The sequence below is a fragment of the Colias croceus genome, chromosome 25, assembly GCF_905220415.1.
Source record: "Colias croceus chromosome 25, ilColCroc2.1".
Classification (NCBI taxonomy): Eukaryota; Metazoa; Arthropoda; class Insecta; order Lepidoptera; family Pieridae; genus Colias; species Colias croceus.
Window position 1 is genome coordinate 3,863,291 of NC_059561.1, and position 230,258 is coordinate 4,093,548.

At 32.2% G+C, this 230,258-nt stretch overlaps 4 protein-coding genes across 7 annotated transcripts; 2 read left to right on the plus strand and 2 right to left on the minus strand.

Moving 5' to 3' along the window:
• Window positions 1-16,819: 16,819 nt before the first annotated feature.
• Window positions 16,820-148,734, minus strand: LOC123703137. Its single transcript, XM_045651036.1, has 8 exons — window positions 148,593-148,734; window positions 95,656-95,893; window positions 31,168-31,376; window positions 30,273-30,408; window positions 22,435-22,568; window positions 19,510-19,625; window positions 17,786-17,889; window positions 16,820-17,068 (listed from the first exon to the last, which is right to left on the minus strand). Exons 2-8 carry the CDS (start codon window positions 95,762-95,764, stop codon window positions 16,974-16,976), a joined length of 903 nt encoding a protein of 300 aa, XP_045506992.1. The 5' UTR covers window positions 95,765-95,893; window positions 148,593-148,734; the 3' UTR covers window positions 16,820-16,973.
• A 14,921-nt stretch (window positions 148,735-163,655) lies between these two features.
• On the minus strand, window positions 163,656-184,861 carry LOC123703138 (lysozyme-like). 4 transcript variants are annotated; one of them, XM_045651040.1, is made up of 6 exons: window positions 184,734-184,861; window positions 183,603-183,743; window positions 174,422-174,510; window positions 169,926-169,986; window positions 165,832-165,964; window positions 163,656-163,788 (listed from the first exon to the last, which is right to left on the minus strand). In XM_045651040.1, the coding sequence occupies exons 2-6, from the start codon at window positions 183,724-183,726 to the stop codon at window positions 163,659-163,661; spliced, it is 537 nt and encodes a 178-aa protein (XP_045506996.1). In that variant the 5' UTR covers window positions 183,727-183,743; window positions 184,734-184,861; the 3' UTR covers window positions 163,656-163,658. The 4 variants fall into 4 exon arrangements, with proteins under 4 accessions (XP_045506996.1, XP_045506994.1, XP_045506995.1 ...); XM_045651038.1 differs by having other exon boundaries at window positions 183,603-183,812; XM_045651039.1 differs by lacking the exon at window positions 184,734-184,861 and having other exon boundaries at window positions 183,603-183,831.
• Window positions 184,862-188,425: 3,564 nt separating this feature from the next.
• LOC123703136 lies at window positions 188,426-195,011 on the plus strand. The gene is made up of 7 exons (XM_045651035.1): window positions 188,426-188,951; window positions 190,030-190,125; window positions 191,285-191,477; window positions 192,010-192,112; window positions 193,776-193,877; window positions 194,346-194,498; window positions 194,905-195,011. The coding sequence occupies exons 1-7, from the start codon at window positions 188,426-188,428 to the stop codon at window positions 194,959-194,961; spliced, it is 1,230 nt and encodes a 409-aa protein (XP_045506991.1). The 3' UTR covers window positions 194,962-195,011.
• A 2,508-nt stretch (window positions 195,012-197,519) lies between these two features.
• Window positions 197,520-199,947, plus strand: LOC123703139. Its single transcript, XM_045651042.1, has 5 exons — window positions 197,520-197,843; window positions 198,200-198,302; window positions 198,698-198,799; window positions 199,175-199,327; window positions 199,845-199,947. The coding sequence occupies exons 1-5, from the start codon at window positions 197,728-197,730 to the stop codon at window positions 199,899-199,901; spliced, it is 531 nt and encodes a 176-aa protein (XP_045506998.1). The 5' UTR covers window positions 197,520-197,727; the 3' UTR covers window positions 199,902-199,947.
• Window positions 199,948-230,258: the final 30,311 nt, after the last annotated feature.

Consider the following 230,258-nt stretch of genomic DNA (forward strand, 5'->3'; position numbering starts at 1 on the left):
ATTGATAAAAATTCAAGTAAAAATTCTACTTGACATCACAAAATGCACAATAATAAGTTAAATTATTGATTGAAAAGGAAAATACACATTGAATTATCAATAGACTGCTCTGAAAATTGTACACAGTGTTTTTGTACTAAAATTTAATTACGTACCTACTTACCTATTCATTTTTCATCTCGACTCAATTAAGAAGTGTAAAATCGTCTTATTACCAAAAAATATTTACCGTCGCGATTCAACAGAAAAATAGAATAATAGAAAGAAAAATAAAATATAACATTTTTATATTTTCTCACGCAAGAAGTCTCACGATATAAAGATGTTAAAATAAATATACTTAGGCCCTTCTCCCATTACGATACGCACAGGCGATTCAAGTATCCTGCAAGTCTCGGAGACTAGTCGCCGCGGAGTATCTCACATACATTATTTTGTACAAAAACTCTACAATTTATGTTTCTTTCAATATATGGATGAATCCAGTACTTCCTAATCTGGAATCGCTCGACATAACGTCCGTCCACAAAAACGAGGCACAATAATGATTAATTTAGTCATTTTCAAATATCTAACTAACTAGTATTCTACTCGTATCGTATTTTAGAAGTATAGTAATGAGCTTTAGTATTTCTAATTAAATAATATCCGTTATTTACATTAAATAAACTGTGTACTGGTTCCCGTTCATATAAATAAATTAGATTCTACGTTCGCTATTGACCTATTTTAAATTAATTATGGAAGTATTGATGAATATTATGAGTTCATTATAAGGCTTCAATGAAGCGAAACGATATAGGTACCAGAGTAAATACGATTTCATGATCGAATTCATTTTTTATGTTCAAAATTTATTCTTATGCTCGCAATATTATATCTCTAATTACATGAATAGAAATATAATTTGGATGGGCGTGTTTATAATGAATAGTATCTTAATTGCCTCTTTTAATATTTTTCTTGACAATTAAACTATTTTCTCTACGGTGAGGAAAACATAGTGAGGAAACCGACAAGTCGAGCAATCAAAAGTTCGACGTGGTGGACACCAGCGTGGTGGATTATAGCCTGAACCCTCATAGGAGGCCCGTGTCCCAGCAGTGGGAAAATATATGGGCTGATGATGATGATATTGTTCTTATTTCCTTACTACTTACATAAATGAAAAATATCAATTCAAAATATGTTATCCTACCGACCACATTTCTCTTTTACAGCGTTTTCATAGCCCAAAATCCATTGAAACGCAAAGAAAACAAAAGCATAGTTTACACGGGCGAAACGGAATTTCCAAATGTACCCGCTTTTTGCAGTTGTTTAATGTAACGAGGTCTTAACGAATGTGTTGCGGTTAAATCGACTAGGGTCGGTTGTTTAAAGAATGGTCGTAACCGCGTTTTAAAATTGGGAATTTTTTAAATTTCATTGCTTGTACAGTTGTTTATTTTAAAGTGGGTTTAGTGGGAAGTTTAAAGTATTTATCATTACTGATGATAATGGATGAGGTATTATTAATACAGTTTATCTATTACCTATTAGCGGCGTACACTAGCTCCTGGACTTACCTACCTACCTGTGAAATAATTTTTAAAACCGGTCCAGTAGTTTTTGTGTGAAAACATGACAGTGTTTGTAATGATGTATACAAACGCACATCTCTTTTAAGTTTTAGGCAAAGCGAAATCTACCTACTTAATTATTATAGAACAGGCTGATTTAATCCAAATAGAATTTGATTACTAGTATATTTTCAAGTGTTTAATTTATTTTGCATACGATTATTGTAAATAAGTTTTATAGAATTATAATTTTACTCGTTTTATAGATCTGAACACAAAAATTTCTTAGAAGTGGCTAAAAGTATGTATGATTTCCTTGTAAATGATTAAAATACAAGGAAAAATAATTACTAAAAATAAAAATTAATTCCAATTGAACCGTTGCTTACTTAATAATTAATATTTTATTAATAACTAGCTTTCCGACCGCAGCTTCACCCGCGTTTTCAAAGAAAAACCCGTTCCCGTGGGATTTCCGGGATAAAACCTACCTATGTCCTTTCTCAGGTATCAAAATATCTCTATACCAAATTTCATGTAAATTGGTTCAGTAGTTAAGGCGTGATTGAGTAACAGACAGACAGACAGAGTTATTTTCCCATTTATAATATTAGTATGGATAAGGAAAAAACAAAATTGAGAAATCTCTACTTATTTGGTATTCATACAGTATTTAGTAATTAAAAATAACTGCTTATGCTCTAGACGTCATGACATCTAACGGTAATTACTCTTTTCCATAACACACTCATATCTATTTCCCATCGTAGAAAATATTATAATTTACAGATAAATTGCATACTCATTTGTCATGGGAAAATCGAACTACGTAACCATCAAATAAAGGTCAAAATACGATACACGTGGCAATTGAAATCTGTGCTTTACTTCGACGTCATTCGATTGCATTACGACCGGCTTGGACATAAATTGCGACCACTGCCATTTATTTAGTTCTTGATACGATTCACTACACTAAAAACAATTTATTTTGTGGGAAACTTTATTAAAGATACTATAAAAATAAGGTCAAAGGAAAATGGCTGGTTATTGGGTACTGTAGTTATGAGAAAATAACTCAATATTTTCTTAGTTTTGCTTTATTCTTCATGTAAGCTAGCTGGAGCCCGCCGCTTTCTTCGCTTGGTAAAAATTATTATAAATTACTTCAGAAGTCATATACTTATACAGTCTTTCTCTGTACAAAAAGTAGGTACGTTTAATTATTCGAAAATTTCCTAAATTACTAAAATTACATGTTGCTAGTAACATTGACAAAGACTCAAAGAACCTTCAGTCTAGTTTAGATTGGTGGAAATAATATTATAATTATTACGTTAAGATAAATATTTACTCTCCATTTCCATAACAAGAATATAATAAATAGTAGATAATAAAAAAGAGTGTGTGTACTTATGTACACGCGTTAGAAGAAATACTAGAATATACAACTTGAACATAGTTATCAATTTTCATACCACCTAAAACTAACTTCATGTTGTTAAATTTAGGTGTCGGTGTGCGCGCGCATCGAAAAAATTCCCTCTCATCATTTTTCTCCATCGCGCCAAAAGAAGTATAACTTCAATAAAAATAACCAAGAAACATCAAAAATACATTCAACAGCCAAATATATTAAAATTCAAACATTGGATCTATAAATCGCTTTAAAATCAAGACGTATGAAATTAAAATATTTTATGGAAGCGAAAGATTGTCGGTGTGAGGTCGTTAAATCCCCGACGCTTTTACGACACTGCCAATCCATATTTTGAAAAGACGTAAGATAAGAATTCTTTATCACCATGTGAGTTTATTGCATCAACTATATAAGTAATAAAAATTTAATGGTTTTATCACAATAGTGCTTCAATTAAACCCCTGTTTGAGGTTAACGCCTTTCTTGAAAGCTTTATTTATGTCGCTTTGATATTGTACCTATCGGAGAAAAATAACATTTTATAAACGACTAGCTCCGTGGTTTTAGCCGCAGTGCTTCGCTCCTGTTGGTCTTAGCGAGATGATATATAGCCTATAGCCTTCCTCGATGAATGGGCTATCTAACACCGAAAGAATTTTTCAAATCGGACCAGTAGTTCCCGAGATTAGCGCGTTCAAACAAACAAACTCTTCAGCTTTATAATATTAAGTAGATAATATGTTTACACTTTTATATTATTAAGTTATAAGCTATATAAATCTAGGTTCTATTTACTGATCATTATATTTTATTTATTTTCTTACAGATGAAGTTAATACTACAAATAAGTATATAATACAATTTTTATAATAGTAACACTAAAATGCACCTTGGCTTAAATGTAGCGTACATTGCGAAGGAAGTTACGATTCGCATCAAATTGTCAACTGGGTCTTAGAAGCTTCGAGAAAATGATTCTTTTGGCGCGAAAAATTGTAAAGATTTTTCAGGTTAATCAATAGCAGAAAATGATGTATTTTTTCTGTATGTTAAATTTAGTAACATGTTATACCAACAATAAAATTAAATGAAAGATAATTATTACTTCGAAAAAATAAATGTAATATACCTAAAATAAATGTATAACCTTTATGTATTTTTTTTCTTGCAGAATTCAGTTTAAAATATACAAAATGTCTTCAGTTTTTGTAGTCAGTAGAAGCTTTATTTTCAGAATATTTTCGAAATAAGTTAATTTCTACAGTCATGAATATGGTACAAAATGGTACGTTTTTACCGCATTGACTCCGATGGTACCTTGGTTTTGATGCTTTCTAAATTCCTGCGAGTGGCAAACGTGAAACAGATCGAAGCCTTTGAGAGACTTTGTGGTTTACTGTGATGTATACATTCATCAACTTTATACCAAAAGCTTTGCAAAAAGAACTGAAAAAATAATATTTCGCCAAAATATACAATCTATAATTTTAAATAATTTATTTAGTCTTATATTTATTTCTTTTATAAATATATATTTATGCTCTACCCTTCACCTTTCCTCTAATTTAATTTCTCTTCGTACGTCCGGTTGTCTGGAAGAAATCGCTGCATAGCGATAAGACCGCCAATTGTTGTAATGTATCCATAGATTAAGTCTTATTGTAATGATTCTAAGAGCAATAAAGTATTAATAAATAAATAAATAAATCTAGCAACGTTTTTTTCCTCCTTCTCTAACTTCTTTATAAACGAAAATAATATACAACAATCAACTTATCTATCTCCATTATCAATTATCATATCAAGGAAGGCATTTACGAATGAAAGTATATAAGACCTCACAATACTGCAATAACTATCCTATCACCTGACAAGATTTATATCTTGAAAAAACTACGCAGAAAAAACTATAAAACCGCAAACATTAATAAAACTTTAGTAACCCCGCACTGTCCTAACAAAATTTAACCTCCAAGAACTTCCAGCAGTGATCATTAGTTATGCATTTTGTCGTAAAATATAGTATTGGGGTGCAAAATGACAGGTCTGATCGTGGGTATAAATGATCACCATTACGGGCCGCGTCGCGTTTGAGAAATAACCCTTTAGATGCAGCTGCAAGCGTTCAACTGGTAAATGTAATGTGGGAACATACATGCTATGCGAGTGGTGAGCAAATATATTTAGTAGGCCTTGTTTTGACGTAGGTTTAGCTTTTAGCCTCTCAGCTAGACAACACCGCTGCGAGTTGCCCAGTGAATCAGTATGTTAACAATTTACTGCATAAAACCAAATATTAAAATCAATTTAAGTATTTACGAAAGAGCATTGAGAGACAATGTTAAGCAGGACGAAATAAACATTTTATACCTATTATACACTTCTCCGTAACTGTTTGTTCTATGACTAATATATGTTTAATATTAATAAGTCTTATACTTAATGAGTGTCTAATGTGTGTCCTTTAGAGCGCCTTCACGTTATCAGCGCGGCAGGAGCGCGGCTGTGACGCAAAAGTCACAATGTCGAAATTTCATAGATTGAACAGAAGCGCAGAATTTGCGCGCTGCCATCCCGGTGTGGCCACCGCCTACGTTCAATTTAGGGATGAGCCAGCCAGCAGATGCGTCTTTAAGCTTAAAGGAAATTTATTTGTCTACATTCTTAGTTCAGCAAAGGTAGGATCCGTGTGTCTGTTAGCTATTACGGCACGCTTGGACGGTGCTTAGAATTGTTGCTAATGTAAAACAACATTTTGTTCTTTTATTTGTATTTCGCCTTAGTTCCCGTTTTGTTTACACCCATTCAGATCCTCGGTTTTGTTTTTGAGAAATCTGTTGAGATGTCTGAATACTATGTACTTATGTATTCTTTTATGAGGCTTATGCAGGTACTGTAAAAAGTGAGTGATATTGTAAATAGGGTATGTACTTTTAGCTTTTTATCTTTTATTTTATTTGTGCACTAGCTTTCCGCCATCTGGTTCACCTGCTTTGTCTAATAATATACCTAATTGCCTATTAAATATCTACACTTAAACTTTCCTCTTGAATCACTCTATATATTAAAATAAACCGCATCAAAATCCGTAACGAAGTTTTATAGATTTAAGCATACATATGGACAGAGAAGCGACTTTGTTTTATACTATGTAGTGATAAGCAAAAGCTTATAGACCATGTACACAAATAATGTCGAAGGTATTTAATATTGTATACCTATGTTTATGATATACATTGTGCATAATAATGCTTGGATTTCAGAAACAGTCAGCTGTTATTTTAATAGCTTTCATATAGTTCAACGTAAAGTGCAACAAAATTAGTTCACCAGCTTACATCAACAACCCAGAATGAATATGAAAATAGTTTATCTTTACCTAAAACATGTTCAATATAATCAAGACCTTATACCGTATTTATTGTTTCTTTTCAGAATAAGATAAGCCACACGCACTCGGGGACTGCCGCGGTAAAGTTATTGCATAGCATGCCTTCAAGCCACACCTCCGAGCCCGTCGGAGTGGGGAGCGTGAGGTTTTTTCGTTACGGAATTTCTCGATTCGGTCCCCGCGCTCAAGGCCCGCGATAGAAGCTATGCTCTATATATAATAGCTTAAAAAATCCATCGTGAGTAAAACAAAACCTATGAATACAAGTACTCCAAACTGACACTAATCAGGGTGTATCCTAGTTATCTTAAACTAGGTGTGCTCCGCGATTTTACCCGCAGTGCTCCACTCTGTTGGTCTTAGCGAGATGATATATTATAGCCTAAAGCCTTCCTTGATAAATGGGCTATTTAAAGCTGAAAGAATTTTTCAAATCGGACCAGTAGTTTCTGAGATTAGCGCGTCCAAACAAACAAATTCTTCAGCTTTATAATATTAAATACTAGTATAAATAATAACAGAATAAAAAAACACAATTTTTAATTATTAAATAAAACTGAAATTAGATTTCGCTCCATTCCAAATAGATTAGCATACCTATTGCGTATGTTTAACAAATAAACGCTGACAATAGTGTTTGTACGTGGGCTATAATTACAATAAATGTTATGTTTTAGCTTGGATATTAACTAAATATGGTTGAATTTCAGCTTACGGCAAATTTTGGCTTTGATACTTAGAACTGTAATGAAAATATAAGCATCGAATTTTACTAAGCAAAATATGATTTTCGTGTGCATTCAAATTTGTTATTGTATTTTAATTACAATGGTTGCATATACTGTAGTATTAGTTTACAATTTGTAAGATGCAAGTTGGATTTTGCAGTCCTTTTCTTCATTTATATGTGTAGTTTTTTAGTTGAATACTTTAATGTTAATTTTATCGATAATTTACTACACACTTCAATGTGTATTTTTGAATACCATATAAGTATTTTTAATTTTGTTTTCGTAATTTCATTGTGAGGCTATGTGTCATTGAATAAACGTTTTTTTCTTTCTTAATGACGATTAGATTACGTTGTGTTTTATTTAATAAAAAATATAATCAATTTTATATAATAACGTTATTAATCATTATACCCTAAAATATCAACTATTTCATAACAAGGTCTGAATCTAACAGAAAAGCAATTCCAACGAAACTATGTGAGGTTAACTTACCACACATTTGCCGAATTTTAGGCAACTTCTAAACTATTCTATATGTTGGTGAAACCTTGAATAATTTTGTGTGAAGCTTAATGTTGAGCGGATTGTTGATATGGTTGTTTATATTATATTATAACGGTAAGTAATAAAAATCTAAATTATTGGCTATAAGGGAAAAATAAATGAGGAATGCAGTAAATATTCTGAAGAAAATTATTGTAAGTTTTTTTTTCAATTAATATTTGTTGCTCACAAACTTTATTTCATAATTATGAGATATAAATTAAAGATGGTTCTAAAGAAAAATCACGGGCAACAGCAATACGGCGAAGGTAATCAAAGTGCTGTAGGTTATAAATATTTTTCATTTTTAACGTAGAAAACTTAAATACAGATTGCCCCTGGTTGTCTGCTAGAAATCGCTGAACAGCGATAAGACCTAAGTCTGTCAATTTTCATCTTTGTGTACAATAAAGAAGTAAGGTTAAACTTTAAAAAAATGTGAAATAATAATATTGGTTAATTATTTATTGATATTAGTAGTATGAAAACAGATTTAAAAAATTGGTAATAAGAAATAAGAAAGTTTATTTCTCACGATTTTAGCTTACTATTTGAAAATTTTCACTATTATTGTTTTCTCTGTCTTCAAATTAGCTTGTTCTAATTTAGGATACGCATTAATTAATTGTTGTATCTACAATGTTGACACATGTCCAGCATAAGCAGATGCTCATAGCACCTATCACTTAGAATCACAAGAATCCATACTAATATTATAAATGCGAAAGTAACTCTGTCTGTCTGTCTGTCTGTTACTCAATCACGACTAAACTACTGAACCAATTTGCATGAAATTTGGTATGGAGATATTTTGATACCCGAGAAAGGACATAGGCTACCTTTTATTGCGAAATATGTACCACGGGCGAAGCCGGGGCGGACCACTAGTAATGCTATATGCTACTAAATCTTTAAATTGCTATATTTAAAATGTAATCTTTCTATAAAAAATATACTTCGAAAAACTAAAAAAAAACACGCTTTCAAGATAGATACAACTTAAAACAAGCAAAAAATAATTCCTAATCTAGGCATCAAAAAAATAACTAATACATAGTATATATTATTTTGTGAAAAAAGGGTAAGGTGGCGTAATCAGCTCTCGCATTGAAAATTTATATAAACGTTTTGACCTGAATTCGAATCGTTCAAGCGTAAGTTTAGTTACTCAAAATACCTTTAGAAATCTTGTGAAATAGTTAGTATCTGTATTTGATTGACGGAGGTTGAGAATTCGCTTGAAATGTTAAATAAAGCTCGTAATTGTTAACTATGGAGATGTTTATAATTATTGCTTGTGTTATTTGATTAATTGCTCTTTATAATATAGGTATTACTCAAGAGAAAGTCACTATAATACTTAAATGAAAATAAGATAATTTTTTAACTATTTAACTCATTAAGTTTGTAGTTGATAATTGATCAATGTATACTAATATTATAAAGCTGAAGAGTTTGTTTGTTTAAACGCGCAAGTCTCGGGAACTACTGGTCCGATTTGAAAAATTCTTTCGGTGTTAGATAGCCCATTTATCGAGGAAGGTTATAGGCTATATATTATCATCACGCTTCAACCAACAGGATTGGAGCCACGGGGGTGAAACCGCGCGGAGCAGCTAGTTTAAAATATTATGATGATGTCATGTTTAAGATTATTTTTCGTCCATTCATTCCTATAAATTATATTAAAAAATGAAGAAGAAGTTTTTTGGTGTTTTTTTTAATACGATTTTTTAATCTTTTAATAGGTCCTTCTTAAATGTTTAATTAGTTCCATCTCTTCTTATATTCATAATATTATGCTCGAACACTAAATGACTTAGAATAACGGTGATTTTAATATTTTTACCAATAAAACTATTCCCAAAATATTCCAGAATGGAATGGCTAAACAAAAACATGGCAGAGAGAAGTGTAAAATGTCGCTTTGACGGCGCTAGCATCAAAGTCGTATATATTGGCGGCAACGTGATAGCATTCTTTAGATTTGTATGTGTTTCATATATTGAAGCGATATATTCGTTGAAAACCGGAAGATGGTTAAAATATATGCTGAAGTATCATAATCTAGGCCTGTTATATTACATTTGAAGTTAAATTTGAAATGTCTATATGTTAATCTATATGTTTACTTTTCGGTTAGTTCGTTACTACAACGTTATTAATTATTATATTGTATTTTTATGTCTTAATAACCGGAAATATAATTGAATTTATATTTTGGACTCTATGTAGTATACACATCAAAAATTAAAAGAATAAAACTGAAAGTATCTTGTCTTTACTTAAATAAGGTTAGGTGGTTATGTGACCTAACAAGCTTTTTTTTAAAACCACTTGTTTCTACGAACTGTTACTGTCCCAAAAACCCATATAAGTGAATAAATTGACACAATATCATGCTCAATAAAATCAATTACAAGTTTCAGCAGTAGGATATTATCACTTTGCAAGACCATAAGAAAATCAAGACGAACTTCTCAATGGCTCAATGACAAAAACTAATTAGCAAGCACAAGTTCTGGGTTTGGTGTCTGTTAGAGGATGTAGCGGGTAACACATTTTTAAATAAATTAAGTCTCTATTAAATGTAGTTAATGAAATAGATCGAATAAAGAAAAAAAAAATTCTTTATATTATCGGTTGTGTAAAATTAAGGGTTAAAATAAGTTGTAACAAACTTCTACAATGGACTTTGACGTAGGTCTTATAAACCAATATTAACGTTGTGTTTTTAAATATTTACTGGAAATAAATGCTTTAATATTTATGAAAGAGTTATTCAATTATATGACATTATTCCATTCTATGCCTGGATTATTCTATCGTGTTAAATAGGTCTTAAAATTATGACACTATTATCACTCACCTATACAATTCAAAATCTTTGCTTATTGCTTATATATGAAACTATTAAGAGTCGTAAATATGGCGAGTTAAATTACTTTATACGATGCAATTCGATTATTCTTATCAAAACATATTATTTTTTATTTATTTAAACGTAATTGAAGTTATCGCCGAGTAAATTCTAGGAATAAAATTATGACGAGGATAGTTATTCTTGAATTAAATTATGTTTGGTGACATCGACCCTTACTAAAATGAAAACTTGCTTATCGCTAATATCTTATGACTTCACAAAACGTCGTTTAGTTGTATGTCATCAGTTTAACCACTAATAGTTCCTCATCGTAATTTACACAGAAATTTATGTTTCAAAAGACAAGTTTGTGTTCATTATATTTAAATCTATTAATTATATATAGGTACTGTTTTATTTTATAGCCATTTTTATCACAAATATATTTTAATGTATTAATAGACAGGTGCAATTACAAAAAAAATGGCTGGCCAAACCGATACAGGTAAGACATGTCAATTATATTTTAGTCTTAATTTTTTCAATAAATTATTGAAGTGAAACATCTTTAGGCGTGTTGAGAGTAAGATCGCGTCATGGAAATAACGTCATGTCATGTAGTAAGGCGACGATTTCAGTATCTTAAAATATTGCCAAAGAAGTTTCACTTCTGACACGTGTGCTGGCATACACACTCTTATTTATAATCAAATCTCTTTCACTAATGAACTGATTTAATGATACTTTCAGTAATGTAGCATATGCACCTAAATACCCTATAGAATGCTTTTATCCACGGGTGAAACCACGAGTCACAGCTAGTTACGAATGCACCTCGGTCGCACGAATCAGGTCATTCTTAATCCGCAAACGGCCATCCATAAGACTGCAACATCTATAAGTCTTCGCGAAACATAACTTTGTTGGTTTATCGTACATCAAAATTGTTAAATGGTACCCAGTTAACAGTTGACGTAGAATGCTGGACAAACAACGATAAATTTAAGAGACAACGCAAGCTATCTCGGTGACGTAGTGCGAGTGAAAACGTGGCATCCAGTTGTCTTGATATATTGTAGGTGTGATTTTGATTCGTGTTAATCCAATGTTAAACCATGTTTTCTAAAGTGTTGAAATATTAGCGAAATGCTATACTTAGGTGTTAATAGTAGGATGGGATGATTCATTTTTATGTCGTAATGATCTAATGAAACAAATGTTGGCTCTACTATCTATCCATACTAATATTATAAATGCGAAAGTAACTCTGTCTGTCTGTCTGTCTGTTACTCAATCACGCCTAAACTACTGAACCAATTTGCATGAAATTTGGTATGGAGATATTTTGAAACCCGAGAAAGGCTACCTTTTATTGCGAAATATGTACCACGGGCGAAGCCGGGGCGGACCACTAGTATTCTATATATTTACAACAGATTATTGAGATTATGAATTATAACCAAAACATTCTAGTATAACTATACACAGTAACATATAAGTTTTATATAAATTATTTGATAAAATTATGATTTTGAATGTTCATTTTGATTTTTGATTAATTCCACTCTATCGTACACATTTTTAATATAGCAATACTTTTATGAAGCGGTATGTAATAAATTAAATGTTTAAAATAAAACTAATAAATTTAGTGATTTTGACTTAATTTTATATCACTTTAATAATAAACCAACGCTGTACGCAACAGAATAAACGTTCAATCGTTTGTTTCAACAAATCAAACCGCACTCGAAAACAATTAAAAAAATACGGTTTAAAACCGCTTAATCAGAACCCATTCAAAAGACAGCCTAATTCGAATGAAATGGCACAAAACGTACAAATCACATCCGACAAATGAATTATTCATTCAGATGCATTAATAGCAGGTAAATATAGCCTTAAGCCGGCTACTCACGCACCTGCAGCGGGGGCAATATTGGAATTGCACCCTTAATTGGCTCCTTATTTTTGATGTGTATAGGCAAGCAGGAGCAACTTAGAGAACAGCTGAAATTGCTCCAACCGCCGACCCGAGATTGTTCCAGTATTGCCCCTGCGGCTGGTACGTGAGTAGCCGGCTTAATATGTGTGTATGAGTGAGGCCTGGAATCGAGCGATAATATATCATCGATTGTTTACCAAGGGAGCCTGCATTGATATGTTTTTTATTTCGAATTATTAAAGGCCTTTGTTGACGCGCGCTCGACTGAATAGAACGGTATTAAACTGGAATTTAACAAAGGTGAGCAGATAGAATAGTTTTATGAATTTGTTCTATGAATGTTTTTTGGAAGTGGATTGGATATTGGATTAAACTTATAACGTTGTTGATTCTACAGCTTCCCAGTTTCTACATGATCAAGCCATTTTGTATATAATTATTATTGACTATATAAATTTTTTTGTTCAGAACTGATGGCAATGATTTTTTCTATAATTTTCATCCAGTACCTATAATTCTAGTTCCCTCAATTACTTTCAAGTTAAACAACATGTTATCTACACAATTACACATATCTATACATTTATAATTACCTGGCAGTGACGATGATTAAGGATTTTGTATGCTTGGAATGTTCCAATCGGAAAATAATTATATGCCTATATTGATGTTTAATTGGTTACAAAATACTCTATAATAGACTGTATTAGGGAACACTGATGCGCGAAACTACAATTCCATTTACAACCTTATTCCATGTAATTAAAGATCTAATTTGTTTGTTATAATTTAAGTATTGATCTTTGAGATGTAATAATTAAATGGAATCCATACTAATATTATAAATGCGAAAGTAACTCTGTCTGTCTGTCTGTTACTCAATCACGCCTAAGCTACTGAACCAATTTGCATGAAATTTGGTATGGAGATAATATTTTGATACCTGAGAAAGGACATAAGATACTTTTTATTGCGAAATATGTACCACGGGCGAAGCCGGGGCTGACCGCTAGTAAGTTATATAGCTTTAAACGCAGTATTTGAAAGAAGACCTTTTATATTTTTTTGTATTTTGGGGGGTTAAATATTAAATGCTTTGTGTTATTTAATTTTACATTTTAAAATTATATTCTATAATATATTCAGCTAATACAGATGAGTGAAACTCATATATTCAACTTACTGATAGATTCAATAATTATCATATTATTTACCTAGTATTAGACTATTAATATTTTGATTATGTTTGTATAACCATATAGTTCATCCATACAAATGCATATAATATTAAATCGGAATAGCTATTTTATGAAAACTCTATAATTAAAACAAATATACGCTGTTGAATATAAATAACCTTCTCTTACCCTTTATAGAAAGAAAATTATTAACGGATACTTTAATGGTTCTATAATAAAGGTCATTGTTCCTGGCTTATAATAATTTATATTTGAGTACGTTATCCTTTTCTCTGTCCCTAAGCCCGTATAGAATTTAAATCCTATTTAAGGTTGGATACACAAATATGCCTTTACGTGATCACATAGTCTTTTCAACCGACTTTATAAAAGGAGGTGCTCAATTTGACGAGCTTTTTAAGTTTGTCACCTCAGACCTTCCACTGGGTGAACCGATTTTGATGATTCATTTTTTATTTAAAAGCTATTGTGTCTGTGTTGTGTTCACTTTTTAATATGATCTGTTTCTGTTATTTAAAGGTGATCTTTTTGTTAAAAATAATAATACCTATTTATTTTTTATAATAAAACCAGCTTATACAGCGGAATGATAAAGAGGAGCCTATGTGTACTAGATAGTGTCTGCTGAATTTCATAAAGATACCATAAAACTTTTGCATGTGAGAATAACAAACACACATTCAATCTTTTGTTAATAATTAATATAGGAATAGGTATTTTAAATAGAAATAGTAAATGAAACAACTTCAATCTCACAAGTAGTACTTTATTCTTAACCATCTTACAATATACACTAAATCACTTCGATATATTCCAGGCGAACATATACAATTACACTTATTTGACCATTTTTAAGGCGAACATATACAATTACACTAATTATTTGACCATTTTTAAATAATTTTATTGTTTACTCAAAGACATTAGTTACTTGAAGCAAATATAATTTTAAATTTTCTAGATCAAATTTTGTAAAGGACAGGAAATGAAAAAACTGTTTACAATATAAAATAAATAAACACATTTGAGTTAAAATAATGAGACAGCTTCAATGTTTTATTATTTTACTCTTTACATAAAAGACATTCAAAGCCTTTGAAAGGCCATATTTATCAATTAAATTATCGAATATCGTCTTTGTTTTCTGCACGAGTAGGTTTCATTTCAATAACAGACAAAGTAGGTAGTTCATAATGATTGTCTATATTCATTAAAATAATAAAGGATATACAAACGAAACCTTTTTAAATCTTGCGTATGTAGTACTTCGTAGACAGCTACGCGAGCGTGCTACGGTCTACGCGCTACACTGGAGCTACATGCTACGTAGCTACGTAGCACCAGTGTGCTGTGTATGTGTTCAAATCCTATGAAAATTAATTAACAGAAATGAGGTTGAACTAAATTATATCCTCTTTTTTGATCATACATTACCTACTGAGTTCAAGTAAAAATAAACACACATAAAGAAAAATCATTTTTTAACTTTTTAAATATTTTATTCAATAATCACTTATTTACAAATATACAACTATCGTTTTATATAATTGAAGATACAATTTATATATACACAAGTAATACAAAGACAAAGAGCATAAACAAAAAAAAAATTAAAGTTAATCAATTAAAGTAAAATATACTAAAATATATGAATAATATCTTCAATTATATAATTACAAAGAAGCTACTAATAATGCACCTTTTCATTTGATTCAATACACAAATTAATAATTTTTACAACTATACGTTACACAGCCATAATTACCTAGTTTTAACAGTTATTCGAATAAATCTATTCTTTATCATTAATAAAAAAAAAATAACAAAAAAGCATGTTTTTATTTACTGTAGGAAATTATTACTAACAAATTGCCTGAATTACAGATACTTTTAAATTTGCCACATCATCAAAAACAAATAAAATACAAAAATTTCACATTTATTTTTATTCGTATGACGTACTCGTATATTCTTGAAATGCGCCAAAACGGCAATTAATTAGCCCGTGTTGTGAATCATTTTATTATCAACCTTATGACTATTGAAATAAAATTTAATTTTGATTAGTTTATTAATTTTCCTAAATATACAACAACTTCAATATTACCGTATACCTTAAATTACCAGCGAAATAATAAGAACATTTAAATTATTTACACAATTATAACAACGGTATATACAAGTAAATTAATTTTCTATATTCAGTCTATATTAATTATATAAATTTATTGAGAATACAACAAATTGCTGTTATATTTTTGTATCGTTTATAAAGGTACGTGTACAATGAATCGATTTGGATAAAAATATTAAATACTAGCGGTCCGCCCCGGCTTCGCCTGTGGTACATATTTCGCAATAAAAAGTAGCCTATGTCCTTTCTCGGGTATCAAAATATCTCCATACCAAATTTCATGCAAATTGGTTCAGTAGTTTAGGCGTGATTGAGTAACAGACAGACAGACAGAGTTACTTTCGCATTTATAATATTAGTACTCGTATGGATAGTATGAAATGCAACTTCTCATTACGACATTATATAATAGTTACCATTTAGGACACGATTTAACGCATGATAATTTTTGAAGTGAAACTTCTTTATCGGGGTTGGAAAAAAATTGAGTGTAACATTTTTTCGTTACGCGTGACATTTTTCCGTTACGCGCCATCTTTTTCTTATCCCTACCACACGTGATTCGACGTATTCTGTAAAGTTGCAAATAGTAAATTATTTTTTGAAAAATAAGGTCATAAAGAAGTTTCACTTCTTACGTGTGTACACTAGTACACGCACATTTTTTTTTTACGTAAAACAATCAAATGAATTTATAGTCAATCAGTTTTTAACTAAACATATTTCATGTTCATTGTGGAAGCTGTTCTTTAAATATAAAATTTGGAATTCACAAAGCGAGTGCATAGAAATGCGCTATAAAACCGCATTTCATTGTTAAGTCCTTTGTAATTGGAAGTATGGATATTCACTATAAATGGTGTGTAATTCCATATTTCATACTGCGAACATTAAATTCCATGTTTCATTTTGTTTTTCCACATAATTACGATCAAATAATAGTTATTTAGAGTATTTTCATAATGTAATATAATATTAAAATTTAATTTAAAAATTTATTACCAAAAAAAAAATAGGAAAAATTTTGAACACGTACCTTCATAATCACTAATCTACATCATTTTAACGATCAAAACAAAACAAGCGAATCCTTCAATAATTCCTTATAATAATACATTTTAAAACCCTGACTTTTCTACACTCTTACATTATTAACATGACTATCTAATATTTTTGAATCAGCTATCTTATTTCTGTATAGTTTTGTAATAGAAATTTTAATAATAGATGTAATAGTAACACACGAAGGGTTGGTATGCAAGCTTCTGTGGCACCACCTGTAAGGAAAACAACGGTTAAATATTATATTATAATAAAAATTATAGTAATACATTTAGTCATACATTATTATTAATTTTCTGTACACAACGTAAATATCCATATTATTAATATTATAAATGCGAAAGTAACTCTGTCTGTCTGTCTGTCTGTTACTCAATCACGCCTTAACTACTGAACCAATTTGCATGAAATTTGGTATAGAGATATTTTGATACCCGAGAAAGAACATAGGCTACTTTTTACCCCGGGAAATAGTATAGGTTTTATCCCAGAAATTCCACGGGAACGGGAACTATGCGGGTTTTTCTTTGACTGCGCGGGCGAAGCTGCGGGTGGAAAGCTAGTATGAAATAAAATAACCTTGTACAAAATAATAAGAAATAATATGCAACTGTAATTGGACAAAAGTATTATACCTACTCTTTGAAAATAGACATATTTTTTGTTACTGTATCTTTTGTGAATTCAATATTCAATAAATATATAGCAAACAAATTACCGCCAAACATTACGTCGATAGGTAACAAATAAACATAATATGTAACAATTGCCAATCACAGACATTTAGGCCCTCTCTATCTTGATTGCCTTTACTCACCCCACGCTGCCGATTGTGAAAAGGGCCCATGATAAACTAGCCTTAATTTTACAGTCAGGTTATGTAAACTATTTCCCCCTTCAAGTGTTCACACAGATTCAAGCATTTTATTTACCTGTGAAACTCCGTCCCAGCGCCGACACTGGGTTAGCATTCCTCTCCCGGAGGACGACGGCGTGACTTGCTGATTTCCACACATCGAATATTGAAGCTTCGCATCTGGAATATAATTTCGTGTATTGAATACCCTTGTGGATGCGTGGAATAGATGGTATTGCGATAGTGGTGATGCTCAATTCTTATCTTATTGGTAACTAGCTTACCGCCCGCCTCTTCGCCCGCTATTTCTAAAACCTAATTAATGATATACTAAAACCTTCCCCTTAAATTACTCTATACAATAATTATATTACTTCTTGCTTTTATTTTTGTATATTTTAGTATCTAAGACTGTTTAGTTGTAATAAAGTGTAAAATATCTCACTCTTCATTGATAAATTTTCTTTATTTTTGTTGGTCTCGACTGGAACTAACCATTGCTCCAAGGTGGCTAAAGGAGAACTATTTCTACTATAAATTCTAAGGGAAAGCAAATCTATCAGTCGATTATGATTAGACTTATAAAGTAATGAATCTATTTTAACCAACTTCAAAAAAGGAGGAGATTCTCAATTCGGCTGGTATATTTTTTATGACATTAGGAACAAAGATTGCTATTCATTATGTACGTTTGCTAGACTTTGGAAAAGGACTTTTTGTCAAGTCAAATATATATGGCTCTCTCATGATAACCTAAAGTTCGGAGAGCTAAGTAATTAATAGAATAGTTCAAACTGTATCCATTGTGCGGAAGACTCGTGTGTAATATTGGACATATAACTTCTCTCAGCAATTAGCAGTATCGCACATGTGGGCACGTGCTTTGTTAGATTTACCTCAACGTATCGAGTAATATTGGTACTGTAAGGAGACTAATATAGATTTAGAAAATTAAAGTTTTGTTTGTACAAAACTGGTATTAGATAAGAAAAATTGACTTATAACGTCCGTAAAATTCTCTCTGGACTCTGAATGAATTTACCTTACTTTAATGCTCACTGAAATTATAATCTAATTGAATTTTGTCATATTTATGGAACAGCATTGTGTAGTTTAATATTTTCGATTAATTAATTTTATATTGTAATCATTAAAACCATTAAAATGTAATTATTCCTTTTAACGCCATTGGAAATTAACGAAGAACAGAGTACTTAATAGTGTTATTCATAATCATCGAGGTTAACATAGACGGTTTAATAACAATAACAGCTTATGAATGAATGAATGAAAATGTTTTATTGATTTGAAAATACATAAAACAAAGTCAAGACTTAACAGAAACAGCAAAGGGCGGCCTTATCGCTAGGTAGCGATCTCTACCAGGCAAGCTAACAATCAAAGGTCACAACATTTGATAAGCTGTTATTTCAGCATCATCTTACCATATTATCAACGCATAAATCTATATTTGACTGGCCGGTTGGCTTGGTTGGTAGTGACACTGCCTTCCAAGTGACTGGTCGTGGGTTTGATTCCCACCACATTCACACATATTTGCCCCGGCAAATATGTGTGTGATGAACATAGATGTTTGCTCTGTGTCTGGGTGTTAATTATCTCTATATAAGTATTTATTTAAATTATATATGTATGTTTATCAGCCATCTAGTTTCCATAACACAAGCGAAAGCTTAGTATGGGATCAGATCGTGTCGTGTGTGAAAATAGTCCCGAAATATTTATTTATTTCTTTATTTATTTATATTTCCCATACAAAAACACAAAAGTTATAATCACCGTATCATAAGCATCGGCAGAGGTGAAAGCACAGCTGTTTCCAGTTCCAAAGTGGACAAACTCGACGCGTAGCCATTGCTGAAGTTCGTCACGTGGTTCGCTGTGAAACTCGGCACCTGGGACAATTTAAATAATTGCGTGTAAAACTTTGGAGTTTATTTATTTAAGGTCGCACGGTTGTTTAATATCAACAAAAACATACAAAAAAAAACAAATTAACTTATATAAATGCAATCACCACTTCAAGCCCAGATTACTTAATAGTTACTATGTAACGTAACTTGGCTAACACCGTAAGCGAAAATAGTTTCAGTACCGTACGTGTTAATTTGCAATCTTTGAAAAAATATGTTATCTAGGTAATTAAAATTAACATATTATAAATCTTATTGAATTTTCATTATTAATTATATACCTATGTTACCGGCCAAACCCAATTTCAGGACAAACTAGTTTTGCTTAGGCCAAACTAGTTCATCCTAAGACCAATAAATTGGTATTTTATTAAATTTTAATAATTACTGGTAAAATAAATAATACTCTCTAACAAAAATAAAGCTTAATTGCAAAACTAGTTTATCCTGGGTGTGTGCGTACATATTTTAGGATAAACTAGTATGGCCTAGCCTAAACTGATTTATCCTATTGGTCTTAGGATGAACTAGTTTAGCCTAGGCTATACCAGTTCATCCGATCGTGTATAGGACGAACTACTTTAGCCTAGGCAAAACTAGTTTGTACTGAAATCGGGTTTGGCCGGTAACATATTATAATATAAGCTTAATGTTAGACACTAATATTTGCGCAGGCACGATTTGATCATTATGGCAAAAGTAATAATTTATAATATCTATTTGCTAATTTGAAAAAGATTGCTAAAGTTATTTCGCTTCGTGATTAGTTAGTAGGCAGTTAATTTGATAGTAATATTCATATATGTATATGTATGTCTTATATCTATGTTCACTGAAGTTTATGCTACTAATATTACAACAAATAATAGACAGAAAAAAAGGAGGAAAAAAATACTTGTAAATAAAACAAATATTATGTAAAATGGGATATCAATTTAGTATTAACCTCTACTTTTTGGAAGTCGTTTGAAAAAAAAGGTTAGACTTATCATTAATCAGTGTGGTGCTAAAAAGGGTTTCATTAAATAAATATTGTTCAACTTACTAACAACAGTCATTAGACCAGTCTAGGCTTTTCATATTAAAAGTTAAGTAAATTTTTGGTATTTATCGTAAATATATAATAATTAAAACCAGCAATACCCAAAATAAAAGAGATTATAATTACAAGTTTTATACAAAATATGGACTATTCTTATAATATTATAAATGCCTAAGAATGTCCTAATGCCTAGATTTGATTTTCTCAATTTCACGGTATCACGTATTTTATGTGTTGAGTATTATTTTATGTTATTTCTATGTAAGTAGATAGAAATAAGAGATGGACAAAACTCATATTTTTCGCGAACACAAAATTTAATAGGACGATGGACATATGTGAAAAGAATTCGCGATAAATACATACAATAAATCATCTAATTATAATAAAACTGTTAAAGGTAGTTTTGTTGGGAAATGTACTAAAAGTTTATAACATGTTTTCACTAGCCAGAACTAGGTGTAACTAAATGCCTTTGCACTAAATGCAACACTATATTTCCCAACAAAATTTCCTTCATTAGTATTATTATAATTAGTTTTATGTATTTGATTTATGAAAACGCGTTATATCGGAAAACGGGTTTTAAGTTTTAACTGTAACATATATATTATGTTAATAAACAATAAATCAAACACGAGACTATGAAATATTCTTATTTTAAAAGTGTGCCAAGTATCATTGACTTGCGTTAATTAAGGCAGAGTGTAATTTTAATGCAAGATAATTCTGAATTATGAGAACATGTTTTAATTACTTGTGTCACGTTCAGTTCTATTTGTTGCCAGTATGTGGAAATGTTTTCTTGGATTTTTAATTATTTATACAAGATTCGCTTGCGTTTTATATAAAACAATTTCATAGGTAAACATACGATTTAAATTCATTTATAAAATTGGCTATATTCATTATAAATTAATAGATTTTTAAATTATTTTATTAAAAAAGAATTCACAAGTAAGTTTTCAGTCAACGAACAAATTCCTATCAAAGGAAAAAGCTTTATTGGTTTTATAGCAGCACCATAGATATATAAAGCCTAGATCTGTCTACGACAGACCTGCTTTCGTGTCGTATGCTCATTGCTCATATTTGCAGAGTCGTTGAAGCGAAAACTATCACGGCATTTCCACGGTATTTTTAAGGTAGTTCTGAAGATGTAGCAGGGCATTGCCACGGTATTTTTTAAAGTAGTTCTGAAGGTGTAATTGTTAATATTGCTAGTATACTAAACTCACAGACTATTAATTAAAGGAATTATTGTTAATTTTGTAATTAAGTTATCTTTGTGTGATTTTTAGATATTATAGTTGAATTCTGATATCTATTATTGTATTATTTCGACTTTTTCTTATTAATACCGAATCCATTATTTCGTCAATTATTAACATTCATACATTTAAGATAAAAATCATAATATAATGATACCTTCTCTATCATAAAAAGCTAACAACCGTATCTTCAATTATTATTTCGATGACTCCACGTCACACATTACTTATTAATAAATAAAGAACCAGCCATCTTTCATATTTAGTTATAATAGTTCTGTTACTATTTTGTCATCAAGGAAGGTGGACCCCAAAATACAGGCTGTCCTAGTTTGGGGTCCAAAAATGACATGTTTGTTAACCCACAAATTGTTGTTTTTATATTATTTATTTTTTATTTGAACTACTAGTTTAGGTTGTGAAATCTCTCATATTAAGATACTTTCTTTATATTAATAATCATAAAACAATAACTTACCATTTGTTCATTGACGTACCAGGTGATATTAGCCGCTGGTAGGGAAGGAGGTGATGAGCAGTTCGCTTGTATGTGATCACCGCCGACGTACGTCATGCGGTCTGATGTTATGTTGGGCCCGATGAACGGTGGTTCTGTGGGATAGAGATTTGTTTCTGAAATGTTACATTTCGGAAGCGCTGCAAAATTTGTCGAGCCCCATCAGATAACGAAAGATGTTATTGTGCTCTACTTTGTGACAATAAATCTAATTATAATAATACTGTAAAAGGTAGTTTTGTTGGGGAATATAGTACTTGTAGTTTATAACATGTTTTCACTAGTCAGAACTAGGTGTAACTAAATGCCTTTGTTATACTAAATGACTATATTTCCCAACAAAATTTGTTCATATACTTTAAATGGATAAATTTTAAGTAACTCTTATGTTGGAATATATCTTTCTCAGCAAATCTAATGAATTGTTGATTATATTCATTTACCTGGTAAACCTTTAAGGAGTGTAATTAATAGTGTCTACTCTACTTTTAGGATACTAGAAAATTGAAAGAAATGTTCCTTTTGTTTTCTACGAAATAAATTTTTTTTAAAAAGCAATACCTATTGATAGAATTACTATGAATGCTTTATGCTACACGTTATTTTATAGGTAATTTATCACTAAAGTAAGTGATACTAATGGACGACCTGCATCATATTAAAAAAATACACACTTCCAAATATTGTCTTTATATCAATTTAATACTTACTCGAACTCAAACATAAATTTATTCAATTAGACTTCGTATAGAAGTAATTTTTTAATCCACATAACGTAGTTCTACCATTCACCGACTGTACTAATTCGGACTAGTTGTTGACGATTTAAAACCATCTCTACCAAACGCTTAAACCAGAATGTTCTATACATTTTTCTAACCAAAAAGCCAAGCACAATGGAAACCAATGATACCTTTGTATCTTTGCCCACTCGAAAGCTCGTATTTAAACATCCTTCGGAATTCCAACCAGAATTTGGCCAAACGGCCCCATAGCACCGATATTCAGCAACATTTTAAGAGAAAATGTCGTTAAAAATCGGAAAACTAGAGGGTTTAAAGGTTGTAATCCCGATCCGTTTATCTCTTCGTGCCACGTTTGCACGCAGGTCTTTTTATTTCCAATACTGAATCCTATTGTAGATTAAGACAATAAGCCCCGAGTTTTTAGTCTGACATAAGGCTAACGCCTGAGGCTATTAGTTTTAACAGCCTACGCTGTTACATACAAGCCTGTACTTATTTCGTTGGAAAAGCAACCTTGACACCATTCGCGACGGTATATATTTAAAGTAAATGATGATATTTTAGTAACTACTTGTCAAAAATATGACTAACTGACTCTTCAATTGTTCGCTAATATAGGTATTTTACATTATGATAACTCTCGCGAATTAAAATTCTAGGAAAAATGAAATAGCCGGAGAGGAATTAATTTAACACGTCATATCCTATTAAAAGTTCAAAGAGACTGCATAATTAAACGTTGAGGAGGAAGTCTTAAATAAAGATTTTTAACACATTTCCTCGAAATATATTTTCAATTATCGTACCAGTTAAGGTTTATAAGGTTATTCAATATAAAAATGCTAATCTCAAAGCATTTTTTGCTTTGGTTCGCGCAGTTGATACTATGAGGCTTCGTTAGTCATAGATTCTATCAAATGAGTTGGGATATTCAGTAAAGCCGTTTATTCTCTTTCAAATTTCAATGTTTCACAGTGGACCAAATAAGCTTACAAATGTCAATAAAAATTGGTATTTTTCTTTGTGATCGATTGACCATATAACGTTAGATTTATTCTTGGTAAAAGCTAGATGAGACATTTAAAAAAATAAATTTATAATTATGCGTATTTTTCCGCATGCGACTTCACCCACGTGGTTAAAGTTAATGCTCATCGAAATAAGATGTTTCACCTAGATAAAAGTAGTCTATGTCGCACTCTAACCTACTAACTATCTAGCCTGTCTGTGCCTATTTTGTTGGGAAAGATATCAGATACAAAAATTTTATCATAAAATCGTTCGCAGCGACGTGAAAGAAGGACAAACGAGACTCTACAATCTCTACATTACCGTTTATGAAAACAAAACGAGATGTTGATGAAAATGGGTTCACTGTACTATGATATAAATTATAATAGTAAATAGTTTCAAACTTAATTAAGATATAGGTAGTTTACCTCCTGCCCTAGTTGCCTGGAAGAGATCACAACTAAGTGATAAGGCCGTCAAATAAATTATACTGTTTTTTGGTTTTATTGTTTTATATTTTATTTGACTGGACGGTTGGCTTGGTTAGTAGTGGCCCTGCCTTCCAAGCCAGAGGTCATGGGTTCGATTCCCACCCGGGGCAAATATTTGTGTGATGAACGTAGATGTTTGCTCTGTGTCTTGGTGTTAATTATCTATATAAGTATTTATTTAAAATTATAATATATATGTATGTTTATCAGCCATCTGGTTTCCATGACACAAGCGAAAGCTTAGTATGGGAACAACAGATCGTGCCGTGTGTGAAAATTGTCCTGGAATAGGTATTTATTATTTATTATTATTTTAATACCTAATCCCTTTTGTGTACAAATAAATAGTATCGGACAAACGCACAGTATAAAATCTCGTGCCCTTTGTAGCAAAGGGCTTTAGTATTAAAATAAAACATACGTGACAGGTTTTCAGATCTGCTGTCACTTCAGCAAATGGGACCAGTGTCAGAGGCAATATTTTTTTTACAAAGATAAGTGCTGTAGCGTAACAATGTTAGTTTTTGCCTTCGCGACCTATTTTTGTATACGTTTACGATTTGTGAATATGTGAAGTTCTAGTGTTTTGTTATTTTTATATTGAACTAGCTTACCGCCCGCGGCTTCGCCTGCATTTTCAAAGAAAAACCCGCATTGTTCCTGCTCCCGTGGTATTTACGAGATACAACCTATCCTATGTGTTAATCCAAGTTACTTTCTATATGTGTGCTTAATTTCATTGTAATCGGTTCAGTAGTATTTGTGTGAAAGAGTAACAAACAGAAATACACATACACATTTTACGCATTTATAATATTATAGTAGGATTGGTTGGGTTGGATATTATTGTGTTAAGTTTGTTGTTAGATATTAATCTAGCATACTTGAGGGACTTTAAAAGGACTAATTACTTAATATTAATATCACATAATTATAAGTGTGTTTATATTGTTTAATTACTTGGCAGTCTATCAATTATTTAGTTTCTTTAAAGCATTCTATCATCATGTCATTTTCATTTTAATGTAAGTAATTTTCGTTAATTACCTTCGATTTTATTCATATAATACTACTTTCTTTTGCGTAAATGACAATCAATTAATCAATTAGAGATACTATTACTACATTTATAACATTGTCTAAATATCCTCCAAAAAGAACAAAAACAATCGTATTAATAAAACACCAAAATGCCCACAATGAAGAAATAAAGTTTTCCCGCTCGTTTTCTTAGCGCTGACAAGCGTTCTTCATTCAGGATCGAATCTATTCGGCTGTGAATGAGTTGAATTGAATAGGATCTTTCACTCAATTTGTAAACACGCCTAAACAATAATGGAATTCGTTTGATCCGGGATCGTTTGTTATTATAATGTATTTACGGGAAATAATATCGTCTTATGTATAGTTATATTGGTTTGGTTAAATAAAATGGTAGGTAAATAGGCGTCGAGTCGAGGCAGGCATAATCATTATCATTACATAGTATAAAACAAAGTCGCTTTCTCTGTCCCTATGTCCCATTGTATGCTTAAATCTTTAAAACTACGCAATAGATTTTGATGCCGTTTTTTTAATAGATAGAGTGAATCAAGAGGAAGGTTATAGTATATAATTTATTAGGTTTTAGACAAAGCGGGCGAAGCCGCGGAAAACTAGTAGGTAGTCAATAAATGGTATTTAAATCTGTATATATAGAAACTATTTGATCAAATATTACAATGTCATTCGTATTAGAAAATAGTACATGCTTTATACCACAGTTATACCTAAATATACAACTATTTTTTTATAAATCTGGGTTCTTTGGACGATATTCTGTCCTAAAACATGTACATAATATTTTATGTAGTGATGAGTAGATAATATAATCAACAAATAAATAATAAAACGGAGATAGAAGAAAGGAAATAATAAAATTTGAATAAAGCTTATGTAGCGCTTTGAATATAACTAAGATAATTAATACGGGAACAAGAGGGAAATAAGGAAATAGTCGGAAAGATTGTAATCTATTTTCTTTTATATTTTGCTCATAAATAAATATCACTTTCATATTATATTTTGTATTGTGTTTTATTACAGTATCTTGAATAAATCATCATTTTGTATCTTAACTTTAAAACAAAGCTTGGCAATTAGATATGTACCTATTAAACAAAAGAGCGTGTGTGCGAGCACACGTGTCAGAAGTCAAACTTCTTTGGCAAGATTCAAAGATACCAAAATCGTCGCCTTACTCCATGACGTGATATTATTGTCATGGTGCGATCTTGAAATTTTACTCTCAATGAGCCTAAAGAAGTTTTAGTTCAAAAAATATAGCTAGCTTAATCATATTTTAATAAGAATAACGCGATGTTTATACGCTACATACATTATTTAAATGCCGATAATCCTTGATATCAAAATTCCTGCACACAAACTAACCAATACACACATTATTTTATATACAATAAGGTCGTATATCCTATATCTATATCGAGGTCGTATACAGGTCAGGAAAATATAAAACGATCCACAATACAAAGGTTGTAGAATTGAACAAACGCTAAAAAACTACATGGCGGATTGAAATCGAGTCGGCCTGTTTGTTTTTCGACTACGTGTCGACGATCGCAGCTGCTATGCATATGCAATATTTTAGCAATACTGATAAAGGATATCGTGAAAGTGTGCTCTTTATTGATTAGACTTTGAAGAGGGCAATTCGATTAGTGGAGAGTAAAAAAGTCGGTTGTATGGTAACGATGTTAGAGGACTTTTGATCGACTCGCTTTGATAGTAATTTGATGTAATTTAATATAGTAGTTATAACCAGTCTTGTTTGTGTACTGTACAATGTACATGCATGAATGTACAGGTATCGCTTAAGGTACATTATAAAATTAACATACTAAAAAACAAGACATGACTATATGTATATATAATATTAGCGGTCCGTCCCGGCTTCGCCCGTGGTACATATTTCGTAATAAAAAGTAGCCTTTGTCCTTTCTCGGGTATCAAAATATCTCCATACCAAATTTCATGCAAATTGGTTCAGTAGTTTAGGCGTGATTGAGTAACAGACAGACAGACAGAGTTACTTTCGCATTTATAATATTAAGTATGGATTATACCCGACCCATTTCGTTGAGCATTACATGCTTCCTTGAGGAATAACTCTTTGCTCTATGTAATGGTGAAAATCGTATCAAAATTCGTTGTGTGGTTTAGCAAAAAAAAAAAACTGCACACTTGGAACAGCACAGACAAAAGGTTGGAGGGTGACTTGCTTTATACTATATTCTAGTGTGTAATGTAAACGAATAAACTATGTGTCTTGTGAATAAACTATATGTCTTTAGTTATATAAATTATTGTTATATTCATCCTATCAAAGTAGCGTAGTTCCAAGTCTCAACTAATTACATTGAAAGGCAAGGAAAGCACACATTATGAGTTAGTGCTGATTTACACAGGGTCAGTAGACAAGTCAGTCGCGGCGCCGAAATTCGGCGCCGCGACTGACTTTAACTGTTTACTTAGACTTCAAGCCTCTGTACTGACTTCAAATCTGTTTACACAGGGTTTTTTTTCGGGTCAGCACTGATTTGCCTCGAATTTGTAGTCAGTTACTGACACTGTGTAAATCAGCACTTAAATCAAACGTCTTTAAAGGGAGGAAAGATTGTTCAGAGTAATTATTAATTCCTCATATTTCTCATAGCTCTTAACTCAATGTACATTCACCGTACATTTAATTATAAGTTATAAATCCATACTAATATTATAAATGCGAAAGTAACTCTGTCTGTCTGTCTGTTACTGAATCACGCCTAAACTACTGAACCAATTTGCATGAAATTTGGTATGGCGATATTTTCATACCCGAGAAAGGACATAGGCTACCTTTTATTGCGGAATATGTACCTCGGGCGAAGCTGGGGTTGACCACTAGTACATGTATAATATGTTAGCTACAGTTGAAAGGAAATACATTTCTCTCCTGAATATAACAAAGGAATTGTATAGACTTTGCCTTGCTAATTGTATGCACGGTTTATTAGATTTTAAATATTACTTTTTTTCGTGAATAATGTAACATTTTTAAATTAAATCATGTAGACATTAGAAATACGGACGAATTAATATTAAAATAAAACAATGTACATATGCATTACTGTTGCAATAAAATCGAGTAAAAAGTAGTATTTTCTTGTGTTTCATTTTACGCGAGTATTTACTGCATTTACAAATTAAGCATTTTTAACGAAATTTATTCATTATAATATTATTATCACTACGTTTCGCACACTGCGTTTTAAATCCGTTAAAATCTTTAAATGCTAGCAGTAAAAACTCCTTAAAAGTGGCGATTTTTCAGTCTACATAAAACGATCTCGTACACCCAGATCCTTGTCTTATCTGTTGTCTACAGAAACCATCCTTTTTACATACGGAGATTTTTATCTTAAAAATTGCGTTTTTATTTTAGAAGCATATTGTTTCATACATATGAGTGGAATATACACATTAAAATATGATTAAAAATTTCATTTAAGCGAACAATCAGTAAAATATAATCAAAACCTTAATTAAGTGAACATTATATTTCTATAATAATTTGACCTTGACGATTATTTTACGAAAAATAATTACCGACATACAATTTATCCGAAACAACATTTTAATTTCATTAATTATACGTAAATAAATGAATTATATTAATTGTCAACAAAAATAAATTATTTAATTCAAGTACGCTCTTGACAAAATGATTTTGATTACATTTGTAGTGTACTTGATAACCGCTCATCTCATTAAACATAAGTAAAATAAATAAATTCCCGTCCAAATCAGAGTAATATAAACATTGAAAACACGGAAGCTATTAAATCAAAACAACGTGAAATTTAGTATGCACAAGTCATTTGGAACGCTTGCAAAGCGGTTTAATTATTCATGTAAACACAGTTGATTTTCTTACATTTTTCAGCCGGTAATAGATTAAAAATACATTTCAGAACGCTGATTAGATGAAGTGTTTTCAACTAATCTTTTATGTATTGATCGTAATACGATTAGTAAACGATTATGTACTTGAAGTTGTTATTTATAGCTTTGGGAGTTGCCTTGATTTGATCAATAGTGATTATCGCTCGGAAGTTTGGTTTATTAACGATAGATGTAGTATGTAACAAAATTTTGTCTATGGTTTTATCTACCCGCGATTTTTTATTGAAATAGGAAGCCTTAACCATTGAGCCACAACTTGTTTTGTAGTAAATATGTATTAAAATACAACACTACCTTTTATTGCGTATAGTAGGTATATACCTAATATTAGAACATTCCTAACCAAGTTTGCTTGGTAGAGATAGCTTATTAAGCGATATAAGGCCCCTACATAGACATAGAAAACGCTTATAATTAATTTGTGAATTGTATTTTGTATTGTCTAATTGTACTGTACTGTACTCTACCGTACCATACTGTATTATACTGTGCTCTGCCGTACTGTACTTTACTATACTCTATTGTATTGTGCCTTAAAGTAAATACATACCAACGACCACCATCTCCGCCGCTTTGATGTCAGTATGGAAGAGTGGTGCATCTGCAGACACTTCACACTGGTATTCCCCGGTTAATGTTCTATCTACTTCTGTTAGCACCACTCGATTCTGATCCGACCTTGCTACCTGTGAAACAAAGGACTGACTTTTAACGAGTTTAAAATGTGGTTTATAATTATTGACAAATTTATTGTCTGTCTGTTCCTGTATAATTGTATATAAATAAACGTTTAGATATATTTAATATTTGCTATTATAACTAGTATCCGAGAATTAAATTTAATAAATAACATGAATAAATTTACGGTTTATTAAAAAATACAGAGTAATTAAAGGGAGACGAGAAAATCTATCAATCTATCACAAAACACGTTTAATTTGGTTATTTTTGTTGTAAAAGGATTTAATTAGAGGTATTTTCAACTCAATTAAGGTATTACCCATGTATTACGCCAAATACAACGTATTAAAATACTTATGAATTTTCGACGCGTTAATCCCGTATTAGAATACGGCGTAATTAGTAAATACAGCTAAATTTACTTATAAAAATATTTTTAACACACTTTTAGCTTCATTTGTACGTTGATATGATTGAATTTAATCTTCTTAAAACGGAGTTCATTCAATTACACTTATATATTTTAAAGTAAAGTTTCATCTAAATCCGTCAAGCAGTTTTTTCGTGAAAGCCTACCAAACGTACATCTACGTATACTTACAAATTTTTGTATTTATAACATTATCAGGATTATTAATAATTTAATATTATACTACTATATTAAGAGTACAGCTGTGCACCTTCCAGTTCAGATGTGTATATTAGCTCCACGTTTTGGCCGGTTAATTAATAATACTATAGGTACATACTATTTCTATACTTACATCAACCTTTATCTCAGCTACGGGGAATACTTTAGTAGCCGGCGATTCCTTCGGCACATATCGATAAAACTCAATCATGTTACGGTACCACCGTATAGAGTACAGCTGTGCACCTTCCAGTTCATACGTGCACATTAGCTCCGCGTTTTGGCCGGTTAATACCGCCTTGGGCACGTGGATTTGGAGGAATTTTAGCGTGCTGACCGTACCTGTAATGAAGGGAAATTTTTGTTTAGATTTTAATTGTCACGGGTTTTCATAATGAACGGAATATGGTTTTACGGGTTTCCAGTTCGTAAAGGTAATAAAATATAAAAATCAATGTTTTTAAATTTAATTTATGCATTATCATACCCTATCTTTTAATTATAGTTCAATAAATTTATTTTAAAACAAGGAAACTCATTTATTTCTGTTAAAAGTAGTAGTGAAGTAAATAAACGTTATGTGCAATGACAATATTTCATAAAACTTTTGACTTTAACGCAACACAAAGCTATAAAACATTTAAAATGTTGTAAATAATCAGTACAAACTACTCTATTATAAGAGAAATTTCACGCGATTCTAGCCTTTTAAACCGTTAATGCAAAGGTGATATTCGTTTAAAATTTTAACAATTTCGAAACTTGTAACATTTTACGATTCGCAGTACTGAAGGTGGAGTAAATACAGAGTTTATGAGTCTCGTTAGAAGTTAGCTCGTAACGGTAAACGACAGGGAGGTTATCGCAGCTCCTCAAATCTTGCTCTTAATACTCTTTTGAGTTATTATTGCCTGGTACTTCAGGAGGCGTGTTAAAACTTTCGCATTTTTTTATCACCTAATAACGGGGACAGGAATTTGCTTATTCCTTGATGGTCTATTGTGACCGTATTTTTTTCGGGTTTTATTGAAGCTTTGAATTTAATAAATAGCCACTTGGTACATTTTTGAACCGAATATTTATCCGTTGTTTTTTTTTTAGACTAACATTTTCTCTGAAAAGATTTTTAAGGAAATACATACCTATATATTTTTTTAATTTTATCATGCTCTCTTTTTCTTATTATTGTAATAAAAGAGCAAACAATCTGTTGATTTATAAAACATATAATACACATGTAATATCCACGTTATTATCTATATTCTATATCTAATTAGATCTTTTATTTTTATCCCTAATCATTAGATGAGCTTAAATCTTAATTGACTATACGATACTTAAGAATTATTTCCAAATAAAGATTTCATAGCTACATAGGTACATTCTTATCTCATTATTATTGGTTCTAATTTTATTCATACGTAATTTACACGAAATTCTTTCTGATTAAATATAATTTTATCCAATTCTTTTGTCAATTTCCTGATAAACCACGCGGGTTCTTTCTGCTTGCAAAAAGAATATGACATCATCTGCTGCTGCTGCTATATCATATAGGTCGTAGCATAATGTAGCAGCTTATAACCTTCCTCGATAAATAGTAAATACACAAAAGAACGATTCTCCAATTTATACATAATAGGACATAACATTGTAAATGTTACCTTAACAGGTTCACTGTCCGCAGACCGTAACAGTAACAGTATGTAGAATGTCGATTAATATCATTATGAGCATAGATACCTAATCATAATTGTCATTTGATACGATTCAATTCAAAATACGACCGATGTCAACTATTATAAAGCCTACATCTATACGACGTTACATATTCCTAAGAATATACATATATCTAAATATTACTTTATTTCCCAGCTTAATCCCGCGGGACAATTAGCTAGTTTATTTATTTATTTATTGGTAGTTTATTACAAAAGCGAAATATACTCAAACAAAATCCCAATTGTTGAACATGAACATATCTTATTTCCATACACCCATTTGTCTTCATACACGTTTACATCGGGTAACCCGCATTTTTATCGCGTTAATACCAATAATTCCCTAGACATTAATTAATATGCCAACGAGAGCAGTTTCACAGGTTTTACACAAATTACTGTTTATGTTGGCGACTTATTTAATATTTTATTCAGATTTATAGAAGCGTATCGGATAACGATACACATATTTTCGTTCATAACATGAAAGGTAAATTTTGCATTTATAAATATGTTTATAGTAGTAAGTATTTTAATAAATATGTTATCTGGTAGTTTTAATAAGTGACGTCATGAGATTTTTGAGGAATAACTTAACATAGTTGACAAAATCGTTATAATCTTAAAAATAAATACAGGATAAACGAATTAAGTACACATACTTATAGATTTAAAAAAAACTAGAGCGATGTCAAGGGACATCCGGATGGAACGAAGTGTTAAGTTAAAGAGAGACAGACAGAGAACCACGCGTACGCCGCGCCACTTTCAACTCTAGCAAAAAGTATAGTGACAACTTTTCGTAAGAATTTTTTCCGTCTAGCCCCCTTTCACAACGCGCGATAAGGAACTTCGTTCCAATAATAAAATATATAATTTTGGTAATAATAATAATTGGACATGGACATTGGGCATCGTACGATTTAGTCTCAGAATATCGATACGTAGGTACTAAATTTGTATACAAGTACCTAATTATTTATATTATAATAAAAAAACCTTGCCAAAGACGCTGACAACAGCTTTTTATAGCCATTAAATATATTTATTATTTAAAATTCCAGTTACTCTTCAAAATATTATATTATGTTTTAATATTATTTTGCATAACTACAGCATTTTGAAATATTCCAAAAACTTTGTTTACGCCGCTTTGTCGAAATTCTGAGAAACCTTTTGGGTTTATTCCAATAAAATATTGCTAAATTATATTGTATCCAATCCATATTATTAAATGCTTTATAAAGTATTGCGAGTTATTTCATTGTTATTAATTGCTATAGCATCGCTATGAAACATGATTATAATAATATAATAAAAATGAATCGGCAAATGTAAAGCGAAAAACTCGAGTAACTCAAACGCCTAAATAGATTTCGTGAATATTTTTTATGATATTCCTTGAAGTACGACGATGATTCTTATGGAGAGAAAACGTAAGCATAATTTAACACGGGCGAAGCCAGGGCCCTACATAATATTGTTACATCTACTGTGGCGTAGTACCACAGTATACCTTAGTGTGGCGTAGTAAATGCACATATATTATATGATAAGTTATCTTTAAGTACATAAAAGTATAATTATAAAAATGCGTCTATTGTGAAATGTGAAAATATTTGAACTTTTTCTATAGAAAAATAAATATAGATATAAAACACAGATCGAAACCCGTACAATTTTAGTGGACATTTACTTACGCAAACTATGAGTACGCAACGAATTTTATTCAACACGGCGCGATTCGTCGCAAACACAGATAAAAGCATTTTAAATCTCCAAATTTATGGTTTGTTTTTAAAAGAGTTATATTATTTACAGGGACGGATTAGGGCGTCATTTTTCATACAATTTGCAGAAACAGTTCGAGTATAATAATACTACTAATAATACTTCATAATACTACTAATAATACTTCAATAAATCTACCCATTTTCCACCATGTTTAATATAATAATATTACGTCAGTTAGAGCGATGTCTAATGATTTGAAGATATTAACTTTTTTTAAATCCTGAAATACTGACTTAAAAAAGTACATGACATAAATTAATTATTGTTTATTCGAATAGCATCTCAATAATATATCATTATACAAATCGCAAGTGGTAATTCAACATACAACCTATTGTCACGTACGCAGCCGACTCTTAAACCTTACAACTACTGTATTCTGAAGATATCGCCTTCGATTTCGCCCTAAGACCTTTTACTATCAATACGGGCCTGTATGGATGTACCTAGAGTACGGACAATGTTATTATTCTATGGACGGATAGTTTATGCACGCTCACGGTACTTTGGTACTTTAGTGGTAATCGATACAATGTTTACGGATTTGTTACATGAATAAATGTATTAGTAACGTTAGAATATCGTTCAGAAATGGTAATCGTTTTCCAAATGGTGAGGTTTTATTTAAAATATCTTTTACAGCTTTGTTTTCAAAAGCGGAGGTGGTAGAATTAGATATGAAGTGATATTGTTGATAATAAAACGAATACGAATTTTTAAGTTTTAATGTATTTGATGTATGTACCTACATAAGTGTGTGACTGTGTATTAATCATACTAAGTACAAACTCACTATTCACACTCTTTTTATGTTATTGTATTATATAAGTTGAGATAATAATACTGATTCTAGACGGTAAAACTAGACCTAAAACATGTATCTGTTAAAAAGTTCAACCTAAAAAAATATATTCAAATAATTCCATTAAATCAAAAAATCAAAGCAAATCTATTTAGCCACAAGCGTGATAATAATGATCGTGCAAGTCACAATCTTTACTAATATTATAAAGCTGAAGAGTTGTTTGTTTGAACGCGCTAATCTCGGGAACTACTGGTCCGATTTGAAAAATTCTTTCGATGTTAGATAGCCTATTTATCGAGGAAGGTAGGCTATATATCATCACGCTACGACCAACAGGAGTGGAGCCACGGGGGTGAAACCGCGCGGAGCAGCTAGTATACCTATAAAGGTCTTAATACTCAGCAATTTTCTTTATTCTTAACTTCCAGTATAATCATTAGTGATAACTGATAAAATAATATTATATCCTCTTCTCAAACAAAAAGCACATCTATAAACTATAATATCTAAACGGGATGTTTTGGCAAAGCTCAGCCGTTTCGTATACGTGATTCCGATGCAACTTTTATGTCGATACTAACTTTACTGCCAAAAGATTGTTTTGTTTACTCGTTTGGAGATAACACATAGGGATTATAGGGATGTAGGAATATCGATGTTTTAGGAATGTCGATAGTTTTGGTGGCATGTTACATAGATGGCATATTACAAGTAACACATTTAGTATTTGTGTTGGCATATTAACAGCATTAGGATGTTCTTGTGTTTGATTTTACGCGAGTATATCATTTAGAAAATAAAGATTTTAACGAAACGAAACGTCGGGATAATAATATAATGAATAAATCGCGTTTAAAATCCGTTAAAATCTTTAATTTCTAAGATGAATAAAGAAAGAGATGGATAAGTTATTCTGGTTTCTTCTTTTCGTTTTGTAACATGTGAAAGGTTATTTTTTTAGAAACTGCTTATTTGAAGTAATTTTTTAAGCCTCATTATATTCATGATTAATTTACACTAGGTAGGTACACAATTTCTCCCTATCTTTAGTTCTTGTTGTAAGCTCTATCTTAACTTTATTTCATTTTAACTTACCAACAGGATATGTTTGAAAAATATCATAACCTTTTAAGAAATAAACCATATGTAATAAATATGAAAATGTAATAAGATTTATTTATAAACATAATGTAGCAAAATGTGATATCGATATTAAAAAAATATATCGCAATCTTTTCAATAAGTATAATCATAATAATGGGCGCAAAACTATTTCTTTAGGAATATATAAAGAAAGAAACGTATAAGATAGCAAATAATATTTTAGAAATATTGATGACAATAATATCTTTCCTATATACTCGCTACTCGCCCTGGCGCCGTTCGGGTAGTCCTGCTATTAATCGTAATTGAGTGCATGCAAAAAGAAAAACTGCACGCAAAATTTAACTATTTATTTTTATTACCTATATCAAATCTGGTTAAGTAGTTTTGCACGCAATAATTTACCTATATCTTTTAAAATTATAGAACTATATTGATAAAAATCATAGTATAACTTTAATTCATTAAATATCAATTCAATCATCAAATTTGTTTCATTCATTTATTAATAAGTTTACTCTTGTTACAAGTAACAAAAACAAAAACTATGAAATACGTGGTCGTAGTTATGCAATATAATCTCATCAGCATTAATGTCATATTCATTGGTTCGGAAACAGATAACTTACAGGAAAAATAACATGAGAGCTAGTTTATTGCGATTGCCATTTATAATATTATACTCACCTTTAGCTATCAGAGGGATTAATAATATTGTAGGAAATTGATTTTTTGTTAAATAGTATATATATTTAAGTTGCATTGTAGTAGCATTATTCTTGTTCATCATCACTACATAGTATCAGAGAAAGTCGCTTTCTTTGTCGCTATGTCCCTTTGAATGCTTAAATCTTTAAAACTACGCAACGGGTTTTGATGCGGTTTGTTTTTAATAGATAGAATGATTCAAGAGAAAGGTTTTAGTATATAATTTATTAGGTTTTAGACAAAGCGGGCGAAGCCGCGGGCGGTAAGATAGTGCTTAATATGATAACCATGATGAGCATTAATTGTTCGAATGAAGCCCTTTTTCATGAATATTATGAAAGCAACGTCTCTAGACTAAATCTAAAGTGTTTCAACAAACAATAATATTATATACAAAAAAGTGAACAATGATAACTTTTCTATAAACGTGTAGTCTATATTTAAGTGAAGTACGGATCCCAAATTTCATTAATATTTTTTTTATTAATATAATTATAATTGATATACTATAATAGAATATAGATATTTGTAAGTCAATTGAGAAAATTCAAGAGCTGTCGATGTCATAATATATTATGCTACTAATCAGAAATGTACATTACTTTAGATTAAAGTCCTTTAAAAAGTAGAAGACCAAATGCTTTACAATTTCCTCGAGTTACCATCGTGTTTTAGTTATCCACAAATTTGTTTCACAACAACGAATCCAAACTCAAAGCGAAATAAACCGAACCGATATTAAAAATACAAGTTATTATTTTTGTACAGCGAAATATTTCGACGCAGTCCCATTGTTAGATTATTTAAACAGTCCAACGAGTTTTACTGATATTTTCAAATTGATTTTCAACATGCGGCGCTTACAGTGCGATCCTAGTTTCATCTGAATAGTTTTGGATTGTTGAATTGTCAAGTAGCGTTAGATTGAATCCGGTTCGGTTTTATTTTTAATCGATGTATCTAATGTGTAACTTGTTTGTGGTTATGGTGTACAGTGTTTTTGTATGTGTTAATTGAACATACATAAAAAGGTTTGCTTTTTGGGGATTATGCTATTATATTGCTCAATATAATATGACTATATAGGCTTAAAAAATGTTATGCTTGTGTTTTAGGAATACAATAACGTTTATCTTACACAGACATCTCCATTTTTTAAGATACAAATTTGAGTGTAGGTATCTGCTCTTAATAAATGATGCGCAAAGATCGATGAAAATATAAAAAGGTATTCCCTTTTAAGACATATGCAGATAATAATATTATGAGCATGGTAGATTATCTAAATATGTTTAAAATAGTTTCAATCGATAAAATAACATTGTTTAACCGCCATAATCACTTACGCCTAACAAATGAGTACATTTCGTGACAGTAACACAAGTACCATAATATATTCTTACATAAAAATTACACATAATAACAGCAAAAGCCGCAGTGTGTAACAATAAATTTCGTTAAAGCGACAGGCGTTTCCTGCAGAGCGTATAATTAACGATTCGCATAAAAATATTGTCACAACTTTGTAGGTACGAGAAACAAACTTCCTTCTCACGAAGAAATATATACCTACTTTAATGAATGTGTTAGTGAAAGGTTGCTAATGATCGTTTAGTTTCTAATTAATCTATTGTAATACTACAGAGAACTAGAGAGATTTGTGATTGAATATTTGTTACGCATAAACTGAATAGTATCTATTGAATTGGATTAAAAATTCTACCACCAAAAACCTAAAAGGCTATATTCTTAAAGCGTAAGTTTTATGTTATGTTAATATCCCGGTTAAACCTAACCAAAGTGGCTAGTGTTTATCATTATTTGCGACTTTCATACGTTTATTGCTATTGTAGGTAGAGTACGTATTACATACATTAAAAAAGACAAAACATAGATAAATATGCATACATGTTCAAAAGTTAAATTTTCATATTTCCTATTTCTTTATATTTCGTATAATGAGGTAATTTATTACAGAAATGGTTGGTTTATTAGATGTATAGAAAGACAATATGCTACTTATTTATTTATTTCATTCGAAACAAATATATCCACAAAGATCCAGAGGGTATTGTGTGTTTAAAGGAAAATAGAAAAAAATACTTAAACTTCGTTAGCCGACTAAAAATGGTTTTTCCCGCCACTTTATCAGCTTGCCCATTTCAGGTTCGTTTTGTTAGAATTTTTAACCAAAACCCGTGATGTGGAACGAAATAAATATTTACTTTTATATTTTATTTCTTTTTTGTCAGTGTAGGTTCAGTTTCACTTTGAAAATATGTTTTGATTCTTAAAAATAAATTAAATAAATATGATAATATACTATTAGCGCTTCCGAGGGTTAATAAAAAGTTAATTTTTAGCGTTAAGTACAATGTAAAGTTCGTAGAACTCGAACTCGAACGTTCGTAGAATCTCGGTATAAAAACATTTTTTTTATTTTTTATTTAACAGAACAGAAGAACATTTATTATGTTTTCCTGTAAACCTACTCTAATCCTTATTTCTATCTCTAATTCCTGGTTTAATGTACTCATGTGCTATTGTATACCTTCCTGCAAGCCAGTCAGATTTTTTACGTCTATATTACCCTGTCAAAATAACAATACCTGCATACTTGAAACATCATACAAAACATTAAGCTATAATAACTTGAGTATAATAAATCTCTGATAATATACCGCGATACCATAAACCGCGAATTATAAATGGTCCAAAACGAAAGTGTGTTAAATCCGAAGAAGTATTAAAAACTGATCCGGCCTGAAAAGTTGAGGGTGACAGTCATTAATCATGTTGTAAACTGTCATGATCTCCATAAAACAAATAGCTGTTTCACTTGACGTGAATACGGGGGTTTAAAATGTTATTCCTTTGTGGATGGCTTTTGAGAGAAGTAGGTTACCACATATTTTAGTCGCGTTATAGTTTAAGTATGTAGTAATTTTTGTTAGTTGATTATAGAGGTATAGATACTGTATTTTGGTCGGGTTATAGCTAATTTTTTTTACTGAAGGTGTGTGATTTTTAATGGTGGATAGTATAGATTTTTATTAGATTAACTAGCTTAAAGCCCGCGGCTTCGCCCGCTTTCTCTAAAACGATCTGAGATTTAAACTATCTTATCTCTCAAGTTGGATCGAACTGCACATGGTGTGCAAATTTTATTATAATCGGTTAAGCGGTTTAGGAGTCCATTGAGGACAAACATTGTGACACGAGATTTAAATTAGTGATTATATATTTTGTACTCGGATTATTAATATAATTGTTTCTCGTTTATTTTCTACAGATTACCTTTTTCAACATCCTTTCCTTATTAAATTTATATTCAAAACATGTGAAGTGATGTACAAAGTCTATTTTAGATGATTCTATACAATATTAAGAAGAGGTACTTCGATGTTAAATGATAAACTGATGGTAGCTAATTCCTAGTAAGTAAATGAAGTTTTGCATAATGCTAATTATACTGTAACGAGAATTATATTATATTCCTTAGAAGGGTATGAGACGACGCTTTGGCATAGCTTATGCAAGCCTACTAAGGTTTCTGTTATAATTAGATTATTACATACTTCATACATTGTTTAACCATTTATAAAAATATTGAATATGATGGGTAGCTTGCAGAATATAACATTTATATTACACTCTACAAAGAGAGATAATCTTCTATATAATAAAAATGAATCTACAAATGTGTTAGTTAGCGCAAAACTCGAGAACGGCTGAACCGATTTCATTAATTAATTTTTTGTAATATTCCTTGAAGTACGAGGATGGTTCTTATGGAGAGAGAATGTTACATGTACCACGGGCGAAGCCGGGGCGGCCCGCTAGCAAAATATATAAATTGAATACATAATTTGAAGTCTCATAAAACAATAACAGTCTGAGAAAAAAACCTTATTACGGATTACTCGATTATTGCTGATAAATAAGAAAAATAACTAAATAAAAGACACAATTTGGCTTCGAGAATTCAGTCCTTGGCTTATATATTCCCTGAAGCTATAATTTGTCTTCTCACATCACTCACTGATATAAAAATAACGAATTAACTTTTTTTAAGTCAATATATTAGATATATTCTCGAGAAAGGAATGTAATTTTATACGAATATGGAACATATTGGAAATATTTTTGATGTTTGAAATGAATATTATAATATAAAATCGTCTGAATCTACTAATTGGCTCATAATAATGTTAGTATTTTTGCTAGTAGATAAGTACATATTATAATAATAATAACACTGCCAAATCTAAAGAGATTGCACGTTTGCACAAAAAAACATCCAGACCATTTTAAATTAATATTTTATTCTGAATTTCATAATAATGATCCTATTTCTCTTCCAGTGGACGGGGAGCCAACAGGTCTGCCTCTGGGAGCGAAAGGGTCACTGGGAAGGGCGCTCCTCCACGGGCTTCTCGCGCCTGCCTCTGTATTTTTTCAATATACAAAACGTTTCAAATATAAAGATCTTAATTTATAAAATTTATTTTTTTATCTATTTATTAACGCTTAAAACAATTCATTAAATTATATAATATTGTATAGGTGTTTAATAAAAATATGACGACCTGGTTGATATAAAAACTACTATATTATATTCGGTTAAAACACAAAGGCTTATTCAATTTGTCAACTCGAAATGAATATCCCTTGGAATATCCCCTCAATTTTTAACAATGTACGTCACACAGACTATAAATTTGAGATCGCATTAGCGTTATAAAATATTCGACCGTAAAACTCATCTATTGTACGAAGTTCCAACAATACTTAATCACTTAAGTTCCCGATACTGTCGTATAAAGTTACAATTTATAAGACGTGTGAATATTTAGTAAATACCGTTGTTCACTTTGTTGGGAAATATGTGTATATACGCGACTTTATTAGATGAAGTTCTTTATGCATACTTTCTAATATTATAAAGTGAAATTCCTAATATTTGCGAGGACGGATGTTTGTTCTTTTGACTTTTACGAAGAACTGCTGGACGGATTTGGATGAAACTTTACAGTAATATAGGTACATCAGAATAAAATAAAAGCTATAGAAGTTCTCGATTGTTCGGCTTCAATTCAGTTTAAATTTTACTTTATTATATTTAATAAATTTCTTACATTTGAAGTTTCTCGGTACCAGAAATTGGAATTTGGTATAATTATAAAAGCTATTAATAAATTCCAATTGGGTTGTAAGAAACATATCATAGATTATTATTATGTCTGAGTATATTAATAGAATCGAATTTCAGTAGGTGGATACATTAAACGTAAACTTATTTACTTTTTAAGAAACTCTCTAATTTTAGTAAAATAATTGCGTCTTTATTTATGAGTATTTGTTGCTAAAAATATACACTAAATGGACAAAAAGAAATATATAAAATATAGTAGGATAGCAGCTAAGTTTTTATAACAATTTTATTGTTGTAAACGACTTAAACACATGCCGGACGTTAAGTTAAATTATTTCAGGAAACACGGTTACCGGTATAAATAATAACGTTTTTTTTTTTTTTTTTTTTTTTTTTTTTTATTGTGCGATAGGGAAGCGCTTGACCACGATCTCGCCTGATGGTAAGCTGAGATGTGGCCTAAGATGGAGCGCGCTTCCCTAGAAGGTACCCGTTCACTCTTCGCTTGAAGACCCCCATATTGTACTCGTCGGGGAACACAGACTCAGGAAGCATGTTCCAGTCCCTCGCGGTTCGGATGAAGAATGTCGATCCGAACCGCTTTGTCCGGGTACATGGAACGTCCACCATATGGCGATGCCTAGAGTCTGTGCGCCTCGACGATCGATGGAAAAATGGGGATGGCGGAATTAAATCGTGCAATTCCGCAGCGCACTCACCAAAGTGTATCCGATAAAAAACCGATAAACTTGCCACTCTGCGACGGTGGGCGAGGCTCTGGAGTTTTTTGCCTACTAGCTCATCGTCGTTTATTAGCCTCTTGGCACGCCTCTCTATCGCCTCAAGCGCCTCCAGCTGGTACTTGGCGGAACCGTCCCAGAGGTGAGAGCAGTACTCCATGCACGATCGGACTTGTGCTTGATAAAGGTTGAGCAGCTGTCCCGGGCTGAAATACTGTCTCACCTTCGCCAGAATGCCAAGCTTTTTAGAGGCTACTTGGGCTTTGGATTCTATATACGAACCAAAGTTCAGAGTAGGCGTCAAGGTAATGCCAAGAAGCTCGAGGTGGTTGGTTATCGGTACGGACACACCCTGGAAAGTCGGAGTCAGGTGGAATGGACTCCGTTTAGCGGAGAATAGACACGCCTGGGTCTTCGTCGCGTTGAACTTGACCAGATTGGCATCGCCCCAATCGGAGACCGCCTGTAAGGACAAGTTCATGCGATCGACCATCGACTCTCGTAGAGACTGGATTTGTGCCGTACCGGTTCGTGCGCTGGATACATATCTCTCCACAACAGTGCTATCGTCTGCGTACCCATAGATACCGGGTTTCAGCAGATCGTTGATGTGTAGCAGAAAGAGTGTTGCGGAGAGAACTGATCCCTGAGGGACCCCGGCATTAATAGCCTTTTGGTCGGACGAGCAGCCATCAACGACTACTCGAAGCGACCGGTCTCTCAGAAAATCTGAGATCCAGGCGCAGAAACCGGCAGGCAGACCGTAGGATGGAAGCTTGCCAATTAGGCTATCATGCCAGACCCTATCGAAGGCCTTCGAGATATCAAGGGAGACAGCAAGTGCTTCCCCATGATTCTCTATGGCCTCACTCCAGATGTAGGTGGCGTACGCTAGAAGATCCCCAGTGGACTGGTTTCGGCGGAACCCGTATTGTCGGTCACTGAGAAGGTCGTTCGCTTCTAGGTGTGCCAGGAGCCTACTGTTCAGTACACGTTCCATAGTCTTACAGAGTATGGACGTGACTGAAATTGGCCTATAGTTGGAGGGGTCGGCACGACTGCCTTTTTTGGGCACGGGCTGCACGTTGGCAAGCTTCCAAGATTTCGGTACTATTCCAGTCGTCATTGAGAGGCGAAAGAGGCGTGTCAGAACAGGAGCAAGTTCATTGTAACCAGCTGTTAAATTACTTATATTTTTTCTTCAACGAGTCATATTTAAACCATAAATGGAAGACACATGAATGAAGCTCATTGCTCTATGCTCACTTCTGCGATAAATACAATACAATACAATTTAAAAAAATACCTATATAACATACTTTTTATTACTTTATTCAAATATCTTGAAATAGAAGAAAAACAATCTCACAATCATACCTACCTAATATACCTTCTAGTGCGGGCGTATACAGGGTGTCCCTTTGTTGGTATACTAATTATTGCATATAATTTTGCATACGCTGAGTAGGTAAAAAATACTTATAAAATACCAGACGCATTTTTTTTCAAATAGATGAATAATTCTTAAAACTCTATGCGTACAACCATAACAAGCAACCCGCCCAACTTTGTTTAAGATTATGTTTTCATAGACAAAATGCTCACATTAGTCAAGCGGTATATGCCGGCTCCGCGAAGCTAGAGAAGAAAACATGGATTTTCAGGAAAAATTTAGCAAAAAATTTTTGACGTAATTAGGTCGTTTAAGTATATTATACGTGATCAGTGTATGCAAAACTACAAATCCCTTCGCGCTTAGTATACCAATAGTGGGACACCCTGTATATTCTACCCTATGACGCAGTTCAGGCAGTTAAATATTAGTACCTGAGCATTAGCGTGAAAATAGACTGAGCAAGAACCACGAACATAAAACTGGTCCACGAGTTTCGCGAAGATTTTTATTATTCAAAAGCTTTGCTCATGACGGCTTGATGAATGTTGTAAAGAAGTTGGAATTTTATTTCTAAAACGAATGGAATATAAAATTTACGATTCGACCGCGGGACCGTGAATTATATAATTTACTTGTTTTCTTTGAAACGACCATTTTTGAAATTTTATTTGCTTGTTATTTGAGTTTGGTTTTAGAAGTTTTGAGTTATGATCTTAAAGGATGACTGATTTGCATGGGATACTTTTCAGAAAATAAATGCAATTTAATTTTTAACATAGTTGTATTTTCCGATATTTTGTGTCAGAAGTGAAACTTCTTTGGCAAGATTCAAATATACCAAAATCGTCGCCTTACTCCATGACATGATTGCCATTACGCGACATTGAAATTTTACTCTCAACGCGCCCTAAAGAAGCTTCACTTCAAAAAATTTGGTGTCGATAAATAAGGTTGAATAAATATTTAACATTTCAAACTTATAACAATACTTAGAGTAAACACAATTATGGCCTTTCCTTTTGAATAGCTCTGCTCTTTATAGCTTACACGTTAATATCTACGTATTAAAAAGTGTTTTATATACTTTGTTCGCCATTATTAAGACTTGCAAAGGCTCTAAACAACACAAGTGACTAATGCCAAATAGAATTAAGACCACGGCCTACATTAGCGGTAAGCCTCTACGCATTATTTGAAGTCGGGTATCGTTTTATAACCGAATCCTTGGCGTAAATAGGGTGTGAAGTTTATGTTCAATGGTATTAAATTTTGTATAATCATGGAATTGTTAATATTTTAAAGATGGATACAATTTTTGTAATAATTACGTGTTTACGCGGGTTTTGTAAGTATTCATTGAGTGATTATATTATGTAAACCTATTGTAATTAAATTTATATGAATGTTCAGCTGTTAAATTGATAAATGTTCGAAAGAAATTAGATTTAATATTGGTTAATATATCGATAATTGTAATTTAGGTCAAGAAATTTGTTATAAGTAGGCAATTTAGAAAAACTTTAATAAGTAAGTTTATAAAACATATTTCGATTACGGTACAATTTTCAAATTTCTAACTTTTTAGCCAGTACGATTTGAAGGATTTTGAAGTTAATTCGTTTAGCTGTAATTACAAATATTGCTGGTAAAATTATTAGATTAATAATAAGATTATTAGCAAATATAAACGTTTCGATTTACGGTAATTGACAGCTTTATTGTCATGCTTATTTGAAACAAAATCGCGGTTAAAATTCAATCGGATGAATGACGTTCATTAAATTTGGTTTATTGGTTAAATCAGGAGATTAATAAAGACTAGTTATTTCATGTGGTATTGTTTGCTTTTGTCTCAATTTTTACGTGTTAAAATGGTACAAATAATTAGTGTTTTGAAACAATCTATGATAATTACATGCAATATAATTTTTATATTTTTCAGTATTCATACTATAACATCGATGCCCTTTAGATATAAACGAAGAAAAGATAATGTCACAATTTATCTAATAAAATGCATAACCATAGAAGTTATAAAATTCTGTATAACAATAATTCTTAAAATATATTAAGCAAAATTGCAATAACTAAATCCAGCCACGCTTTACTGTGCCTCAGTCTGATATTAATTATGAAGCGAAACGTTCTAAATTCTCCTCGCCATGGGAACTGTTAGATAAAAGTATGAAGACATTCTTATATTATGAGAAATAAATTGTATATTATGTCGTATAAGAAAACTGAGATATACTTAACTTAATATACGATGTCTTAAATTTAAAATATTTTATTTGATGTAAAAGGCGAAGTATTTAGTATTTACATTTAAAGCTTTAAAAATATATCAATAAGTAAGTACACTAAATTTTGCCTGTACTATGTATACCTCTATCGTATCCAATTTGGAATTTGCATATTATAGAGAGTTTAAGGTTTACTTGAGATACATTTGATTTTTATTTGCTTACACAATAATCGAATCTGTCTCTATTGCATTTAGGTACTAAGGTTTCATTTTTACCTTCGCGATAACTGTTATCAATCAGCCAGATAAACGAAATTTAAACAGTTTAAACGCTGAAATATATTCACCAAAAATAAGGCGAAAACATGAACTGAATAATGTGATATTAATGCATTTAAAGTCGATTCAGAAACTTCAAAATTTTTCACTTATATTTTCATAACTATCTTTTTATTCCAAACTTTTTCTTTCCACCCTATCATGCAAATTGTATTCAGAAATTTTACTTTGAAATCTTTTTTAAAATAACTTCATGAATTGCTTTTTATCCACTGGTTCTTGTCTGTTTTGACTTGCCATTTCTTTTGTAAACTCAATAGATTTTAGTCAATTCACAGTTGGAATTATATTTTTTAGCTAAAAATTATTCTAACACTTAAGAATATATTGCACGATTTATATTATTGAATAAAACAAAAACGGGAATCGGAAATCTTTTTTAAATACATAGAAGGTATATTTTATTAGTCGATGATTTCAGATAAAATCTACTAGACCAAAAATGCATACATTCATATATTATTGTAAAAAAAGACTACAGATTTCGAAATAACATTTCTTTCTACGTTATTATTTTAAAGAGAATTAATATGATAAATAATTGAAATATTGGTTGGTTTTCTTTCAATTCATATTTATAAAAAGAGATAAAAACATTGGCTCTTAATTAAGTTACGTATAAAGTGACTTATATTATGATTTATGCTAATTAAATTTATGAAGAACCCCGTGCTATATTCAATATTCATATTCTGTTTTTAGTTACATCTAAAAGGAAAACTGCCTTCATGATTCAATTTTGTTTAATTAGGTATGCAACTAAATCTACAAGAATTTATAGTCTGGTCTTTTCAGTAATATTACATTTTGATAATAAAATCACCCTTTTTGAACTAAAACAATAAAGAAATAACGAGTAATCGAAAGTGAGCTAATTCAAAATCGCGAGGCAATCTATAAAAATTTCTTCGAACATTTTTCAAATGAATTCTGAAAATTCTATAAAGGTCTTATTACTTACATTACAAAAACAAGTGGAACGGAAAGAAGTTAATTGAAGCGACTTTTTCAATTAAAATAAATCGCTAAATAAGTCTTAAGACTTTGTCCGTATTTTACCGAGAAATTTTTAATACTTTATTGGCATGAAAATACTTCAAAGTAAGGGTTTCATGCTGGAATATTCCGTTCACATTTTTCTGAATTGATTTATGTAAGCAGTGCCTTTTATACTGTTTACCAAGATTTTATTAGCTACTACAGAAATTGAATTGCACGCAATCGAACTAGAGCGGACTAAGATCTTTAAAGAAATGACTAGTCATTTTGCTATTAAGACATATTTTATAAAATCAACATTGTTAATAATTAAGTGTATTATAATATAGTATATGTAAAATATAATAATTTTTCATTGATCTTTAATTTTCCATTAGATGTACTTACAATTCGTTCTTGAATTAAACTATAATATAACTAGCTGTGCTCCGCGGTTTCACCCGCATTGCTCCGCTCCTATTGGTCTTAGCGTGATGATATATTATAGTCTATAGCCTTCCTCGATAAATGGGCTACCTAACACCGAAATAATTTTTCAAATCGGACCAGTAGTTCCTGGGATTATCACGTTCAAACAAACAACATACAAACTCTTCAGCTTTATAATATTAGTACACATTTAGAATAGAATAAGATAAGTATTATAGCAGTTTTTAAGAAACTAAACCAATCTTAAACCATAATTATACACGAGTAAATAAATTATACAATAATAATTATTAGCAACAAGTTTGAGGAAGCTATCGGATGGTTGGGTCACCTCTTAACCCTTTATCGACAGTCTGGCGGAAATTGTAGCTATCGCGGCTTCAATGGATACCAGTAACTACAATAATTGTAAACGCGCATTGTATTTGAATATCGAGTAAATTCCATAAAGGTTTAATATTACATATATTTTATAGCAGAAGTGATAGAGGCACATTAAAACGTGAAAATTTTACCACTTATAAATAAAAGATAAAACTTTTTATCAGACAAAATGTTCACTTTATACTATGAAAATACCTTTGTTAGTCGAATACCTATTAATAAATAAAAGAAACAACGAATTTCATTGGATTCTAAAAATACAGTCCTTATTCACAAATCACAAGTCTGATATGGTAAGTTCATGGAGTTTCTTGCCGGATCTTCTCCATAGATACTGCTTTCCGATTGTTAAAAATATGTATTGACGATTCGAAAGTGCTTCTAAAAGAAGTCTTATTGAATAAATAAATGTTTGAGTTTGATAAAGAATCAGTTACATTTCAATTTGGCTACCTAATCCATACTAATATTATAAATGCGAAAGTAACTCTGTCTGTCTGTCTGTTACTCAATCACGCCTAAACTAGGTACTGAACAAATTTGCATGAAATTTGGTATGGAGATATTTTGATACCCGAAAAAGGACATAGGCTACCTTTTATTGCGAAAAATGTACCACTGGCGAAGCCGGGGCGGACCACTAGTATACTATATACAACAAAACGCTCAACGCAGAACATTCCAGCATTTTCTACACACATTCTATTTCCAGTCAGTGAGTAGAAAGATAACATCCAAGTGTTAACAAACGGGGAAGTTGTGAACTATCGGACGCAATAAATACAAGTTAGTGTAAAGCCTTCTAGCGAAGAGTTCGAGCTGGTATTGTGGAGTTTAAATCTTTGATTTAGTAAAGTTAATGCGGGTGAGACAGGTTTTTTTAAGTTTTGAATTAAAAACGGTGTGAAAGTGTCTAAGAAGTAGAATTCTCTCTATGATTTTTAATCATTCTCATTTCTGTCCAGTTGTTACATAAAATACAGGGACCAACTGTTACATAAAAAAGTGAAATGGTATTAGGAATGAAGACAAAGTTATAAGGATGACATTAATTACTATGAGCAACATCCTTAAAGAATACAAGCCTATTTTATAACATTGGATATAAGATTGATTTAATAATGTGATAACTTAATCAGTCTTGTGTTTAGTTTAGTTTAGGGTATTGATTACAAAATTACGATTTATTCGGAAGAACTTAATTTGAAAATATTCCTTATACAAGTTGTGGTCAGTAAAAACAAAGCTAACCGAACATTGAATATTGAAACTAGACCCTAATTGTCCAATAAAAGTGCATTACCCACTCGACTGTACAAGTTTGAAACATTTATCATTAGACTGCACCAATTCTGGGCACGTAGGTACCTATATGTGAGCATAAATCTCCTTACATTCGAAGCTGAAGCACACTGCATGTACAGTTGTCCACATAAGCGAATTTAAGCAAATTTCCTCGTTCAACCGAACGGCTGAATGAATATTCAAAGTTACCTCTAACGTATGACATTCTGTAGCGTTACAGTTTCACTGTACGTTTGACCAGTAAAAGTTGCCGAAATTACGGTCACTCTTTGGAATAGTTCGGAATTTAGGGTGATTCTTTTAAAATATAGGTTTAGAAACGCAGTTCTTTGTTTGAGATTATAGGATATTTATGTCTGAATATTCGTCACTAATTTTTTAGCCCAATTTTTTCTAGCTTCATAACTTGTATACATAATATATTAAAACTTTACACATGTTAGTGTAACTGTTGAAAAAATATTACAGAAATAATATGTTTTCTAACACAATTTTATGCATTTAAATAATCAAATTGTATTTGTGATGTCAAATTGAATGAAAAAAAATATCACGTGCTATTTTTTATTCCTAAAGTTAAAAAAAATCAATATTAAAACGTATATTTACACCTAAAATACCTAACGGACCATTCTCCACACGTTATTCAGCCTACAATCCCGAAAATACTTGAAAAGGGAACATTTTCTTCAACATTTTAACAATAGCGAACGAATCTTCATTGTTCGAACTTACATAGTACTGTAATCAACACCCACTTTACGCTATACACGGTCGAAGTAGGTTAAAAGCAAGTTGCATTAAGGTGTACAGTGTACTTTTTATAATGGGCGGATTATAATAAGCGGTGTATCGAATGTGTCATTTTGTAAGCGAATTTTAGCTTCATATTTTTCAGAGGTATAATGATATTAAGCTACCTGGTTGGATGAAGATTATGTCTTAAAAATAGTGCTTTGCAGTTTTATTTTTAAACGTAAAAATTGTGTGCTGTTTGTCTTTTTGCACGTAGCAACGAAGGGATTTTATGATATGATTTTTGTGTCTGGAGATAGTTAGAGAAAGAGAGTGACCTACTAGGCTTGTTACCGTGGTGGTAACGTTGTTTCCTTTGACTACGCGGGCGAAGCAGCAAGCGGAAATCAAGTATAAAGATACTACTATTATAAATCGATAGTTTGTTAGGCTGAAGGGATTTAAATTTGTTACTCTTTCACGCAAGAGCGGTTAATCGGATCTGCATATAATTTTGGCACAAGCCTAGGTTATAATATTATACCTAGTGTACTCTTTATTCTATTACCAAGCAAAGCTTTGGACTGTAACTAGTATAGTATGTTTTAGTCAGCCTCTTCTTTTCATTGGAGTGAATAATCTAACACTTCGAATAATTCGAAAGAAATCGAGTGATAAGAAACCAAACTATTTATAATATATGTTAACAAGATTTCCGCCCGCGGCTTCGCCCGCGTTTGCAAAGGAAAACCCGCATAGTTCCCGTTCCCGTGGGATTTCCGGGATAAAACTATCCTATGTGTTAATCCAAGTTACCCTCTATATGTGTGCTAAATTTCATTGTAATCGGTTCTGTAGTTTTTACGTGAAAGAGTAACAAACATCCATACATCCATACATCCATACATCCATACTTACAAACTTTCGCCCTTATAATATATTAGATATTAGATTAGATTAGATTAGATTAGATTAGATTAGATATTAGATATTAGATATTAATTCACAAATATTGGAGTATGTATTTTTTTATGTTTCACATAAAACCTCGTTCTACATTATTATTCCTTTTATAGCATATAATTGAAATATGAGCGCCGAGCGAAGTTTATCTTTCATTAAAAAAAAATGCTACATTACTACAAGCATTTCTACAAGCTTTAAAAATTGTTAACTTAAATATAAATATTTTATTATTGAATTAACACAATAGAAACATAATATACATAATAATTTAAATGCTAAAGTGTTATAAACCAAACTCCAAAACGATTTACCCCAAATTTTTTTTGTGTAAATTCCGTAATTCTTACTAGGTATGTTTGTAATATTATGTTGTATTATTTAATAAAAGATTTAATAGTATTAGGTCAGTTAGTTATACACTTAGTTATACATACAATTTGACACTGATTTCCTCCGACAGGCATATCAAAGCATAGCTTCGTGCAAGGAACGTAACTCCTTTGTTGTTGTTTTGCTTTGTCCATTATATTATTACTATAGAGTATCTAAGACATTTCGGAAGCCCAGTTGAATTTACAACACCATTGTGTTTCAAATTGGAATTAAATTAATGTTGTTTAATTACCGTAAACGCTTATAGTTCGTTATATAGCTTCTGATTCAAGGCTGTGTTAGTACAAACTTAATATTATTATAGTTAAAAATAATATACATAGAATCGAATTGTCTTGTATGTAATATATCTATGCAATAAACTTTTTAAATGCGGTTTTATTCATGTCATTAACATACAGGGTTTTCTTTGTAATAGCTACGTATATCATGCTATGAACTTTAAAATCAACTATTAACCGAAGTTATGTTACCTCAGTGTATAACTATGTGGATATAGAATTCGATACTTCAGAGAAACCCATTATAGCGGGTCAGACGTCGGAGCACTAAGGAAACTTTATCTGAAGTGTTAACAAAACTCCAACACATAAGACTTAAAAATATTCTAGAATTAGACCTCAATAATAGTTGCCTTACAAAGTGATAGATGATTTAGACTCAAATGTTTAATAGTCTTAACTAATAGTTATTTAATAAAGTTAAAAATGATATTTTAATGAAACGAGAACCGCCTTTCTGGATTTTGTCTACGTACAATTTTTATTAAACCCAGTAACTCTACAGATACATTTATCAGTGATACGTGTGGTTATACCTAATAAAAGAAAGCTAAGAATTTCAAAATGAAATACTAAATCACCTCAATTCACAAACATACATCAACGAAACGATAACGTTCATTAGTACAAAGTGGTTCAATAAAAAGAGCCAAAATTGCCATCATCCTGATTTAGGTTGAATGTAGCAATTCGCAAACGATGACTCAACTTCTGTAGCTATATGCGAAGTGTGTAAACGTTACATACGTTGTGGTGTAAGTTACAAGAGTTTGGAACTTTACAATGGGCAGTGTTGGGCGAGTAGAGGCAATCGCGATAGTGGGCCTAAATGTCAATGATTGGCCATCATTGTAGATGTTTATTCGTGATCGCCGTAGTGCAAATAACGACGATTATTTTTTGGCCTAATGTTGTCGATTGTGAAGAGGATTCATAAGTGTATGTAATCATTCTTTATCTTGTTTTTGTTTGTTGTCATTGGTCTTTGGTAACGTAATTATATTATTATTTAAAGAGAAACGTACTTTTTAATATCGACGGGTCCGTTCTTATAAAAATATTTCACCGTGCGTATCGCCATAACTTCTCTATACATTTTCATAACTTCTCATTCATATCTTTTTTACATTCTACTATTTAGTATTGACGACAAATGCCCCGTTTTACTATCATAAAATCTCGTTTTAAGTCGCGTTTCAATATTACCTAAACTCTGAACAGAAACGTTCCACCTTTCACGCGCCTCACAAAAGAACCGTATCGCTGTCACTCCTTACTCAAACGGCACGTAGGCAAATTCTCCAGATCGCTCACAGGAGACAGCGGGCTTCCGATTCTTTCTCCTTTACAAAATAGCTGCTATCACTCGCAACGTACACCCCAGAGTGAATACGCTTCATAAAATATATCAGATTCCTCTGAATGCCATGAATGAACCAATTCCGTAAATAGAGTTAGTGAATCTTGTTATGTTGAGTTTATTACGTTCCAAAAAGTGGCTTTGTATTCGAGACGTGTTTCAGATTTCAACTGAAGGTGATTTACATACGTTTATCTGTAAAATCGTTGTAAAATTCAATATTGATTTACAAGAATGGGATAGTTTTACCTAGTTATTATATTTTTGATGATATCTTTTGCTAGACTTTTATATTTACTCTGTAGTTCGATTAGAAAGCAGTGGTTTATGAGCTTTTAACAAAGAAGATAATAGAACATTTTTTGACAATATGCTGATTATAGTAAACTGTAAAGTATTCATAAGCTTATTTTTAGAGAATAGACTTAATATTATTTTAAGTATTGTGACACATGGCATCATTCATAAAAATTTATTAGTATAATCAATATACGATAAGACTATTATAGTCTCTAGTCATATGATATATATAATTATTATAATATCTACCTATCGATTCCCATCAAGATATTATATTGATAGTGCCATGAACATTGCACAGTTCACGTTACCACCGTTTCATAAACCTCTCAATTCGTTGCGTATTTTTTACAGCATACTATGCAAAACAAAATGAAACATTACTTGAAATCATTGAAACTGATTCACAATTCATTTCGAATGTTTTACCGAAACGTCCGACAAAGTATATACGGAAAAAATTGTAGCAATCCAATACAATGCTATTAAATACGTCGCTTTAACTGAATGCTTCGAATTTCTGTTTATTCATCGTAAACAGTTCCCGAAACCCAAGTGCAAAATGGGAATAAGAATCTTTATCCTGGATAACAGGTACCCATAAAACATACTAAGCCTCTGTCAGGCTTCCAGAAAATTCCATTCTTTGTGTTTTCTATCTGAGTAAACAGATACAAGGTCGGCGATATCATGATTTTTCTAGACCGTAATAAAATTCCAGTTTTCCCTTTATGGGCTTATTGTAATATTGTCACATATATATTATCAATAGGTGTAATAGACTGGTGTTGGCTGCGTTTTATATAAATAAGTACACATATATCTGAATAAGTTTCAAACTTCACATTATTTTCTTTCCTTCTTACATCGATATCTTTACGTGTCTATAGTAACGAATTACTTTAACAGTAATTGGACATAAACATTTTATTTAACTCAAAGCTGTGTTTGTAATAAAAATTAGTACAAGTACAAAATGTATTGTATAGAGAGACATGCACGTAACATTGCTATATACATAACTGTTTAATTATTAGGGATGAAACAATAAGAAATTTACGACATGATTTGCAGCAAAACTGAACATTAAGTAAACAAAATATAATAATAAAAAGTTAAATAAATAAATATGAGTGTGTCGATTTTATACGTAATATAAACCTCAAAAAATTACACCTCCCTTTCTATAAAATAGACCTATATACTACCGCTATAACAAACTACCTCTACACTCAAATTTCCGACCGTGTCTAGCTGAATTACTAAACCTACGTTACTTTATTAATATGGACCGGAATCTCATTGAATGGGTTTCTAAGCTCCTCTGAATTTAAACGAATTCCTATGATCAAGCGAACACTTTATCTATGTGAACAAAACCACTGGGAATATTGATTACTAACGGTGCGCCCCGGTTTTGCCCGTAGTACATATAATATAGGTAATTGTATGCAGGGACCATGTTATCATATAATTACGTAATAATATCTAACGGTGAAGGAATATATCGTGAAAAAATCGACATCTCAGAAATCAAAAGTTCGACGACATGTGACATCCGCCAACCTGCACTTGGCCAGCGTGGTGGATTATGGCCTATACCCTCATAGGAGGCTCGTGTCGCAGCAGTTATAGAAACGTATATTAGCTGATAACGACGTCAATAATTTCAAGTTTAAATATTTTTTGAAATCGATCCAATAGGGTTTAGCGTGTACAAACAAATTCTTCACACATACATAATAATATTCGTAGAGATATAGATTGTACATGTGTGCGTTAATTTAGTTTTGATCAATAGCTGTGTTGTTTTGCTATTCTAGCTTTTGTCTTTGTTAATTCGCTTTTAATTATAACTGAATTATTAGTACGGTGTTGTCACATTGTTCATTATCATAAAGCCTAACAGTAATTAAATGTATTAGCACAGACTAATAATAATATACTACGTAGTATTAGTAATAATTGTTTAGTTGTTATTTTAATCAGTTTAGACGATTTGCGTTATTTCTAGGCCTTTTTTATATATCATCTTAACTTCAGGATAACTGGTAAGGTCTAAATTAAACTTTTTGAAAAGCTTATATGAACCGACAACCGTCATAAAATTCGTAGTTTATTATTTTGATTTCAGTGCAAGTTAAGGCAACTACATTGTGTTAAAATTACATCTTTAATTCATTAAATATGTCATCTCTCTATACTAATTAAAATACGCTTTTGTCCCGTCTTTATCAACATTAACCACCGCCCTGGAAGTAAAAGATTCTAGAATCTACAAACCTACAAAAAACCTTGTTATTAATCTTTTCAAATCATTACAATTGTACAAAATTATGTACCCAATTACCATCTTCTGTATTAGGTATATTATAAAGATAACCAAAATCATCTTCAATGTCACACATACCAAAATACGCAAACCAAACATTCCGAAATACATAATATTATGTACACCAATTAATAGTTTACGTACACACTAAGCCCAAAACAAATTTATCAACATTAAATTCATAATCCGCACATGAGCACATAAGTTAGTGAGCAAATTACCACAGACGCAAGTGCCAATTTCACTGAAGTTAGACTATATTTATTTTGGCAACCTTATTGTTGTATTGTTGAATTATTTTATGCACTATTGCCAAGATTATTTTGTTATCTAGATGACACTGTTATGCGAGACATTTTTTAAATGTTATTCTATTTTTCATCTTTAGTAAGGGTGCAATTATAAAATCGTTAGTTTTAAATATTAACAAAAAAGATAATTTAATTGGTTTATGATTAAAATGATATAATGCTTCTTACTTACTAAGCTGTCAATCTATACTAATATTATAAAGCTGAAGAGTTTGTTTGTTTGTTTGAACGCGCTAATCTCGGAAACTACTGATCCGATTTGAAAAATTCTTTCGGTGTTAGATAGCTCATTTATTGAGGAAGGCTATAAGCTATATATCATCACGCTACGACCAACGGGAGAGGAGTCACGGGGGTGAAATCGCGCGGAGCAGCTAGTAATAATTATCAGTAAACACAACTTTTAGGACATTATATTTTGTTTACAATCATTTTACAATGCATCAATTTGAAAACAACTTTTACATAGTAATATAAATAATAATATTAGTACGTAAGTAATTTCAATATTATTTCGAAATTAACTGGTTTGTTACTTTACCCTCGATCTAATCATTCAGGCGTAAAATTCCACATAAAGACATGTCCCTATAAATCCACATTGATATTTTGTTTTAAGCAAAAGAATACAAAGACAATATTATGACGATTATAGACGATGCACTTGAAAAAACAGCTACTCGTGTAGAGCTCGTATATTTTATGTTTATTTTCTCAATCTTATGATAGAAATTCAATTAAAATAACGAATAGAACTAATTACGTAGAGCATTCTTAATGAATTTTAATAATGATACTTGCAATATGGTATACGAATAGTATAAATTAGTTTGGTCAAAAAAGTAGAAGATATAATATTTTGTCGAAAGTCGCTTGTTTTGAATGACATTTTTAAACATAGTTCATGAACTCATATGATTATTAGCATTATAGGCTGATTTTTTATCTATTATAATAAAGGAATAGTTATTTTTAATCCACTTATTTGTGTGGTTATCAAGTACCTAAACGTTTCTTTCATACAATAATTCGTAATAAAATTCTCATAAGTAGATAATTTTGCACTATAAACATTTAAAGACCTAACAATAACATAAACATACATACATACATACCTTTTCACAGCATTTAAAAATACAATATCAAAGGTAATCCCAGAATAAACCTTTAAATGGGAGCTAAATAGAAGGTAAGATTGCTATCCTATGTAAACAGTGATCATTCTAAAAAGGGTGTGCGGATCACCAAACTTAACCATTAGACCCTTTTAATCCTAAGTAAAGTTACTTTATAGCTGAACAACGAACTGAGCGTGGATGGCATATTAATTTCTTCAATAATTTGTACTATTTTTGATGTATTTTGTACTGTTTATGACGATTGAAATGCGTCTTAAATAACAACTTAGTATGAATACTGCAGCGCTTGATGAATATATAAGAGACGCTAGTACCTAGGTATATTAAAAATGTAAAAAATGGGTAAAGTAAAGCAGAGCATGGCATCTTTAATGTAAAAGGGGCTTTATGTAAAAGCATTCCTGCACAAATTTGAAGAATTCAGAATTATTGAAGAATCCTTCTGATATGAGGAACATAAATTCTCTCTACCCCTTTATATTTAACGTATTTTATACCTTTCACAATATAAATATATAACTAGCTTCTAAACGCAACTACTGTTGTATTTTAAAATCAATTTCTTTGCTAGTTTCGATCCGTCCGATTCGATCAATTATTACGTGAAAGAACAATAAACGTTCCATACAGCCTCAAAAAACACGCATTTCCAGAAAGATAATATTGATTCATAATTAACAAGTACATCCTTAAAAGTCAGAATTAAATAAAACACAAAAAGTAAAGTTCCTCCAATATCTTGCCATAAACATCAAATACTTATACGAAAGAACGAAACCCAAATAAGCAAACAGACCATACGTTCGAAATTGCTCACTAAATGAATAACCCCCATCAAACTGACTGAACTTAGTGATAAGCTTTTATACCCAATTCAAACTTACAACTAAACCATAGTATAAAGATAACAAGTAGGCCGACTCCCGGCGTTTATGAGCGCACGCTACCTAAACTCGCGAGGCACAGGGTTGTTACTTGTCAAGTTGATATTTTAAATAATTATATAAAAAAAACACCGACCGCTCACAGCAATGGCGCGGCCCTCACAAGAACCACAGAACGTTCCATGAGAAGGAGCCGAGCGGCGTTGTGTGCGTGCGTCAAGCTTGTCTACGTACATGAATGGGGGGACTGGTCCGGCGCTCCGCGTTATGTACGCGGCGCGATGTACCATTGTTCGAAGATAACTTACTTGTTATCTTTATACTATGACTAAACGGACTGTCCTGCCTTGGCAGAGATTCAAGTGGGTGTCGACTTTTTTGGCCCAATTACGTAGCCTTGAAATTATTCAGTAGACATCCCGTATCTACTATACTGATCTCGCAATTTTGTAATATTTGGCACTTGTGTTTCCTTTCTTGTTAAGTAGGTTTCGTTTTACAAAAGAGAGTAGTGTAGGTAGAGGTTTAATTTTACATGATACTGTGTAGCTGATTTTTAAATTTGAGATGGTTTTGTTGTTCAGTGCTTGGTAATTTCGGAGGGAGATAGTTACGAAGATACGCTTGGATATGTTTTAAATATACATTTTCTAATGTACTCAATTTTTGCTTTATTTTTACTTTGTTGTGTGTTTCATACAATTTATTAGTTGTGTTTAATTTTCGCTACTATAAATTTTCTATAAGAATACGTTTTAATTCTTAATGCTTATGAAGATTTCCTTTTGTTTAGATTTTTACAAATATGTATGGGTTGGTTGAACTATAGGATTTTTTTGAGTTATTTGCACTTGAATTATATCTCTACCAACTAATTTGTACCGATATCTTGATATGAAAGCCTGTATTACATTATGTTTAGTGAATTATCCTTTTCAATGGTCAGAATAACACCGAAATCCCAATTATAAAGAAAACAATTCCAATGTAGCACTATCTCTAAGACCCGTTGTAATAAAGAACACTGAATCTCCTTAAAACGTGTTCCAATAAAACATTTCCAAAGAGAATCGTAATTAGTAAGCCCGGTCTCCTGATGAATTGTGGGCCAAATGAACAACGACAATAATACCTTTATACAGTAATTATCGAATAATCAAGAGAGACATCGGTAAAATAATGGGGACATACCACCGTGGGAGAGGGATGGAGATATGGAAAATGTATCTTGCATCCTTGTCGCATTGTAAAATATGTAATTGAAACGTGATAAAATATGGCGCTTTTGAACGAAATTGCCGGGAAATAAAAATGTATTTAATAATTTTAAAGACGAAAATTCTTTGTATATATTTTGCTTATTAATATGTTTTATGAATTCCACTTATCATGTTATTACCTATTTATTTTTAATCTATAAGTTATATCATGTTATGTATTGACTCATTTATCTAACAGTTTACAAACAGCATTTTTAAATTATTCAACTAATTTAATTATTTGTTTTATCCTATAATATAACGTACTATGGCGGTACATTTTTTAATGTATTTTAAATTATGATTGTTTAAAAACACACAAGAGATGTGCTCCACCCTGTATAATTAATTTATTAATAAATAAAGCATGACATGATTAACAAGTATGCATTTATTATGTAAACAGCTGCTGTAAGCTGCATGCCTATACTGTAATATACATTTACAATTATTGTAAGCAAGCATATCTTAATCAAACTGTAAATTATTTGAATTATTGTCCAAAATATAACTTATTAATGTGGGATTTTTTATGGCTAAGTATATGATCAAAATGATTGATGTTATTCCTACATAATATTATGAACTACTAGATTTCCGACCGCGGTTTCGCCCGCGTTTTCAAAAAAAAAAAACGCGCATAGTTCCCGTGCCTGTGCGATTACGGGGATAAAAAGTATTAGTAGCCTATGTCTTATTCTGAGTCTTCAGCTACCTATTTACCAAATTTCATTGTAATCGTATCAGTAGTTTTTTCGTGAAAAAATTACAAAAATCCATCCATCTCTTCTCACAAACTTTCGAATTTATAATATCAGTAGGATAAACATAAATTTACTGCGATGAAGTGCACCTATCAATATAGATACAATAACCAATACTTGTAGTAACTATTCCGAAATCCGTGCCATACGAAAAATACCACCAATTCCGGTTAGAACGCACTCCACATGCTAATTATCAATTAAGAATGCAAATCACCCATTCCATGAGCATTCCAAAGTCATTTGTTTTACGATAATAAGCTCAATCTATGGATTAGTTAACTGCAAGTTTGAATGCATTCATAGTTGAGCCATTTAAGCAGAAACTGCTCTTTGTAACTTCTATTCCCTGAAGGTCCATTTAAATACTCTGATTTACTACGTTTTGGATACTTTTGACGTGAATACTGCAGTGGTTAGTTTATAAATGATGTCATAACCTTTTAGAAGGTTTATAAAATGAAATTAAAAGAGATCTCAGATCATTATTTACTAGTATAGTAGGTTGTTGGTTAGATACATTAGAATAGCTATGTAGGTATGTACATTAGTACATAATAGCTGTGCTGACACCGTAAGTTTGACACGCATTTTATCCTATTTTTGGCTTCCTTTCGAAATCACATCTTGATATCAAATTGTGATGTCAAGTTGATATTATAATTATTTGATACCTACTAGCGGTCCACCCCGGATTCGCCAGTGGTGCCTCCATGTTTACGTTTTTTTTATTTAAGAACCGTCCTCATACATCAAGAAATAGATTCCGCAGCGCACGCGATGACAGAATTTATTTTTTTACACCTTGGGTTACATTATTGCATTTTTGGTAAGGATTTTAATTTTTTTGAAAATGCAATATGTATGTATATGTTGCTCAGTGAAGATGCAGCTTTCTCATGGTGAAAGAATTTTTGAAATCGGTCCAGTAGTTTATGCGTCAAAACCATACATACATATAAACCTTTCCTCTTTATAATATTAGTATAGATATATACACACTTATAGTGGTATTGATCTGTGTTATATTATAAAGTTTAGTATTCCTTAAGTCATATATTTCCTAGTATATAAGTGCAGAAGAGTTTAAACATTGCACACGAAAGCTCTCCGTTGAAGAGTTTAACAAAATTTAACTTAACACCGAGATAGGAACTACTTAAACACAATTATGTTTATGTTTAAAACTAACTCGCTGAGTTTCGAAGCGAGATTAGCTAAATACTTGCGGTGGAGTCTTGTTAATTTGCTAGTAACCCGAAATGATAAATTGTCTTACTTGCAAGTGCTGGGATCCTTGGCATAACTGAATATTATATCGCTGTTTATAAAACTAGGCACCAGCCACCAATTTGTATTAAAATAAGACCTAAAATACAAAAGTACAAGCATGTTCAGAGTTGTAGAGCGATTTTCAAAAGAAGTAGAGTTCTAAACATTTTAGCTGATGTATTTTTAATCAATTATCTAAGTCTTAAAGCATTAAAGAAACACAGTGGAATTAAATGCGTGCGGTAGGTACCTATGTTGGTACCTACGTACTTCTACTACGTACTTGGTACCTACCACGGGATGTTGTTGTTAAGTGCATATTATAATATAACAAAAATATGATCTATTGGTACTTTATACCTACGACACGAATGTGAACAGAAACCAGTATTTATTTAATAAATTACTACAAAAGTCGTAATGATAAAACTTATTGCCAACCTTGATGAATATAAGATATTTCAGCAAGATTCGTAATCAAGGAAAGGTTTGATCAAGTCCAATGCTGATAAAGTTAGATATATTGGATTTTGGTTAGTCCTTTTCCTTTTATTTAATCCGCTAAAAGGATCTACGAAAGCTATTAACCACTTCGAAAAGTCTATTAAGCCGCATGCCACTAAAATGTAACATTATAAAAAAGAGCGTGTGTCCTGAGCACACGTGTCAGTAGTGAAACTTCTTTGGCAAGATTCAAAGATACCAAAATCGTCGCCTTACTCCATTTAGTTCAAACGAACAGACAGCTAGAGTAAGAGCATTCTTTCGTGATTTTTCAATGTAAACGAAAACTCGTATTCAGTGTTTTTCATTATTAGAACATTGCATAATTTATTCATTTCGAAAGCACTAAGAACAACAAAAGATTGCTCTACGCCTATTTACACTAAAATAATTTGACATAGTGTGGTTAGAGTGAGCATTCGCTCGTTTGATCTAAATGCTACGTAAATCCGCTTCATCAAATAAAAAAAATAATACCCATTGAACAAGTAAATCACAGGCAACTCACATAAAAATCGTAATATAATTCAGCCTATCATTTCATCGCAAGCAAGCCACAAATGTGCATTTCATTTGCAACCAATAAAGTAGTGCTTTCAAATGAAGATATTACACTAATGGATTTCAGACTAGGAAAAAACCTTCAAGTGAATGAAGTGTTAATGGGATTGCAACAGAAAGCATGTTACAACGCTGTTTATTTAAAAGATATTCTAGCTTCTGAATTTATTTCACTTAATTCAATGCGTTTGAAGTTCAACTATTTCTTAAGTGCTTTTATTGATTGTCCTTTTTATTTGATTAATGGTGTTATTTTCATGTATACTAACGAACTTTGAACGCGTATTTTAATGTTTAAATTGAAACAAAAATAAATAATTCTAGTTTGATTGTATGAATTGCTTATATGTAAAGAATATGAACCTATTTCTAAATGATTCAACATCGTCTTCTTCGAGCATTCCCAGTCTGTTTAAATGTATCTTTTACTCTTCACATAATATTAAAGTATCTAAGTACTGAAATAAATAAAAAATATTAAATACACTCTGTAATCAAATAATGTTCCAAATATGTTCAATAAAGTGAATAAGTTCCTAGAAATTCGTCCATGATCCATTGATTATAGATTTACTCGGAGCAATATTATAAATAAAATGTTTATTTTATGAAAAGGCAAAGAGCGGGTCAATTTGATCTATCTATAAGCCGCTTAAAGAGTCGAAAAGTGTATTTTCCTAGGAAACCGTAATGTATATTACTTTTATAATTCTCATCCTAAGACTTAAATTTCATCTTAAATGATCATCTGTACTAATATTATAAAGCTGAAGAGTTTGGTTTGTTTGATCGTGCTAATCCCAGGAACCACGGGTCTGATTTGAATAATTATATCACTGTTAGATGGTCTTTTTATCGAGGAAGGCTATAAAAAGTATATAATATATTATCACACTAAGATCAATAGAAGCAGATCTATGCGGGTAAAACTGCGGGGCACAACTACTCTATTACATACTATCTATAACTATACTAGGCTTTTGGTACAATGTATCCTAGATTAAAATCAATTTGTAATTTATCTAGAGCTTTGCTACTATTAAGTATTCTGCTAGAGCAATAGAACATCCATACTAATATTATAAATGCGAAAGTAACTCTGTCTGTCTGTCTGTCTGTTACTCAATCACGCCTAAACTACTGAACCAATTTTCATGAAATTTGGTATGGAGATATTTTGATACCCGAGAAAGGACATAGGCTACTTTTTACCCCGGGACATAGGATAGGTTTTATCCCGGAAATCCCACGGGAACGGGAATTATGCGGGTTTTTCTTTGACTGCGCGGGTGAAGCCGCGGGCGGATAGCTAGTACATAAATAAATAAACAAACTTATGCTAAGAATCACTAATCACAGTTCTCAAATTACATAGGATACATGAGACTAAAATTAAAAAGTTTAAATAAGGTTTATCTCACCTCTCATTCCAACTAGCTTGGCTTAAATTAAAACTATCTAGCCTTATCCCGGAATACATATTCAAGATCTAGTTAAACCACACTATAATCAACATGACAAAAATCTCAAAACAAATAAACTTATGTAAAGTATGACGCTGCAAACAATTCAGCACAGCTTCCATATCCATATTTCGCATATAAATTAACTCATGGCTCCTAGTATTTGGGTCAAGAGCTTCTAAACCGTTTATTTGACTTCTGTCCGTACTTATAATTTTATAAGCTTACTGCGCTGCGATGTATTTCGTTGAATTATTCAGGTATTATTTTAATGAATTGGATTGTGGATTTTATGTGGGTACTGATGTAATTTTATTTAAAACGTCAGAAGATAGGTCAAGTTATGAATAGCTAGTCAGCCAATGTATTTTCGATACTGTAATTGTTTGCTATTTCTCTATATTTATATTTAACTAGGTTTCCGCCCGCAGCTTCGCCCGCGCAGTCAAAGAAAAACCCGCATAGTTCCCGTTCCCGTGGGATTTCCCGGATTGCCTATGTCCTTTCTCGGGTATCAAAATATCTCCATACAAAATTTCATGAAAATTGGTTCAGTAGTTTAGGCGTGATTGAGTAACAGACAGACAGACAGAGTTACTATCGCATTTATAATATTAGTATGGATTACTGTACAGTGTACAACCCATTCTCTTCCTAAAATGATATTATTATTTATGTATTTCACCAAAGATTGTATGGAAGAAATTGCTCTATGGTGATAAGACCGCCATTGTCAGTTTTATGCTATTTTTATTTATTTTTATGTGTAATTACTAAAAAAAAGAAACAAATACCCCTCAACTCACATTTAGTAACAAATGATTGCTGATAAAAATACACTATCTCGAGCACTGAAAATTATTAAATTTAGCGGTAAAAGTTACTCTTTTGCGAGAACTAATTAAAACCATGAAGTGGCGTGTCATAATTTCAATTTCTAGAACATTCTAGAAGAAAATTCCTTTTGTATGTTTTTCGATTGAAACAAGCAAAATAAATTCTTGTAAATGAGTTTATTATTTTTTCGTGATTTATAAGTATGGAATTAAATAGAGATAAACAATGCTTGTAGATATTTCAAGGAATATGTCAGAAGAATGTTTTGTTCAATCTCTCCCATATTATTTCCTTTATGTATGATAAATTAAACCTCGCAATTTATTATTAATCCTGTATTTCAAAAATATTTGTAGGTTATTTCACAATCATATAGTGAAAAAATAAGGAAATATATATTTATAGGTATACGTAATCTCAACGATACCACAGATACTAGACGATGCAAGGTTACTTAGTGAATTCAATGGGAATTTCATATCATACACCTGATATGAGTAAACCGAATATTTCTATGTTTTCATAAAAAAAAATCCATGTGGTCAGAAAAATATTCTACCTTACACTACTGCGCTACTTCTTAAACCATCTTTTTTGCTGTCAGTACCTATAAAATTATTTTTATCAATACTGACAGCAAAAATAACGATTGAGCCATAACGTTACATTTAAAATAAAGTCACAAACTACCACAATATATCCTTCATTCAGTAGACCAAATTAATTCAGTATATTTGGTATTCAATGAAGCTGACTTGACTTAACACTTACTTAAGTACTGAGAAACAATTAACAAATTGAGATGTGTTAATCCGCACTCAAAGTTATGAGATCCAGTCTCTTTAATTAATTTGTGTGTTTGGAAGTTAATTCTCGTGTTTGAGATCGTTTCATTGTTTATGGTGAAACTGTTTTACTTGGCGGAAAGATATGGTAATATGTGCTTTTGAAAGAAAGAAAGAAAAGTTTATTTACTTTTGGTTTTGACGTTTTAATTTTATACTATGATAAATGGCTTGTTTATAAGACGTATACACTAAGATTTATTGCATTGTGGGTGTGACAATACTTCTAAGGAAATTCTTAGTAGACTGTAATTTTTTATTCAATTTATCTTAGCAATTTATACGTCTTAAAAATTGGCATGGTCCAGTTTATTCATTAATTATTAAAATTTGTAAGATTTGGATATTTTTTTTAAGTTAGTTGCTAATTAACTGAAGCGAAAATTAATTGCTATAGCATAATGTAGAGGTCGCATGTTTTTGTAAATATTCAGATAAATCTAAACAGCGTCTGTATAAAATGATTGATTAATATATAGTTTTATTTGTCCTTTCAGCATTAAATTGTTTGAAATAAATAAACCTTCAAGAAGCATAACAAAAAACATGCAAAAAGTACCAGACGGAAAATTCAAAATGGCCGACACGAATTGCTACGGTTCCTTCAAGAGTGGATTATGCGTCATTATTTCTAAAGCTTGGTATTTGCAACATTTCTTGCCATTATTACAAATTTTTGAGCACTCTTTGAACTCGGTTTTGCCTTTTGAATAATCGAACTGGTGTTATAATATAAATATAATAAGTAGTTTTTGAAATCGTTGCATTTAAATATTGGAAATTTTAATGTTATTTTCAAATGAGACGCGTATGAATTTTATTAAATGTATCCTTTATGTTTAAATGTAAATACGTATATAAGCATTGCGAACTTATTTTCAGACCTCAACATATTATTAAAGCTTTAAGTATAAAGTATAATTTAAACCAAAATTTACGAAAGGTATTTCAAAATATTTAACGAATGGACGTCGTACGTTTAATATTTTTAATATTATCGGCGTTCGCTTCATACTTTTTATATTCTATGAACTACGGATACACTGAGAATTTTTAATTTAAAAGCAAGAATTTCCATCAGGCCACTATCTTATCCCCAACTTTTTGCTATCGATGAAAAGAATTATAAATCACTGAAGAATAAAATCGCCTATAATCGCTTGATGCAATTTCATGAAAGACCGAAGTTTTAGTGGTATAATGTATCTACTATAATTAATAATACATTATAAATTCGAATGTGAGTTTGTTTATCTTTCGCGTTGCAACACAGTGATATTTTGATGACATGATTTTGTGTCTGGGTATAGTTAGGAGGCTATAGAGAGTGGGAAAGGCATAATCTATACATATAATAAATCTGTAGAAGGGTCAATTCTGTACATTGAAAATATTGAAAAAATAAATAGCAGGGGGTATTACTGGATCGATACCAAGCCCAAATATGTGATTAAATTTTTTTTTGTCTGTTTGTCTGTCTGTCTGTCTGTCTGTATGTTCAGGCATCACGTGAAAACTAACGGTTCGATTTCGATGAAACTTGGTATAATTATACCTTATTATCCTGGGCATAAAATAGGATACTTTTTATCCCGGAAAAATACGTAGAAAAAAAATCTTAATTTTTCTTAATTTTTCCGCGCGGACGGAGTCGCGGGCGGAAGCTAGTCTATACTAACATTATAAAGCTGAAGAGTTTGTTTATTTGTTTCATTGAAAGCGAAGCTCGGGAACTAGGTACCTACTGGTCAGATATGAAAAATCATTTCAGTGTTAGATAGCCCATTTATTGAGGAAGGCTTATAGACTATAATACATCATCACGTTTAGACCAACAGGAGCGGAGCAATGCGGGTAAAACTGCGGGGAACACCCTAGTTACGAATGTGTGTAATATTAAATGCGTTGTATGAATATCAGTTTGTTATATTTCAATAGGAAATGGCTCTACGAGAAAATCAATTAGTGCCTTTATTTTGCACGGGATTAATAGAGATTTCATGCTTTTATCGAATGATTTATAGCGATGGATATTTTTATTCGAGTTTTATTTGCTTTTGGTCTATTTACATTGCGAAATTACTTGCAGTTACTTTTTATTTCACCATACTCTTTTACTTTTATGTTTTTATAGTCTGTTTCATGATGTATTTCCTACTATTACGTGTATTGAAGTAAGCTAGAGAAATATTAATTAATATCAAAAGGAATTCATTACTTAACTAAGGAAAATTATGTTATGTATGACTGTGAATATGTTTTTTTCGATGTATTTATATTTATATTTAAAATAACACAAAGAAGACAATTTAGTTTTTTAATTAAACATCATCTTTATTGTTACTTTCATTCTCAACACAATAGTCCGTAAAACCTTATTTACCCTTAATTTTATAAAAGAATAAGTACTATTAATAATTATCCTATTTGCTAAATAACATACTTATTCGCTATTAGCAAAGCCTAAACAAACTAAGCCTGAAACAAAATCTTATTAAAAAGGTAACGACAGGAATATATCTGAGGTAGGATCATTTTTTCATCCCACGACAAAGGGGACAAAATGCTCCCGTGTCTTCGAATTAATGAGGCCATTTGTTCCGATAGTACCTTGGCCTTTGAATTGAATGGAATTCAATTTATTGGTGGTTACCGTAACGATCTTTGAGACGACGCTTATTACGTTTTTACAAGGTTGTTGTACGTAGTTTTTAGTTATCTGTGCTTATATTTGGCGGTGTTTGGCGCGGTTTAGCCATCGCGAAGTAGAGTTTTTATCTGTAATAATCATGATAGTATTTTCTAGTGTTTGATCCTACGCGAGTGTTATACATTTAGAAATTAAAGACTTTAATGGATTTTAAACGCGATTTATTTATTATGGTCCGGGAGCCAGAAGCAGATTTTATGACCAAGTTCCTCTCAAGCGGTAATTAGTAAAATGCATCAAAGTATAGTATTATGAAGCCTCGTGAACGTCAGCTGGAGCTCGGTTGGGGGGGTGAGCGGTTGTAGCCTCCCACGCACGTAAGAAAAAAAAGTATATTCATTCACTTCCTCTCAGCTAAAAATTTGTCAAATTGTAGCTAACCCAATATCTCAACGAAAAATAATAATCAGCTGGTTACAGCATGGTGTATTATACGTCAGCTGGTGTCTCGAATATAATGAGACATTAACAAAATCATCGAGGTACGTGGAATTCCATCAACATAAGTCCCCGGAAAAGATAAGTAATAACTTTATTAATTATATATTAACTATTATTTTTTTAATAATTATAGTTAACTAATGTTTTTAGTGGGTTATTTCATATTTGTTACACTTTTAGGTAATTATGTGAATTTGATGATATGATAGTTATTTTTAAATGCAGTTTATAATATTTGTAAAAACATGTTTACCGATGTGGCTTAATGTACGTAGTACCCCGATCATGCGCACAACTAACCACCTCCAAGCGTATCTTATTACTGTCTATATTATGCTAGCGTGTGTTGCTTGAATTTTAAAAAATAACGATAATAAAATTAAAGATACGTCATTTCATCTCAGATGAAAATTTGTGAGCTGATTGTTAATATACTGATGCGATAAATAAAAAAAATTAGCTAGCAATAATTCGAGGAAAACCTAGTCAGTTGATGCATATAAATTGGCAATAGATGCTTCTGTCTAACTCCTATGTAATAACTTTCAAAGTATCAGCTGCTATGATATTTAAAAGAGCTAGATACGTTACCCGCTCTCTATTTTGGCAAGAAAAAACTCAGGTAAGTGCCCGAGTTTCACTTAGTCACGCACCATTCAGCGTCGTGGCTGGACGTTCTTTTTGTATTTTAATCGGCAGTTGTTATTACGAAGTACATGAGTGAGACATGTATTATGTCTCGTGCGTGAGAGTGAAAGAGAGAACAACTGTATTGGTGATAATGCGTTAGTAAGTAGGTATGTATTAATTACGCTGTTTTTTAGTGCAATGATGTTGGCGTATGCCGCGTCTACTAGTATAATAGGTCATTGATCAGCTGACGGTTTTTCCACCAAGATACAGCCAGCTGACCTATATATATATCCACAGTTACATATAAGCTATCATCAGGTAAATTTTTGTTTGAGAGGAAATCACGGAAAATAATTTTATTTTTTTCATGTTCGAGACACCAGCTGACGCATAATACACCATGTTGTAACCAGCTGATTATTTTTTTTCGTTGAGATATTGGGTTAGCTACAATTTGACAAATTTTTAGCTGAGAGGAAATGAATGAATGTATTTTTTTTCCTACGTGCGTGGGAGGCTACAACCGCTCATCCCCCCAACCGAGCGCCAGCTGACGTTCACGAGGCTTTATGATACTATACTCTGATGCGTCTGACGAATTATCTCTTGAGAGGAAATAATTAACCAAATTTGCACCTGGCTCCCTAACCATTATATTATTTTCCCGGCGTTTCGAACACTTTACAGCGAGCGTGGTCATGGGGAGACTCCCCGTGACCACCGTTAAAAAGTCTTTAATTTCTAAATAATCATGATCCCTGTACCTAGTATTAAGTACCTATATGAAAATTGATCCGTAATTCTCTTGGCTACATTTATCTAAATGTTATGTAGAAAAGCACAAATAAAATTAAATGCTTTAATTGCAATGGAAGCATTTTATTTATCTATATAGTTCTTATATAGTTCATTATTTAATAAGGTTAAACAATACAAAAATTTTATAGTTTTGATGTAAATTCATTATTCGTAGCCTTTATTTTGAAATTTTCGGTGAATTCATTTAGAATTTTTAACATATAACACATAATTATTGCATTATATAAAAATAATATTGCCAATTGTTTATTACGCCTTCTATCAAAAAATTTAAAAGTAAAACTAGTAAAACATTTTTCTTCTTACGTTAAAATCTTAAATTTCAAAGTGATCACTTTGGAGTAGTGTTTTCTGAGTTATGTGACGTCATTTATCAGCGTCTCTTTTTTATAGATGGCTTCAGGTACGTTAGTTTCCAAAGATATTTAATTTATTCAGAGCAGCGCATTTTACTGTAAAATTTTCTTCCATTTCACATTTTCATACTACATTATACGATTAAGAACAAAACATAGTGATTTCTTTTGTTAACTCTGCTCAATAGTCTAAAGGGAATGACAGAATGATGACAAAATATAAACAACCACAACACAAAAAACTCGCATAGGACCCGCTCCTGTGGGATTTCCGGGATAAAAGCCTATGCTTATTCTGGGTCTTCAGCTACCTACATATTAAATTTCATTGTAATCGGTTCAGTAGTATTTGCGTGAAAAAGTAACAAACATCCATCTATCTAGATAAACTTTCGCATTTATAATATTAGTACGATAAAGTATAAACACGACTCAAATGGCATTATTCGTCAGAACTGGACAAACAAAAACATAAAGATTGTTGTTCGGAACATAATGGAGCCCATGCAATAACAATAATACAAAAATAATATTCCATTATGAGTATATCTGCTACATTAAATATGAACACATCGAGTGTTATTATATGTATTTGCTTGCCTAAATGCTTTGTACTGTATTTAGTGTATTTTGTTATTTTTTTTGTATCTTATAGTTTTCTAAGTTATTGTTTTTTTACGTTGTTAAATCTGTACCTAAAGACCCTCTAGATATTCCATCTTATATAGTTTTGTCTGGTTCGCAAAATCTGCACTAGAAATCTTTAGATAAAAGTGTGCCTATAACTAGCGCTATTCTAAACAATAGAATTGTGAATACAGACCAGCAGGCCGAGACAAATGTCAAAACGCCAAGGAATAGAATACGCTATCGATAGAAATTGACATAAGCGTACGATGTTTTGCCTAAGGATTCGCTCACCCTACCAACGACAATGACGACCACGAAAAAAATTTTCAACCAGTCGCAATTAAATAAAATTGTGCAAAACATAATTAAAATGACATTTAAGAATTTCCTGTCGTATTGGTGTTTGGAAACATTTTTTTTGAGATCAATGAATAAACAAACAGGTTTTTCATAGAAACGGAGGCTCCTGGAAAAAAATGTATTTAACATTTTTTATAGATAATTAGATGATCTACAATTTTGGTTCAGGTGATTGTATGATAAACTTATCGTCTCAGCGAAAATCGTTAATTGACCTCGAAATTTTTTATTTCCGAGCACTAGAATGACGAGAGATTTAAATATTGATTTTGAACAAATTTCGGCAAGATTGGAATTTTGGTCGTGGTCGTCTTCGTCGTTGGTAGTGTGACCGAACCATTACCAAAATGTCATGAGCTTATGTCAATAATTAGCGTTAGCAGTTTCTATTCCATGGCGTTATGTACGTTTGTCTAAAGGCCCTGGCTTTACACAAACACAAAAAAAAATTGTCTTGTTGTTCACTCAGAACCTAAACAAACCACGAATTCACCATAACGCGCCCTAAACAATCCACATAAACAAATTCAATACACTCAAGACCATAAAAACTGGCAACTTTGTACGCACTTCGTACCAGCTTTTATGGGCCCTCTACACAATGGTTTTTTTGGCCGCCTCCTTGGTACAGTGGTTGACGCGTGAGCGTAGAACCGAGGGGTCCTGGGTTGGATTCCCGGTGGAGACGAAGAAAAAAAATGTCTCGGTCTGGCAGGACACAGAAGGCTGATCACCTACTTGTCCCTAAAGAAAATCGATCAGTGAAACAGATGTATAATGCATCTGCCCCTTACCTCACTAGAGGACATGGGACTGCACTACACAATGGACAGCGTTGGCCCAACAAATAACCATCGATGTTTGCCGCATTACGGCGATTATAAATAAACGTCTGCAATAACGCCGATCATAGACATTTAGGCCCTCTACACTAGTTACGGATGAATTCTACACATACCCGTGGCCCTGTCGTTGATGTGGCTTGACGGAACACAGTGGGGTTTTGGTCGGTAGGAATCCGACAGAACCTACGGCCTCTTCCCCGGAGGGCGTGGGTATTTATGCAAGATTTACCCACTAAAAAAAAGCCCTCTACACTATCATGATTGCCTCTACTCGCCCAACGCTGCCCATTGTGTCGAGGGCCCATTACAATGCGTAATCCAATTTTTCGGACACAAATTGACCTATAAAAATGGCTGACAAAAACTGTCAACATATTTCTTCCGTGACGTAAATCTGAGTTAGATTAGCGAAGTTAAATTTGCGGTGGCATTATTCCTACGAATTGACCGATAAATAAAACAATTTTATAGCATTTTTATTGTTATTGGATTGCCTTTGAGTTTGCTGTCGTTTGCTTAATGCGTTTGATGTGTATTTGAGTGTGTTTATAAAGAAGTTGTAAGGGATAGTTATCCAAAGTTATTTTATCTTATAGCATACGGTTATAAACATTTTAGATCAACTAGTTTCAGATAGTACATAATTAGAACTTTAGAGATGAGAATGAGATTTATTTTTTAATTTAAGTACCCTAAACTTAAATTAACAGCATTATTTGATCTCAAAAACTAATTTAGTTCTGATCACGTTCGACACTTACTAAGTACTTTTTATCTATGCAGATTTACTTGAATAAACTACATTCTTTAACCAATCTATACTAATATTATAAAGCTGAAGAGTTTGTTTATTTGTTTATTTGTTTGTTTGTTTGTTTGTTTGTTTGTTTGTTTGTTTGTTTGTTTGAACGCGCTAATGTCGGGAACTACTGGTCCGATTTGAAAAATTCTTTCGGTGTTAGATAGCTCATTTATCGAGGAAGGTTATAGGCTACCTATATATAATTACGCTACGACCAACAGGAGTGGAGCCACGGGGGTGAAACCGCGTGGAGCAGCTAGTATAATATAAAACGTGTGTACATGGAAGTATTATCGCTTTAGGCCACAAAGTTGTTTGTAGGAAACAACTTTGTGTAGCGTTTATATTATTTATGCCACTAAATCGATAAAAAAATACACATACTAAATATTAAACAGTACTAATATGTTATTTGACATTTTCCTCATACTTTGCTTCAGCACATAACCTCTGTATACCCGTTCGAGGTAAATAAGACATTTCTAATAAAGGCAAATTGGGCCAAACTGTTTACCTTCCCAAAATAAACATCTTTGGTAAACATCCTTCCCTTATGTAAGTAATTTCATCATCATCATCATCATCATCAGCCCATATACGTTCCCACTGCTGGGACACGGGCCTCCTATGAGGGTACAGGCCATAATCCACCACGCTGGCCAAGTGCGGGTTGGCGGATGACACATGTCGTCGAACTTTTTAATTCTTCGACATGTCGGTTTCCTCACGATGTTTTCCTTCACCGTTCGAGCAGTGGTGATGTTACAACATGCGCAGATAAATTGAAAAAATCAATTTATTTCCTGCGCGCTCGCCTGGTCTCGAACCACGGACTTATCGATTCGAAGTCCGAGGTCTCACCACTGAGCCACCACTGCTCTAAGTAATAAGTAAGTAATTTGTCTGTAAGTCATTTATCAGCTCCTTTTATGAATATATTATTATGTGTACGTTACTGTATTCATTACATTTATAAAGCTAATTTGACTATATTTTTAATCTAAAAAGTACTAATGACCCTAGCCTATGCCTCAGGATGTAACTTTGGAAACGATTTGTGTTGTACTGTAAAAATATTGAGCGACAAAGATTTTATACAGGATTACTCGAACTCCACCTGTTATCGAAAATCTTCAAATTTAGAAACACGTTCATCTTTAAATACCTGTAAGTGAATCGACTAAAACTGCAACTGTAAGAAATTTGCATAGAAATAACCTAATGTTCATGGTGGTGTCCGCTTACCATCAGACGACCCATAAGCTCGATTGCCCGGTATAATACCTCTATAATCTTGATCATTTTAGAAGCCTATTTTTGTTCTCCTGCAGGGATCACCTAGGAGAGAAGGGGTATTCTATATATGGGTAGGATATCCTAGGTATGGATAGGGGTACTCTATATATGGGTAGGATATCCTGCTGGGAAGCAGTTATCGTTATATATTAAGTATCTAAAATAATTACAGACTACGCATATTTTAATAACAAATATGCATGCAATTTCATTATTTAATTCAAATTAGTACATTAAAATTAAATTTGATAACTCTACAAACAACGTTAAAACAATGTTTGTCTGATATAAACACATCAATTCGATTAATTTATTTATAGTTAAAGGTAAATTGTGATGGAATGCTTTTACCTTTTAAATAGTAAATGATTGATGGTTATGTAATGAATTATTGGTAGATACTCCAAAAGTTAAATAGACTTCTGTAAAATGTGATAATAAAGAATCTTACACAGTAGTGTTTAACAATATTCATAGCAGGATTCTATAGCATTATGATAATAAACATTTGATATATATTTAATGGCTGTTTCTCATGGGCGTAGCCACGGTGGGGGGTGGCTTTGACCTGGAAGGTTCCTAACTAAATCTAAAAACTGAATTATCTAGGTACGAACTACTAAACTTAATACATGCAAATGACATTGCCAATGCCATCGCAAATGCTGTATCTTTTGATTGTGTTGGTTTAGTTTGATTTTTTCACAACTTCAGGAGACGGTAGACTTTAGTATTCAGTATTATTTTCATTTTTATACCGTCACGCGTTCCTGAGAACTCTTTGGGTCTTTTTAGACAGACAGACGGACAACAAAGTGAACCTTTAAGGGTTTTCTTTTTTCCTTTTGAGGTTCGAAGACCGGGATATGACTTTAGATATAGTTGCTAGTTACATATTATTTTTTATTGTTGCCCCACCTTGAGCCCATGGTACGCCCATGCCTGTTCTATCTCTTTCTCTCATTACATTATTGTTATAAGCAAAAAGAAGCACTCTACCTATGTTTACTAAGAATTAAAATGTCCATTTACTTACAATAGCTTCTAACAAAAGTGCTTCAAAAGCAATTTATTTCCCCGTAACATTGTCTATCGTATATGTTTTGTTGTTTATACGCCAGTTTATTGATGAATGCTAGCCTTGTATCCATAAGTCATAATTTACGCCTGTCATAGCGCTACAACGCATGCTGCTTTAAAAATAGTTTCGATTATATTAAATTGTATACGGTATACCATGAATAGTTGCGATATTTTTGATATTTTCAGAAAATTATTTAAAGAGTTCGAAAAATTACTCGACACGGGAAAATCAATGGAGAATACTTTCTTTATTATTATATTATTAAATGATTCGTCATCGTCATCGTCATCGTCATTGTCATCGTCATCGTCATTGTCATCGTCATTTTCATTTTCATTTAATAAATTAAATAAAACTACTATTTTTCGTTATATTATTCTAAACATTACTTACAATGAAGTATCTACAAAGCTACCATATACAAACATCTTTAAAAAGTAAGAGAATTTTTTCTACAATCTAGAAATCAAAAGCTTCTTATATCCGTCATTATTATTCTATCCGCCATTTTAATAAAATTGGTTGCAACTATGTTACCTACAAATATCCATCCCCATTACGCGATCGACACCAGCCATATAGTCCGAGAGCCGAATTGATTATATGTTATTTAATCAAATCACCTGTCGAATCTCTTTTGTGTTCCATCTCTCAATCTATCTATCTCGATAAGCCCGCCATTTGTCTTCGTCTAATGTGGGTTAATGTTTTACTAAATTATACTGATCGGCGCAGTAGAATTCGATGCAAGGGAAAAACGCCGAATGCGTATAGTATTTGGTTTCGTTATTGAAAAAAATCGCTTGACAGTGTTGATGGGAACAGTGTGGTATGATATCGATGATTTGACTGATGAATACAGAAAAGAGTTAAAGTAAACGCGAAACAGTTTACGCGACAATGTTTTCGGAATATGGGAAAGAAAGAGACATGTTTGGTAGTGTTTATTATTAATAGTATACTTTTGACAAGCGTTGAAGTCATATAATAGATCAAGAGCCCACGACCGCCAGACCTTCGTTATTTTGTAAAAGTTGGAAGTTTCTCTGTATATGTGTCCTTTAAACAGATAAGAACGACCAGCGACTATCTAGTTTGGGTTGCGGTTACTTGGGCAGGTAACAAAGGTAGTCAAGGTGTATAAAATAGTTTAAGTTTAGCTATAGTATAAAAGCTAAATATTATATATGTTACTTGGGAACGTATAAAAAGATGTTACCTCAAGAGCCGGACAGTTTACATGGTTTTTACATCTTGCCAGTCACATTGACTAATAACTAGGCAACATAATATTATCATCAAATTCACATTATTACCTAAAAGTGTAACAAAATATGTGAAATAAGCTACTAAAACATTTGTTTATTATAATTATTAAAAAAATAATAGTATAATATAAGTAATAAAGTTAGTACTTATCTTTTACGGATACTCTTGTTAATGGAATTCCACGTATCTCGATGACTTAACTAAAAATATTCAATTAAATACATATATTTTTCCATATAGTCAATGTGAATGGAAAATATCTTTTTATTTGTGCGAAAATTTTTAAGCCGCTGTTACTGATCCGACATAAAGTTACTTCGTTAGGAGAGCTTTGGAATTCTGTTTTCACATGTCAAAAATTGAATTTTTAACTAATCTATAAGTTTTTTATAATTATTATATTTTTTTATCAGATAAGGAAATCCCTTGCGAACTACAAAGAACTGATTTCAAAATATTATATTTTGATAAAACAGCTCTGTGTATGATTAAGGATATATTTTATTTGTTTTAATCACACAGGTCAACCCGAGCGGAGCCGGGACGAACTAGTCTATACCTATATAATATAAAAATGAAACTCGTTTCGCGTTGTCACGGCATCACGCGTGAATGGGTGGACCGATTTCGATAATTCTTATTTTATTATATTCCTTGAAGTATGAGGACGGTTCTTATGTAGAGTAATAACGTAAATATGTACCACGGGCGAAGCCAGGGCGGACCGCTAGCAGTATATAAAAAGCAAGAGTAAATCTAGGCAACTTTATACTTCGACTTCAACTGTACTCTTGAGTTCACTGTAATTATAATTTCGTCCATTATTTTATTTAAACAAACTTTGAATTGAACACAATTTATATTCAGCAAAGTCCCTCATATTGTTCCCGAAGAAATAACTGAACAAAGTTGGCAAGCAATTTAAGTAATAACCTACAAATAGTCGACACAAGTTATTTTGTCTTTAAGAATTCATAATTCAATTTGTCTCGGAATTGCGGCGTTTTCATACGTCCTTAATCGTCTACTTTTGTTCAATTGGACTTTAAAGATTGGACGTGACGAGATTTTAAAATGATAACCATTAACCAATTTAAAAAGCGTAATTATAGTTATAACTAGTTATAATGACCGCGTTACATTAATTTTATGTATTATACATCTATCCTCAACCTTAGGTGGCCTGGAAGAAATCGCTTTTAAGCGATAAGGTCACCTTTTCTACTTTATCTCGCATGACGCATCCATACAAAAATATATAGTGTACATTGTAATGTTAAATGGTGTCGTCTGTGGGTGTCGTACAATAAAATGATTAAATAAATAAATATAATGAGTCGTAACTACTAAGTGTGACATGATAGACAGTATTAAATATTAGTTTATTATTTGAACATTAGCCTGTGAAAAAACAACGTCTTATTCGTGATCAATAAAAACATTCTGAATTATTAAGCAGGTTCTGTTCAAGTAGTACTATGTTTAATATGATGTGTTGCAAAAATAAACTATTATGGGGTACGGATAAAACGTAGCTGCCTACGGCCTACGTAAAACGTGCTACGCTCGTAGCAGCAGGAATTGAAATACTTTTAAGTGTAGCTATCGCGGCCTGCCCCTGTAGTCTGTACAAATTAGTCGGTAATTACCGATAACTTATTTATAGACCCGTCTTCAGCAATGAAAATGATGTCGCTTAATACCTCTCCCCAATTTGATGGAAGCATACAATGGATACATATTTGTTTATAATTTTTATTCTTCACAAAACTTTCCTTTATGCGTCAAAATATTTATATAATAATAGCCTTGTAGCAATGCATTTTTATCTAAATTAATAACATCATTATTTCAATTCCGTAGATATATGAAAAATAAATAAAATATAGATTTCATGGATTTGGAAAATCATTTCTTTGCAACACATTCGAATATTGTCAAAACAAATTATTCTTTGACATTGTCAATCGTTATGATACCGACGTTTGATCTCGACAAGATCTCGAAGGCCCTTCTCCCATTACGCTACCGGTATCCTACACGTCCGCGACTAGTATAGGTGGTCGTATTTGCGTCGCGTTTCGCGCGTATCTCTTCGGAAGAAAGATAAAAAATTCTTATCATCATGTTGTAGTTCTCGTGCGGCTATAAAAACTCTACAATTTACTTATGTTTCTTTCAATATATGGATGAATCCAGTACATCCTACTTTTACATCGTCACTGGAATTGCTCGACATAGCGTCCGTCTACAAAAACGAGGCACAATAATGATGAATTTAGTCATTTTTCAGTCGCTTAATATCATCAGCATCAGGCAGCGAGCAAGTATCTAACTAGTATTCTACTCGAGTATCGTATTCTAGAAGTATCGAAATGGGAGAAGGGCCTTACGGTTTGTGTGGATTTGTAGATACGGTTGATAATATCGGAAACATTATATATTATTATAATCTATACATATAATAAATCTGTAGAAGGGTCAATTCTGTACATTGAAAATATTGAAAAAATAAATAGCAGGGGGTGTTACTGGATCGATACCAAACCCAAATATGTGATTAAAAAAATTTTTGTCTGTCTGTCTGTCTGTCTGTCTGTCTGTCTGTCTGTCTGTATGTGAAGGCATCACGTAAAAACTAGCGGTTCGATTTCGATGAAACTTGGTATAATTATACCTTATTATCCTGGGCGTAAAATAGGATACTTTTTATCCTGGAAAAATACGTAGAAAAAAAATAATCTTAATTTTTCAGTTTTATCCATAGACGTTGTTCCGTAGAACCGCGAACACACGTTGCGTATAGGCCTAGCCGTATTTGGGAATTGGGTCCAATAGATATTTATAAGATGTTATTGTCAGAGGTACTCAAAATGGATAAATAAACCATCCACGCGAAGACCGACATCCGCGCGGACGAAGTCGCGGGCGGAAGCTAGTTTTATAATAAATAGAAGATATTTCACACTTCCGATGCTATATTATGATTTAACGCAATAATATTTTTTTCTCTTATTTAATGTTATTGCAATTAAAATAAAATAAACAAATAATGTTTTATTTTTAAGATGGTTTCAAAATCTTATTGAAAATGTTAAGAAGCCTCTTATATTATATTAAATAAATATTAAAATAGTGTACTGCTGTCTGCATTTATTCAGCCTAAATTATTGCATTCATATTCGATTAATTTCTTTTTGAACTTCTAGGATAATAAAATTATACAGATGAATACAAATAAAATAAAACGATCCAATTACGAAATAAATTTATTAGAAAATTTTAATTTAACAGTATATAATAGCGTAGTTGAAAATTTGGCTCAAAACCATCATCCCTCACCAACATAATAATTCTAGTAACTTGTTCATCTGTAAAATATAAAATTTATAGATAAATATTTATATTTAACACATAAATAATATTAACCGTGAACCGCTAATGCCCGGTTCCTATATTTGAAAAACGATCCGTTTTAGTTACGAATAGTAGTTTAGTTAACCAAGCGTAAGCGAAAATCGTTCCTATAAAAAACGTCTCGTCAAGCAACTTACCGACGGCTTCCTACTGACGGATGGGAGGGTTACTATTAACGAACGGTAAGCATATTGTATGGAGAAGACAGTTTATCGCGTTCCTATAAATATTTTTAATGTCATTAAGCTGTCAAAGTTACTATTCGTATAGCATTTTGTTTACCCGTCGATTTCGGGCGGTTAAATTCTTACTATTTCATTGTTTCCGCTTCAATATCGAAATGTGTAGTTCAGATAGTGATAGAGAAGTGTTTAATATTATATCGAATTTCGGAAGAAGATAGTGGGCGTGAAAGAGTATATAATAAAGAGAAGGAGTGGATTTTTTTGCGACCCTGGATTCTCACGAATTTCAATTGAGATTTCGACTTGATAAAGAATCTGTTGAACAATTACTTCTTGAAATTTATCCAGACGTACGAATAAAAGGAGCCAGGTTAGTTTAATGGAGGCATTAATATTATACCAAACACGTCTAACCTTATTACATACCTAATTTATGTTGTCATTTCAGGAATCATGGGGTATCTCCATAACATCAATTACTGTTGACGCTGAGGTTCTATGCTTTAGGCACAATATCGATATCAGTGGCAGACCTATTTCCCTTGGTCACGGCATCACGCGTGAACGGGTGGACCGATTTCGATAATTATTTTTTTATATTGTTCCTTGAAGTACGAGGATGGTTATTATGGAAAGAAAACATAAACATGTACCAAGGGCGAAGCCGGGGCGGACCACTAGTATATATATGTGTCTATGTTTGCAATGTAGAAATCAATTTTTTAAACATTGTATTGTAAATAATAAAAAATAAATAAAAGTACATAATAAAATGGAATAAAAGTTTTATTTCTTTATAACTATGTTTAATTTTACATAGTAATATGTAACTACATAATATATGCCAAAGAACTGTCCTGTGATTCTTATGCGACAACCCTCCATCGATTATCATCTTCTATATTATATTCCTTAACGCTGTAATAGGCTCTCTGAACTAAATACATTTTTTACATAAGATTTACATTTAGCACTAACAAATTCTTTTTCTACCGTGTGTCTAGATATATTGCTTAATAATATACAAAAATTAATTAGTTATTGTGTGTTCAGTATTTCAAGGGCGAAGCCGGGGCGGACCACTAGTATATTTATATGTATGTCTATGTTTGCAATGTAGAAATCAATTTTTTAAACATTGTATTGTAAATAATAAAAAATAAATAAAAGTACATAATAAAATGGAATAAAAGTTTTATTTCTTTATTACAGTTTAATTTTACATAGTAATATGTAACTACATAATATATGCCAAAGAACTGTCCTGTGATTCTTACACGACAACCCTCCATCGATTATCATCTTCTATATTATATTCCTTAACGCTGTAATAGGCTCTCTGAACTAAATACATTTTTTACATAAGATTTACATTTAGCACTACCTAACAAATTCTTTTTCTACCGTATGTCTAGATATATTGCTTAATAATATACAAAAATTAATTAGTTATTGTGTGTTCAGTATTTCAATTATTGTGTGTTCAGTATTTCAATTATTTCTTCATAATATTTGTCCATCATCCTTATTATGTTTGAATTTTTTGGCTGAAAATAAAAAGTTTTCCTGGTAGGTATTTGACCAATTTTTGCATTAAATGTGTTGGTCAACGAAGTCCAACATTCATCCTTTAATTTATTCGTTTATTCATTAGTCTCCTTACTGGTTATAATAATTGAGCAATCTCGTCTTTACTCATAGCCTTCTTCGATTTCTGTAACAGAAATATATGTTTGACTTTAAAAGTGTCCGAAGCAAAAAGTAAGCGGCAGACGATTTTAAAGAAGAAATATAAAGGCGTACTTACCGGCGTAATATCCATTTTTAATAAATATATAAACAGTGGTCGTTGTATTGTTATTCTTTAATTATAAAACTTGACAATTAATCATCAATCAACAATGAATGACAATAATTTGACAACTGACAAGCAATGCACGCGTGCGCGAGAAAAACGTTCCGTTTTTGCTTTCTGTGTAACGCATTAGGTTGTTTAGAAGGAAAATTATCACGCAGATGTCTACAAATATATAGTTCTTTAGTATTAGTTCTTTATTAATAAGAAACTTTATTCTTAAAGTTTATAATTCGGCTGTATATTTAACTTATTTTGTCCTGAATTTTGTGTTATTTTAATTTCAATTTGGCTTATAACGAAATGCACATCTGTGAGTGAAGAGGGCTCGGTATTTTTATGACCAACGGATGTCCGTCGATAGCACGTCAAGAAATAAAATTGTGGAACGGTAATAACGACTCGTAGTTAGTTCTAGAAAAACGGATAGTAGCTTTGATACTATGACGATCCGTTGAATATAGGAACCGGGCATAAATCAATTGCATTGCATCCTTTGCTTATTAACTGTAATAAAATATACAATGATGCACAATATACTTATAATAATACAAGCTAAAAATACAAGTGATACAAATTATCTGTTCCGTCCTTAGTTTTAGTTCCGTCAGTTTCTATGATGTCTTAAAGATTTCTCAAAAGGATTCGAATTGAGAGCTTTTGGAGCCCTATCTTGTAGAGCTTTTGGAGTCTTTTGATTAGAATTTTATTCCACTTCACAAATAACAAAATATTACTAAACTAAAACTAATAGCTTTAACTATATAAAAACATAACGCAGATTGATATTTTCTTAGGATATTTGTTATCCAATAGATTTATAGGACTTTTAAGAACATAATGTCAGTGGTGCGCTAGACGCGTTCGGAATCGGACGTGATTAGTGCTAGCACAGTAAGGAATAACAATTCGCGTCACGCGCGGCTTTGCCGCTGCATGAACTTTTTATAATGAGTTGTAAAACACTCATTGTAAATGAGCTGTTGGCGTTCATTCAAAATGCCATCGATACCATGGACGAGGTTAGCATCATGCAAATCTGCAAAACTAACTTTAAGGAGGAGGAAATTAGCAGTGGCAAGGTGCTACTCTACCAAACGCTGGACAAGATTGCCACGATGCCGTCCCGCCGCAGGAACGGGGGTGAAAAATGCATACAGGATATCATCAGCCTATTGAAGGTGACTGATCCCGATGACGTGCCCGATTTCGTCGCAAAGGAGTTGCATAAACTTCCTCCGGTGGGATTTGACCACGTCGATGTTACGAGGCTCCTTAAGGACATCACATTCCTTAAGGCGAGTCTGGCCGAGGTACACACCAAGTTGGAGGCTTCAGAGAAGACCATCTCCGATTTACGAGTCGAGTTAGCGTCATATCGCGATGCGCATGCAATATGTAGGTCACCCGTGCCGTCATATGTGAATGCACGTCGCGGAGCTCAAAATGCATGCGTAGGCATTTTAACTGCTGATGTTGATGTGTCGCCGACCGCCGATGACCCGAGTGATGCGCCGCGCCCCGCTCCCGTTACCTCTCCCCCGGAGAAGACATCGCATGTCACGTTGCCAGCTGCTCCTCAATGTGACTACGCCGCCGCAGCCTCAAAAATGACTGCGACCCCAAAATCATCAAAAGGAGTAAACGCACCCGTGCGGAAAAGTTTACCTTCAAAAACGAAGGACGTTGACGAGGATGGCTTCACAAAAGTCCAGAAGAAGAAGAAGTTGAATCGTCAGAACAAGTGCGGCACCGCAACGAAAGATCCAAACTTGCGGATGCGCGCAGAGGTGCCGACGACGCCGCTCTATGTGTCTCGTGTGCACTACTGTACCAAGACTGAAGATGTTGTCGAGTACTTGCATGCGAAGACAGGTTTGAGTCTGCGAGTGGAACGTCTGGAGTCTCGCCATAAAGTGAGCTTCAACTCCTTCGTGGTGAGAGTACCGACCGCCAAGCTGAGCGTCTACATGGACGAAGGGTTTTGGCCGCAGGGAGTTGTGTTTCGCCGCTTCCGCGGACGGATACCCGGCCCCCCGGAATCGCGTCACACGCCGAAGGCATAGCGTGTATTAATTTAGTATTTAAGTAGTTTTAAGTTCATATGGGCCGTAGTTTTTAAGTTATATTAAGACCTTTAACTGTAACTACATTTGTTGCCTGAAATAAAGAAATAAATAAATAAAATAAAGAAATAAATAAAAAAAAAAAAAAATAATTAAAAATTATCCTCTTGAAAACACACAATTTATATTTATTTTGATAGAAATATTATTTTCATGATTGATGATTGATGTCAAATGTCAAAAAAGTAAATAAAGAGGTTGCCATACATGGAATTTTGGATTCCATGAATATGTAATTAATAGAACATTAATTAAACGATTGATATAAAAAATATCGAATTTGATTAAAATTAAATTAACTGCCATGTTTTTTTGTGCATAAAATTTGCTTTTTTTATATGCAATTGCAATTGTAATAATGCGAAAATTAATATAACTAATTTTAATTTACTATCTATTCCCTAAAACTAAGCTAAATTTCTTGGAAAAAGAACACTAAATTTTTTAGGTCTATACTATAGTTACTGATTGGTTACTGATAATCGTTAGTTACCGACCGATTTCGGTCGATATCGATGTCGATTAGTGTCGAGACTACGCCTAGGTATTACTGACAAATAATGTATTATGGTCTATAAGGAAAGTACCTTTTTAGTCTTAAAGCTAATAATAACATTAGATTATTGACATTTTTTAATAGTGAATAGATAAACTATATAAACTATATCAAGGTAACCCGATTTGTTCTCTGATGTGACGATATTTTATAATGAAAAACGTATTAGTAAAAACACCACACAGAAAATGTATATAACTCAGAGTAATTCAATAAATATCCTTTGGTCATAATAAATTAAGGTCTCAGAATTCACAATGCTCGGATCATTTAAAAACCGTGACCCAAATTACTTTGAACCAAATACCTTCAGTCGTACTTGAAAGAATTCTGAATTATTCGAGAAAGTACGCGCATTATTTTCTGTTTTACTTAATTACAATAAATTATTAATATTATATTTTTAACAATCAACATGAAATTTTTTTGGATAATAGCTTTCCGAAAGAAATTGCTATGGGACTGAGATGTCGTCGTTACGTTACTTTTTCTAGATGTTTCACAGAAAAATTAACGTTTTGACGTGATAGAAAGACAAACAAATACACTTTCGCATTTATAATATTACTAGCGATCCGCCCCACCGGTAGTATCTACAAAATATAACCTACATCACTCAGGAATGATGATATCCAACGTTGAAATAATTTTTGAAATCGGTCCAGTAGTTCCTGCGATTAGCACGTCCAAACAAACAAACTCCACAGCTTTATAGTATCAACATAGAGATATAGATAGTAAGGAAAGTATATAAGCAAATAATATAGAAAGTGGTGTCTCGTTCCATTATTGAGTATAGTGCAGATGAATCTCACATCTGGTTCAGATCAATTTTCTTTATAGGACATAGTTGATCAATCTTCTGTGCCCTGCCTGATAAATTTATACCAAATTCAAAAAAAGGAGGAGGTTCTCAATTCGACTTTTTTGTATTCCACTCTTTTTTTTGGGCTTTGTTACCTTCAGGACTTTAAGATAAACCGATCTTGGTAATTTTCTTTTTTTTTAATTCTTAAATTAATTACATTTCAATTTGGTCTATTACTCTATACAATAATAATAATTAAGTATTTTGTTTTCAATTGAATCGAACATAAATCACTAATAGAGGCTAATGCAGTGGGAATAAAATAAAATGGACTGATGATAAAATATTGTGTTTGTAGGTTTAATATGGACATCTTTAATGTTTATAATATATATGATAATTTTTAGTATTAAATAAGTCAAGCAATGAGTTTTTACTTTTTACAGTTATTTCGGTTGAAGCCGTGAATGATCAGTTATTTGCGGTTACAAATTCGGCAAAAGGGTAATACGATCATTTCAACATTTGCCTTTGCTATATTTGAACAATAGAATTAATAATAAATATCTTTTTTCAATTTCCACTTATTACAATTTTAACTGAAACAATACCTTTACTTGACATTATTGTAGAATCTAAAATTTTACAATTTTATTGTTCTTTATATAGGTAAGCATTTCCCTACGGGTTTTAAGGGCCATTATTCAACCATAAAGCATTAATAAGATATATTTTTCAGGCCTTCCAAACTATTAACATTATTATCATTTGGAACAAAGGATCCCGAAATTCCTTTGTCAGTTTATTAAGCAGAAAGCCCAGTGATATAAATATTCCAGAAATATTTTGCGATCGTAAAATTCGAGGTCGTCTTATACACGTTTTTGGCATACAATATTTCGTCTATTCATATGAGAATACAGTTATATTGTAATAAACTCGAACGGAATAATATTAAGTTTGTATCTTATCTCATATTGCTATGAGGTATATTATATAATTTAGAATGTGATATTAATTTTGTTACTGTTCTTTTATTGTATGACGTGGTATCATATACGTGTTAATATGGTACGTGGGTAATTTAGATCCTATTTTTTCAGATAATTTGTGTTATTTGGACAATGTTTTTTCTTTGATAAATGAACTCTAATCCTACTTATATTGTCTATAAATGCGAAAGCTTAGTGCGAAAGTTTGTGAGGATGGATGTGTGTGTGTATGTTTGTAACTCTTTTGCCCAAATACTACTGAACCGATTGCAATGAAATTTTGCAGACATATGCAGAGGGTAACATGTATTAACACATAGGTTTTATCCCGGAAACCCACGGGAACGGGATCTATAGATAGGGAGGCGAAGAGGGGAATTTTCTGCAATACTCGAGCGTGGCAGTTTAAGATATGAGAGATACCTTAGACCTAATAGAACAACCTTGTTAACTATTTAGCTCTTTAAGTAGTGACGCGCGCCCAGGATAGTCGATCAGATGAGTAGAATCGATAGTCTGAAATACTCGAGCGCGTCAGATTAAGATATTGGGGGTTGATTTTAGTGTTTTAAGACTAAATTTAACTAATCTGACGATAAGTCCTTGACGCCGCCAAGTTATAGGGTCGCGAACTTGTAAAAAAAAAAAACGTTAATCCGGCATTCTCGAGCGCGATTGTTTTTATTTTTATTTTGAAGAATATAATCTAAAACTTACTAAAAATACAAAATCTGCCGGTTTCCGCGTGACCGGAAGTCTGGAGGAGCCATTTCGTCTTCCGAAAAACGCGTTGCAGTATATAAGTCGCGAACGATACATTTTACAAAAAAAAAAGTTTGAATAAACAAAAAAGGTAATTTTATTTTACACAAAAAAGGTCTCTTTACATTTTTGTCCAAAGTTAAAACTTTTTGACTTGAAGCATCATAAAAACTCAAACTCCCGGTTTTTTGAGTATATCTCGAAAACTGAGGGTGTTAAGAAAAATTGATATGAAATAACGATGATTAAAAAAAAGAAACTCTCAAACCTTTTTCGGTCAGATTAAGAGAACCCACCAACATTTTTGTCAGATTAAGAAAATATGCTTTCAGGAGACCGAGATAAACCTCCCCTATGAAAATCTGACGCGCTCGAGTATTTCAAAAGAACTTTTTTTTTTCTGCATTTTCAAAAATTCATCGTAACTTATCGTCACGCCGAAATCGTCAGTTTTTTTAAGGGGAGCTTCCTTGGGGCCTACTTAACACCCCTTTCGAAAATCTGACGCGCTCGAGTAAATTTTTTTTTTTGTGCATTTTTGACGAATTAATATGCCTAGCCCCACCACGCAAACCGGCAGATTAGTATACCGTTGTTATCAGAGGCACTTGGGGCATACGTAGTATGAATATCTGACGCGCTCGAGAATGCCCAAGTAACTATTTTTTTTTACATTTTTGAAAATCCGTACACGCCAAACCCACCGCTAAAATGGTTTTTACCATAGAAGCTTTTCTTTTCGAAATTATTTTATCTATCGATTTTGATAAGTCTCGACGGCGCCGTTTAATTACGCCATTTAGCTACCTCGCCTCCCTATCTACTATGCAGGTTTTTCTTTGAAAACGCGGGCGAAGCCGCCAGCGTAATGCTATACACATAGTTATACATAAAACAGTGTCACGACAAGTGACACGACAAGGTATATTATTTCAAAATGTCGGTTGATATCACTTTTAAAAATGCATAATATAAAGATCATGACAACAAACAATATTCAAGTTTTTTTTATTTAAGTTAATTTACAAGGCCAATATCGCTAAATAGAGTTCTGCATGATATTATATAAGTTGTCAACGGCTACTTAAGATGTGTTTGCCGACTAAGTACCTAACCTAGCGGTTAACACTGTTATAAATATTTAGTTTATATTATATTTGTATTAATTTTCATTCAACTCTGTTGCCTATTTGAAAACTTTCAATTTTTTTTACTATAAAGTAGCTTTCAGTCCGTGGCTTCGCCAGCTATGTCTAGAACCTAATAATTTATAGACTAATCCCTTCCTCTTGGATATTTCTATCTATTAAATAAAACGCCATTAAATACTGTTGCATAATTGTAAAGATCTAAGCATAAAGACACACAGACGTCGAAAATAGACTTTGTTTTATACTAGACTAGCTTTCCGCCCGCGGCTTCGCCCGATTTGTCTAAAACCTAATAAATTATTATATACTATACCTTCCTCTTGAATCACTCTAACTATTAAAAAAAACCGCATCAAAAACCGTTGCATAGTTTTAAAGATTTAAGCATACAAAGGGACATAGGGACAGAGAAAGCGACTTTGTTTTATACTATGTACCTAGTGATACGTATTGATGCTGTTTAAGTTTAAATTTATTCAAGCCGTATTACTTCAAATTTCCATCTATACCAGATGCCTAAATCTAAGCTATATATCGTCATTAATTTTTAATTATAATTATTCCATCCATCATTAATAGCACTAAATAAGCTTCAAGAAAATATCCATCGAGGGAGCGGTAATAAATTGCACCTTAATTTGACTTTATTACCCAATTTTTAATACTGAACACTTTTATTATTAATGAACATACACGAAAGAATTAAAATATATACAAAGTTTTTCTAATAATATGTAATTACTCTTTGAATATGATTTTTAAATATAAATGACAAAGTTACAATAATTGAACAATATGTTTTGTATTATTGTTTGGGAACTATATTTTCTATCACCAAAATTTATATTTGTCATCAAGTTGTATCACCTAATAAATAGATCTATCACCACGAAATATTTTCGTTCTCAGATAAACAAAAATTGTTCCCAGGTATGAATTATCAAATTAATGTTAATATATGTGTAAAATAAGTGATCGATAACCAACAAAATTATATTGCATTACATGAATATAAACTTCGTTCTTATAATAACAGTTTTGTTACTTAAATAATAGCTCTGTGCTCAGAATGGTAGATCTGTCACCAAATAAATCGATTATTGATCCCCGACTGCGACTCCTTTTTATTTCACGCTTTATATTAGCTTCACCTGTATGTTTGTATGTTTGTAACCGACTTCTTTGGGCGCGATTTTGACCCACTTTAAACGGCCAGATTTCGTTCAAACTTTGTATATTTATTGAGGACCGATGACAATACACTAATTTGATAAAATTTTCTATTTTTTAGTTCGGTTTTATATAAAAAGCGTGTTTTTTAGTTTTTTATTATTTGATATTTTGTCACCAATACAGTAGTAACATTTTATTTCGTTCAGATAATAAATTAATAGTATTCGTTATCAATTTATAATTTTAATCAAAAAATGATCAAATGGGCGGAGACAAATTGGCGCGCTTTAAAAATTGACATGTGCAAACATATTATCGGATTAGCCATACGCTTAAAGCCAACCCCCCACCAGAAGCAAAAAATGTGCTTATCGGCCAGAAAAGAAAAAGGGGGCGCCCTTCGAAGTCCAAACCAGCGCTGATTATTCAGTGATTATTGTTTTTTAACCTTTTTTTAAGAATAAATATTGGTTATTTTAACTTTAATTAAGTGTTTTATCATCAATTATGCTTACCATTAGCCAGCTATTAAACCAGAGCTGATTATTCAGTGGTTATTATTTTTAAGAATAAATATTGATTATTTTAACTTTTAGTAACATAATATGATTTATTGGTGATCTCTTTAAATTAGTTTGCTTAAATACTTAGTAGGACACACCTATTATAATACATACAAAAACATTTATTTGGTACTAGACCTTATATCTCAGGATTTTAGGTGATTTATTGTGGAACAGATTTTGCATTGTTTGGTGACTACATTTTGGTGACAGATCTACTATTTTGAGGACAAACCCTATTATTTAAGAAACACAAAACTAATTAAATTGGTGATAGCTTAAATGATACCCTTATTGTTTAAGAAAACAATGTTGTCATAAACTGCTTTTTTCGGTTCATAGTTTTACAGATACATAATATGATCTGTAAGTAAAAATTATATTTATAACTAGCTTTGCCCCGCGGTTTCATCCGCGTGGCTCTGGTCCTGTTGGACTTAGCACGATAATATATAATATAATATATTATAATATATAGCCTATAGCCTTCCTCGATGAATGGGCTATCTAAAACCAAAAGAATGTTTCAATAAGACTAGTAGTTCCTGAGATTAGTGCGTTCAAACAAACTCTCCAGCTTTATAATATTATAGATTTATATAAATGGTATACGGTAAAAAGGGTTCAACGTCTATCATTGGCTTTATTCACATTAATCAATACAAGAAACTGCCACTTAAACTTATAAAGAATCTATACATAATATAATAAATCTCTAGAAGGGTTGTACATTGAAGATATTGAAAAAATAAATACCAGGGGGTGTTACTGGATCGACACCAAACCCAAATATTTAATTAAATAAATTTTTGTCTGTCTGTCTGTCTGTCTATATGTGAAGGCATCACGTAAAAACTAACGGATCGATTTCGATGAAACTTGGTATAATTATACCTTATTATCCTGGGCATAAAATAGGATACTTTTTATCCCGGAAAAATACGAAGAAAAAAATAAATCTTAATATTTCTTAATTTTTCCGCGCGGACGGAGTCGCGGGCGTAAGCTAGTCTATAATATGAAACACGTGTTAATATTAAGTTGCTATAGGTAATGTGAAACATGTTAACATTAACATTATCAATGATATCTAGGAAATTGGTCTGTTATTAGAACGATAAAAGCATACTTACAATACGCTATCAAGTTTCTACTATCGGAAAAGCCAGTGGAAAATATTTCTTCCGATCTCATAATTCTGTATAGCATATTTGCGATAGTAATCGTAATTTATTGATCGCGGTCTAGTCTCTGGAGCTTGGTGTAGTTTTTTCTTTATTATTTGGGATTGGGAAGTATAAAGTATAAAAATTGAAGTTGGTAGAGATAGATTCAGATTTAGTTTTGAGGGACTTAAATGTAGTAAAATATCTAAGGTAAGTATGTATGTATGTATATAAATAATAATAAAATAGTAAATTAATGATAAGATACTGATGATGTTAACAAAAATTGTCCATATTATTGACATTGAAATTGCGTACCAATGGGTTAGGAATCAAGACATAATAAATTATAAATATTGAATATGTTTAACGAGATATAATAATCTGTTAATTGTATAATTCTTTCCAAAAGTTATATAATCGAATAATACATTCATTCAAAACAATTCTTTTTATGTAGCAGTTTTTATGTAGCGCTTTGCGGATGAACATACACGTATTATAAAAGTATAATTGTTTTAAATTCATTATTTTAGTGTCGTCGTAGATTTTATTTGTAGAAGTTAAAAAAGGATAGTTAAAGATAGTTTTAATGATTTTATTTTGTAAAATTTGGAGTGGCGCTAATTTATTTTTGTAAACACTCCCCCATACTTCTATTAAATACATTAGGTGCGGCTTTACTAACGATGTAGATGGTGTGGCGTAATTTATGAGGAAGGCAAGAAGTAATATTACGCAGAGATCTAAGAAGTGCTGATAATTTATTTTTCAGAGAGCTGCTGATTCGCAAATCTAGGTTATTTCTCGTGGGTTTTATGTTCTAATACAACACCGTTAATTTTAAGTGGAGCGTGTGGTGGAATAATTTTTTTATGAGCTTTGAATTTAGATATATTTATTTTTAGTAGATTGCATTGAAACCATTTATTTAATTCATTTTGTGCTTGCGCTATCATGTCATGTATAGAAGGACCAAAATAAAACAGACAGGTGTCATCCGCATAAAGTGTTAGGTGACCATTTAGCTTTAAATCTTGGAAATTATTAATATAAATTAAAAAAAAGCAATGGGCCTAGAATCGAACCTTGGGGTACGCCACATGTAATGCTATCGTGGTTATCTATTTTAACTATTTGTGATCGATTTTTTAAATATGATTTCAGCATATATGCTAGATATGCCCATTGCTTTTTTTTAATTTATATTAATAATTTCCAAGATTTAAAGCTAAATGGTCACCTAACACTTTATGCGGATGACACCTGTCTGTTTTATTTTGGTCCTTCTATACATGACATGATAGCGCAAGCACAAAATGAATTAAATAAATGGTTTCAATGCAATCTACTAAAAATAAATATATCTAAATTCAAAGCTCATAAAAAAATTATTCCACCACACGCTCCACTTAAAATTAACGGTGTTGTATTAGAACATAAAACCCACGAGAAATAACCTAGATTTGCGAATCAGCAGCTCTCTGAAAAATAAATTATCAGCACTTCTTAGATCTCTGCGTAATATTACTTCTTGCCTTCCTCATAAATTACGCCACACCATCTACATCGTTAGTAAAGCCGCACCTAATGTATTTAATAGAAGTATGGGGGAGTGTTTACAAAAATAAATTAGCGCCACTCCAAATTTTACAAAATAAAATCATTAAAACTATCTTTAACTATCCTTTTTTAACTTCTACAAATAAAATCTACGACGACACTAAAATAATGAATTTAAAACAATTATACTTTTATAATACGTGTATGTTCATCCGCAAAGCGCTACATAAAAACATAAATACAAATATTATAATCTCAACATCAAATCGTCACTATCCTAATAGACGAGCTAGCATTCTTGCCCTCCCAAAGATGCGAACAAATTATGGAAGGCGAACGGCAACATACGTTTTTATAACGGGAATAAATGTCTTTAAACCTTCAAGTGGCTAAGGCCGCAAGCGACCAATGGCTGAGCTCGGTGGGCTCTGATTGGCTCATTTGAATCGGATCAACAAGAGCTAAAACGCAAAAAAGGTGGATTTGTATAAAAAGCACGTAATTATTATTATTACTGATGGTGACACTTGTGGCTCCGTTCGGATCCACATACGGACGGTGGTGTGGCAATGGATCCACAAATACCAACCGGATCAACAAGTGAAAACGGATCAAATAATTACTAACTATATGGCACGTTTGATCAACATAGTGCCCATGGAGATATCTATATATATATATATATATATATATATATATATATATATATATATATATATATATATACAACTTTCCGACATCATCCATTGGGGCCATAACGGCCGGCCAGTCGAGTAGACTGGTCACACCTCCGCCCGTCGGAGTGGGGGAGCGTGAGGTTTTTCGTTACGGAATTTCTCGATTTGGTCCCCGCGCTCAAGGCTCGCGATAGAAGCTATTGCAATAGCTTAAAATAAATCATAAAACCTGGAATCGTTAGCGTGACCCAATGATTGAAAAACGCCCTAAATATACGTTAAACATGACCCAATTTGACAAATCATACACTATTGCTAGAAAACCCTTCAAGGTGATTAAATTAATGCCTTATCTGAACATGGATCAAATGCCACATCCGATAAGGCACCTTCGTTAACGACATTTTAAATAATTTGGGGTCTACAGAATTTTGGCCACGCAAGATCAAAGTACTTACGTTGGGGGAAATTACCAAGATTTCTTACAATTTAGGGAAATTTGTAGGGAATGCTTATGTTAAAAATGCGAGAATTTTGGGGAACGACTTTGTTAATAACAAAGGTAAAGGTAGGGGTATTATATTATAGGGGTATATATTATTTTTATAAATATAACCGCCTATAAATATTTATGTTTAGACAATTATGGAGTTTATCTTATATTATCATTTAAATATCAATAGATATTATTAATTTTATAAACAAGAGGATTTTCTTGTTAAATAATAAATTTTAAGTACTTACAATCAATTTTTGCCGTATTTACTCTACCTAATCTTAGAATGAACAACGCGTATATTTTGATATGAATATTAAACTTCCTTCTTATAAACTTTTCAGATTTATCAATTAATTCTTATAATTACCATCTCCAAGACGCGAACCCGTATTTTAAGTTATTTATTTACAGACTATAACAACCTCTATGGAGATATTAATAACTCAGGCCCCGGAACCACAGACACAACAAAAAATATATTGTGTCGTGGACCGATCGGGCCGCTTGGGGCTCAATGGGTTAATACATTATCTGAACTCTCACTAAAACTTACCAATAAACTGGAACGTAGTACACGTAAAGCAAGATATCACAATATAGTACAGAAGAGTCATTTTGATCGTCTTCACCATCACTTGTTCACATTGTATTTCACTTAGCATTTAACTCATAACGTCATAGCTAACTATAAGTGACGTCATTAGTCTACATGGTATCATGTGATTTGAAGATGATCACCTGAATCACTTTTAAAAAGATGTAATGTAGTCATTCTTATGAGGGTTGGGTACCTGAAACAAACAACATTGAATTAGAAGATTTAAAAAATTAATAGTAATTTTAGATTTTTAGATACATTTACATACATTACATTATTATATACATTTTTTTTGTTTATACTTGCAGGAAAAGGCTAAGGTTGCGATGAAAGGAAACTTTCTAGAGCGACAAAATTAAGATGAAATAACATACGATTTGGATACCGATTTTAAAGCTGTAGCACACACGAAAGGTGGTATAAGTTCAGGAAATCTAAAATCTGTCGGTTAACCGCTTTCTAGATTTCAAAGAGATCATAACATTTGGTCGTTTTAATTCAAAGTCATACGACAAGACGGTCTTCATTTATAGCTATTTAGTTAAGCCTTCTTCAAGATCAGCTTTTTGGAACATGACAGATGAAACTCGGTAAATTTGCAAGCCAAGAATTCATATTCTTGTATTTGTTTTAATAACACTTTGTAATATGTGGCTTCTTGATTAATAATTTCGAAATACCAGCTAGCTACCAGCAGATGTATACAATTATATATTACAGACTATTCCATTTAGATACTGCGTTTTTAAATAAAATACAGTACCATCCTTCTTCTTTAAAGTTAATAGGTTGAAAATTTTTTAATTACGTTATATTATGTCACTAGGTTTCATAAAAAAAAATCTTGGCGTCATTTTAAAAACCTAACAATATTATGAGTATAGAGCTCTTGAAACGAGCCAAGACTGAGTTTCTACGTAATCGTGTACATAGGTAACAATGTTAAGAAAATCTGTAAGAAGTTTTTCGCAGAAATTTCTAGAAAGTTCTTGCGGTTTTGTTTGGTATAAAAGTCTTAACTTTATATCCAAAAACCGTTTAAAATATATTAATTATAATTAGCATACAAATAAAAATCAAACCTTAACGCTCAACTAGACTACTACTGTATATTAATACTTACTACTATACACAATACTTTAAATTAATCTGAAAAAATAATTCTTAATCAAATCCATGACCAAAAACGTTTACCCCTCTGAACATTTTATAGTACAAGCCTGTATATAGTAAGACTTAACCATAAACATTTTGCCCTAAAATTGTACTAAAAAATCCCGGCGTTCCCAGTCTTTAGATAAGGTTATCTCGCCCGTAACACTAGATCAAAACAGAGAATATCAACGTAATCCAGATTTTGGAGACACTCCAAAAACATTGTATTCTTGTACAAGAAAATTGTGAGAGGTATTCAAATTTTATTCCTTTACTGCGTAGGTTTGGACGCCCAACGTTTGTATGTTGTATTTTTGAAGATGACTTTATTATATGTGTGTGTTATAAACTTGTATGGATATTCAAATTGATAGGGTTATACACACTTTGAAAATTAAACGTCAATTAACAGCAGATAAAAAAATTTAATTTAGAGGTAAGAGTCATGTAGATTTTTATTCAGATATTAGTATTTCGTTAGTATGTAGTTATCAAGTTATAATAAGATCATTCGATGGACATAATATGGTTCCTCTGCACTATACACGTGTCAGAATAAAAAAATGATAGATACTACTTACATAACAAATGAAATTCCAAGCAAATAAAATTTCAACTTTTAAATAAAGAAAGAGATAAATCTAGTACATACAAGGAATAAGCGAAATAGTTTTAAGTTAAAAAAAAGGAATAGAATCTCGATCGCAACCTCTCAATCACCATTGAAACCTTTCCCATTAAATAGAACTGAGAAGCAATTCCCTTGTACAAATAATCGTGTCTATTGTCTATACGTTGATCAGACTTCGAATGTCGAAACATTAGCTTCGTTTTGGCGCCATTATAATTCAATATTCCACAATGTTTTATGAAGGAAAATTTTACTAATTCATATTTGATACATTGGTGATTCGTTTTTGTTCCGTTTCATTAATATGAAGTAGATAGATTTCCGCCCGTGGCTTCGCCCGCGTTATCAAAGAAAAACCTGCATAGTTCCAGACCTTGTGGGATTTCCTGGAAAAAAGCATATGTCTTATTCTGAGTTTTCAGCTACCTACATACCAAATTTCATTGTAATCGGTTCAGTAGTATTTGAAGAGTAACAAACAAACTTTCGCATTTTTAATATTAGTAGGATTTAATTCGTGAATGTAATTTTAGAATACAGTTCATTTTAATTAAAGTATAGATTGCTATTTCAGTTAGTTGAGTCCTCTTTGATATAGTGGTGGGCTATAGCGTTAAAATTGAACAGTCTTGGTATCGATTTTCAATTGTCACGGAAGGAATGAATATTATATTTGTACCTACGAATGTTTTCCCAAAGCTACTTTTTGTCATATAATAGTGCTCAATAAACATTTTATTATCTGGCTTTGCCATGTAGTTTTACTTACAGTTTTCAGACAACAAGAAACTTGTGAATGTGTCTAACTAGCGATTTTGCGTAAAGAATAAGACATTTGTCCATAACATGTATGATAAGAAGTAATCTGCAGGATGCATTTTTATAATTAGTAGGAAAAATATCGATTTTAGAAGTATAACTATTTTTAAAAATCACGACATTTATCATAACATGTAGGTATGATAAGTAGTAAACTGCAGGATGCATTTTTATTATAAGCAGGAAAAATATCGACTTTAGAAGTATAGCTATTATTTAAAATCAGTTTGGTTTCAATACATTTGGTATAATAAACACGTTTACCCATACCATCGCGTAAAAACTCAACATCTTTATGCGACATATTTTCCAGAAGCGAACGAAGTTAGCGGTCTTCTTAAAAAATCTCGATTTAAACGTTAAAAATAAAGAATACTCAACTACGTCAGCCAACTTATAATGAGTTGGAGGTAACTCGACATCCGGGGTCCTTAAATACAAAACAATGTCCTTTGTAGAGGACGGTTTGGAAATTTTGCAGCACATTAGTGAAGTTAGGGTACTTGATATGGCTTTATGAAATTCTTTAGAAAACGGTACAATATTATGTAACTATGAAACAATATGTTGATTGAAGAGTTATAGTGGTGAAACTATTGTTCCTACTTTAGATTATGTCGGGTTGATATTATTAACAGAGCATTGAAGTATCAAATGAAGTGTTTTTCTATATTAGGTATGTGATGACGATCTTAATATTTAATATATTAATTGAATTGGTATCTGAAATATACATTACTTACAATATAAACAGAAAATTAAAGATATAGCTTAAAATACGATTTCCATTAATTTAAATTTAAATCTGAAATTAAAATTACTAGGGTATTTTAATACTCGGATAAAATGATGGCGTCCTCGTAATATATAAGCCGATTTTCAACAAAATTTTTACATTCGAATGATACTCATTAAGGGCCGATTTTTCAATGCCCAGATAAACAGTCTAATAACTACCCCTCGAATAGATTTATTCAATTGCTTATCTAACTCATAACGGCTCGCCTATTTTTCAATCGTGATTTATTTGATGAATAACTATCTGACCAAATATTTCCATATTGGCAGCTCTGCTCTTGGAGTGGCGAAACAAACATATTAAATTAGTCAGGTTAGAGCGGGATAGAGTCAACTTGCAATATGTCAACAACCGTCATTATGACTCACGTCAGGAGTGCATTTTAAGTTTATCTTGTGTTCTATGATTGTTGATTATTGTTTTGATTCGAGTAAAGAGTTTTGATTAAATTTGTGTTAAAATTTATATATTTTACGATGGAAACGACATAAAGGCAGCGTCCGGCAAATTTTCAATGGCATGATCATCAGTAGGTACTATCAAAATCATCAATTTCAATATGATTTTAATTGATAATTATTTTATAGAAAGAGGCTTTATTGTAAAAATTCTACGCTCTATGTTATTACATACGAAAATATCCCAAATTTGACGCGTCAGTTGTCAACTCAAACGTCTAATCGTCGAATAGCACGCTATCTGGCCGTTGGAGCAGCAGATAGATTTATTCCTCAAATAACGTAGTTATTCGATAGATAAGTCCTATTCGTCTATTGAAAAATTGAATATTTTGTTAACTGAAGAATAAAGTCTATCTAGCTGTTTATCTGGGCATTGAAAAATCGGCCCTAAAGAGAATTATTATCAGAGAGATATTACGTTGATTTGACAGAAGACAAAGTAAAGCCGTGTGTACATTATCGTCACAGATTGTGAATAACTCATGTTCCACGAAGCGTGATAGACATAAATGTATACCCGGCTTTAGATTAAAAATTGGATATCAGATTGAACGAATAAATTCTAAATCTACATGGAATTATGCCGAAGCCGCGCCTAAAGAATTATAAAATATAATTCTTACAATAACTCGGCTTTCTCGTGCCAAATAATGAATATTCAAATTATTTCAATAACGCGTCTGCAAAACGAAAATTAAATTTATTTTGTAATATTTTACATAAAGTTGTGTTTGTCCTTTACATTTTAAAAATTAATAAAACAAAAAAATAATATTTTATAAACACAATATACAAAAAAGGAAAAAAACAATACTGTCTCTTTAAAATGAATGATGTTGGCAACTTTTATATGTATACTTTACATAAGTTTTAAAACAACCACGAAATTGACTAAGACTGCATTATTACATCAGAACACTGCACACTGCACATTTATTGGAATTCAGCAGGATTTAATCAGCTTACACTATATTGAAATATAGATACAAAACACAGTTTGTGTGAAAGCCACAGATTATTTATTAACTTAGGGCGGCCGTACACGGACCGCTTCAAGCAGTTGAGACCGACCGCTTGAAGCCGCGACCGCGCGGTGAACTATAGGCATTCATTCACCGCCGTACACGTGACGGCTCGAGCCGTCGCGACCGCTTCAAGCCGTCAACTGCATGACGAAATTCCATCGTGCCGTTGACGGCTCGCGAGCGGTCGTGAGGCATACACTGACTGCTCGAGCCGTTGACTGCGCTAGAGCCGTCGACGGCTTCCTCTCCCCCTGAAAATCAATGACGCGACTAGTCAAAAAATCAACGGCTCGAGCGGTTGGTAGCGACGGCTCGAGCAGTCAAGAACCGACGGCTCGAGCCGTCAACGACCGACCGCTCGAGCCGTCCGTGTACGTCGCTCAGCCGTTAACTGCTCGAGCGGTCCGTGTACGGCCGCCCTTAGCTCTGTCAACGTTCGTTCTACTTGAACTATTTCCGTACAGCATTCGGAAAATACTGCTCAGGGACTATTCGCATAATAAGTATCATTTTCAACACTGTATTGGAAATTGCTTTGTATTAGTGTACCTACTGTGATTGAGAGTATAATATTTTGTATTGAAATACGTATGGAAATACATAATTGTGTGCTGACACAATAGTGTCCCGTATTTTTAAGGCCACAATGAAATTGGGTATATTTAATGGGTTGAATAACAATGAACTATAAGATATTACTTTTAATCTCTATGTATAAAAATGAATCCCTATTTCCCTTGATCACGTCATCACGTGTTCACGTGTGATGGCGTGGCGTGGGTGGACTGATTTCGATAATTATTTTTTTATAACATTTCTTCAAGTACCTACGAAGATGGTTCTTATGAAAAGAAAACATAAACATGTACCACGGGCGAAGCCGGGGCGGACCGCTAGTATGCTATAAAAACTAAAAATAATATGAATATCCGAATAAGATAATGCCACTGAAAAGATCGTAACAGTTAAAAATATTTATATAATTACAGTTACTACGTGAATAAGACATAAACACTTGTAGAGTCTGATAAGTTCATAAGACAGTTCTTCATTAAAATTTAAGTTCTCATTTTGGTCAGAACAGCGTACGTAGGGAGTACCATTGCCCTCAGGATTTATGAAATCAATATATTATGTAACATACACTAATTAGGTATCATTGTATCAAACTGTATTTAATGGTGTACTGGTATCTCTGCACACATAAAGGGCCATTTAAAAAAAATGCAATGCATTCGTGTTAAATAATTTTACTTGCAATTCAGAATTATTCGATAATACCCCGTTTATTCAATTTTAGGTTCAAGATTAATTTATTTCAAAATTATACCCTTATAAATTTACACAAATATATACCCTTATAATTTGAAGGCACAAAAACAACTTATATTCTGTTTTCTAAAGCTATACTTACGCTTCCGGCCACTTAGCCTCCAGCATATCCCTAGTAGACGCGAGTGAAAGTGGCGGGAGCTAAAGTGACGGGAGTTAAAGTGACGGGAGTTAAAGTGACGCGAGTGAAAGTGGCGGGAGCTAAAGTGACGGGAGTTAAAGTGACGCGAGTGAAAGTGGCGGGAGGTAAAGTGACGGGAGGTAAAGTGACGGGAGGTAAAGTGACGGGAGGTAAAGTGGCGGGAGCTAAAGTGACGGGACTTAAAGTGACGGGAGGTAAAGTGACGGGAGTTAAAGTAACGGGAGTGAAAGTGGCGGGAGCCAAAGTGACGGGAGTTAAAGTAACGGGAGTGAAAGTGACGGGAGTTAAAGTGACGGGAGGTAAAGTGACGGAAATTAAAGTGACGGAAATTAAAGTGACAGTAGTTAAAGTGACGGGAGTTAAAGTAACGGGAGCTAAAGTGACGGGAGGTAAAGTGACGGGAGGTAAAGTGACGGGAGCTAAAGTGACGGGAGTTAAAGTGACGGGAGCTAAAGTGACGGGAGTTAAAGTGACGCGAGTGAAAGTGGCGGGAAGTAAAGTGACGGGAGTTAAAGTGACGGGAGCTTAAGTGACGGGAGTTAAAGTGACGGAAGTTAAAGTGACAGTAGTTAAAGTGACGGGAGCTAAAGTGACGGGAGTGAAAGTGGCGGGAGTTAAAGTGACGGAAGTTAAAGTGACAGTAGTTAAAGTGACGGGAGGTAAAGTGACGGGAGTTAAAGTGGCGGGAGCTAAAGTGACGGGAGTTAAAGTGACGCGAGTTAAAGTGACGGGAGTTAAAGTGACGGAAGTTAAAGTGACAGTAGTTAAAGTGACGGGAGGTAAAGTGACGGGAGTTAAAGTGACGGGACTTAAAGTGACGGGAGTTAAAGTGACGGGAGTTAAAGTGACGGGAGGTAAAGTGACGGGTAAACCCGGAGAACCCGGGTAAACCCAGGTTTTTTGATGATCTTGAGAACCGGGTCTGAATAATATGAAACCCGGTTCTCCCGGTTCCGACCTAAATATTATGTTATTTTTAGAAATTTATTCTATCTGGCAACGTTGGACTCACGTGCATCGTGAATTTCCGTGCCACGACTCAAGCGTGGCTCTGATTAGTTGTCTTACCTTAGATGCTAGTTAGGTTTCCTAGTTAGATATTGTATTTCCAAAAAAAAATTGGCTTCGAAAATGACAAAAATTAGGCTACAGAATGTGTAGCTAACAGAGATAACAAGGATAAAATTTTTTGATTTGATGGTTCTCAAATATTTATTACGCAATTTGTAGGACAATATGTACGTTGAATTATATAAACATTAACTAAGTGAAAACAAAAAAAATTAGCTTGTTAGTAATCATTTATGATGACCTCGTTATCGATACACTTTGGAAAGGGGGACTCTTTGAACCAACCATAGATTTTGTAGGACAAATATTTTTTCGAATAATTTAGGTAATTATCTTGAGATTGAACAAAAAAAAATTCAGTTAGTAATAAATATTTGAGAACCATCAAATCAAAAATTTTTATCCTTGTTATCTCTGTTAGCTACCACAATCGAGACTTTCGTACACGAAATTATTGGGCGTCTCATCAAAATAAAGCTACAAACGGAAAATAAGCTTGATAGTAGTCACTTGCAAAAATGGGCGATGTATCCTGAACTATATTGTTATTAGGTAGATTTGTTGTGAATTTGAAAAGCTGTTGATTTTACTGTTTCACATAATGATCCAGTCATGTTTTTGTTTTTGGTATCAAGCTGAAATTTTTTATCGAATACTCAAGTCTACGGTTTCTTTAATGCTGTGAAAAATTCAAACTCACAAGCCAACTCATCAAAAGATACAGCTGTAAATGCTGAAAATTTTCGCAAATTTCGACATTTACATGGAACTCAAAACCTACAGGGTACTTCTCATGAACACAGAGCCTTGAAATTTGGTAAAAGTAACGTCTTATAACGCAGATAAAGGAAAAATTGCTAGAAACATAAATTTTTAAGTTACAACATTATAAAAAAATAGGTTTGTTCGGAGCCCTCGGAGCGCGAGTCCGACTCGCACTTGGCCGGTTTTTTGCTTTACAGTTTGCAGTTAAAGAATAAGGTTTAAGTTTATATGTGATATTATGATAACAAGGTACTTTTATAAGACTGATAAATAAAGAAAAGTATTGAAAATTTTGTTTCTTTATTAATTTAATAAAATAAGACACATGCCGCGTAAAATAAAAGGCCCATCAGGTACTTTTACAGTTACTTTTGTTTTATTTTGTATTTTTTTCCCAGGTATTATAAAAGAACCGTGTAACCTGGTTCTACCCGGTTCTGAGCTCGATTTGGAACCGGGTTTCAGAAACTTGGAACCGGACTCGGTTCTGCATGCCCTAGGTACAACACCTATACCTACCATTATACTATAACTTTTGTATTGTTAACCTAAAAACAAGATAAATTAATTCTTCAAACATATAACTAGACATCGATATTCCAAGAAACCACCAGGTACACTAAATAAGTACGAAAGTTGAAGTTTCAAGGGATTTCAGAATGCTAGCAATAAATTGTCAGCAAATATAAGTGTCGCTGGTATCGCCGCTTCTGGCGCTTGTCATGTAAATAAGGTTCTGTGGAGAAATGCGAATCATTTCCATTTTTAGTGCTAGATGCTATAATATGATATACTGCTAGGGCTGTCGCGCCTGCATTAATATGTTGTAAGGATGACAGAACTAGCGGTCCGCCCCGGCTTCGCCCGTGGTACCTACATATGAAAAATTGATGTTGGCCGATTCTCAGACTTACCCAATATGTACAGACTCGTAACAACACATTTTTCGCTTAATAACCGAATACCATTAATTAACATCATCCGTAACATATTATTATAATGGCCTTTAATTATATTGTATTACTAGCTGTTCCCCGCGGTTTCACCCGCATTGCTCCTCTCCTGTTGGTCTTAGCGTTGTTATATAGCCTATAGCCTTCCTCGATAAATGGGCTATCTAACACCGAAAGAATTTTTCAAATCGGACCTGTAGTTCCCGAGATTAGCGCGTTGAAACAAACAAACACAATCTTCATCTTTATAATATTAGTAGGTATAGATTAAGAACTCAAAGACAGTTTGCATTCTTTGTCGGAAATGATCAATTTATAAAAATATGTATTTTTTCTCTGAAACGAATTTACAAACTCGAAATATGTACATGATACAAATTCTTCTTACAAAGTACCCTTGAACAAATTTCTTCTTACTAAATAAATGACTCCGTACTTCATATTTTCTTCGAATTTTCTGGTACACTTAACAGGAGTATAATATTTCGAGGAAGTACGTTTATTCCTTCTAAAGGGAAAAAACCCTATCGCGATCTTGTACGTGCTTATAATATCATTCTATTTTTGTCTTACCAATTATAAGAATTGTCGTTGAAAACTTTTCTTGTGATGTTCTTTCAAGTGTTAAGTGAAAAGTAGTCAATATTGTATAGTTTATATAGTTTATATAGTATACTGGATGCCAAAATTAACAAATAAATAAATATATTTTTTAAACCACGAATATTAACAAAAAATTAATATAATATGATTTATCAGCGTTCTCTTATATCCCTTACTCAGAAAAATTAATACTAAAAGATGTATTTACAACCGACTTTATAAAGGGACTAAGTTCAATTTTCAAATATGATTTTCAAATGAATGAAACAATAAATAAAAGAAAGGCAACTTTCTTTTATTTATTGTTTCATCGTTCTCTGCCAACTGCAACTGTTATTTTATTTATTTATTTAACAATTTATTATACATATTATTTTTATAAAATTTAAAAGTAAATACTAATTCTCATAGTTACAGCCTTATCACTTCAGAGTGATCTCTACCAGGCGACCCCTTATTGTCTTTTTCAAAGAGTACATACATGTATGGCCTCACAAATAAAACATTATTACCAGAACCTGGATTTTATCCACCAAAGAAATATTTTACCACATTCCAATAACATAATTAAAACACGCATATTACTACGTGGGCTGACATCTAAAAAGTTCAAGAAGGCAACCAGCGTAACGTTCTTATTATTTCACGCCAGAAATGTTCAGGTAAAGCGGAATGTTATGAAAGATAACATCATCCCGTAAAGTATATTATGTAGTTAACATAAAACAACAAACTAAATTACCTCCACCTTAGTACCAGATGTTCTATATGGTAATTACGGGAATACTGGGGTCTACAGAACAATAGCGAGTTGACGGAGACTCCAAAAAACTAATTGTATTTAAATTCCAGACGCACAAGTAATACCTAAATTACTTGGGTAAAACAAAACATTATTTAGAGGAGTGATTAATGTTCTGCTATCAATAAAAAGTTGTTTCATGTACTTCATTTGTCTAAAACATAGACTATGTTTTTAGAACAGTCGCTTTGTAGAAAATTTAAATAGAATTAATCAGTTTCAAAGGAAACGTGTTTGTAATTAGCTTTATTCTATCTACAATTAGGAACGCTAGAATATAATTTATACATCTATTATACAAATATAAATATCTGAATATTAAAGCCAAATTATGTTTGAAATAAAATCGATCTTTTTTTACAATAAATCATTAGCTACATCATTCATAATCGTATCATATTTTCAATAAGTAATTTTATAATATTTATTTAATGTTACTATTCCACAACACTTCTAAATAACATTGTTAACCTCTCTATACAACATAGTAACATCTGACCTATATTACCTAACCAAAATCCAAATTTATATTTACCAACCCGAAGCAAATTTCCTGAAGATCGGATCAGCGATACCAAAGTCATCGACTGTTACACGTGCGTCTAAACAAACAAACAAACCCTGGAACTCGTGCTTTGTTAATTAATTAACCGGGATTTGTATTGTTATGAGCTATAAGGTACAAATCTGAAAAGTAATTAGCACAATGGAATTATTTTGCGTATTGCTCTGTTATGTGTTTATGAGACCGAAACATCGTTCTGATTTTGTCAAACTTTGTGTGTGCAATAAAGAGTATACAAATATAAATAAATAAAATAAAATAAATCGTTCAGAATCTCGTAAAATAATGAATTTTTACCACTATATAGAGACCATCATAAAATACATATTAATATCATAAATTCTTGGAAATTAAAGTATCAAAAATAATCTTAAGCCATAGTTTAAAAACCAAACATCCATAAAAATAGTGAATAAACTTGATCATTCAGTTTTTAAAAGGCTCACAAATCTCCGTAAAACTATGGCCTATTTTTACAGCAATAAAAATTAATTTAATATAAAATCAAAATAAGTAGGCTAGGGTAAACTAAACTAAAACCGCTTTCACTTAGCTATCCGATAGGGAATTCATATCAAGTTCGCGAGTAAAAACTTTTTGATGAGAGGCAATTTCGGCTACTTCGGCGGTGGAAGTTTGCGAACTTCACACAAATTATACTAATCGCACGTCATCCTTAACTTTGGAAGGACCCTACATTTATCAATATCTTAGGGATAGAATATTGTAGAATATTGTGACGTAGGATGATAGAGCCGAACCTTAATCACAGATAATATAATACTACTATATTTCTGCTCGTTTTCAAAGAAAAACCCGCATAGTTCCTGTTCCTGTGTGATTTCTGAAATACAAAGTAGCATTCGTCTTATTATGGGTCTTCATCTACCTACATACCTTTTAAGCAGGTTTCTATACCAAGCAATATATCAAAATGTCTTAGTCGCTTTCTTTGCCCCTATGTACTACGCAACGGATTTTGATGTGGTTTTTTTAATAGATAGAGTGATTCAAGAGGAAGGTTTTAGTGTATAATTTATTAAGTTTTAGACAAATCGGACGAAGCTGCGGACGGTAAGCTATTGTTCATTATTTCATCTAAAGTAGTAAGTAGTAATATATTTATTGATATGAAGCTTTTAAGGTATGTGATGGAGCTAGCCAAAAAACCTTGATATTTCATTCACAAAATTTCTGAAGATAAGAAACACAATATTTTGTAACTTACCTTAACATCAATATAAATTAAGTACCTACCTACAAAATCAGTTTTGATGATTGCGTTTCTACAAATTAAAGATTAGTTCTCTCATTTCATTCTGAACTTTATACCACAGTTGTAGAACTCATTTTCAATTGATACCTAACCTTATGTAAATTTTTATCCAATGAGCTAGTCTTAATTATTTAGCAATTATAATTATGTATATGGAAAGTGGAAGATTAACATATAAATACGGAAATACCATTTAGAATTAAAGCTCCTGTTTTTAAGAATGACAATTAAGATTCAAATCGTGACGTGGACGTTTTAATAAAAGAAATTTCCTCATAAATTAACTTGGCAACTTGTTATTTTGTAGCGAAGACAAAGTTTCTCAACAAATTAAAGTTCACGGTAAGGGGAGGAGGGGAGGGGATTCAATTAGTTTTTTGCAAGGCTTGAAAGCAATCGATAGGTACTTATGATCTCCTGGTGATTGAATGAAAATAGCAATGATGTAGGAGACAAGGAAAGGGGCTTTGTATTATTTTTAAAGCATTTAATCGAGTTAAAACAGTTATACTATATTCATACAACTTGAAAAGAAAGACTAGCAAATGCTTCTAGCATCGGTTAATGCCCGGTTCCTATATTCAACGGATCGTCATAGTATCAAAGCTACTATCCGTTTTTCTAGAACTAACTACGAGTCGTTATTACCGTTCCACAATTTTATTTCTTGACGTGCTATCGACGGACATCCGTTGGTCATAAAAATACCGAGCCCTCTTCACTCACAGATGTGCGTTTCGTTATAAGCCAAATTGAAATTAAAATAACACAAAATTCAGGACAAAATAAATTAAATATACAGCCGAATTATAAACTTTAAGAATAAAGTTTCTTATTAATAAAGAACTAATACTAAAGAACTATATATTTGTAGACATCTGCGTGATAATTTTCCTTCTAAACAACCTAATGCGTTACACAGAAAGCAAAAACGGAACGTTTTTCTCGCGCACGCGTGCATTGCTTGTCAGTTGTCAAATTATTGTCATTCATTGTTGATTGATGATTCATTGTCAAGTTTTATAATTAAAGAATAACAATACAACGACCACTGTTTATATATTTATTAAAAATGGATATTACGCCGGTAAGTACGCCTTTATATTTCTTCTTTAAAATCGTCTGACGCTTACTTTTTGCTTCGGACACTTTTAAAGTCAAACATATATTTCTGTTACAGAAATCGAAGAAGGCTATGAGTAAAGACGAGATTGCTCAATTATTATAACCAGTAAGGAGACTAATGCTTCTACGAATAAATTAAAGGATGAATGTTGGACTTCGTTGACCAACACATTTAATGCAAAAATTGGTCAAATACCTACCAGGAAAACTTTTTATTTTCAGCCAAAAAATTCAAACATAATAAGGATGATGGACAAATATTATGAAGAAATAATTGAAATACTGAACACACAATAATTGAAATACTGAACACACAATAACTAATTAATTTTTGTATATTATTAAGCAATATATCTAGACATACGGTAGAAAAAGAATTTGTTAGGTAGTGCTAAATGTAAATCTTATGTAAAAAATGTATTTAGTTCAGAGAGCCTATTACAGCGTTAAGGAATATAATATAGAAGATGATAATCGATGGAGGGTTGTCGTGTAAGAATCACAGGACAGTTCTTTGGCATATATTATGTAGTTACATATTACTATGTAAAATTAAACTGTAATAAAGAAATAAAACTTTTATTCCATTTTATTATGTACTTTTATTTATTTTTTATTATTTACAATACAATGTTTAAAAAATTGATTTCTACATTGCAAACATAGACATACATATAAATATACTAGTGGTCCGCCCCGGCTTCGCCCTTGAAATACTGAACACACAATAACTAATTAATTTTTGTATATTATTAAGCAATATATCTAGACACACGGTAGAAAAAGAATTTGTTAGTGCTAAATGTAAATCTTATGTAAAAAATGTATTTAGTTCAGAGAGCCTATTACAGCGTTAAGGAATATAATATAGAAGATGATAATCGATGGAGGGTTGTCGCGTAAGAATCACAGGACAGTTCTTTGGCATATATTATGTAGTTACATATTACTATGTAAAATTAAACATAGTTATAAAGAAATAAAACTTTTATTCCATTTTATTATGTACTTTTATTTATTTTTTATTATTTACAATACAATGTTTAAAAAATTGATTTCTACATTGCAAACATAGACACATATATATACTAGTGGTCCGCCCCGGCTTCGCCCTTGGTACATGTTTATGTTTTCTTTCCATAATAACCATCCTCGTACTTCAAGGAACATTATAAAAAAATAATTATCGAAATCGGTCCACCCGTTCACGCGTGATGCCGTGACCAAGGGAAATAGGTCTGCCACTGATATCGATATTGTGCCTAAAGCATAGAACCTCAGCGTCAACAGTAATTGATGTTATGGAGATACCCCATGATTCCTGAAATGACAACATAAATTAGGTATGTAATAAGGTTAGACGTGTTTGGTATAATATTAATGCCTCCATTAAACTAACCTGGCTCCTTTTATTCGTACGTCTGGATAAATTTCAAGAAGTAAATAAGTAATTGTTCAACAGATTCTTTATCAAGTCGAAATCTCAATTGAAATTCGTGAGAATCCAGGGTCGCAAAAAAATCCACTCCTTCTCTATAATATATACTCTTTCACGCCCACTATCTTCTTCCGAAATTCGATATAATATTAAACACTTCTCTATCACTATCTGAACTCCACATTTCGATATTGAAGCGGAAACAATGAAATAGTAAGAATTTAACCACCCGAAATCGACGGGTAAACAAAATGCTATACGAATAGTAACTTTGACAGCATAATGACATTAAAAATATTTATAGGAACGCGATAAACTGTCTTCTCCATACAATATGCTTACCGTTCGTTAATAGTAACCCTCCCATCCGTCAGTAGGAAGCCGTCGGTAAGTTGCTTGACGAGACGTTTTTTATAGGAACGATTTTCGCTTACGCTTGGTTAATTATACTACTATTCGTAACTAAAACGGATCGTTTTTCAAATATAGGAACCGGGCATAAGTCATCTGGTAAAACTTTTCTTATACCAATTGAAACATATCTATACTAATATTATATAAAGCTGAAGAGTTTGTTTGTTTGTTTGAACGCGCTAATCTCAGATCAACTACTGGTCCGATTTGAAAAATTATTTCTGCTAATATTATAAACACGGAAGTATATAATAATATGGATGGATGTAGCTGATCGGATCTGTAAAATATTATTTGGTTCAGAGTTAGATTACTGTCATGATTAACACATAGGTGACTTTTCATTTGGTATTCACGTAAGTAATGCTGCAAGCCATTAATAATATAGAAAAAAAAACAACAATACCCTGAAATTAGGGGTGGTACCTAAATCTACTAAGTACTCAATACGATTATCCTTAATTGTTTTGTCAAAGACATCCAATATTCCGACAACTAAAGAAACTCAGCATCGTCAAAACGTAGCAATTATTTTTCAGATAAAGTAATCATTACGGAATACAATAATATTGTTATTATAATGAAAAAAGTAATTAAGAGTTACACATACCAAAAATACTATGTTCTGTTTGAGTAGATTATATCTTACTAGCTTACCACCCGCGGTTTCGCCCGCTTTGTTTAAAACCTAATAAATTATATACTAAAACTTTCCTCTTGAATCACTCTATCCATTTAAAAAAACCGCATCAAAATCCGTTGCGTAGTTTTAAAGATTTAAGCATACAAAGGGACATAGGGACAGAGAAAGTGACTTTGTTTTGTACTATGTAGTGTTATTACGATCTCGTTTCACGGTGAGCGGTCCCGACCCATTGTCTTTCTGAATTGTTTTAACTGATTTATGTATTGTATTTGTAAGCAAAATAATGTTTTGATATATCGGGTGAAAATGGGATACGTGGGTTTTATATGGGTCATAGGTGTTTTGTGAATTCAAGAGGATTATTGAGTTTAAGAACGGACGGCTTTTAATAAGTTGGGAATGAGGTGTTTTAATTTTTAAGGACTTAAAACTTTGATTTGCTAATTATCGAGTATAATTAAAAGACTGTTTATTTTATCAATCGTATTGTATCTCGGAAATGCCTACAATTTTTTTTATTTTTCTGCTATTTTAAATTAAAATGAAGACATGAATTGTCGTTTTTATAAAATACTAGCTGTTGCCCGCAGCTTCGCTTGCGTGGAAAAGATTTCATGGTATAACTTTTCATTCCCTATTTTACCCCTTTAGGGGATGAATTTTCTAAAATCCTTTCATAGGGGACGCCTACGTTATGACATCTACCTGCATGCCAAATTTCATGCCGATACGTCCAGTGGTTTGGGCTGTTCATTGATAGATCACTATATCAGTCACCTTTGAGTTTTATATATATATATATATATATATATATATATAGATAACTAGCTTCCGCCCACGACTTTGTACATGCATCCCCGTTTTTCCCCGTTCCCGCAAGAATTTCGGGAAATCCTTTCTTAGGGGACGCCTACGTTATGACATCTACCTGCATGCCAAATTTCAGCCCGATACGTCCAGTGGTTTGGGCTGTGCGTTGATAGATCACTATATCAGTCACCTTTGAGTTTTATATATATAGATGTATGTATTAATAGCAATAGTTTATGCACTTACTCTAATTAATTCTTAATTAAAATCGCATTTTTCTATCTACAAAGCGATGGACTTTCAAAAACCGAAGATCATTAATAACAAAAAGGTACATTCTTACTCCTAATAAGTAACAAAACGCGAAGTCACTAGAACTAAATAAAAGGTGTTATTCTACGGCCTGGGATTAAGTTTGTTTTTCAAGACGCGCCTAATCTATAGCCCGATCAACCGTTAAGATGGGTATTTTCGGGGACCGTAAGTTACCGGCCTTATTTGGGTTTGAAGTATAATTTATTGTCTTCAATTCGATCGAAAGGAAAGGTTGCGCTATAAATTGGACGCAGCTGTGTTACGGACATAAGCTCAGAATTAGGCAACAAAAGAGCCGATTTGCGAATGTTCACCTCAATTTGTTATAGCTACAAAAATTTCCGAATGCCCGCGTTAATTGAACGTCGGTTTCAATTGATTTGTGGCTGAGTATTGGCTGCGTGGGTTTTACTTTTTTTTTGGTAAATCTTTTAATGTGATTATGAATGTCAGATCCGACGCGTGAACGCTAATGCATTTGTCTGGTTGCCATTTTGAAAATCTTTTTGCGTGATGCATTTTTATTTTAAATCCCTTTTACATTGTCGTTTTTCATAAGCAGTACTATGGTGATTTAATATAGAATTTATAAAGGCTTTTTAGTTATATAAAATGGAATGGATTTGAAGGTACTTTTAGTAATTTGGTTCATAATTGGATAAAACGTTAAAAAACAGTTATCGTTCAAATAACGGAGTATGTTTCCACATAAATACCTATATAGCATACCGAAGCAGAAAATAGTATCATAAATAGCAACCGATTCATCCAACACAACAAATAGGCTCTCTATGAGAAAATTTTTATCTTCTATATGACGTTAGCCTTAAAATTCGACGCTGGATCTTGAGAAATAACCGACTATTTCACTACCAAATGATCGCGTGTCCCAAAGCCGAATCTATAACAAATTGTTATATTTATATATACGACAGGCGAGACGCTACATTATTGACAGATAGAATGTTGCAATTGTTTGACATTCGAGAGTCTTCCATGCTATATTGGCAGGCCATTTGACACTTTTGTGTAGTTATATTGTTTACTAGCTTCCGCCCGCGACTCCGTCCGCGCGGATGTCGGTCTTCGCGTGGATGGTTATTTCTCCATTTTGAGTACCTCTGTCAATAACATCTTATAAATATCTATTGGACCCAATTCCCAAATACGGCTAGGCCTATAATAATACGCAACGTGTGTTCGCGGTTCTACGGAACAACGTCTATGGATAAAACTGAAAAATTAAGATTAATTTTTTTCTACGTATTTTTCCAGGATAAAAAGTATCCTATTTTACGCCCAGGATAATAAGGTATAATTATACCAAGTTTCATCGAAATCGAACCGCTAGTTTTCACGTGATGCCTTCACATACAGACAGACAGACAGACAGACAGACAGACAGACAGACAGACAAAAATTTTTTTAATCACATATTTGGGTTTGGTATCAATCCAGTAACACCCCCTGCTATTTATTTTTTCAATATTTTCAATGTACAGAATTGACCCTTCTACAGATTTATTATATGTATAGATATCGTTTACTAGCTGCCCCGCGGTTTTATTTGCATTGCTCCGCTTTTATTGTCATAATATTATATAGCCTTCTTTGGTCTACAATTAAATGAAAAGTGAATTGCAAACGATAAAATAGTGCAGTCGCGAACTATTAGCTCCACTACTTATTTATCTGTAACTGTCGTAACAAGCTCCATTCAATTATCGCATCACTGTTTCTTTATTGATGATTCAAGCAAATAGAAGTTCTAACTACTTTATTGCATAGATGTATGTAGGTATTGCATACACCTATACTTATATACTAATATTATAAAGCTGAGGAGTGTGTTTGTTTCTAACGCGCTAACATCAGGATCTACGTGTCCGATTTGAAAAATTATTTATCTGATAGATATTCCATTTACCGAAGAAGGCTAAAGGCTATATACCATCTCGCTAAGACTAATAGGAGCAGAGCAATGCGTGTAAAGCCGCACGCACATCTAGTATAACAATACATGCTGAATTATTAATATTTTCGAGCATATAACTTTCTTTACTGCTTATACGAAAACTTAAGTAATAAAATCCTTGCTTTCGACCGCCTATTGGTTCCCCGGAAAGGCAACCTAGTGAAACAAACGTTCCTTCATAAATCGTTTTAAAATGTTCCCGTTCAAAATTCCAAAAACCCGCATGTTGCATACAAACTATCCAAGCGTAATGTATTGATTTTATAGTTCCTCCTCAAAGTTTGCTATTGAATATCATAGTTGCACTTTGTTAAATTTGTAGCCTGTTGTTATAATTGTTGGTTTGGTAAGTTGGAAGGTTCTGGAAATTTATACGATGCCATACGATTAACTATAATATAATACTGCGTACGGAAATGTAATAAGAGTATTTTATAATCTACTCATCTACACTAATATTATAAAGCTGAAGAATTTTTTGTTTGTTTGTTTGAACGCGCTAATCTCGGGAACTACTGGTCCGATTTGAAAAATTATTTCGGTGTTAGATAGCCCATTTATCGAGGAAGGCTATAGGCTATATATCATCACGCTAAGACCAACAGGAGCGGAGCAATGCGGGTGAAACCGCGGGGAACAGCTAGTAATTAATATATCTGGAACAGACTACCTGCTATCTAAAGGAATCTGTACCAAATTTCATACCGACCAATCGGCATTTTTTGGGTGAAAGAGTAACAAATTTTTTTTTTAAACTTTCATGTTTGCAATAATAGTTGGATTAAAGGCCTTTTATAATAGAGTTAGATTTCCTAATCCTTACGAGGTTTAAAATCTACGACTACATAGATTGCTAGATCCAGCCTCTCAAAGCGTACTACTACTCTAATATAGAATTTTTTTTTACACATGTAACATATTATCTGTATGACGCTAAATCAAATAAATATTAAAACAATTCCTTACATTAAGTATCTAACTTGATAATCAAATTCATATTTTGAATTATAAATTCAGTACTTACCTACATAAACTACTACATACGGTGTATCTATGTAATTATGTAGATAGTGTATCTAATCAATATCTTACTGTGTTTGAAACAAGAGGGAATATTATATACATATTAGGTATCAGTATGATTGAGGTGTGATTGATACTTGTCATATAATGCCTCATCAAAAGTATTCCTATTTCATAAATACCTCAAAGAGATAGAGTTTTTATAGGAATTAAAATATAGAACCAGCCCCCCTAGCCAAGTGGCTTTCTGTTAGCGTAGCGTTCAATAGAATAGACTACGAATGTATGAGATTGACGTAAGCTGTAGATAAACGTATCTACGTATCTACGCTACGCTAACAGAAAGCCACTTGGCTAGGGGGGCTGAAGCAATACGACAAAACATAATATTATGAAATGATTTTGTGCAATAGAACTAGAAAAAAAAAACCTCTTCAAAACCGGCGCGTAGTTTTAAAGATACACACATAAACAGATACTTTGTTTTATACTATATAGTGATAGTGATTTTTTTTCCATCTGGAGTTTTATTACATAGAAGAAGACGTATTATATTAAGTGCTAGGTATATTAATAGTGATATTGTTGGCTCAATACCTATAGATTATCCTGAATATCACATTGAAGACTATTTCCGTTCCTATCAGATCGAATAAATAGAGCGTATTTGAATATATTAATTTTATAGATATTCGCACGGGAACTTTATTTCTGCTTTAGTATTTCCTTTATAATTTCGAAATATTTCCTCATAATTAAAGTATACAGGGTATAACTACCAATTAAAATAAAACTTTTCACATTAAACAACTGATAAAAGGAAATAACCGGGTTCCCTTGTGAGGTACGGGTGAATGCATTTCATATTTGCCTCAATCGATTTTATTTACGGGCAAGTGATCAGCAATCCATGTTATTTAAACTTTATAAATAGACTGGCTTTCCGCCCGCGACTTCGTCCGCCCGCTATTTCCCATGGGATTGCCGGGATAAAACCTATCCTATGTATTAATCCAAGTAACCCTCTATGTATGTGCTAAATTGCATTGTAATCAGTTCAGTAGTATTTGCGTGAAAGAGAAACAAACATACCTACATGTACACATAAATCCATCCTCACAAACTTTCGCATTTATAACATTAGTAAGGTCCCAAACAAAACAAAACATTTCGGTTTCAATGTATTGATACTAAAAATAGTTATATTAATAGATCACTGTTAAGTCTGCCGCCTAATAAACTATATCTAAGTACTGTTTTTTGTGTAAAAACTTAACTTCCTTGATATTGAAGAGTTAAATAAATAAAGAAGGTTTTCATACACTGTTTTGTCATCAAAAATAACTATAGGTTTACCAACAATTAAAACTTTATTATGTATAATTGTATATCTTTACAAAATCACGAAATAAATACGCTATCAATTGCACAAGTAATTATATAAAAGCTTTACCATTCCAGCGCTATTATCGCTTTCACAATTTAAAACAAAAAGTGACGAAAAATATTCAGCGCTGTTTTCGCTGCAATTACATTTCGCTCCCTTGGTGTTTAAATAAGGACGATAATTACAATTTTAGTTGAGTAAATTTAATTGTATGCTTTTGGCACGAAATGTACGGGATTACACAATGGACTAATTTGATAATGTGAACACTTTTTTTGACACTTACTGCAAGGCTGTTGTCGCTCTTTCTAATTTTGTTGTACTCCAGAGATATTCTATTTTTTTTATATCTACTTAAAACGTTTTTAATTCAGCTTAATTGTAACTTCCTATCTGTGCCCCGCGGTTATACCCGCATTGCTGCGCTCCTGGTGGTCTAAGCGTGATGATAATATAATATAGCCTTCCTCGTTATATGAGCTATCTACTCCGAAATATTTTTTTTAAATCGGACCAGTAGTTCCTGAGATAAACGCGTTCAAACAACTCTTCAGCTTTATAATGTTAGTATAGATTATTGTGAGAAAAACTAATTTTAAGGCTTAGAAATTAGCATGTATATATAGCAACTTAACAAAATCGAAAGCAATCTGACAGTTTTAAAAATATAGATGTGAAGTACAAACTCCGACGCAATTATTTACGGGTTCGAAAAACAGATAAAAACACTATATAGTTCAGGATACATCGCCCATTTTTGCAAGTGACTACTATCAAGCTAATTTTCCGTTTGTAGCTTTATTTTGATGAGACACCGAATAATTTCGTGTACGAAAGTCTCGATTGTGGTAGCTAACAGAGATAACAAGGATAAAATTTTTTGATTTGATGGTTCTCAAATATTTATTACGCAATTTGTAGGACAATATGTCTGTTGAATTATATAAACATTAACTAAGTGAAAACAAAAAAATCAGCTTGTTAGTAATCATTTATGATGACCACGTTATCGATACACTTTGGAAAAGGGGGCTCTTTGAACAAACCATAGATTTTGTAGGACAAATATTTTTTCGAATAATTTAGGTAATTATCTTGAGATTGAACAAAAAAAAAATCATTCAGTTAGTAATAAATATTTGAGAACCATCAAATTAAAAATTTTTATCCTTGTTATCTCTGTTAGCTACCACAATCGAGACTTTCGTACACGAAATTATTAGGCGTCTCATCAAAATAAAGCTACAAACGGAAAATTAGCTTGATAGTAGTCACTTGCAAAAATGGGCGATGTATCCTGAACTAATAGAAGAACTTATAAATGTTAATGTTGACCTTAGGTGATAAAACAGTATGAAGTCTTAATAACACTAACCAATTTATATGTAAACCATGAATATATGTACAAGAATAATCGATTCATATGGGTTAGATAAATTTGATAGTATTGTAGGTAAAGCCTGGAAAATTGGGGTTTATCGAGTATGGAGTGTGGATTATTCAAACTAAAAGCTGAACTCTTGGCCTTTGCCTTTGAAACTAGGTAAGTAATCCTACTTCTATTATCAACTCTAAAGTATGAGAAGGTTGTTGTGTATGTGTTACTGTTTGTCACAAAGATTAATCAAAAAATCTGAATAGATAACTCGCGAGCGAATCCGTAGGTCGCTTCTAGTTGTACATAATAATTATAATACGAATGTTGTAATTGCAAATTGCATAACTTCTTTTTTTTAATTATTTTTTTATTAGAGAACACTTGTGAGAGCGTTTTTTGCCTTCCTGGCAGGAAAGATCACTAGCCCATGGAGTTGATGGGAGAGACAAAAGTTGCTCTTGTGCGCTAGCTCTAATAAATCAGCTGTAATCAGCTTAGAGCTAGCGCGCAAGATTATTAATTACTACTACATATTCACAACATAGTCCTCTCCAGTTAAAACTAGATTATATTTTTTACATTAATATCAAATAACATACAGTAACAAATCCAAATCCCCGCGCGCATCTATTCAACAGCATCGTTAGAACTGTAAGTAGCTCCAACAATTGACCTATTTTTTCAACACACGACTAATGAAGTTTACTTTGAGAGACGAGGATTCGTAATGAGAGGACGTTCGACTGGGAATCCCGATTGCGAAGGTTGTTTTTTTTAAGCGGTAGTTTGATTAAAGAGGATAAACGTTGGCTTAAATTCTTTCGGATTGTGAGGATTACGTTCATAATTCCTGGGTTCAGTTCTATCGATTAGTTTGAAGTGAGCAGTTTGATAATCTATACTATATTATAATTATAATACTATTATAAAGCTGAAGAGTTTGTTTGTTTGAACGCGCTAATCTCGGAAACTACTGGTCCGATTTGAAAAAAAATTTCGGTTTTAGATAGCCCATGTATCGAGGAAGGCTATAGGCTATATAATATAATCTCGCTAAGACCAACAAGAGCGGAGCACTGCGGGTAAAACCGAGGAGCACAGCTAGTTAATTATAAGGGAGTGGGAGGTCGTAGTTTAATTATGTTTTTAGTATAGGAAATTACAGATAATTTTACTTTTTACCAATAGGTAATTAGTTGTCAATTCTGAAAAATAATTAGCTTCAATAATTAGCCTCACTCTGTAGTAAATTTATTGATATATAAGGAACAATTATTACTATTACCGATAGTTTGAGTGTAATATAAAAATGTTGTGTGGTTTTATGAAACCACGGTAAAAGTGAAACTGTTCGAACGGTTCCGAACACTGCTTGTGTAGCGCATGTCGCGTGACAGTCGGCTGCCGAGTAGGTATACCTACTCGGCAGCCGCGATACAGGCGACATGCGCTACACAGACCAAAAAGTTTGAGACGATGTAATAAAAGTTTCACTTTAAAATTTTAATAAATAAATATTTCACAGAATTATAAAGATCGCATTCCGATTTTAATGAAAGTAATCATTTATAATATTCTTTTAATTAAAACTCGGAATGGAAAATTAATTGAAATTTGTCGTTTAATTACCATGTCCCATACCTTTGACGATAATGCAAGCAAAAGAGCATACGGGTGTCAATTATATTTACATTTTGAAATAAAATCGCCAAATGGACAATATAGTTTGTATCAAATTGGTAAAGAAACTATCAACTACTATATATTAATTGCAGAAAAGTAATAAAATGTTATAAGTAAAATAATTATCAGCATTGCGTATTTATTTTGGTAACGACCGCTTATGAGCTAAATGAAGAATAAACTCTGGCAGGGTAAAAGTTTGTAGGTTGTGTCTTTGAACTTCTTTAATTCAAGCACATGCTGATATCATCGAGATATTTTCCCTCGCTGATCGAATCATGATAATGTGCAAATAAAATAAAAATGACAATTAATTTCTCGCTTATCCAGTTAAGTTCATGGAGTTTCTTGTCGGTTCTTTTCCATACTGCTTTCTGAATCGGAGGTAAATGTTAAAAATATGTAATGACGATTCGAATTTTTCAAATCGAATCAGTAGTTCCTGAGATTAGCTCGTTCAAACAAACAAACAAACTCTTCAGCTTTATAATATTAAGTAAAGATTTGTGCATATTGAGGATATCAAAAGGCAGTTCCACACAGAGCGAGCAGCCTCGCGAAGCAATTGCTGCGCGAAGCAGCTCGGTCAGTGTGGACGACGCTCGGCAGAAGAAAGCTCGTTTGCCGCTTCTTTAACAATAATCAATGATTCTATATGATCTCTTGGTAATAACTTCTAAATATATTCTCCATTTAATTTTAATTTTAACTAGCTTAATTTAACCCTTCACCCTGCTTCTGGTTGAATCGATAAATTTAAATTAATATAATACGATTCAAAAATAACCTCCCTTTACGTCAAGGTAAAATTCCATTAACATTATAATTTAGGCAATTGGAGTTAATATTTCCGAATAATAAAGGTTGTATGATTTCTTAACGAGCGATATCTCTAAAGGGAAAGTTTATAAAATTATTTCATGTTGTGGATACATTAAATAGAAATAATTTCCCGCAATGAGCTAATTGAATTCGTAGTTAAGTACACATTTCTCAATAATACACCTACGTTAAAGCAATACACATCCTTATTTATGTTTCGATAACGTCGAATTTCCCATGAGAGAACTGGGGTCTATAATGAGAATTTGTTATGACTGTTTCTATAACAAATTAGATTGTTAGTCTTAATAAAGGCTTCGTTTGTACAACTCTTTATAGCTACGGGCTATGATTCTTATTGATTTCAGATACTGTTATACAATTTTGAAGATAACAACGTTTCTATCTTTCGTAGGAAGGGAAGTTTTCTATTGCGAAACGAATTCTACATTGTTACAATACCCTTAACGTGATTCGAACTGATTCCTAACTTCCTATTAGTGATGCTAAAATATTGCTCTTGCTGTTTATGTTGTTGTCTGTAATAAGCAGATTATAACAACATAACACAAGTAGGTATATTATGTTTTGTTTTTGCGTGAAGTTTTCCTGTCAGAGATGACTTGCCATATACTGACATTTGTACAAATTATTTTATGTTTTTGAAGTGAAACTTCTTTATCGGGGTTGGAAAAAAATTTGGTGTAGGTAACATTTTTTCGTTACGCGTGACATTTTTCCGTTACGCGCCATCTTTTTCTTATCCATACCACTCGTGATTTGACGTATTTCTGTAAAGTTGCATATAGTAAATTATTTTTGAAAAATGAGGTCTTAAAGAAGTTTCACTTCTTACGTGTGTTATTGTTCTTGTTACGTCACATTTTTTATTATTTTTTATATCATAGAAGCACTTTTACAATAAAAAATAAGTAATTGCTTTTGGTATTTCCCGGTTGATATGATAATATGGTGTATTCATAGAGCTTCAAGAAAAAAAGCATCCTTCCTTATAGCTTAGCAACACTCCCACACCTTTCCAAATTCAGTAGATGCTTATGGGCGTCGATCATCGATCACAAACTCGGCTTTCCGTTATTGTGTAATAAAATATAATATAAAAAATAAGAATAGAGAGTGATTGAATTTATTTTTGTATATTGAAAAGTAGCTGCAATACAGCCCTCGCCAATAAATGGCTTATTCAACACAATATCTTTGTTTTAATTGGAACCAGTAATTCCTGAGATGAACACATTCATACAAACAAATTCTTCAGCTTTGTGTTACTATTTTCTACATGTGGACTTATCAGGTATAATTAATAAAAATTACTAATCAGTTTCATTGTTAATTTTGTTTATCTAAGTACAATCAGCATACAAAGTTGTCCAGTAACATACCATTTATCCAGATACATTGTTACAAAGCAAAGCTGGAGGCAGAAACTAGACAAAAACAATCCCCAATACATTAATAAAGCTAATATTATTTACACGGGTCCAAAAGCAAACGAATCCATTACTTCTGTTTATTTTGCAAGCTAGTCTCTGATTTCTGTTTACGTTTGATCATATATTGATCGTAACCTATAGCTTATTATAATTTATTCATGGGCCGTTACATGTAAGTTATGGGTACGTAAAAATTACTTCGAAAGGGCTCTCTGTTACCTGCTTGATAGAAAGGGTAGGAGATAAACTATGGCTAGTTTGTACGTGTAGTTTATTGTGAACTATAATCGTAGGAATATTAGTTGCTATTTGTTTGTAAGGATATTATAATTATAGACAACCATATTTATAAAATTACTAGCAGTGCGCCCCGGCTTCGCCCGTGATACATATTTACGTTTTCTCTACATGAGAACCATCCTCGTACTTCAAGGAATATAATAAAAAAACAATCATTTAAGTCACCAATTCTAAAATAAACCTTAAAAAACTACATCGAAACTTTTTTGAATTAGTGCCCAATTCATTAAAAATTATAGAATACAAGTTGAAAAAGAAACAGATTGACACATAAAAACTTTTTTCTATAAAAAAAGTTCAAAACTAACTAAATTCAATTGGACTTTGAACAGTACTTGTAATGCTTTTAATTTTATCCCTCTAAATTCGACCGTTTTAGCATAATAATATAGTGTTAGACGTAACTTTTGATAATACAAGGTGGCCCAGAAAGACCGAAGTGGTGTGAATTGCTTATAACTTTTTATTTAAGAGATATTTTTTTAATTTTTTTTTTTTTAAATACATTAAATTTATGGGGAATATTTTTGGATTAGTTATTAAAAATGATATCCCGCAAGTGGTGGCCATATTCTGCTTCGCACAAATGTGCTCTTTCCAACACATTTTCCATGACCTTTCGCAAAACTTCCGGTGGTATGTTGTTAATTTCTTCTCGAATATTGGTTTTTAACTCCTCAATAGTCCTAGGCTTATTAACATAAACTTTTCCTTTTAAATAGCCCCAAAGAAAACAGTCTGGAGCGGTTAAATCCGGGGAACGCGGAGGCCAATTAAAATTGCTGTTACGAGAAATTATTCTTTCACCAAAGATGTCGCGTAAAAGAGTCATTGTGGCCCTCGCAGTGTGCGCTGTGGCTCCATCCTGTTGGAACCATATTTGCGGATGGTTTTCCACGGCTGGCCTTACAAAATTTTGCAACATGGCCCGATATCGATCACCATTGACGGAAATGGCGACACCTTGTTCATTTAAAAAAAAAAATGGGCCAATGATCCTTTCTGAAGAAACACCGCACCAAACGGTACACTTAACTGGGTGCAATTGTCGTTGATGAAGTACTCTCGGGTTTTCCGTAGCCCATATCCTACAGTTTTGCTTGTTAACGAACCCATTTAATTGAAAATGGGCTTCGTCACTCATTATTAAGTTATGAATAAAATTTGGATTCTCTTGTGCTTTTTGCTGGAAATAAATTGCATAGTCAAGTCGTTGCTGGTAATCTGTTGGTTTCAATTCTTGGACAAGTTGAATTTTGTATGGAAACAATCCTATGGTGTGCAAAATTCGCTGCAGCGACGTTCTTGAGAGGCCCAGTTGTGACGAACGTCTCCTGGTTGATGTTTCTGGATCCTCCCGAATACTCTCCTGTACCACTTGAATATTGTCAGCCGTGTGAACAGTTCGGTGTCTGCCGGGACCAGGAAGGTTCCTTACTGCTCCTCGTTCTCGAAAATTTGCAACCAGACGGTTTATTGTTGACTGAGAGGGTGCAACCCGCACATTAAATTGACGACGGTATGCACGCTGAGTCAACACAATGGACCGTTGATTTGAAAAGTAAATTTCAACAATTTGGGCACGTTGTTCAATTGTGTATTGCTCCATTATAAATTATCCAAGTCTTCTTTACAAAATACTGAAAAGAAAAGAAAAAAAAAATTATAATAAAAAAGTTATAAGGAATTCACACCACTTCGGTCTTTCTGGGCCACCCCGTATTTTTGTGGATGAATAGTTGTCAACATAGTTGTCATTATTTCAAGTCTGAACATGCTTAGCTGTCGAATACTATAAAAAGCCGCTTTCCTTTGTCTCGTGGCGCATTCGTACGAATCGTGCCTAGGGACTCGGACGTTGTTTATACGACGTTCGACCCAACTACCTTCACTTTGCTAATAGTCGTTGACTTGCTGTGTTTTGTTATCAACTACCTACATCAATTAGGTAGCTGTATAGAATCGCAGTACATTCTTATTACATTCAAATTAATATTTCACCCGGCCTCGCGTGTTATTTCTTAGATCAGAAGTGGGATAGAATTCAAGCCTACATTTATTTAAATGTGTTTGAGTTTACGTAGTTTTGTAACGGCATACTGGCGTTTGTGTTTTTTCGTGCGTAGTGTAAAGTAAAAGTTTGTTACGTGGATTATTGTAACGGGAATGTAGTTCATCGAAGGAGTTGTGTGTGCTATCCGAACTGCGCCCTGCGGTTCAGGGTAGTTGAGCCTTCATTTGTGTTAAGCGAACGTCGTGCCTATGTCACAAATGAGTATTTGTTGTTCCCATGATACGAGAACGTAGTGCCTATGTCATGTGGATGTGATTGTTGTTCTGTAAGGTCAGTGTGGCCAAGGCAGGATGGTTGTGTAATCCCGAGATGAACTACCGTTGTGTAATGCGAGAAAAGGCGTACGAGGACGTACGATTGTCAGTATGGCCGTGTTAGACGTAACTTTTGATTTAATATTTTTGTGGATGAATAGTTGTCAACATAGTTGTCATTATTTCAAGTCTGAACATGCTTAGCTGTCGAATACTATAAAAAGCCGCTTTCCTTTGTCTCGTGGCGCATTCGTACGAATCGTGCCTAGGGACTCGGACGTTGTTTATACGACGTTCGACCCAACTACCTTCACTTTGCTAATAGTCGTTGACTTGCTGCGTTTTGTTATCAACTACCTACATCAATTAGGTAGCTGTATAGAATCGCAGTACATTCTTATTACATTCAAATTAATATTTCACCCGGCCTCGCGTGTTATTTCTTAGAATAGTTATAAAACCAATATTGCTTAAACTTTCAAAAGCGACGTAATCCCAAGGTCTTTAACAGACAATTTTGGGTCTAATTGAAGGGTAATGGTCTAGAAATATTGTAAACAGCTTGTAAATATTTTGGTACAAAAACTGACTTAACTCGTAAATAATCTCACTTTTAGGTTCAAGTTCTTAAGGAGCTATAAATAATATTATTTTATCCATACTCAGTAGATAATACAAAACTGCTTTCTATTACATTTTTAATAGATAGATCTGTTTAGAAATAAATTGACTACGATCAGTGTATAAAACGTACCTATTATTATTATCTATTACTTTGCTATAAGGTATATATTTTTTGTTATTGTATTCTTCTTATTAAATGTATTTTATGTAAGGAGTTTGAATGAATTGTAATGAATTTAATTGGAATATTCAAGCACTTTGACATTTAAAATATTATTACATTAAAATTTTAGATTATTATTATATTATAAAAATTAATTTAAATTTATATTATATTATTTTTCAGCAAATTTACATATTATTGAATTTAAAATCTGCAATAGTAATGCTTGTTTGATTTATATAATGGCTCTTTAATTATTATTGTTATATACCTAATATTTTTTAATAAAATGACAAATTGTAGTTGAATTGTAATGAACATTGAACGTATGTTGTACGCTGTAATTTCCTGTAATTAAAGGTACAGTAGATTATGTATTTTAATAAGATGTAATAAACGTGAAATGTGTCCTTTGTTGGAAATTCTATAATTATAAATAAATAAATAAATAAATAATAATATATTGATTTGTTTCTCCCTTATAATCGACTTTTCTTGTTTCTTTATGTTATCTCTCAAATTGAAAGTTATTACATATAGAAATTGATTAGTTACTTTATGATTGGATACTTTTCGGTCTCTATGTATATTTTTTTCGATATACACGCTTAAATTTATGAAATTATTGTATTGACTTATCCTTGATAAGTGTACAAGATTTGATTTCAATCAGGTTCTAGTCTAAAGTCGGTTACATACAAACATACAGGTGAAGCTCATAAAAGCGTATAAAAAAAATAACAAATTGTATAAATGGCTTAATACGAAACTTAAAACTAGACCAAAAGTTTCGCAGGAACGTGTCGCAAGATTTAACTAGAGTTAGAAAAACAAGAATGAATCACGGCTATCTAAAATCTCTGGGCATGTCGTTTGAGCATTTGCGACGTGCCGGGAAACTAATATGGCTTCAAATGACATCCAGCAAGATACGAACGGTTAACTTTTTGTTTTGACTCTAACTGCAGCTTGGAACACTTCCAATGAAACATTTTTGATATTATTCGTGAATAGTGCGAAGTTTGGTGGAAATGTATTTGGAAATATATGTAACTCAACGGGTTGTCTAAAGCAAAAAGTAAAGTTTTTCGCGATTTCTGACTTTTCTAGTACTCATACCTCAGTTGGTCTTTTAGAGTGTTTTGATCCCCATGAGAAACTGGATCGATTGGCATCAAAAAAATTTTTTTTGAAAACTGCCGATTTCCTTGCTGACCGTACATTTTTTCAAAAATCTGTGAATGCAGATTAAAATTTCTCAAGAATTTAAGGATAGTCTCCTAAGAACGTTTTCATGTAGCTACAACGGTTAAGGTACCTGCCCTTCATGCCCCATCTTAACCTTCCACCCTGTATACGTATCTAAATCCACAAGAAATCCGACAAAGCTCATTTAAAAAGGTAATTCTTTGCCACATCTGTTCACTTCCCATACGATATGAAATGGTCTGGTCTGGAACCTTTTAAGTTTTTCTGAGATATTGTATGGTAACATAATGCGTTGGACGTTGCTTTTGTTGATGATATTGTTCAATAAATCTTACGGGACTCTGTGGGTATAATGTGTATATGTATTTCAATTTGTAGGACAAATTTTTGTGGTTGTGTGGCCTATTATAAATTTGTAGGACTTTTTTGAATTAAGTTTTTCTGAGATATTGTATGATAGTATAATGCATAGGATGTTGCTTTTGTTGATGATATTGTTCAATAAATCTTACGGGACTTTGTGGGTATAATATGGTGTATATGTATTTCAAATTGTAGGACAAATTTTTGTGGTTGTGTGGCCTATTATAAATTTGTAGGATTCTTTTGAATTAAGTTTTTCTGAGATATTGTATGATAGTATAATGTGTAGGACGTTGCTTTTGTTGATGATATTGTTCAATAATCTTACGGGACTTTGTGGGTATAATGTCTATATGTATTTCAAATTGTAGGACAAATTTTTGTGTTTGTGTGGCTTATTATAAAAAAGATTGCCCAAGTGACTATGGCACTTGGTATCGCAATCAAACTTATTGTTTCAAGATGAAATATAGCTCAATTTAAAGCTTGATGTTAGTACTTTTAGAAACGATTAAAGTTTTTATATAAATAAGCCGCAGTTCGCGACAATAAAAATAAAACAATAGTTTTATTCAACACTTCAAAAAAATACTTTATCGAGTTAAAACTAACGATGAACGTTAAGTTTTACATTTATTACATAGGTAATATTTTAATTTACAAGACAAATGTGAAAAGTAGATCGTAATAAACATTACCTATTTCAAAAAAAAATTACGTCGAACATTGCGTCGAACACATTCATTCAAGATTCATTTCAAATAGAAACTATGACATAAGACGCAGGACGCTTGCAAGAGAGATAGATATATGTGTCAAAACAAAAAAAATTACTTTTATTTCTATTTATTTGGTATAATTACGACTTAATAGTGATAAATATGATCATTATAAATACAAATAGGAATTAACAATATCACGAACACGTGACACAATTAGTATTTTACCGATTCCATACGTGGTCATACATGTTTCAAAACACAAACTTTTCATATTATTTCAATTTATTCGGTATAATTAAGACTTAATAGTGATACATATGATCATTATAAATACAAATAGGAATTAACAATATCACGAATACGTGGCACAACTCAAATTTTACCGATACCACCCGTGGTCATTCTCCTTTGTAGGACTGTGTTGAATTAAGTTTTTCTGAGATATTGTATGATAGCATAATGCGTAGGACGTTGCTTTTGTTGACGATATTGTTCAATAAATCTTACGGGACTTTGACCCATATAATGTGTATATGTATTTCAAATAGTAGGACAAATTTTTGTGGTTGTGTGGCTTATTATAAATTTGTAGGACTGTTTTGAATTAAGTTTTTCTGAGATATTGTATGATAGCATAATGCGAGGACGTTGCTTTTGTTGATGATATTGTTCAATATATCTTACGGAACTTTGTGGATAAGTATAATATGTATTTCAATTTGTAGGACATATATGTGGTTGTGTGGCGTATTATAAATTGGAGGGCTTAAAGTTGGTAAGAAATTTGATATAAGAGCCATTCGATCACAATAGTAGTAAAATATATAAACATTTAAATTTTTGTAGCCGCCCAAGTATCTATAAATGCATCTAAGGTTGTCTAAAACTACAACAAAATTATCAAAATAGGTCATACGAAAAATACAATCACTTTATAAAACCTTTACAATTTAACTTCATCAGTCCCTTCCAATACCGATATTTGTATCTCAAAAATGTCCGAAATTCCTACAAAAAACGAGACAGTACAAAAGTAATTAAGCAAGCCAGTTCTAGGCCGGGAAAGGCACGTTCGTTCATTAATATGCTAATACTGTAGCATCGACCGAATTGTTAAAAAGAAGCCTAACCCTTGGGACGTAGTTTATTTTGATACTTGTAATTGAAGATTCAATTAATATTGAGATTCTGTTGTGGATTGTTTGGAATTTAATTGTACGTCTGTAGACTTATTAAGACATCTTTTGTAATACAATTTATACAATTATCTATACCTACCAATATTATAAAGGTGAAGAGTTTGTTTGTTTGAACGCGCTAATCTCAGGAACTACTGGTCAGATTTGGAAAATTCTTTCGGTATTAGATAGCCCATTTATCTAGGAAGGCTATAAATGCTATAGATCATCACGCTAAATCGGTTAAACCGGTTAAACCACGGGGCACAGCTAGTGTACTGATAAATGTAATGAATGATCGTTAATTAAATAATGCTAAATTAGTATAAAATATGTTTGAGTGGGATTTTTCATTTAATTTTGCATGTTTATTTTAAGAAATATTCGACAAAGAACAAATTTTGTTCATTCTGTATCTTCTATAATATTCCAATTATGACATAGAGCTTTATTAAAATAAAGCAATTCTTTTGCACGCCTCATAAGCGAAGCGTTGAGGTGGGTACTACTGTCACTTCGCGCAAAACATCTGATTTTTCAAACTTAAAATGTCTTTATGTATCATACATTGCACTTGTAAGATAATACATACACACACACATATTAAGAAAATACACTATTTTTAACGTTCATGATATTTTTGATGTCATTTTTGTTATTTAAACTAGTTAAAAAACAGTTTAAAAAAGTTCTGTCTTGGACGTCCGTGTGTCTGTATGTGCGGATCCTTTTTCTTGTTAACACGATAGCGACCGAAATACTTTACTAATCGAGTCTTTTTTTTTCTCTTACGCTTGAGTATGCTCAGGAATAGAACCCTTTCATTTTTCAGGGTCTGATTCGATGTGGTTTAATTGTTATTAAATAAACAAAAAAAAAAGGATGAGATTATGAGGCGTGCACTTTTGGATTTTCCAAATTATTTTAAATTGCTTTTGCAATAATACAAGAAAAAGAATAAAAATAACATAATAAAAACAATTTGTATTCATGCCTGTATTTATAAAATAATATTGAACAAAGATTTCCGACTTTCTCAAACCTAATCAATACTCATATTTCCCGCAAGATATCCGTAATTTAAAACCGGTTAAAAATCACGTTCTATCTCCCTAAACAGAACTAACTTACAAGAAAAAATTAACATACCATCAAGTAAAACCATCACGTCCTCATTTGCCTGAAATCCTAATAAAATATTGTCAACCGTTTATTCTGAGCAGTGTTCGCTGTATCAGGGTTTATAATCTAAAAAAATCCCTGTAAAATATGAGCGGTGTATTTTATAGCAATTATCTTTAATGAGATTTGCGGTTGGACGGGCACGTATCAAATTCTAATGTTTATATCCAACGTCTTAAGATGGAATGAGTGTAACGCTGTAGGTATAGAGTCTTTTTCATCATTGAAGTATGTTTTTGGTTACGGCCTTCGTCTTGTGGTTTTAATGATACGTTTTCTTGATCAATATTTAGATTGAGTAGGTTAATTTTGTCAAACCTCATAGTACTTCCGTTTGGCAAATCACGAGAAGATGTTTCAAGTTGAATGATTTTTAAGATCTCTTTCTGTGTAGTTTTAAAAAACACGAACCTAACCTAACCAACCCCCTTATCCAAACCAAAAAATTCTGATTACGAATTTTCGGCATATTACAAAATGCCGACCGTTTGTAATACGGCGGATTATACAATCCGACTGCGACATATTATATACAACCTTTAATTTTTTTTCGTTTGTTAACTATGAATATTCAGTTAATTCTTTGATATTTTATTCGTTGAATTTATAATCTTTCCCAGTAGCCAATATGAGATTAATTTATACCTCTACTTATTTATTTATTAACGTTTAAATATCAAATCTCAAACTGCTACTCAAACAATTTAAACAAAAGTCGGTATGAAAAGTGTTTATTCGACGTTTATTCTGTCCATAGCTTTTTACCAGAACACACACTAAACAAGTCAATCAGGGCAACTTTTGCTGGCAAAAATGCTATTTCGGTAAAGAATGGGAAAAACAGCAGTGAATTGAGCGACCAGTTTGAAACATTTGCACACAAAAAAGGACATAAAGGTTTGTGTTGTGGCACAATCAGGTAAATTGGCCGAATAAATATGGATGAAATTTGGTACACATCATTGCATTTATTAACCTTATACTAATTTTTAGTGTTTATTATTGTGGGTTTGTGTATGTTTAAATAATGAATCAATATCAATTATAATTGTATAATAAGCAAAAGCAACTTCCTATATGTATTGTTAAATTGGTTTCGTTTTTGCTGAAATAAATAATTTTTCATTTTCATTTCATTTTTTTCAATTATATTATGTAAAGGCCTAAGATAAAAAACAGCAGCTTAAAATTAGAAAATAATATGTTTTAAGTTTTCGAAGTTAATACTCTGTCTTAGTAAATAACACTCATATTTCTCAGCTGCATAATTTTAGTTCACCAACATAGTAATTAGTTAGCAAGAACTTTATATTTAGGGCTGTAACTCATTTCCTTTTTTAAGTATAAATTTTGAGAACTTATTTTAACTTTAGAAACCTCATTAAACAAATGATAATAAAACACTTTTGTTATAAATATGGAAATCCTTCTTGCAACTGATTTTCCATACTAATATGAATAGAAGTAACGGTGCATTTACATCAAACGAACATAGAGCTAGAGCAAGAGCATACTTTCGTGATCTTTTAGTGTAAACGAAAACAATTTGTGTCCTTTTTAAGTTTTCCGGCCTTCGAGTGAAAATGTAATGATTATTGTTCATACGAGTACATAATATATACTAACCATAACTTTCTGTGCATTTTAGCAATCATAATTTGTTTCTATGTAAAAACATCGCCTAAAAATAGTATATTTTAAATAGAAATGTTACAATATAATATAATGTTGGCAACCCTAATGATTGTATCGAGTCGCGGCCTTAACAATAACTATCGTTGGCTTATATTAATTAGAGCTTCTTAGAACACAATATTAACATAGTTTTACAATGAGAATATTAATTTACATATTCGTGATAGACTTGTCACGATGTTTGATAAATTATTAACACATCAAGCAAAATCTATCAGAGGTATCGATTTATTATTATACCTAATCATCATCTGCCAATAATAAATGTTCCTATCGTTCCTAGACAAGTCCACAAGCTAAGTTTGGGTATGAAATTGTCATAATATTATATTAATTGTTATTGCTCTTTTTGCACGGGGCAAATAAATTATTTTCATGCACGCTCATCTCGTCCCCATAAGTTGTTAAGAAATCTGAGGTCCTATGCATTCAACTGCAACTGCTCTTCTAAATACCGCACTAACATGCACAGTATATCCATACTAATATTATAAATGCGAAAGTAACTCTGTCTGTCTGTCTGTCTGTTACTCAATCACGCCTAAACTACTGAACCAATTTGCGTGAAATTTGGTATAGAGATATTTTGATACCCGAGAAAGGACATAGGATAGATTTTATCGGAAATCCTACGGGAACGGATTTTTCTTTGAAAACGTGAGTGAAGCTGCGGGCGGAAAGCTAGTTATAAATATAGCAAAAACACCTGCTTAGGGAGCGTTCAAGTAATACGTAACGCAATTTGGGGGGAGGGGGGGTCTCGTAAAACGTTACGATGCGTTACAGGGGCGGAGGGGGTCTTTCTTACAACACGTTACGTAACATTGTTTTTTTTATAAAAAATTAGTGAATTAAAACTCCAAAATTGGCAACCACTTTCATTTACGTTTTACGGGGAATCCCTTAATTGTATCAGTCTGGTCGTCATTTTTGATTTGTTCTCGTAAGTTGGCAAACCTTTTAACTTTATGTTTATATTTCACTGGGAATCCCTAGATTGTATTAAACATCATTTATTGTTGTTCTCTTTGTCAGTACTTGTTAGTGATGATGATTATAAACATAATACGCAGGTGTTGCGGATTAAAAAGGATAAAATCTGTTATATACTTTTTTGCAACTTTAGGGTAAAAATGGTCACTTGAGTGTTACGTAACGTTTTGAGACTGGGGGGGGGGGGGGTATAGTAAAACGTTATGGTGCGTTACAAGGGGAGGAGGGGGGGTCAAAAATATACAAAAATTGCGTTACGTAATACTTGAACGCTCCCTTATTGTATAACTGTATGTATAGTACTTTGCAGAATATTCCATTCTGACCAAACTCGCTGTAAATAAAAGTGTTCGTCAAGATAATAATATGATGCAGAAGTCGCGTTTAAAACCCGTTATCTTTTTCTTAATATTCTATCTATTGCTATTAAAAATGCGTGTGAAATGTTCATCGGAGGTCAGCTTAATATTATGTCGTATAACACATAAAAAGCTTTAATCAACGTTAAAAAATCAAAAATACCTCGTTTTTATAATAGAATAGTGGGGTATTAATTAAACTGTTTCGCGCTTAGTCAGTCCGTTAGCGGGAATGTATTATTTAGCGATTTTGTAATTTAAGCGCTCAACTAAGCACTCTGGTTTACGCTATTGTTACCTGCTGAATATTTGACATTTTGTGTGTGGCGAGGGCGAGACAACCTCTGTCGGGACAACCATATTTTGATAAATATAAACAAGTTGTATCCCATGCGTGATCCAGTGCCCATTATATGAATCAAAGTTATAACACCGGTTAATTACAATGACTACATTCAGTTTAAATCCCCTTGAATCGCGTAATCCTTTCTAATTTGCGAGTTGTCAAGTCGAGTTGCGAGCTAAGACCGTGATAAATTTCAACGTATTCTTTATGGGATAAGCTGGGAATGTAATTACATTAAAACTATTACGTTTAATGTGTTTATTCGGTCCAATGTTCTGTTTTAATTGGTTATAAACTGCGGATAATGTGTTTGTTAGAACGATTATGGAGTTTTTAATACCGTGTTTGTTAACGGATAAAAGGTTGTATCTGTAATGTTTATAAAGAGATTATGGTTTTCTTTTTATTACGTAAACGTTGTTTTACATAATTTAAAAATAAAAAATAAATAAATTATTCAGGACAATTTTCACACACGGCACGATGTGATTATATAATTACTTATATAGATAATTAACATCCAGACACAGAGCAAACATCTATATTCATTACATAAATATTTGGCCCGGATGGGAATCGAACCCATGACCTCTGGCTTGGAAGGCAAGGTTACTACCAACCAAGCCAACCGGTCTCCATTCAAAAAGGATTTTTAAATATTTTTTACACTTGCTATTAGTAAACAACTTTAAAATATAGTTTCATTATTTCAGTATATTCACTGAAATAGACCTAAATCGTTCTATTTCTATCTAGCAATTCAGGATCAAAATCCCATTTGAGATTAGGACGAAATCCGAAAGTTTTCGTTTGTCTTGCGATCGCGATACGCGTTCACCGTGTAACTTCTTATTACATATAAATGCTTGTATAGTCTAAGTTTAACGCGTTTTCATACGGGCTTTTATTGCAAATCCTCAAACATACCTTTTTCTATTATTAATTTCTGGAAGCATATAGATGAATGTATGAAATTACTCTAGACACAACGTAGTTATTATTTTTTTCTATTATATAATGTACATTTAAATTTGTTATGACTTGCATTCATGTAAAATAATATAGTTAAAATAAAATTGGTTGTCTGTAAACTCGGTTTACTGACGATAGTTGAACGTGACAACGATTGTGCTTCTTTGTCGCTCGTTCCGTGCTCTCGCTTGCACTTCAAGCCTTACATGGAACGCCTCAGAGCGAGGTAACGCCGCATGAGTCATGTTTTTTCGGGCGTGCAGCCGGCTCTATCGAATTATAAGACGTCACGTCAACCATCAATATCTACGCAAGATAATAGGAATAAAATCTATGAACCATACATTAATTCAATTAGGTTGTTTATAAAAGGTCTTTCTTTATCAAAATGTAACTAACAGGAATCCCCACAGAGAACATATATTTGAACGCATCACCCTGCAGCGAGATGAAAAGATTTATTCTCCAGAACATTTCGGTTTAATACTGCAATTCTTTGTAAATCTTCACACTTGAAATCACCAGAATGGACAGATATTTTAGTATTAGAATTACGTGACCAAAATACTGGCATTATTTCAAACGACTGCGACCAGCTCTAGAATAGAACATCGTTTGGGTGGAAACTATGACAAAGGGTAAAAAAACTTCGCGATATATTGAACACCAATACATTTATAAATACAAAAGTGAATTTATGTAGTTTTAAAACGTACTTTTTTTAAGAGACTGCAAGAAGAAGGGATTGTATTTTAGAAAGCTGGCATTCGTTTTAATTTGCATTTAAAATGATTCCAGTTGTAATAAGTAATTTGTTGTGTTATCATGTATATTGCTTACAAAAATTCTTCTGCTTAAAAATTTTTTTATTTGTTTCTGATAAGTTTATACAAACTGTTTTATAAATAATGCCATGTTAAATTTTAGACACCTCTGTCTATTGCTTCTTCTAAACCTTTATTTTCACCTTTTTTATTATAACTTTTTAAACGTCAATTACAACCAATTTAAACGTCAAATTAAACGGAAAAGTGACGGAAAACATACAATGTTTTTCATAAATATGAAATCTACCTGCACAAGAATGTATTGATAAAATACGTCGAAATACATCGTTCGAGGCAACGTGATGCACAATTCTATGCTCGTTCAAATAATATTTTCTCGTATAAATCAAGATTTTTCTTTGAAAACTACTTTCTGGAATAGTTGATTATTGACAGAAGATAACTAAGAGTTAATAATTATTTTTAAGATTGTTTTAATGTTATAGTTGAATCAATATATATGTATAATTTGATGAAAGTTCGTTTCAATATTATTAAATAAGTAATTTGGTTACTAAACGTATGTTTTTATATTTACATTTTCATCGTAGACCAGTGAGTAGATTATTCATATAACAGTCATTGTCTACGAATTAAACAAACATCGTGTGTGATATTTTTTTTTACAACAACAAAACCGGTACATACTCTTAAGTTTTATACCGGATGTAATCGTTAAGTGTGCACAGGCGATCATTCCGTAACTATTGCAGATATCAAAAAACTTTAAACTGATAATGAAGGTACTTAACCTAATGAGTAAAATGGCAATAAAAAGTTTTTAAAAATAAAACTAGAAATATCGATATTCTCATTTTACTAATTCCTAACATCCTTTAAGTTTATTACAATACGAGTACCAACTTATATAACTTTTTCATAATCCGACTGACGCAAATAGAAAAAATGCTTATAAGAATAGCTAATAAAATTTCCTATCGCTTCAGGAAGGTATATTTGATTTAGGCCGTGTTCACACACGACAAATGACGTATTTGTGAAGCTTGCTGCCGCGCAGATGAGCAAATACAGTTCACAGTTCGTTTAGCGCCTTAGAAAAAGAAATATTTTATTCTTTGTGACTTGACGTGTTTCGCTTAATAAAATTAGCAGGCTTGCGTGTGAGGTATGATGGTATTTTTTGTTATCTTTAAATAATGTTTTTTTTATTCTAGGTCATATTAAAAAACAATAATATAAAGATAATATTTTCGTTGATTTCAACGTAGAGATAATATAATATAGAAGCCCTGCTAAAAGACAAAAGATATTGCCATTAGGTCTTCATGCTGTAAATGTTCGCGAGGCTACTCGACATACGTATTAAACCAATATTGTACCTTTTCTATGTGTATGTTTCCATAATAAAGGTATTTTCATTATTTATTTTCTTCTCTATGGCATACCTAATGGAATTCTAAATCTCACTATTTACAACTCTCTAAAATTATGTTCTCATAAGCTTGTACCATTCTAATATATCACCTGACATTTCAACAACATGTTCCTCCAAAATTAAATGGAACGAGACAGAATTAATAACACTTACAACGAATGCCTAGCGAAAGCATCACAATACATATTCCATTTCGAGTTCGTCCGCACGTTCCGTCAATCTACTTAACAAATGTACCTTTTATTATAAGACCTGTATGCTCTGAAACTTTTTCGTAGCCCTTAACAGGGTCCCTTAAGTATATTTTGTATCTTATTCAGAATCCCAGATTTGTAAAGGTCAGCCGAATTGGCCGGTAAAGCAAAATTTTATTTTAGGATAAAAGCTATGAGATAGTTTGGGTAAAATGTTATTATCATTTTGTACGGCTTAGTATGGAATGTTTTTGGGTCCTAATACGCGAGCCACTTATATTTTTTGTTACGTAATAATGAATAAAGACATTCGCTCTACCATTTCGGGCTTTTGTTTTTTTTTTTGCTGTTGATTTTTAAAGTGAAACTTTTATTACATCGTCTCAAACTTTTTGGTCTGTGTAGCGCATGTCGCGTGACGCACGATACGTACGATAATTATCGTACAAACACGATAATTTTTAGTTAAATGTCTATAGTGTGAAAAAAAGTTTCACTTTTGCCGTGGTTTCATAAAACCACACAACTTTTTTTTTTCTTAATATTACTGAATAATAAACTGATACGCTATAAAATACAAAGAATCTATGGAATATAAATAAAGCTTTTTTTTTAAATATAAAGCTATTGTACAGGTTAACCTTATAACTGCGCACTGCTCAGGTCTATTTCACACACGTTAAGGTCTACCTGCACAGGTATACCTGTATAGATGAACCTGTCAAGTATACCGTTGCTTGTGTGCGAGCCATAAGACAGGTTTTATGAGAATAAAAAACATTATATTAGTACATAATTTAAGTAATGCTTTTCAAAGCTATTTAGCTTAATTGAAATTGTCAGTTATTGGTGTTAACCAAGAAGCTTATATCTAATACACTGGAGATTGCACTATGAACGTTGACAAGTCACGGGAAGGTATGACCTTGAATGACGCCTGATTGTTTTTTTATCCCTTTCACACCTAACTTGGCAAGTTGGTGTTAACAGATTTCAAATAAGCAATATTCAAAACGTAATCGGCAGTCAGTATATTTGTAAAACACTAAATAAATGATCGACTGTTTTTATAAAATCGCGTTTTTTCTTGTTTTACAAAGCCTCTAATACAAAACCAAATAATACTTGAATTGAGTTATTCAGATTTTATTCATTCTTTTGAAAGGATAAAAAAAATAATATCAATAAAATCAAAAACAATTTCATTCGATTCCTCAATTTAACAACACTGATAATTATTCTGCAAGTCTAAAATCATGTTTATTTGGAGTCTTCTCGGAGAAAATAATCCATAACGAAAACAAAAATAAATAAATAAACTATAACACAATTTCAATTAGAAGAAAAACCTAAAGAATCATTAACAACATCAAAAGCATATTCTGTTCTCAATACAGAGTTGCAGGCTATGGTTGGTATGTAGGTTGGCAGATGTCACATGCCTTCAAACATTTCGTTTGCAAGGAAACGGTTTCTTCTCGATGTTTTCCTTTTAAATGGAGTGAGTGGCGATGGTGTCACATATAACTTGTAATATTAATGTAAACTATTGAAAAAATAAATGCACATTTGCACTTTGATTCAAGTTTTAACCTTTAAATACTTCAGTTCTTGGAATTAAATTTATATTTTAAGGGATAATAAAAGTAAAAGTAGTTTTAGAAAAAAAAGAAGGTATATCGTATAACTAGCTGCTCCGCGCGGCTTCACCCCCGTGGTCCCCGATCACTCCTGTTGGTCGTAGCGTAATGATATATAGCCTATAGCCTTCCTCGATGAATGAGATATCTAACACCGAAAGAATTCTTCAAATCGGACCAGTAGTTCCCGAGATTAGCGCGTTCAAACAAACAAACAAACTCTTCAGTTTTATAATATTAGTATAGATATGAAGTCATATGAGTTCACTTTTAATAAGCGACGTCATGGAAACAAAATAATTGTATTTAATTTCGTTTTGTTAAAAGAATAACGTGAAAGGTAGCCTTGCATTAATTTTCAATTGTGAAAGAATGCTGAATTTATTACCACAAAATTGCAACGAAAGTTTCTTTTAAACTATTCTTTTGCTATCTTTGGAATACCTTCGTGAAGTTGACAGTTTTTTCATTAGCAACTGTCTGTGTGAATCTTAACTTTTGAATATTGAAGTAGTATCCTTCTATTGAAACTCTGTGAAATCTTTCTAAAACTACTATTCTGTAACTAAATCTAACTAAATCTTTAATTAATTTAAAACTTACCTTCAAGTAAATGTTGAAAAAATGAAAGGTATTGACAAAGCTTTCAAAAACAGTTTTTGGTTGTTTCACAATCATTATAAAACTAGCTTTCCGCCCGCGGCTTCGCCCGCTTTGTCTAAAACCTAATAAATTATAGACTAAAACCTTCCTTTTGAATCACTCTATCTATTAAAAAAAACCGCATCAAAATCCGTTGCGTAGTTTTAAAGATTTAAGCATACAAAGGGACATAGGGACAGAGAAAGTGACTTTGTTTTATACTATGTAGTGATGTTATATATACGACTTTCACTCGCTTTTCGTTCTTTTTCTTAAAATAAAACTTCGTAGGCTGTTTTGACAATCGTCAAGTGAACAAGGAAAAAATTCGAATTCGGTTAAAATGAAAATTTGTGAACGAATCACTTCAAAGGTGTCGCGTATAGGCACATTTCATTATATGAAGGGAAGGAATACATAAAGGGATATAAAAAGAATGCTTCAAGTATATTTAAAGAAGATTTATTTCAATCGCGTGCACATTTTTTCATTTTTTATATTCAACATTATTATACAGACAGACTTTCTGTTATAAGACGTATAGTGATGTAGGAGAATAGATCTTTAAATAAGAAATTTGTACAATATTTGCAAAAATATTATCTATTTATAAGGATAATGTACCAGATAAATCATATCATATTACATGAAACCCCATGTCCTTTTGTGTATGGGATAGATACATTCCACGTCCATATTCTTATTTACAAGCAAGTATGGTCCCTTTATAAGACTTTTCGTCACAGGAATTTGAATCAAAAGCTGTACGCGTACCTTAGATTTATAGCTTTCTTCCTGCGGCTTCGCCTGTTTTGTCTAAAACGTAATAAATTATATACTAAAACCTTCCACTTCAATTATCTATTAAAAACAGCCGCATCAAAATCCATTGCGTAGTTTTAAAGATTTCAGCATAATTATATACGGACAGAGAAAGCGACTTTCTTTTATACTATGTAGTGATGATGAAAATGCAACAAATGCACATACAATTAAATTTAATTTCTATTATAATCGCGAAAACAAAGGAACTTCACTGGTTATTTGAGCATGCTTGCCTCGAATCGGGTCACGATCCCAACTGAGAGGCTGCCGCAACTTTATAACCTGGGTTAGATTTCCTGTTTAAACGTGTTTTCTGTTTTCTACAAGTAATTAGGTTTTCAAGGATTATTGTCCTTAATTTCTGTTTCATAATTATGCAGCTAATTAAAGCAGCCGTAATTTAAAACGTTGAAAGAACATAGGGATGTATAAATGTGACTGAATTATATTTATTTGTATACATATCTGTAAGTAATAACACATTATAATCCGTCTTTATAGAACTCCCTTTTTTATGAAGATTCTATAATTATAAAAATTAAATGTGTTTACATTTGATTGTACGTTTTATTGCAAGAATATTTTTTTGTTGTGAGTTATTTGTATTCAATTTATGGCACGTGTAAAATTTGTACATTCTCATCGTGATAATAATAAGGATAACAAATTCCAAAAAAGGAAACCAATTTATCGTTATACCAATCCTTTTCGACCTTTCTTAAAATATCTTATCATGCACGACATTTTGCCAATTACATAACCCATTGAGCCCCGAGCGGCCCGATCGGTCCACGACAGTAGATTTTCTATTGTGTCTGTGATTCCGGGGGCTGAGTTATTAAAAGAAAATGAGTACGATTATAATTCTAAGTTCAATGCATACTTTTCATAAAAGGTAAATTATTATTTTTCTGTATTTTAACAATTCAAAAGCGCTTCTAAACAAATTCTTTATAAAATAAGGTATATAACACATACTAATACACGTGGAAATAATATGATACAATTCATGAATTTATATTTTTTGGTTTTTATGGCATTCAAATGCTTATATAATAGAAAAAATTCGATCCCGCCTCGTGATCGAATTTTTTCTATTCTTTATAAATTTATATGATACAATTCATACCTACGGATATAAAATACTTTCAATACAAAAGGAATCCTTTACCCCGGTACTTAAAATGAAGTCTTTAATTTATTACACCCTCCCAGCGGGGGCTACACACAACGTCTTTGTTGTTTAAGAATACTCTGAAAAAATAAGAAAAATTCGCATGGTTGCCTCCACGGAGAATTATGTCTCTCTTTAAATTTATTACCTTATAAACTTTATGGGCTCCGCTTTTGCTTTAATGCTATTTTATTATAGTTTAAAAATTTAATCATATTTTGTATGTGAAGTTGTGTGGAAAATAGTTCAATTATTGGTTTAGTAGTTTTGTTTTTGGTATCGGTATCATATTGTATCGCGTATCAAATCTATAAATTAATCTTATAATATTATAAAGCTGAAGAGTTTTATTGTTTGTTTAAACGCGTTAATCTCAGGAACTACTGGTCCGATTTGAAAAATTCTCGGTGTTAGATAGCACATTCATCGAGGAAGGCTATAAGCTACATATCATCTTGCTCAGACCAACAGGAGCAGAGCTCTGCGGGTAAAACCGCAGAACACAGCTATATAAATAAAATTTCTTAAAACACTACAGAAATAAAGTATCTACATTAAAAGAAATGGTACACATTTCTCAAATACATTCACTGTTAAACTTTATAATGTGCGAAAATAAAACAAAGTTTTGATTAGTTTATATATCGATGAATAATATTCAAAGGTAAATTAGGTAAATTTTAGACGCCAAAATAGGTAACAGTTAGAATAATAATAGTCAAAGTATTTTTCTGGAAATGATGCATAAATAAACATCTCACTGATATAAAAAATATGCATGTATTGATAGCGTATTATGAAAACAAGATTGTTGTGGTGAGCTCGAGTATCGTAGAGATTTACCGTAGAAATGCTACGAGATTTATTGCATTTATTCTGCTTGTTCGGAAAATGATTTCGAAATATTATTTTAAAATAAACATGCATTTTATATGTTATATTAGGTAGGAAAGCTTGGAAATATTATTAAAACCTATTTAAAGATCAGTAATAAGTTTATCCAGATGGGAACGTGAAAAATGAGATTGATTTCATATTGTCAAATAAACCTAAATTCTTCAAGGATATAACCACAATTAATAAGTTCAACTTTAACACAAACCATCGTATGGTAAGAGGAGCCATTTACCTAAATGAGATAAAAAAGAGGAGACAGTACACTAAGAAAGTAATTACACCAAGTCAAATCCCTCTCAACGTCCCGGAAAACTTGTTGACAACATTAAAAGATAATTTACTGAATAACAACAAGAGCGAAAATATTCAAGAAAAATATAATATAATAGAAAAAGCGCTGAAAGAAATATCCAGAAAATTATATACTCTAAAAAACAAGAGAGATAAAATAGGAGACGAAGCCAGACATCTACTTGAGACCAGGAAAACTTTATTAAGAAATAAGAAACAAAATAGAACACAAATAACCCAGCTAAGTAAACAAATAAATGAAAAAATTAGGACTCATAGGAAACAAATTAGAAACAGAACTATCCAATTCCACATTGAAAAATCTGGAGGCATAAAGAAAGCTCTGAAAGAACTGAGAGAGAATACCTGTTGGATCCCATCCATCAAAAGCAAGACATCTAATAAGAAAGCAACAAAACGACCCGAAATTATGGAAATAGCAACAACATTTTATAGTAAATTATATGATGATCCAGACTACACAAATACTCAATACCCACAGGAAGAAGACGAAGAAGCTACCCTCCCAATATTAGAATCCGAAGTAAGAACCGCAGTACTGTCCCAGAAAAACTACAAAGCCCCCGGAGAGGACGGAATAACAAACGAAATTTTGAAGAAATGCCTAGACTACATAATAAGTGATATTACCAATATATACAACGATATTCTGACTAAAGAAACAATACCGCAACAATGGACATCGTCAACCATCATATTGCTCCATAAGAAAGGCGACAGGGCAGATATAAACAACTACAGACCGATCAGCCTGATCTCCAATCTATATAAGATATTTGCAAAGGTAATATTGAACAGAATTAGCTCAAAATTGGACGAAAATCAGCCGAGAGAACAGGCTGGATTCCGAAGCGACTTCTCAACAATGGATCACATTCATGTCGTCAAACAAATTATCCAAAAGAGCAATGAATACAGAAAGACATACTACTTGGCATTCGTAGATTACAGTAAGGCATTCGACTCTTTGAAACATTCACACATTTGGGACGCTCTACACTCACAAGGAGTGCAACGAAAATATATCAGGATAATAAAAAACATATACAAAGAATCAACGGCAAAAATTCAGACTGAAAGGAAAGGAGAGGCCTTTAAAATAAAAAAGGGAGTACGGCAAGGTGACCCCCTCTCACCAAAAATATTCGCATCTGTACTAGAACAGATATTTCGTAAAATTAACTGGGATGAATATGGGATAAATGTAAATGGCAAAAAGCTCAACCACCTAAGGTTCGCAGACGACCTGATTCTGCTTAGCGAAAACCAAGAGGGCTTAAAAACAATGTTAACGCAATTAGACAGAGAGAGCAGAAAGGTGGGTCTGACTATGAATCTAGACAAAACAAAACTAATGACAAACAACATAAAAACACCTATACTGTTAGACTCAAATCAGATAGAATATGTTGATGAATATACATATTTAGGACAGATCATTGCACCGGAAAATCAAATGCAAAAAGAAATTAACATCAGAATAAATAAAGCTTGGAAAAGATTCTGGTCTCTAAAGGAAGTTATGAAGAATCCACATATGCCCCTTAAAGATAAGACTACAGTGTTCAACTCTTGCATACTACCAAGTTTAACCTATGGAGCACAAACCTGGGCCCTCACTAGCAAACAGAGTGGAGCACTCAGAGTGTGCCAAAACAAAATGGAGAGGAGCATCCTAAACCTCAAGCTAAGAGACAAAGTTAAACTTAAGAATATAAGAAGCAAGACAAAAGTTATGGATGTCACTTACACAGTGAAAAAGCTTAAATGGAACTGGGTAGGCCATATGATAAGAAACAATAAGGGAAAATGGACAAAAGATGTTACTGAATGGTATCCTCGGGATGGGAAAAGAAAGAAAGGAAGGCAGAAAACAAGATGGGAGGATGATATTAGGAAGGTAGCTGGAACAACATGGCAAAGAGAAGCCACAAATAGAGATAGATGGAAAAGCCTAGGGGAGGCCTATGCCAAAAGGCAAACTGATAATTAAGTTACCGATGTATGACCGATGTAAAATGAATCTAATTTATATTTATATTATTTAATTAAATATTGTTATTAATGATTAAAAGTGCATGTAATCTTATCATAATTGAAATTAAAAATGAAATTGCTAAATGTGCATGAAACTGATTGTATTAAAATAAATATGAATGGCATTGTAATATATTGAAAATTATTTATTACAAGAGAGATAGAAATTATATGTAATGTATAATGTATTGTAATGTAATGATGTTATCAGTAATAAAGGCTATTTTTATTTTTATTTATTTTATTTTTTTATAATAAGTTTATATATAAGTGAGACTTGAATAAAATCAAAACGTACTTAGTATTTCATTTCAGTTATTAATTATTAGATTTGAGCACTGCTTTATTCATCAAATTAACAACGAAATATAGGAAAAATGAAACAGTAACGTATGTACGACATTAAACCTTATTATAAATCATAGCGATTAAATTTAATATTTACTGCACGCCCATTACTTACGCTGTAGCAATTGACTAAATTTTTGAAGAATTGAAAAAAATCGTGTGGCGGAATTCGAACCCGGTTCTTTTCCCTTGCCGGGGAGTCGCCTGACCTCCGACCACCCGTTTAAAGTTTATACATTTGTGTTGCCATTGCAAAGTAACATTTCACACCTATCGACATATTTATTGACAGCTAACATTGAAGAAATGACTGAAATGATTAGGTGAGTCCCTATAGAGCAAAGAGCCTCGCCAAGCAATTACTGCGCGAAGCGGCTAGGTCAGTGTGAACGTGGCTTGGCCGAGGAGAATGACAGTCCGACAGATAGACGGTGTAGTAGTTAAATAAATAGCTATGTTTTATTAAAACTACACAAAACAGAAAATCGAAAGATCGTATTGTTTAATAATTGCACGCCTCATAAGCGAAGCGTTGAGGTGGGTACTACTGTCACTTCGCGCAAAACATCTGATTTTTCAAACTTAAAATGTCTTTATGTATCATACATTGCACTTGTAAGATAATACATACACACACATATTAAGAAAAAACACTATTTTTAACGTTCATGATATTTTTGATGTCATTTTTGTTATTTAAACTAGTTAAAAAACAGTTTAAAAAAGTTCTGTCTTGGACGTCCGTGTGTCTGTATGTGCGGATCCTTTTTCTTGTTAACACGATAGCGACCGAAATACTTTACTAATCGAGTCTTTTTTTTTCTCTTACGCTTGAGTATGCTCAGGAATAGAACCCTTTCAATTTTCAGGGTCTGATTCGATGTGGTTTAATTGTTATTAAATAAACAAAAAAAAAAAGGATGAGATTATGAGGCGTGCACTTTTGGATTTTCCAAATTTTTCTCTCTATTACGGTGTTAGACCAAACGAACATAGAGCTAGAGCAAGAGCATTCTTTGGTGATTTTTTAGTGTAAACGAAAACTCGTATTCAGTGTTGTTCAGTATTAGAAAATTGCATAGAATCTTTTCGAACGCACTAAGAACAACGAAAGGATATTCTACGCCTGTTTACACTAAATAATTTGACATAGTGGTTAGAATGAGCATTCGCTCGTTTGATCTAAATGCACCAACTCTACCTATATAATATAGCACACTTTAATTCTATAATTATTTATTACTTCAGTATCCAGTTAATATTAAACCATTTATCATTCAATTTTAATACCAAACGTTGGTATTTAAATAATATTTTGAACAATAATATATTGTTTTAATTAATATTGAAACAGGAACAAGCGACATGTTATTGACATGTCAAAATGGTATATCGGGCAGCTTATTGGCAGTTCTCAAAATACAACTATTTTGTATAGTGTAGTGTGTAGTGTGTTTTCCGTCAGCAAGCGGCTTTGTTATAATGGAAAATTTACGGAAATTTGTTCGTTGTACTTATGTGCGTGTGGTTGTATGTGTGTTCGTGTGTGTGTCACAAATATAATGTCATTTGGCTCTCTGTAGTGTTTTTATTTTAATTTTACTTTTAGATTTTAGTTTACTGAATGGAGTGTTAATTTGATTAAAATTTGAGAAGGCTTATTTCACGTACAAGAAAATATTTAAGCAGCATTTAAATATGGTTTGAGACGTACTTAACGTCAAATAAAAACTATTAAGAAAACCGACCCTTAAACTTACACTTACTTTTAAGATTGATAAAAATATAATATAATTAGTAGCAAAATTTCTTGTACTCGTTTCTAGCATATAAACCTATGATTTGATATAATTTATTAATTTCGTTATAAAATTAAAATAACGATAATATTCGAGCATTCGTTTGTCTTCGAGTATTGTTTCAATAATAAAATATATCTCTATAATAATAAATACACTTTATAAAATTGAGTTGATTGGCTGCCATTGAGGAATTGCTATGATATTAGTAATAAACCCATTTGGTTGAAATTTCACTAAATAATAATTGTGAAGATTGTTAATAACCGGATTATTTCAAATTCAAATTCAAATTATATTTATTTGCAAGAATGTAGTTACAAATTATAGATGTTTTCATTACAATATTATGTGGCTAATACATTCTACCCATTGATTGGGTGTGCAAATATTAAAAAAGAAAGTTGATTAGTTTAATTATTTAAATGTACACACAATGTAGATAAATAAAATTATTTGTATAAAAAAAAAATATATTTTGAATATTAAAATTGAATAAGGGCTTGATAATTGAAAAATAAAATGTTTGTTGAATTTGATATTTTTGGTTTTATGGCATTCAAAATGCTTTGTAAATATAAATTTATAAAAAAAGAAAAAATTCAATCACTATAATAAAATGTTTTACAAGATTCATCAATCAACAATAAAACCTTACAACATTCCAAGTATAATTAACATTTAAGAAATTACATTAAAGTCTAAAGTAATCTTTACTATTCACTGAACTGAATAATGATTCTGAATAAACCTTTTACGTTAAATAATAATTTATTTAAATGTCTAATTCAATAACGAGTAGTTTCATCTCAAAAGGTATTAAGGGCCATTTCCTAAATCCGACCTGAAAGAGAATAAATTAATACTAAGGATGGACAAATTAATGTAACCGTTGTGAAATCAAATGTAATTTATGTACATAATATTATATAATAATGTGTTGAAGAATTAATAGACGATTTTCAGGAAAATAAAATATGCTATTTAAAAATATGTTTTATTAAAATAGACATTTTCTTATAATTTGTGTCATAATAATTTGATATTCTTAGTTTTTGAATAAACAAACACATCAAACTAAATATTTTAATGGTCGTATTATTATTTGTGAAGATAATATTATAAATCGTGTAAAATAATAATTATTATAGTTTGTATAAACTGGGAAGGAAGGAAATAACAATAAAATCAGAAAACTAATAAGGCGCACTACCTATATAAATATTCACATGGAATTCCTAAAAAAATATTTAAGTGTATATTGAATAAAAAATAATAATATATTTTCGTACCAATTTGGTAAATTGTTAAGTATTTAGAATATTTTATTGTAATTGTCCCTTGTAAGAATTAATTCTTTACTTACCGATATCATAAGAATCTCAATTTATTCCACAATTATTTGAGTAACTACGTATGAAACGTAGTAATCATTTTTATAATATTATTATATCAACAACAAATTTATTCCAACAATATAAATAACAAAGCAACTTACCAAAACAAAAGCACACACACAAAATCGTTTCACATCACTGTAATAATTTTAATTAAACAAACTGCGATCTATGCAAATTAATTTTCACGTATTCGTACAACAGTCACGAATCCCAGAGGTGATATGAAAGTAACGTGCTCTCGCGGCGAAGAACCAAGTAAGACTGACGTTGCTCGTTCCGTGTACGAATTTTAAACCCTTGCGCTATATGGGATTCACTTTTTAAAAAAAGAATCTACAATTGTTTATATGGGATATGAGAATGTAATGCGTAGGCTGTGAATGTTATTTACATGTTCGTAGCAGCTACGTTGCTACGCTGTAGCACGTCTACGAAATTGCTTTCAAAGGATCTGTGTGAACAATGAATCGGTAACGTTGTTTGTGTTAGATATTGTTTTAACTACTTTTGTGTGCTTTGGTTGTAGAAGCTCTACGACATACATTTTCATTATACTAATAGCATACAGTCATCTCGCCTCGTCTAAGTTGAAGTATATGATATTTCCTTTTATTATTTAATAATATTATAAGTAACTAGCTGTGCCCGCGACTTCGTCCGCGTGGAATAGCGACTGCATAGTAGTTACTACTTTACATACAATTATTTAGTAAACACGTACTACCATAAACAATTCATAGAATAATTGTTAATAGAATTTATTACTAATCTAAGCTAAAAAACTTACGTACTTTCCGGAAATCCGGGGCATTTTCCGGGGATATCCGGAAAATGCCTGTAAAATATCTGGAAAATCCCCCGGAAAATGTCCGGGAAATACCCGTAAAATATCCGGAAAATGCGTGAAAATGTTCGGGAAAAGCGTGGAAAATGCCTGAAAAATCTCCGGAAAATGCCAGGGAAATGTCTGGAAAATATCCGGAAAAAGCGTGGAAAATGCCTGGAAAATCCCCGGAAAATGCCTGAGAGATGCCCAGAAAATGCCCGGAAAATGCGTGAAAATGTCCGGAAAACGCGTGGAAAATGCCTGGAAAATCTCCGGAAAATGTCAGGGAAATGATCAGAAAATGCCTGGAAAATATCTAGAAAATATCCGGAAAATGCGTGAAAATGTCCGGAAAAAGCGTGGAAAATGCCTGGAAATCCCCGGAAAAATGTCAGGGAATGTCCGGAAAATGCTTGGGAAATGCCTGGAAAATGCCTGGAAAATATCTGGAAAATATCCGGAAAATGCGTGAAATGGTCCGGAAAAGGCGTGGAAAATGCCTGGAAAATCCCCGGAAAATGCGTGAGGAATTGCCCGGAAAATGCCCGGAAAATATCCGGAAAATGCGTGAAAATGTCCGGAAAAAGCGTGGAAAATGCCACTTCAAATTTGCGAAGTAATTAAAGCAGACAACCAAAAAACCGGCCAAGTGCGAGTCGGGCTCGCGCACAAAGGGTTCCGTAGCAGCAAATATAATAAACTTATTATGTCAATTTATACACCTGGTAAAATTACAGTTAAATCAACCTATCTCAAAAACTATAAGAGATACTTTGATCAAACCAAAAATCGTTGAAAGAGTTAATTAGCATGCATCACCTCTATTTTTTTTAGAATTTTATACCCCGTAGTTATAAAAATAGAGGGGGGGGACATACTTTTTACGACTTTGAGAGCTGATATCTCAAAAACCGTTCACTTTAAGAAAAATGTTTTTTAGAAAACTTTATATCATTTTAAAAGACCTTTCCATTGATACCCCACACGGGTATGTACATCGAAAAAAAAAATTTCATCCCTCAGTTACATGTATGGGGGGCCCCACCCCCAATTCTTTTTTTTACTATTTAGTGTCATATTTTTGTAGCGGTTCATACAACACATATTCCCATCAAATTTCATCACTGTAGTACTTATAGTTTCCGAGTAAATCGGCTGTGACAGACGGACAGACGGACAGACGGACAGACGGACATGACGAAACTATAAGGGTTCCGTTTTTGCCATTTTGGCTACGGAACCCTAAAAAAAGAAAAAGAAAGCTAAAATCTTTCATATTAAATGTTTAAGGGATATTCATATTTCATATTATGTACTTAATGTATGGGAGGGTTTAAAGATATTTTTTTTTTGATATTTCTCGATTTATTTAAAAAAAATGATTACGGCCATTATTAGGTTAAGTACTTTCGATATCAGTTTAAAGTTTTTTGTTATCTGTAATACTTACAAAAAAAAATCGCCTGTGCACACTGAACGATTAGGTACACCTTGTACATGAATGCCTTAGCAAATGTTCGCCGTGATTATTTAAATGATCATAATTTTTTTATTAATGAACCAATTGACATGAATTAAACACTAAATGACAAAAAAAATTAACTACAGTTTTGGGTTCGGGATCAATTTAATAATTACACCTGCTAATATTTTTTTACATATTTTCATTGTATAAAATCGTAACATAATTTCCTTTATGTATTGTTCTATTAACACATAGATAATATCTTCCCAAGGTACTAAATTTTAATAAAAAAGTTGTTTTTGTTATTTATATCTAAAAAAGAGTATTTATATTAGACAGAAATAAACATAAAATTTTTATAAGTTTTATGGAAGCTGAATGTAATGCAAATGGGCAAATATAAAAGTTAAATTAGGTATTTAAATAAATAAATGAAACAACTACTAATTACAGAAAAACTTCTTTTTCGGTTGAAAATTGCTGGATCATGAGTATAATTCTTTATCTCTTACCTTGGGCAGTCTGGAAGAGATCGCTAGTAAGCGATAAGACCGCCTTATGTACATACCGTGTTAATCCATTTGGTATGATTGTAAATATTTTACTTGGTGTGGTACGTATATTACCACACCAATTGATAAATAATATGTACTCTGATCCCAGTACGATCTGTACCGCGATAGCCATAACGATAATAAAACAATCAGATGACAGTAAAGCACGATTAAAAATCATACTTGTACAGTAGTTGTGAGTGCAATATTTACGTTTCAAAATAACATTTTTTTTTGGTACTAAAACGTAGGTAGATTCTCACGCACGCACGCTGATACGTGGTTGGTTGCCCCTTTTCTCATTCCCGAAAAATATCCTCTAAAATTACCCAAGATTCTTCCAATGTTTGTACCATACGTTGGAAATTAACTTTAGTCAACAATTGACCACGCGCCAGGATACTTATTTCTACTACATCCTCATGCAAATCGTTAATTTTTATGAACATTGAATCTGTAAATAAAAAAAATGAAAACATTACTTTACCTAATTTTATTTAAAAGCTACTAACAAATAAAATTATATCAAGAACTAAAGTGACCTTCTTTGGGCGTTTAATATAGTCTAGTAAAAGTTATACATAAAAATAAAACTTCATCATTTTCTTATTTTGTCGTAACTTCAATTCTAATTAAAAACATGAGTCTAACTATATAATTAATTAATAAAGAATAAATATAAAAGCTACAACTTACCTTTTGTGGGAACGCAAGAAGGATTTTTTAAAATGTCACATTTAACTGTTAATAGTGTCTTGTTTGACATCAAATAATAAACATCTACCCTCACTTGTAAAATTTTATTAAGTATATTCACATAAAATATAAGCACCTGAAGTGGACTCTGGGAAGACATGGGTTAAAAAGTTAAATAAATAAGTACAATTAAAAACCCCACCAACATCATATTATTTAATTTTTAATTATAAATTTGCAAGAAGCGTTAAACATGTAAATTGATTTGATTTTAATGAAGTCTCATAGATGGCGCTGTTTCAAATTTGTCTTTATACTACTAAGATTCATTAAACTGTTTCTCTGCCAAAATTACGTAAATGACGTAGTTTTTATAGTGTAAAGCTAGATAATAGCGTGGCTTACCCAAAAACAACATTTAAACATGAGTCTTTAGATTGTACGCTGTGTAATACACGGAATACGTTAGAAAAATAAAGGTTCACAGCTCCTCCCCCGGAGGTGATAGCATGATAATGTGTATATAAAAGCCTCACCCGACCTGTTAGTAATATTCATGCAAAATTTGAAGTCAATCTATGCGGTACTTTTCGAGATTAGCTCGGACAAATATACAGACAAACAGACAAACAGACAAACCGACAAACAGACAAACAGACAAAAATTCTAAAAACTATGTTTTTGGCTTCTATATCGATTATAGATCATGGATTATGTATTCTTTTAAAAAAATATTCAATGTACAGTTTTGACTTTCCTACGATTTTATTATATGTATAGATAATAATAAATAATTAAACGTCTTATATCCCACATAATACTTTAAAAAAGGAGTTTTTATTTAGACGCTAGTTTAATATGTTAATATTCAAAATAAAAATATACATGCGAGTCACATAAGACTTAGATAAATTATATATTCTGTGGTTATGGTAACCTGAAATTAACGTAATAAATAAATTAAAATAAATAAATAGTAAATACATTTTAACATATAACATACAATACCCGTACCCAAAAAATCAAAATCTATTGGTGTATTACCGAAACTTTCCGCTTTGACCGCTTTTCGATCAGGGTCAACCCTCACCCGAGTCTCAAGTAACAAAGAACGTCTTTTGTTTACCGATAGCAGTAGTTGAAAGCGTATGAATAGGCCATTGTATTAACTCACTCATTGCTAATAGTTAGTCGGATTGAATGAATGTATGACATGATAATGATTTGCTAGTGATTCTGTGGAAGATGTGTACTTAAATATAAGTTGTATTGGCATGTTGTACTGTTATGTAATCTACACTTCTCTTAAATTATAATGGGATTACATTGGATTGGTTTAGAGAAAGTGAAACAGTTTGTAATCTATAAACTCTACTCCTTGCTCTATGAAAAAGCTTTCACAATTTTATCCTGCTCCAATTAATGGCTAGTTGTTTTTATATTTTTGATAAATTTACCTCACTAACCTTTTTATATAGTACGATAAATAAGAAGTATTATATATTCTATATAATAATAATTATTCATTATAAATGAGGAAATCCGTAGGAGAACCGGAGTCACCGACATAGCTCGCCGGATTATCACGTTGAAGTGGCAATGGGCGGGGCACATAGCCCGTAGAACCGACGGTCGTTGGGGCAAAAAGGTTCTGGAATGGAGGCCACGAACTGGACGACGAAGCGTGGGACGACCTCCCACAAGATGGACAGACGACCTGGTCCGAGTGGCAGGGAGCCGCTGGATGCAGGCCGCCGGTGACCGGTCGTACTGGAGATCCTTGAGGGAGGCCTTTGTCCAGCATTGGACGTCCCACGGCTGAAGCGACGATTCGCCAAATTTTTTGGTAAACGCAAAACTCGAAAAGAGCTGAACTGATTTCGTTAATTATTTTTTATAATATTCCTTGAAGTACGAGGAGAGAAAGCATACCATGTACCATGGGCGAAGCCGGAGCGGACCGCTACTTTCATAATTTTATTTCCTACGGTGGAAATTATTACTATTATATAATCTAGTGCAATCAAAGCTCACTAACAATCTGTAGCTAGAAATATACTTTGGGCATTGTGATAAATAAACTTCACTAGCAAGATTTGCTTCTAAACCTCTCATTATATGAAATTAAATGAAATTCCTTGCCAACCTGCAATTAAATTAAAAAAATTCCCGCCACCCGTGAATTCGTTAATTACTTCGAATTTATCCAATTTTTAAGTCAACCTTACTTAAGTGTCCTGAATCTTAATGAATCAGTTTTAACTTTGATTAAATTGAGCCACTTGTCTTTTCATAGTGACTAAAACAGTTATTCTGTTTTCGTATTAACACTTTTTCTTTGAAACAATGAAAACTAAAAAAACAGTGTTTTTGTCTTATCTACAGACTCAGTAGAGTCAAAATTTTAATTATTATTAATACAATATAGTAACTTATTTTTAAGTAAACCACAGAGATCTAGCATTTGTGTATCGTATTCTTTAAACTAGCTGTGCCCCGCGGTTTAAACCTCATTTCATTCCCTTATCGGTGGTGATAATAAGCCTTTAGCCTTCCACGATAAATGAGCTATGTAATTGATACTTTTTTTTTTGGTTTTATGGCATTCAAATGCTTTATAAATATAATTTTATAAATGTCATATAAAAAAATGTGATCTATGTAATACTAAAATAATTTTTGAAATCGTACCCGTACTTCCAGAGGTAAGTGCGTAGAACGAACTCTTCAGATGTATAATATTTTTGTTCAATATCCATGAATTCATTCGATAGGTCTTTGTAGAAACGTAGTTCTCAATCTACAAATCTAATTTCTCAAAAAGTTTATCATCATAAACTGTGACACAAGTCTATCCTAAAATAGACCAATAGGCTAATTAAGAAGTTAACACTAACCACAAAAAACTAGTCTACAATTAATCTGGCCACTACGTGTGAGGTGAAAGAAGAATATTTAATTTACCTTCTAAAGAGTTGTCTATCCTTTGTTGTATGTAAATGTATGAATTAAACGCTTTTTAACAACATGGAATAATGTATTCACTGTGCTTTATGCATATTTCCAAGTAAGTTGTTAATCAAAAACAGCTTTGAAACTTTACAGAATAACATGTCTCTTTGCGTTTGTGTGACTTCAAGATAGTTTATTTTGTGTATGTATATAAATTTAATTATATTTACATTTACATACTACATATATTATTTTTTACTCTTTCTCTTTCTCCGATAGCAAGATCTGGAAGAGAGATTTACTTATAGTTTACTTAGCTAGTAATAAACTAAACTTTAATATTCGTATAGATTTTTAAAGAACACTTTGTTTGTTTGAACGCGCTAATCTCAAGAACGTCCGTCCGTCCGTCCGGTCCGAATTGAAAAATTCTTTCAGTGTTACTTATTTTGAGGTAAACCACAGCCTTTTTATTCAGTAAGGCTATAGGCTATATCATCACGCTAAGACCAACAGGAACGGAGCAATACGGGGAAAACCGCGAAGCACAGCTTGTAATATAATATACTAGTATAGTATTATATTATTAGTAGTAAATTGCTATAGCTCCACAAATGTGAACACAAAATTTATCTCGTATTTTTTGGCTCAAACTGCGTAGTGTCAAACAAATATAACAAGGGTTAGTAAGCTCGATTAAATTAACAATATTGCCAATATTCAGGGCGACACGGACCAATCAAACCGAATTGGAACAGAGTCCGCGAGTTTCTGCTTAATTGTTTTTATTATTCACAAACTCCTGGGAATTCGGTCGAGTTATAGACAATGTGGGTATAATTGGTGTCTTTATTGGTGACCTTTATTTTGGTTAGCAATTTAGAATATGTGACTTTGGATCGAGTATTGATAGATTTGTATGTTAACTATATAGTTTATAATAATTATTTTAAATAATTAAATTGACGCGATATGAAGTAGCTACTACTATAATCAATCTTTCGATTGTATCTATTACACTTGTAAATTTACTTTTGAATACTATTCAAACATTAGATAACAATCCGAAGAACATAGAGTGATGTAGTTCTATTCCAACGGTTTTCTTCATTTAAATAACTAAAAACTAAAAGTTTAACAAAACGCCATATAAATGTAGATAATGTCCGCCCCGGCTTCGCCCGTGGTACCTACATGTTTAAACTATCCTTACTCTCAAGTTGGATCGAACTGCACATGGTGTGCGAATTTTATTATAATCGGTTGAGTGGTTTAGGAGTCCATTGAGGACAAACATTGTGACACGAGATTTATATATATAAAGATATTTAATGCCATAAATTTAAATATCGTATGTACGAAATATAACCAAAATCTTTATTTGTTGGAATTTAAAATCAAGGAATAAATATTTATTACCCATGCATTAAAAAATAAAAACAATTTTATTCTTGTATATAGAAATTTCGCCTTAAACTATCAACAAAAGACCCCTTAAAATTTATCAATCATTAAGTTCCTCACCCGCCTAAATATGACTGATGAAAGGGGCTTATCTAGTTCTCGAATAATTTCATTAGACGCCACCTAGCGACGTTGATTGATATCACGCAGATAGAAAAAGTTCAAGAACCTTTTTAAGAAAATTCTACAGAGGAAGTAAGAGCAAGGAAAATTTAAATTCAGTTAATACTTGTAATTAACATCTATACATATAATAAATCTGTAGAAGGGTCAATTCTGTACATTGAAAATATTGAAAAAATAAATAGCAGGGGGTGTTACTGGATAGATACCAAACCCAAATATGTGATTAAAAAAATTTTGTCTGTATGTTCAGGCATCACGTGAAAACTAACGGTTCGATTTCGATGAAACTTGGTATAATTATACTTTATTATCCTGGGCATAAAATAGGATACTTTTTAAATCCCGAAAAATAAATCTTAATTTTTCCGCGCGGACGGAGTCGCGGGCGGAAGCTAGTTGTTAATATTATACTTTAAACTGATATCGAAAGTACTTTACACAATGAGTTAGATGACAATTATAACTTAAAAAAAAAACTAGAATTTTAGATTAACGGGACGAGATTGTTCGATTTAATATTTTCTTATTTAAATTTATATATAATGCTTGCATCTCCCAAACATCTATCATAATATACAGCTAGTCAAATAAGCTTCCTTTATTTTGACCAAATGATAATTAAACCGTCTTTTAATATACATAATATATTATTCTTGTAAAGGTTCCTTCACTTAAGAAATGACCAGTTTATGATAAACATCCCACAAGCATATTATGTCTTATTAAAATAAAAACCCATCAATACAAATTTAAGAAATTATTCATGAAAGTAATAGAATTGAATCGACAACCGTGAAGGAATATCAAAAATGTGATCATTTCGTTGAAGCTAAACGTTCTACGAAGAAAAATCGATGTCCTCACGCGACAGTACAGGGACGAATTTAACATATTTTTTTTTATATATATCTAGTTTATAACCTAGTTTTGTTAAGGACGCGAAAGGTCTACGGATGTAAGTTTTTCTTACTCTTCTGTGCAAAAATTAACGAATAGATGAAATTTGGTATTACAAGTGATAACTGCGTTAAAAACAACCGACTTCAAACTTGCACTTGCAAAATTTACAAATACCTACAGACAAAAATGCTCATAAAATAAAAACTACTGGGCCTATCCGAATAAAATTTTTATGGGACCAATTCGACACTATCCCGCATCGAACAAAAAAAGAATCACGTAAATCGGTTCAGAAACCTCGGAGTAATCGGTGTACATACATAAAAAAAAAAAAAAAAAAAAAAATATACCGGCCGAATTGATAACCTCCTCCTTTTTTTTGAAGTCGGTTAAAAACCAAACCTTCAGAAAAGAGAAAGAAAAAATAACCTACAAAACATTATAAGGTACTTTTTATTATATTTTAATCCATACTTATATTATAAATGCTAAAGTAACTCTGTCTGTCTGTCTGTCTGTTACTCAATCACGCCTTAAATACTGAACCAATTTGCATGAAATTTTGTATAGAGATATTTTGATACCCGAGAAAGGACATAGGATAGGTTTTATCCCGAAAATCCTACGGGAACGGGTTTTTCTTTGAAAACGCGAGCGAAGCCGCGGGCGGAAAGCTAGTTAGAAATATAAATTAAGCAATGAAGTACCTTTCAAGTAAAACAATATTTAATGAAATATAACCTATAATTATTTGCTGTGACGTAAATTATCGATATGCCATCAACACCGGTTGCTTGTGGTTTTAACTTTATAAGTGATGGATTGAACCATGTTGATAGTCTCGTGTATTGATTTATCGATTGCTTATGTAATATTTTGTAGAAGAATTACTGACATTTTCTGTAATTAATGCTTTTTAGTAATCCATAGTATGCAAAATACTATTATTGAAGTGAAACTTCTTTATCGGGGTTGGAAAAAAATTTAATGTAACATTTTTTCGTTACGCGCCATCTTTTTCTTATCCCTACCACGCGTGATTCGACGTATTTCTGTGAAGTTGCATATAGTAAATTATTTTTTGAAAAATAAGGTCATAAAGAAGTTTCACTTCTTTCGTGTGTACACGCACACGTTTTTTATTGATTCTATAGGCACGTATTTTAATTAATAAATACTTATTGGTAAAACTTTAATATTAATATCATTAATATTACAACTATTTGTTCATAATAAACAGCTTGGTCTATTTTTTGTTCCTTTTTCATCCCCTTATTATTATTATTTATAGATTAATTTTAAGGATAACTAGATAGATATAAATTTCAACCACTATTTTTAAGTAACTAGGTACGAATAAAATTTTGCAACAAACAACTATATATTATGTATTCAAGAACCTATTATGAATAGACATATTATGCTGTATTTAATTACGTTTTGATGGAATAAATAGCGTATACTGCAACAATATTACAAAAGATCAATCAGAAATAAAGGAAGAAATAATACATTGGCCCATAAAATTGATATACAGCCAAACAGACAGTGTTACTTAGATTAATTAGATTAGATAATTTATCAAAACGATATATTTAGTGAACAAAAACCGTGTCAGGACTACATCGCTAAATTTTCCCCATAAAGTTGGGGACCGTGTGCTAGCGGATTTTAATATTTTTGCATATGAATATAAGGAATAAGAAAAAAATAAAAATTTGTATATAATATGAATTCAAAGTGTTTGTATAGATGAAAAAAAGCTCTAATTAAGATTATTTATAAGTAGACCTTTTTTTTATATAGTGGGGAAATCTTCCAAAGATACCCACGGCGGAAGGAGCCGTGGGTTATGTCGGATTCTTACCGACTAAAACCCCACTGTGTTCCGTCGAGCCGCTTTAATGATGGGGCCGCGGGTATTGGTTAGAATTCTTCCACGACATTTATAAGTAGACCTGACTTTACGTTGTTAAACTTATAAAATTTAGTTTCCTTTTAATGTAATCATTTTCACAAATTAAGCTTTGCACTTTTATGGTTATAATGAACTTAGACACTCTGCTGATATTATATTTTATAATAAATAATAGCAAAAATAATAAAACAGTTTATAAATTCATTAAATAACTTTCATTGCATCATATCTTATTTTAACGTCGAAATATATAGGTATAAAAATGTCCATCATAATAAGGTCCATCTAAACACTGTCGTATTGATATTTCTCGTAAGAAACATAAAAGTTGTAAGTACTCGTAGCATTTCAATGTGCACACCAATGGTATTAAGAAAAAGGCAACACTTACGAAGAAAATAATTAAGTATATAATACTGTTAAGTATATTTATCGCTAGCAATACGGCCACACTCAAGAAGACGTAAGGCTTATACGGAGCTTATAGAGATAGCAATGCCACTTTATTATCAGACTAATATGTGCGCTGATAACTGAAGTCAAGTACGACGATAATCTTTTTAGATGAATAATGTTTACAAATGCTACATTTGCTACGGGAAATGGGACGGAAGGCAATTTGAAAGTGGAAGAGAAGCATGCTTTTAGGAGTTATGTTATCATATTATATACGAAGACGAAAAATAAAATGATATTTTAATACACATCATTTTTATAAAGTTATTCTTGATAACATAATACCGTTTTACTTGAATTATAAGTTACGGCTACCTGTAACATTGCCTAAAATGATTTTAACATTTTATAGTAAAGGAACACACAATTCACTAGTTCCACTAAATGCAGTTCCATCAAGAGGTAACAATGCAAAGTATAAATGATATTTTATCATATTTTGTCAATAACTAGTGTTCAATGTTTTTGCTAAGCATTGTCGAAATAACTTCATCACACATTCGAAATCGTTTTTCTATGTGTTCGTTAAGGTATCAATTAAAAATACCCACATTTCTTGCAAGCTAAATGAAACTGCACTCTATTCATTTATTCAATTTAGATTAATCAAAATCGGCTTGCAATTTTACATATACATACATAAGCTGTATTTACAATAGTAAACAGGGATTGAAATACAATATTATGATATTGTTATATTATAGGCTAGCAAACTGACAATGTTGAAGCCGCCCGATAGCTATTGAAATGCTTTACTGACCGGGTATTTATATGTCCCCCAAAGCAAGACACCTTCAACCAATAGATTAATAATACCTGAAGATGACAGCTCAAATCGTATAACAAAACCGTAGCCATGTGCATCACAGTAAATACATAGTAATTAAGACACAGATCAAAATATATATTGAACATATTGATGAAGAAAGAATCAGAACAAGACGAAAATAAACTAGAAATAATTTTAGAAGAAGTGCCTTTAGCCAAGGAAGTATAGGAGTAGCTGATAATGATATAAATGTACCTATAAGATAATTAGTTCCATATATAAATGTTCTTACACGGTGTTGCAAACCTTCCAGCTTCCAATCTCAACCAATTCCGGCTTAATCGTTTAATGATGATGAATAAACTAACCAAAGAAGTGGCAAATCCGAACCGGTCAATAAAGAAGGTAGAAAAATCACATTCCTGTTGACTAAACTTAAACACTACCACAAGATAATCAAATAAACGAGGCGACGTTTAACCGCCATCTTCGGAGACGCAATTTCCTTAAATTGGAACTCCGAGCGACCTATCAAAGGAACCTGGTTCTAACATAGTATAAAGAGAACAAGTATGTTATGTTCGAACAAAAGTACATCGCGCCGTTTGTATGTACGCGGAGCGCTTGGCCACGCCCATCGTTGATGTACATACGCAAGCTTGACGCACGCACACAACGCCGCTCGGTTCCTTCTCATGGACCGTTCTCGTGAGGGCCGCGCTATTGCTATGAGCGGTCGGTGTTTGTTTATACAATTATTAAAACTATCAATGTGACAAGTGACAACCTTCTCGCGAGTTTAGGTAGCATTTGCTCCTAAACGCCGGGAGTCAGCCTACTTGTTCTCAATATACTATGGTTCTAACGTACAAAGAATCCAATATAATTAAATTGCTTATATCCTTTGTTCGTCGAGCAAAAACATCGCTTTTGGAAACTGCGCTGGATAGTAGATGTCTTTGAATTATACTATTTTTCATTGAACTCAATTTGTTTGTAGCGTTTATAATGAGAGCTTATTTATTGTCCTGAAACGGATGGTAATGAAACGAACGAAATCGCTAAAGTTGGAACATCTTTAGGCAATTATGAAAACTGAATGGATTTTTGTTATTATCCTGAAATTCGTAATCTCTTACCTAATATTTTTTACAAAATAAACATAATAAATACAAACATAAATAAACATATAAATTAATTTATACATTATATCAAAGGTTTTACTCGATTTTCCGAACGCTTTTTCTTCTATAATTGTTATGATTATATAATTTAATAGCTCCATAAATAAATTTTGAATAACTTATGCAGTACAATGGTTTTAATATCGAACGTCTTGCGAAAACTAAACATTTTCTATTAAAAATAAATATGTATTTCAAGAAAACTGTATTTAAATACAGTGCGCTATTTCAAGTAGTATCACTTCAAAGGAGAAAGTTATGAATCTCAACATCTCAATAACAGCGAAGCACATTAAACGATTCTTAAGAAAAAATAAGTCAAGTTTGAAATTTCTCTCGAGTTAAGCGTAGTGCACATCTGCTCCGCGAATCCAAAGTGCATTCACACGGTACTATTTCTTTAGAACTACTGGGGATTATTTTAAAGCTTATTTTAATGGTAGCAATTCTTGAAACTACGTAGCGGATTGTTACAATGTGCACTGCGCTTTTGATAACTCATTTCGTTGTTTTAATTGTGGCCGACGAACGGGATAATTGGCTTAGAATGAGTTGTTTTAAGTTCTAATTTCGCTTGAATTGGATATTAATGTTAATTTTTAAGTGGCTTTAGCTTTCGAGTAGTAAAGAGATAATTTCGTTTCATTAAAAGATAAATTGTGTTTTTTACTCTTATAGGATTTTTTTTAATTTTTTTCAATATTTTGAAGTGTTTTGTATCACTTTTTGTATTATACTTCCTGAAAAATGAAGAAGCAGTCTTCATTTTTAGTTGGTAAAATGAAAATAATATATACCTGATTTTTTATTTGCCCTGTATCTATTGAGAGCAAACTCTTTAATACGAGATACACGTATATAAAAAACGAAATGAATCACACATCAAAGACTAAAACATAATATTTAAGAAGCTTTTTTTTTATTAATATTTGCCTTTACAATGGAACGAAAGTTGGAAATCTTATCTTATGAAAGTTACTCGATAATAACATTTTGTTCACTTGGGACACTTATACGAAAACTCAAACTATTTCTTTATGTTTATTTTAAACTAGGGATGATGAAATATGGCATTTAAGATTCATAATTTATCCCCTCCATAAAAGACAGTCTTCCGCCGTCTCTGTCGGTCTTTATGTTAGCGATAATCTCACTGATTTTTATTATGATTTCACCAAGGCCTATAAAAAGTATGTATACTTTTTGTTCAGTTTTAGACCATGTGGGTCAAGCTGCGGGAAAAAGCTAGTTGTATATACGTTTCAATTACTTTCCCTTCCCATTTTACGGCTAACAAAACTAAATAAAACAATATAGGAGCTAAACTAAAATCGCATTGCAATTTGACGCAGGTGTCACAACACGCTCAGTGGAGCATCTGCGACATCCTCACAGAGTAATTCATTTTACTTGAAGCATCTTTTGAATTGTGCAGTTAAACAATAGACTTTATTGTTGTGTACTTTTGGTGGAATTTCGTTTGCGTAGCGCATTCTTTGAACAATCAGAGATACAGATTATGAGTAAAGGCGTTGAAGTTAGAGTTCATAATAACAAATTTCATTGAAACCTTATACACATGATTTGGATCGAAACGGAAACATTATTTTTACTTATGAACATTTCTATACTTTTTTAAATACTGTAAAATACGTATATAATATCTTGTGTGTATCATGATAACTTATTTCTATTACACACTAAAATTAAAATAAAAGTATCAGGATGCCTGGTACAAATTGCTAAGAAGCAATAAGGCCGCCTCTTGTACAAACGATGCCTTTTTTTGTATTAATAATATTGTTTTTGTCATAATTTAGTTGCAATAAAGTGTTATAAATAAATAAAAGATCACTATTGTAACCAATTTATTCCATAATAACTATATTTAGACGAAATAGTACTTCTAGCGACTCTACGTCTCATCTTCAATGTTTCGCTATGCAGACTTCTTTCTGGACTTTGTCTTACAAGATCCGGACATCTGAAACGTAAAATAAAATATCTATAGTATAATATTATAAAGCTGAACAGTTTGTTTGTTTGTTTGAACGTGCTAATCTCAGGAACTTTTGGTCCGATTTGATAAATTCTTTCATTGTTAGATAGTCCATTTATAAACACTTGTTACACTGGTACTGTTATAGTAGCATAAGTTATAGTTTATGCATTACTAAAAAGAGTGTGTATGCTGAGCACATGTGTCAGAAGTGAAACTTCTTTGGCAAAATTCAAAGATACTAAAATCCTCGCCTTACGCCGTGCCGTAATACTACTCTCAACGCGCCTAAAGAAGTTTCACTTCGAAAATAACATTTTTATAAACTGCTTCTTGTTTCGCTATAAATGTTTCCGCGATATTTTTATCTACGAGCTAAATTTGATTGATGCTAAATAAATTTGATTGAATTTTTTGATGCGATTGAATTCTCTTCGCTTGGCGTATTTCAAAACCTTAATATCAGAAGTAGATGAAAATGGGGTATGAATTGATAAATTCTACTTTTAGGAACACTATCTGCAGTGCTTAAATTCTTCATTACTAGTTGCATACCCTGGCTCCCGAGTAGTTATTTTTGTTGTAAGCATTTTGTTAACAGTGAAAATGGTGAAACTTAAAGTTTAACAAATATCCACTTTATAAAGTTTAATATAAAGTATTCGTTTAGAATATATTGGTTATTTAAGAAACGAAAAAACGATTAACGAGAAAAAACGAAAGGTAGTCTATTATATTATATTCTGTGACGAAAGTAATTATACGACTTTCTTTTATTTTTACGTATACATACAATTTATTCCTTTTTTGTGTAGAACGTGTAGAACAGTTTATTATTTAGACAGCAGGGTCTGTCAGTCTTTTGTATATGGTTAAAGCATATCTGTGAAAAAACTTCGGAGGCTCTTAGTCGTAATTATTTATTTTATGCATTCTGATACTCGGGTAAATGCGTTCACTTTTGTAATAAGGCACCCCGCACACTAACAATATATACGTCATCAGTCATCACAATTAAATTACATTTTTTTTTTTCAAAATCAAGGAAGGAAATATTCTACGGACACGGACAGGTTAATCAAGAAAAATCTAAAATATAGTAGACGCCACAAGAAGGTCTGTCTTAGTTGTAGCAAAACAAAACAAAACAATAAAATTTAAAATTATAACAATGTTTAAATGTACTGTTTTATATTAGGTATATATTTTTATTTCTTATTCTAAATTCTATGTCTAGCTACGATGGGCGTAAAATGTGTTGTTATACCAGTGTTATTGTTATACCTAACTACCTACTAAGTATCCACATTATGCAATCTAAATAATGGTACAATAAATAGTTTAATAAATAATAATTACCCTAAATATTATATTTCAAAATAAAAACGTACGTGTATAAGTCCCTTAACAACGGATATTAGTACGCTTTTTCAAGACAATAAAGGCTTCTAAATACACTCCACCCAACGTTTCAATGCAGCAGACTGATTATACTAATTGAAGGTTAAGTAATGAACCGCTTTATGTTTAATTCTTATTTAAAGTATACTGTTTTTTTTATGTCTCGACGTATCGTCTTGGTGCATTTCAAATTAAACTTATGGATTTACTGTTATACCAAATTACTTAAAGTACTTACATAATATTATAATTATTCTACGTGTAAATGAGTTTTTGGCTGAATAGTTAAACACATAATAGTCCGAAATTACTCATTCGCTTGACATTAAAATTGACAAACATTGTTCTTTTGAAGACTCATTAAACTTTATAAGCATATTACATATATTTAGCACTAGCTGTGCCCCGCGGTTTTACTCGCAATGATATAAAGCCTTATAGCCTTCCTCGATGGGCTATCTAACACCGAAATAATTTTTCAAATCGGACTAGTAGCTCGAGATTTGTGCGTTCAAACAAACAAACTCTTCAGCTTTATATTTATTAGTATAGAAATAGATGTGAAATTTCTTGTTAAATTATAAAGCTAAATGTATTTTAACTAAATATGAATCAATTATAACTTACTTATAAATTTCCTTAGTGATAAAGTTATCATTTTTACAGCGCGTCGTCCATTGCGTCCAGTATTTGAAACCTTCTCGGTAAAAGATGTTCACTGCGCAGGCTGTATCGTCTCTAATGTCATCATCCAAAAGAGCTGGAACAAAATACGCAATGTATGACTATTATTAATTATAACAGTACAAGTTGTTTTATTAAAGCATTTCTTTCAAACATCAGTGATCATGTTTTATTAACTTATAAGGAAATAATAACTTATAAAATAAATATTTATATCAAAATGTTGCAAAAAACACCTTCACTGAGTTACTGGAAAATATTGAAAATATACTTGATGGATGATTAAATTTTTGACAATTTTTTTCTTATTTATTCTTTTTTACACAAAATTTTATCATAAAGTAATAAATAACCGAAATTTTTGAAATTTTTGCTAAAATTGATCGCTATTTTTATTTGTGTCATAATATATAAAAATTTATTTATTTATTTATTAGGGTACATCGACAGATCACGCATACATCATTCCTTAACAATAAATACAAAGTAAGAATATTCTAATGCTTGACCCTATTATAGATGTACACAGCATTACAAGAAGAACTAAAGATAAATGTAGTCAATGAGGATGTTTTATACAACTAAAGTAAGTATATTAATTAAATATTGCTTAATTCTAAAACTTGATGTGATATGATCCGTGCACTTTTCGTTTAAACATTGGCAAACTATCGTGAAAAATATCAAGGTTCGGAACTTTAGTGAGGTAATCATTGTAGGTTCTCAATAAGCGAAAAACTGGTGAGTTAGAACCGAGAGTTGTTCTACAAGTTGGAACGCTGAAGGTTCGGATAGGTTTTCTGGGAATCGAACGGGGAGCATTAAACATTATACTATTGAGCAAATCTGGGCTATCGATTGTTCCAAAAATGCACACAAAGTAATAAAGAGCATCAATAATAAACTCTACCTCTAAATGTATCATAACTATCCCCTATTATACGTATACTTTTTCTCATATGAAAACCCCGTACCACGAAACACTTTAATAGCGTGATATCGCAAGGACTCGTTATATACAATAATACAGTTAGAATAACTGTCGCTTAACTATTCCAACTGAGCTAACTTTATTACAGGGGAAGTGGTTTCCACAATGTAGTTCAAATACAATTTCTAGTCTCTGTGATGATAAACTAATCTTGAAGTGGAACTAGATATGATTAATATTTATTTACTTGAAGTTCATAACAAAATAACGGCCATTTGGCTACTGAGGCGCTATGTTCGATCATATGGAGATCTTAGGTACTATGTAAGTTTGGATTGGATTTAATAGCTCAGTTCATGTGTTAAAGTTGTTTAAGGCTTTCTCGATAAATGGGCTATCTAACACCGAAAGAATTTTTCAAATCGGACCAGTAGTTCCTGAGATTAGCGCGTTCACACATACAAAAAAATTCTTCAGCTTTATAATATTAGTATAGATTATCCACATTACTATAGCTACTGATGATGGAAAACATAGTGAGGAAACCGGCATGTCCAATATTCAAAAGATTGACAATTGACATGTGACATTTGTCAACTTGCCATATCAGCGTAGTGGAAGGTGCTTTTCTGCCAATAATGTGCGATGATGCGTTTGTAAAGAACCAATCATATCACTTCATATAGTTTGTAGTTTGAAGCGTTAAGCGTTTGAAGCGATACTGTCAGTTATTATATTACAAACAACACAACACAAACACATTCTTCGCTACACGTCCTCACACATGATGGAAAAGTACCTTAAGGACCCTGTTACACGTAAAATATTTTTTTATCGTGATTCGTTAGTTCAGTTTTTATATTAACTGATACACGTCTGCTTTTATTGATAGATTGGATTACATTCATCAGTTAGTAGGCCAGGTACATGATCAATAAATACCAAGAAACTTAAGTACATATTTATTGGCGAAACACAGTAAATACTTTACGTGTTACAGGCGTCATAGGAGGCATGTATTCCTACATACTGAACAAATAGGTATGAGCTGATTCCAAAACTAGGAAAAAATATGGGCTAATAACTATGAATAAATTTTGACCATACAGGCAAAGGTGTAATCGTTAAGTGTGCACAGGCGATTATTCCGTAACTAATTTTTGGACATTTCCCGTTTTATTTTTAAAAAGTTATGATTGTCATTTTACTCATTAGGTAAGATACTTTTGATATCAGTTCAAAGTTTTTTGATATCTGTAATAGTTACAAAAAAATTGCCTGTGCACACTTAACGATTACACCCTATATAAATCAGATTATATACAGGGTTACTTGTAAAACACCAGCAACCTCGCAGGACAAGATAGCTAACATCATAAGTATCAACATTTGTTCTACGACTTTTGGCATAACGCAATTACCTAATTATTTTTAAATGATTTTTTAAACTTTTATTGTACTCTCCTAATATTTGTCTATGTTCATTTGTCTATGTTCTATTCATCGGATGGACGACGCGACCACAGCTGTTGACAGATTTATACTACGTACACGCGACGTTCCCTTCCCCCTCTCGTTCGCTTCTTGTTTACGTAGTAATTTTTGGGAGTCGTAGAGTTTATAATATTCAAACGGAAAATTAAATGAATATTTATTTTTGTTTGAAAATAAAATCTAACAAATTATCAAAAGTCGTAGAACAAATGGTGTTGCTTATGATGTTAGCTATCTTGTCCTGCGAGGTTGCCGGTGTTTTACAACTAACCCTGTATAACCAGTTAGACTATAAAATTGTTCGCATATGTGGGTTTTTGAACAATCTTTAACCAGGCTTTCATTCGTATTCGCAGTCCGCGTTTGGAAACTTTTGAATCCCGTTAGTTTAGGCTGATGCTTGAAACAGAAATTTTACGATTGATGAAAAATCCAACTACCGAGTGGAAACTGGAAACAAAGTTGTCAATATAGTTTTCCCTTGATTTATATTAATCTATTAGTTTTCGTTTTGAAGTTTAAAAACTTTGAGATTAAAATTTCAAAATCGCGTCATGGCAATAATATCGTCATTTTCGACGTCGACGATTTTGATATCTTTGAATCTTGCCAAAGAAGTTTCACTTCTGACACGTATGCTGAGCACACACGCTTTTTTTTGTAATAGTAATAAAAAGTACAAATCTACGCTACGATAGCTCATTCAAAAAACATTGTATAGATTATTTTACAATGTTTCGAATTATTGGAAGAAAATTACACCATGAGATCGAATTTTCTTGTCATCACTTTCAAATTACTGTCAAACTCTATTCCGCAACGATATTAAATTAAATCTAAATCCAATAAAACAGTCCAACTTCATTTGAAATATAAAATACGACCGAAAAGTACTTGCACACTTAGTAGTGGTACTTGACCGTTGTAAAATGCGCCGCGAACGTAAAATGCGCTCCATAAAACTCCACAATAGACCTAGGAAAGAAAGGGATCATGTTCACACGATTTTGCATCCTATTTACAAAGATATAAAGACTGTTTTTGTATAAGATTCAACAGAGTCTATTGTTAAAGCTTTATGCTAGAAAGAACTTACTTCGTTTATATTTTATTTGTTACTTATAACAAAGCTGTTGCTATTTTTATTAACGGTGACTTATGTTAATTTTTTATTCTTTTTGGGGAGTTAAGATGTTAAATAAAGTTGACATTTTCAGTAGTTATCGAGAAAATTATGATAAAAAAATATAATGTATAGAAAATTTAAATTGTAAACAAAGTCCTGTTTCTTCTTAAACTGATGGGAGTTTTCGAGTTAATTTAAAAACTTCACTATTCTCTTTATATTCTAATGTAATTGTTGCGGACGGCAGTCCACTGACAGGGCTATAATTAATAGTAATAGAACAGGATAGAAAATACAATAAATGCAATAATACTTCATATTATTATTACTTAAAAATGTTTCGAATTTGGTATTTAATTAAGTTTTCAAAAGCTTTCAAGTAGCAAATATACTAAAAAGAAAAATCTATAAAATCAAGGTTTCTTGAATAAAATTAAAATTACTAATTAATAATTATGAATACAAATCTTATTAAATTCCTCTTACATTCGCAAGCGATATTACACTCGCCTCCTTTCTTTCCCTCCCGGCACCAGCGACTGGGGATCTGTGGAAAATATATTACCAATTAACAATTGTGTAAAAATTAAGCAATTCCTGTTTTCTTATTTTTAAACTATTGCATAGCTTTTAAACTATTGCATGGCTTCTATCGCGGGCCTTGAGCGCGGGGACCGAATCGAGAAATTCCGTAACGAAAAACCTCACGCTCCCCACTCCGACGGGCTCGGAGGCGTGGCTTGAAGGCATGCTATGCAATAGCTTTACCGCGGCAGTCCCCGAGTGCCACGCGTCTCTTTTTATTTTTTATTTTTGGCGCGCAAATTTCTTGACTTTTCTTTTATAAGATCCTTAACTCATGACTACAACAAACACAACAAGAAAAGTATCGAAATCGGTTCAGTCTTTCACGCGTGATGTCGTGACCAAGGGAAAGAGGGATTTATTTTTATATATAGAGATATTATAATATAATTTAGATTAGTATTAACGATCACAAAAGAAATATATAATCTCATGGCAATAGTTCAGGGTAAAATATATCAAGCTGTTCACGCTACACAGCGCTAAATAAATTAACATGTTGTACACACTTGAAAAACATCTCATTCTGATGCAGTAAAATGAGATAGACACAAGATTCAAAATGGCAATTAAAACAAGGATTTAAATAGATTTAGGAATATATTTTGCCTTCATACAGAAAAATATAGTACTTACGAATACTTTTCATATAATGTAAATAAATTAATACTTAGATTTACAGAAATATTATAAAAAATACAACCTAAACGTCGGCCCTAATATTTATTATCTTTTCGTAATTACAAATAGTATTATGCATTATGTAACAAATGAATCATTCGTTATCATTCGCTGTCTAAATATGATGACAAAGCAATTAATAAATCTCTTTTACAACCGCATTTATGGTCTCATAAAACGATGTAATTAATTCAATGTAACAGTAAAGGAAGTAAGCAAATTTTTATTTATTTAATAGCTTGACAGAAGGCCCTTTATCATAAAAATATTATAAAGGCAAAAATCAAATTAGTACATGTTCATGTACACACGTCATGACGTGTGATGACACAACAATAGTTCCTAATGTTCCTATCATTATACAAAATTCACATTTATAAATTAAATTAGTAAATCCTGTAGTGAAGTGTATAATATGTATTTCACTTGTTATTAACCGACTTCAAAAAAAAGGAGGAGGTTATCAATTCGGCCGGTATATTTTTTTTTTTTTTTTATGTATGTACACCGATTACTCCGAGGTTTCTGAACCGATTTACGTGATTCTTTTTTTGTTCGATGCGGGATGGTGTCGAATTGGCCCAGTAGTTTTTATTTTATGAGCATTTTTGTCTGTAGGTATTTGTAAATTTTGCAAGTGCAAGTTTGAAGTCGGTTGTTTTTAACGCAGTTATCACTTGTTTACGACTAGCGGTCCGCCCCTGCTTCGCCTGTGGAACATATTTAGGCTTTCTCTACATAAGAACCATCCTTGGACTTCCACAAACATTAAAAAAAAAGAATTATCGAAATCGGTTCAGCCGTTCACACGTGATGCCGTGACAACGCTAAACGGGTTTCATTTTTATATATATACTAACGGTCCGACCCGGCTTCGCCCATGGTACGTATTCACGTTTTGTCTACATAAGAACCATCCTCGAACTTCAAGGAATATTATAAAAAAAGAATTAACGAAATCGGTTAAGCCGTTCTCAAGTTATGCGCTTACCAACACATTTTGGGATTCATTTTTATATTATAAGATAGATAATCAATTTCTGTACAAGCAAAAAATACAGTAGCAATAAAACTACAATGCACACACACACACACACACACACACAAACACACACATCTTTAGAAAAGAAAAATGTTTGTATATTTTAGACTTCTAAAATTAGTCTTACTGTCTAAAATAAGTCTGTATTACAGTAGTTTTATTATCTACTATCGGTCCGCCCCGGCTTCGCTCGTGGTACATATTTCGCAATAAAAGGTAGCCTATGTTCTTTCTCAGGGTCTAATGATTGTCTGTGCCAAATGTCATCAAAATCAGTCCAGTAGTTTATGCGTGAAAACCATACATACATACAAACCTTTCCTCTTTATAATATTAGTATAGAAGTATAGATATTACAGGTATAGGTATATCTACAATAATTATTATATATTCAACCTTAATTTAATAAGAAAAGAAAACAACATTCAACTGATTAATTCAACAAATTTCCTTTTCACATCAATGAAAGATAGGCTCGAATGATAAGAAATAAAGGTTTCTGTTATCAGCAACCTCACACCGTCTTAAGGAGAAATCAAAAATGTGTTTTTATTTCAATAAGATTTATCAAAAAGATCTGAGATTTATTTTATACTAACTTACCGCCCGCGGCTTCGCCCACTTTGTCTAATACCTAATAATGTAAATTATTATATACTAAAACCTTCCTCTTGAATCACTCTCTCTATTAAAAAAACCGCATCAAAATCCGTTGCGTAATTTTAAAGATTTAAGCATACAAAGGGACATAGGGGCAGAGAAAGCGACTTTGTTTTATACTATGTAGTGATACACACTCGAAATCTTGCTTATCAATAGCTTTAAATGTTTTTACTAAGTATATTATGTTTACAATGTGTTTTTTACATGTAAACCACTAACACGAACAATTACTATTTAAATTGTCTCCATAGATTTTCGAAATAGCTTAGAGCAAATAAAAACTGAATTGGTAACGAATACATTTTACTAAAAAAATGCACGTATCACGTTACACTAATATAGCACAAAATATATTAATTTGTATATAATATAACGTTCTCTAAAAATCCATTTCTTACAAGATTTCCACAACCTTTTACTTCATTTTACTATTAATTTATTCTCGTACATTTAATAAAAAACAAATGTATTATTCAGTATATTCTCCAGCATTTGATATATCAAAGCAAAAACCCTCCACACCTAGCCTAGTTAGACCACGTCACTCAGATAAAAATTAAAGGTACGTCTAAACGTGTGCCCTATTTCCAGAGAATCTTCACACTCTCTATTTCAAGTGTGCAAACAATATATTATACTGTTTTTAACATTCCCTACGCTCTTAAGAAACTTTTAGTGTTAAGTGATTGCAATGCTTTATGATGTTGGATGCAAAAATAATTATTATGCTAGATACATTATTTGTGTACGATTTATTTAAGCTAGAACACAGAGAGAGAACGAGTATAATATAATAATTATCTAATATTTTTAATAGGTTTATTATATAAACTAGCCTCCGCCCGCGACTCCGTCCGCGCGGTTGTCGGTCTTCGCGTGGATGGTTTATTTCTCCATTTTAGTAACTCTGACAATGACATCTTATAAATATCTATCTGACCCAAATACGGCTAGGCCTATAATAATACGCAACGTGTGTTCGCGGTTCTACAGAACAACGTCTATGGATAACTGAAAAATTAAGATTAATTTTTTTCTACGTATTTTTCCAGGATAAAAAGTATCCTATTTTACGCCCAGGATAATAAGGTATAATTATACCAAGTTTCATCGAAATCGAACCGGTAGTTTTCACGTGATGTCTTCACATACAGACAGACAGACAGACAGACAGACAGACAGACAAAAATTTTTTTAATCACATATTTGGGTTTGGTATCGATCCAGTAACACCCCCTGCTATTTATTTTTTCAATATTTTCAATGTACAGAATTGACCCTTCTACAGATTTATTATATGTATAGATGTATTGTGTAGAGTAGGTACTAGCGTCGTGTACTTGTTTTAGCATTTAAAACGAACCGCTATAATATTTTAATACATAATATAACGCACACGACACTTTAATTGTATTTATTTACTCACTAGCTTTCGCCCGCGACTCCGTCCGCGCGGATGTCTGTCTTCGCGTGGATGGTTTATTTCTCCATTTTGAGTAACTCACAATGACATCTTATAAATATCTATTGGACCCAAATACGGCTAGGACTATAATAATACGCAACGTGTGTTCGCGGTTCTACAGAACAACGTCTATGGATAAAACTGAAAAATTAATTTAATTTTTTTTCTACGTATTTTTCCAGGATAAAAAGTATCCTATTTTACGCCCAGGATAATAAGGTATAATTATACAAAGTTTCATCGAAATCGAACCATTAGTTTTCACGTGATGCCTTCACATACAGACAGACAGACAGACAGACAGACAGACAGACAAAAATTTTTTTAATCACATATTTGGGTTTGGTATCGATCCAGTAACACCCCCTGCTATTTATTTTTTCAATATTTTCAAATTTCAATGTACAGAATTGACCCTTCTACAGATTTATTATATGTATAGATTAAACTTCAGGATTAAAATCTTATTATTGTTTTCAAAATAATAACTGCTAAGTATTATTTTGTTATATAGACTATCAAAAATTATCATGTTACAATTCTTACCTGATATAAACCATAGTACTTTTTACCGCTAGGAGTTACAACGAAGGCTTTGGTATCTCGATTGCTCACTTTCTCTATAAGGCACACCCCTGTAATTAATACTTATATTGTAATCGTATATAATTATTTATTAAATAAGCTTAATAATTATTTATTAAACAAGTATTCTCTGTAACTTTAAAGTTATTTTACCTAAGAATGAAAGAAACGAGGAAGGTATCAGTTTTAAAAACGACTTACATAATTGTAGAGCCGTATTTCGTATTCAAAATTTAGATACATTAAACTTGCATTTATCTAATTTTACTATCTAAGACACTCAAATATGATCTACCAATATCTTTTAAAATATATCAAATCATTCGTGCACCTTAGTGCAAAGCAAGCAAAAAGCATATTATTATAATCTATATATATAAAACTCAAAGGTGACTGATATAGTGATCTATCAACGCACAGCCCAAACCACGGGACGTATCGGGCTGAAATTTGGCATGCTGGTAGATGTCATAACGTAGGCGTCCCCTAAGAAAGGATTTCCCGAAATTCTTGTGGGAACGGGGAAAAACGGGGATGCACGTACAAAGTCGTGGGCGGAAGCTAGTCACACATAATAATTATGACATGCACTAAAATTATGGGCAAAAACATATTTTAAAAATATATTCTCTACTAACAGTACAACGTGGTTGGATAAGTATATGATAGTTTCAAAGTACAACTTAACAATACATTGAGGAAAACCACAGAGTATTGTTCAATTATAAAAAACCTAATAAAAACATTATACAACTTGTTAGTTAGTTCACACGCAATATGGCATGAATTATCAATTTATTACGTCAATTGTTTCTATAAAAAACATACTTTTAAAATAATTCACGGTACAATTAGAATGATAATTAAAAAAATAATCTTAATGAAATAAATTAAAATTTATATCACAAGCCTTTTTTTGCTTCGCATGTGACCAAAACGATACACAGAAATCAGTGTATTGAAAAAAAATACTATTTCTTAATCGACACACAACAAATAAGTTACTTAGTTACGAAAATTGATCTCATGTAAGTAATAATAAATATTTATCAGTAACAACAGAACTCTTCCTGTTAAAATATCAAAATCCGTTCATTATTTCCAGAGACAACATTCAAGCAATCACAAAAACTACCTCTCTATAGCATACGTATACAGTACATTTATTATTAAATATACTGGTATTAATAAATCAGTAACATTTAATTTAAATAAGACCTTGTCTGACCTCTGTGAATTTAATTTCAATATTATGTTCACCAATGACGCAGTGGTTAATAACAGTATTTATAACTAGAGGGAATAGCTTCGATTACTGTCATTAAAGTCTATGAAAGATGTAATCATATAATTTTTACATAGGTAATAAATTTATTTATTTCCTTTATGAATGCTCTACCGTTAAAAACAAGTTTTCCATTTTTTATGGCGCTATCTATGTTTGGAACGTTTTTTTAATAATACTACATTTTAAAATTTTTTAAATAAATATATATGTAGATTCTTACACGTAATATTTGATTACATTACAAAATAACTGGACTCGTTGATCTTGGAATATGCCTTGGTTTATAAAATGTATGCACTGGCCACTGGTAACAGAGAGGTCATTCTCAAGTCATATTTTAAATACAACCTCGCGGTTACTGACCTATGTCTATAATGAAATTAAGCCTAGTGTCGCTATATAGTGGAAAAAAAATCACTTTCCGCTGTCTGTCTCTATAGGCTAGAGATAGATCTTAAAATTTAATAATTCAGAAAGGTTTATGGCATAGGTATGTATGATAACATGCATGATTTTTGTAGATTATATAAAGTAATATTAGCATTGCGTGTGGAGCCGGGGCGGGTAGCTAGTTATAATCTTGAAGTAATAGCTACCAGGGCAGACGTTCTGCCCTATTGCCTTTAATTTTTCTCTCAATAAGAACCTTTCTTGCCTTAACATTTTTTTTTAATAGAGCTGTTCTCGAGTTTTTAGCATTATCTCTTAACATTTTATGGAAATACATTTATATTTATATAGATTAACTCACATTGTCCAAACAACAAATCAGTAGGCATGCCAACTTTGATCAACTCCCGGGCTAGTTTGCATCTCGTCTCAAACCGTTTGCCACTCACGCACACACACAAACACAGGAGCACACATGCGAACCGCATGACGAACGAACACATAATGCGCGTACGCACGAAATGTCAATGTCATGCCGTCCGGAACTATGAATTATAATGAATTAATGGGACTTTGACATTTGGCGTGATTTCTGTCACACGTGTTTTGGTTTTTAATTTAGTGTTTTGGCTATTTCAACAATAATATATTCACTTTGAGCTGTATTGTGTTCGTATTTAAGTGTTTAGTTAGTGGTTATAGTGGTAAGTGTACTAACAATTCACTAATATGGGCCCTGATCCACCCGATCCCCCTAAGCCCCCTGACGTCCAGGAAAGAAGCATGGAATTGGACATCTCTCAGAATAAGAGGCAAAGGTGTCCGTCACCTGAGTCTACAGATGAATCCCCAATTAAACGCTTTGTTCCATCAGATCCCATTTTACCTTCTGTTAATCCGTCTATATTTGTTGATCCTATTTTAAATAATCCTATAAGATATAGTGGTGATGAAGTTGGACCATACATTGTCCACGTATCTCGCGTAGAAAACGATCCTTCTGCTGGCCTGTCCATCCGTCCTATCAAATTTGGATCTTTCTTGTATAGACAAAAAGTACCTAATATTTTAAGAGACGGAGTAAAATCTGTTGGCCGCAATAGAATATCAGTTGAGTTTGTATCGGCTGAGGATGCTAATAATTTTTTATCTTTACCTGCTTTGGCCGAAGCTAAATTTAAGGCATTCATTCCTACCTATCACATCACCCGCATGGGTATTGTAAAAGGAATACCTGTAGAATGGACCATGGATGATTTGGTGGAGTGTGCAGAATTCCCTAACAGACACGGTCGCATACTTAAAGCACGTAGACTTAATAAAAAATCTAGCCTTGATGGGATTACAACTTGGGTCCCGTCCCAAACAGTGGTACTTACTTTCTTGGGCCAAGTAATGCCATCAAAAATCTACTGTAGGTACACTTCTCTCCCCGTAGAAATTTATCACTACCCAACCATCCAGTGCCACAAGTGCTGTCGCTTTGGGCACATCCGAGACCAGTGCCGCTCAAAAGAGAGGTGCTACAAATGTACACAAAACCACTCGGGTGACTCCTGTCCCATTCAAGAATCTCAAGCACTATGTGTCCACTGCAATGGCACTCACTTTGCCATTGACAAAAATTGCCCGGAACACAGCCGGCAAAAGTCAATTAAACTTTTGATGGCCACAGAAGGTATCTCATTCGAGGAAGCCTCTAAGCTTACCCCTCCAGTGTACAGACCGTTTTCGGAAACAGCCAGTTTCGTTTTTGCGCCCAGATCACAACAATCACCTGTTTTTCCCACCCCTTCTATGAAACAATCCAATAGTGTTCGTCAAACTCGTCCTCTTAATAAAACTTCATACAAAAAGACCTATTCTATACCCCCTCGCACTCATGCACCACTAGGTAAAACGTATGATGTAGCTGCACACCGCCAAATAACTCAGGAATTACCTTCTACCCAACCGAATGGTTGTGCCTTATATCAGAACCCAGATCCCCCTGTTGTACTGAGCTCTAATGTTGAGCTTTATGTTTCAGCATTAGAAACTTTTCTGAAAAAAACAGATACATTACCGACCAACGTTGCCCATAGATTAATAAATCTTCTCTCTCTATTTAACAATGGCCCTCACCATCCTTCAGTGGAATGCTCAAAGCATTCGTCCGAAATGTCATGAAGTACTTGACCTTATTTCAACCCACAACCCTATAGCTTTTGCCATCTCGGAGACATGGCTAGTTCCCGGAAGTCACTTTCGGATTCCTGGCTTTTTCTGTCTCCGAGATGACAGAGCCGATGGGTATGCTGGAACAGCACTTTTACTTAAACATTGTTTAAATTTCTCTCGTATTCTATTACCTATGCATGATCAGCGTATTAACGCTGTTGCTGCGAGATGCAATAATGTCTCTATTATTTCTGTCTACATTTCTCATCCTCATCCTTCTATTATACCTGATCTTTCACTTATACTTTCCTCCGTACCGTCTCCTCTTTTAGTATTGGGCGATTTTAATGCTCAGCACACTTCTTGGGGATCTTCTGTTTGCAATACATTTGGGCACCTGCTAATGGATCTGCTTGATGACCTTGACCTCTGTGTAATTAACGATGGATCTCCCACTAGGAGAGTCTTTCCTAATCAGAGTCTCTCCTCTGTAGTCGATCTATGTATCTGTTCTTCCTCCTTGGCTCCATCCCTCACCAATTTAACTCTTTCTAGTACTCACGGTAGCGACCATTTTCCTCTTCTTTCTTCTCTTTCCCAGTCTGTTATCCCATTGACTTCCCCTTTTCCACCCCTTCTCATGTATAGACTTTGTAAAGCAAACTGGCAGGATTATGCTACTGGTCTTGACAATCTGGTTGAGTCCCTTCCTTCTGTTTCTCTTGATAATAATCTATGTACTTATTCTGACTTTGTGGATTGTATTAAAAACGCAGCTGCGAATAACATCCCTCTTAAGTCTGTTTCTAACTCTGGTTCTCGCAAAATCTCTCCGCCATGGTGGGACGATGAATGCTCAGCTTCTGTCAACTCAAGGAGAGAGGCCGAAATTCAGTATAATGCTTCCATGTCCGTTGACAATTTTATATATTATAAAAGAATAGCCGCGCGTACCAAACTTTTTCTTAAAAATAAAAAGAAAGCAGGCTGGCAAACATTTTGCGAGAGTCTGTCGCCTAGAACACCTGCAACAGTTATTTGGAAGAACATACGCAAATTTCGTGGCTCTCTTTCTTGTAACGACATAGACTCCAATGACTCCTCAGTGTGGCTTGAGGAGTTCGCTGATAAGTTCTCCCCTCCCTTTGTTCCTTCTTTAGATTCTTTCCCTATGGCCACTGGTCCGCTCGTCTCGTCTCATGATAACAACATGGAAGCCATATTCTCCCTGGAAGAGCTAAATGTAACCCTCAGCGGCCTCTTAGACTCTTCTCCCGGATTAGATGGCATTCCTTATTCTTTCATACGCCAATCCGGTCCCATAACCAAACAGTACTTTTTAAACTTAGTAAATTTCTTTTATGAATTCGGTTTCATCCCTGACTCTTGGAAATCACATCTCATAATTCCTTTACTAAAACCAGGCAAACAAGCCTCTAGTGCCGACTCCTATCGACCAATCGCTCTTTCTTCGTGTCTGTCTAAGATAGCCGAACACATGGTTAAAAATAGACTTGAGTGGCTTGTTGAAAATAGGGGACTGTTATCCAGGTCTCAATTTGGATTTAGAAAGGGTATGAGTGTACTGGATTGTTTGGGCATTTTATCCACAGACATTCGATCGGCCTTTGAAAGAAAACAGTATTTGGTAGGCGTCTTTTTAGATATAGCGTCCGCCTACGATAGCGTACTTCTTCCGTTACTCAGAAACAAATTGTTACAGCTGAGTATCCCAGTGAGGATGATACGATTTATCTGCAATCTTTTAATGTCAAGATACATTCAAGTGCGCCATAACTCTCATATTTCTTCCACTAGGCTTACCTGGAAGGGGCTCCCTCAAGGATCGGTATTAAGTCCTCTCCTATATGCGATCTACACTTTCAACTTGGATACGACAGTCACATCTTTCTGTGACATACTTCAATATGCAGACGACATCACCCTATTTGCTCATTCCCATGACATGGATGAAATCACCTCGCGCCTTAATTCAGCTTTGTCGTATCTTGGTGATTGGCTATCAGAGCATGGTATGTCTGTGTCTGTACCAAAATGTTGCGTTGTAGTTTTCACTAAAAAGCGTCACATTCCCGCACCAACCCTAGTACTTGGCGATGAACCAATTCCAGTCACCAATAAAGTTAAGTATTTAGGCGTTATATTATATTCTAGGTTATCGGGTTCCCCTCATGTTAACTACATCAGTCAAAAATGCGAAAAAGGGATTAATATATTACGTTCTCTGGCAGGAGTGTGGTGGGGGGCCCACCCATACTGTCAGAAACTTATTTATAATGCCGTGGTGCGTAGTCACTTAGACTATGCGTCTTTCATACTCGATCCATGTAATAAGACGGCACTAAATAAACTAGACAAAGTGCAATCTCGTTGTCTGCGCTTGATTACCGGAGCAATGAAATCTACCCCGATTAACGCCCTGCAGGTTGAGTGTGTTGACCCTCCCCTGGCCCTTCGCAGGCAGTATCTTTGTGATAAATATTTTTTTAAATCTATCTATAACTCTTCCCATATCCTTTGGCCCAAGCTCCATAATCTCCTTCAAATCTCCACTAGTCAAAATCTCCGTCCCTCTGTTAATTTTTCTTGTTTACTGAAAAGCTTCATAAGATTCTCCCGTCTGCCTGATCCTACTGTTCAGTTTGAACTATACCCTCTCTTCTCCGTTAACTTCCAGTCCCTTACGTACAATCCACCTATACTTTTAAATTGTGGCATAACTAAACATACAATTAATGCAAATGCTACATTTAATGAAATTGTAGCCAATAAATGGCCCAATTGGCACCTCTTTTTTACCGATGCCTCGAAAATGTCCGATATTTCATGTGTGGGAGTCGCTGTTTGGTACCCTCAATCCAGCATTATTCTTCAGTTAAAGTGCCCCCCTTTATCTACTGTTTACACTGGTGAAGCTACAGGCATTCTCGAAGCCCTCACTTTCATTAGCTCTCACAACCTTGATAAAGCTGTTATATTTTCTGACTCATTAAGCTGCCTCCAGGCTCTCCTATCTAATCCCTTTCGATCCAGATCATGTCACCCCTTGATCTTAAGAATACGTGTGGTTCTTTTAAATTGCCTCAATAAGGGTCTCCACGTTCAAATAACTTACATACCAGGTCATATTGGTATAGGGGGTAACGAGATGGCTGACTCTTTGGCTAAGTCTGCTACGCAAGTGGGTTGCAATACTCACTTTAGTAATTACAGTCAAGACCTTGTCCCACTATCAAAATCACGTCTAGATAGGAAGTGGTTGAATCTTTGGCAAGAGTCCAGCCGCACGAAAGGTAAATTTTATTGGGACATTCAGCCTACTATTCCACACAAACCGTGGTTTTTCCGTTTTCGCAAATTCGACAAACCAGTAACATCCACTATCTGTCGGCTGCGCTTCGGCCATGCGTGTACTCCTATCCATCTGGCGAAAATCAGAGTACGTGACCATTCTATTTGTGAGTGTGGATTAGATGAAGGTACTACTGACCACCTGTTCTTTGAATGTACCAAGCTCCGTTCTTCATTACTGGATGTCCTCCCTCCTGAAATCCCTCGTCCCACAAATTTTAAATGTCTGTTGTCCTTAGTGCCTTCCAAATTTGTTGAAATACTATCTAAATTTATTTCCTATAATAAACTAAAGTATTAACCCCTTATTATATTTATAAATCATATTAGTGTATCCTGTAGTTTGTAATATAATAGAACCTGTATTGTCTTATGTGTTTGTTCTAGCCGCTCCAAGTTGATCAAAATTTCTGCATTTTCCCACTCAGTTCCAAATGTTAAATGTCACAGCCGTATAAGTCTAACTGACTGAAATTTGAGTCCTGTCTCTCCCATATACACTGGACATTGGCGAAGTCCCTTTTTATTGGGTGAAGCCATTATTTAAGAGAAGAAGAAGAAGATGAATTAATGTTGTTTGTTTATATTATGTGGGAACGATTTTTAAAGTGTTACTACTTACAACTAGGTATTATTATTATCTGTGGTATTATGATTGAATTGTGTATATTGTTGAGAGGAAATGTTCGATGTGTACTGCAACTGTACTGTGATATTATTATATCGTACTAGATGTGCCCCGCTGTTTCACCCGCCATGCTCCTCTTTTGTTGGTCCTAACGTGATGGTATATGTATAGCCACTTCCTCGATACAAGATGCTATCTAACGCTGAAAGAATTTTACAAATCGGACCAGTTCCTGAGGTTAGCGCGTTCAAACAAACGAACAAACTCTTCAGCTTCATAATATTCGTATGGATTATAATATAGAGTTCAAATAAGAAGAAACTGTTTAATATAAAATTATCGACTTTTTAATTGATGAATATCGTAAATATGAAGGAATAATTATCAACATAGATAAAACTCATACATTTTACAAACAAAATATATGTATATGTATTACCATTCACTATAAAAAAAATCAATATAATGAAAACAACTAAACTTTAACAGCAGAAGAATGGAAATCATCTCGTGTAATAAATTTTATCATTTCGAAATTTTCAAGCAATTTGATATGTATCTATGGATAGATAAAAAACATTGTTCTCGTATCTTTATCCCACGTTTATGTAAATAGAGATAATGTCATAGATGATAATAATATTATCTGAAACTATGAATAAGTTTTACTAGGATATTACAAAATCATATAATTATGTAGGTACACACAACCATAATATATTATTTCTGTTTTTAGTGAATAAGTCACTCTGTTTTTTTACCATTATATGGGAAATGGAAAACCACAAGACGCAGTAGTTAATTTACATTGAAATTACAAAATTACAAGAAAATTCTGTTAAACAAAGACTGAGAATACTTTAAGATAAAATCTTGCGTAATCTAGATTCAGATAAACAATTTCGCGGAATTTAACTTTAATGATTGTACAAGTATAATATATTACATTTTTTATTCAAAACTTTAAAATGTATAGGAAACAAATACAAGATTCACAATGACTCTGTAGATAATTTATGCTAACTTATTACAAAAATCACAGGCTCTTCCTATAAAGTAATAACTTTAATTATAAAATGATTAGGTATTGATGATATAAACAACAAAATTCAAATAACATGACGTGCATCACGTAGGTAGGTATATTGTTTACAAATATAGACAGCAACATTAAAAACCCAAAGAAAAGGTTGGAATTAGAACCACAGTAAATATGTTCATGTATCATTGACTAAATAGCAAATACATAACACTGAAAGCGAAATTTTAGTAATTAGTAACAACTAACAGTAAACTATACTCACAGTTACCAAGAAATGTCTTCTCAATCAGATCGGTTCTCATCAACTCCGTCGCCAGTCGGCACCTCGTGAACCTTCTTCCATCACAAACCAATAAACTGAACAATAAAACTATATACACGTTCATAGCATTCACTAAATAATCTTTAAATATGATTTATAGGGCTCATAAACACCTTATCTTTAAGTGGCTTCATTGCACTTAGCCTTCAACTTGAGATATAAAAACATATGTAGGTAACAAATATATTATAGTAGGTGTAATACATATAAATCTAAATAACAAGACGTGTAATATATAATTTACTAGCTGCGCTCCGCGGTTAAGCCCGCCTGGCTCCGCTTCTATTGGTCTTACCGTAAAGATATATATAATAATATATCCTCGACTTCCTCGATAAATGGGCTATCCAACACCGAAAAAATTTATGAAATCTGATGGAAATCGGACCAGTAGTAGGTCTTGAGATTAGCGCGTCAAACAAACAAACAAACTCATTAATGTAGTTAACTCTATGTCCCCTAATCGTGGAGTACTGCAATTGTTTTAAATGCAATAGAACTACGTTTAATGCATTATTGATTCTTTATTCAAATTTGAATTTATTCCACTTTTAAAATGATTATTATACAATCCATAATGTTGTTCTTGTAGGTTCAGCCTTTATTTAATAAGATTAGTTATATGCATTATATTAAAAATACATAAAAACAAGTGTAATTTTCTATCGATTTAACAATCATTAGTTTTCATCCTGAAATTAAATGTAAAAAAAAACAACAAATTCACTTATTCTTACACTAAGGAGTCTAAGATTAAGGATTCTTTAAAAATGAAAACACGTTTGTCTGGTACACAGATTAATATTTCGCCTACACGTTATTCTGTATTTAACGAAAAGGTTAGGTACTTATATTCTATTTATTAGAACAATTTAAATCTACATTTATAAACAAAAAATGTTTAACTAATAGTACATTTCTGTAACGTACATTTCTGTAACGAAAATAATTTTAAAAATTACATAACATTTCCACTTATCTGACATTTTATAATATTATTTATCTATAGGATATGTTACATTAATATAAGATAATAACTCTAATTGTTTGTACTACTAAACTATCTATTACCTATATTATATAGTTACATAGTTAACAAAACACAATAATGAAAGAAAAACTCAATTAATGCATTAATGAACGTAATTGATTAGTTTATTTTTATTTATAAGTAACACAACACAAGTTGAACACTTGCTTCGATCACTTGCATTTGAGATATAAAATGACATGCGTAATATGTAATACAGATAATAATAATTATATTATGCTGATATCAAATGATTTATGATTAATTAATGATAGCAGTTAATTATAACTTGATTAATTAAGATTTATTGCACTATCCTATCCTACTAATATTATAAATGCGAAAGTTTGTGAGGATGGATGTATGTGTACATGTCTAGGTATGTATATTTGTTACTCTTTCACGCAAATACTACTGAACCGATCACAATGAAATTTAGCACACATATTGAGGGTAACATGGATTAGCACATAAGATAGGTTTTATCCCGGAAATCCCACGGGAACAGGAACTATGCAGATTTTTCTTTGAAAACATGGGCGAAGCAGTAGAATCAGATGCAGTTGTTAAGTTTTGTTTACATCTAATATATTATATTATAAAGGCGAAAGTTTGTATGGATGTATGGATGTTTGTTACTCTTTCACGTAAAAACTACTGAACCGATTACAATGCAATTTAGCACACATATAGAGGGTAACTTGGATTAACACATAGGATAGTGTTTTCCTTTGCAAACGCGGGCGAAGCCGCGGGCGGATATCTAGTTTTAGAATATACCGCCCACCTATATTCATTAAAAAAACAACTCGGTCCAGTCGTTAACCTGAGATACCTTAGAAGCCTTAGTAATGCAAATATGGTGTTATTTTACAAAAATACAAATACAAAAATAGAAAGGAAATATTTTACATGGATAAATCTTAAGTAATCTATTGCTTTATTTTACTGATCTATGTATGTAAAATAACACCATATTTGCATTATCTAAAGCCTTGTTTCCACTTGAGCATGCTCAGGCGAATGAGCGGCTCATTTGGCCGAGCCGCTCAAGTGGAGACGTCTGAGCACGTGCGGCCCGAGCATGCTCAGGCGTCTCCACTTGAGCAGCTCGGCCAAATGAGCCGCTCATTCGCCTGAGCATGCTCAAGTGGAAACAAGGCTTCTGAGGTTAACGACTGGACCGAGTTTTTTTTTTTAATAAAGATAGGTGGGCGGTACATTCTAAAATGTAAACAAAACTTAGCAACTGCATCTGAATCTACTGCTTCTGGTCAGCTTGATGATAATATTTATTATTTATCGTGACTAATATAAGACTTGTACCGTGTTTTATTTTGTTCTTTCTATGTATATAAAGTTATAAAAGCATTTCTGTGATTATTTGGAAAGAAAACTCAGTTATTGGATTGATTTTAATTCATTATAAGCGTGTATAAATTCAAAATAGAATATTTATCGCACAAAAGAGCAGTAATAAGGAAAATAAATTATGCTATCGAGAAATCACTATGTGCACTCAATTATAATTCATATATCGCATACTAATTATTTGTAATATAATAAATTTATAATATCTAGTAGCGGTTTGTATCCGTACTACAGTAGTATAATTATGTAGAAGTAGAATGTGTAGTATAATATTCTACATTTTGACTGACCGGTTGGCTTGGTTGGTAGTGGTCCTGCCTTCCAAGCCAGAGGTCGTGGGTTCGATTCCCACCCGGGGCAAATATTTGTGTGATGAACATAGATGTTTGCTCCGTGTCTGGGTGTTAATTATCTATATAAGTATTTATTTAAATTTATATATATGTATGTTTATCAGCCATCTGGTTTCCATAACACAAGCGGAAAGCTTAGTATGGGATCAGATCGTGCCGTGTGTGAAAATTGTCCCGAAATACATATTTATTTAATACATATTTTATTTTATATATTTTCTTTTATTAATGACACTTGATGACGAACAATACAAATATCATAGCACCACAGAATACTTAATAGTAGTTAACGCTAATAGCACTATACATAGTATATATAGGTAGTATTTGAAACAGATGCAAAAAATATGGTTTTTAGCAACGATTATCAAAGCATTTAAATCCGATTCATATCGATTCCCGGAAAATTTATGAATTAAAATTTAAATGAACGATATCAATATTGTTTATTATTTTACAGCTATAAAACAATAGCTTTCAAACATTCTATAAATAAAAACTCGCCATAATTCTATAATATGTATATACAAAATTATTCATAAAAATCAAAAAGCTATTCTATTACTGTAAGTCTCAAAGAAAATATTAATATTTATCATGTGAGTGCGTTTAGACGTATTATAAGGATTGGTTACTGTCTAGACGGTTATTTTACTTATCTTCTGTTTGGCTTCGTCTTTGAGGATTTAAAACGATTTATGCGCTTCTAGATTGGTAATAATCTATAACGTGGGTAGATGAAAAGTTGTTGAAAGTATAAAATTACTAACAATCTATTACCACAGTCTAAATAGTTCATCAACATTTTAAGAAGGCTACATAAATACACGCACACACACGCACACACGCATGAACAAATGACATGCACAAATTTGTGTTTATGCAGTCGTGTAATATCATATTATACCCGCAGTACTTCACTCCTGTAATTGGTCTTAGCGTGATGATATATAGCCTATAGCCTTCCTCGATAAATGGGCGATCTAGCACCGAAAGAATTTTTCCACCAGTAGTTTCCGAGATTAGCGCGTTGAAACAAACAAACAAACTCTTCAGCTTTATAATATTAGTATAGATGTAATTGTGTGTGATGTAATTAGATGTTTTAATTGAGAGACGCATGTAGATTTGGTGTATCGATATTAGGTAAAGATTAAGCTTTCCAATGGTTAACATTCGTGATATCTGTCCAGTCGTTTTTGAATTTAACTATAACAAAATAAATAAATTTAAATTTTCCTGCTATAAATATTATTATAGAGTATTCTATCAAATTGAACATTCAACGTTCAAATCAGTATAAAGTATCAGACTATGAAATTAAGTAATTTGTACCATGTCACATGTGTTTGAAAAATAAAAACCCATATTCAAAGTGAAATAAATGTATATTTCAAGGGATAATAAGAAACAGATTATAATAAAATATACTCGTATATTCTAAAGATACTAATTTTGTAAATACAACCCTTGGCGATGATTGCTTTGTACGAGTACAGTTGAAGAGAAAATAAACAAATTAATGATGAATAAATAAATTTTATTATTATAATGTTTTAGTGATTTATCACTTGATTATCTGTTTGTTATGGCTTCGGCTTGGCTTAATCAGCATAAAAAAAAATTGATATAATAAATAGGTATTTGTTATTAAAGATTTGCAATTTAGTCATAAAAATATTCTTAAAAATAATCAAAATAGTAAAAATGTATGTGTAATCGAACAATAAAAAAAATACAATAAGATTCGGAAAGAACATTCGTCGATAGAAAAAAATATTTAAAATTAATTATTTAAAATTAAATTATGACTATATTACTAAATTAAAATGCGTGCATATTTCTGTGAGCAGCAATAAAACATTATACCCGGTTAAATTGTTAGAAAAGGAAAATCCACACAAAACTCTAGAAAAGTCTAGACAATCTTAATTCTCCACTCACATGTACTCGAAACAAACGTAAAAATTCGTATTACTCCAATAAATCACTTCTTAACAGTTCCCGACATGGATGAAACTTTCCGAGCCTTCGATCGGATCCTGCGCTTCGCTGGAATTTCCATTTTCGCTAAGAGCAAGTGGAATTCCAAGCGATGGCTGATATACCAGAGTTTCAACTTCTTTCTAGCTCTTCTTACCTTTATTTTTACTTCCGCTTTCGTTGTATTTAACATGTCCGATCTCCTTCTCTGCATACAAGGCGCGTGTATATGGACTACAGGCGTTATAATGTTCATATCTTTGGGCATTTGTTTGATATTCAAGAAGGACTTCGAGGGTTTTGTTGGTGAGATGGCCTTTCAAGATCGCGCTTTAGATATGCCGTTAGTGGAATATGTTATGGCGAGTCAAGGGAGAGGGAAGTGTTTCGAGTTAAAGTGTCTCGTGATGAATACACAGGAAAAGATATTTAAGCTGACACGTATGTTGCTGAAGACGTATGTCGCTAGTGTATGGTTGTGTGCGACGTTATATCTGTGTAGCCCGATTTATGGAATGTATGTAAGGGAGGATGACTCTTTAAGATTGTTAGGTGAGGTTTTTAAACGATTGAACGAAATTGTTTTACAGATACCTTATAATAATTAACCGACTTCAAAAAAAAGGAGGAGGTTATCAATTCAGCCGGTATGTTTTTTTTATGTATGTACACCGATTACTGGTTTCTGAACCGATTTACGTGATTCTTTTTTTGTTCGTTGCGGGATGGTGTCGAATTGGTCCCAGTAGTTTTTATTTAATGAGCATTTTTGTCTGTATTTGTAAATATTGCAAGTGCAAGTTTGAAGTCGGTTGTTTTTAACGCAGTTATCACTTGTTTACAGTGTACAGTGTACCTACAGCGTACGCGTGTATCTTAATTTAGCATATATACTAGCCCTGCATTGAAATGGCTTTCAGCCTTAGAGTATGTATTAGCAAGTAATACTTATTCTAAGCTTTTAGCACTCCAAATATAGAATTTTTATATCTACGAGTAAAATAATTTTCTAACGGTCAACATCCAACTAAAAATCTAATCATAACGTATCGTAGTGCACTTAAATAACGATATAATAATTATGAAATAATTATAGTGATTATTGTTAAAAAAAATTGAAATCGGTTATAATTTACGGTGCATGCCATACTTAACCGATTTCCAAATGACAAGATATTTTAAATATTCTGAACACTTAATATATTAAATTATCCCTAGAAAGAGCAGTGGTGGCTCAGTGGTGAGACCTCGGACTTCGAATCGATAAGTCCGTGGTTCGAGACCAGGCGAGCGCGCAGGAAATAAATTGATTTTTCAATTTATCTGCGCATGTTGTAACAACACCACTGCTCGAACGGTGAAGGAAAACATCGTGAGGAAACCGACATGTCGAAGAATTAAAAAGTTCGACGACATGTGTCATCCGCCAACCCGCACTTGGCCAGCGTGGTGGATTATGGCCTGTACCCTCATAGGAGGCCCGTGTCCCAGCAGTGGGAACGTATATGGGCTGATGATGATGATCCCTAGAAAGTATATTAAATAATACCCCTAAAACATGCCCGCTGGATAAAGTATGATCAAAGGTACCAAAGTAAAATTGCAGCTTACTAATGGATTACTGTTTCAGCTTTCGATATGTGGTTTCCTTGGAGTCTAGAAAATTTCGGCGTGTATGTAGCATCGTTTACATTTCACGCATATGCCGGGTATTTGTGTTGTATTGGTATGTATATTTAGAGTTCCACTTTTAACAGTTATAGACTTTTTTTAATAAATAATATTCTTAGTTTATTATTACTATTAGTAACAGCAGTAATTTTTTATTAATAATATGTATAGATTGAAAAACGTTTTTAGTACCTTAGCTTTCAAATTATTTATACTAATATAATAAAGCTGAAGAGTTTGTTTGTTTGAACGCGCTAATCTCGGAAACTTCTAGTCCGATTTGAAAAATTATTTCGATGTTTGATAGCCCATTTATCGAGGAAGGCTATAGGGTATATATCATCACTCTACGACCAACAGGAGTGGAGCCACGGGAGTAAAACCGCGCGGAGCAGCTAGTTGTACATGGTGTCTCAAAAGAAAGTTTATATTATAGTTCAGGATACATCGCCCATTTTTGAAAGTGACTACTATCAAGCTAATTTTCCGTTTGTAGCTTTATTTTGATGAGACGCCCAATAATTTCGTGTACGAAAGTCTCGATTGTGGTAGCTAACAGAGATAATAAGGATAAAAAATTTTGATTTGATGGTTCTCAAATATTTATTACTAACTGAATTTTTTTTTTGTTCAATCTCAAGATAATTACCTAAATAATTCGAAAAAATATTTGTCCTACAAAATCTATGGTTGGTTCAAAGAGTCCCCCTTTCCAAAGTGTATCGATAACGAGGTCATCATAAATGATTACTAACAAGCTGATTTTTTTGTTTTCACTTAATTAATGTTTATATAATTCAACAGACATATTGTCCTACAAATTGCGTAATAAATATTTGAGAACCATCAAATCAATCATAGCCTTGAACGCAATGGACTGCATTTGGACGATATTATTTTTAAGAAATAAATTCCCATATTATGCACTTTAATAATTAATAAACATTTTTTCAATACACCGTTTTATTTTTTTTATTCATCCACAAAATATAAACTTTCTTTTGAGACACCCTGTATTATAAAAGAGAGAACATTAAACATTTTTGAATTACACCCCTATATTTTTATATCCTAATAAATAAATCGGTATATTGAATATTTTAAAGGCCTTATTTTAAATTTTATGTAAAATCGTGGACGTCAATATAAAAATAACTCTTTAGTTATACATATAGTACTTATCTTTATAAGTACTAATAAATTAAAAATTGCAGCTTACCCCGGTTTCCAATCAATGATAATAATACTTGTTTGGCAAATAATTCGACAACTGCAGATCATAACCTTTGTTCTAACAAACTTGGACGAAATTATGCTGGATATTGTTAAACAAAGGAACGAAAGATGGCAGTCTGGGTGCAGTTCTGTCTTCTCACAATGTGTTAAACACTATGTAAGGACTAAAAGGTATGAGTTTGTACTAATTATAAAATACAAAGTAGCATAACTTAGAATACTAAGGTCAAAAACTTGTTGGCAGATTTGATGTCTTGTTTTGTATGGAAAAAAAACTTGGATATTTCAAGTTTATAGTTTTTTGGTGTATATCCAAAGTCTGAGTCAATCTTTATTATGAGTCAATGAAATTTATATCAGTCCACACTGGGAATATACTCTTTCGATTAGATAATTTAGAAAATCGTGTCTATTGTTGGCGAAAAATCAACGACTATTCTTAACAGAGGAATACCTATATTGTGATAGAACACAAATTCTCTTTGTTTTTCAAGTTGGTTACAAACAATATCGTTATACATAGCATCTAAATGACTATAAGGATTTGTAAAAAAAATGTTTTAGTTTGTGTAAATATAACTAAAATGTGTGTTATCAAACCAGTTCAAGCCATTCCAACAGTAAACACAATTTAAATCGAATATTAGTGTAGGGTCAGCAAAATATCGTACACATATTAGTTACAAGATGTCCGTTTGAACAGATTCTCCAATCGGCTTAATGTGATTTGCCGACCGTTCTATTTGGCTTTAATCCTCGTCGCTATAATGCTTGTGTGCGTTTGCTCTGTGAAGATTGCAGTTTCGGTAAGTCTTTTTAATATGAATAAATATGTTGTAAATGTAAGTATGGAATGAGTGAATGGTTAAGAAAGTTATGTTACAGCAGATAAAATTTTTATCATAAAGTTCTATCACTATAAACTGTTAAAATAAGTTATTTCAATCCTTACGTCGATCAATAATGTGCGTCATAATTGTTAATGTAATTGTTAACTCTCATGGTATATAGCACAATCAACATCATCAAACATGTCACCTCAAGGTGCATTCATATTTTTTATAATACTAGGGAGCAGGCACGTTTGCAAAATAACGTAGTCTGACAACGCGACGTATCTATCTTATCTATCCGGTTAACATCCATAAGCCTATAAAATTATGGACTATAATTTCTGCACCAAGTGAAGAGTAACTAACATTCTTAGAAACTTTAACGTTTATAATATTAGTAGGGTCGTGTCTGATCACTTGTAAGCGATTACAATACCACACATTCCAAAACCCACGCTTTACCAGTCACTCCAAAACGCACCTGATTTGTACCAATCAGACTATACGCCAGATGAGTCCACACTAACAAACTTAATTAGATCACCAGCTTCCGAACCCTCGTACCACAATTATTGTATCTACGTGCTGTAATTCCCAACGGTTTTATCTGGTAGATAATTAGGGGATAGCGTATGCGTTTTCGGTTTGAGAAAAATGTTTGAAGATGATTCAGGTAAGGTTTGTTAGGTAGTTGTGCGTAATTTAATTCGTATTGCAACTCTACGTAGAAAAGTTTATTGTATATTGTAAGAAATTACACGCGAGGCCGAGTTAGATATTAGTTTGAATTTAATAAGAATGTACTGGGATTCTACATTCTATCAGCTATCTAATTGATGTAGGTAGTTGATTACAATTATTATTTTCCTGAGTTATTAGAATATATTTTAAACAATTGATTTGGAGCCCAACTTTATATCTAATTTTATAATTAATGACATACTTCCAGCAACTGTGGATGTTTAAAGATGAATTGCTTTCGCTTCAAATCAATTTTCTAATAAATTAATTTGAAGAAGAACAACTTGCATTTCTTCAAAACATCAGTTTCAATATACTTAATTAATAACGTCCTACTAATATTATAGGTTTTATGCAAAAGTTTGTGAAGATGGATGTAAGTTTGTTACTCTTTCACGGAAATACTACTTGATCGATTTGGATGAAACTTTACAGTGCCTAATATCTCAGAATGGCACATGAGCTATAGAAATTGTTGATTTTTCGGTTTCACGCGCTTCCGTGCACACATGCACACGCAGCACAGTTAGTCAATTTATGTTTTAAACATGTAACGTAGGTAATAATATAATACTCAAGTAAAGTCAACGAAAAATACTATCAAAAGTATATCTATATAGTTTACATTTTAATAGCGCCTTAATTGAATGCACGAATTCGTAATTCACTCTCATACATCAAACATTTACCGCAACATTCTGTTAACGATTTAGCGAATAATACCGAACTTAAGTACTCAATATACCCTCGTTTACGTGCAATATTTGGCAGAAATTTGACGAAAAATTAATTACGTAAAATTATAAAATATTTATTTTTCATCAATGTACGAAAAACACTAATTAAACGTATGTTAAACGTATATATTATCATAATGAAATTAACTCTGTTTCAGAACAAGTTTACGCTGGATACAATGAAGTATTATGTACACGAATTTTGTTTTATTCTTGTTGTTTTTATGTTCTGCTTCCTCGGTCAGCAAGTGGAAAATCAGGTATCATATTTTTAACAATCAAAGAAAGAAATACTAAACACCTTATTTGTTGACACACACCTTATTTAATATATGTTATTTCCTATAATATGCTTGTAGATTTGATAATCGTACAAAAACTTCTGAGACAATATTTTTGAAAATTTTATTCATAAATGCATTAGTAAGCAATTTCAACGAACGGTGAACCAATATAAAGCAGCGCGCGCGCATGACTATATTGGTTCGCCGTTCGTTATTTTTTAAAGCTTTGATGGTGACGCCGTCATATGTTTATTTATCTATAACACAAAACACTCTTCATCAATTAGGTTTAAATTTTGTATGTGGGTAGATTATGACTTAGCTAGTGAAACAATAAACGCCATAATTATTTTAATCACAATACTTGTACAAATTTATTTTACAGTGAAAATAAATATTTATACATATTATTAACAAATTTTAATAACTAAGTTGTTATTACAGTGTGAGAAACTAGATGCAGCAGTCACAGAGAAGTGGTATATCTACAACAAAGAGCACAAACATAACGTATTAATTTTCAAAATAGCTCTCAGCCAAAGGATGCCAATCCATATTTTCGGATCAATCCCACTATCTTTGCCAACATTTACTTGGGTATTTATCAATGACTAGCTTTCCGCCCGCGGCTTCGCCCGCGTTTTCAAAGAAAAACCCGCATAGTTCCCGTTCCCGTGGGATTTCAGGGATAAAACCTAGCCTATGTTACTCGTGGATAATGTAGCTTTCGAATGGTGAAAGAATTTTTCAAATCTGCCAAGTAGTTTCGGAGCCTATTCAATTCATACAAACAAACAAACAAACAAAAAATCAAACCTTTCCTCTTTATAATATTTGTATAGATTAAACTTCATAATAAATAGTCTAATATATCAACGTTTTAAGCAATGAAAATATAGAACACTTTCTCTGAAATGTATCTTCAAAGTTAGTGAACTTCCTTTTTAAAGTAACCCATATAATAATTATAATATATTCAATATGTTTTTTTTTTATTTTTCAGTTCATCAAAACCGGGATGTCATTCTTCACTCTTATGATGTCAGTGTTAGAAACATAGAAGAATTATCTTATCAGTTATACTGGTTAAAATAAAATAAATAACATGAATAGATGAAATCACTTTATTGCAATCCTTATAGAAACATCAAAATATAAACACCCATAAGTATTTTCGTTGATGGCAGAAAATGGCGCTAAAATATATATCGTTTAAATAAATGTTCTTATTAACAATACGAATCCTCACTAATGACTATTAAATAATATTTTGTCAGCCAACACAAACCTGCACGTAATAATTCGAAAAAGATAACAAAAAAATAAATACAATTTTCACAATTAAACCTCTTTTAACTCAACGAATAATATTTAAATTCAAATGTGCAGCTAAAATTATTAAACAAATATCAAAACCGAATGTTACGGAATTCGTACTACAAACTGCAGTTTGCTTTAAGCTTAGATTTGTTTGTGGTTAATGTGTACGAAATTTAGGGCTTCGAAGGAATTAATTTTCGACGCTATTCATACCAACCTATTGTACGAGCTTGTTCATATAGCGCATTAAATATTTCGGTTAAATGTGTATTTTGAAGTACTTCTTAATATTGTGCAATGTGCATTTTGTAGTATAGAATTTTCGTTAATTGTGACGCTTTTGAATTTATGATAACAGTACCTATACCATATTAAAAATGTTGGTTTTTAACTGTATTTAAGTGAATCTTGATGCACTTGATTACTTTTAGTTCCATCCGTAAATTTTTTTCTTTACATACATTATCTTATTTTAAATATCGTCTTCTATTACTTTAACACGTTTAAAATTAACGGTTTTCTTTAACTATATAGATATGTTTTAATATAGGTACTTCAAACTAATAAGAATGTATTGTTATCCTCAATTAAAATGAAAACGAGTGCCTGGAAAATATCAAAGAGGTGTCAGTCAAGTAGTATTGCAATTATAATAAAATATACGTTCCTTGGTTGTTTTATTGTATTTTTCGATATCTTTAATAATTATGACAGGTACGATTCAATAGAGAAGTAGGAAATACTTTGAAAATATTCAAAAACATGAGATCCATTAAAAAGCAATTCAAATGTTCATGTATAATTTTCTAATAATTATTAATGATTCAGTTATTTATCAATAAGTGTTCGTTATCCCTCTATTATTGTATTATTATTGGTAACGTATTTATTTCATTATAAATAAATATCGTATATCTATAAATTCGAAACAAATAATTCATTTTGTGCAGCACTGTTCTGCAAAAAATAAATACCGCCTCTACCGATTGATATTTCACATTCCCATGCTCGTTTTAAACACTTACAATCATGGAAAGGACATTTAAAATATTCGATTTCATCCTCTCGATAGGCGGAATAACAATTTACGATAAAGACAAATGGAATTCTAAGAGTTGGCTCATGTTCCAAATCCTGAACGTCATCCTTGGCTTTCAAACATTTGTTTTTGCCCTTATTTTTGTTTTAACAAACTTATCGAACCTTCTCCTCTGTATACAGGGTGCTTGTATCCTATTCACCGGTTTTGTCATGTTCACTTCACTATTCGTATGCTTCTTCTTCAAGAAAGACTTGCAAGGCTTCGTCGATGAGATGGCATACAACGATCGCACCTTAGACCTGCCTTTGGTACAATATGTATTGGGCCTGGACTTGACAAGCGGAAAGTTATATGAACTGAAGTGTCTTGTAATGGATTCGCAAGTGAGGATGGCGAAGTATGCGGGAATATTCGTGCAAATATATATAGGGTGTGCTTGGTTGTGCTGCACTTTATATATCTGCGGACCGATTTATTTGATGTGTGTTAGACAGGATGATTCGATGCGTTTGATTCGTAGGTTTTGCTTTTTTAAACTATTAAAACTTTTAACATCCAATAGTTTAAGATAAATTCAGAAAGTCATACATTTAGACTTTAAAACCACAACACTTAAAACCATTTGTAATAATGTATGCTGTATTAATAAATAATACAATATTTTTATGTGCTTACAAATTAGAAACAGCTCAAAGCTGTTATTCTGTGGTACAATGATACTCGTTCATAAAATATAGTAATTGTCATATTTCTTTGAACTATTCTATACAAGCAGAGTTTATCTCCTGTAACATTCCTGGAAAACTTTATGCAAAAGTGAACCTTATCGACAACTAATAAATTACGTAATTGGATGGAATTTTCAGCATTTGATATGTGGTTTCCTTGGAGTTTGGATAACTATGCCGTCTATATGGCAACGTTCATCGTAAACGCTTATGAGGGTTACCTTTGTGGAGTTGGTATGTATTAATATTTATAAAATACTTTATTCAGAAATAGTATTTGTATAATATTTTCTAGTTATTCGCTTTATTGGCTTCATTCCTGTATTCCGATGTATGTGTTATTTATAATGCCCATTGGATTCTGAGTAAGAATACTTTAAAATGAGAACGCTACTTAATGCTGTTATTCAATTAAATTATATTTATAAATTAGTACTCTAACATTGAAGCACAATAAAGTACGTAACTAGTCTAAAAATGTAAGTAATTTAATCTATCTTTGTAATTAAATTTATATTAGTGGAAAGATGGTCATATCATGTTATATTTCGTATCTAATACGGACTTAACTAGTCACTGACAATCCCGCAAACTATCAATTCTAGGAAATACAATACCTACCATTATAACATTGAAGTCTCATTACAAGCCAATTTCAGCTTTATGCAGTTTAAAATCAACTATTTCGCTCTTGGTTTACCAAATAATACGACAATTGGAAGTAATAACATTCACTATGACGTATTTAGATGATATGATGGTAGAGATTACTGAGCATAGAGACGAGAGGTGGCAAGACGCATGTTCCTTGGTGTTATCGCAATGTGTTGATCATTTTGTAAAGACAAAACGGTAAGAACTTATATTTCATATAACAATATTATAGCGCATGAAAACTTTATTACGTCTAGAACACGTGACTTTAAATCCGTTTAAAAAAACAGAAGATAAAGCTACTTCTAGCTTTATCAGCTAGGTACCAGCTTAATATCACAAATGAATATAAATAGTATTGTAATCAACCTAATATAAGTATATTATATTATGTGCCAAGTTTCATCCTTTAATTATATCAAAGAATTGCTGACACTATTAAAAACATTCATATTTTTATAAATATCCAATTAATATACTAACAAAAATACTATGTTTTATCGACTATTTTGTCTCACAAATAAAATGCAACAATGTCGATTTCCATTGAGCAGATTCTCCAATCGGCTTAACGTAATTTGCCAGCCATTCTATTTGGCTTTGATCCTCGTCGCTATAATGATCGTGTGCGTGTGTACAGTTAAAATTGCAGTTTCGGTAAGTGAATCATTTTAGCTAGTAGTATATTGAAACAACAGTAGATAGCTTGCTAGGACTATTTATTTGTCGCTCTGCGTCCCGCTATTTACTACGGGCAAATCAAAAATTTTAATCCGCTAGATTTGATTTTTTTTTTAATTAGATTGTTTAATAAACCCCAGTTTATGTGAATATATAAGACGACCTTCAACTATTTTAATATAAAATTGTATCTATATTAGTGGTGTGTTTGTTCGCAGAAAAAGATTGACAGATAGACTTTCGATTATATAGTCTGTAAATATACAATGTGTTTTAAAGAATATGTGTTTTCATATTTTTACGTGCATAAATTTTTATTTTTAAGAAAATAATCTAGAATAGGTATGTGATTTCAACTTTTATTTCCTCAGCATGGATTAACTTTAGATGCAGTGAAATATTGTCTCCACGCACTTTGCTTTATCGTCATTATTTTCTTATTCTCCTTCTTAGGACAACAGCTTGAGAACCAGGTAAGTTATTTGATATTTTCAATCATGCCTTATTTACTTTAATCAATTATTATGCATTATTGATGATTAAGATTAACTAAGTTTTTGTTTTTAAAAGAATATAAATTGTTTGGTTATACATTTTTCATTCATAATGTTTTCATTCTCTTCTAGTAGTAGATAATCAAGGTCCTTTTTTCAGATCTAGAACATTTTTATAACGTTTGAAGACTAAAGAGGGCCTTAATCAATTTACCTATCCTACCTTGTCATCCATCAGTGTACCTATACCTTGCACTTTAATATTCCGTCGGAATCAGTCAAAGATTTCTTCTACACCACTAAAAACAATATGTCAACTTAATAGAGTGTTATTATTATTTTTTATATTTTCAGTGTGAAAAGCTGGAAGTAGCAGTAATGGAGAAATGGTATATTTACGACAAGAAACATAAAGTCAACGTGCTAATTTTCAATATTGCTCTCAGCCAGCGCATGCCGATATATATTTTTGGATCCATTCCTTTGTGCTTACCAACATTCACATGGGTAACTTTAATACTAATTTCAACTTAGAATAGCGAGTTCATACAAACAATTCGCTAAAACAACAGAATATCTAAGAAATTATGCGAAAGACGTTCGAATCACGCCTCGTGATCCAATTTTTTCTCTTCTTTAAAAAAAATCTCATAAAGCATTTCAAGGCTACGCAACTAAATATCACAACAAAACCAGTTTATTTCCTGTACTCTACTTAACATCTTTGTAATTCTACATTCAAATAAAGAATATTTATTCATATTTTCATATGAACAACCTATAAACAAGCCTAAGAAATATAATATGACTGTGACTTGTATAAATACAATAATTGTTCGGAAGATAGATATAGGTATTTTTTACTTACGAATTATTATTTATACGTCTATTTAAAGTTTGTTTCATCCGCTACATGAGCCTTCTTTAATAACTTAGAAGTATACCTGAGAACATCTCAGTAAATTAACTTAGGTATTTCTAGTAAACCACGTAAAATATAATAAAATAACCCTTTTTCTTTCAGTTCATGAATACTGTAATGTCATTCTTCACACTGGTAATGTCGGTTATAGAGACATAAAAAGGAAGAAATAAATAATCTGGATTAATTCGGGTTTAGATACACCAGTTCTTTTGCAATATCGAAAAATATAAAGAAGATCTGTAAAAGTGTTTTATTAATTTTAAAATTCCTAGTTAACTAAATAAACATACAATTATCATATCTACTAGCATATATATTTAGTGCTAGCTTTCCGCCCGCGGCTTCACAAGCGTTTTCAAGGAAAAACCCGCATAGTTCCCGATCCCGTGGGATTTTCGGGATAAAACCTATCCTATGTGTTAATACAAGTTACCCTCTATATTTGTGCTAAAGGAGAATGCCCATTTTTGGTACTGGTTTTTCTCATGCATCAAGACAACAATATATTAAAAAAAATCTCGGCAATTTAGAGACCTTCTTACCATCGGAAAATATATTTTGAACAGGGAATGTTTTGTAAAATCTAATAAGACATGTAATTGTTTAGATCCGTTATTATAGATTTAGTGTCCATTACCGTTTACATTTTTGGTACAGGTTTTTTCTCATGCATCAAGATAAAAATACTATTAAAAAAAATCTCGGCAATTTAGAGGCCTTCTTACTACCTATCGGAAAATATATTTTGACCAGGGAATGTTTTGTAAAATCTAATAAGACATGTAATTGTTTAGATCCGTTACCATAGATTTAGTATCCATTACTGGTTACCACGGTAACCAAGCGGTAACTATTATGACATTTACTATGGTAAATAGCTAATATTGTTTTCATTGAATTACAAAAATATCAATTTACATAAAATCACTCTTTAAGGTATTGTTTATACACTGTAGGTTGTTTTAACATAGATAGTGAAGTAAAATAATATAAATATATATATAAAAAAATATTATTACAACATAGCTTGGTAGGTAACCAGTTATTTCTTATTTGTTTCTTTCTTCGAATATGTAGTGAAAAAATGATTCAAACAACAACAACAACATGTAAAACGAATAAAAACTCTATTGGCATTTTTTAAATATATATTTAGGTTTTCTTGAAATCCGTCCCGGAAGATTTCTGGTACCTACACTAGCCGATGAACTGATAGACTTTGTCTGAAAGCATAAGCTCTACGCATAGATTAAATATGTTAATCGAAAAATAACCTTCGGACGATAAAATACTACCTAAATCACACATAAACCCTAACTAAATCGGGGTTATTTAGGTTTTGAGGTTATTTCACATTTTTCTCAATATCTTGAAAACCCCTGTTTTTATCACAAAAAAATGTATTGGTAGAAATCTTTTGAATATCGAAGAACCCTCCAAAACCACTCTGGCATTGACGCAACACTATACTGTGGTCCATACTTTCATGGGCATTCTCCTTTCATTGTAATCGGTTCAGTGGTATTTGCGCGAAAGAGTAACAAACACACACATACACATCCTTACAAACTTTCGAATTTATAATATTAGTAGGATATACACGCACAGTTATATTATATTATATACCTTTTTATATCTATGGTAGATTGGTATATAGCTGATAGCTATCGTATGATGTGTTTACAAAAGCAACTTTATTTATTTGTGTTTTCATTTCACTATAGAATTAAGCAGTTAAAACTTTCTGGTAACCTTCTTAACATTAACATCTCTGTAATTTGCCTTCTGGAAAGCTGGAATCTTTTGTGTCCCGTTCCTTTGAAACCATCCCAGCTCTATAAAAAGACGAACAGGACTGAGAGGTACTCCAGAGCACTACAAGGCATTTTAGCGCAACTATCTCCGACAGGATTGGTTCGAAACAAATAAAAAAATGAGGAATTTATTATGAACTATTCAACCGCCCACGGCTCGCCTGCTTGTCTAAACACAATAAATGATACAATGAAACCTTCCTCGAGAATTAACATATCTATTTTTAAAAAAACATCAAAATCGAGTGCGTAGTTTTAAAGATTTAACATAATTTAAGCGTAAGTACATAGGGACAGTGAAAGCGACTTTATAAATTTATAAAGAATAGAAAAAATTCGATCACGAGGCGGGACTCGAACCCGCATCCTTCGCGCCATTCCGGGGCGGATGCCTAACCAACTCAGCCACTCGTGACCCGCCTGAGCAATCGAATTTAATATATTCTTTCAGTTTTATGTGTCTTAAGGAACACACCGCGCGCCATCTATTGAGATGATTTAACAACCATCTCAACCAATATGAAGCACTTTTCAGTGAATACAATATTGTAACGATGGAACACGACCTTTTGTTGAATTTATATTTTTTGGTTTTTATGGCATTCAAATGCTTAATAAATATAAATTTATAAAGAATAGAAAAAATTCGATCACGAGGCGGGACTCGAACCCGCATCCTTCGCGCCATTCCGGGGCGGATGCCTAACCAATTCAGCCACTCGTGACCCGCCTGAGCAATCGAATTTAATATATTCTTTCAGTTTTATGTGTCTTAAGGGACACACCGCGCGCTATCTATTGAGATGATTTAACAACCATCTCAACGAGTCCCGCCTCGTGATCGAATTTTTTCTATTCTTTATAAATTTATATTTATTAAGCATTTGAATGCCATAAAAACCAAAAAATATGAAAGCGACTTTATTTTATACTATGTAGTAATTTCAATATCAGTTGCAGTTTCAAGAATAGCTTAAAACTCAAAATAGAACGTTTAAGGGGAATAGGGAAGTTTCTAATTTAACTCTAACCGTCTCGAGTTTTCCCAGAAAAGAGGAACACATGTAGAACTCATGTATTACATTGGTTCTGTTTGAGTTACCTATACCTACGTGTTAATAAAATACAGTTTATATCCAATATTTAGAGCATGATTCTTAAAAATAACAGAATAGAAGTTCATCTCCTTTTAAACTTTCATGATGGTTTTTTTTACAAAATAGAGACGTAAGACTATAGAATGAAACAATAATATTATTATTCCAACAAATTTTTTTTAATTCGAAAGTAACTGTCTGTTTCTTCTACACGCCTCAACCGATTTAGATCAAATTTTAGTATAGACATAGCTTGAAAACTGAGATATGGACATGGAAATCCTACGGGAATGGGATTTACGCGGGTTCTTTGAATACGAGGGCAAAAACGTAGGCTATTAATTAATATTAAATAACTATAATGTCATTCAGTTACCTAGGTATAATGTCATTCAGGATTCAGTTTAGTATGTACTAAACTATTTTATTATTAAGTTGTGTTCCACGAATACGAAACAAACCATAAATAATACAAAATAAAAACAAAATAATGATTATTTCCTCATCTCTTCCTTCCATTTGTGTTAATGGTGCCGTAAATACTTTTTACCGCTACGAATAAATCTTTATCGGATAAACCCAGCTCACAATTTAAAGCACTTCTTGCTAAGAGTGTTTTTGTTTATATTATCTACCTCATTAAGTGTTACGGTATATTTCTTATTGTCCAAAAGGGAAAATACTTTATACAAGCCTTGATCGCGGACTTACTGTAATGTAACAGAGAGACTTTCGCATTTATAATATGTATTAGTATGGATTTGTTACTGAAATGTTCTGGCAGATCCCTCGTTGCCATCTTCAAAACCATAGAATTTTTATGTTAGCTTTAGTTCTTTATTTGCTCTTTATTTGTGCGTAGGTAGTAGGTACATAGTTTTCATATGATGTGCCCTTTTTCGTAGGCTTCTTATATTTCTTTTCCGGCTACTAGAAATCAATTTAATTAAGACAGTAAAACCTTTTTTATACTATGAATAAATTATTATATTGGCTTTAAACAATTTAGCTCTACAAATAAATAAAATATTCAAATGTGACTACGCGGCCCAATTTCATATCACACGTTACTATAATGTGATAGGAGTGGAGGAGGAGGGAGTGGGGAGCGTGAGGTTTTTCGTTACGGAATTTCTCGATTCGGTCCCCGCGCTCAAGGCCCGCGATAGAAGCTATGCAATAGCTTAAAAATAATTATACTGATAAATAAAATACCCGACTAGGGTAGAACAAAGTAATAGGCTTTCTATGTAACGGGAAGGAAGAGGCTACACAACCAAATGTTAAACAAAACGTGTTGAGAATACACTACAAAACGATTAATTATACATGTGACACCATACTCAAATGTACAGGAATCTTCGGTATAAATCTTCGTGATTTGCTGGGTAAAAATAGTGTTATTTTGTTTTCGATGCTACTAGAGTAATCGCTTAGAAACCTTTTTTGAGGATACATTAATTATATACATTTACTAGCTGCGCCTTCGCGGTTACATCCGCGTGGCTCCGTTTCTGTTGGTCTTAGCGTACCTAATGATATATAATATCATTACGCTATAGCCTTTCTCGATAAATGGGCTATCTAACACCGAAAGAATGTTTCAAATCGGACCAGTAATTCCTGAGATTAGCGCGTGCAAACAAACAAACAAGCTTTATAATATTAGTATAGATAATTTTGGCATAAGGACAAATTGAGAAATTCAATGTCATGGTGGGAAGTGGTAAGTTTAACATTATATCATTCAAAATAACATTTTCTTTGACTAAAATAAGATTTGATAGAATAACGATTGAAAGATGATAATTAATAACGACTTAATAGATAGTCTTGAATAGTGTATAACTCTGTTTAACTATAGTTAATCATCTGTAGAGTTAAAAAGTACCTCAATTTTACCAAACAAACATACTTCTTACCTAAACGACTACTTAATTTACTCATAGACAACACAATACATACAACATTAATATTTTATTCAAAAACACTAATTTAATAGAAAAAAAGAAAACGTATTTAAAACAAGTATTGCGGAAAATCTTCCTTCAATTATCACAACCTAAACACGCTTACAAAATTTGCCAACTCGCAAATTATACGTTAAAAACATCAGTCCGTAAGCAAGATTAAAAGTATCGCAAAATCTTAACGGGACCGAATGAAACAACTCATTCATTCGTTCTTTACGACTCACTTCTGTCTCGACCCCATTCAGTCAGGATGTCATACCATAATGTAATTTATCAAGGCGTTGGTAGCTCTTAAAATTGGAAAGGGTGGTACTACTGAAACTCATTTTGACAAAACATATGAATGGAGTAAATGTAGTATTGATGGTTTTATAAATGAAGATTCTCATTCGGCTCTAGTAAAAACTAGTAGGTAGTGTTATATCGCTTGAATAAATATTAAACTGTTAACTCTCTTGATTATATTCATATGCGTAAATCTTGAATTACCTTTACTAACTATAATTAATTATTTTAAGTTTAAATATTATATAATTACCTTCGCGTTTATCGAGCATCATACATTTCCTTTATTTTTATGGTTGCCTGGAAGATTGCTTTAAGCAATAAGGCCGCCTATTGTGCACTTACCATATTTTCTTAATCCATGTCAAATTATATTTTTTTTTATTACTGGTATTGTACAATAAAGTGTCATCAATAAATTAAAAAAAATAATATAAAAGTCGTAAGATACATACCCGCGCTATTAAATATTAATGCATGCTATTAAATATTAATTTTAGTCAACAATGTATTAACTTGCTTTACAAAATTTTTCTCGCAACGTATTATTGTAATTTTTTTAAATGAAAGTGTCATACAAAACAATTCCCGAGCAGATAAATTAATCGTTCTTAATTATTTGTCCAGCTTCTGATCTTCTATTCTAATCTAGATTTCTAATCTGCCTATATTAGAACACAAAAACATGAATCTATTTTATTATTATATAATATACAATTGATTAAAGCTATTAACAAAACTCTATTTAACTCGATTAAAAGGAAAATGTCCTTCAATTCGTCAACAACTTCCCGTAGTAGGGGCCGCGTCTGTTGTACTCAGTAATAAGGTCATCGAGGGCTTACTAATTTCAAAGTTTACTGCTGAAAAGTGGTATTGTCACAACAAATGACTGTGTTCTCTACTTTAACTTGAATAAAGGAATTACTTCAGTACTTTTCATGGCTTGGTTATTAATTCGCTCTGCTAACTTCATAAAATAATTAGTATTTCTTTGAATTGTTATAGAATGTAAAGTATTAAAATAATATATTTGGTTAAGTTTTATTGTTTGTTTTATTAATTGTATTTGTTTATTACCTATAATTGAAATGTTAAATTCCATAGAAATGACAGCAAACTTAGAAAGATATAGACGACAGAGATGGCAATTTAAAATACGTATAAAGTAACAAATAACCATTGAGATATACATATGGAGACGACACCGCCTACATCACATAATATGTTCCGCTCAACATACGCCATATGGCTTAACTGCACGCTCAATTTTTATTTGTTTTAAAGTGAAACGCATCAAATATGCCTTCGTGTGTGTTACGATATTGCACAAATAATACGGAAAAGTGCAAAGGAATAACTTTCATCGTTAAGTACCTAACTAGATAATAATTTTTAAAACTTAGTTAGAACAAAAAAATGGCGCACAGATTTTGTTTGTGGTGTCTTCTCCATACGTAGTAATATTATCTCAATGCAAATAACTCAATTATTTCCTCCATATACCACAATAATAACTACACATAGGTACATTATAATTTAAACACTCCAATCCACGCTTATATTCAGAACAAACTAAACTGAAAATCGGCAATCCAAAACCAATTTCGCACTAACTCATTTCTCCTTACAATCCTACAGTTACAATTAATTCATTCTATATTCTCAATGTCACCTTCACTCAAGTTGATTTGTATCGATACGCCGCTGTTTAATTTGGCACACACTCAGACATCGTGGCGCCATTGTTACGTGTGTGTGTGTTCGTGATATGAGTGTTAATGCTGTTCTGATACAATAGATTTAGCGGGAACGGCGGTTAACTTTTTTTTTTTGATGTGTCTTAGCGGCCAGTGTTACATTTACAAATTATTGATGAACTATGTTTTTTTTTTTAATTGCATGGTTAATGCAATGCACTCGGACATCACGTGTGTGTGTGTGTGTTCGTGATGAGTCTATGTTGTAAATTATTTCAGCCCGATACGTCCAGTGGTTTGGGCTGTGCGTTGATAGATCACTATATCAGACACCTTTGAGTTGTATATATATTATATTATAGATTTAAGAACCATGTATAGGTATATTATTTTTAATTTAAATGGTAAACGCTTATTTGTGTGTGTGTGTTAAAAGTGCTAATACTATACTGTGGTTACACTGCACTGATACAATGGGTGCAGTAGGTAGTCAAAATTTAAGAACTAGAGGCTAAATTTGAATTCACCCTTTAAAAATTCTAAGCTTTTGATAGTTTTTAAAACAGAAACTAAAAAATATTTCTTTAGCAAAATTACGTTAAGGTCATCAGTTTTGTATAAAAATTAATGAGGCATCCTTTCTAGATCTTGCATTAGATATGTACTTTTAAAGCGTTTATTAGATTAATTTAAACTTTTTCAAGTTTTTTCCTATAGGTATTTACTTCAAATTCATTCTGCAAAAATATAAAAGCTCACCATTTTTGTTATATAATTATGTTATAAATAGACAATACTATAATACACTAACCACACAACCACATGACAAACATATTAAACAATTTAAATCCTTCACAGCCTTGTAATGAAAAGAACGTTCTAGAATAGCAGAATATGAAACTTTCATTGCGACGCTTTCACGAACTAATCCCCTTACCATGATGTTAAAGCAGTATTGTTTCCAGTGCGGAAAAAAGACAGCGCTATATAGATCGTGTAGCGCCATCACTTTCTTTCACGATACCATGGTAACCACGCAGTTCTGACCGTTTAATGTAAAAATAAAAGTCCGTACCAATTAGGTTAATTACATTTCGGTAGCTTTTCTTGATTGCTAACAACCTTTTTATGAGCCTATGAATTGTAATTGAGAATTAGCGCGTATTAGAATATTTTTAGTAACGTTTTAGCTGAAGGTTGCTCGAATTATGGGATTAACCTGTTTTTGCATGTGGATTGAAGTTAATCCGTGGATTATAATTTATAGTAAAGAGCTTATCGAAATAAAGATTTAAAACATTTCGTAAAATTAATTTCGTTTACCGAATATTGAGGATTAAAAATTAATTATTACGACCACTGTATAGTTCTAGTTATATATTTTGTAGTTCTTATATTAAACACTAGCTGCGCTCCGCGGTTTCACCCGCGTGGCTCTGCTCCTGTTGGTCTTAGCGTGATGATATATAGCCTTTCTCGGCTCTCTATCACCGTAAGAATTTTTCAATCGGACCAGTAGTTCCTGAGATTAACGTGTTCAAACAAACAAACAAACTCTTCAGCTTTATAATATTAGTATAGATATATACTAAAAATGGTACATATAACGTGAAAAAGAGAACAAGAAACAATCATACAAATATAATAAAAATGAAATATGTATTTTGGTAGGAACCAAAATACATATTTCATCTTTATCTTACAATACCTTATAAATCGTATAATAATAATCATTAATCAGTCACTCTTAATTTAATGATGTTAAAATTAAATTTTGATAAAATGATAAGTTTTAATATAAGCAGTAAACTAAGTACATTATTTTTCTAAGTATAACGCATATAAAAAGATACTCTTTCATCAAACTCTGAATTGAAAATTATGGGACGTAATAATGTCGAAGATGGTAAAAGTATAAAATTGAATGAACAAAATTTCTATAAAAATGCAAAAATATAAAAGCCTTTTCCAATAAGAAGCTTAACTTACCTCTCATAAAGATTTTAATAGCATTACATAAAGATGTGAAATTTCATTTTAAATGTTTTAAATATTACTTTATTTTTTGTATCTTCTCAGTAAAAAAGAGTAGGAAATAATGGGTTACATATTTTTGAGAACATTAACCTGACACATCAATAAATAACAAACAAAATTTTGAGGATATTTCACAATTATTGCAAAGAATATTGTTATATCTACAACAGCAATACATAGAGTGATTCTTTTTACCAACCAAGAATTGCTGCTTTCAATTGTCTACAGAAAACTATCACTTTTTCTTAAACATTCGATCATTGAAATGGATGAAAACATGCATTCAATATTCTATAGGGAGACAGCCATTCATAATAATTGATTGTACTGACAAATAAATTGATAGGTACATAAATCAAATCTTTATTTATTTATTTTATTTATAATCTTTATGTTATTGTATGTAAAATAAAAATGTATGTACCTGCAAATAAGATCTGTATACACCTTGTGCTTTTTTTTGAGTCAAATAAACTTTATTTTATTTTTATTTTTTATTTTAGTTTATTCCATACAAAAACAGGACATTTGATGCAAAGGGCGGCTTTATTGTTTTTCTTGTGCTCTAAGCAATATTTTGTCTAATCTATCTCTATCTATATCTTCTAGCATAAGAACATCTTTATATCATCTACTAGCGGTCCGTCCCGGCTTCGCCGGTGGTACATGTTTACGTTTTCTCACCATAAGAACCATCCTCGTGCTTCAAGGAATATTATAAAAAAAGAATTAACGAAATCGGTTCAGCCGTTCTCGAGTTATGCGCTTACCAACACATTTTGCGATTCATTTTTATAGTATAGATTATCCCGTTTAAATTCGGGTAAACCCGGGACAAGTGGAAAGCATACACTGTGACCTATTCTAACAAAAATACGTTCTCCTACCGTCACAAAAGAAACATACATGTTTGATATATTCATGAATATTTGGTAGTGAATGCAATTCCTTGATTGTGACCTCTGAGAGCACCGCAACATCGACTTCATACATCTTTCATAGCATATTATATTCAAAAGTTTATAGCCGTACTGCTCTGTTCAAAAATACTCTTTCGGTTTCTTCGACCAATGAAGGAAGACCTCTAGGTTGTTAGTATGGTGGTAATAAAGGTGTATCTGAATATAATTGTTGGTAACAGACCTTTTATAGTTGAACATCATATTTAATTTGAATTACTAGAAATTTATACACCTATCTAATATCTAGGATTACTAGGAAAGAACTTGAAGCAAGTCGAAGAATACATTTTCCAAGAATATTTATATTTTAATGAAAGAAAGATTATCGTTATACGAAATATTTACACTCTATTTAATTAGGAGCGAACTTATCTAAACACTGATTTAAACTTTGTTTAATTACTAGTACCAAATATTTAAAAAAAATGTGTGCGTGTACTAGTGTACACACGTAAGAAGTGAAACTTCTTTATGACCTTATTTTTTAAAAATAATTTACTATATAATTATGCTTCTTTACAGAAATACGAATCACGCGTGGTAGGGATAAGAAAAAGATGGCGCGTAACGGAAAAATGTCACGCGTAACGAAAAAATGTTACACTAATTTTTTTTCCAACCCCGATAAAGGAGTTTCACTTCAATAATAACGCCTTTTTATCAATCGTATTTGACAAGCCTAAACCTCCGAAGCAGTTTCAATCCCAAGTACAAAAAGATCCCCATAACGTTAATCAAATATACCATGATAATACTTCAAAGTACACAAAAATAATTTAATATCGGCGCAAAGCTAACGGAACAGAATTTTTTTTTTATTATACAAATATTTGAACTTCCAACACCCTTTTTATCCACTCCACCTTCATTGAGTTTTTCATACTGTGAGAAGGGTCTGTTCAATTTCCGTTCGTCTTTTCTGCCTTTTATCCCGCTCTCTCTTATCGAAACTGTGTTGGATAGAAAGGGACAGATCGAGGCTAAAATATGTCGAAAATAAGATAAGTTCCTGTCAGTAACATTCCCCATTAAAATAGTTTCTAACTTTGTGGAATTTACCTAAATTATTTTAAAGGGGAGGCTTTTGTGAGCATTGTTTTATGAACCTAGCGATGTTTACTTTTGCATTTTTATTGTACTTGGTTTCAAAGTTTCTTTTTTAATGCTGAATTGTAATAATGATGAATATAATGAGTTATGTCTCAACAAAAATATTGCTATGATCGTAGTCTCATAATCATACTACAGGTTTTGATCTGTTATTTGGATTAACAATGAGCATTTTAAATCTTGTTAAGAAAGTAAGAATTTTAAGTGACAATTATAATATAATAATTGGGTTGGATGACAAAATAATTTACGATGAAATTAAATCTAACGTACCTAGCTACTCTTATATTTTGTAACATGCTCTATATTTTTTTATTCATTCATAATTTTCAAACTGTATAGCTTCCAAAAACTCTTACTTATTCTTCTAATCCATACTTGCAATCATTCATCATAGTACAACATTTACTTACAATATTACAAGTACAATTTTATTGTTAATATTACTTTACAACCAACTGTATGTAACCTAGATGTACCATTAATAACTAGGCATACCAAAATTTTAACATTTTCAGTTTTAAACAGGTTTCAACTGCGACCTCATTTAAGTACCTTCCTATTATTTTTTCTCACACAAAAGCTTAAAAATTTACATATTTTGAAAACAATATACGGAATAAAATGGGAGATAGGAAGTTTCAATAAAACAGACGCGACAGAATAGCTTGGAGCAAGCGTCACGGGTCACAAATTGTTTTTGTGGCGGCCCTAATTATTTCCACTTGATGACTTTACGCGGATGTCCGTTTTACTAGATAATCTGTGTTTTTAATATATTTAAAGTGAAAGCGAGAATTATAAAGCAAAATGCTCTTTCTAGGTAAGTAAGCGAAGTTATCGCTTGTAAATAACGACGCACGATTACTGTATATATTAAAAGTAAAATAGATAAGTATAAAGCTAAATGAAATGCTCTTTCTAGGTAATCATAGCTTATGATATTACTTGCAAATGACGGAATAGTGGTCAAAATTTTGCCTTTTACAGGATAAAAATATGTGTTATTTTGAGATAAAAAATGGAAATATGCCACTGAGAAAAACTTTATTAATCCTAAATCTTAAATTACTCAATATAAGACCAAGATATCATGTAGAAATCGTTAAAAGACACCAATAATCATGTTAGTAAAAGTTCAAACTTATGATATTCAATCATCCAAGAATTTCTTATTAATTTTAACAATGTAATTTTGTAGTTACACAAATTAATTATTATCATCTATTCAGTCAGCTCTACGTAATCTATCGATTCATCATTGTGTCTTTCTAGATCAACAATGAAATAGAACTACATAATGTAAGTAAGTCCAAATTAAAAAAAAACCCCACAAAATAATACATCCGTGTCCCACCGCTATGCGGTAGGAAAGTAATAAAAATGTAAGTTTGTCAACATTTATCATAACTGCACCTCTGTCCCGGAATACACTAGCTTTTAGTGTTTGTGGTCATTTTAAGTTTTTGTCAGATAACAATGGGGCTTGTATGCAAAGTATGCTTTTGAGAACTCACTTCTGATTGTGAATCAACGTTTGTAAGCTACAAAGTAACTGACGTATGAATATTTCGAGCTCCCGTTTCGGGTTTTATTATTTTTGATTTGCTGTTATTTATATGAGTATGTTTTCAAATGATTGTACAGATTTCGTGTTAGTACGGTTGGAGTGACATGTTAATTGATAGAAATTTAGTTTTGGGGTGAATTATAACTATCTACTCAGTTCTACCAGTAGTTTTTCTACTTTTCTGGAAGAAGAGGAACTTCGCTTGTTACGAGTGTGTTTGAAAGAGTCGCTGCTACTGCTTGCTAGTAAATCATTTCACTAAACTTTAATGCGACCAATCTAAAGTAAGCTACATACAGTAGAGATGGAAATATAATTTGCGCTATAAAAGGACGAATAGCGATAAATCACCAAAGCATCAATATTTGACGAAAACAGCTAAGCTCCATGCTCTTGTATAGGTTATATTATCTGGCTGGTGTGTCCTTTATGTGAAGGAGTCTGGAGTAGGTGTGGTATGGTTATCCAACATGTTATTTCTTTGGTATCGACGCATGACCCTTTTTCACCTAAGTATTTTATATGCATAACTTTCAAATTAGTATCAGTACTGCAATATTTTTTGTATCTATACGTTTTGAAAAATCAATAAATTCCTAAAATCGTTGAAATTTGTGAAAATGGTTTAATTATTAACTTATTCTTTAGTTATGGCGTCGGGAACTTTTCTTGTATATTTATTGAATGTTCTACTTCATCAATCATATCAACTACATCGATACAATTACCGTGATGATTCAGAGAAACCCTCAAAACTTAGTCCAAAAGCAATTCTTAGCACCATAATATTTAAAACACCATTTCAACCTAAGTCTCAAGCTCATCCGAAAATAGGCGTAGACAAAGAGAATTCTCACTTGAATTAGAACGAACAATCTAGTGAACATTCCCCTTTCTTTAATTACTTCCACTAGTATTTATTTGACACCAATTTAATTTTACAATCCATTCCCTTTTAACGCTTTAAAATGTCGTACAATATCGTCACAACTGTTTGTCGGAAATCTAATTAAAATCTACATTGCTATTTGCTTAAACGTTCTGGCTTTCGATCTTTGGGATATTCAATGACTTGTGTTATTTCGATTATATTTGGTGTAATGGGAAATTGCTTTTGAATTATACAAATATACACTCCCTTTGTACGATTGTTCGATTGAGTTTGATTATAATTTTTAATTAATTGTAGAGTAATTAATATTATTATGTAATTAACGCGTGAATGAAAATGAAAATGAAAATGAAAATATATTTATTTCTCATACACACAGTTTTCATATACAGAAAATGGATGAGTCCTCCTAGTAAGTTTACAAAAACCTGTGAGTTTACAAATACAATACGTGTGCAGATGTATGTCTGTGAGTGAGTGTGTGTGTATGTGTGTGTGCGTGTGTGTGTGTGTGTGTGTGTGTGTATGTGTGTGTGTGTGTGTGTGTTTGGGTATGTATGAGCTATTAAAAATTATAAAATGTAGTGTAGAAGCACTGTTTTTTTTTAAATCACGTGAATAATAAATTATTAAATTATAATAAAAATTATATATATTAATTATTAGTGTAAAGTTCTAAATATTTATTTTCTTTTTTATGGTTTTAGGTAAAGATTAGGTACTTCAATTGTTTGTTAAGATCAAGGTATAACAAACTAATTACAATACGTTTTAATTAAAATTACAATTTACAAAATTGTAGTGTATTTTATATTTACTTATACTAAATAATGAAAGTACAACATTTTATTTACTCCATTCTTAGCACGTTTTATCCGTTCCCGATACAAAAATTTAAAACACTTATTTTGCTATAAAAGTAATGCATACTTTTCAATAATGCAAGCACGAAACGTTTCAGAGCGACTTTCCCAATTATCATATGAAAATTCTCAACTTCAAAGATAGCAGAATATTAACACTTTTATCCCCATTTAGTCCGTTTAAGGGATAAATATGAATCCTCAGGGAATCTTTAAGCCACTTTCCTAATATATTCATCACATATCTGTAGTTAAAGCTGTCATAGAAGTTATTACAAATAATATTCTATTCATATATGTTTTTTGGATGCGGCAAATGATACACTTATAGTCGAGTCACGGAAACTTCATAAATATTAGATACTCACAAGCTATCATGTCATAATGTTGTATGTATTTGACTGAAAGGTTTTACACCTTACGATTGAGCAACGATATTAGGTATAAAGCTCTCCGATATCGGTAAAAATAAATTATATACATAAAAATTGATTAGGAGTAAACATTGTTATGCTTCCTCCTAGGAAGCATTACTCCTACTCTATGTTCTACAAAAATATGTCACATAAGTATTATTTTTGAGTTGTTTTTGCCCTGGCACAAATTTAGAAGCGTACCTATATTAAAACACAAAGTACACAAAGAGTAACTTAATCGATTATTATAATATTTTAAATGTTGTTTCTTCAAAAGTATTAAAAAGTAAATTTTACTACTTATTATAAGTTAACAAAATCTTTAGAAATGCTGGCACGCTAAAACATCGAATGTTATAGGCTATGAAAGTATCCAAACGATATTTTATCGTATCGGATAATTTAAAACACCCAGTCCATCCCATGATTTATTGGTACGTGAATAAAGAAATATTATTGATAGTGTTAACTTCTTTTGAATATGAAGTGATAAAAAAACAAATGACTGTATTGTAACGACTCACATTTGTCTAGCATACTAGACGATTGTAGTTCATGACATGCATTTTGTACTGCAAGATTGATCGTGTATATGCGGCATCTCTCCATTCTATACAAGGCCAGCATGCAAGGGTGTGAAACTAATCAAGTTCAGATTGGAAATATCTTTTTGACAAAGTTCTTTCAATCTATACAATAGCAATACGCAAATATGTACTCGCGTATACTTTGTAGTGGGGTAGGTATAGCGCTCCAAAACGTGTAGATAAATTAAAGTTTTCATAAAATTGGGTATTGGATTACAAAACAAGAACAATGTTATTGACTATATTATAAATAGAGAAGACAATAAAGTCGAACGTTTGATATAATTAATTATATTGCTGTTTGAAAATGAATTGAATAAATAATCATAACGAAAATGAAAATAAATATAATATGTGAATGATAAAAATAGATTAATTGGGTGAGACGATACAGTAGGTATGTTACAATATGCACACCTTTTCCGTAAGATGTTCTTAGGGTTTTCAATATAAAATCTGAGGAATTACAGTTAGTCTGGTAATAAAATTCATTTTATGTATTCACCTGAAAATAAAGCAACTATTCGTAAACCTCATATTATATTATGTTTTTATAATAAATAAATACATATGTAGCGACTACATATTTGTACGTATCAGCAATATTGTCACGTAGATAGATTCACACACGTTTTACTTACTTATATGTTAAGAATTAAGATTGTAACAGCACATAGTGCATAGTATGTAAGCAATGTTGTATGTAAACTACCTTAGTCGATATACAGTCATTATACAGTAATTATAGTGATAATATACAGTCGTCATGACGAGAAACAGTAGACATTTTAACACCTTGTCTCGTTGTTTTATTGCCACAACACAAACTCTGGCAAACATACTATTTTTTTTCGAAAAGCACGCACTTACAACAGATATTATGTACTTATAGTTATACATGTAATGTTTTTTTCATTCAAAAATATAACTCAGCTCCTACTACTGCGCCTAAAAGAAAAATTGCAGATTGCAGATCAAGTGACATAATTAATATAAAATTCTCAAATAATTTGTAAGCAAATGCACAACTATTCGGCAACATCTCTGGCTTAATTAAGCGCAGATAATATCAAGATGAATAGCCGTGCTGCGTTTATTCCGAAAATAATGGCCCCTACAGGTGTCGCAGTAGTTAATTAAAACATTCCGCTGAATCATTATAACGATTTTTGCTATAATATTAATATAATGTGAAAAGGGTGTGGATTAAAAATATATACTATAATATTATAAAACTGAAGGCTTTGTTTGTTTGTTGGTTTGAAGTTTGAACGCGTTAATCTCAGGAACTACTGTTCCGATTCGAGAAATTCTTTCAGTTTTAGATAGCCCATTTATCGAGGAAGGCTATATTATATAATCACGCTAAGACCAAGCGGAGCCACGCGGATGAAACCGCGAAGCGCAGCAAGTACTATATAAAAAAGATCATATTATGTGCCGGGCACACGTGGCAGAAATGAAACTTCTTTAAGAAGATTCAAAGATACCAAAATCGTCGCCTTACTGCATAGCGTGACGGTATTGCAATGACGTGACCTAGAAATTTTACTCTCAACGCACCTAAAGAAGTCCTAAAGAAGTTTCACTTCCATAACAACTCGTCCCAGCAAACGTTATTCTGCCTTACTCTTATTTCTCAGATCTACAAAAAATACAAAATTTCATGAGAAGCGGTCAAACCGTTACGGAGAAGAACGGTACCTATTACGGAGAAGTACATTGTGACACGATAATTTTATATATAGATATAAAAGATCCACAAAAGATTCGCTTTTGTTTCATTTTGCTCGAAGAAAATCTAGCTAATTTTCATTAGGCCAGGTAACTTTTTATTAGTGTGAGAACTTTTAGGATAACGGTAATTCACTTCCTAAATAAACAAAGGAGGTTGTTTTCTATGTTATATATTATGTACGGAAGAAAATGTCTTTCTATATATCTCATTCCATTACTTGTGACTTGAATAACAAATTACAATGTTAAAGATTAGTTTACTAAGGGCTGATTTTTCAATCGTTGGTTAAAACTTATTCGTCGAATAACGTATTAAACTACCATTTCAAAAATGTATTGTAATTATCCGTATTACAGATTACAGGTGACATTTTAATATGTTCGTGTAATACTTTGTTGGTCGGATAAATTTTAACCAAGGATTGAAACAGCTCTTAGAGTGTAAGAGTGAGAGAGTGTAGAGAGTGAGTAGAGTGTTGACAAACATACCTTATATTATACATCTATAGTAATATATAAAGAGGATTTAATATTTATTTCCTTATAAAGATAAACACAATAAGTATTGGACCGCATTTTAAAATTAATATTATATCATTACAATATTACATGTTTACCCAGAAAGATTTTCAGGCAAAGTAATGAGCAGCCAGAAGAATGATGTATTAAAATCGAGTAAAAATAGAGACGTGTACAAAATAATACAATAAAATATACAGCACGTATTTCAGAAAACTGTAAATGTGTTTTCAAGAAATACTTAAGTAAAATAACTACACAATCACAAGATTGAGTCACACTATTAAAATAAAGCACGTACACAATAATTCTTATATCGTTGCTAAACACTCCAGCCAGTTTTCTTAAGAAGTAATATCGAGCTTAATGCCCCTACAAAAGTGGCCTAAAAGCTGGTGTCACGTTTTATGAAGGCGGGTTTATAGCAAGTTGCTGAAACGTCATCTGTCAGTTTTATGTTTACTAAAAATGCCTATAGACATAAGGTAACAATGCCGATACTATAATAGTAAAAAGTTATGTGGTGATAACTGTAAGTAGAGTATTTTCTAGTGTACTCTAAAGCAGCCCCGCGAAAGATGCTCTAAAAGGTCTCATGTGAATTTTATCTATCCACACGGTTTACTCTGTAGAATGTTGTTAGCGTTTGCTTTGTCTTTATAGTAAAAATATTTTAATAAATTATCAATTTTAACACGAAGAGCTCTTTGGGAAAAACAGGTACGAAAAATTTACATACGAAAACAGTCCCAACCAATAATATAATTTCAAGAAAAAGTAATGAAGAAATTACTTAACTGGTAATCTAAAGCCAAAAACACAAACAAAGCTACATTGAAATATTCCATAAGAAATACTGTATTTGGATAATTAAGACTTTGCTTCAGGGCAATATTAATGAGACGCCCATAAAGAAAAAAGTTCTAATTTTTTGTTTTCTATTGAAGTATTCTCTTGTACCCCAATTAAGGTATCCTTATCTTATAATACTGGATTTACGTGTAGTTAATTAAAGATTTAAGACGATTCTAATAATTAAAGAAAATGATATCTCATTATTTACGCGGGAGGGGAATGACCGGAGGATTTTTTTCGGCTTATTGCTATTTGAACTCGAATTCATAAGTTTAACTTTATTTATTTAGATATTATATTACTTTGTTTGCAAGCAAACAAAAATATATATTGAATACTAGCTTTCCGCCCGCGGCTTCGCCCGCGTTGTCAAAGAAAAACCCGCATAGTTCCCGTTCCCGTGGGATTTCCGGGATTGCGTCATTTTCCCGGGATAAAAAGTAGCCTATGTCCTTTCTCGGGTATCAAAATATCTCCATACCAAATTTCATGTAAATTGGTTCAGTAGTTTAGGCGTGATCGAGTAACAGACAGACAGACAGACAGAGTTACTTTCGCATTTATAATATTGGATTGCTGTGTATATATGAACTGTAGGGCCACTATAAGGCATATAAAAATCACGAACATTCCAGCAGACATTTAAATAATTTATGTTTCTTTTCTAAAGATATTGAATAGTTCCTGTATAACGCAAATTGCTCATAATTAGGTGAGAACAATTATTGTTAATTGATTGACTCATTTAAGTACGTAATTTTGAGTTGTCTGCTATCCAGCTCCTAATTAATATAAGCATGGCCTACGACTACCCCTAACCTTCTCTTCTTCTTTTTCCCAAAAAAACAAACAATGTTTCTGATCCACAGTTGAACAAAGTTAGTTCATCTTAAAATTTATGACCCAATAAAAGTGACTATAAAATCCGATACATTTCTTGCACAGAGTTCTGAAATATAAGTTATTCGGGTCTCCTTGCTCTTTTGAATAAACTTTGAAAAATGAGTTTGACAAGTTTTTGATTGGTGAATTATTTAAGGAAGTCCCTGTGTCTCCAGTCTCGTTATTTATAACGGAAAATTATTTGCATTTGTTTCAAGTTTTCGAGTCACGGTTTTTGTTCTTGCGGGTTATTTATTTAAGATAATATACATTAATATTATGATAATATGCTTATAGATTCTCCGTAAAAAGTAATTTTGTATTTTACCTTATTTATTATAGGAAATTTTGTGAATAACTAAAAAAATCGATCACGCTTGCAGATAGAATGTCGTGAGTCTACGCCAATCCCCTCAAAGAGACGCTTGACTTTAATTAACCAAAAACTATATCGCAGAGTCTTAATTTATGAAAAATATAACACAATTTATATTTATTTGGTTTTTATGGCATTCAAATGCTTTATAAATATAAATTTATAAAGAATAGAAAAAATTCGATCACGAGGCGGGACTCGAACCCGCATCCTTCCACGTTGGTTAGGCATCCGCCCCGGAATGGCGCGAAGGATGCGGGTTCGAGTCCCGCCTCGTGATCAATTTTTTTCTATTCTTTATAAATTTATAAATATAACACATTTTTAATTCTTTAAAAAGAATGTCGCAACATTGATTCAAGCAAACCCAGTTATGAAACTAAAGAAGTTAATATCAAATATGAGTCACAAAATGCAAACATGGCTCTATTATACCAAATACATGTTATAGTTTCATAAAAGTTTACGACTAGTATTTGTTTAAGCACCAGTGGAACTAAGAAACCTGTCCACCAGAATTGGAAGAGCTCCCAAACTATATAATTGGTCGACACGTCCTCATGTTTATTCAGCGGAGAGGGGTCATCTTAATTTTGTCACGCCACTCCAAAGAGACATCGCTGTCTTAGAACAAAGGCTTTGCAAATGTAGAGAGAATATACCTTGAGTTAGAAGGAATAAAGTCAGCAATCGTCTAGTAGAATGTTCGACCTCAAGTAATATTGGGTGACGAAAAGGAACAAGAGTGGAATAGAGCCGGGCTTATTTAAATTATAATATAAATATATTGACAGAATTAAATTAAAGAAAAAATAACAAGCATCGTCAATATTATGTATGTTTCACATCTACTTGTCCATTTATTGCTTTTTCAATGTCATTACGCGATAAAAAAAAACCGAAATTAAAATATTATGTTGTTTAAATTTTATCTACGTTTGATAACGACCAATGCTTTAATTTTTTACTTAAATTATATAAGGTATAGATATAATAATAATCTAATGATAACTGATCTTCAAACTGATCCAACCAAAAAATCATTTGTATCAAAGATATTCTGATGTTCCTTGAGCCATTATAAAAATTTATAACTTTAGTACCAACATCGTCTCCACAGATTTCCCTGTTCACAATGGCAGCAGTTTTATCACACGTTTGGCAGTCGGCAGCACTTACACTTGCTGCATCTGAACTCTTGAAATATGGAAATTGAATCTCGTTACTGTTTCTGTACGCTACATCAGTCTTTTTATAATTAATTATTTTATACAATTGACAAGATAAATGGCCAATATAATGTAGATTTAAATAACCCAGCATATAAATGTTTTATAGATGGTCCTATTTAGATATTATAAATATAGACCTAAGAAGCTCATATTGAATATTCAAAATTCAAATAATTGTTTTCTTATCTTCTTAATGAGTTAACTAGTTAAGCTACTTACTGCATTTTTTTTTTATTGGAACAATCCTAGTAAACAAAAGAAATGCTTTTGTGAGGTTCTGCTTCTTAAAAGTCTGTAAAATGTAATGTAACTACATATAAGAATTTATAAACTATAATATCCAATCATTCAGTTACCAATAAATAATTTGTTTAACAACCATATTATCATTACTTACCTACTTTGTAAGTTTTTGACTTGCGACTTGCGATTCCAGTAAATGCCGCTAGGTGCGATCTCAAAAAAATATTATATTTCCATACAAATCAAGATCCTTATTCCCAAAAATGGAAACTTCATGAGTTAAAATTTGCTAACAAAAGTATTGAAATTTGAAACAGGAAGAAAGTCGGGATTTCCTTTGAGACTGTGCGGGGAGAGCTGTAAAATTCTGGTATTTGTGAACTTTCTGGAAACTTCGGTAACCACTAAAATGTTAAAAATCATGAGACTCGTGTTTTGTTTATACTTGGTTTTCTTCCTTCAGGGTATATAAATTATAAAAATATTATCTAAAGCAAAATTGTATGTGTTGCAGTTTATGTAGTTTCAAATACATCGCATACTTTCGACGTGTACGATATTTCGCTAAGGATTTGTTCACCCTATCAACGACGAAGACGACCACAAACAAAATTTTCATCCAGTCGCAATTTAACAAAATTGTGAAAAACACACTTTAAAATAAAATATTAAAATTTGCTGTCATGTGATTGGATTTTTTTTTTAGATTAACGAATGAAAAAATTGATTTTTCGTAAAAACGGTGGCTCCTAACTTACCGTCTCGGCGAAAATCGCAAAAAACCTATTTTTATATTAACTATACTCGATTTTTTTTTTTGTTTCCGAGTACCAGTATGACGGGAAATTTTAATATTTTATTTTGAAACAATTTTGTCAGGAGGAAAATTATGGTCGTGTCCATCGTCGTCGTGGGTAGTGTGACCGAACCATTACTAAAATATCATGACCGTATGTCAAACATTATAGTAGGGGAGCCCAGGATGCTAAATGTGGATTTACTCGAGCGTCACGGGAACCTATTAGAATTGGTAGATTAGACCATAGCGAGAAAAAAAGGTCCTATAATGTTTTCACTTTTAGCGGTGGGGAAGGGTTTTTTGATTTTTTTTTAATTTAAAAAAGAAAAAAAATGGCTTGGAAATACTCAAGCGCGTTAGATATTGATATTTTGCATGCTCCAGGACGTCACTGAAAAATAGTATACGTTAATCTGACGATTTAAGTGGCGATTTAATCGCTATGAAGAAAGGGTAAAAAATTAAAGTAATATTATTCGAGCGCGTCAGATTAATATATGGGGGGGTTAATTACAATATAAGAAGTCCCCATTTCGCTAATCTGACGATTCGAGCTCAATCTTAGGGAATTATGGATTATTCAAATTTTCCAGCGGGGCCCCTGAGCGCACCCACCAACCATAACTGCTCATATTGACTAGAGGTACTAATGAATAGCTAAGGTACCGTCCCTTATAGTAATCTGACGCGCTCGAGTAAATCCCAAAATCCCCTCTTGGGCTCCCCTACTATTAGCGATAGCAGTTTCTATTCCTTAGGCTGGTTGCAGAGCTTGACCGACCATCAGCCTTAGCGTTTATTCTATTCTCTGCCTTTAGTCTCACCTCCTGGTTGTTTATGTGTACACATTGCTTATGAATATAGTAAAAATGAGTCTTAATTTAATCAATATAAAATATAACATACCAGACCATATTTCAAGACACTCAAAGTCGATGAATTTATCCAGCAACTTTGTAAAAAGTAAAAGAGTGAGTTAACGTTAAGAATTCACGGATAGTTCTTAATGTAAATGATTTTGAGCCATCCCAGTAAGAACTATTTTATGCATGAAAAGTTGTGGAAGTCCCCTGCATATAGGTATTACTACTGTAGATGCAAATACAAGATTCCAATTTAACACTTGGCCTCCGTAATTGAATTTGTTAAGCTTAAGATATTCTTGTTGTATTTTTATTCCGTTTCAGTGTAAATCTCTTGGATGAAATTGAGTTTCACCGAATAATTAAAATAGAAATAGATGACGAAATTAACTTTTGTTCTCTGTTTGTTACAGATGCTTGGCTGAACTTATTTTAATTAGATTTCATTATCGTAAGGGTTGTCAATAGTGTGTTTGTTATGAATACTTGATATTCTGGTATGTATCTGTATCTGTATCTATGATCTTACCTACAGTTACATCTGTAAGATCATAATATATACAACTTCCAGATAACATTTAAGAACACAGACGTCTGATCACGTAGTTGTCTATACAGATAAACATTGAAACAGATAATAATTCCCGCTTACCCCGTAAGTAGATACGTTATTAGACTTTATACGACTCTTTAACGATAATACAAATACAATGAGGAATGTCTTAAACTGCATTACAACCCTTCACCTTTTTAAAGCAAAATGATTTTTATCAAAGTCGTAAAACTTTGAGTACACCGTCTTTAGTAAATAAAAATGTAATCTTTCTTCAAGATGTAAACAACTAAACAGTAAAAAACACGAAATAACAAAAAGCATCTGCGCCTCGATGATAAAACTTGATGATGATGAATATAAGCAAATAGAGCATTAAGTTTGTCCAAAGTAAAAAGGTCCATAATCAAGCGAAGAAAGGTAAACTGCTCAGGATATCGCGAAATTTAATTAAAATAAATTCCCGTATATTATACGGGTTTGTTACAGTGACTTGTCAAAATAAGGATTTTTGTGCGACGACTCTATGAAACAAAATTATTTGTTGAAGTTAAGTGATTTTTTAAATATTCGATGTGATATTGAAAATAATGTTATTTCAGAGAAAATCAAGCAGGTTATAAGCAATTTTTTCAGTCCAGCGTTCCATGAAAAAAATTAATGCATGAATAAGATGTAAGACAAGAAAATATATGTAAAATATAAAAATGAATCGCAAAATGTGTTGGTAAGCGCATAACTCGAGAACAACTGAACCGATTTCGTTAATTCTTTTTTTATTACATTTCTTGAAGTACGAGGATGGTTTTTATGGAGAGAAAACGTAAAAATAAACCACGGGCGAAGCCGGGGCGGACCGCTAGTATCTAATATAGACAATATAAACATTGATATTATGATATATTGAGAGCAGTGCAGTGGTGGCTCAGTGGTGAAACCTCGGACTTCGAATCGATAAGTCCGTGGTTCGAGACCAGGCGAGCGCGCAGGAAATAAATTGATTTTTCAATTTATCTGCGCATGTTGTAACATCACCACTGCTCGAACGGTGAAGGAAAACATCGTGAGGAAACCGACATGTCGAAGAATTAAAAAGTTCGACGACATGTGTCATCCGCCAACCCGCACTTGGCCAGCGTTGTGGATTATGGCCTGTACCCTCATAGGAGACCCGTGTCACAGCAGTGGGAACGTATATGGGCTGATGATGATGATGATGATGATTATGATATATTAATATTACCAATATAACTAATTATTTAACTTCAACGTCAAACATATAGCTATAATTAGCGAGCAGCGATTCCCCAAATTGCACCTTCATTAATCTAATTACATTTCCGATAATATATCTATTCGCTATCAAAGTGTTTAGTTGAGACATGTTAATTATTCGACGCACGTGACATCGGATTTGATTTCAAACGCTGAATCCTTGATTTGGAATATCCTTTATGATTTGGATTTGCTATTTATGTTAATATTGTTTGTGTTACTATATTACAGGTACAAATTGAGAACTTTCGTCGTCGTTGTTACTTTGTCGGTAGCAAATAGGCATTGAATGGCACACAAATTGTATTTCTTCTTTAATTTTATAGGCTTTCAGATTTACTAACTACTAATTATAATAAAATAATCTACATAGTAATGTTAATACAGTAATTATATTTTTAAATTATATATATATATATATATATATATATATATATATATATAATATATATTTTTCATTTTTCTAGACTAATTTGTAAATGTCAAAATTCGACTATCACCTGCAACATTCAACAGCGCCACGTTGGCTGCGTAAGGGATTACTCTAAATAAATAAGTCTGTAAAACCTTGGTAACTTCGAGCATAATACAGTTTATGACTAAAACCATACGCTACGTGACCCCGCATTGCTTAACTTGAATTTCGTTCAGAACTTTTCAGATGAAATATTGATACTTTGAGAGGAAAGTTCTTGTTCATTACTTCGGTTAGCACTTAGGTGCGACGTGTGCAAAGTTCGATTTATGCGATACTCCTTAGCTACGTATACAAATGACCGATTAACCCTTCTGTGGGTAATGTAAACAGAAAACAAGCATTAATAATTATGATACATGCATTAATAGTATTCATTTTAATATATCTTCTTTTGAATTAAAAGTGATCTTTTATTCAAGGTTATATTTTTGCGCAATTGAACAGCAAATGAATATTTAGAATAGACTAGCTGGGCCCCGCGGTTTTACCCGCATTGCTCCGCTCCAGTTGGTCTTAGCGTGATGATATAATATCATAGGAAGGCTTTCTTCGATAAATGGACTAACATCGAAATAATTTTCAAATCGGATCAGTGGTTCCTGAGATTAGCGCCTTCAAACAAATAAACTCTTCTTCTTCTCTTATATAGATTACAAGTTTAATCGACATTGATTCCTAATTTTAACAGATACTAATTGATATGCTTAATATGAAATAATATGATAGTAGTAGATTGTATGTTTTACGTTTACATCGTCTAGAACTTTACGAATGTTGAAATAAAACTGTATAATATCCTCGACTCTAACTATAAAAGTAATCATAAAGGTCCTTCCAAGAAAGAGTCCTTACACAAGACTTATTTCAAGCCAGTTTTTAAGCTTCAAAAGCTTTATATGGAAGTTTCATACAATGTAAAACTTCTAAACATGTGTTAGGAATAATTCCGTACTTACTCAAAAGCTATTGATATTTTCATATACCGATAATTTTTGTATGTTCTTCATAAGATAGTGTTTGGATTTCAAGCATTTAACAACATATTTTTACTACTTATTTTATATCATTAAAAATGACAAAATTGAAAATTATAGCAGAGATTTTCCATACGCGTCAATTTTGTTTGTACAGCTTGCAAAATATTAATTGCATTTTCAGAAAACAAAAATTAATTGACATAATAATTATTCTGCGAATTTTGTATGTTAACTACTGTTTAAATAATAAAGGTTCTTCTTCATTATATTCGAAAACTATCCTTGGTTTTTTTTTCGATTTAGTCAACAGCTTGTTTTAATTTTCAACATTTTTTTTTTCGTTCATTTCCCACTTCCAGGAATTTGAATAAAAACAAGAACACATATTGTTAGCATTTGAGTTGGCTAAAGGCTTAATTTCTAAGAAACGATATTTCTTGGTTACTATAACGTCAAAACATATTTTTCGTGTTATTAAAACTTGTTTGGTCTTCTTCCTATTAAAGCTTATTAAAGCGATCATTATGAGAACCAAAAAAGCTAAATTTTATGAAAAATACGACCAGTTCATTTTCTAAAAGAATTTTCCATTACTCTATACCATGGTGAAAACACACGAGAATATATTCGTTCACAAACGTCGCTGTCGACATTATAAAATATTTAAAAGAAAAAGACGGATTTTATTACTGAGACGATTGTAATGGTCTACGTGCTTAGAAACATTTTATCGCGTGCATTTTTCGTAGATGTAAGTATATCGTAAAACTGAAAACAGTAGTGTCTTTACAGTTGTCGTGGCTTAGGTATTGCATTATTTCTGTGGAATATTTCATGTAAGATAGTCATTCATAAAGCATACCAACCTTTCCTTCCGTCTTCAATACAGACGTATAAACTATAAATTACCAATAAAACGTAAAAAGTATTTGAGAAAAAATTGCATTCTGCATGTGATAAGTATCGTTATTTTTGAATGGGTTAACATTATACCTAGTAATATTTCATCATTGACCTACTGATTAAACATTATTTGTATTTCAAAGAACCTGTTTAATCTTCCCTTCCCACAAATTTGGAATACGAAAAAACCCCCATTTTTGATGGAATAAAGAACGCGGCGTTTATTTCCAAACAAATTGCTCCATGTTTCAAATCCTTGTGGAAAATTCAATCGAACGCCAGTAATACGGCAATCTTGAGTTGCGATACTTTATGAGTTTAATCAAAGCATTCTCGTTCTAAGTAAATCACTAAAGACTTGACTACCTCCGTGTAATACATCGTACTTCGGAGCAATAGAGGTAATTTCAAAAAGCTTTATAGTTGAATGAAATGAAATAAAAATCGCATGTAATTGTTAGAATTGATACAAGATAAGGTACTCAAAATACATTTAAGTCTAACTCTACAGTTTTAACATAATACATATTATTTAATGTATAACATAGTAGTCTACGTGCTTATTCATTCTATTTCACACTAAAATTTAATTCATCGTACCTATATTTCATAAAGTGGTTTCTTTAGATGTCGTCCTTCTTTATGCATTGCCTATATTATAGGTACTAAATAAAAAAGAGTACAAAATAATTTGGAAAATCCAAAAGTGCACGCCTCATAATCTCATCCTTTACAATAAAATTGATTATTTATAAAGGTGTATATAATATAAGTATGTAGATACACTTGTTCTCATGTGCCAATGCTCTTGTACTGTCTCAAAATAGTTGGAAAAGTAAAGAAAGCGGTACCGTAATAATTGAGCTATTTTTCTTGTGGCCCCACCTAGATGTGAAACTGCGCCGGTTTAAGGGACTGACTACCAACTTATTTTTTTAAACCTTGGCTTATAGTATAAAGAATCGAGTTTATAATGGTGAATTTTGAGTACACTATAAATATAAAAAAAAGTCGATATTTTTTTTGTTTATTTAATAACAATTAAACCACATCGAATCAGACCCTGAAAAATGAAAGGGTTCTATTCCTGAGCATACTCAAGCGTAAGAGAAAAATAGTTTGGAAAATCCAAAAGTGCACGCCTCATAATCTCATCCTTTACAATAAAATTGATTATTTATAAAGAGTACACTATAAATTAAAAAAAAAATAAGACAAAAAAAAGAAGAGAAAAAAAAAGACTCGATTAGTAAAGTATTTCGGTCGCTATCGTGTTAACAAGAAAATCCTCCGCACATACAGACACACGGACGTCCAAGACAGAACTTTTTTAAACTGTTTTTTAACTATTTTAAATAACAAAAATGACATCAAAAATATCATGAATGTTGAAAATCGTGTTTTTTCTTAATATGTGTGTGTATGTATTATCTTACAAGTGCAATGTATGATACATAAAGACATTTTAAGTTTGAAAAATCAGCCCCCCTAGACAAGTGGCTTTCTATTAGCGTAACGTTTGATAGAATAGATTATGAACGTATGAGATTGACGTAAGCTGTCGATAAATTTATCTACAGCTTATGTCAATCTCATACATTCATAATCTATTCTATCAATCGTTACGCTAAACGAAAGCCACTTGTCTAACCCCCCTGATGTTTTGCGCGAAGTGACAGTAGTACCCACCTCAACGCTTCGCTTATGAGGCGTGCAATACATCGTCTTTATTGTCGAGACAATAAAGCCCGCATATGATTAAGACCTTAGATTACAAAATAAAGTACAGATGGAGCATGACAACCGTCCGTCGCCCTTGTCAAAGAAAATACGAAATCAAAAGCAAATACGTCGCTGCACCAGTGCTATAGCGCATAATTATAGTGTCATGAAATACGTCAAAAAGGGTTTGCAATTTTAGTAAAAAAATGCTGTCTTGTGAATTGTGATAATAAAACGCTGTAAAATTTGTTCCCGAAAACAAAAAAAAAGATGAAACATCGTTTCACAGGTTTTCTGTAGATTATTTGGCTGATTTATTTCTATATACGAATAATAATTTTACAGATATGAAGGAATACAAAACTTCAACGTATGTTGCCAGTATTTTGAAAATGAATTTGCCATTTTTATTGGTAAAACGGTAAAATGGTTAAAAGATCTTCAGGGTAATGCTGTTGGATTTTTCGATCGTAAATGTGATTATTTGTATAGTGCACTAAAGGTTCATGATCATTATTAGATTATTTTAAAAAGCATAATACATTATTTTGTTACTTTTATAAACGTCATAGTCTTTTTCGCTAGCGATTTAATTTATGTGAACTCCATGATGAAAATAAAATGTCCCGTATTCTCGACTAAAAACTACCGCTATTCGCATTCATATATTTGAAAAATAAAAAATAATTTAATTATTATAGTTAATATTGAAACTTTTTTGTGTGATTTATTTAATTAAAAATTGAATATAATTATTTTGTCCATATAATATAACTTTAGTAGGCAGGTACTTTATAATATAATAAAAGAATTTTTACAATATTATAGAAAAAATATCATAAACCCGAAATTATATTAAAATAAAAATTAAAACTTGACTGCTAATTTATGTGTATAGCCTACGTCACTACCGCCACTAATATAATAATTCAGATGATTGCAATGAAACCTCACATCTCAAAATCGGTCCAACGGTTTATACTGCAGTGCGTGTCAAAGAAATATTATACATACATACATAAACTCGAAAAACATAACCCTCTTTTTTCCGTAGTCGGGGAAAAATTTGGGAATTTTTTCAATATCCGGTAACATTACACGCACACAGAAGCACTGTGTACGTACAGTGCAGCGGCGAAATGACAATTGACAGCACACATAGCTTTATTGAAAATGACGATAAATCATTCGGTTTAGTTCGGCAACGCTCCATCTGTCTTTTATTTTGTAATCTAAGATTAAGACATACAAGACTACTACGAATTATTCAAATAAGTTTTACTGGCCATGTAAAATGTCCTATTCATAAAAGCGTATCTATACTCTATTAATACAGGAATTATTTCAATTACAGGTCTCCTAGTGCAGGAATTATTGCGTAGAAAACTATATTCACAGGCTTCTTATATTATTAAATGAAAAAGGAAAATAAAAAACATGTAAAAATTCAAACATATATTTAACTATCCAACACTTCTCAATGGGTTCAGTCTTTGGTTTTTAGTTAGGACACTGTAAGGGTAGGTATCATGTAATGAGCGGAGGGGGGTTCTCTTGAATCTGTCGGGGGAGGGACGAGGGGGGTACTGCCAGTCGGGACACCTGGAAGAAAATTGTTTATTAGTAATGTGTTCCTTATGTAATAATATTCATATGACTGGAATATTAGGTTAATCGGCGCAGGATTTTTCTGACTAGGCTAAATAGATAAAATATTAATTCTATCTTTCCCAATGATAAGAAACGCAGGACTTGTGATTATGAAATAACCAAAATTGAATCAATTCGCAATA

Coding starts and splice junctions, on each gene's coding strand:
- LOC123703137 (XM_045651036.1), bottom strand. CDS start 95,764: ATGCTAAGTGAAATACAATGTGAACAAGTGATGGTGAAGACGATCAAA. Junction 22,569..30,272: donor GGCGGAGATGGTGGTCGTTG/GTATGTATTTAC, acceptor TCTATCCCACAG/AACCACCGTTCATCGGGCCC. Junction 17,890..19,509: donor CTGCCGATGCTTATGATACG/GTGATTATAACT, acceptor ATTATATTCCAG/ATGCGAAGCTTCAATATTCG.
- LOC123703138 (XM_045651037.1), bottom strand. CDS start 176,641: ATGTGTTCGTTCGTCATGCGGTTCGCATGTGTGCTCCTGTGTTTGTGT. Junction 174,511..176,499: donor TGATTTGTTGTTTGGACAAT/GTGAGTTAATCT, acceptor TATTAATTACAG/GGGTGTGCCTTATAGAGAAA. Junction 163,789..165,831: donor ATCACTAAGGAAATTTATAA/GTAAGTTATAAT, acceptor TTTACGTTTCAG/ATGTCCGGATCTTGTAAGAC.
- LOC123703136 (XM_045651035.1), top strand. CDS start 188,426: ATGGATGAAACTTTCCGAGCCTTCGATCGGATCCTGCGCTTCGCTGGA. Junction 193,878..194,345: donor GTCAGCAAGTGGAAAATCAG/GTATCATATTTT, acceptor TTGTTATTACAG/TGTGAGAAACTAGATGCAGC. Junction 194,499..194,904: donor CTTTGCCAACATTTACTTGG/GTATTTATCAAT, acceptor TTTATTTTTCAG/TTCATCAAAACCGGGATGTC.
- LOC123703139 (XM_045651042.1), top strand. CDS start 197,728: ATGACGTATTTAGATGATATGATGGTAGAGATTACTGAGCATAGAGAC. Junction 198,800..199,174: donor GACAACAGCTTGAGAACCAG/GTAAGTTATTTG, acceptor TTATATTTTCAG/TGTGAAAAGCTGGAAGTAGC. Junction 199,328..199,844: donor GCTTACCAACATTCACATGG/GTAACTTTAATA, acceptor TTTTTCTTTCAG/TTCATGAATACTGTAATGTC.